At 43.2% G+C, this 288,358-nt stretch overlaps 2 protein-coding genes across 2 annotated transcripts; both read right to left on the minus strand.

The window, feature by feature from the left end:
• Positions 1 to 30,068: 30,068 nt before the first annotated feature.
• MTR (5-methyltetrahydrofolate-homocysteine methyltransferase) lies at positions 30,069 to 126,514 on the minus strand. Its single transcript, XM_080823745.1, has 33 exons — positions 126,001 to 126,514; positions 122,625 to 122,839; positions 117,906 to 117,995; positions 115,482 to 115,551; positions 113,654 to 113,746; positions 112,752 to 112,858; positions 111,256 to 111,315; positions 110,434 to 110,528; positions 101,291 to 101,391; positions 100,096 to 100,157; positions 98,743 to 98,810; positions 96,501 to 96,580; positions 93,114 to 93,226; positions 89,747 to 89,887; positions 87,073 to 87,258; positions 74,604 to 74,783; positions 72,521 to 72,637; positions 72,092 to 72,232; positions 66,294 to 66,383; positions 64,669 to 64,821; positions 62,781 to 62,888; positions 61,548 to 61,648; positions 55,263 to 55,330; positions 54,555 to 54,675; positions 47,850 to 47,931; positions 44,789 to 44,887; positions 43,651 to 43,726; positions 40,560 to 40,715; positions 39,112 to 39,308; positions 36,413 to 36,613; positions 35,414 to 35,606; positions 34,211 to 34,323; positions 30,069 to 33,774 (listed from the first exon to the last, which is right to left on the minus strand). Exons 1-33 carry the CDS (start codon positions 126,032 to 126,034, stop codon positions 33,688 to 33,690), a joined length of 3,798 nt encoding a protein of 1,265 aa, XP_080679871.1. The 5' UTR covers positions 126,035 to 126,514; the 3' UTR covers positions 30,069 to 33,687.
• Positions 126,515 to 145,384: 18,870 nt separating this feature from the next.
• ACTN2 (actinin alpha 2) lies at positions 145,385 to 213,084 on the minus strand. Its single transcript, XM_080822746.1, has 21 exons — positions 212,742 to 213,084; positions 187,767 to 187,881; positions 186,734 to 186,853; positions 185,854 to 185,940; positions 180,920 to 181,007; positions 179,346 to 179,424; positions 175,532 to 175,613; positions 171,013 to 171,098; positions 169,508 to 169,600; positions 167,532 to 167,762; positions 164,656 to 164,803; positions 162,917 to 163,067; positions 159,820 to 159,928; positions 158,728 to 158,868; positions 156,803 to 156,985; positions 154,289 to 154,423; positions 153,176 to 153,355; positions 152,418 to 152,564; positions 150,307 to 150,372; positions 149,388 to 149,546; positions 145,385 to 147,949 (listed from the first exon to the last, which is right to left on the minus strand). The coding sequence occupies exons 1-21, from the start codon at positions 212,865 to 212,867 to the stop codon at positions 147,791 to 147,793; spliced, it is 2,685 nt and encodes an 894-aa protein (XP_080678872.1). The 5' UTR covers positions 212,868 to 213,084; the 3' UTR covers positions 145,385 to 147,790.
• Between the last annotated feature and the right edge of the window lie 75,274 nt (positions 213,085 to 288,358).

The following is a 288,358-nucleotide window of genomic DNA, read 5'->3' on the forward strand; positions in this document are numbered from 1 at the left end:
CCTGCCAGCTGTTGAAAGTATCTGAGAGTTGGCAGCAGGCTGCAGTGAGAAAACCAAACCTCTGTTCTTCCAGAGAACTCCATTAGAGAGATATTTGGACTGTGGCTTCTTCTGAAAGAGGAAAGACAGCAGCCCACAAGGAAACCTCCCGTCTCCTCAGAGAGCTCTGAGAAGCAGCTGGGTCCTGTTTCTCAGGCCTTGACAACACTACCTACTCCTTCCGCCCACAGAAATATTCTGGAAAAAGACATTAGTACACTAGCGGCACCACCTCTCCTCCCATGCTCCACCTCACACGGGCAGGAGCCAGCTACATGCACTTGTCAGGGCTCCTGGCGGGCTAAGAATGTCCCTGGGACTGAAAGGGAGCAGAGGTGCTGCAGAAATCCTGCCCTAAGCATAATCCTGTAGTTTTCTAAGCTAAGAACACACTATTCATCAGAAGACTGACAAATTTGGCATACGTGTACTCAGAAGCCTAGATTTATATAGTACGAATGTAATTCAGAATAGCTCGTCTTCAATTTCAAAACCAGCAATATGGTACAATTTTATCTGTGTGACAGTTTCTTTGGAAAACTCAGTATTCATTTTCCAATTAAATTAATTATTGGGGGCCATGGAAGTGCTTATAAAGATTGACCCCGGAATCCCACTGCCAGGAACGTGTCCTAGCCCACCAGTTCAACGTGGGGAAGCAGCCAAGATGTTCAAGGACTGTTCTTGTCATTAAACTGCAGAACTAGGTACTATCAAATTGTGCCACAAAGAAAAATGGTTAAGTAAATTAGGAGAAATCAGTGTGTTGTGACATTATGCAAATACCAGAAGTGATTATGATGTCAATTATGTTGTCTCATGGGATATCTTTGTGACATAATGAATCAGAAGATATATCTGGTATGTGGCCCAAGCTTACAGTTTCACGGAAACACTTATGTATACGGGTTTGCCAAGAGCATGTTACAGAAAAATGAAATTTGTTGTAGTAAAGTCAGAATAAAAGGGATACTAATACAAGCAAAAGTTTTCTTTTGATAGTGCAATATCGTATTTTTTTAAGATTTTATTTTTAAGTAATCTCCACACTCAACATGGGGCTCAGACTTACAACCCTGAGATCAAGAGTCGCACACTTCACCAACTGAGCCGGACTGGCATCCCCGATTGGTGCAATAATATCTTTTAAATAAAAATGGAAACCAAAAGCAACACAAATTTTAGTTAGCTCCAGCGCATCAAATCCCTTTCAGCTCACATGCTGTTAATCCAAGTGCTAATTGTTCCATCCTCAGTTGTAGGGCCTGCAGACAGGCTCTGCAGAAGGAAAATTAAAGAGAGAGAAGGGGTGGGGAGAAGAGAGTCAAGGAAGGAGGGGGAGGCAGAAGAGAAGATGATCAGGACTTACAACCACCTCTCTTCAGTCTGTGTTTAACGTTTTGTCTTAAGTTGAACTTACTTCTTGAGCTTCTGGAATCAATCCCTCCCCTGAATCACACTTTTTGTTTTCTGATTTCATGTCTATTTCTCTCCAAACTGACACCAGATTCTCTCTTCAGTCAGTATTACGGTAATTCAAGATCTATGGGTTTCAATCAATACTTGATCAAAAATCAGCTTGGCAAATGAGAGAGCAAGAAGGTGTCTTCCTTCCAAAGATTACTGGCTTCATCCATCAATTTATTGTAATGGGGATAGTATTTTAAAACATAGGAATATTTGAATTTTTACCTTTCTCATTGCATGACCTTCTTCCTAGTTGGCCCAGAGCATCCATTTTCCTAGGGCCAGGCGTAAATTGGGAGGAGGGGATGTTTATGGAGAAGATTAAACATGTCACAGAAAAGGTATAAAGATAAATACAATTAATATTCAGCTTTTGACATGTAAAGTAGGATTAACTACAAAGGCAATAATAGTCTTGCAATAAGGCTGCAGCTTTAATAAAAGATTAAATATCTTTCTTCCTCCGCTGGCATATTAACTATCAAGCCTGGATGATTCGGGTCATACAGTCATCCATATAATGAAGAAGAGGTAACCCACTGGCCCATGACAACCACATCGTGGAGATAATTCCATGACCTCAGTTCCTCTACAGTAGAAGCAGAATGTGACTGTGTGAGTTGAACTGCCTCCCCTCTCGAATTCATGTGTTGAAGTCCTCAGAATATGACCTTATTTGAAGATAAGGGCTTTGCCGTGGTAATTAAGTTAAAATGAAGCCATTAGGTAGGCCCTAATTCAACATGACTGGCTTCCTTATGAAAAGGGGAAACTGGGACGCAGCGATATGGGCAGATGCCGTATGAACATAAAGATGGCCATCGACAAGCCAAGAAGAGAGGTCTGGGACAGAGTCTTCCCTCACTGCCCTCACAAGGAACCAAGCCTGCCGAACATATGCTCTCAGACTCCAGCCCCCAAAACGGAGAGACAAAACATTTCTGTTCTTTGGGCCGCCACTTTGCGGTCCTTTGTTATGGCGGCCCAGGCAACTAACACAGTGACCAAGGGAAGACGAGAACCTCCTGTCCACTCTGAGGGGCTATCGGAAGAGGAGGAAAGGTGTGTCCCCCTCTCTCACTTGCGGATCTGGAAGAAAACCACAGGAATGGGCTTCCCTGTACCAAACCAGGATGCTGCCATGTCAAGGTAAACTTGGCCACAGAGGATAGTCGGGTGAGCAGGCTTTGGGCACATCTTGACTCAGCTTTCCTCAGTTCAAGTCGGAGAATACTGTGGGGAAGGAAAAAGAATTTTCTCTCTACCCTTCCAGGTTCGAGGCTGTGACACCATCACTGCCTTTGCTCCCCAGATTAAAAAGGCAGAGTAGCAGGAGAAAAACAAAGAGAAGCTTAATAGCATGTATACCTGAGTAACTCCCCATAATGGCCCAAGCCACCACCTTATGTACCATCTCCAGCTGAAGACAACAGAAGTTGTTAGGGAAGAAGGCAGGTCAGTTATGGGAGGTGACCAGGCAAAGCACGGCAAACAAGGGTATGGTTGTCACACAGATTTAAATACCTTCTCCACTGATAAGAGTTCCCAAAGATTTAGTTATTCTCCTCTTCCTGACACAGAGAGAAAGACAACTTTATAAAGGAAGATTTCCTTCATAAATGTTAATATCTCTCACAAAACGTTAACTTCTACTCAATTTTCAGAGATTTTCCTATGTCTGCTGTTTCTTAAAAATAATAACCAGCTCAAGATAGTCCTTATGCCAAAGAGGCATATTTGGGGGTTTATGTTTTGCTCCTCTTCTATATACAAGACCCCCTGCGACTGACCAAGTCTGCAGGGTGGGAGCTGACCAGAGGAGGTCGCGGTAACAGGGATGTAGCCTCTGAGGGCTACCGTGGGGGTCCAGCCCAGTGGAAGTCACAATCTGGCTTCAGGAAAGACAAGGTCCAGTCTGGGCCCTAGGCAGACAGAGGCATCAGCTGAAGCCCTAGCAGGCTGAGTAGCTTCCGATGGACACACGTCGTCACCTCCAAGATCAAAGCACTGCTAAGCATCCCAACAACTTCCCACCACGCAGGGCATGTGTAAGCCTCACTCCATTCCATACACCACCTCAGAGAGGAAAAGTGTGAGAAACCACCTGAGAGACTGAGCATTTTTAGTCAACAGAAGCTGGCCACAAGCAAATGATCAGATCAAACTGAATTTCTAAACCAGGATGGATGTCATCTTTTCCCTCACAGTACCAAGTCATTTTGTGAGTTTACATTCTACAACATATACACAGAATGCTTCATTTATCACAGAATTCGGGGGCCGGGGGGAAGAAGTGGGACCATTCATCATCAACTTCTCCCCCCACCCACAAGACACGAGTCTCTTGATTTTCCGTTATCACTCATGTCAGTGTTAATAGGGAACAATGGTGAGCCATGAAGCTTCCTTCCATTTCCACAACAAACCTTTCACTTAGGAATGAAGATGAAAGGACATTTTCTTCTAAACCAACAGTGTAAACGAGCTGGACTGTTTTGTAAAAATATCACACCCTCTCGACACTTCAGTGGCTGATTTGCATGGTGCCAGATGATTTCCTTTTTCCCTCTTTCAATCAACTCAAGTAAATATACAACACTCAGCCAAATTACATCCTCTAGCGGGAGGAGAGGTTCTGAAATGTTTTCTTGTTAATTGTTCACCTTAATCCGTTTGTTCACAATTTCCGAGACAGGAACGACGGATCATCAGAACAAAGTTACCACAAGGATTTTCAAGGGATGGGCTGCAGCTGGAGGTTTGTTACACAACTTCCGTTATATGGCTCTTTCCATTTTCAAGGTGCTCGGCAGACACTGGCTAATTAAGAAAGGAATTGACTTACGCACTTGACCACTCCAGCTAGCTGCGACAAGCGTTTCACACTCAGTGCTGGAAAACATTCTCGTTGCTTCTTTGGTAATGCTGAGCCCTGGTTAGAGAGTAATGACAGCTCACTGTTGTCACTCCATGAATGCTGGAGTAAATAATTTCACGGTCCACAGAACCTCAGGGATCATGCAACCCCCCACTGAAGGGACTCTGGCTCCCCAGCTTCGACACATCCCAGATTCCCCCTGAACATGGCCAGTGACAGATATTTGTTGTGGTTCTGGTGTGTATGAGTCAAAGGGAGTAGTTCACACAAGTATTGTCCCCTTTGTGGGGTGGGGTCCCAGAAGGAACCATGTGACTCCAAGGGGCACCTGGAAGATGCCCATCCAAGTCAACGCTCATCCAAGGTCAGAATTCTCCTACTAGCGCTTGCTCCTCTGAGTTTAAGAGATCATCACCATAACTTTCTATTATTAATTAAGCAATAATATTGTGCCAGATACTGTGTATGTAACTTAAATAAGATGTAACTTGGATACTGTGGATGTAACTTAAATGAGACCTACTCTTTATCCACCAGGAGCTGACCGTCTTGTTAAGTTTTAATTACTTTCAAATTGGCCAAATAGAATTCATCATTTTTATAAGTTTTGTCAAATAGACATTAATTTAGTCAATAAAAATGTACTGACTAGAAGTTACAGTCTGGTAGGGAGGGAATCCTAAATAAGTCATTGCAAGTGCCACGTGCAAGTTACAGGTGGCTTCATAAAGCACAGTTCACTTACTTGACCCTTCTTAAGGTAACTGGGTCAGGGAAAGCTTTCAGAGGTGTTAAGGCAGAAAACCTATGGGCAATGAACGCATGTAGGAGCGGACTTTGGAAGAAGGACGCTGCCAGAAAGATCACTTACTTTCTGCTTCTGTTCAAGGGCAGCTCAGCCGTATGCCAGCTGACTGACTCCAGGAGTCCTTGGACAACACCTAAAATCATTCTTACCCGCTAAGGTGGTGTGACTAACGAGAGGTCTTGTGGTCGTGGCTTAATGAGGTGAAACAATTAAACTGTAATTAGCACATTTATTACCTTAATATGAATCAATGCTTCTAAAGCTCCTGAAATGAATTTAATCTCCAAAATAAATTAAGCCCTTCCTACAAGCGCCTTCATACTATTAACATGCCGATTTTTTCCTTCTGGGTATAAATCACAAATTTCATCCACCAGATAGTCTCAGTCATGCAAGCAGCCAGGCTAAAAGGTTATTAAGTTTGATTGTAAATTGTTCTGTGGGTTTTTCTGCAAGTCCTAACGAAAGGCGAGGAAGAGCAGACCTCCAGCTAGGATTGAATCCTGATCGAAAACGATGAGGGCAAAGCCAAAAATGGTGCTTTCTGGCCAGAGGGCCTGCCAGGAGTCGGCAGGCAGCCAGAGCTGGGCTTTCTGCAATCACTTGTTGCCTTCACGCATTTATCCATCAGGCTGAACACAGAATCAATAACCAGTTGCCAGGACGGATTTTTTAAGGTTATTGCTTGCAATCCTTCATTTGACGGATGCTTCATGTCGATCATATTGCCCGAGAGTTGAAAAGTAGCCTTCTGATGCAGGTTTGATAAGTGCCCATTTTCTGTCAGATAAAGAAGTTTCTACAAAAGAAGAAAAATTTCTTTTCTGGACCCCGCTCTTGCTCTGCAGGAACAGAAATGTAGCTAAGAGGCTTAAAGCAGAAACACCAGACAATTCAGGCTTCACCAAGGACGATGGTGACTTTGAGACGAAATTCCTCGTGTTCTGCACATATATTAGGCAATGCTTGGACGATGCAGAGGTTAGGGGTACGGGACTCCTGCCCCTGTGCTGAGAATTTCTGACTCCCCGAAAAACTTTACCAATAGCCTACTCTTGGCCAGAAGACTTGCTGATAACACAGTCAATGAGCACATATTCTGTGTATGTATTACACACTGTATTCTTACATTAAAGTGAGCTAGAGGAAAGCAAATGTTAAGAAAATCATAAGGAAGAGGAAATACATATATAGGACTGTACTGTGTTTATTGAAAAATGCAGGTATTAACGTGTACCCGTCCAGTTCAAACCCCTGTCGTTCAAGAGTCAATTGCATTTTTAAAAACCACTGTATCGGGGCGCCTGGGTGGCTCAGTGGGTTAAAGCCTCTGCCTTCGGCTCAGGTCATGATCCCAGGGTCCTGGGATCGAGCCCCGCATCGGGCTCTCCGCTCCGCGGGGAGCCTGCTTCCTCCTCTCTCTCTCTGCCTGCCTCTCTGCCTACTTGTGATCTCTCTCTCTCTCTCTCTCTGTCAAATAAAATAAAATCTTTAAAAAAAAAAAACCACTGTATCTTTTTGCAAGAAATATTTTTTTTGAAGATTTTATTTATTTATTTGACAGATATGACAAGTAGGCAAGAGAAGCAGGCAGGGAGAGAGAGGATAAAGCAGGCTCTCCGCGGAGCAGAGACCCCGATGTGGGGCTCGATCCCAGGACCCCGGGATCATGACCCGAGCCGAAAGCGCAGGCTTTAACCCACTGAACCACCCAGATGCCCCAAGAAAGAGGTTTTTTTAAAAACAGGAAATAATATTTTTTTTAAAAGATTTTATTTATTTATTTGTCAGAGAGAGAGAGAGTTAGCACTGGCAGACGGAGGAAGAGGGAGAAGCAGGCTCCCTGCCGAGCAAGGAGCCCGATGTGGGACTCGATCCCAGGACGCTGGGATCATGACCTGAGCCAAAGGCAGCTGCTTAACCAACTGAGCCACCCAGGCGTCCCTAAAAACAGGAAATAATATTTAAAAGGAATTTCCTTTGGAAACTCCAAAGCAAAGCAAAGTCCATTAGATATCTCAGATGTGGTCTTAGAATAATCCTAATTCCAAGTAACACATATCAAAAACCTGTAACTTATCAAGTTACATTTATTTCCATTTATCCAAAATGTTTCCAAATACTGAGATTTTTTCATTTTTATGAAAATGAAATTTTCATTTTTATTTTTAAAAGATTTTATTTGAGAAAGAGAGAGACAGAGAGAATGAGTAGGGGGGAGAGGGAGAAGCAGGCTCCCCGCTGAGCAGGGAGCCCAACTTGGGGCTCAATCGCAGGACCCCATGATCACAACCTGAGCTGAAAGCAGATGCTTAACCTACTGAGCCACCTAATGACCCCTGGGATATTTTCTCAAATTCAGATTAGAAAAGAGATACCAGAGTGCTGGCCTTGGCAATGGACTTTCCTTCTTTCCACATTTGTGACTGCTTTCTCCAGCAGGGAGAAAAATGCCTTCTATTAAAAAAAAGTAGTTTTCTTTCAGCTTTATTGGGGTATAACAGACAGAGCAGTGATACATTAAAAGTGTACACATGATCATTTCATAGACATATACACTGTCAAAAAATTCCCACAATCGTGTTAATTAACACATCTGTCACTTCACATATTTGTCTTTTTTTTTTTTTTTGGTGAGAACTGCTAAGTTTTACTAAATTTCAATTACATAATACACTATTATCAACGATAGTCACCATGTTGTAGATTAGATCCTCAGACCTAACTTGTGTTGTAACGCAGAGTTTGTACCCTTTTGGCAACCTGTCGCCATTTCTCCCACTCCCCACCATTCCGCTCCATGTTTCTAGGAATTTGACTTTTTTTTTTTTTTTTAAGGATTCTACATATAAGTGATACCATGCAGAATTTGTCTTTCTCAGAATTTGTCTTATTTCACCTAGTAATCTCACCAATACTTATAATCTCTTATCCTTTTGCTAACAGACATCCTAACAGGTCTGAAGAGATAACTTATTGTGGCTTTTCATCTGCATTTCCCTGACGGCTAGTGTTACCGACCAGGTTTCACGTACCTCCTGACTATCTGTATGTTTTCTTTGGAAATTTGTCTATTCAGATCTGTTGCCTGTTTTTAAAAACTGGGTTATTTAGTTTTTTGCTAGTGAGGTACATGAATTCCTTGTCTATTCTGGATATTTACCCTTATCAAATAGGTGGCTTGCAAATATTTTTTTCCATTCTCTTGGTTGCCTTTCCATTTTGTTGGCTTCCTTTGCTGAGAATAAAAGTAGTTTTTAGAATTGTTAGCCCAGGGCGCCTGGGTGGCTCAGTCGGTAAAGCATCTGCCTTTGGCCCAGGTCATGATCCCCGAGTCCTGGGATCAAGCCCGAAGTTGGGCTCCCTGCTCAGTGGGGAGTCTGCTTCTCCCTCTCCCCCTGCCCCTTCTCTCTCTCAAATAAATAAACAAAAGCTTTAAAAAGAAAAGGAATTGTTAGATCCAACCACTACAAAAAGCAAGCCTACTAGGTAGAGTTCAATATTTGTTACACTTATTTTCCCTTGAGGTAAAATTTGCATGAAGTGCAATGCAGACTCTTAGACACACAATTCACTGAGGTTTGATAAACCTGTACTCCAACCAGGATATAAAGAATCATTGCTCCAACCAAGACCTAAAGAACCCATGTGTTATCCAAGAAACTGCCCTTGTGGCCTCTTCCAGTCAATCCCAGACCCCGTAGACACCACTGCTCTCAAGCCTATGACCGAAGATTACTTCAGCCTATTCCTGAATGTCATCTAGATGGAATCATCAAACTATGTGCTCATCTATGCCTGAGTTCTTCTGCTCAACAGAACGTCCGCTTTTGCCATCAAGGTTAAGCTAGGGTCATAGAAACTACTGGGGAGTATTGGATCTCTTACTATTCTCTAGAAGAGTACCTCTAAGATTAGAGTTACCTGTCCTTGGAAAATTTGTTGGAATTTGTCTGTAAAAATTCTCTGGTTTTGGAGTTTTCTTTGTGTGACAATTTTAAACTACTATTTTGATTTCCTTTCCTTAGAGATATTGGGCGATGTGGCTTTCTGTCTCTGTTTTAAGATGATTTCAATAGGTTGTATTTTTCTATGAACTTGTCCAGTCTGTCTAAGCATCTGCATTTATCAGCATAAACCTGTTCATAATATTCCATATTGTTTTGAATTCTGCTTGGATCTGTGTTTGTACCATTTTTGCTACTCTCAATATTACTATTTTTACTCAATTAATCTCACCGGAGATGTAACTATTTTACTAGCATCTTTTGAGGACAAAGTTTTGGCTTTATTGATGATTTCTAGGGTATTTTAAAAAATTACTATTGATTTCTGCGCTTATTTTTTTTTAAGATTTATTTATTTGACAGACAGAGATCATAAGCAGGCAGAGAGGCAGGCAGAGAGAGAGAGGAGGAAGCAGGCTCCCTGCTGAGCAGAGAGCCCGATGCGGGACTCAATCCCAGGACCCTGGGATCATGACCTGAGCTGAAGGCAGAGGCTTAACACACGGAGCCATCCAGGTGCCCCATTTGCTTATTTTTATGTTCTTATTTTTAATGTTCTCTCTCTTTCCACATTCTTTGTATGTATTCTATTGTTTTATTTTCCTCAATTTCTTTATATTGACAACATTGCTTTTTATTTTTTTATTTTTTTTTTAAAGGCAGGGAGAACTTCAGCATTTAAAGATTTATTTATGAGAGAGAGAGAGCATGTGAGTGAGAGAGTGAGTGAGGGCCCGTGGGAGAGGGAGGGGGAAGCAGAGGGAGAGGGAGTCCCAGGCAGACTCTGCCCTAAGCCTGGAGCCCAACACTGGGCTTGATCTCACAACCCTGAGGATCAGGACCAGAGTTGACACCAAAAGTCAGCTGCCTAACTGAGCCACACGCTCAACCCTTTCTTCCTTTTTAAAGTAAGTGTTAAGGGCTATATATTTCATCCTAAGTATCACTCATAAGAATTTTAACATTTATATCTTGCCTCATTTGAGAAAAGATTTATAAAGAGGCATATAGTACAAGATTTAAAAACAAGATTAGGAGGAGACACTTGGAAGCTGGTAATGGCGGTTGCTTAGGTTTGTTTTCTTTTGTTTAACCGAGTTGCTTGTTTTTCTATTTTTAACTGAGTTGCTCCTTTACATTTATAGTGGGTTTCTTGTTGGCAGCTTGTAGTTGAGTATTGCTGTTTTATCAAAGCTGATAATCTCTGCATTTGGAGTGGCTATGTAGACAATCTACATTTAATGCGATTACCGATACAGTTTGATTTAAATCTTCCATATAGCTGTTGTATTCTGTACGTTCCATCTGTTCTTTGTTCTTTTTACTTTTTTTATGCCTTTTTTTTTTTTTGACTGAGGGTTTTTTATTATTCAATGTTATCTCCTTTGTTGACTTATTAGCTATAACTCCTTGTAGTGTTATTTTAGTCTTTATTTTAGGGTTTAGAGCACACGTCTTATTTTATCACAGTCTACCTTCAAGTGATATTGTATCACTTCGCAAATAACATAGAAAGCTTACAAGAGCATGCTTTAAGTTCCTTGGAGAAATGTCTACTCAAGTCCTTTGCCCATTTTTAAAAAAGGGTTGGTTTTTTGCTATTGAGTTTTAGGTGTTTCTTTTTCTTTTTTTTTTTAAGATTTTAATTATTTATTTGACAGAGCAGGAGAGATCACAAGTAGGCAGAGAGGTAGGCAGAGAGAGGGGGGGAAGCAGGCTCCCTGCTGAGCAGAGAGCCTGATGCGGGGCTCCATCCCAGGACCCTGAGATCATGACCTGAGCTGAAGGCAGAGGCTTAACCCACTGAGCCATCCAGGCACCCCAAGTTTTAGGTGTTTCTTATATATTTTGGAAATTAACTCTTTATCAGATATATGGTTTACAAATATTTTCTCCCATTCTGTAGGTTGTCTTTTCATTTTGTTGATTGTTTCCTTTGCTGTGCACAAGGTTTTTAGTTTGATATAGTCCCACTTGTCTAGTTTTGCTTTTGTTGCCTCTGTATTTGGTGTCATTCCCAAGAAATCATTAGCAAGACCAATGTCACAGTTTTCTTCCATGCTTTCTTCTAGGAATTTTATAGTTTCAGTCTCACTTTATGTGTCTTTTTGAGCATAGCAATCACAGTAGATATGAAGCAACATTTCTTTCTTTTTTTTTTTTAAGATTTATTTGAGAAAGAGAGAGCATGAGAGTGAGTGGGGTGGAGGAGGAGTGGGAAAGGGAGAATCCCAAAGCAGATATCCCATGGAGCTCATAGCCCAACACAGGGCTTGATCTCATGATCATCATGACCTGAGCCAAAATCAAGAGTCAGATGCTTAACTGCCTAAGCCACACAGATGCCCCATGAAGTAATATTTCATTGTGCTTTCGATTTGCATTTCTCTGATGGCTAATGATGTTGACCAACTTTTTATGTACTTGTTGTCCATTTGTATATCTTCTTTGGAGAACTGTCTATTCAAATATTTTTGCCAACTTTTAAATTGTTTTTTTTTTATTAGAGTTATAATTGTCTTTCTGTATCATACATACAAGTTCCTTATCAGATCTATGATTTGCAAAAAATATGTATTTCCCATTCTGTGAACTGTCTTTTCACTCACTTGAAAGATACCTCTTTTAAGGCAGAAAAGTTGTAAATGCTTATTTTCTTAAATTTACTTGTTTCTTTTTTTTCCTTTTGTGCTTGTTCTTTGATGTCATATCTAACTAACCATTGCCTAATCCAAGGTCTATAGGATTTATGCTGTTTTCTGCTAACACTTTGATGTGGTCTTTTAAAAAATAGTTTTTTGGGTGCCTGGGTGGCTCAGTTGGTTAAGCAAATGCCTTTGGCTCAGGTCATGATCCTGGGATCAAGTCCCACGTCGGGCTCCCAACTCCCTGGGGAGTCTGCTTTGCCCTCTGACCTCCCCTCTCATGCTCTCTCACTCTGTCTCTCTCTCTCTCAAATAAATAAATAAAATCTTTTTAAAAAAACAGTCTTTTGATACATCTTGACTTTATTTTTGTATATGGTGTGAGGTAGGGTTCAACTTCATTCTTTTGTTTGGAGATATCCAGTCGTCCCAGTACCACATGTTAAAGAGACTATTCTTTCTGCCAATCAATTGTCTCTGCAACCTTGTTGAAAATCAGCTGGTTGTAAGTGTTAGGGTTTATTTCTGAACTCTCAATTCTATTCCTCTGATCTGTGTGTTTATAGTTGTGGCAGTGCCACATTATCTTGAAAACTACTGATTAATAGTAAGATACAGGAGGGTATGTGCTATGATGAGTGCTGTGAAATGTGTAAACCTGGCGATTCACAGACCTGTACCCCTGGGGATAAAAATGCATTATGTTTATTAAACATATTATGTTTATTAAAATAAAAAATAAAAAGGACATCATCATAATAAAAAAAGTAAGATATAATAACTATTAGTTTTATGTACAAAATATTTAACAATTTTCACAAAAGAGATCCAAGTAGAAAATGACAAAAAATATAATAACAGGAGAATTTAATTACTTCCATCAGTCCAAGACCAATCAAATGGATAAAAAAATCAGTAAAACTATAGAAGGTCTAAGCAACACAATCAGTAAGATAGATTTTATAGAAATATATCAACTCTGAACTCTAATAATAAATGATGCACATCCATTTCAAGTCCTCATGGAATAGTCAAGAACACTAATCAGAGTTTAGATCACAAGCAAAAAATGCTATTAATTTTTGGGTAAAAGATGAAACAAAATTAAATTATAATTTTTTTTAAATAACAGTAATGAGAAGAGTATATATCAGAAACTGTGGGACAAAACTAAAGCAGTTACCAGAGCATTAAATGTCACACCAATAAATATTTTAAAATAAAATGAGTTAAGCACCCAAGTAAAAAGGGAAGCAAAACCAAAGACGCAGAGGACAGAAGAAATCTACACAAAAAATTAATTATTTAGAAAACAGAAAACAACAGAAATAACAAATCAAAAAGCTGATTCAACAAAAGAGGTGAAATAATAGCTAGCCTATCAAGACAAAAAGTATAGAGCATTAATATACAAAAGTATCTATAACAAATGGGGTAATCAACAAAGAGAAAAGGTAAGGAAAAACCTAGGAGTCTGCTTTGCACAACTCTCTATAAATAAATTTTTTAAAGATCTTATTTATTTGACATAGAGAGACAGCAAGAGAGAGGGAATACAAGCAGGGGGAGTGGGAGAGAGAGAAGCAGGCTTCCTGCTGAGCAGGGAGCCCGATGTGAGGCTCGAACCCAGGACCCTGGGATCGTGACCTGAGCCGAAGGCAGATGCTTAACAACTGAGCCACCCAGGTGCCCCCCTACAAATAATTTTTTTAAAAGATTTTATTTATTTATCTGAGAGAGAGAGAGACAGAAAAAGAGAGAGCTCATGAGCAGGAGGAAGGGTTAGGAAGGAGAAACAGACTCCCTACACTGCGCAGGGGGCCGGACATGGGACTCGATCCCAGGACCCTAGGATCACTACCTGAGTCAAAGGCAGATGCTTAATTGAGTGAGCCACCCAAGTACCTGCTATAAATAATTTTAAAACCTAGATGAAAAGAATAATTTTTTAAGGTACAGCCTGAAAAACTGATCCCAGTAGATACAGAAAGTCTTAATAGACTACCTGCCACAGGGAAAATTAAAATGGTTATTCGCATACATATACACACAGTAAACAAACAAACCAAACCTAGGTGGCTTCTCAGGGTACTTCCACTAAGCCTTCAAAGGTCAGATATTTCCAATTAGACTTAGACAATTATGGAACAGGAAACCAAATTTGCTTTATGAAGCAAGAATAACAGTGATACATACAAAATTCTGATAAAGATCGTTGTAAGAAGAAAACTAAAGAACAATTTTACTTATGCATGTTGAGGAAATGATCGTAAAGAATATCATTAAGTAAATAGGAAAAAGTTCTCAACAGCAATGGTCATAAGGGACCAGCAAATACAAGTCACAATGTGACATCATCATACACAAAATGGCTAAAATGTTCAAGGCCCAGCAGCACAAGTTTGTCAAGGATGTGAGACATCAGATTTGAGTTCTCCCAAAGGCTGATGCTGAGACAAATTTTCAAGTGCAGGTAATTTATCTGGGATGTGATCCCAAGGTAGACAAGCACTGAAGAGAGACAGGGAATGAAAGGCAGAAAATAAAACATGCTTTACCAAACAAATTAGCAAGCAGGGGTAAATTGAAGCAGTTCCCACGGGAACTCTGAGAGACGCTGTAGAACACTTGTCTTAGAGTTATCCTACTTGGGGAGTGAGGGAACTAATGGGTTTTTATACCAACATCTGTCATGTATTGGTTGAAAGTGCCTCTTGTAGGCAGTAACCTTAGAGCATTTTCCAGGATGCCATCTGCATGGACAGGGCAGGCTCCAGCCTTCAGAGAAAGCCCTTGGGCAAAGAAAGATGCAGATCCTGGCAGGGGGTATGCCCAATAACCCCAAATGACTACTAGATGGGATAACTGGAACTTACTAACTACTGATGGGAGTGCAAACTGGTACAACCACTTTGAAAAATGTTTTTGGAATAATCTGCTAAGGCTGAAAACAACCTCTTAACTACTCTTAGGAATATACCTGATGTAAATGATCATGTAGGTGCCCCAGAAGACAGGCCCCAGCATGTTCATAGATCCTTCACTGTTACAGTAAAAACTGGAAACCCTAATGTCTACCAATAACAGAAAGAATAAATTGTAGTATCTTCAAACAATAGAATACATCAATGAAAAATTAAAGACTACTATGATACACAACATGCTTTAATCTCAGAAATATAATGCGAGGTAAAAAATGCAAGACCCAAGAGTCCATATAACAGGATTCTATTTATATAATGTACAAAAACCAATCTGTGGTGATAGAACTTAGAATGTTTACATTTGGGAGTGACAGTAACTGGGAAGGAACAAAAGGGAGGCTCCTCAATGCTAGGAATGTACTGTGTCTTGATTTTAATGATAGTTACACTGAAGTTTACGTTTGTAAAAATTCTCTAAGCTGCTCACTGATGATATGTACATTTTTTAAAAGATTTTATCTATTTATTTGACAGAGAGAGAGATCACAGGCAGGCAGAGAGGCAGGCAGAGAGAGAGGGAGAAGCAGGCTCCCTACTGAGCAGAGAGAGAACTAGAGTCTCCTTAGTTCACCAGTGACTGGACTTTGCTGATGCACAATGTTGTTATTTGTTCTTTCACCATCTAGCATACATGCTTAGCCCAGCAATAAAAGTGACTTTGTTGACCTATATCGTGGCACAGGCTGAAATGTTTGAGGGAGGACAACTGCATCTCTCCATGCTAGGTTCAGCCACTGCACTTAGGTACCAAAGTCCAAGTCCTTAGCTCTCAGCTCTTTTAAATAATTTATGCTGTCTCTTGCCAGGATGCTTCCAGAGAACTGAGTCAGGACAGTTCCAACACATCATGGATTCAGAAGACCCAACTCACGAAGATGAAATAAGATAAATACCCAAATTAGCTAAATGGGAGAGAGGGGTTAATACCCACATAGAATTTAGACAGCTGACTTCCGTTTCTGGCGATATGGTAGATTATGGTAACTGAGAAACTTCCCATCTGGAAATCAAGCACAAAATATAGTAAACATCCTTTAAATACATAACTAAACATGCAAGAAAGTAAGGGAAATCGCTAAGGACAAATCCAGAAACAAAATAAAAAAGCAGAAGTTCAGATAGCCCTTATGAATTTTGCTGGACTTGACAGCTGTTGGGAAGGAAAACTTTTTATCTACTCTTCAAGATTGTTCCAGCTGAATTAAATTGGCATGACACCTATTAACAGGGAAAATGAAACACCAGTTTAAGTGTGCATGGCAACCCCATGATGAAATTGACACCTAAAGACATGGCTGAGGCAGGCAGTTTTTATACCTTTTAGACAGACAAGAAATCTGTGAAGAATTGATACGACAAAACTTATATTCAGGAACTTTAATTAGTAAGAAATTCTAAACAGAATTTGGGCTGGGGTAGTAAGTAAAGTAACAAGAATTGTTTATACAGCCATCTCCACTCTGGATTCCCTATCTCTAGTAATAAGGATATCTTTCTACCTTCAGGCGTGAGGGAAAAGTACCTTTTACATGGGAGATTTATTTCCTACTTTTGGAGAAAAAGGGGGTTCAGAATCCTTTTTGCACTAGCTGTTTCTAAGTAACTCTTAAAGTCATCAATATGCCAAAAGGGCACACTTCAGAAGCCTACCCTTAGCCCCTCTATGGCCAAGAATTTATCATCTTAATAGCCATGTAAGGACCAAAAATATAGCCTTGGACCCATGGTAGGAAAATGGAGCAGAAGTTCTTAAGAAGGGGCACCTGGGTGGCTCAGTCGGATGGGCATCTGCCTTCAGCTCAGGTCGTGATCCCAGAGCTCTGGGATCAAGCCCCACCTCAGGTTTCCTGCTCAGTGGGGTGTCTGCTTCTCCCTCTGTCCCTTACCCTGCTCATGCTCTCTCTCCCTCTCTCTCTCAAATAAATTTTTAAAATCTTAAAAAAAGATAAATTTCTCAACAAGAGTCAGGACCCTCAAGGCTGACACTCTTAGTAAAACTGTGAATTAAGAATATCACCCATCAGCACAGTGATATAACAAGATAGCTTTCTGGTTTCACCCTGTGCTTTCAGTTTAATTGTCTTTCAAATCAATACTACTCGAGAGTTTTACCCATGGACATTTTATCTCCTCTGTTTGCAGTTCGCATTTGTACTACCTTTGTGTAGGGATTTCTACATTGAAAGATTCACATAAAAAAAGTCATCTCAGGCTGAAAATACCGCTGGTATGCCTGAAAGAAAGAAATATCTAGAGGGACACACCTTTACTTCAGCCTACAGGACTCCAGCAGATAAAACTCCACCAAATGTGAGTTCACAACCCATAATTGTATGGTTCACTTAAGAAAATGTGAAGATTGAACCCACTCATACATAACTGAACCACATGAAACCCAGATATTTTAATGACTTGCCAAAGTCACATGGTTTTTAGTGGCTGGGCCAGACCAGAGCTCAGGTCTTATGAAATGCTTGCAAATTATATATTTTTTTCTTCAGAAATATGCCTTTTCTTAAATATGGAACTTCTCTCTTTTGAGAACCTAAGGGGAAAACCAAGTTTAATTGTCTTTAAATTCAACATTCCAACATTGAAAAATGAGCCTTCTGCCCTCAGATAAACAAGTGGATTATGCCAGTATGATTCTTCAAGTTCACAGGTATTCTGATCTATATTCTAGAAATACTCTGCACCTGAAAAAATACATTTTAAAATGTGTTACTCAGCACTCTCATCACCTGCTGATCAGAACACCCTTTGGGAAAGTAATGTGGTTAAACACACCAACAGTTTTGAATGTAATGTTCCTTTGAGTAAATCATTCTTAGAACATTCTCAGAGATGTGAACAAAGGTTTAGTTTGTTCACTTATGCTCACAATTATGCTCACACTTTTGTAATCTACAATGACAAAAAATTAGAAAAAGCCCAATGTTCCACAAGGAGGACTAGTTACATAAATTATAAAACATATTTAGACTAGATCAGGCATTTTATTTTTGAGAGAGTGGGGGGGGGGCAGAGAGAGAATTTCAAGCAGGCTCCACGCCCACCACAGAGCCCAGTGTGGGGTTCGATCTTGTGACCCTGAGATTCTTACCTGAGCGGAAATCAAGAGTTATACAGTTAACCAATTAAGCCACCCAGGTGTTCTTAGAATAGATTGTTATATAGCCTTGAAAACAATATCTTTAAAGACTTTGATACAAAACTGAGTGGAAAAAAGGTAACACGAATATACACCAGGGGTGTCAGTAGGTATTTGTACATCCATGTTAGTGGCTTTATGCAAAATGGCCAAAACGTGGAAGCAATCCAAGTGTTTATCAACAAATGAATGGATGAACAAAATGTGGGATGCCTGTACAATGGAATATTATTCAGCCTTAAAAAGGAAGGGAATTCTGACACATGCTACCAAATGAATGAATCTTGAAGACATTATGCTCAGTGAAATAAGTCCATCACAAAAGGATAAATACCATACAATTCCAAATATATGAGGTACCTAGAGGAGTCAAATCTATAAACCCAGAAAGTGGAATAGTGGTTGTCAAAGGCTGGGAATGGGAGGAGAGGAAAAAGGGAGTTAGTGTTTAATGAGGGCAGAGTTTCAGTTGGGGAAAATGAAAAGTTCTGGAGATGGATGGTGCTGATGGCTGCCCAACATGAATGGACTTGATGCCACAGAAATATACCCTTAAATGGTAACTTCTATCACGTGTAACTTCTATACACGAATATCATGTATTCATGTACATGAATACATATAATATGTATAAAATACATATTAACATCTAATGTACAATACACATATTACATATATAATTATGTATATATGTATATAGTAACATATAAGTCATATAAAAAAGACAGTATGTGGTAAATGGGTTAGTAGGTAGAAAAACTGGTAAGATTCATTGTATATTCACTTCCTATCACTGCTATAGCAAATTACCATAAATTTGGTGTTTACAGTTACAGTCTTTTACAGTTCTGGGGTTGGAAATCGGAAATCCATATTGCTAGGCCAAAATCAAGGTGTCAGCAACGCTGGGCTCTTTGCAGAGGCTCTAAAGGAGAATCCATCTCCTTGCTTTTGCAGCTTCTAGAAGATGCCTGCATTCCTTGGCTCATGGCCCTTTCCTCCATCTTCAAAGCCAGCAACACCTTGCTTTCACGGTGACTTTGTCTTATTCTGTGTCAAATCTCCCCATTTCCCTCTTCTAAAGAGACTTGTGACTGCATTAGGCCCCACTGGATTACCCAGAATAATCTCCCCATTTCAAAATTCTTAATTTAAGGCCACCTTTCATCACAGAAGATAAAAGTCATCCTTTTGCCATAGAAAGTAATATTCACAGGTTCTGGGGATTAAGACATGGCTATATTTGGGGGCCATTATTCAGCCTACTCACACATGGATGGAAAGAAGGAAAGATAACAGAAGGAAATGTCACGAAGCATTAATAGTAGCTAAATGTGGATTCTAGAATCATGAACTGTTTTCCTCTACAAGCTTTTATATAGTTTATAAATTTTTTGCAAAGAATAAGTAATATATTAAAAAAATACTACTTAAAATGCAAATATAGCTCAGTGTATTGGGGTGCTTTTCCAGGTGTGGGATGATGGATTTCACTAAATCTTGTATAACTCTCCTGATGACCACAGTAATCCATCTGTAGTTGTCAATCCTATAACAGGGATGCTGTCTATAATGTAGAACCAAAATAAGTTACCCACTTACGACTTTGTTCAGGAATGAATCCAGTCAAAATTAAAATGAATTTCCTATACAGAGAAAGGTTAATTAAAAAAAAAATGTGATGGTACAGTTAAAAGTCATTTCATAAAACCCAGCTCTGAATTCCCAGCATGGCCTTGGTTTGCACCCAGTTGGCTCATCTGTAATATTTATGGCTCCTTCTGGAAATTTTCCAGTCTCGCCACAGTTAGGTCTCTTGTCCCTAAACTCTTGTGCCACTAGCATTCGTAATTAGATTTATATACGTTGTCTGTAAATGAGGTATATTTGATATGGTGTTGCATTCATTATTTTGGTAGCATGGTGAAAAACTGAGAAAATTAAATATCTCCCAAGGGTCTTCACTGTCATTCTTCAGTTAGTGAAGACTTTTTTTTAAGTGAAGCACTATGCCAAGTGTGCAGCCACATCCCAGTGGACTCTCAGCCAAAGGTGGGTAATGGTCCAGAGAGAACGGACACAAGACAGAGATGAAGACATAGGTGTATTGGGGGAACTTACTTAAGGGGCATCTAGGAGCAGCCTATCGGACAGTGCATTTGCTCTGGGATCTACAAGCAGCGAGCTCTTATGATGTGGCAACTAGCCCAGCAACTATCTGTAGACTCTTTAAACAGCCAGCGTTCCAAGGCGATCAAGGCCTGCCATCCAGACACTCTTCATTACAAAAGAGATGCTTCAAGGTGACCATCCCTGGAGTCCTTGACCTTGAACGCTGAACCGCATGCTCTTCCATATACTCTGCTTGATGGGAATATAGAGGAAGGATGGGATCTCTACTTTCCCAAGATAGTGATTAATGGGCATCCATGGTATGCTTGCAGAAGCCAGCCTTCCAGCACATACCACGTTGCTGGGTGCTTTCTGTAGAGTACCGCATTTGAGTTCTTACACTAGCATCACGGTCCTTTCTTAGATGGAGAAGCTGCAGCTTTCAGAGGTCATGAAAGGTCATGCCCTTGACCAAGGGCACCCAAGCTAGTAGTTGTTGGAGGCATGAGTGGGCGGGGGCATCTATGAAGTAACACAGAACATACACTATGGCTGATCACACACCTGTCCACTGAGATCAACAGTCTGACCCGAGTCCCCTCATACCACTGGTCATCTCAGGTCGGATTCCTCAGTAACAAATGCCTAAGTATCTGCTCTCTTCCAAGTTTCAAAACATAAAAAGAAAGCAGGAAAGATAGTTTTTACCCTTTTAAGTATCTTCTAATCTAATTCGGGAGCTAAGACATTATAGCCTATGATGTAAATAGAGTTACAAAGCAATACGGAATCTCAAGAGAGCCACACGTGAGTGACGGACAAAGGGCTAAGACTTACGAACTGAGGGAGCCATAAGGCTGGCATTCATCAGAGAAGGGTATTTTGCTGGTCATTTATCTTTACTAGGCACTTGAGGGCAGACTGGTTTAACATGATAAACCAGGGTTCTATAGATTTTACTCACCATAAATACCCTTTAATGACAGAACAGAAAAGATGTCATAAGGTAAGCTGGGGGCTTTATAAAAAATTTATGTTACTGTCAAACTCCTATCTCCTTGTTTACCAAGTCTCAAAAAGCAAATTTTTAGGAAAGACACATAGAGAAGGGAGAAAAGAGGGGACCGTGATTTAGAGCAATGTTGCAAGTTGCATCAATAAATCTCTCAAGAGCGGTTTGTTAAATAAATGGTTTCTCTCTGGAAGGCAGATGTTTATCAGTAAATACTCCTCGGACGTGCAGTTTGTTAATCTGCAGGGGGAAATGTCTGGGCACTTTTGTTCCCCAGAGGCCAGGAGGAGATAAGGCGGAGGGAAGCTTGACAGCCGCTCTTGGATCTGTATTCATGAGCCGTGTTTCTGCTCATGGCTGATCACAGACCTCTCCTGCTAAGATAGAGGCTGGAGGTGCTTGTGCACACATGTGTGTGCATAGAGACACACACGCACACCCACCCACTGTATATGATTCTGGGAGAGGAACAAGGAGATTAACAATCTGAAAGAGTCTGTCGCTGGACCAGTGTTTCTGACGCTACTACACAGCACACGGGTTTCAATCTGGGGTAAGGACAAAGAAAGGCAACCAATCTTACTTGGAGAAGTCTCCAGCTGGGGCCGATGAGGGGACAAAGCAAAAGATCAACGTTTCCTAACCACCAGTGGTTACGCTCAGAAGAACCAGCAAAATCTTGGGGAACAGGTCTGAAATCTACATGCATTTGGTTCCTCCAAAACCACACCCCCGGGGCCCAAGAGAGGGGATGGATGCCTCGTCTGCTTTTAAATCACCAGTGGAGGATGGGTTTAAGACTTGAATGACACAAGATACCGGAAGGAGTCAGCTCACTACAAACTGCAGAGAATGATACTCTCCCTGAGCCCAGGGAATCTGCCTCACTTGCTATCCTCGCATACCCAGCCCTAGGACATGACCCGGCCCAATAAATAAGTGATGAACGAGGACAGAAATGAATGAAACGAATGAGCATGAGTGAATGCTCCCATGTCATCTTACAGCATGCATTCCCCCTCCTGGGGATCTCAGGCAGAGCGAAAGAGAGGTAACTTTCCCAGCCAGCATCTCCGCTTTGTAAGATCAGGAGCACTGTTTGAGCTCATGACAAAAGAAGAAGGTATATGGCACTGGTTTGTCCCCTGTGGCTGCAAATCTTAGCAGGGCCCTGACCACCAGGTACCAACCAATTCTACAAAATAATAGAAGTTTTTCAGATTTTTACCTGAAAGGAGTGAGAGAAATTACTATATTCATAATACCAAAGCAATAGGCAACAACACACCCACCTACATTCTTCCCTATGAAAGGCAGGCTTTATCCCTCGAATGCTGGTAGGAAAATATTTGGGTAAATTCTCTTCTGCCCCGTCCCAATGACGCCCACAAATATTTGCTACTTTTATTCCCAGACCCTTTGAAAAATTTACTCTCACTCCCCACCTTCCAGAAATCTCAACTTTCCACATCCCCTTGGACCTCACACACTGTGTGTAAAAATTTAAAGGTGGCATCCAAACCCTATAAAGTCCTTATGAAACAAAATCCAGTAAGTTGTCTGCTTCCTAAAGTCAGATACTGCTGCTAATCAGATAGGAACCATCCAAAATTAGCATCTTCCTTCCCCCTCAGTGCTAACAGCTCTCAATGACTCACCCCCCCCCCCAGGGTATGCGCTGACATCCACATCGTGACACACTCCTTCATTCTCTAAACGCATTTTTTCTGCATCTTTACCCTGATGGACCCCCTGCCCTTCGGCACCCCTCTGTCTGGTTTACACACTGTCCGTAAGGCTGGGCTCTTTGGCCACACGGTGATAACGGCAGAAGATACTCTGGTATCTGATATCATGGGGGAAGGAAGAATTCTTCTTAGTCTGTGTTCTGGTTAAGGGAGAGGGATCACGCTTCTCATACTTGGGTGGCCAACCTTCAAATATAGTAATTCGCACAGGAAAATGTACTTCATGCTGGAGTTATACTAAATTTTAACGTCTTTGATGATTCAGAAGGCACTGCGGGAATACTACAATACTTGTGACTCATCCTTCTGAGTATCAGTGATCGCGGAGTAGTAGGTTTCGGAAAGGCCACTGACGGATGCATCAGACTTGTTTTGGCTCAATTATTTCTTTGCATTGAACAGATGCAGCAAATCTCGGAATGTGCCTGGAAAAGCTCTAGGGAGTCCTAGCTGTTTTTATTATTATTATCGAAATATAACTGACATTTAACACTGTGTAAGCTTAAGACCCCCAATGTGTTGTTTGATGCATTTATAGATTACAATGTGATTATTAAAGAAGCTTAGCTTGTACCTTTACCCAGTCACATATCATTTCTTTTTTACTTTGAGAACAGTTAACAGTTAATAGTCTCTTAGCAACTTAGAAGTTCCTAATACAGTGTTGTTGACTATAATCACTATGCCGGGTTTTCAGTCTCCATAATGTATTTGTCTACTAGTTGTAAGCTTATACCCTAAACAACAGCTCCCCAGTACACCCCGAAGCCGACCCCCAGTTCCTGGGAACCATCAGTCCACTGTTTTTACAAGTTCAGGCTTTTTTAGATTCTACATACAAATGAGATCATACAGTATTTGTCTTTCTCTGTCTTAGCTCCCTTCCTAGCTGGTTTCTTGGTGCTCGAGCCTCTGGTATGATCTCATCCATCTAATAAATAAAGTTCCGCCTATGCACCTGACAGGATTTCTAAACTTCTGGTTCTGGTGCTAACTACTGCAAATGTTTTCCTTCCTTGAGTACGTCATCCAGTAGGAGAGGTATCTCCAGCTTTCTGGTGAAGGCAGGTTTGCCTTTGCCCATTTTCTTCACGATGGTCAATTATGGGAGACAGAGAAGTTTTGTAAGGCTCTTCTCTTGGCTCCTCTGGTCTGACTGGTAAAGAGGCACAGAGTATGAAACATGAACAGGTTTTTAAATTATTTTCAGTTTATTGACCATTTTTCTCATTTTTTTAAAGAAAGTTATTTATTTATTTGAGAGAGAGAGAGAGAGAGAGCACGCACGAGCAAGGGAAGGGGCAGAGAGGGAGGGAGAAGCAGGCTCCCCACTGGGTGGGGAGCCCAATGTGGGACTCGATCCCAGGACGCTGGGATCATGACCTGAGCTGAAGGCAGATGTTTAATCAACTGAGCCACCCAGGTGCCCCCATTTTTCTAATTATAAAAGATAACTGTACCCAAACTCATCCCTATGTCAAGATGAGATGTGCTCAAACACTTATTAACTTTATCAATCTCCTTCCTTTTATTATAACTCACCAGTTGGGGGGGGTGGCGAGGAATATATTCACTCACTGGTATATGATGCCTAGCTTTATTCAAAATTTAATTAATTTGAAGGCACACTGGAGGGAAACAGGATTCTGCAATCCAGGGTTCAACACTGGCTCTGCTAATGACCAAGCTCTCACTAGGCTTTTCTGTACTTCAACTTTCTAAACAGTTTTAAAGCAGGTACATTATAACCTGCCCAGAGCAATTTAAGGAGCAAGCAGACAGCTGAACAGGAGGCTTTCTATAAGACAAGCCTCTGAAAAATGGCTGAGTTGACTGCTGCCTTTTCTCAAAAGAGTTGCAGTATTTAAAAAATAACCAAGCCACTTGTGACACTCAGATACTTTTCACTGAAATTCTTCACATTTTCTTGATGTGCTCATTTTAACAGAATTAAAAAACAATCTATCACATCAGGTAAGAGTATTTTTAATTAGTGACATTTAGCACTATCCACCAGGACGGCTGGATTTCACATGTTTTTACTGAAGACATGCACAAAATAAATGGATCTTCTTTCCTATAATAGGATAAACAATGCTGCATGACTGAACACAGGTAAGCACTGAAATCCATCAGATAATTTGGGAGGAAATGTCACTTTCCTCTCCTCTGAGTTTCTGTCTGGGTAAAAGAACAAACAGGATTGTAAAAAGCTCAAAGCTCCTTTCTCAGAGGCCATGAGCTTCATACACTCAGGCTGCCGTACGGGTCCCATTATGAAAGGCAGAGACCGTGATAAACATCATTCCTCAGTCTGTCTGGTTTTTGTTTCTTCCATTTCACACGATATCTAATCTTAAGGTTCTCAAAAATCATTTAACTCAATCCTTTTCTAGGCAACAATTACCGAAATCACTTGTTTTGTCTCTCCAAAAGGCTGTAATAATACTTAAAAGCAAAGGACGAGGCAAAAAATAGCCTTGAAAATCACGTTCGAAGAAGAGAGAACGTAAGTGAAATTAGATATTTCACGTGTTGAGAAATGGGACCAAGTTTGGGGCTTAATTGATTTAAATCCTAACTTTTCACTCAGATTATTCAAAATAGCATCTATTTCAAGGAGTTTGTTGCCAAGCTAATCTTTTTTTAAAGTACAGCAATAGATTGTTGTAGAACTCTGAAGCAGTGCAGAACGAGCCATGTCCCCACCACAAGTCCGTCGCCCCTGGGCCCCCAGTCCCATTGTCCAGCAGTAACCGCTTAAGAATTTCCTGTGTACCCTTCCAGACATTTTCACTGCATATACTAGTGTGTTTTCACACACACATATGGAATTAACATACTCTCTGTGTCCTCGGGACACGTGGATGGCTCAGTCGGTTAAGCGCCTGCCTTTGGCTCAGATCATGATCCCAGAGTCCTGGGATCAAGTCCCACATTGGGCTCCTGCTCAGTGGGGGGCCTGCTTCTCCCTCTGCCCCCCCTCCAACTCGTGCACTCTCATAAATAAATAAAATCTTTAAAAAAATACTCTGTGTCCTGTAATCTCACCATCCATCCAGCTAATCTGTAGCAAGGAAGCTATGAAGTGAGGCTTTTCTGCAGGGCTGTCAGTATGCTGTCTTCACGGGGCAGTATAGAGAATAGGGACGGGGCTGTTCCTTCCAATATGAAATCCTGAAGATGGGTGTTCAGGGTGCTAGGGCTTATTCAAGTCCCAGTCTTCTGAGCAAGAAAAAATCATCATGGCTCTGTCCCCACTCACTTAGAAAATACTTTATGCAGTGAACTACATGGCAGGTACCGACCTAGGTTCTGGGGGTTCTGAGTCCCATCAGCGAGACTGTGCCCCGCCCTCGTGGAGCTTCACAGAATGTTCTCCCTACAAACCACTGTCCCCAAGAGAATCTGCTCATCAACTCAAGCCAACCTTTACTGAGCACGTATCAGGAGCCGAGTTCTTATTTTAAACATGTCAATACAAAGATGAACAAGGTTTCAAACCTGTCCTGAAGAATCAGTCTGATGGGGAAATAGCTTATTCTTCCACCATGACAGCAGTGGGAGACCTGCATGGTTCTAACGCCTGGCAGGAAGAGGGATCACGTAGCTTTCCGGGGACTGGAGGGTTGGAAAGGTTTCCTGAAGCCTGGGTGGAGCTGGGGGCCCGGTTACATCAGGGGGCGGAGACCAGGTGAGCAGAAACCTCCTTCAGGGCCTGCAGAGGGAGAAGGTGGAAAGCTTTGCAAGTGTGTAAGCACTTTGGACAAATCCTAGGCAAGCCGGGCATTACTGGTCTGGACAGCAGGGTAGGGGCGAGCGTGAAGGTTCAGAGAGCTCTCTGGTTACAGCTGCAGCAGCCAGGAAACCCACCCGCAAGCCGGGCATTACTGGTCTGGACAGCAGGGTAGGGGTGAGCGTGAAGGTTCAGAGAGCTCTCTGGTTACAGCTGCAGCAGCCAGGAAACCCACCCCCGGGGACTGAGTCCAGAGAAGAAATGAGACTCTAAGCCTGGGTAGAAGGGTAGAAGACAGGAAGTGAAGAGGTATTTAGTGGGTAAAACAGTCACAGTATGGCCACCAACTGGACATGACATTCCAGAAAGAGGGAGGGTAGGGACAACTCTCAGGTTTAAAATGCAGGGGACTCTCGCTTGCTCGCTCTCTCTCTGTCTCTGACAAATAAATAAATAAAATGCGGGGGACTGGTAGATGGAAGTCCAGTCTCTCTGGACTTACATGAAAACATATTTGGTTTTGTTTTGTTTTACTTTTGCACTATCCGTAACCCTCTTAACTTATATTTCTTCCTGGCATAAAAGTCCTTTTCAATCTTAAAATACTCTCTCCATTCTACCTACTACTCCAATGTTTTGTTTGTTTCAATTTTTTTATTTAGATTCTAGTTAACATATAGTGCAGTATTAATTTCAGGAGCAGAACGTAGTAATTCACCACTTAAATATAATACCCAGTGATCATTGCAAGTGCCCTCCTTAATATCCATCACCCGTTTAACCCATCCCCCCACCCATCTTTTCTCCAGCAACCTTCAGTTTGTTCTCCATAATAAAGTCTGTTTCTTGGTTTGCCTCTCCCCCCTCCATGTTCACCTGTGTCTTCTTAAATTCCACACGAGTGAAATCATATGGTATTCATCTTTCTTTGACTTATTTTGCTTAGTGTACGACACTCTAGCTCTATCCACATCATTGCAAATGGTTAAGATTTCATTCTTTTTGATGGCTGAGTAATATTCCTGTGTGTGTGTGTGTGTGCGCGTGCACGCACGCATGTATACACACATGCAACATTTTCTTCACTCACCTGTCAATAGACATCTGGATTCTTTCCGTAGTTTGGCTCTTGTTAACAATGCTGCTACAAACATTGGTGTACAGGTGCCCCTTCAAATCAGTATTTTTGTAACCTTTGGGTAAATACCCAGTAGTGTAATTGCTGGGTTGTAGGGCAGTTCTACTTTTAACTTTCTGAGGAACCTCCATACTGTTTTCCAGAGTGGCTGCACCAGCTTACATTCCCACCAACTGTGTAAAAGCGTTCCCTTTCTCTGCAACCTCACCAACATCTGCTGATTCCTGTGTTAATTTTAGCCATTGTGACAGGTGTGAGGTGGTATCTCACTGGTTTTGATTTACATTTCCCTAAGGATGAGTGATGTTGAACATCTTTTCATGTGTCTGTTGGTCATCTGGATGTTTTCTTTGGAAAAACATCTACTCATATCTTCTTCCCATTTCTTGATAGGATTATTTGTTTTTTGAGTGTTGAGTTTCAACAAATGGTGTTGGGAAAACTGGAGAGCAACATGCAAAAGAATGAAACTGGATGACTTTCTCACACCACACACAAAGATAAATTAAAAATGGGTGAAAGACCTAAATGTGAGACAGGAATCCATCAAAATCCTAGAGAAGAACACAGGCAGTAACCTCTTTGACATCTGTCATTGCAACTTCTTACTAAGGATTATATCTCCTGAGGTAAGGGAAATAAAAGCAAAAACAAACTTTTGGGACTACAGCAAAATAAAAAGCTTCCACAGAGCCAAGGAAACATCAACAAAAGGCAATCTTCGGAATGGGAGAAGATATTTGCAAATAACATATCTGATAAAGGTTTAGTATCCAAAATCTGTAACAGACTAATCAAACTCAATACCCAATGTTCTTTAAGACAATTTCTTCACCACCCATTCAACCTTCAACCCACCACAGTCCGCCAATGGTCCCCACATCCCCCGACGATGCCGCAGCAACGCCCCCTCTCCTGGACCTCCGGATGTGTACTCTCCCAGAGAGCTGCCCCCCCCCACCCCATTCCTAGAATCCAGCTCTGTCTTGGGCTCCCTCCTCCTCACACTCTCCACAAGCTGTCCTGTCCACCCTTGTGACCTGACCTCCATCTGACCTCCCGATCCTAAGGCCAGTCTTCCAAAATTCCAAAGTCACTTTTCTGACTGCCCGTATTCAGTCTCGTCAAACCTGTCCCAAAGTCATCTCTTCTCCCCTCCTACATCCTGTGCCATAGCAAGCAGTACTGCGTGCACTCATTCACCAAAGCCCGACAGGCGGGAACTGCGCTGGCCCTCAGCCTGGGGCACCGCAGCCCCCGCCCATAGCACCCCTTTGCCCCCACCTCTGCACTGTTCACTCTGGTCAACACGGCCTTCCTTTCCAAAAAACATCTACTTGACACTATACAACATTATATACAAAGTCACCAACTCAGATTTTCACTTATTATTCTGTCTTTATTTAAAATATACTTAATACATGCATTAAATACAACATTTAACACATAAAAAACTCTGTTACAAGGCATACATAAACCTATCATTCAACCCAAGAACTGAGTATTACTAATAACTTGCATCCACCCGCGTATCCCTCCGCAATCCGCTCCGCTTCCCCCCTCAGGGTTAATTCTGCTGCTAAATTTTGGTTTATTATTTTTACTTTTTTTTTTATAAACACAACACAGTTTTACTGTTTACATATGGTTAGAAAGTATATTCTTTGGTTTTGCTTGTTTGGGGGTTCCATAAAAATAGCATCATAGCACGTGGTCGTCTGGAATCTGCTTTGGTTGCTTATTTCCTGAGATTCACTCATATCGTCCTGTACAGCTGCGGTTCATTCATTTCCTCTACTGAATAACACCCCTCAGCGTGAATATACCTCACTTACGTATCCATCTCCCTAGAGACAGATGGACATTTTGGGTTTTTCGGTTCTTGACTCTTATGAAGGTGTTACCATGAACGTTCTCGCCCACACCTCCAGGGGCAGGTGTACAAATCTGTTAGATCCCCAAGGGGGAGTCTGAGCTGGATGCCAGATCCTAAGGCACTGCAGGAGTTCCACTGGGGGGGGGGCGGGGGGGGCGTAGTTTTCTGAAGCACAGGTGCCTGGTCATTGGCCGCAGCTGTTTCGGCACCCCATATCGTCAGGCTCCTGAACTTCCACAAACCTCATGGGTGTAAAATGAGATCTCGTTGTTGTCTTCATTCGTATTTCTGATCTCCAATGCCCTGCAACATGTTTTTGTAAGCCATGTGTATTTCCTCTTCTGGGAAATGCCTTTTCTGGTCTAATTCTGCCCAGCTTCTTTTTTTCTTAAATAGGAACCCTCTATCTGTTCTGCTTACTAACCCTTTGTCAGTTTAAGTATAATACAAACATCTCAAGTCATGGCTTGTCTTTTCGCTCCTTTCAATTGTTTATTAGCTTAGCATCGGTCTTTAAAAAAAAAAAACAAACAGTTGATGTAACCATCTTTTCTTTTTGTGGTTGTGCTCTATGTCTCGAGGGATTCTTTCCTGCCCTAAGGCTTGTCCATGCAAACATTGAAACGTATATATTTTTATATTTAAGGCCTTAATATATTTGGAATTGACGGTTGGATAACTCGTGCGGCAGAAACCAGATCTCACCCTTTTCCTTCAGATAAGCCATGTCGCAGCACCCTGCGTGGTCACCCTGCCTGTCCTCCCGGATGTGCCAAGCCACCGCCACCATGTCATAATGGCCAACACACACATGGGTTACCTGCGGCTCCCCACTTCACAGCCCTGCTCGGAATGCTCACCTCTGCACCACACACAACAAAACTACTGACTCGTAACCTCATCTTCATATTTGGAAGCACTCAGCTATTCTTAATCCTTTGCTTTTCTGTATAAACTTAACTACCTGCTTGTCACCCTGAACACAGCCTCTACTATAATTTCTGTTGGAAATGGCACTGAACCTACAGATCAATTTGGGGAGACCGGATACCTTTACAGCCCTTCATATCCCTGTTCATGAACACAGACAGCTCTTCTTTTGTTCCTACCTTGCTTTATCTTTATTCTTCAAGTCCCAAGTCAGGCCTTCATCTAAGCATTGCCTTCCCAAAGTGTCTCAACTGCTGTCCCGACTAAAGTAGGCTAAGTGTGTGTTTTCCATGCTCACTTTCCAGATCCCTGTAACAGTCCAAGCCAAAGGTGATACAGGCTGTGAGGTTCGGTCCTGGAGTGGTGGCACCATTCTTCACGAATGAATTTTATAACTGCAGAGGAATGAGACGAGACACATGGGGTCTGAGATGTCCGTCTGTCCGGGGCTGTTGCATATATGCTGTGCTCTTCAGGACGGAGCTCAGATGGGAATACTGACTCCATGAGATCGCCCAGTAAGACTACATGTGCTAAGGAGGTCACCAATGACAGGCCCTTGAGCACACCAGGATTTAAATGGGCAGAGGAAGGAAAAAAGTATGAAAATGGCTGAGAAATGACCAAAACACAGAAGGATAACCAGAGAGTGATGCCAAGGGGAAAGTAGGGAAAGGTGAGTTTTGAACTAGTGGGTCAATATTGTCCAAGCCCAAGCAGATGACAGTCACTGGGAAGGCCACTGGGTCTAACCTCTGAGGGGTCACTGATGCCCGAAGAGGCAGGTAAAAACCCAACTTCACTGGGTTCAGGAGAGAAAGGGAGCAGCAGATACTCAGTATCTGTTGAGGGTGTGCCGAAGAGAAACAAAAAGAAGGTGGACTGTTCCTACATGAATTTGGCTGTGAGTGCCAGGAGGACAGAGGAGAACATCTCCAAAGAGAAATGGGTTGTCCTACACCCAATCTCCCCACCACCCCACAAACCAGGCTCCTCAGTGCGGACAGCACAGCAAGCAGCAGAGAGAGGAAGATCCCGAACAAGCACCTCTTTAGAGGGAAAAGTAATGTGGCATCTTCAGTGAAAATGGTGACAGCAAGTGGGTTCACGGGACAGCCATCGACGGTGATGACCAGAAGAGGTTCTGCGTGGACAGGCTCTGACACAGAAGGGACCCCGCATTCAGCACAGCCACCTACCTGCCTTCCTAGGGTGTGACATGTATAGGGGAGAGGTTTTCAATTTGCATTTTACATTCTTTCATGAATATGCAGGCGCTCAAACTTGCAAAAACCGTTTTTGTCTTTGGAGGAAAAAAAAAAGGCATCCCTCGTGGGATCAGATGAATGATACATTCAAGGAAGCCATTCTGTCACATCACCAGCTGAGGGAAGAGATGGTAAATACTCAGTGCCATCAGGAGACTCTAAGCAACTCTAATTCCAACGAAATACATTCCAATATTCGGAGGAGATCACTCTTTCTCACGGAGGAAGGTACCAAGAATAACATACCTGTTATGGACCAGAAGGTAAGTCTTCCAACTAAGTGTCTCGGGAAGCTGAGTCCCGCTCTCAGTCAGGCACAGACTAACGGTACCCACAGAAGCACACAGCTGTGTTCGCTTCAAGGGCAACCGACGGCTGAAGGCCCGTTACACTCTAAGTCCATGTGGATACAACACAGATGCGGAGGCTTCTCCTTATCCTAAGACGTTCTCCCTTTGCCTCCAACGCACTTGAACATACACTTGCTCTGGGAAGCAAGGCCAGCTACGAGAGCCGAGGGAGAGGGCTGTCACACCAAACGTGAGTACTACCGGTTCACAGGACACACAGGCAGCTGCCGTGTCCCAGTCACAGTGTAAACAGGGGTCTAATCCCAGGAAAGGGCACCAAGGGCAGTGAGTCCGGTCGTTATCAACCGCATCTCCTGGTATCATCTCGCCTCTGTTTGTCTATTCCCTTGCCAGGAAGACTAACCATGTGCTTGGAAGCGCTACCCACTGAGCCCCGCAGGAGCCACCGTGAGTCAGAGCCCCTGCTACGTGCCCTACACGCATCACCTCATCTACCCGCCCCTCAGGCCCCTGACAGGGGAACTGGAATCGCTGTCCCTGCTTTAACAGATGAGAAGACAGTGCTGGAGAGCGGAGGCAACTGCCTGCATCGCACAGGCAGTGGCAAAGATGAAATGTGAATCCAGGTAGGTCTGCCTTCAAAGTCCATGTTCTTGGCCGTTTCCCCCGAAACAACCAAGAACACTTAACTGTGCTGTTCCTACACTGCGGGAACCCACAGCTGGGTTGGTGCAGAAATGGGGGGATTGAGTGGAATCACGCTGCTCATCCATCCAACTTTGTACGGGACACCCCAGCTCAGAGGAAGGCCTGCTCAATTCCAGAAAACAGCCACAAGACGCTAACCACACTGAGCAGCCACCTCGCCCCACCTCCTTCTCCCCCGTCAGGGCAGGGAACATGAAATCCTACGAGAACACCACTGTGGCCACACTAGGGCGAACAGCCTGAGCATTTCTGAGCAGTCAATGGTGAGAGCGGGCCTTCTGCCAAAGGGACTTCTGTACCCATGTAATCGGACTTCAGAAAATGAAAATGAGGTCTTCCAGAGGGAGAACAAACTTACACCTTCTTCCCTGTCAGAGTCTACTATTGCAACCATTCAGATTAAAATGCCCCACTGCACACAGTGTGATTTTGCCAGGGGTCACATTTTTTCCATACATTTTTCTATTCAGCTAAGTCTCGGGCCTTTTTCTAAGACAGCAAGAGAAAGAAAAAAAAAAAAAAAGAAACTAAGTGGCCTCCTAGAAGCAAAGTAAAAATGAAAAAAGCAAGCTGACTTGCTTTGAAATGCAAAAGATCTCTATCTCCAGTCTGTCCCGTCCAGAGGGACCAGGAAAACCCCCAGAGCTGTGCATGCTGCTCTCCATTCAAGGTCCCCTAGAAAGGAGCCACTTGCTTTCCAAGGACACAGGGAGGTTCCATCCACCACACGGGCTTCCAAAGCCTGAAGCAGAACGAATGTCGCCGAGGGGCAGCCGGGCTGGTCTGCTGCTGCCGTTCATTTTAAAGGCACTCTACACTATGCTTCCTTGAGGATCCTCAAGCAGAGAAAAGGATTTAAAAAAAAAAAGTTACTCTGTGTCGTATCCCAAAATGGGTCCCAGCCATTTCTCAACCTCAGCCACAGACATGTTCTTCCGCAGAGCGTAATCCTCAATCTGCAAAAGATTAAAAGCAGCACATCGAACCCAAATGGTAAGACTTTCTGAAGTGAAGCTGACACAGGATTTGCTAGGAAATGTGAAATGCCTTCCATGTCTTGTCTTAATAGCAATCTACTAAGCTAGATGGAGATGGATATTTGTCTAGTCACCAATCGCCTTATTCCCTGGGCATGAGACAACACACAGTAAGTCTGGTGCTGAGATGCAGGCTGGAGCGCGTGAGCGTTGGGGGCGTAAGTGCGTAGATGGGAGGGCGAGGGTCGGGGTAACGAGCTGATACCAAATGAAGACATTAACTGTGGGTAAATTTTGTCACGCTTTCCCTTCCTTTTTATTCTCATTCACATGTAAAATAAAATAGGTTCTTTGGTTCCATTTAAGACAAGACAGGCATCTAGGGAAGCCATACACAATGAAACAGCTAACTTACCTGATCCTTGGAAATTTTCCCCACTGAAAAGTATTTGGACTTCAAATTAGAGAAGTAAAGGCCGGATACTGCTGAAGCAGGTGCCATCGCTAGGGATTCCGTTAACCTAATGCCTGGAGAAAGCAACAGGGGGGGAAAATGCTGATTTCTCCAGTGCCTAGCACAGGGCCTGGCGGTTGGCGGCACCCAATTAACCCTTGTTGAAGAAGGAACAGGTGAAGGAAAGTGAGCTCACGCCTTCGAGGTGGACACATGACACAGCATGAAATTCAGGCCAGTCTCCTCTAACTCAAGGGGACAGGCCTGGAAAAGACTGTCTGTACCCCTCCCACCGCCAGTCCTCCACTATCAGAGACAGAGGCCTCCTCTTGCTCCTAAGCCTGGGGCTCTCAGAGAAGGAGCGCCAGCCCTGGGAGGAAGGCACATGTGGACCCCAGGCTCCTGCCCCTTGGGATGACCAACAGTCAGGCTCTGAGAACCAGCCCACAGCAGTACTCAGAGGGAGTCCCAGGCTGTCCCATCTAAGCCACTCATCTTATGGACAAGGAACAGAGCAGCATGAAACTTAAACACTGCCAGAGAGCACCGGGAAGCTTATAGCAGGGAAGGACTCGAATCGATATCTTATGGTTCCGGGAGTCCACGCCATTCCTGCCGGTGTTACCCAAATGCCTCAGTCCCTCACCAGAACCAAGTCCCCTTCACCTCATCGACACTGACGGCTTCTGATTCACTCACAGACACTGTTAACTGTGTCAATAAAGGGTAAAAGCCAGGAGAGGGAAGAGCTGAGGAGCAGGAGCCGTGTCCAGACACATCGTCTGTGAGCGATGGGAGGAGGAAGTGACACGAACTACTGAAGGCTACAAAGGTCACTAATGGAGAGGTGAGAAGCAGTGACAAGCCCTGTAGCGGGGAATCACCACGGGAGATGGGCAGGCAGGATGATAAGCTGAATTCTCATCTGTTACAGGTTAAGAGAAAATAATGGAAGTCGATCAATCTAGAAGTGGGGGCGTGGGATGACTATTCCATAATGTGGACGTACAATAGTGCGATCAGCACCCAGATGTGAGAAAGGGTGGGATTTTATTGTGAGCCTTTCCACATGTTGACACACATGGCCCCATGTGTGCTGCTGTGACAGGAGCACACCCGTGACCCGCACAGAGCGGGAGGGCGCCCCCCAGTCCCCGCACGCACCCGTGCACCGCTCCACGTCGGCCAGCTTCCACATGGTGAGCTTCTCGCTGTGGTCAGGCTGGCTGGGGTAGCCGGGGGCCGGCCGGATGCCCTCGTAGCGCAGCCGCCGCAGGTCGGCCACGTCCAGCTGCTCGCAGCGGCAGTAGGCCCACAGCTCCCTGCGGACCCGCTCGTGCAGCTCCTCCGCGAAGGCCTACAGCAGGGAACGAGGCGTGCACGGGTGAGGCAGGAGATCCCGGCCCCCCGGCCTACCTGCCCTCAAAGCCCACCAGGGCGCCCCCCTCGCCTGCACTGCAAGAGGGAGGAACCGGGCGAGAGGGGTGGGATAGGATTCCCAGCTGGCCTGTCGCTCCCTTAGCGGCTCTCTGCCCGGGCTCTGACGTCTCCTCTTCAAGGCCCTGGGGGATTCGAGGGCCCTGAACTCAAACATTTCCCTGACAGTGGCCAGGAGGAGACACAGGGACCATTCCAGCTTCCAGGAGCTCCCGTGCCAGCCTTGGGAAAAGGGAGAGGGGACCCTGGCCACGCACCGCACAGAAAGATGAAGAATCTACAGCGCATCACAGCAGGAGAACGAGGAGCCCTGGCATAGAAATCTGTCCTGCATTTCTCAGGCACCTCACGAGGACGTCACAACAAGCAAAGGGAGACATCACAACTATAGTTCTACCATGGTTCTAAGGACAGCTAGGAACTGTGGCACTGCTGGAGGTGTCCCTTTGCCCAAAACATGATGTGTGAGAGCAATTCGAGAAAAGCGGATTTAAAGTTGCATGTGACTGGGTGTGGTGGATAAACAATGAATCTCGGAACACTGAAAAATAAAATAAATTTTAAAAATAATAATAAAAAAATTAAAATAAAATAAAATTGCGTGGGGTGCTAACGCCAGCCTCATCTGACTCGGTAAAAACGAAACAGCAAGGCATGGATGCCAAGGGCTGCCCAGCACCTGGCCCCGTAGCACTCCCCATCCCGTGCCCAGTGCCACTGCTCTACCTCTGCCAGTCGGTCTCCCAGAGCCTTGACCATGATGCTGCTGTAGTCGTCACACTCCTGCTCATAGGCCCTGCTCAGCTCCTCCACGCCGAAGCAGGCGACGGCAAACAGGCCCAGGTAGTCGCGGACACCGGAATGCAGTGGAGCGATGAAGTCCGAGAGGCAGTGGTACGCGTCCGTGCTGGCAGAGTCCTTCTCGGCCTTCAAACCCAACAGACAGACGGACGGACCGTCAGCGCGGACGTGGGAGCAACGTGCAATAGACAGCAAATCTAGTCTCAGCAGACAGATCTAAGCTTCCCACAGGGAGGTCTGTTTTGTTTGCTGTTATATCCCCAGCACTTAGAAGAGGGCCTGATATGTAGGAAGTATTCAATAAATATTTGTTGAATCAACAAGAGAGGTAAGATTCTAAAAAAATACATGACATGACGTGACGTGACATGACATGTCAGTCAAGAAACCCCCGAGTTTGCTCCTTCCCACGTTTACCGCATGTCTCCAGGCACTGTGCTAGCAACCGGAACCCTAAGCACTCATCTAAAATAAATCTTCCCCGAAGGTGTTTTCAATTCAAGATCAACATTAAATCTGAAAGTTACATCCAAAAGGGATCTGCTAAATGCATAAGCCTCTAGTTCGCATCTGCAGATGCAGTTCAGCAGACGTCCAATCAGCAGCCCAGGACCCCGTGCCACCAGCCACGGTGGTGGCTTGGGAGACCCAGAATTCAGCAGCCTAGCTTCGGGAGCCTCTCCTCCAGGCCGGGTGCCCATCCTTGCCTGTTTCTCATGCCCAAATGGTGACGGACTGCCCCCTGCCACCAAGCGGGCAGATAAGGTCATATACATATTTCACAACCAAGAAATACCTGCTGGGAAGATGAACAGCCAGTAACTAGTATGTACTTAGTGCTAAGTGCTTATGGGAAGATGAACAGCCAGTAAATAGTATGCACTAAGTGCTTATTGTACGTCAGGCACTATTCTTGATGCTGCACGTGAATTCGCTAATTTCATGCTGCCAACCACCATGTGAAGTAAGGAAGTGATACCATCAGGCCCATTTCAGACAGGAAACCAGAGACAGACAGAGCTTGCCGGTGGTAGGTCAGGGGTCTGATACCACAACCCATGCTCTTGACTACTATATGGCACGTAAGACTGATCGATTAATCCATGAGTGGCACACCAGAGGCTTTAGAGCGATCATTTGCTTGCCGGTTCTGGAAACAAGCACAGCCAAACCAACTGAGCAGAAATGGTTACGCGGCCAGAAGGCGTTTGATCACGGCCCCAGAAATGTCACAGAGCACAGAAACCGCTACGTGGGGAGGAGCGGCTTTCCAGCTGTACTCTGTCCATCAACCATTCTTCACTAACAGAAGCCAGAGGGAGACAGAGCTTCCTGGCACCAAAAGGAGAGACAGGTCACAGAGCACCACAGCACTGAAGAGACAGTCACTACAGTCACTGAGACAGAAGCTTCTCAAGGCAGTAAGTGGCTGCAGCCAGAATCTTCCGGAACACTGGGAGAAAGCTCAGTGAGTTATCTGAATGTGTAACATATGCACATGGAGAAGTCCTTCCATTAACTGCCCTCACACGGCCTGCCACAGCCTGCCTGGTCACGACTGGCGCTGGACGTAAAAACCTGGCCAGGGCAAAGGTTTGTGACCCGAGTTACACCTGTAGGAGCAAAGTCACCAGCTGACTAGTGAGGAGGGGCGGGAACAGAACACTAGAGCCCTCGGCCTATGTTCTGTGGTGTCGGAGCCTGGGCATAGGCAGGAGTGATGGAGCTGCCCTCCCCGACCTTATTATGGTAGCAACGTCCCAAACTACAGAATCCCGTCAGATGCTGTTATAGTGAAACCACCCGTCACTATGAATCACGTGGTGCTTATGATTAAAAGGAACACTATCACTTCTGAATGACCGAAAACGGCAGTGGAACTCTGCAGGATGATTTACTGCAACCCTTTGTTAATGGCTCTGGTGAGTTTCGGCTCCAATTCTGGAGGACAACTATTTCTCCTCGCGGCCACAGGGACACGCGCACGGTATTTGCACTCTCCTGGGTGGGGACACAGCAGAGGCAGCCTCGTTCAGAAATGCTGGTTCGCACCACACTGAGGGAGGACAGCGCGATGAAGGAACAGTTGCCGGGTGCGACGACCTGTGCTCCCCTCTTTAAGGCCGTGGACGTAGCACCATCTCCATGAGCCTTCCTCCCCCACCCCTGTGGAATGGAGACGTAAACTGTCTACGGCAAGGCGGCATGGAAATGAAGGACGACGGTCTGGCCAGCACCCAGCTAAGCACCTGGCCCCTCACAGACATTCAGCAAATGCGTGTCCCCGCCTGTCTTCCCCTTGAGATAGGGAGCCACTGGCCTATTTTAATAATACGCATGCACGCAAACCGCGTTTTTGATTAAGGAAATGTCTATCTGTGTGTGAGCACCAAGGCAGCAACAGCATGTCCCATCGGCCTGTCCAACACCACCTCGAACACCCACTCCTCCTGGTGCAAGGGGTCAGCCTCTCAACCCACACCGGCTCCTTCTCACCACCGTCCTCACAAATGCCTGTGAGTGGTCCTCCGGAGTGAGGCAGTACAGACCTATCATGCAGACACAGCCCAGGCTTATGTAATTTGCTACTGATGGTTTTTTCAGCAGCGCATGGCTCCCCGTACCTGCTGCCTTAGCCCGTGGAAGGTGGCTATGGGCTCTGCAGCCTGTGGCGTGGCGTCCTCTGCATACAGGTGGATGTCGTCTTCCACACTCTGCGCCGGCCAGAACCCCACCACGCCCCTGGCTCGGAGCTTCTTATGATCGATCAGCACTTCCAGCATGTTCTGGGCATCTTCATAGACTTTTTTGGCCTCTTCGCCTATTAGGAGAACATGGTGAGAATTCACTTAAAAATGCCAATGAGAGCCAGCAAAAAAGCACTTCTTTTTAAAGCCACTCCTCCTCCTCAGCCATCTTCTCCCACTCTCCCTTTTCCCCCCAAATATTTCACTGCTGCTTGTCCGTGGCTGAGGGTTGGTGGTTCGGGCTGACTGCAGCGCCCCTAATTGCCTCAGTTCAACAAAGGGCAGAGAGCCCAACCTGGAACCCCCCAGCAAGTGAAGCCAGCCAGATCCTTCCATCACCGACCTTCCTTGTGCACCCACCACTCCAGGGACCTCAAAGTGGCCTCTGGGGCCGTGGAACAGGTGGAGGAGGGAAATGTGGGCCCAGCCCCTCAGCAGTGCTTCCAGGGCTGCACTTGGGTGGCTGTCCCGTGCCAGGCTCATCTCAGCCCTAACCCCATCCTCCTAGCAGGACACCCCTCCACCTTGCTCTCCTCTGGCTCTCTCTCCTAATCCTCTGAGCAGCTTGGCATGGTGACCCCATGCCTCTGGGGGTAGGTTCTGGGGGTGGGGCTGGGCCGGAGAAATGGGGCCAGTGGCTGACCAGCTCACCCATGTCTCTAGCCTCTCACCCCATCCCTCCACCAGTGCTCCAGGCACAATGGACTCCTGGCATTTCCCCCAATGGACACACATGACTGTGCTTTCCCATCCTCTGTCTCCTCTGCCCAGGACACCCTTTTCTCCAGGGACATCTCACATCCCTAGCCACAGTCCCTCCCACTTCATTTTCAAAAAGCACTTCACATACCACTTCCCCCAGGAAGCCTCCCCTGACCTCCTAGTCTGAGGCCTCGTTGTCTTGTGTCCACAAATGCCCTGGACTCGGTCCCATGGCAGGAGCGTGGTGGGCCGTGCAGGAACTGCCCATTGCTGGTGGCCAAACCAGCTCTGAGCCACGTACTGGAGAGCAAGGGTACTCCCATTTCCTTCTATTAATCGCCAGGGCCCGACACAGAGCCTGCTTCGAAACTGACATCAATAAGCATTTATCAAAGAACAGATCAACAAAATGACCAATTATCCCATAAGTATGGACCAAACTAGCAGTTTAAAACCACGGAAGAGCTGAACAGGTACATGACAGCCTATGTTATATGTTAGATTATGACCATAAACTATGTTCGACAGAATCCAAACCCTCTGCTTGCCTCCCCTTCTCATCCTCAAAGTCCCAACACTACATCTGAACAGCAGAGCAGAAAGGAAGGGCTTCCTGAACTAACCTACAGTTTTGTCCTCAAATATCTTGGGGAAGCTTCGATTCGGGTACTTGCCCCGGAGCTGCCAGACATCAAAGAAGGGTTTCCAGTCAATGTAGGCCACCAGCTTCCGCAGGTCATAGTCTTCGAAGACCCGAGTCCCAAGAAACGTGGGCTTCACTGTAAAGAGAAGTCCTGATGTCAAGGACGATGCCGGAACCTGGGGCTGAGCGCCCAGCACACACGGCCACCGCAGGCCTCCCTGGCTGGCTCTTCCCTGCTCTGGGACTTCCCCAACTCCCTCCCTCCTGTCGCCTGCCACCTATAGGACTTGTTTTACAAACAGCGGAACTTTCAGAGATCACGGAGGAGTAACTCCACGGTGAATCTTAAATCAAACCACTCTTCCCAGGGAGCTGTCTACATTGCCCCTGGAAATTCTTCCCTCAGCCCTTCAGTCCTAGAGAAGAAACCTGGGTTTCCCTTCCTTGCACAAATGAAGACAATATTACAATGAATGCCACTGTAGAAAGACACACGCAGTAACCCACTTAGAAAAATGTTAGAAATGTAAATCAATCCTCTCTACTGCCCATTGCTACATACGTATGCAGGCAAACTATAAGGAAATGCATGGAAACAAAGCATCAAATTCAGGATCCTGCAGGGGAGAGAGGAGCACAAGGGCGACTCCCACTATGTATGTGCTGCTTTGTTGTTTGTTTTTTTTTTTTTCTTTTAAATGGGCACCAGGTTATTATTTTTTTTTTTAAGATTTTATTTATTTGACAGAGAGAGAGAGATTACAAGTAGGCAGAGAGGCAGGTGGGGGGCGGAAAGCAGGCTCCCTGCCGAGCAAAGAGCCCAATATGGAGCTCAATTCCAGGACCCTGAGATCACGACCCAAGCCGAAGGCAGAGGCTCAACCCACTGAGCCGCCAAGGTGCCCCTATTTTTTTTTATCTTAAAGATGTTATCTGTCAGAGAGAGAGAAAGCACAAGCAGGGGGAGTGGCCAGCAGAGGGAGAAACAGACACCCTGCTGAGCAGAAAGCCCTGTGTGGGACTTGATCCCAGAACCCTGGGATCATGACCTGAGCCGAAGGCAGACACTTAACCGACTGAGTCACCCAGGCGCCCCTGCACCAGGTTATTTCTTAGGTGGCTAGTGGGTATACATGAATCTTCAACATACTGTTCTTTATGGCTCCCTGCGAGTCTAAAATAGACCGTAAGTGAATTAATGACAAAGAATTGGGACACCAGGGGCAGCATTCCTGCACCCCACCCCCCACCCCCCACCCCTGCGGGGGGGTCGGGCCACAGTCAGATGTCACCACCACACCACCAGCTTCCTGGCCCCTGTGTCCTCAGTTCCCTGCTCTGTAAACAGGGATCAGAGAACTTCCAGTCTCCTACTCATCTCAGGTGCTCTGGGCTAACACCAGAGCCTCAAGGGTATTTTTGTGTCACCACACAGAGGTAGACGTGAGAGGGAGAAAAGTACAGGGAAAGTAGAGCTCCTTCTTACTTCTGCCTGGAAACCTCTATCTTTCCATACATGCTCACGGGAGCTCTTTCTCATTGTTGCTGGTCATCTTTTTCCTATTCAGAACAATCTCTTCTTCATAATATGCTACTGTGTTGATGTGTCGGACCATTAAGAAGAAACTACAGGTTTCCTCTGGATGAACGCTCCCTCTTGCCTTGTAGTCATTGCAGGATGCTCTTCTGGAATTTTACCACCAAGGACCTTGAGAGAAAAGCCCTTCTTTCTCCCTTTAGTGACTTCCTGCAACTACTAGAAGACTGGGTTGTCCTTAGAAACATCTCTGCGGGCTGTACCTCAGGGCCTCGGCCGTTCTGACGCCATAGGTACAGGCCCCCACAGCAGCCCCGCCCTGGGGACAGACGGCCATTCAAAAAGTATCACCACCACTGCCTTCACAGGACTGTCTCTGTTGAATTGTGCTGGATGTTTGGGTCAAAGTGGGACTTTCCCTTGTGATGTTTTTCTGACTTCAAAGCGAAAGGTAAAGGGAAAATAACAGCTGGACTATACAGTGATTTACATTTTTCCAAAAGCTGAACTTCTTTTATCCTCACAACCTCCCACAGGGTAACTCCTTTCTACATGTTAGAAACTGTGAACCACAGACATGAGATGCTCAAGGTCATTCAGTGATTCAGAGCCAGGACCTCCTGACTCCCGATGCAGCATTCCTCCTACTCAACCATACCGAACTCAGCAGGACTGAAATCAGAACCAGTCTCACGTACATTTCCAGTTTAACGATCTCCACTCCGCTGAGCATATGCGCAAAACAGATGTTGTGAACAAGGAGACCAGGTTTGAGGTACTACCTTGGAAATACGGATTCAAGTAATACAACCCCTATTTACCCAGTCTCAGTTCTGCATTTGTACCTCATGCCTCTCTGAGCATGTCAAAACATCTTCCATCTCTTATTCCCTCATGAACACCTCCATAAGGCAAGAGACGTGGCTGGAAATAAGAAAGGGGAAAAAAACCCCACAAAAGACATAGAAGGAAGCATTCAGAGAGAGAACAGGAGAGGGTGAACAAGAGATAGGAGCTCCTGCTTTGCTGGGATGTTCTAAAAGTCTCCTCAGGGTGAGGGCATCTTCAATCTCAGACACTCCATGTCTACACATGGGCCTGCCCTGCGACCCAGGCCACTCAGCGACAGCACCACACAGGCAGGTCTTCAGAACTTACATCAAGCTGTGGAGGGGCCCCTCAAGCCCCACACAGAAGAAAGTGTGGGTCAGAAGACAGTCCAGAGAGAGAACCCCAGAAACCTTTCGAGCTCTTGACCGGAAACTCAGGGTCTTCACATGTGAGTGGGGACAACAGCACGTTCACCACAGAGTTGTGTCAAGCACTCAGAGCTGCCCAGTCTCAGGACACAGTCTGGTCCTCCATAAAAGGTACCTATTTACTTATCTTTTCAATCATCATTCTCCTTTGTCACTATTATTAGACAAAATTAAGAGTCTCTAGCTGCCCATTGGATTCTGTAGCCAAGTAAATACAAACACCTCCCCAGCTCTCATTATCACACAGCCTTTCTCTAACTGACAGCAAGACAGACCTGGAGGGGGCTCTGACAGCCAGTCAATATGGAAACCGTTTTTTCTAGCTTGACTTAAGGTTAAGTATCTTCTTTCCTATGAAAAAGAGAAAAGTTATTTCAGTCAGAGACTCTTAGCTTTTCAACTGATACTACTAAAGTGCATCCCAAAAGCTAGTATGGTACTTCTAAAAAAAAAAAAAAAAAAGAAACAAAACCCCACAAATTCTTTTATTACTGAAAATTCATATCCTAAAAAGCTCTTCCTTTTCCACCCAATATGGCTTCCCATTAGCACCAGAACAACAGAGAGTAAAGAGTCAGTAAATATCCATTAAATATTGATATGTAGATCCCTTAACCGTGCAGTAACCATACAGCAACAGACTGGTGTCCTGCCTGTCCTTTTAGAACACCCGAGGCCAGGGCTAACCCGTCTGCCATCGGCCAGCCCTCTGACCAGAAGGCAGAGGCAAGAAACGGTCAACCGCAGGCAGACCTAAGGAGAGACAGAAAGCCAAGCACAGTATCTTGGGCTAGTCAACACCTCAGAAACACCTGTTTTCACACGGTTTGTTGTCTCCTTCCACTCACCTAGCCACCCCCAAAGGGCGCCCCACCACAGACAAGGTCCAACAGGCAGATAAACTGGGAAGAAATATCCCAGCGACTTCTAACAAGTGATTATGTCTGCTTTCTAATGATTCCCTGAAGCTTATCTAGAGAGGGACAGTTCTCCTAACACTGCTCTGCGCAGTCTGCACTAGGCAGGAGGGAGAAAGGTGACAAAGGTCCTATCTGATGCCTTCATTTTATTCCGCTATTTCAAGAACAGGGATCCAGGAGAGCCATTTCTATATAATGTTTCAGTTCCTGTTTTCCTGTTGGGTATGTTTTATTCATTCTCATAACTCTGCTATCTGGCCCAGCACCTAACAGCTATTGTGTACCCAATAAATGTTTGGTGGAATGAATGAAATTACTTTTAGTATATCCCCAAATTACTGGGACCTTAGATACCAGAGAATTCCAATTTGAACTAGGAAACAGGGCATCTCTAAAATGATCCCAAATCTTTGCCTTCCTTAAAACAATAAAGTCATATTAAAAAATGCAGGATCATTTTAATGCCCAAACTAGCAGTGTTTTTGTCACTCACCTTGAGAGACTCGTAATGGTCCTGTCTAATATCTTCATATTCCTCCATGATCTCCTCAAAATATTCATCCTTTAGATTCTCATCTAATAGTTGCGAGCACTGAAGTTGCGGGCAAGATCGACGTTCAAGAACCACAGAGGAGCAAAAGGAGACAAAGAAAACAGGAGCAACACTGGTCAGTTCTGATGATGCCTCCTCCAGGAAGCCTTCCCTCATTCTCGTCATTCCCTCTCCCTTTGCCAGCTTTGCTAATTCCTGCCAGGGGGTGCGCAGTTGAGGACTAGCTCAGTGGACAGAGGATGTCCAACTGTCACACATTCCAGAGAAACAGGTGGCTCTTGATGGCTCCTGAGAGATCAGCTTGAAGCCCTGGCGATATCCTGCCTACGACTCTTCATCCACCTGGAGCCCTGGACCACCTGGGGTAGTTTCTGCTAACCACGTGATTTTGGGGGAGACTTGGCTCATGTTGTATCTGTCTGACTCTGGAGTAACTAAGAACAGTCAGGTGCTAAGTAACTAAGAACAGTCAGTTCCTATGGGACTGACTCCCAGGAGAAGCTGCGGACACCAGGGCTTGGCTGAGCTTCCCTAGTCAGCAACGCGCTGCCTGTGGAATCCCACGTCACTTGTGGAAGGATTAAGCACTGTCCGTAGGATTCCACAAGGGCGGGGGATGGGAGGAACACCTGGAAGCTGGTGCCTGGCCTTTCCTGGATGCTACCCTTTGTATCTTTTGCCTCTGCTGATTTTAACCTGTATCCTTTGGCAACAATACAGTGTGACTGTGAGTAGAACGGTGTTTCTGAGTTCGGGGAGTCCTTCAAGCACATCACTGAAACTGAGGGTGTCCCGGGGACCCATACAACACCCTAGTTAGGTACCGCTCTTCTGTGTTTCAAAGGTACTTGGTGCATCTCTCCCTCACTGCAGTTCCCACAGGCTGTCAGTGTCTGTCTGCATATCCACTTGGAGGCAAGTGGACAAGCCCTTGGAGGGCAGGACTACACCTTAACTGCCTTCATGTCCCCGGTTTCTAGCTCTGTGCCTGGCACAGACGAGGTGTCTCCTCACTAAAGGTCTGCTGAAGGAATGAGACTTATGTCCATGGTCAACCATGAGCTTCTGCTAGGAAAAGAAAGGAAACCCATCATCTGAGAAATGGGAGGCAACTCAGTCAATTATAAAACTAGGATGAGCTAAATCCTGTCTATGACTGGGATTATCAAGGTGATGAGAGAAGAGCCCCCAGCAAAGTTCAAAATACCATTGTCAAGAAAGAAGAAAAAGCTGCTGGCAACCATCAGCTCAAAACCCTGTACTGCCCCATCATCTCTCAGCCTCCAGCTGGATTCTCCAACACAAGGGCCTGGAAGGTCAGTATCATTATGTGAAACTGACCAAATTAGACTGGACGATGGCTAAGGAGCCCACTGGCTTGAAATGTCTACAATTCTATGTGAATTTTCCAAGTATCTCTCATAGCAATCCAATCCCCGAAGAGTTAGTGTAAAGCCAAAACACTTCAAGGAACCTAATCAGAGAGGAGCACTGCGGCAAGCCTAACGAAAGGCTCCTGCACGGTATTCACCCCACAAAGTACTTCCCGGACTTCCAACCACCTTCGCTCAATGGAGTCTTTGCTTAGGAAAGCCAGCAGAGCTAAATGAAGACAGGAAGGGGATGCCTACTCTTGAGCTCCCCAAAGTATGCGGAACTGGTATTTTTAAATATTTAAAATACTGCCTAAAATACTGCATTCCACTAGATTTCAGACTCTGAGAAAGCAAAACCCTGATTTTCTAAACACCTGAAGAACTTTTAACAGGACTCTGACACGGCTCCCACTGGGTAGGTGGAGCACACCGGTCTGCAGGCACCGTCCACACCCCAAGGGGCCCCAGCTCCCAGAGCCAGCGGGACAAGACCCTCCCTGCCCAGTCTGACTTGCTTGGTGGAAACAAGCTCATGCCCATTATATGGGCTGATCTTTGGGATCTTCCCACCACAAAATCAGAGCTTGTTGTGGGTTTCCAGGCTAACCATTCAGACATGTTTTATGCTTTTATTCTTTATTTTTCGTAACAATAACAGCACAATGAGAGGGAAGAAGTTGAAAATATAGTTTATAATTTAGAAATAACTAAGTATTGGCACCTTGGCTTTTAAATTTAGAAAGAAAGAAAGCAGGGGCATCCTGAAGTCTTAAAGCTCTACGTAGTTGCCATATTTCACAATCTTCCAAGTGTTCAAGTCCAGACCACGGGCCTGGGCCATGCCCACTGCGGTTGGATCAAAAGACTGAGTCTGAGTAATTTCAGAAGGTGGCCATCTCTCTGTATTTGAGAGGAGCTAACCACTGCTGGCCGTCCAGCTGGCCTGACCAGAGGGAGTACCGGTGCCCACACCTCATCTGGCTTCTGGTTCGGCCCTTGCTGCATTAGCAAAGTCTTTTTAGCTGGACATAGATCTTTTCTTTTTTTTTTTTAAATCCACATTGCTTTTAGCTCTGGCTTGAGTTAAGATGGTATATATACAGGTTTGTAAGTGCATGTAAATGGCTGAAACCTCTCTCCCTCCAGGCTGGTGTCAAGGCCACAAGCGTCTTGGTTCCACGTTACTCAGACCAGCGTTCTGCGGCCAGCTCAGGACTCCTCGCCTGGCTGCCCGCTTCCGGCAATACAAACCCCCACAATGACACTATAACAAGCCATAGGCTTTCTTCCACATTTTTTTAGTAGACTTGCACAAAAATAAAAGAAGATCTTGGGGGGCACCTGGGTAGCTCAGTGGGTTAAGCCTCTGCCTTCTGCTCAGATCGTGATCCCAGGGTCCTGGGATGGAGCCCCACATTGGGCTCTCTGCTCAGCAGGGAGCCTGCTTCCTCCTCTTTCTCTGCCTGCCTCTCTGCCTACTTGTGATCTCTGTCTGTCAAATAAATAAATAAAATCTTAAAAAAAAAGAAGAAGAAGATGATGATGATCTTGGGAAATACCCTGAACTCTGCATCTTCTCCTCTCTTTATGAAATATCTGAAGTGGATGCAAGGCCTCACACTTACCACCACTACACTCTTGGATGCATCCAGGACGTGGATTACAGGTGCACTGTATCTTGGAGCTATTTTAACTGCCGTGTGGGTTCTAGAAAGAGGGGTTGGGAAGAAAAACACATCCATTAGGGCTGACAGTTCCTCCACGACACTTGTTTGAAACTATTAGAGATAACGCTTTCCCAGGAAAGGCTGTAAGGTACTTCAAATTTTGAACTTCCCATTTCCCTTGTAAAACAAGAGGACTTCCTTCCCCACCCCCCCCAAGACAGGGAGACCGGGGGGAGAAGACACTCATTTGTCAGCTTGTGATACAAAAACAGTCTGTGACAAAATGTGGAAGACTGTCTTCAGCTCTCTGTGAACAGGGCCATGACCGTGACCTCGCACTCATTAGCAACCTGTCCGAACCAAGGAGCTAACCAGCCCGGGCAATTGCACTTTGCTGCCATAAAGCTCAAGCTACATTTCCCCCTCCAAATGGCCTGGGACAGCCACCAAGGCCCCTGGAGAACCAGACACCAAGCAGGGGATGAATGCACTAGCGGCTGCTCCCCATTCCCGAGGGACACCCCAAGCCCACCTTGGACTGCAGGAAGGAAACTCAGACCCTAAATAAATCTGACACGAAGTAACACAAAGAGGCCAAAGCGGCAGCAACGTTCAGCCCCGAACCCCTACTGCCAGACTAGGAAACTTAGGCAGCGAGGAAGAAACACTCTTTAACTCTTGAGGTGACTTAATTCAACAAAGTGCGCCACCAGCTGCCCTCTGATTACTGGATCTCCTAGCATAGGCTCCCTAGCTGCTCCTTCCTTATAGAACACGGCACCGTAGTGTAAGACGTGAAGATCCACTTGCACACCCTCCCCGACAGTGGTTACACCAGGGCCTTGAAGGTGGAACACGAATGTGCACTTTGCCACGAGTGCATTTAAAGGGCAGCCACTGGGCTTCCCCAGGACAGCCCGTCCTTCCCGGTCTTTTCCCAGCCCATCCTCTCCCTGAAGGCTGCAGCACTCTTCCCAGGGTCAGATGCTTTCCTAGTCTTTCCCTCCACGAACACCCACTTTCCTTTGGGAAGATGTCCAGAATATGCTACTAAGTGGAGGGGAGAAACCAAAGTAACAGAACAGTCTGTTTTACAATTCTGCTTTTTAAACAAACAAGTACTACTGCTCTTCACCTGCCCTACCCTGCCAACCTGGTACGTAAGTTTGGAGGAGGCAGAATCAAAGGCGGAAAGGGAGACTAAATTTTACTTTCCGTTCCTCTGAAGTGACTGACATGTTCTAATAACAAGCATAGATTACTGAGGTAATTTTTAAAAACCAAGGGAACACTAAAGGTACAATATATGTGTCAGTGTGTTTTTAACAGGCTCCTCAGGGATGACTAAAAGTTCGTTCCCAAGAAGACAGACAACACCCTGACATTTCACCTGTCCCCACTCTACAGGTGCCTCCACACACTGACAGGAAGCAGAGGCCTACAGCCCAGAATCACAGAACCGAGTGATGCAAGAGATACACAGGCCTAAGTACTTGGCGCCAGACACTCTCCTGGCCTGGGGCGGCTGGGGTGCAGAGCAGCAGGGCGGGGGAGTCAGATCATGACCCCGAAGCAGCCAACCAACTCCACTGCCTTCCGAGGACGTGCTGTTTGGTGCCCACTGTGGACATAAAGATTTGACAGTATCTTCGGTATTCTAAAAGGTGGAAGATTTCTGAACAGCGGGAATAGTTTTAAAGAAGAAACTGCTTCTGGCTTCTCAGCAGAACAAAAGTGAGACCATGCTTTCGTCCTCTTCCTCGGGTGGTCAGTTCTTCCAACACACAAATATCCCTCAATGTACATTCTGCCTGAAGTCTCTCCGGGGAACATTAAGCCTGATGTGACTTGGCTGACGTTTCTCTTAAAGGGAACCAGTGCAGTTTTAAATCCTAAGTCAACACAATCAATATTTATTAAGCATCTAAAGATTTGCAGTGCAATTCTGGCCATTCTCTCATTGATGATCTTCCGGACAAGGGCACCAAGAAGAAATGGATGAATTCCACTATTGAAAAACAACAACAACAACAACAAATAAAAGCAAAGGGCTGCTTTCCAGCGCGTGCGCGCGCGCGCGCACACACACACACACACACACACACAAATGACAAAGCTAAATGAGCACAGCCACAAATCTGAGCTGGCTCAGCCATCAAGGGCACTTCTGGTTTCCTCATAAAACAATGACACTGATTCTACTTTCTTCTAAGCTTCCATTTATGCAACCATCTCCAGTGGGAAGCAGACTTCTCTCTGAAGCCTGAAACGATGGAAAACACCGGACTCTCTCCTCCCCTCCGACAGACCAACAGCACAGGGCTGGGCCCCGAGGCTGAATCTCAGCTCTGTGTCTGCCGAGTCCCTCACCAGTGCTGGTGATTCAATGAATCGCCCCCGTCTCCACAGTTGCCCAATGGGCAGGACAGTGTTAACTTCAGAAGGTCTTTTTAAAAACTCTGAAAAAGAACAAGTAATCCAAGCATTTTTTTTCATGCCTTATCCTTCTAGAATTAAAATGGTTTATATAAATGCAGCATGACCAAAAAAAACCCCTCAGAATTTGATGAGAAAAATGAGAGTCTGGGGAAATAAAGATGGGAGGCAGTCAGCAGTGGGGTCAGACGCAGAAGTCGGGTCTGTGAGATCCTCCCCCCCGGCCTGAGTTCCAAGGTTCCCCGGAGCCAATGCAACGAGAGAAACAACGCCAGTTATGTGATTCAGCATCTTACCTCCTAATGATTCATTAAAAAACAGAAACAAAAACTTGGGAAATGACCTCTCTCTTTGAGCAATGTGACTTCCTCTTGAATTCTCCACTATTCACAAAAAATAACTGAAAAAGACACTGTGCTGTTACTGGCTTTGAACCATTTAAAAATTGAGTGCTAACTGCCAGACTTATGCCTGTGAGAAGCTGTACAGATAACAGGACCAGATTTCCACGCAAGTCCTTTCTTGCTCGTGATACAAAACAATATGCATTATAGACAGGAGAACATTCAGTTCTCTATCCTCTCGGAGCTACAGGTTAAAAACAGAACTCCAGGCATGTTTCCATGCGCACACAACCCCACGGCTGTAGAGCCCTTTCAACTCGTCCTGGGATCCATCAGTCAGCAGTGAGGCTCATCGCAAGTGTCCTGGGAGTACAGTTCTAATTCCATCATGCCACCACGGGCCACTGAGATCTGGAAAAGCCATGGACATGTTACAGTCCCTCATCTTCCTTCATGGCAACTTGGGAGTCTTGAGCCATCCTCTGCTCAAATAACAGTTCACAAAGGCAAAAAATGGAACACACTGTTTTCTCCACAGTTCTGCGGGAGGTTAGAGCAAGAGCTCTCAGAAGGCTTCTGAGACACCCCAACTGTTCCTTGCCTTCCAGCAAAACTGACTCTCCTAGGAGTAGAGGGCGTTCTTAGAGAGATGCAAAAAGCACTAATCATAAAGGAAGAGACAGATAAATCAGACTTCCTGAAAATTAAAAACTGTGATCCAAAAATACAACTAAAACAGCAGAAGGTAAGCCGTAATGGAAGAATTTGCCATATATTTCTAATAAAGAGCTTGCATCCAATATAAATAAGAATGCATATAAATCAGCAAGAAAAAAGGCAGAATAACCAATTAAAAAAAGAAAAAAGGACTCAGAAAGCCCATCCAAAGGTCAACCTACACATGAAAAGGTAGCCAACGTCATTAGTCAGCAGAGAAATACAAATGAAAACCATTCCAAGACACTATCACATCCGTTCGAAAATAGATAAAACTGAAAAAGGTGTGGAGTGACTGGAACTCCCGCAGCTGCTGGCGGGAGTGTAAACTAATACAATCACGTTGGAAAACCACCCAGCAATGCCGAATGCACGCACAGGACCCAGGAAGTTTGCTTCAGGGCAGAAATACATGCACAGCAGCATTCTGCCAAACAGCCCCAAACTGGGAAAAAGCCAGTGTCCGCCAACAGCAGCCGAGATAATAAGCCACAGTGTTATTATACAACAGATAGTACACGTACCACAGTGGAAAAACCACCACGATAACAACCAGTTTGGGCCTCCCAGGCCTAGCGGTGCACAAGACAAGCTGGACACAAAAGAACACATGCAGCAGGATCCATGTCTATGAAGCTGAAACGCAGGCAAGACCAAGCTGCAGTGATGGGAGACAGCAGAGCGGCCATCTTGTTGTCACGGATGACTCGGTGGAGGACCCGGCCCAGCGCCCCAAGCGCCATAACGTCGGAGGTTCGGTTTTGTAAAAATTAATCGAGCTGTAGATTTCTGACTTGTGTACTTCTCTTTTTGACTTAGGTTTCAGGAAAAGGGCTTCCTTAAAGTAGAGGGCTTGAGTAAGATGAAATAAGGCCTCGCCCACCGTCGCTGCTTTAGAATGGAGTCAGCACGGGGGAGTTTTGAGCTGAGGTTCTTAGAGATGGCACAGGAATCTATCCTGCGAGGGCTGTTCTAGCATCACGTTGGAGAAGGGAACACATATCTGGTGACTGGCTTTTATTTTCCAATTATTTCCCCAGAAACTGCAAGAGGCATGAAGAGAACAGCATGAGAAAAGGCGGAGCTCATACAGAAACAGAGCACTGGCGAGCTGAAGGAACTTCGCGAGGTCGTGGGACCCAGATTTCCACCTTCAGGGATGATCATGTCGCCATTCCCATACCAAGAGGACAGAAGTTTTGCAGGAGCACGGAGAGACAGTGGGTGACTTCTGACCCACTTAATTCTAACTTGATATACCAGTTTCTAACTGTTGGGAGGCATTTGTGGCTAATTTTGTGTATGGTATATTTTGGAGGAGCTCGTTATGTTGCTTCTGAATGTTTTTTAAAAATCCTCTTTAATCTGGTGGCTCTTACTTGGTAAGAGATATGATAGAATGGACCATTTGTAATGTTCCAGTTTGCATAAGAGCTATGCGTGGTTTCCTGATGTCGAACTCTTCAGTGTGGTGTCCTGCCTTCTAAAACGGTTTATTTGGAAACCAGCGTCACACGTATTCTGTTTCACAATCATGATCTTAAAACGTATTTCACCCTCACAACAGTCTATAAACTCTCTGATCACTCTCTTTGCTAGGCTGATGAATATTCACATTAAAATCACCAATTATCAAACACCCAAGACCCTGCTCACTGAAACCCCAGTTCTCAATGGGTAGTCAGATCCCTGGAGAATAATCTGCCCCAAATTCTAGTGGGTAAGTCCTGGGTGGAAAAACAAAGGTGAGCAACAATGGACACATTAAAGAGTCCTTCAAGGATGAAAAGCAGTTAGTGAATAAATGACCCACAACACTGTTACTACTTGTGAAAATGATCCACTCAGATTATAAATGTGATGATGGTTCATTTTACGGGTCAATCTGGCCACACCACAGGAGCTAGGTCTATATCATTCTAGATGTTTCTGTGAAGGTTATTTCTTAGATGTGATTAGCATTTGAATCAGTAGACTCTGGGTGAAGCAGACTACTCCTCCTTGGCTGGGCCTTGTCCAATCAGTTGAAGATTAAGATAAGAGAAGAGGTACCCCAATGAGGAAGGAATCCTGCCTCCAGATGGCCTTTGGAACCAAGACTGCAACATCAGCTCCTGCCTGGTCTCCAGCCTGTGGACTTTCCCTACAGATTTCAGTCTTACCAGACCCCAAAATGACATGAGTAACTCCTTAAAATAAACCTCTCTGTATATATAATATACAGTATACATTAATAATACAATATAGAGTAACACATACAATGTACATAAAGTAAATGTATATATACCCACCCCACTGATTCTGTTTCTCTGGAAAACCCAATTAATATGAATGGCTTATAGTGTGAAAGGAACTTTGGAATATCTTCGACTGGACTCCATTGCACTTTTGCATCAGAAAAACAATAAACTGCATGCTAGCAGGTCACCAAGCTCAATGTCCCACCTGGGCATTATTCCCTGCCAAAGTAAATGACATGGGGCATAAGGAACATGTCAAAGACGCCCAACGGTACCCATAATTAACATATTTCTCACCAAATATCACGACCCCAGGAAAAATACGACAAACTGAAGAACGGTCATGCAACCAACTTAAAACTCTCTCTTTAAACTGCTTAACGGAAAGTTTCTCCAAAGGTTCCCCCTTTCAAAAACAAGGTGATCTTCTGGTTCACTCTTGCTAGCTTGGCCTCCTGCCTCAACTATTATAAAGCTGGAGTTTTTTCAAGGGAACCTGTAATTACTCAATCAGACACCTGCCTCCAGACAGAGAGTGGGCTGGAGTTCAAGCAATGTCTTTGTGCCAAAAGACACACTTTTCTCCACTTGGTTTGATTTCAAGAGGATTATTTATCAGAAATCTCAGGAACTGAATGGGAGATGAGAGGATTAAGGAAAAGACAATGGCAAGCCAAAGAAATCCAAAAAAAGGGCAAGGGGTGGGGAGATCACAAAGGCATTTCCTAGACCATGCTCCAAAAGTACACTCGCTCTTGTCCAGGGGGAGAACAAACGCTCATGGGCTTATACAGAAGGAGCCAATGTGCTAAGCATAATATAAAAAACAAAACAACAACAACAAAACACAGGGTTTATCACTGTTTTTAAACATGGGCATTTAAATGAATTTAAAGGAAAGCAAAAAGTTCATTAGCATGACTTACCTTGATGTGGTTGCTCCTCCAATCAACAGTGGAATCTTTATAGCTAATCTCTCCATTTCCTTGGCAACAAAAATCATTTCATCCAGGGAAGGAGTAATGAGCCCTGATAGGCCAATTATATCTATTATTTCAAAAAAGAAAAAAGGACAGCAAGAAGGAGGATGAGAAAAAAATGCAGAAAAGTATGCAAGATTCACTTTAACACCTTTGTAATAAAGACCAGAAGACCTCATTTGAATTCCCAATTTCTAATTGTATGACCTCTTTTCTGGGGAGTTTCAATTTATTTGTTTGGCTTTCGGTAGCAAATATGATTTATAGTTTCAAGTTGTAATAATGGGCTTGCCACAGTTTGGGGAAGCCATGCAAATAAAATATATTGTTTATGATTTCCCAGACTTGAACGTGTCACAGTGTCTGAAGAAACACAGAAACGACGATACCCAGAGAAAAATCTAATATGACCCAGTAATAAGAAACCTGTTCCCGTTTCCCATCTTCAGAGCTAGGAGGAGTTTCATAGGTACCTATTCACCAATTCAACCCCCACTACAAACAACAGTGAAAGCCCCCCACCGAGGAGCTGGCCCCTGACTGTCCGAATGCCCCAGCGGTCCCACGCGGACTGGGGCATCCTCATATGCTGAGAGACACACCCCAGGGGTGAGGACATCCAGTGGAAAGCCCAGAAGCACAGGTGGACAGTACCTGCTTTGTGATCAAGAGCAGCTTTCAGGATCTTGTCACAGGGAGTCATGACTCCTAAATCAATAACTCTGAGGGACAGAAAAGAGATGTGAGGAAATTAATGAGAACCCATCAGAGACAAAGCAGAAAGGAACATTTACTCCGCTGCCAAACGCTCCTCTAATGGCAACTGGAATCCCCGGGACATGCTCACGAAGCAGTGACCACCATCACAACCACAATGACCACGTATGAAGTCCTTACCACATGCCAGGTGCTATGCTAAGATTTTTAAAGCAGCTTTATTGATACAGAATTCATATGGCATAAAATTCACTCATTCAAAGTATACAATTCAGTCATTTTTGGCAGATGACATTATTTTTTTTTTAAGCTCTGGTAAAACATATAAAACTTCATCTGCCCTGTTAACCGGTAAGTTAAGACTGTCCCCCCGTCATCAAGACTGAGAGACCCCCCCACCATGCCAGTCATTTTTAAAATTTAAGTTTATCATGAGTATGCATTTCATAGCACACACTTTCACTTCTTTCACAATGTTATTAAAATAGGCAAAATAATTTTTTTAAATACTTTATTTATTTATTTGACAGGGAGAGAGATAGAGATCACAAGTAGGCAGAGAAGCAGGCAGAGAGGGGGGAAGCAGGCTCCCCGCTGAGCAGAGAGCCCGATGCAGGGCTTGATCCCAGGACCCGGAGATCACGACCTGAGCAAAGGCAGAGGCTTAACCCACTGAGCCACCCAGGTGCTCCAAATAATTTTTAATTAAAAAAAAAAAATCAATGCTTAACAACTACTATTTGACACGGTATCATCTGGTAACAGTGGATGCTAGACAGGAAGGAGCTTTGCTTCTTGCTATACACTTCTTATACTGACTTTTTTGCTCCCGTATCACTTAAAATTTTTTTTGACAAATAAATCAGCACATGCAGACTCCTCAGTAAAAACCAAGGCAATTTTAGATCAACGGTAACTACCTTCAGTATGTGACTAGTGACCTGGTAGAGGAAACGCTACAGGTTTTAATGCTGTGGCACCAGAGGTTATAAGAGTTAGAAGACACCATTTTCTTTCTTTCGTTTTTTTTTTTTCAGCACATTGAAAAACTCTGGTAATTGGATCTTTTGTGAAGCTATGACTGTTGCATATGAAACTAAGCAAAACAGTACATTACATTTTTTAATTTAAATTCAATTAGTGTATTGCCTTTAAATCAAGACAAAAAAGGCATACCTTTCAAAGCCCACTGTATTCAACATTGTATATGTACTTTTTAAAATTCCATTAAAAATCGTCAGTATGATAGTAAGAATCAACTTGCTCTCATTTTCTTGTTTCAAGCAATGTGTCTTTCAGGAACATCTTATGCATGCTTGCTTGGTTTGAGGACAGTAAGGAGAGCTTGTTGCTGGACAGAATGGGGGAAGAAGGATACGGTAGGCAGAGAGGTCAGAGTGGGAGGAGACAGCATCTTAATGGCCACGACTAGTTCAATTTTCAGAATATTAAGTTTAAGATTTCTTTCTTTCTTTCATTCTTTCTAAGAGAGAGAGAGTAATTGGGGATGGGGGATGGGAAAGGGAGAGAGAGAACTTTAACCAAGCTCTATGCCCAGTGTGGAGCCCAACATGGGGCTTGATCTCATGACCCTGAGATCATGACCTGAGCTGAAGTCAGGAGTCAGCCACTCAGCCAACTGAGCCACCCACAGGCCCCCTATTCTTTAGCTATCCAAATGGAGCTTGAAGCACCCCAGGAGGGTGATACCTGAGCTGAATTTTGAAACAATAAGTAGGTATCAGCTAGATGAAGGAAGAAAGAAGGCAGGCCAGGAAGAGACAAGCACTAAGGGTCCAGAATGAGGACCCATCTGGCCCTGAGGAACTCTGGCCACCCCTGCCTTCCGTGGCTGCGGCCCTGCTTCCCATTGTCCCTTGCTGTTGTCCCTCACCTTCCCTGCCACGTCCTGTTTCCACCACACCTCCATTTTCTGTTCCCCTGGGTTTTCCCTTGGTCTCCCTTCCTCACCTAGAGCCTGATGCCCCAGGTCCACAGGCCACTTCTTACACACATCCTTATATTATGCCACATGAGAAATTAAAGAGAATAAAAATAAATGTTATGAGAAAATGCTGGTTTTAAAATCATCTTTCTAGAATGCTTATAACAGCTCTAAACACAAGCATTTAATTTGGGCTTTTAATTCAGAAAAAAATGTAAGCTGCACTTGCTGCTTTAGCAAAGGCATCCAATACGATCTAAGAATATATACAATTTAAAAAATACTGTAATAAATAAAGTCCCTTTTCCTCTCTGGAAGAATTAAAAGGGAAAATCAGAGCCATGCATCCCACATCCATGCAGGGTGTCTTCTGTCTGCTGTCTCTGGAAGTGAACTGAACAAAGAATTTCGTTTCTGACCCTGCAATTCACAGGTGCTACCCCCAGATGGCAGTACCCTACCACTCTGCAGTCCCCACAGACCTTTTCCAATCTGCTTAAGCCGAGCTAACAGTCTGTTTCCAATTCTCCTTAAAATAAATAAATAAGTAAATTAATTAATCAGTTAATTAATTAATTCTGGAAAGTCTCCCTTTGAAAAGTAGTAAGTCGGGCAGAGAAACTGGATAGCTATTTTTTCCAAAGGAGACATAAAAGACCAACCTGTATATGAAAAGATGCTCAGCATCACTAAGCAGCAGGGAAATGCCAATCAAACTCATAATGGGGTATCACCTCAAATCTGTTTGAAGGGCTCTTATCAAAAAGATAAGCGGTAACACGTGTTAGCCAAGAGGTGGAGAAAACATTCTCACCACAAGAAAGAAATAATTATGTGAAGCGCTGGTGGTTGTAGCAATCATATGGTGGTCGTCAAATTGCAACATGGAAGTATAGCAAGTCAATACCCTGTGTACCTTACACAATGTTACAGTCAGTTACATCTCAGTAAAGCTGGAAAACCAGAAAACACACATGCCCATACACACCCCCCCCACCACACACACCCCAGGCTGAAAGCCTATGAATAATCTGTGTGGTGGACAGGAGAGACTGGATTAGTGCGCCCCTGACTTAGTACAGCTGAACGCGCTAACGTTATTCCATTCATTCATGGCTGTACGCTGCTTAATTTTCACTAATACTCCACATGTACATTAACAACCACTTATTAAAATATAAACAGGCCTCTGTTATGATTTTTAAAGTACTAGATATTTTTAAAGTACTAGATACAGGATATCCAATTTTAAAATTACTTTCTTTATTTTTAAAGTACTAGATATTTTTAAAGTACTAGATACAGGATATCCAACTTTAAAATTACTTTCGACATATCCCACTTTTTCGTGGGAAAAAAATCCACATTTTCTATGTAATAATTAGTGAGGGGTATATCTAAAATCCATTCTCATGTACGATCTGGTCAAAAAGCATTTTTGAATATTTTAAATTATGTAAGAGGAATGTTAACTAGAATATCAACATTAAACAGTACAGTTAAAGTTGTTGAACTTTTGAACTAGAATCAAGGGACGCCTGGGTGGCTCAGGTGGTTAAGCCGCTGCCTTCGGCTCGGGTCATGGTCCCAGGGTCCTGGGATCAGGTCCCGCATCGGGTTCCTTGCTCGGCGGGGAGCCTGCTTCTCTCGCTGCCTCTGCCTGCCTCTCTGCCTGCTTGTGTGTACTCTCTCTCTCTGGCAAATAAATAAAATCTTAAAAAAAAAAAATTTTGAACTAGAATCAATACCGGAAGATAAACTGACAAGAGCACAGGGTCCTGACTTTTGGAGTCAGAAGCCCTGAGCATATTACGGTCTGCCCCTTGCTGGCTGTGTGACCATGAAGCAAACACTTAACTTCTCCACGCCTCAGTTTCCTTGTCTGTAAAGTGAGAAAGACAGTAACTGAAGCAAGCAGAGCAGGATCAAGACCATAAAAAGGAAGGAAGGATGAAAGAAAAGAAAGGAAAAGAAAAACACCAGGAAAAGAAGACAGAAAAAAAAAATCAGTGCTATGAAAGCACTGTCTAATTTGTGCAGTGGCAAACAAATGTTAGGTGTCGCTAGACTCTCGGCGGATCCGTCCCTGAGGTCTATTCAAATTCTCAAATTTATACATGCTACTGTAACACGGAATCTAATGCGTCATCTCCACAAAAACGTCCTCTGTCTAGACAGAATTATCATCTTGAGTCCTCTTTACTCTTTTTTCCTTCACAAAGAAGAAAGTTCTTATATTTTATGAGATTTAGTGCATCAATGGCAAAGAGCCAGGAACTAGAAAGTTGCATGAGGATTTGATACTGGATAGTTTGCTAGACTCACTCACTGGCTGGGTGGTTCACCCCAGATCCAGAACCACACACTCCACCCCAGATCCATCTAGAACCCTGATGCTCAGCAAAAGCATACATTTAACTACATAAGGGAGATTTTCCGGGCACTTTTCTGCTAGCTGACGCCATAAAATTAAACTGACCAGGAGGGCACATGCTAGGAGACACAAGACCCCAAAGGTGTCTGACGGGATAGAAAACAACTGCACATTCACTTGTATTTTTATACGAGGAATAATTACAGTTTCACCAGAAGATATTTCTCCAGTTTGACTTATGAGCGAAGATAAGCAGACTTCCAATGCACAAGACAGAGGACTGGATGTGCTGGAGGAAAGCCTCGGGTTTAATAAGCAGGCTTTCATGAATGCTGACATTCTACACTCAGAGCACCCTGGAGAAATGCCACAGTTCTCCCTGGCCTCTTATGACGTCTCCTGGAGGAAAAAACATTCCTAGTGTGACTCTCTTAGCTACTTACCCATTTTTCAAAATAAAAAAATACAAATACAAAAAAAAATTATAAATTGCTTTAGAAGGTTTACCTACAAACTGCTTTTTTCAACAGTTGCTGTCCCATGATCACAGTTGACTATGTACTTGGCTATTTAGCCTTATAAACAGCAAATTCCTTGAATTCTTGAGAAAAGTTAAACCATTTTGGTGTCGCTAGTACAACGTGTGGTGTGTAGGAGAGGATCTACTGACATTCGCGAGCTGAATTCAATTTTAACTAACTGCGATGAATGCAAACCGAAGCCAACGACATGGGATTTGAAACAGTGAGACAAGAGTGGAGGTGTCTTATAGATTTCAGGAAGCAAACACCTTATCCAAATACTTATTTTATGGGTGAAATCTCATTACAACCACCTCTGTGGTATCTCTAATACATTTATCATTGAAAAAATAATACATTCCAAGAACAATATTCCTAGAATAGGAATAGAGAAGATAGTGCTAAGTGTTCTGACAGTGGGCAGGCAGCTAAGGGAAACACCTGTGAAGACAGAGGCCAAAAGGTGAGATCCTGACCCAGATCCTCCAACCCCAGCCTTCCGGAGTGCCTGGATGCATTCAATTGGCCTGGAAAGCAGAGATGGTTAACCAAGTCGAGAGGAGGGAAGGGCCCAATGGGGACTTGTCATGGGACAGCAGGGGACGCCTGTGAGGGGTAGAGATGCCCTGCAGCCATGGCTCCCTGCTTCAGATAAAATAGCACGTCAGAAAGAAGTCCGTGACTCAAAAGAACTGGTGGCTGGACATGGACCAGAGAAGGCGTTAGTTCTATTAGGCTTCTGTTCACAAAGAATATGTCAAAATCTGGGCAAAACATACACTTACAATAGGTCATCAGCTCTCAACAGAAGTAACTGAGAGCTGACTATTCACTCTAATGAGATATATCACCCAGAGGCTTTTCTTCTATACAACATTTCAAAATCTAGCTTCATCATTTCCAAGAGGGATGCATGGTCCTGTTCTAAGCAGAGGGAAGAGAGAATTGTACAGTCAAAGCCTTCTTATAAACCCTACCGAGCTGAAGTCTTCCAGGATCTCGGCTCTAAAACATGGCAGTTTACTGAGAAGAAAAACAGAATATGCTCCATGCCACTGGCTATGGGCAGGAGCCCAATGTTCATTAGAGTCTTGGCCTAAGGTCAATCCTCAAGAAGCTCTTGGTTGTTCTGACCCTGCTGGAATAGCCTTTACTGTCCTTTTTGTACTTACCACACAGATCACAGATTAATTACTACCTTCTTTCATCTGAAAAGGTGGTTCAATACAGAAAATGTAAAAAACAGTCAGGAAACAGAAATTAAAAATCACCTACAATATCCACGGCCATACCCTACCCTTCCTGACCAACAAAGAATCAGCCTGTTAATGCTTTTATTTTTAAATACAAAAGGGGTTTGAAAGAGGTCAGTGTTAACTCACCTGAAGTTATTGCAGCCAAGGACCACACCGACTATGTTCTTGCCTATGTCATGCACGTCGCCCTTCACGGTAGCCAACACGATGGTGCCCTGGTAAGGGTCCTAGGGAGAAAGCCACACAGCTGAGCATCGCCACGCTCACTTAGAGCAGATCCCCTAATTTCCTGCAGCCAGACAGGTGTTGGCACGAAAAGCACTGTTGTACAAGTGAGACAACCTCAAAAACAGACCTAGAACCTAAGTCATGTGCTCTGCCAGTAGAAAGCTGCTGGCCCTAGCTGTTTGAAGGAGGCCTGCCTCACTGGTTAGCCCAGGGAGTGTCAACCGGGGCTTCCATCACCTCAAGGAACAGGTTATGTCAACTACAAAACAGTCCCATAGCTGAAGAACATAATCCTTAACTGCAAAAATGCTGTCTGACAAGGATTTACGTGAGCAGTAAGGGGAGAGGGAGGGAACAGAGGGAGAAGCTGGTGAGTGCACAGGTCCCATCAGAACCCAAACCACCATCTCAACAGCCCAGTGCAGGGGCATTTTATCGTAGTTTATTTTTTCAACACCATTGTGCTATGCACTGTGGGCATCCCTTCCCTCAAATAAATAAATGAATGAAAGAATAAATCATTTTTTCAAAAGAAAAAGAAAAGAAAAAGGCACACAAGGCAAGTGGGATTCTATGTCTGTCAGAGCCATTCACAAGCTCACATCAATATGAGAATTCAGAATCCTACAGGCCAAAGCCGGCTGAGCCTCACGAGGAGCTAAACAAGGTCAAAGCTTAATGATTTACTCTGGTGGTACAGCCAACAGGAATTAAGTTGGATCCAGAGGCAGTGCCAAGGACATTACCAGTATGCAGAGACAAATCAGGGAAGAGGTTTTCCCAAAGCCAAATATCACTCAATTACCTCAAGGGTAGGGACCCGGCTCTATAGCTACAGCATGGAGCACAGTGCCCAGCACATAGCAGGAGCTCTATAAATGGCGAGGAGAGGAATGAACAAACTTGATTTGAAATCATGGGCTCTGTCTCAAAAACTATGTTCATATTAAAAATTCATAAAGCCACACTCAAAGGGAAAGCACAGGTTATTCTGATACTTGGTCAAACAGATTGTTGCTCGATTTTACCTTCAATGACAAGCATAGCCAAGACCGTGGTCCCTACCCCACCCCCATAAGTCTCTGAGATCAATTCCTCACAGGGCCCAGTGGCCTGGACAAAATGACTTACCTCTTCTTCTTCTGTGCCAGCATGCATTTTATTTTCTTCTCTTTCTTTTTCCATGAAGGGAATAAGGTGGCCAACAGCCTTCTTCATGACTCGAGCTGACTTTATAACCTAGGAAAAACACATGGAGTCAGGCATCTTTACCTGACCCTGAATGGTTGCTATTGCCCACTTGTGAATTTTAGCATCAATCAAGAATGCAAGCTTTGACCACTGAAGTCCACTTTTGACAGCAGACAAGATAAGGAACAAGTTCCTTGTGGAGAAAGACAATGAACAGGGCATAGCAGAAAGAAAACAAGACTAGGAACTGCACACTGTGATTTCTGTCTTCTTACTTTTGTCTTTCTGTCTTTCTTACTTATTTTTTCTCAGCCTCGAAGGCCGTCTATCACTTCTCCAAGTTCTAGGCATCCTTGTCCACCATGAGCCCCTTTTCAGCCTTCTCTTCTCGATCCCTAGCATTATAATCCACTTATAATTAAGGTTCCTGCTTAAGCAAGAATAGAGCCTTTTACAAAATTCATCAACGTATGCTAAAATTCACAGGTGGAAGTATGACGGGAAACAGGATATTTGCACAGTCTCCAAGTTTCTCTCTACAAGTAAATCCAGAGTGTAGGAAACCTAGCAGACACTGCTAACCAAGTGAGCAGAGTTCATATAATCAGTAATGAGACACAGCAACATTCTGGAACTCCTGATATGATCCATGGAGAAGGGCACAGCATCACTCTTATTCTTGCCAAAAAATGAGCAAACATCAGACAAACTCAAACTCAGGGATAGTGTCCATAATAACTGTACTGTACTGAGGAAGGCAGGATAAAAAAGCATCATTGGATCTTGGAATACAAAGAAAACAGTAGTGGGAAAACTGGTGAAGTCTGAATGAAGTGCTTCTCTAACAGCATTACATCGATGTCAACTTCCAGGGGCTGCTAACTGCGTGAGACTCCAGTAAAAATGCTCAGGTGAGGAGAAGAGGTTGGGGGAGGGATATAAGACATTTTTCAAACCACATTTGCAAATTGCCTCTATGTCTGATGTTAACTCAAAACACCATAAATAAGTCAACACCATGAAGAACTAAGACCGAGGAATTGCCATGGGCTGGAGGAAATTAAGAGGGCATGACAACGAAACGTTTCTATCTCGAGTGTGGGGAGAGTTTCACTGGCGCATGCGTGTTAAAACTCATCAAGCCGTATACTCTACGTATGTGAACTCTGTCGTATGTTTATTATAAAACAATAAAACTGTTTTAAAAAGGGGGTGAATGTTATGAAGGAAACAGGCAATTGACTTAGAATGAGTAATTAAAACAAACAGAAACCAAACTAGGGCCTTCACGTTTTGTGTCTGCCTCACCGTCCTAACCCTGACGGCTCAAGAGAAGTTTGTTCACCGATATGGCCAGTTGCTCCTATAAATCAAAATGAGAGTTCTGGCTTTCTTGAAAGATACATCGTAATGTATATCACTATTTTAAGTGGGGATGATTTGTTCAAAATACGCATCCTTAAAGATGATACTGGCTGGTGAATCAAAAGCGAATGCTATGAACTTCACACACATCTTGGGTTTTACTGTAACTTGAGGGAAGAGCACATGGGCATTGGGAGTTAGGGGATGGGACACACATCCATCGCGCAGATCAGAATGCTAATGGTTTCTAGATGACCTCGGGCCGGCACTCACCCTCAAGACGGACCTTCCAGACACTACTCCTGATACATTTAGAGAAAGAATGACCTGATCTCAAATGTCCATGAGCTCTTATCAAAATCAAAACTTGAGAAATATACCTGAACTTACTATTTATTAAAGGACAAAGTCTTCTTTTTTAGGTTGTAAAAACTACTCCTCCCCTTCCCCATCTTTTGCCAACCTGAGGTAGAAACATTTTTCCAGCTCCAAAAAGGTCACCAACAACTTTCATGCCGTTCATCAGAGGCCCTTCGATTATATTCAGAGGCCGGGGATATTTTTCCTGGTTTAATCTGGCTTCCTCAGTATCTTCAATAATATGTTTTTCGATACCCTATTAAAAAAAAAAGTTAGAGTGTGGCTCAGTGGGTTAAAGCCTCTGCCTTCGGCTTGGGTCATAATCCCAGGGTCCTGGGATTGAGCCCCTCATCGTCGGGCTCTCGGCTCAGTGGGGAGCCTGCTTCCTCCTCTCTCTCTCTGCCTGCCTCTCTGCCTACTTGTGATCTCTGTCTGTCAAATAAATAAATGAATGAAATCTTTAAAAAAAAAAGTTAGAAAAAAAATCACATTAAAAATCGGCTTAAGTCCAAATAGCCAATAAAGAATGAATCATGGAAACATTTAAGAGTACAGGTTTTGGAATCAGATTATGTGGGTTCAAATCCTGGTTCCTATCAGTAATCTAAGCAATTAATCAAGCCTCAGTTTCCTAAATTAAAATGTCACACATTTCCTGCCTCAGGTGGTTATTTTGAGGATTAAATGAAATGCCCTATGTAAAGTGCTTAGCCAGGGGAACGATACAACGGAAGTACTCAGTAAAAATGAGTTATCAGTGAGAGAAGGAATACTAGTAAGTAAAGTTCAAATTCATCATAAAATACACTTCTCGCATCTTAGGGGTTTAGCAGAGTATACGTTATTAAAGATCTCCTGTGACATCAGCACGTTTTGTCACTAGGAAGCTCCAAGGCGGCGGTGGGGGGTCGGGGGGTGGGAGGATGACAATGGCCAGGACCCTGAGGTGAAGTTCAAACCCATGAAGCCTCTGCAGACTTCTCTAGCCTTTAGTGATTGAGCCCTAATTCCCCGTGTCCCCAGTTCAAGGACCCTTGGATGCAGCTGACATTGCACAACTTCAAATATGTGAATCTCAAAAGTTTTAAGAAGTTAAAAGTTAAATTTGAGAGCCAAAAAAAGAGAACTCTGAAATTCTCCAGACCACAAATAAGGACACTGAAGCCAAGAGATTATGTTGTCTAAAATCCCAATTATCAGGGTGCCTGGGTGGCTAAGTCAGTGAAGCATCTGTCTTCGGCTCAGGTCATAATCTCAGGTTCCTGGGATCGAGTTCCGGTGTCGGGCTCCCTGCTCAGTGGGAAGTCTGCTTCTCCCTCTCCTTCTGCCCCTCCCCCGACTTGTGCTTGCTCCCTCACTCTGACAAATAAATAAAATCTTTTTAAAAAATCCCAATTATCAGCAGAAGAGCCAGGACTTGCCTGTTGATCAAAAGACAGCAACTTGGTCCAGGAGAGCATTTCTCAACCTTGGCGCTAAGGACATTGTGAGCTGAACAACTGTCACGTGGGGCCTGTCCCATGCACTATGGGATGCCCACAGCACTCCTAGCCACTGGATGCCAGGAACACCTCCCATCCCTTACTGTGACAACCAAAAATATCTCCAAACCTGGCCCACGGTGCCTTGGGGCTGTTCTAGGGACTGCCCCCTCCAGCCACTGCACGAGGCAAGCACAAGGCGCCTCCAGCTGTCGGTTCACACTCCCTCAGGGCTCCCACAACTCACCTTCACAAGGGCATACTCCAGGCGTTCTTCGATGGGGCCATTCCTCCACTCATCAGTCTGGACGACTTTCTTTCCTCCTTTGCCATGTGTCTGAGTTGAAATTAGGACAGACAGATGGGTATAACAGGCCTTCATTGAACTGTGTAGCGGCAAAATCCTATGCCTTATTCTTTTCATATACAGCCAGCGCCTAGCTGAGCATCCAGCATGAATTAAGGTCTCAATAAATGTTTGTGGGAAGCAGAGACAAGGAGGTATTTCAGGATTTGACCTTGTAGTAGAAGGACACAGCAAGACCCTGTTCTTCCTTTCCCATAAGTTAACGACATCAAACAAAGGATTTCAAGGGCAGTAAGAGAAGCTCTTCCCCCCATGAGAAGGGCCTCCAGGGCCCACCACACGCGGCATCATCACCCACAAATACGCACAGAGAGCTGGCGGCTGGAGGCAGACGGCATGAGAGGGTGCGCATCCAAGAGTTGCAGGATGCGCCTACGCCCTCAAGGACTTGGCACTTCCTGGGGGAGGTGGAGAGGCAAGACAGCAGAGAAGGCACATGCCGGGGGCGGAATGAGCAGGTAACACAGACTATACTGCGTGATCCCAACTGGACCGGGAACCTTGAGCAATGAGTCACCATCGCAAACCAGGGTGGAGAGACGTGGAAGAAGTGGACGGACTCAGCAAAGGGACAGAAAGTGCCATGATCACGGCCTACCAAGGGAACCACATGACCTCATCTGTTCTCTCCATGTCAACTGGTGGCATCACTCGCCCCAACTGAAAATCTACAGAGCATTCTTTAATACCCCGTCATTCCTCTCGTTCAGTCACTCACCGAGTCCTAACTGACTACATCTCCTCTGACTCCTCCCCGCCCTGTTTCCATGCTTACATGGCCCAAGCCACTAGCTGCTCTCAGTACCCATCCACCCCCCAATGGCAGTGTATCTTCTGCACTATAAACTAAACTAGAAACCAGAGGGGCAAATCTCATCACTCGACCCCACATGACAAGAGTCATTGGAAGGGTCCTGTTTCTCCCAGGACAGGTAACTTTTCCATGCCACAGACTCCTTTCCAAGGCTGCTCTCTGCCATGCGATGCCCCAACCTGGCTTTCTCTGATCGCTTCATCTTCTGCTATATCCAGCAAGCTCAGTCACCACAAACACTTCCGTTTCCCACACTGTCATCCCTTTCACCTCTGGGCCTCCACCTTCATTCATGTGACACATGTTTAACTCAGCACCACCACCAAATGCTGTCCCCGGCTAGATGCAAATGCCCCCGGCCCGTCAGGACCACCAGCTCTGCACTCCGACATCACAGCCCAGCCTGGCTAAGTCCCACCTAGCTTTCACATCTCCCCTGACTCGCACCCCTCCTGGGAAGGCCGCCCCGACCACCTCTACCTTTGGGTTCAGTGGCCCTCCTGTGTGTTCTCACAGCATCATGCACTCATCCTACCCCAGCACCGACCCTACTGGGTTACAACCACCTCTAGCATTTTCATACACCTCACTCAACCGTAGACCCTGGAGGGGCCCATTTCTCTTACTGGTTCAATCCTCTATGCTTGGTGAGGTGAACAGCACGGAACAAGACTTCAGGAAATACTAGCTGAGTGGTTTAATGCTGAACAAAACCAGATTTTCTGGAGCCATGTTGATGCAGGATAGTGGAGGCCAAGTCACAGAGCACCAGAAATCCATGCTATCGAATTTGGATTTAACCTTCCAGGCATTTGGGGGGCGGGGCGTGGACTGCAGGACCAAATGCAAAATTCTGAAGCTGCAGAATGACAAAGCAGTATTTTTAAGAGCATCCCAGAAGGGGAGGAGATTTTAATAATTCGTGATCAAGGCCTGGGCCACAGTGGTGGTGACAGGAAGGAAAGAAGAAGACAAGCATAAGGACATTAAGTAATGGACAATGTGTTAGAACAGAAAGGAGGACGGACCCGGGGAGAGCCCCCAGAACTGCAGGGCTGGGGTGCTACCAGCAAGACTGATGGCACAAGGGTTCCTCCCCTACCAGCAAAACTAAAGCTGGTGACCTTAGAAGAATGAGTGGCGGCATTACTGCCAGCAGCTGGGCAAGGAAGCAACCTGAACGTGCATGAGTGACGAGCAGATTTGGGAAATGCGGTATAGACACATACAAGGTAATGCTATCTGGCCATAAAGAAGGAAAAGTCCAATCAGAGCCGCGTGGCATTGCAGAAAGAAAACCAAAAAGAGAAGAGGAAAGAAAGCCCTTCTAGCCTTTCTGAAGTTCACGATGCTCTGACTCCATACATGCAATGCATCGTGTGCTCTATTAGCCCGCACGCCCAGCAGTTCCTGCGGGTGGGACGGAGTCTGAGGATGAAAACAGGACAGGCTTCCAAACACTCTTGGAGGAAGGATCTGGCGAGTTCATGGGAAGCTCCCTGGGGCAGGGAGCGGTCAGGACCTACATGAGGACGAACGGTGGCCACTGAGGAGCTGGGGAAGGCCACTCACTGAAGGTTTCGCCCAAATGTTGGTGGCTGCAACCAATGTAAGCTTCCCCACCTGATGACCGTGCTTCAGAAAATCAAGACTTAAAAGGCACATTTGAATGCTGCTATTTCAGGAGTACCCTGCTTTCCAACTAGTTATCTGCGAGAAGGCTCTCCACGATCTAACTGCAAACTCTGCCCGGGGTGGGGGGCGGGGACCCTGGGTGCTCATCAGACACAAGGCTATGGAGCAAACCCACCAACAGTCACGTCCATCTGGCTGTCCTTGTCTCTGTCACGACTGCTCGAGACCAGATTCCCTGTCAGAGAGTCCCCGTGGGGCTCTGTGCTTTGTTTCTGACATACAGAAAAGCTGGACAGGCACCAAGGGGAGTAAACTGCTCGAGAGAAAGACAAAGAATAACGTGAGGAAGATGAAGGCCAACAAGGATCCAATAACTCTTCTCCCACAGAAGTATCAAGAATATTCTCACAACTCAAGGTCATTCAGGAGTCACCGTATTCGGAGCAGAGATCCTTCCAGGCCAAAAGGGTCATGACCTCTATTAGGGTAATGCTTAATAAAGGAACTCCATGGGGAAAAAAGGAAAGAAAAGATTTCCATGGAGTTCCATGGAAATTATACCGTACCATGACACCTGGAACTTTTCATTACCAAAAATAATCTACTTATCACAGGTCAGCCTGTGCCAAATTTAAAATAATTATTTTTTTAATAAAGCCATTAACTCCCCCAAAGTAGGATTAGAGAGTTTAGTAAGATCAGAGACAAGATTCTTTACACCTTTCAAGATTTTATTTATTTGAGAGAGAGAACAAAAACAAGGGAAGCAACAGAAGGAGAGGGAGAAGCAGACTCCCCGCGGAGCAGGGAGCCCAATGCGGGACTCAATCCCACGACAGTGGGATCATGACCTGAGCTGAAGGCAGACGCTTCACTGATGGAACCACCCAGGCGCACCTCCACTTTTTCAATATGGATCACACAGGAAACTTGGGTGCAGACTTCATCATTTAATAACAAAAAGAGATAATCATTCTCTTACAAAGAAAAAAAAATCCTCACCCCGTATTTGTCTCTTAATTTCACTGCTTTTTACGTTCCATTTGCCCTCGGGATACCCTTAGAAACTGCTACAGAGCTGATCACTCCTGGGGCTTACGAAAGTATGCCTGTTTTGGGTACTAATTCCCTAAATGGTGACAGAAGTCACTATGAATGTGGACAGCCTACTTGATGGAGGGGTCAATGGCTTGTAGTAAGTCCTTGTGGTTATATTAAGAGGGAGGAACCTCTCATATGATGGATTATTAAGCTCTAGATATTGCTATTAAGATTTCCCTCAGTTTGGCTGTGTCCATCCTAGGGGCAAAACCTTTTGACAGCTCAGCAAGACAAAAACAAAAACTTGTTTAAAAAAAACGCTAACAGTGAAAAGACCCAAAAGAATGACTAACATAAAATACAAAGTCAACAACACCTTAAATGAGAACAGTCTTCCAATGAAGGAGCCCAATTTTTTCCTACGTGGGGGAGTGGAGAGAAAACTGAAACCATGCTCTGCTGTGTGGGTTAAGAACTCTCTAGTAAGACTTCATGTTTATAGAAGCTGTGATGCCCTTTGGGCCTTCAAGAGAACCTGTCTGAGTTATTATTCCACTGGGTGGAAGATAGGTGAAGAAGAAAATGGGGTAGCGTTCCACACTCAGGGGCTAAGTACATTGTCATGAGCAGAAACAGCCCTGGAAAGAGGGGGAAAAATTCTAGAGACAGCTCTTATGCAATGAGCCGAGAAGCAGAACGTGATTATATCTGCAATAATCAAGGCCTGAGACATTCTGTCCTGGGTCCATGAGAGAAGTCAGAAAGTTTTTAAGGAACTGGGAGGAGGGTCCTGTGCTCACCGGCATAGTCTGATCTCCATCAGCCTCGCTGAGCCTACAGCAATTTCAGAAATTTAGGTCTGGTCACCCATAAAGCTGATAAATCACGGATGCGGTTAACCGTAAACTGTCCTAGCCTTCTTCCAGAACACTCCAGCACTCACTCTGCGATGGAAGAGGACAAGTGAACATCTCTGCCAGTTATATTCAGATTTTAGCATGGAAAACGTTAACAAAGGGGACAACATCCATGAAAGTGTTCTACCACTTTCTCCGCGTGCTTCGCGAGACAAACGGCTTCATTTGCCATCGCTTTCTGAAATAAATTAAAAAGTTCTTTTCAGGTAAAGATCTCATCTCTCCTGAAACAGAATTCCAGGAAGCAGCCCCATGACAGATGCTTGATGCACCTGTAACTACCCGACACATAGTAAAGGGGGAGACAAGAAACCCATTTTTGAATTAACTATCATATTCTCGTTTCTATAGATCAAATGTGCATAGACCCCAAGCCTTGACCTACGGAACCCTGCCACGGATGGACCAGATCCCGACATAAACAAATGTAAGCACACTGCAATGGGTGCCACGTAGTAACACAGCCACACAAGGAAATGCAAAATAGTTCATTTAAATTATGAGGTAGGGGGCACCTGAGTGCCTCAGTGGGTTAAAGCCTCTGCCTTCAGCTCAGGTCATGATCTCAGGGTCCTGGGATCGAGCCCCGTGTCGGGCTCTCTGCTCAGCAGGGAGCCTGCTTCCTCCTCTCTCTCTGCCTGCCTCTCTACCTACTTGTGATCTCTCTTTGTCAAATAAATAAAATCTTTAAAAAAAAATTATGAGGTAGAAAAACATCTCATGAAATGGAAAAGTGTTCCAGTATACTGCTAGACAAACAGGTTAAAAAGCATCTAGAACAGAGGTCTGTTTTTGTAAAACTGTATCCGAGCATGCGTGCGTATGTAAGCGTGGGTGCACACAGCTGTGAGGACACAATCGTTCTGAAAATAAACCAAAACCATGACTGGAAGGTCATAACAAAATCTCAACAGTGGTTAACTTTTGGTGGCAGGATTCTGAGTGACTTTTATTTCCTTTTTTTACTTACCTATATTTTGTAAATTTTCTAGAATTACTATGTGTGACTTCAGTATGGGACAAAATTAATTTTATAATTTCAGATACATTAAAAAAAACTGACATTAGGATCCTGAGGCAGGCTAGGTATGCCCCTGCTTCTGCTCCCTCACCCGTAACTAAAATGCCTTCTCTGGGGCTCTCTGCAGAAATCTTCAGGGACCTAAAGACAGAACTGGATGCCTGCTCCTGCTCTACAACGGAGGTCAGGTAACTACGGGGGTGAAGTTCGAAGGCAGGTCAAGCCCTCGTCAGAACACTTTTCTCTCTACCTGAGCATAGCGCAGGAGCTTCTCCGTGGCCTCAGGGTCTTTATTCCAGATGAGGTCTTCACAGAGTTGAAGAAGCTCCTTGTGGATATCGTCATACACAGGCAGGTTTCCAGCATTCACTATCCCCATGTCCATACCAAACTGAGGGCAAGAAAAAGGAAAAAAAATGAGAATTTCCAGGTATATGCTACATCAGAGGTCAGCAAACATTTTCTGTAGAAAGTATTTTAGGCCACGGTCTCTGTCCCAGCTACTCGGCTCTCCAACTGTCCCAGAAAAGCCACGAAGAACAGCATATAAAGCATGAATAAGATGTTCTCCACAGAGACTGGCAGCAGGCCAGACTCAGTCTGCAGGCCAAAGTGGGCAAATCCCTCCCTGTCCCAAGTGAAACTTGCTTTCCAAGGGCACACAGGTGTTCTACTGTACCTTGATTGCGTGGTAAAGGAAAACCCCATGCATTGCCTCTCGGATGGCTTCCATGCCGCGGAAGGAGAAGGACAAGTTGGAAAGACCTCCACTTACTCGGGCTCCAGGTAGGGTTTCCTAGCAAAAATTTAAAAATGTGAAAAGACTTCCCTGTTTTGCCAAAAGCAGCAATCCCATCCCTCAAGCTTTATATATCAGGGGGTAAGTAAAAAACATGCAGTCTGACATAATTCTGAGCTTCTTGTAGCCAGATAGAGACCAAAACTTGCCATATTATGGCATCGCAAAAACACTGCCTTGTAGATAGTTTTTCCTACTTGACTCTGATCTCCCTGAGGGAAAATAAAAAATTCCGCCTTAACTCTGTAGATCTCTACAATGGGCCTGATGAGGCCATGGTACCTAGGGAGTGTGCCAGAAAATATTTGCTGAATATATAACAGAGAAAGAACAACACAGAGACAGAGAGTAGTCTGTCATTCAGTCAAAGGCTTCTCTGTAGCCTAAATGAACCAACTCGCTAATTCACCATAAACTTGACTAATTCTGAGAGGACAGAATGAAACTAAGGTTCCCAGAACACCTCACGACAATGTCCAGCATTAGCACGCAGTGAGAACCTGAGAAACTTCCTGTCAGCTAAGGTACAAAGCAGCTCAAGCTTTAGGGATACAGCTTGCCACACCTACTGCTGTGACCCAACCATCCCATGTCTGGGGTATATGGTATCAAGAAACCCGGGCATGTGCACCCAAGTTACACATACCAGAATGATCTCGGCAGCATTGCTCATACTGTCCCGAATGGGAAACAAACCAAATGTCTATCAACAGTAGAACAGTTAATTGTAGAAAAGTTACATGATAAAATGTTGTATGTTCATAAAAATGAACAAAATCCAAGCTACAACAGAGCTGAATTTTTTAAGTAAGTTTGGGTAAGCCAAAAAGGCCTGAGAATCTTGAGACTCTATTTATACGAAGCTCAAAACTGGCCAAACTAAGCCGCACTGTTTATACAGCCGAGTCTCAGTATTTGGTAGTTATATTGTATAAAGTCACCATGAACAATGAACCTGCTAATACTGAGAACCACCCCTCCTCAGGGGAAAAACAGTTATGCTTCTGTGAACCCCTGGTCACACAATTTTCACCTACTCATCAGTACAGAAACTTGTTTTATGTGTTCTTCTGTGTAAAGACATCTTGTTTAACAAGTACTACTAACTCACTAGTACTAAGCTCATGGCCAACTGGCTCTCAACCACTAACGTCTAAACAAAGCTTATCTAACGGCAAACATTTTCTCTGTAAGGCTCGTCGAGGCCTTCCTGCAATCAGGAACCTCAGAAGGCACTTGAGCACTATACTTGGGGGCCATTAAGACAGAAAATAAACTACCAAGGAAAAGCTCAAAACTGTGAAAAACATGGCACTACACAGACCATTCACTGGACACTCGTTCAAAGACTGAGAACTGAAACAAGCCGTGGAGTCTGTTGACCTCTTCTGGGAACACGGTGGTTGGGCCACTCGAATTTTCACCTGTCTGCTTGTGGGTATGTCCACAAATGATTGCAAAAGCACCAAGAGTATTGATTTTGGGGGTCACAAACTTTAGCAAATAGGTGAATTTACAAATACAAAATCCATGGATAATTCAGAGTGTATGTACGCGATAAAATGATAAAGAAAAGAAAACAAAGCATTATCATAAAACAGGCTGATGATTTCAACACAAAATTCAGAGTTGAGGGTGTAATCTGACAGGGAGAGTCACAGGGGCTAGGCATGTTCTGTTTCATAACCCAAGTGAAAGCTATTATGTGCTTCGTAATTATTTATTATACCTATATTTTTAATATATTTTCTCCAGTATCTATGTTCTACTTCATAGCATAAAACATCACATCAAAGAAAAATAATAATGGGCCCTAAATTTCAGAAAACCAATTTTCTACCTAAGAGTAAACTGTCAACATTCCCAGGCAATAAACAGGTATGTCAGCTCAAACTGTTCACTGGAGCCATGAGATAAATTTGAGTGATGTTCTGAGTAGAAGAGAGAAAACATCCACACTTACTTTAATGATTTTTGTTGCGTGGATAAAATTAACAGCATACAAATTGTGCTCTTCCATCCCAGTACCAATGGTGAGGATATTAGGGTCAAAGATGATGTCATTTGGATTAAAGCCCAGTTTTTTCACGAGTAGATGGTACGCCCGCATGCACACTCTGATTTTGGTGTCTGTTTCTGTCGCCTGGGGAAGGAGCAAAGGATGTAATTTAAAATAGAAAAATGAAGTGTTATCTATGAAAACAGAAGCACATTTCACTTTTTGAAGGCACTTAACTATCAATGCTTGGATTTCATAGAAATCCAAACGCCAAGCAGCCTCTCAGCATTTATCAAAGTATCTCAGAGGAGGAGACGATTTAAAGTCACTTTGTGTTTTCATCCGCACAACAGCTACACTGCTTCTGTGAAAATCACACCTTACACACACAGATGGGTAAAAGAATACACAGGCTTCGTAAAAAATACACACACGCGATAAAAATTCAAATGCTCCTAAGGAACAATTAACAAATGAGCACCCCTCCTGTCCTGATCTGCCCGCAGTACTTCACACCTCACCCAGGCGACACTACCACAGGCTTCTTGAGCTTCCTGCTCTGATATTCCACAAGGATTCCAGGATATGCCCCCAGCTTCTTCCCAACCCTCCCCAAAACAAACTAATTAACATGGACCTCAAGACACCAATGTAAATTAGTACTGCTCTTCAACATAATGACACTGCAAGGCAAGGGACTGACTCTAGCAAAGACTGAAACTCCCAGTCACTCCCCCTCATCCTTGGAATCAGGGCCCACATCTGCAGTTTGATTTCCTACTACCTGCCCCTCCTCTACTCTACCCTCCCCCATGCTCCTCTGACGTTCCTGAAACCTGCCAAGCTCCTCCTACCTTAGAGCCTTTCCATTTACTGCTGCCACTGCTCAGGACACGCCGGGACTGCATGCCACACGTCACTCATGGCTCTGCCCAGATGGCTCTTCCCAGCAAGGCCTTCCTCACTCACCAGCTCCAACCAGCCCCTCTGCCATTTTGCCTGCTTCCTCTGTCTTCTTTAAGGTACCTCTCTTTCTAGAACTTGCATTTATTTGGCAACTTATTTTTTATCTGTTTTATTATTTATTATTACCTTGTTGAGCCAGAATGCCCATCTTGCTCCATCCCCCAAGCCTAGAGCCACACGCCTGCCCAGGGTAGTACCCAATACCATTCACTGAATGAACGCTTGCTGCTTTTACTCAAAGCCTTTTTGAACTTTGTCAAGGAGACTTTCAGATCAAATTTACTATCTCAACCCAGGGCTTCCATAACAAATTACATTCTGAGTGATTTCTTGTATAAATATCAAATCTGGGGCACATGGGTGGCTCAGTCAATTAAGCATCTGCCTTCAGCACAGGTCATGATCCCCGGGTGCTGGGATCGAGTCCCACTTCGGGCTCCCTGGTCAACGGGGAGCCTGCTTCTTCCTCTGCCTCTGCCCCTCCCCCGCCTCACGTTCTCCCTTCTCTGTTCTCTCTCAAATAAGTAAATAAATAAATACTCTTTAAAAAAATCGAATCTGAAGAAAAACTCTGAAGAAAAGCTGAACACTTGCTAGCACTAGAGTGGCTCCAAAAAACTAAGTCACGTACAATTCTGAACAGACGTGCAAAATGTTCCTGAAAAGTGGCCAAGACCACTGAACCGCGTGTTGAATTTCCAAACTGACTACTTTGAAGGAGGGTGCCCGTGGCTGGATGTGGACACAGTGCATGGGGAAGACTCCGGTCCTGATCACACACACTGACCTCCCAGAGACAGTTCTCCAGGCAAGTGCACAGACAGGGGGACACTGCTGTAGCTCCAGGTCTATAAGGAGGCACCACCTTCCAGAGAAAGATACAGTAGTTGAATTACACGAAGAGCTCACTCTTACACCTAGGCTTCCAATAGCTTACCTACTCTGGTATCCGTTCAACTGTTCCCTTCAGTCTCCTATGTCTCCCTGCCTCCTGCAGCTGGTGGGGTTAGATTCCGCCTGGCAGGGTCAGTGCCCCCAGGGCATAGCAAACCAAAGGGCCGAAGGAGAGGGTGACAGGAGTGGGCTCTGCGGCCCTAATGCTCCAGGCTTTAGGGAAGGTGGTAAGCTCTCATCTTCCTTAACTGAATTTTTTTTTAAATTTTTATTTATTTGACAGAGATTACAAGTAGACAGCGAGGCAGGCAGAGAGAGAGGAAGGGAAGCAGGCTCCCTGCTGAGCAGAGAGCCCGAAGCAGGGCTCGATCCCAGGACCCTGGGATCATGACCTGAGCCAAAGGCAGAGGCTTTAACCCACTGAGCCACCCAGGCACCCCAATTGAATTTCTTTAACAACCTACTTACTCCTTCAGTGAGAGTGACAAGGTTAAGTAAGAGCAATATGTGGGCCCACAAGAAAGCAGTCACCCAGGGATGCCTTTAGTCTTCGACTTCAGTTCACCCTTCACCAGCCAGCCATGTGAGGATTCAAGGTTCCAGGTTCAGTGGCCCCGCTAAGCTCCCTAAGAGAGAAGGTACAGGGGTTTGGACCTACAGCAGCTGCTAGAGCTTCTTAGATCCTAGTTTGGTTGGTAGGTCAAGAAATCAAGGTCCTGCTCATTTCTCCCAGCCACGAAGGACACCTGGCCTCATTTGGCAGGCCACGAATGCTCTGTATAGGCAAGCAGGAAAGTCCAGCCATCACAGAAGCCACAAGGAGGAGGGTCCTTCCAGGACAGAAATCCTTTCACAGGGCCGGAACAGAATCACCAACCATCAGCCCCAGAAGGATGGGGCCTTGTCAAATTGTTCCTGTAGCACCTAACAGAGTGACTATCACGTTAACAGACACACAACTCCTGCTGCTGGATGAACAAAAGAATCTCAAAATGAACAGTTTCAGGGGACAGGCCTCTGCCAGAAGCAGGTCATATCACATTAGATTTGCCAACTTTTTCTTTGTCGGGCTCCTCGGCTAGGGTTAGGAGATACGCCCATCGGTGAGTCTCAGTCATGCCTGAGGATCCCACAGACCAGAAGAGAGGTCCACGAAAGCACAGAATGGGAGCCTTCCTCTACTCGCAAGGGCTCTCAACATGGGTGCACATTATCACTGGAGGGCTTCTTGCTTGTGTCCTAACACCTGGACCGCGCCCTAGACCCAGACAGACCAGGATCTTGAGGAGAGACGTAAGCAACAGCGTTTTTAGGAGCACCTAGTGATTCTAACATACAGACAGGATGGAGGCCAGGTCACTGAGGCGCGACCTTCTCAGGTGAAGCTGTAAGAAAACCTGAGAGACAACACCACAAATCTGGGGATCAAGACGGAATAAATACCTTTTATGATTCTACGATTTACCCAGTTTACTCTTGAGCTTCAGGAAGCTAGACCGCCACCAGCAGGCAGAAGCTTTAGTTAAGAAATCCAACAGTCAGGCTTTGCCAGAATATCACACTCGGGGGAAAAAGAAGATAAACCTAAGACAATTTCCGATTGACTCATCAAGGTGGATACTGGGAGAAAGAGAAAGAAGAGGAGGAGGATACCTAGATCCTGCAGGAAGGCAGCCTGACAAGGAAAAGGGAAAGCACAAGACCAATTGCGAGGTAGATCAAAGGTTCCAATGAGCTTCACATGGGCCACGGAACGCTGCAGGAGGCCCACTCTGCTGCCACCAAGTCCCCAACAGCAGTGACGGAAAGGACATCTGTGCCACCATCAGGAGGGCACCGACAAGTCAAAAGGAAAAACGCCGAAGAGGGAAGTTTAGAGCAGAGTAGGAGAGTGAGCTGGGGTCCCTAGAAATGCAAGGCCAACCTGGAACGCCCCTTGGTTCGCTCTCCACCTGAAAGAGGGAGGTGGCGCCCCTGGCACAGTTCATGTTCCAGCAGGGACTCTGGGCAGCAGGCAGGAACAGACATGATGCCGGACAGGGAAACGAGCCTGAGATGCGCTCTCCATACTGTGCTCACAGCAGGGAGGAGAAAAGGGTCTCAGTTGTGACCACCGGTGACACAGCAAATGAGGAAATCAGAAACCAGGCTTATTTGCATGGTCACCATCGTTGATCCTACCCATGGTTTTTTTTTTTTCTAGAAATCTTAGGCAGAGGCTGCTTGCTGCAAAACCCTACTCAGAAGTGCCCAGGTGAAGAAGCACCATACCCTAACGGGGGTACACGACCCCATTCAAATCTTCTCTTTCACGAAGAGGAATGCCAGGCATGTTCTGGGAAGCCAGGAGCCTGAGCTGAGGAGAGACACCAACTGTAGGCTGAGCTGTGAGGTCAGTGAACATTCCAGGCTCCGTGGGGGTCTTGGGACTGAGTGCCTGCAGGTCCCCTATCCCTCGAATACCTCAAAGACCCCCTCCGAAGGTAATCTGGAGAAACCTCTTTCTTACAAAGAATGTAAGATCTGGGGAGCCTGGCAGGCTCAGTCAGAGGACCATGCAGCTCTTGATCTCAAGGTCGTGAGATGGAGGCCCACGCTGGGTTTAGAGATTACTTAAATAAATAAATTTAAAAAAATAATTTATGATCTGTAGTCCGTCTCATAAGGCAAAGCCCAAGAATAGAAATAACCATGTAAGCTTAGCCAGGGAATGGGGACCTCTCTAGAGCCACTAAAAAGGAGGCACCCGAAATGCAGAAATATAGGTCAGATTTTCAGAAGGTCAGAGGAGAACATATGAAAATCAGCTCCTGGGTGTGGGCCAACTGCCTTTAGCAGGGTAAAAATAAAGGGAATGTTAAAAACTATTACTTCCATTTCATAGAACTATTTATGATACCAAGGTGCTATTTTCCTGGAAAATACAAGACATTCAACTGAAAAACACTATCAATTTATCTAAATTCAAGAAAGAGGCCATTACCAAATAAAAATCTAAAAAAATCACTACCAAAGGAAAAATATTTATGAAAGGAAAAATCATCCAACCACCACCACCACAACAAAGCAACACAAAATACCTGGGAACGTTCTTGAGATTTCCTATTTAAGAACAACTATAAAACCTGATTAATAGTAACTGGAAAGACATACCATGCTCCTGAATGATGACCCTAAATATTGCCAAGATAGCGTTATTTTTAGGTTAGGGTTAATGAAATTTTAATCAGCATCTCAATGGGGCTTTATTTCTCCACAAATTGGAAAATTACTTTTCAAATCATTTTAAAATAGGAAAATGTGTTGAATATTATGGATGCATTTACAGAATACTGATTCTTCTTTTATACAGTTTGCATAGGTGCAAACAAAAATGATACAGCCCATTCTATCATGTGATAATTATACCAAGAAATGTTACATTATCAAAAATTATCATATAATATAATCATTTCAATTAGAAAAGGAAAATTAAATGAGTAGGAATAAAGTTACTTTCCTGTAGAAATCTCAATGATAAAGGTGTTGAGTATTTTGTTAGAGTTAAAATAACAGGCAGCGGTGGGGGTGGCCCTGGGCAGGTCAGTCAGTTAAGCATCCAGCTCTTGACTTCTGCTCAGGTCATGACCTCAGGGTTGGGTTAGCGAGCCCTGCACCGGGCTCCACACTCAGCAAGGAATCTGCTTAGAATTCTCCCTCTCCCTCTGCCACTCTGCCCACTTGTGTCCTCTCTCTCTCTGAAATAAATAAATAAAACCTTAAAAAAGAAAATAACAGGTGATCAAAACCACTGACATTAGGAGAAGACAGAGAAATGCTTCCTTGTTCGCCCTTTATTGCAGAAGTTCCAGGCCAGTCCCCTCTGCCACCGATGGCTGAGTTGGCAGTTTTCATTGCAACACAAATCAAAAACATAAACTGAAATCAGCGACCAGGTAGTGCAACAAAAGCAGGCGTGAGTTCCTCGGCTCTGCTCAGGTGCAGCGGTGGTTTCCATCTGAGAGAGCTGCATTCTCCTAAGAAGCAACCGTGTCATGCACGCAAAATGAATTCTGGTTCTTAACTGACTGTTACACCCAAAAGCGTGACAAGAGCTCATCGACAGAAGACATGCCTTTATACCAAAATATCTGGGTTGTTGGTTTCTGAGCTTTGCAAATACGTGAATTTTTTTGTTTTGCTCTTTTAATTTGGCTCTTTATAACTGCTCACCACAATCCTTCAGTGAACATTTAGGTCTACAGTCATATAAAAAACTTACTTTATAACAGAAAAAGCAGAATTTAAAAGGGATCTTCAGGGGTGCCGGGGTGGCTCAGTGGGTTAAAGCCTCTGCCTGTGGCTCAGGTCATGATCTCAGGGTCCTGGGATCAAGCCCTGCATTGGGCTCTCTGCTCAGCAGGGAGCCTGCTTCCCACACCCCCCCCCCCCAACCCCGGCCTGCCTCTCTACCTACTTGTGATCTGTCTGTCAAATAAATAAACAAAATCTTTTAAAAAAATTAAATAAAATAAAGGGGATTTTCAGTTCTACCACCTTATTCTAGCAATTACTTCCCTTTACAGCATTTTCTGCCTGTCTTTATCAAGTGTAGTTTTTACAGTCATATACAGTGTATAAATAATTTTGGTTTTATATTTTTATTTACATTTTATAACCACTGTCATCCTGCTCCATAATCTTCAAAATTAATATCTGAATACTCTGAATAATATTCTAACAGAATGATGTAATCTAAGTCAGCATTTCTCTCCAGTTGGGCATTTAGGTTGGTTTTTTCTTCAGTAAAGCTGGTGAAAAATCTTTGCATATATAGCATTCTTACGCTGTTGAATTCTTTTATTGGGATAATTTCCCAGAAATGAGATCATTAGCGCAAAGGGTAGGAACATTTTTATGTCTCTTGGCAGGTATTATGGTGTCTTTCAAAAGGACCGTCTATGCTCTAGAATGAATAAGCTTTCTATTTACTACTGCTGGACCAGCACAGATCTTGATCATTTTTAAGTTTGCTTTTACTAACTTAGTATGGATAAAACACTACCTTAATATTGCTCTAATGTGCATTCTTCCATAACTAGCAAGTTAAAATTTTTTTCCCTACACTTGCTTTTTCTTCATAATCACATTCCAATCTAAATTGGGAAGGCCTGTTCTCAGAGAGGATCAAACACTATGCAGTGCTAACAGATAAAGCATGGGGATTACACAGGACTTGGAAACACGCAAAAGTCTGAACACTGGCAGAGCAGGGATCCAAACTTGGCTCCGGCATGTCCTAGCCATTTGACCTTGCCTCACTGTAAAATGGGAAGACAGCTACCCCAGGTGGCTGCTAAGAGGACTGAGATCCCCCCTGCTGGTGGTTTTCAACCAGAGTATACATCCCCTCCGTGGCTTTAAAATTCCTGAAGCCAGAAACTAAACAAATGAGCAAAGGAAAAAAGAGAGAGGCAAACCAAGAAACAGACCCTTAATTACAGAGAATTAACTGATGGTCACCAGAGGGGTGCGGGTGGGGAGATGGGTGACACAGTGATGGGTTGTGACGAGCAGCGGGTGATTGAGAGGACTGCTGGATCGCCACACTGCACACCTGAAATTAATGTCACACTGTGTGCTAACCATACTGGAATTTAAAATTTGAAAAAAAAAATTAATGAAGTCAGGTCTCACCCCCAAAACCCCACAGGAGTGTTCCCGCCTCACACTCCTAGTAAAGCAGCACAGACAGGCAAAGCTCACAACACTGCATTCTCTTTCTCAGAGCTGACCTTGCTTCCTACCTTCACTGAGAAAACAGAAGCAATTATGGACTCCCACCAGCACACCGCCTGGGGTGCCTCTTACACTCCGCCTTCTCTCCTGACGTGGGAGCAAACTGTCTCCCGCTCCGCTACCATGCTCACTGCTGTCCCCCTCCAACTACAAGGTCACGGACCTAGCAAACGCCCCCTTTCTCTGGTGCATCAGTTCTTCCCTCTCTCTCTCTACCAGATCATTCTCATCACTAGCTTCTGGACACAGACTATCGCATCACCCATCCTCCCTCCCTCCCTCCCTCTTTCTCTCCTCTCTCTCTCTCTCTCTCTCTCTCTCACACACACACACACACACACACATTCCCTTCCTTAACTTCTTAGCCATCTCTAGTTTCCACACTATTTCTCTGTTCCCTTTTACAGCAAAACTCCTCAGAAAAGGATGTTTACACCTGCTGCCTCCAGCTCTCCTAGTCCTTCTTGAACCCATTCCAATTGGGCTTTCATCTCCTTGGAAACAGTACCGCAAGATCATAAACTACCCCATTTCTAAATACTGATAAATTCTTTGTCTCATCCAACTTGATCTACCACAGCTCTTTAAAATAGCTCCTCATGCCTTTCTCGAAGCTTGTTCTTCTCTTGGCTTCCAAGTGAACCCTGTCTTCTGGTTCCTCTCTTGCCAAAGAGGCTGCTCTTCCTCAAATTCTTCTGATGATGATGGTGTCTCCTTTTCTCCCCAGCCCCGAGCGCTGCAGCTCCAAGATGCCATGGTCCCAGGACCTCTGCTCTACAGTCACCTCCCTGCTTTAAATCCCATCCAGGTACAAAGTTATTCCCAAGTTATTCCCAAGTTTATCCACATATATCTATATGGGTCAGATGATGTGTGTGATCTGTGTTTTCTGTTTCTTACTCCCTTTGCCCTTGTTTATAAACTAAACAAGGACAGAGACTAGGTTTTTCCCTGCTATCTCCCCAGGACCTGGAATGCACCAGGTGCTCAAGATATATTTGAAAGAATTAAGGCCAGCATCTGCCTCCATCAAACAATAACAGATTTCCATATGGATTTTTAAAAGAATACTTGGATAACAGCAACAACAACAACAACAACAACAAAGAGCTCCTGGCAAAAGAAGAAAGACTCAGCAGAGGATTTGGAGAATAAATGTAGGTGCAGAAATCTCACACTGAGCAGAGCAAAATGCTAGAGCTGAAAAAACAGGAAGGAAAAGAAAATTAGGCAAGCTTTCCAAAACATCTAATATCTGAATGCCACACATGTCAAAAGAGAAGAAAAAAACACTCCAGAAGACTTGCCACAACCGTGGCCACAAGTTTCCCCAATGAAAGGGCCCAGTGACTGCCCAACATAACAGATGGCTCATCGTCAAGTGATTTCAGAACACCGTGGACACAGAAGGTCCAAAAAGCATCCAGAAGATGGGAAACTAAATAGGTTTCGCAAAAAAGAACCACGGGTTAGAAGAGCACCAGTGGAAACTAGAAAACAATTCAAAATGATTTTCAAGCTTGTACCTCCGAGACCCATACAATTATCCACTAAGTGCCCAAGTAGAATACAGCTACTTTCAGACATGTAAGGTTTCAAAAATATTTACTGTCATGTTTTCTTTCCTGGGCAGCTGACAGAGGACACACTCGACCAAATGAGAGATTAAGCCTAGAAAGAGGACCTTATGAGATCTAAAAACCCAAGACGGGCGAGAAGAATCCCTGGGATGATGGCTGAGGGGCCAGCTGGGCAGCCTTCTAGACTGTGTTAGAAGAGCAGGAGGGAGAATTCTTCAAGAAATCAAAATGGCCGTCTACTGAGTGTGGCGGGATAGGCTGGATACTGGAAAGGTACACAAGTGGGGGTATTCTGAGCTTACAATCTGTTAAGAAACAAGGCAGACAGAAAGTCCTGCTCTCGGGGTGCAGGAAAGGACAAGGAGCTGGCACGCACTGTCTCAGCCTGTACGCTGCTCAGTGATGTGGGCACTGAAAATAGTTACAACTAAAATTAACTGTACTGGGAGGGTGGGGGGAGTAAAGGAAAGATGTATGAAGTGGGGGGAGAGGAGAGTAAAAATGCCAAATCCGTGGCCACTACAGAGAGGCAATGAGTAACAGCCGACACTGGGATTTGGAGATAAGGAGGTAAATGCTGTAAGGAGAGGATGACAAAGTTGATGGCGGGTGCATCTGGGAGTCTGGAGGGCTGCAGGCTTCTGTTTTCCATAAAGAGCCACACAGAACTATTTGTCTCTGTAACTCCCCACAGAGACATCCGAGGGAAAAATAAAAATTATATCAAGAGGTCCCACCACACTGAACTAGCAGTGGAAGAGGGCCGGGTACCAACTTCGCAGAAGCACGATTTAACAGCGTGGGCCCCCAGTGTTCCACACGCACGCCCCGTGACCTAGCAGACCCGCTTCCATGAACGGACGAGGAAAGCCACGGCACAGGGGCAAAGGGCTGAATGAATCAGCGTATTCGCGGACCGCATTTATTCTACTAAAAAACCAGAAACAACTGTCATTTCACTGTGCTGAAGAAGAGCAGATCTCAGCTCAAATCCTAGCAACTACTACTTGCTACCTGTGTGACAACAGGGACTCAAGAGCACGCAATACAAAAATAAGAATCATACACACCCGACATTTAAACGTTGGGAGGAAAAGCTGATTTAATATGTGAACTGCCTGCTTGGTATGAGTAAAAAGGCACAATACCTGTTCATTATCAAAATTCTCTTTTCTGCACTCTTCTGGATTATCTGAATTTCTCTCCTGATGAAAATACATCTTTTGTACAAATACAATAACCCTTTAGTTAAAAACAGTTTTAGGGTAAAAATACAAAAAGCAGAGAAAGAAAAAGGACATATAATCCCACTGCTTGTCAATTATATAAAAGAAGTGTGTATGTCCCCATCTGAAACCATCCCTACCCTCCAGTTAACTAGCAATTTTTTTCTCTGCTTATACAGACACACATACACACATATAATTCTTTCCTTATTAAATAAAACCAGAATCATGTCACCTTTTTTTTCCATTTTTCAATACACTGTATCCATGGTTCCATGACCTCATCCTTTTTACGGGGTACACAGTATTCTGTGTGGCATGTTGTAAAAATTTAAGCATTCCCCTATTAAAGAATCCAGACTACTTTCCATTTTTTGCTACTGGAGAACTACAGTAAGTGTGAACACATACCCTTACGTAACAACTTATTATGAGATTCCCAGAGGGGGCTGATTCACAAGGAATGGAGTTTTTTTCATTGTTTTTTTAAAAAATATTGAACAGATACAAAAATAGTTATAAAAATCATATGAGGTAGATAGCACTAATAGCGGCGCCTGGGGGGCTCAGTCAGTTGAGCATCTGATTCTTGGTTTCAGCTCAGGTCATGGTCTCAGGGTCATGAGATCACCCAGGGTCAGGCTCTGTGCTCAATGGGGAGTCTGCCATGAGGATTCTGTCCCTCTGCCCCTTCCCCACTCACATTTTCTCTAAAATTAAAAAATCTTTAAAAAAACACTATAATCATTGCTCGCCCATCCCTTGGGTGAACTATCATTATGTTTGAAGCTTCCCATCGCCCCTCCCTGACTCCAGGGCAGAGACCTTGTGAGAGGTGCCCCAGGTCAATCTTTTTTTTTTTAAGATTTTATTTATTTATTTGACAGAGATCACAATTAGTCAGAGAAGCAGGCAGAGAGAGAGGAAGCAGGCTCCCCGCTGAGCAGAGAGCCTGATGCGGGGCTCGATCCCAGGACCCTGAGACCATGACCTGAGCCAAAGGCAGAGGCTTTAACCCACTGAGCCACCCAGGCAGCCCTGGGTCAATCTTTTACTTTTTCTTCTCTTTGCTAAAAGAAACAAACATGTCATTAATGCTTCCTTTTTCCTATCTTTAGTCATTACAACATATAGTACCTTCTTTTTTTTTTTTTTTAAATATTTTATTTATTTGTCAGAGAGAGAGAGAGGGAGAGAGAGCGAACGAGCGCAGGCAGAGGCAGAGGGAGAAGCAGGCTCCCTGCTGAGCAAGGAGCCCGATGTGGGACTCGATCCCAGGACGCTGGGATCATGACCCGAGCCGAAGGCAGCCGCTCAACCAACTGAGCCACCCAGGCGTCCCCATATAGTACCTTCTTATAGGGTTTTTTTTTTCCTTCTTCTCATAGGTTTATTGGCTATTTCTATTTCTTTTTCCATAAGCTGCTTCTTCATTTCCTTTACCTTCTTTTGGGCTGATCTGGCTGCTTTATTTTCTGATTTACAGAACTGCTGCATATGAGGGATATTAACTCGCTGCTACTCTCATGTTGCAGATAATACCACACCCTTCACCAGAGAAAGTGTTACATTCCCATGTGGAGAGCTCTGTAATTTTCCCTCTGGCTTCCCCAGTTTGGGTATTTGCCCATATACTCTTCAGAATTTTGTTTTACACGTTTAGATTGTTCAATGACGTAGACTTGACTTTAGTAGATGGTGGGGGAATAGGGCTTTACTTTATTTTCTCCCAAATGCATAGCCAGTCATTCTAATAGCATTTACTGACTAACTCCTTTCTCCATCGATCTAACAATTTTACTACACATCCAGTTTTCACATACATACATGGATACAAGTGTCTGTATGTGTGTAAGATGCGCACGTGCGTGTACGTATATGTACACATATGACGTTTATGTTTACACGGCTGTTTCAGACTCTGTTCTCCTCCACTGCTCTCTCTCTCCCGGGGAACGCCACAGAGCCAGGTCCAAAGAAATCACTCACCTGCCCTTCTTCGTCAAAAGCCATGACCACCACAGCAGCTCCAAACTTCTTAATCTTCCTAGCCTTAGCCAAGAAGTCATCCTCTCCCTCCTTCAGGCTAATGCTGTTGACAATGCATTTTCCCTGGCAGCACTTCAAGCCGGCTTCAATCACGGTGAAATTGGAAGAGTCAATGCACAAGGGCACCTAGATCAGAGGGGCAGGAAGAATCACAGGAAAATCGCAAGTCACCATGGACTCCCTTCCATGGGCTGGCACCCAAACAGTCCCTATTTCATATGCAGGGAATAACAGTAGCATGACAGAAAAAGGATCTGCATGTACTTGTTCTTTTAAAGCCCAGAACACTTGGAGTGATTCCAGTCCTACAAGGGACCCCACGCAGGAGCCCGGAATTTGAAAATCAAAGATCACAGATGAACACCGGGATGAAATCACTGAGCTCCATCCACTGGCTTCTTTGTCAGTTTACACCTTCCACTGCCTACACCTCAAACAGGATTCTGGTATCCCGGATCTGACTCCGGGGTTAATGTTTGGCCTCACAGCCTTGGGAATAGCCCTCCAGCCAGGTTATTCAAATCCAATCTTCCCCTTAGAGAATCAAGTTCCTGACCAGATAAAACAAAATTTTACTCTTAGGAAAAGACATAATATTTAATAAAAGAATGTAACTACAACAAAGGACAAAGTTGAAATGCACAGATGAGAACGTTCATTTTAAATAGTCTCCATGCATTCATGCCTCTGCTCCAGGAAACGTAGAAAGTAAGGGTTTTGAGGCAGGACTAGAGTCAAGCACAGAAATGAAACACGGCAGCCGATCTAAGCTCCACTGCTTAAGTCACTCAATAAATACATAATTTAGTGACAACCACATCAGGCCCCACGCTAGACTTGGGGGCAATGACAGAGCAGGGGGCTTCCTGGCTTCCCTGAGCTTTATAAACAATTGAACAAATAATGACCTAAAGTGTGGGAGATGGGAGGGCAGGAGAGGAGCACAGGTGCCATGGAAGCCTGCTTCAGGGGCACCAGACCCCACCTGTGGCACAGGGAGGGCGGGCCAGAATTCTCAGAAAGGTTCGGCTCTTCCTCAGGCCACATCTCCAAAGGTGAGAGCACGACGGGACCAGGGGTCCATCAATTCTACCCTTTCCTACTGCGCTGGTCATGATAGGTTTGCAAGGAAAGGGGTCAAGTACCAGTGCCAATCCCAGGCCAATGTTTTAAAGCGCTGGGCGAATCTGGTGTCCCAGCTCTGCTGGTGAAAAGGTGCGAGTCACACCTTTTTATGCTCAACTCCTGCTCTTCATAATTTGGTCTCTAAGAAGTTTTGGTAGGAGGTCCAATCCAGGAAAGATGAGGAAAAAAAAATTACTGGAGCAATCAGAAGAGTAATTAATAATGTCTCAAGTTACACACAGTTGTTCATAGTGGAGGCACTTTCATCTGCAGGGTTCCAGAGTCAGACAGAGCAGGAATGACTGCTCCCACTTCGGGCCGGAGAAAGGGAACTTGGGTCAACAGTCAGTTGACCACAGGATACGTCCGACTCCCAGCAGAGCCCCTTTCCCACCACTCGGCTGAGGAATAGCTGCTCCCCTCTGATTCTGACAGACTTGGAACAAGTCATTTGGCTTCTCCGCATCTTAAATCCTCAAAGTATTTACTCCCAGAGGAGTGACGAGGCTTTTTACTGAGGAGTTTTCAAGACACAAATGAAAGATGGCTTAATGCACTGCTTATCACAGGACATTTAACTTAAGCATTTGCTGAAGGCCTAATGAAACACTGATAGCCCCATCTCTCAAAGCACCAGGAAGTTTCTTTAAAAAAGAACTTCACAGGGGTGCTTGGGTGGCTCAGTGTGTTAAGCCTCTGCCTTGCGCTCAGGTCATGATCCTGGGGTCCTGGGATCGAGCCCTGCATCAGGCTCTCTGCCCAGCAAAGAGCCTGCTTCCCCCTCTCTCTGCCTCCCTCTCTGCCTACTTGTGATCTCTCTCTGTGTCAAATAAATAAATAAAATCTTTAAAAAAAAAAAAAAGAACTTCACAAATCACTTCTCATCACAAATTCAATAGTAAAGAAATGAAGTAAAAATTTTAAGGATTTTAGAATCCACCCAAAAAATTTTTTTAAAAATTGGACATGCAAATTAACTTTCATCTTTTAAAGAACAAATGTAAAAGCTGACACATACTATTTACATTTAATCTTATTTTATAATTCTGTTAACTCTGATAAATCCCAGAAGGTCTCTTCCTCCCACAATAAGGAAGAACTGCTTGAGGGTCCCTGTGCCTGGAATGGAACTAACACTTTGGTAGCAATGGGCAAGTGCATCCTTCAGACGTGGGAAGTCCATCCAGACATCAAAGGAAATTCAATCCAGAAACCTTGGAAACAGTTGAGCTGAAGTCACAGCTCTGGTTTACACTGAGAGGCTGACATCAGAGGAAACTCAATCCAGAAACCTTGGAAACAGTTGAGCTGAAGTCACAGCTCTGGTTTACACTGAAAGGCTGCCATCAGGGGACAAAGTGACAAACAGAAACCACTGGGCTTTCACTGTGGGAAAACAAAACACCAGGGCATGAGATGACAGATCCCTGGGGCAAGTGACAAAGTTAGAGTGACAGATGAGGACACATAAATCTCATTTTTGTACAACCTTGGCGATGTCAGGCTCGGAAGCAATGAAGTTGCAAAATCTGGTCATGGCACTCGAACCATCCAGCATGCCATCATCCATGTTGATATCCAACACCTGCGCTCCCATTTCCACCTGCACTTTGGCAACAGTCAGTGCTTCCTAAGGGAAGAACGTCAGAGGAGGCAGCATTAGGAGAAGGGGCCTCAAGAGAAGGCTACCAAATTTATTCCCACCCGCCCCCCTCCAGAAGTCTTTTCAAATCAGACTGGGCGAACCAGCCTCCCCGAGTCTGCGCCTACTCTCCTCCCATCCATCATCATAGTCTGACGACTGGCCTTCCTTGCACATCTCCTCCCTCACGTCAGTCATGACTCAGAATCCACCAAGGCTCTGTCTTCCTGCCCTAAAGAAGCTCAACTCCCTAGCCTGGCATTCAAGGCCTTCTGTGACCCGACCCTCAACTAACTGAATGCCCCACTCCTCCCCTCCTGGTTCCCTTCAGCAAGCCATGTGTGTCTCTACTTCAGGGTCACAGATCACGTTGTCCCTGCTGCTTGGGATACAATCCCCTTCCCTTCTGTACTGTTTAGGACCCAGCTCAAGCCCTAGCTCCTCCCAAAAAGCCCTCAGAGAAACCATCTAAAATTTCTGTGACTCTTGTGTTTGCCAAGACATGCAAAGTGTGTTGCAAGCCATTGGTAAGAGTTACATGAACTAGGAGGTAAATAAAATCCAGCAGGTTTTTATACTGGAAGGCTTTTCAAATCCATTAATGCACTGTTTCACACTGTAAATATCCAAGAAGAGAATATGTAGCATTTCCCACTCGTGACCACTGAAAAATAATCTTGTCAGCTCAGGGTTCCAGAGAACATACTTTGGGAGGGAAACGCTGTTTATTCCACAACGGCCTGCTGCTTCTGTAACTTCTGTAACAACTGTGATCATTACATCATCGTGGTTTATGAGATCATCATTTCCTCAGGATTTCATATTAGCTTATTCCTCAAAATAGAATGTAAGTGTTTGGAACTCTGGAAAGGTCTTAGGTTTCTCCTGCTCTCCTCTGAATAAGACTGGGCAAAATATACATGTTCCATAATGCTTTCTAACTGATAAAACAGGGTTCATTTTAGGTCTGCACTGTATATTTTGTCATGTAATAAAATAAATAAGGATAAAAATAGCTTCTAAGCTTGTCTTATTTTTTCTTTAGCTTAAGAAAACCACATGAAAATTTTAAGCAATTGTCATGACAGAGCAGGCCTATCCCTTTGGCATATGCCATAAGGAAAGACCATTTGTAATGACCAAAGGTTACACGAGAAAAGGGAGCACAATAAAATTCAGCACATCAAAAAATGTTTTTTCAGTAGCAGCAATGTGTTAAGTACTCTAAAGAATCGAGAGCATGCGGCCCAGTCCCAGTTCCTGTAGGGCTTGCGTCTGGTTGGGGGCCTATGACATAGTCACAAACAGCCTGCAGCACTGTGGTGGGAGTCAAGTGCGAGATGGCCTACACAGCAGGGGACAGCCGGTGTCCGTGGCCTGAGATGGAGGAAGCCACCCCCTGGAGGACAGACTGGAGGAAGCAGAGCAGAGACAGCCAGCAACCTGGTGAGACCAGAGACGGAAAGAGCTGGAAAGCAGAGATGCCAATACCTGACCTTTCTGTTCCAGAAAAGTCACCAAGTAAAAGCTTGGAGGTCCAACCTTCCCAAATGGGCAGGCTAAAATGACGTCATTTGTACAAGGTGAGCAAAAATCAGCCCTGGAGCTTCTTTCAAGGCCAGTGCTACTTCGGTTAAACCACAAAGCCCTGAGGGATCGCTATCTCAAGGAAAACTAGAATCCAGTGAGTCGCCCCTAGCGATCCCCTGCCAGATCCCACTGCCTCCTCCTCCTGTGTCCTCTAGGCAGAGGGATCTATCATTCACTTGCTGTGAAACAACAGGTGAGTAGTTCACCTTCCCCCAGAGGCACACGGGTAAAACGGGGTACAAACAGGTCTGTGAGGATTCAGTGAGTAATGACATGAAGTGCCTCGCACCATGACTGGCACATAGTAAAACCTTACTAAAGGCTGCATATTATTACTCCCATCTGTGCTCATCTTCCTAAAATGTCCTCTATCCTCAGCATCAAATCTATCAAATCTGACAGCCCAAAAGGACACCACAGAATGATCATAAGAATCAAAACACAAATAGAAACATGGCCAAATGAAGAATGTTACGGAACTACAAAGGGTCACGGGGATTTCGGAGGAGAGCAAATATGAAGAAAAAAAGAAAGCATGGCTGCAGAAGCAAGCCTTCTGGAACGTTCGGTGACAGATCAGCGTGGGAGGGCAGTCTAGTGTCTAAGTGGAGTGAAATGAATGGTGGTCTAAAGAGTTTGGATTTTCTCCAATCTGCACAAAATGTGACCCTGTGGAAGCTTCTCATCTGGGGCAAGGCTGCGACAGGAGCACTTGGGGGCAGCAAGCAGCAACAGCAATGCAGGGCAGAGGATGGGCGGGACCCGTCAGGAACCAGCAAAGCAGCTAAGCAGGCCTTGCCAGAGTGCCACAGAGGGGCGCCACCAAGGGCTACCGTGAAGGGGTAACTAATAAGCCCATGAAGGATGATAAATGGGTCCTTTCTTTCTGATTAAAATTCAGTCTGCTTTGATACTGGTTTCTGGAAAATCTATTTCCTAAAGCTTGCAAAAACTCCCAAGTGACAGTTGATGAAAAAATAAATCATCACGAAAGCCCAGACTAAATTCCTCCAATGTTTAACGTCCTATTTTAATAAGGGAAAAAGAAAATCTATCCAGCTGTATAGGGTGGGCTCTTTGGGGATCAGAGTTTGCTGACCCACAGAGTGACCAAGCTGAGAAAGGACTAACCCATCCTGCAGACTCTCCAAGGCGGGAGCCTATTCATTCTTTTCCCTGTGCTTGTTTATTTTAGTCTAGGGCTAGGACCATCAAGACCACCACCCTAGTCAGCTGTTGGACATGGTCATGAGGAAGTGACCAGGAATGCTCTTGGCTTCCTCTTTCCCTGAAAGGATTTGTGAGAAGCCAACACGGAGAGTATTCTCAAATTCTTAACCTTATTTCACAGTTAATAATAGAAACAGCCAGAACCTGGATCCCTCCCACCTCACCCCACTTCAGATCCCAGAGGCAGTTCTTTTTGACAAATAATAACAGTAACTTCGGTCTTCCTTAGCCGCAGCTTCCCACCCGCCCAGCCTGCTGCAGGCACACATGACCATTCTCCTCACGGTCCCCAGAAGCTCTGCTAATAAAACTCTCGAATGCAGAGCTGTCTCATTTACACGCTGTCTAGCCAAAAACATGGCAGATGCCTCAAGGGTCTTAATGAGATGCTCACTTCATAGTTTCCTGCCATGATGAGTTTAGCAAACTTCCTGGATCCTGCCACGTTACAGCGCTCTCCAATGTTAACAAAGTTGGTGTACGGTCCGATCCTGAAGGGCTCTAGACCTTAAAAGGAGAAGCATTTTGAAAATTTTCTGAAAATTCATATGATGACATGAGACAGACAGAAAACAAATGTTTTCATTGAGAAAGAAGTTTCCGCGGCGCAGCCCATAGGGCTAGACAGGATCCCTGATGTGTGATTAGGTCCGTGGCCTTCTCCCCCAGGAATATTTAAACACAACAAAGGCTACATGGACAGCCAGAACTCCCAAAAGAAGTATTTTAGCAGTTTAGATGTAAAATTTTTCTAAAGAACTGCTTCATACCAGCTCTGAGAAACAAGGAAACATTATCGTCATATCGCTATTTCACCAAGAGTGGGGGGGCCGGAGCCATGAAGTTAGAATCGGCAGGATCGCGCCACAGCTGTCCACTCCGACATCAGTCTGAAGCCGGATGGAGCAAGCTTTCCTAATCCCCCCAGCAGTGAGTGGAAGGCTTTACCTTATGTCTTTGATCCAGAGGCCAAGACCGACAACCAGCAAGGATGAATGGGATGACAAGGAAGGACACAGGCTGAACCAGGGAGAGAGAGTTGCCACGCTCACCCCCCATTCATGAGCTGACGCTGGGAAAAGCGGGGCTCTCTGCACCTCTCTCCCCTGTTACAGGCCAACAGAGGGGCAAATACCAACTTTATAATTATGAACACTTTTGAGGATGTAAAAAGCAAGATGCAGCGTCAAGCATCACTACAGCCCTTAACTGTTTTTGTCTACTCGCTCTATAGAAACAGTGGGGCAAGGGGTCTTCCAGGGTGGTTACAGGCCGGGTGGAGGGACAGCCAGCGGCAGGTTCAAAGCCCCGTCCAGCTGTCTCAGTTCCCAGTTCCCAGCCCAGGGGCACTTCTTTCATAGCCTCTGCTCATAAAAAAAGAGAGACTTAAAAAGGATGGTTTTTCGTACTTATTTCATACATTTCATAGCACTATTATAAAAAGGAGACTAGAGATCGCTGGATAAGCATAAAATTAGCACCAGCAATCATAGCCGTTGTTGTCAATAAAAGAAAATGGCTTTTGTGTCCTTTGTCAAAGCACTGGCTGAGAAAGAACAAAGTATCAGGGAGAGGAAAATAACGAATATCAGATGAGTAATCACAGAAGTATTCCAGACTGCTTAAGGGATGGGGGCAGCTATGCTGTCCCAGTTTTGCCCTGTGGTTTCTTACCACTGGTAGTGACCTTCCACGTGAGCCACAGGATGTCTCCCAGTCCTTAGTCAGATCTGGGGCTCGCAGGGCAGGCAAACATCGGTGCTAATGCACAAATGCTGCCGTGGTCCTGCGTCACCGCCCTATGAGCACCACACACAGAGTGCTTCTCATCAGTTATGCATGTGAAGTATCTGACATAAGAAATACCTTTTTCTTAAGTTTGCAATCCATGAAAGAGTATGTTTGATGTCATTCTTTTAAAATCTGAATGAACGTGATTTTTTTAAAAAAGAATTTTATTTATTTATTTGACAGAGAGAGATTACAAGTAGATAGAGAGGCAGGCAGAGGGGGGGGGGAAGCAGGCTCCCGGTTGAGCAGAGAGCCCGATGTGGGGCTCAATCCCAGAACCCTGGGATCACAACCTGAGCCAAAGACAGACACTTAACTGACTGAACCATCCAGGTACCCCGTGAAGGTGATTTTTAAGCAATTTAGAAATAGCACATGAAATTCAAATCAGAAGAAGAGGATTCTTTTATTCTTATATCTAAATTCTTTTTAAAAATCATATCTAGGGGCACCTGGGATCAGTGGAGAGCCTGCTTCTCCCTCTGCCCCTCCCCCTGCTTGTACTCTCTCAAATAAATAAAATCTTAATAAAAAAATAAATTAAATAATAATCACATCTAAGTGGTTCTCTTCTTGTTTCAACTGTGGCAAAGGCTTACTATTTAAACTGCTAGCCCTTGGCTGAAGCAAACAATAATTTTAAGATCTAAGGATATAGTAAACTATTGTAACATAACTCTCTGTTTTCTGGAGAATAAAAAGAAAACATGGAAGACTGAGGAGGGTTTTTAACCCAACTTCACACTCAGTGGGATGAATTCAATGAAGTTATGTTCTGAGAAAAGTAGGTGTGTTCCTTTTGCTGTTCCTTATATTTTATTTCAGTTTTCTTCGAGGAACGTTAAGGAACAAAAATATTTCAATTCAGAGAGATGCTAAATTCTAAATTATTAGGCTGCATAATTTCCCATGTACAGTTAAGAATCTGTTTATAAACATACATATATTTTACTGTTTTCCTTGGAAATACTACCTAAGAATACACCATTGAAGTATTATGGTGAAAACATAACATTTAAAGTTAATCTTATTGTATTTGTTTGTACTTGGTAAGACCTGAATGCGACAAACATGTAAAGCTCTGTCTTCTGCTGGAATCTGAATCCTTCATCGATATGTGAAAGGTTTCCCAACTTTACTGTCGCTGACATCTGAGCATGTTGTTTTATAAACGACAAGATTCCAGGGTGGGAATTGAGTGGTTTCATTTTTTTCCTTTTAATTTTTTTTTTTTTAAGTTACGTCAATTAAAAAAACTCCAGTATTGTGGAGTAAACTTAGTATCTTGAAACATGTTTGTGTAAGGTCACACATGATTTCTAAATGTTCTTTTTACCTATATTTTGCTTTTGGTACGGCCAAATATTTAGCTTATCTTTCATAGTTCCTGATACTGTCAGAAATATCAAAATAAATTTGTTCCCTAAAAATAAAAAAAGTTGGCATGATAAACTCTTTTATTAATGTTCCTTATTTGAACATCAAAACTCATCCTCAAAAAAAAAGCCCACCTTACGGGACTGCTGAGCAGCACCAAACAGAATTGTCAATACCACACCCCTCTTTGGTGACTCTGGGATCGCGACAATAATGTTGTTGAAACTACCACAATTTTCTATGAAGGGGCTGCTGTCATGACAAACCACTGGCCTTGACAGTTTAGGATTTTCAATAACTAATACCAAGTCTGACAATCAAAACACTTAGCCCGTGGCTGAGAGTTTGTTTTCAAAGCCATGCCTCACAGAGCCAGGGCCACGTTCAAAACCTATGCAAGCGCCCCACCTTGGGCAAACCGCCTGTGCCTTCTGCCTATTTCCCACCCCTGCTCTTCACCAGAATTCATTTAAATGCAAGAAAAAATATGTATGCGTCTTTGACCTAAGAAACAAGTTGCTTGGCACACACATCACTACCACTTAGAATAAACATGTGAAATTAACCCACAAATGGTTTCTGAAATGATAAAAATCATGTCTTTACCACTTACCAGATAGTAACATATGCTCTTCAAAAACAGTGGCAGGTGGAACTCTAGGCTTACAGTTCTTCACAGCTTTAGCAATCTCCCTGAGTTAAAAGAGAAAACACTAAATCCATTAATTCAGAATAAAATAAATTTAATTAAACTAATTCCCAGCTATGAAATTAAGTCTATTTAACATAATTATGCACATAATTATATACCTAATTCCAAATGTGCAGCAACAGTTATGCCTTTTCGTTTTCTCAGCAATGCAGAAAATGAATGTGTCAACTTTAACTTTTCTGTTTTTCCCAGTCTGCTGTGGACTGACTGCACCAGTTTCTGCCCTCGGGGATGGAAATCGAGATGTGCTATGGTTTAAGCAAACGCAAATGGCAAATCTCGTTTCTTTCCCAAGCCCACAGAAGCCCTTTACTCCATGAAATATGTGCCTGCTTCTTAGTGGTTTAAAAGAAAAAAAGGCTTCATCGTTGAGAATGAGGGACATACAGGAGGAGATGCCAGGAGTGGAGGCCTGTGTTTTAGGTCAGTTTTCCCCACTGAGCACAGAAAGCACAGCAGAGAGAGGGTCCATAGGAATAAATCACTAAAACACCAAGATGATGACTCTTAAAAATTTGCTTTGATTATGCATCTACTTTTCAACCTTATTGGCTCTGGTAAATTATGTCTTTGATCAACCTGGAAAAATCTGGCTACTCCACTAAATTTATCAGGGCTAGTATGAACTCCTTGCTTTGCTGCCCCTAGATTGGCAAGCAGAAACCAAAGTAAGAGAACACACACACACACACACACACACAGACAAGACAGACAGCCAGAGACACACACATACACACACACATATCTGATGTCGATACACAGAAACACACACAGTTATTTTTAAAACAACTCTTTTTAAAAAGGAGGAGATAACCTTAAAAACAAAAAGAGATCCAAAGATTTAAAAACAAAAAGAGATCCACCTTCAACTACTGATTCCTTAAAAGAGATTTTAAAAATTCCACAGGCTCTGGGGCGCCTGGGTGGCTTAGTGGGTTAAAGCCTCTGCCTTCAGCCCAGGTCATGGTCTCAAGGTCCTGGGATCGAGCCCCGCCTCGGGCTCTCTGCTCAGCAGGGAGCCTGCTTCCCCTCCTCTCTCTCTGCCTGCCTCTCTGCCTACTTGTGAGCTGTCAAATAAATAAATAAAATCTTAAAAAAAAAAATTCCACAGGATTTTCACAGAGTCTATCACAGAAGCCAACAAAAGCAGTGGAATGTTAGGAAGTTCGGATGGTGGACACACCGCACACACAGAAACAGACTCAGAACAGTGAGATGACTGGCTCAAAATAGGATCATCAGTCACGGTAGAGAAAAAACAAATTATAAATAGCCAAAACTATATTCTATGCCACTGGACTGCAACCCTCTTATAAGCCACAAAATGGCAAGGACACACTTGAACAGGCTCTTCTTCCACACCCCCGTGCTTCACACACTCACTCACATCGTGGGACAAGCAATGATGGTGTGACGTCTCTTGACCTCAAGGTGCCTGGCTGTCTTACCATCTTCTCCTTCCATGAGACAACTAATGGAGGCATGTATTTGCCCACAAGAAACACGAACCATCCCTCCCTAATTTTCTGAATATTAGTTAGGTATTTAAGGAGAGAATATCCTTATTCTCTGGAATTTGCTTTACAATACTCTAAGAGGAAAAAGCTGGAAAATAGACAAGAATACCAAAATCTTTAAAATTATGGCAACTCTGTGATAAGCACATGGAGAGTCATTTTATTATCTAATTTTGTTTTTTGGAATTTTTCACAATATAAAGATCTCAGTTTGCCAGGGTTGCCAAAATAAAATACCCCTGGCTGAGCAGCTTAAACAGCAGCCGTTCCTCAAGTTTACAGAAGCTAGAAATCTGAGATGCAGTGAGGCCAGGGCTGGTCTCCCCTCAGGCATCCCTGGCTGGAAACAGCCCTCTCCACCCTGCACGTTCACTCTGTCCCCACTGGGTCCCTTCCTCTGTGTGTCTGTGTTCTCGTCTCACCTCACAAAGACACCACTTGTACGGGATTAGGATCCACCCACATGATCTTACCTAACCTTGATTATCTCTTTAGAGATCCTATCTCCAAATACAGTCACATTCAAAGGAACTGGGCAGTGGGAAATTCAACACATGAATGGTGAGGGGGTGGAGGACACAATTCATCCCTTAACAAAAGACCCAGTGTTTAGAAGCCATCCTTACCTGATATGATCTGGGGTTGTACCACAGCAACCACCCACTATATTGACCAAGCCGTCCGTAGCAAAGTCCTGCATTTCAGAAAGAGAAAGTTTCACGGAATCTGGCTGAATTCTAAACTTGCCTCTACCAATTCAGCAGAAGATGACATTTCCTCAATAACAAATTTTTTGTTATAAAGAGAGAGTTAAACATACTTAATACAAAATATAAAGCTTTCACGTGCCCCAGGTATCAGTTTAAAAGCAGAAAATAGTTCAGATGCTATGAAATCCTTCACACCATTTAGAAGTACAATTACATAATCATTTGCCTACTTGCTCATAATACAGATTTTTTTCTTTTACCCGTATGCTGAGCTGAATGAATGTGAGCTGGATAACGTGTCAAGTAACAAAGTGAGCATCATTTTTTACATTTAAATTAAATTTTAAAGAACTAAAGAAAAAAACATTCAGGGTCGCCTGGGTGGCTCAGTCAGTTAAAAGTGTCTGCCTTTGGCTCAGGTCATGATCCCAGGGCCCTGGGATGAAGTCTCATGTCATCATCAAGCACCCTGGCAGGGAGTCTGTCTGCTGCTCCCTCTCCTTCCTCCTCTGCTTCTGACCCTCCCCCATCCCCACCTGTGCTCTGATCTCTCTCTCAAATAAATACATAAAATCTTTTCAAAAAATAAAGAACTAAAAATTTGTTTCCTCAGTCACATTTCAAGTTCTCCAATAACCACATGGTATTGGCTAAATACAGGCCACTGGAGGTCTAGAGTTTAACCTTATGCTAGCTAGCAAAAGACAATAACTGAGGCAGGAAGTCAAGAAACTGGGAGTATTTGAAAGATCATCTACTAGATAAGGAACTGAAACCACAAGAGAGGAGTCAGAAATCATTTAGGTGAGACTGTTACTGAGTGAGAAGCTCGAAGTTCAAGGAATGAGGAAGAGACCCAGGGGTTAGTGGGCACTATGGTCCCGCAACCTGGGATTCAAAGGTGGGAGGTGTGTGGGCGACCACAGGGAGTAAGGAGGACATCTACTCCACCCAGCAGTTTGGTTGGGGTAGAGTGGGTGAGGGCGCCCCCACTTGAGAGGACTGCAGAAGATCGCCGAGTTTCTATTAGTCTGGGTCTGGCCTGACTGAGGATTTTCCAACAGCCACAAGGGCCAGATGGGGAGAAAGATGCGGACAGCAGACAGCGAGTCCCTCCCTCTGCCTCTACCACAGTAATTAGGAGTGGTTAAACTTTTGTTATATACACACAGGGATTTCTTTCGGAGAAAATTCTACTTCTAAATTCTACTTCTAAATATTCTAAATCTAAGATTCCATTTCTCTATCTCTTAAAACCAAATCCTTAACCTTTAGTTGCGTGGCCATCATATCCGGAGTTTCGTCGTAGTCACCAAACGTGTTGGGAAGACCTAAGAAAGCATATTTCAAGCATTACTGAAAACTATCTTAACAAACAAGCTAGTGATCGTGAGGCTGTAGGTAGGTGTAAAAGTTAGGGAACTTTTTATTTATAATTAAATGGTGATTACTTGCAAAAATAAGTCGTAGTTCTTAATACTATAGTAAATGCAGAGATACCACACCTCTCCTCCCCTCCCCCCCAAAAAAATCACAAAGGAGCAAATAAACATAGACTGTTTCTCTTCCATTTGAAAGAAAAGAGTTAGTACTATATGGGACAGAATTTCTCCAACTCCATCCCCTTCCCAGGAAGGAAACTCAATTTTGTCAGCTACCTGCTTGGGAGTAGAGGTTGGGGGACTACTCCATATCCTTTGAACTAATGAGCACCAGGCGATATGAATAAAAAACACAGAACACAAGTTCTCAAATTTTCCCAAGTTCCAATTTTCAAATAAATATTCCCAAGTAAAATTTTAGCATTGAATTAACCAATTTCCTATTTTATTTATTAACTCCTTCCAGTTATCTTACACCTTCTGGGAAATAAAATTTGGTGAGCATTAAGATACACTGATTTGGAGAAAGAAAGCTGGAAAAGACTGTCTGCCCTAAGTAGCTTAAGCAAATGCTCAAAAACATTCACCAGGAAATCTGGTTAATCCAGAATGGGTTACTAGTTTCTAACTGGGTAGTTTGAGAACTGTCCATAAATACCTGCATCTGTATCTGTATATAGTAAGCTGGAAGTGCTAACTTCCAGGAAGGAAAAAGCTGACACACTGGTTGTTAACATGGCAGAACAGAGAGGAGGGTCCCCCCTCCCCTTCCTGGCAGTCATCCCTTTGGCTCTGTTCACATGGCCAGCACTGTCACCCAAAGCAGGGCTCTGTAACTGGGCTTCATCCCCCAAAGTTCTGTCCAATTCTGCAGCTTTCAGGGTGAGTCACATTGTTCCTTCAAGTATAGAAGCAAGCAGTGGTCTAGACCCAAATACTCTTCATTTAGAAAATGGCCACTGAATTTCAACTATGTACCAAGACCTGCAAAGCCAACTCTTTCAGCCAAACTCTTTTAACCCTCCCAACCCCTGTCCTGTGTATTTGGATCTCCCCACGTGCAACTCCCTAGAAATACACACCTGCATTGGGATAACAGAGGACAAAGGCTGTTGTACATTTCCCAATTGTTTCAATAAAAGGTCTCATTTCAGCTGCACCCAGAGCACAGTTTAATCCAATGCTGTAAAAACAGTAAGAAGGTATCAGGAACATCATCTTGTATACAAGGTATTTATGTATATCAAACATTACAATAAAAAAAGGGCTATATTTAAAACCAAGCAGATAATAAATCTCTACTTTAGCTTTAGCACCTTTATTCGGATATAGTCAAAGCCATTTCACTGAAGTTCCCTGAAGTTCTGAATGTTTCTGTCCATGTCTGCAATGTCAGATAATCTTACAGCTAAGGACCATGCCTTTCTCCTTGAAGAAGATCACAGTTTGATTACTGGTATACTGAAAACAGAAATGCCAGCCAACTACCAGTGCTAACAGACATCTGATCTGAAAGCAATACTTAAAGAGAAGGAAAAAGGAAAACCAGGGATGTAGAAGAGAAGACACAGTGAAGAAAGAAATCAAAGCAAATTTAAATAGGTGAATAGATATTCCACGGCCATGAATAGGAAGACTCAGTATTATTTTTTTTAAAAGGTAATTCTTTTTTTTTTTTTTTAAGATTTTATTTATTTATTTGACAGACATAGATCACAAGTAGGCAGAGAGAGAGAGAGAGAGAAGGAAGCAGGCTCCCCGATGAGCAGAGAGCCCAATGCAGGGCTCAATCCCAGGACCCTGGGATCATGACCTGAGCCCAGGGCAGAGGCTTAACCCACTAAGCCACCAGGCACCCCAAGACTCAGTATTACTAAGATGCCAGCTTAATAATACTGAGTCTTCCTATTCATGGAATATATACGTTCCATGAATTCATCAATATATATTCCATGAAAATATATGTGTGCGTGTGTGTGTGTATGTGTACATATGTATATACAGACACACACATATATATAGTCATTCACACATACCCAATGAAATTTCTAGCCAGTTATTTTGTAGCTATCAACAAACAGATTCTAGTGTGTATATGGACAGGCAAACAACCCAGAGTACCTAATCCAATATTGAAGGAAAAGAACAAAGTTGAAGGACTGACACTAAAAGCTAAAGTAATCAATGATATCGGTGAAAGAAGAGACAAACAGATCAATGGAATGAAGCAGAGAGTCTAGAAAAAGAAACACACAAATACAGTCAACTGATCTTTGACAAAGGAGCAAAGGCAAGCCAACAGACAAAGGACCTCCTTTTCAGCAAACAGTGCTGCAACAAAAAGACATTCACATTTTAAAAAATTCAATGAGACACAGACCTTACACCTTTCACAAAAATTAACTCAAAATGGATCACAGACCTAAATATAAGCTGCAAAACTATTAAAGATATAAAGATAAATAAAACGATAACATAGCCTGAAACATTTAATATTATACTAAACTAACTGGAATTTAAAGAAAAACTTGGAAGAAAAAAAGATAACACAGGAGAAGACTTAGGAGGCCAAGAGTTTGGCAATGAATTTATAGACAAAACATTGAAAGCAGGATCAATGAAAGAAAAAACTGATAAGCTGGACTTCACTAAAATCAACAACTTTGGCTCAATGAAAGACACATGCTGTTAAAAGCTTGGGAAGACAAGCCACAGATTGGGAGAAAATATTTGCAAAACACTTATTTGATAAAGAAATGATAACCAAACCATAAAAATTTCTTAAAATTCAACAATAAATCTATATGCACCTAATGTGGAGCAAAAAAACACATAAAACAATTATTAACAGACCTAAAGGGAGAAATTGACAGCAACAGGACAACAGGGGACTTTAGCACACCACTTCCATCAATGGTGATCATCCAGACAGAAAATCAATAAGGAAACACTGGCCTTAATATGATGCATTAGACCAGTGGACTTAACCGATACATATAGAACTTTCCATCCAAAAGCAGCAGAACACATGTTCTTCTCAGGTGTACACATGCATTCCCTATAACACATTAGGCCACAAAAGAAGTCTCAAAAAATTAAAGATGACTTAAATCAAACCAAGCATCTTTTCCAACCATAATAGCATAAAACTAGAAATTAATTATAGGAAAAAAACTAGTAAAACTACAAATATGTAGAGATGAAATAGGTTACTGAACAACTACTGAGTCACAGAAGAAATCAAAGGAGAAATTTAAAAATACCTAGAGACATGTGAAAACATTAATACAACACACCAAAATCTGTGGGAGACAGCCCAAGTGACTCTCTGAAAGTTCAGAGTAACAGAGGTCAACCGCAAGAAACAAGAGAAATAAATGAACATTTAACTTTACACCAGAGGAACTAGAATACGAATAAATGAAGCCCAAAGATAGCAGAAGGAAGGGAATAATAAAGTTCGGAGTAAAAATAAGTGAAATAGACAGGGCACCTGGGTGGCTCAGTGGGTTAAGAAGACAACTCTTGCTTTCGGCTCAGGTCATGATCTCACGGTGCTGAGATCAAGTCCCACATCACCAGGCTTTGCATTCAGCAGGGAGTCCAAGTCAGCTTGAGATTCTCTCTTCCTCTCCCTCTGCCCTTCCCCCTGCTTGTGTGCACTCTTCTCTCTCTCTCTAAAACAAACAAATCTTTAAAAAAATAAAATAAAAAAAAAGAAAATAGAAACTAAAAAGACAAATAGAAAAGGTCAACGAAACTAAGAAATGGTTCTTTGAAAAGATAAATGAAATTGACAAACCTTCAGCTAAACTCATTAAGAAAAAAGGAGAAGGCTCAAATAAATAAAATGAGAAATGAAAGCAGAGAAGTTACAACTGACACCACAGAAATACAAAAATCATAAGAGACTATTACAAACAATTGTATGCCAACAAACTGAACCTACAAGAAATGGAGAAATTCCCAGAAACTTACAACCTTCCGAGACTGAATCACCAAGAAACAGAAAATCTCAATAGACCAATTACTAGTAAGGAGCCTGAAACAGTAATCAAAAACCTCACCAAAAACAAAAGTCCAGGACAGAAGCCTTCACTCACGAATTCTACCAAAACATTCAAAGAAAATGTTAATACCTACCCTTCTCAAACCCTTCCAAAATACCGATGAGGAGGAAACGCTTCCAAACCTCCTTAAGAGGTCAATACTACCCTGATACCAAACAAGTACCAGACAAGGACAGCCCCAAAAAAGAAAATTACAGGCCAATATCCCTGAACACAGATGCAAAAATCCTCAACAAAATATCAGCAAACCAAACTTAACAACATTAAAAGAATCATACACCATGATCAAGTGGGATTTATTCCAGGGATGCAAGGATGGTCCAACATCTGCAAGTCAGCCAGTGTAATATACTGCGTGAACAGAATCAAACGTGAAACTCATACGATCATCTCAAAATATGTAGAAAAAGCATCTGCCAGAATTCAACATCTACTTATGTCAACTCTCAACAAAGAGGGTCTAGAGGAAACATACCTCAAGATTATAAAAACCATATATGGCAAACCTACAGCTAATATCACATTCAATGATGAAAAACTAAAGCTTTTCTTCTAAGACAAGGATGCCCACTCCCCCACTTTTATTCAACATGGTATCTGAAGTTCTAGCTGTGGAAACTAGGCAAAAAGAAATAAAAGGCATTCTAATTGGAAAGAAGTAAAACACACTACCTGTAAATGGTATCCTACAATATACAGAAAACCCTAAAGGCTTCCACTAAAAAAAAAATTGCTAGAACTAATAAATGAATTCAGTAAAGTTACAGGACACAAAAGTCACATACAAAAAAAAATCAGTTGCATTTCTATACACTAATAGCAAAGCATTAGAAAGAAAAATGAAGAAAACAATTCCATACTATTGTATCGAAAAGAATAAAATACCTAGGAATAAATTTAACCAAGAGGTGAAAACCCTGTACACTGAAACTGTAAGACACTGATGAAAAAAACTGAAGATGACACAAAGAAACAGAAGATATCCATGCTCATGGAATAAAAGAATACTGTGAAAATGTCCATGGTACCCAAAGCAATGTACAGATTCCACAGCAATCTACAGGGCAATCTGTATCAAAATTCCAATATCCACTTTTCATAGAACTAGAAAAAATAATTCTAAAATTTATATGGAACCACAAAAGACACTCGAAGCCAAAACAATCTTGAGGGGAATAAAAGAAACCAGAATTCAACATGTTATATCTGGAGATATAACATGCCTGGATTTCAGACCATACTACCAAGCTGTAAGTCATCAAAATAGTATGGTATTGGCCTAAAGACAGACACACAGATCGAGAGAAGAAAAGAGAGACCAGAAATCAACCCACGCATATGCAATCGATTAATTTACAGCAAGAGAGGCAAGAATATACACTGGGGAAAGGAGTGTCTCTTCAATAAATGGTGTTGGGAAAACTGGAGAGCCACATGCAAAAAGAGTGAAACTGGATCCCTCTCTTACGCCAGACCAAAAACAAACTCAAAATGGATTAAAGACTTAAATGTAAGAACAGAAACCACAGAACTCCCGAGAGAAAACATAAGCGGCAAGCTCCTTGATATCCATCTTAGTAATGTTTTTCGGGGGGATCTGATTCCAAAGACAAGGGAAACAAAAATGAAAATAAACAACTGAGACCACATCAAGCTGAAAAGCTTCTGCACACTAAGGAAACAATCAGCAACACTAAAAGGCAGCCTGCGGAATGGGAGAAGGTATCTGCAAATCATGCACCAGGGGCGCCCTTCAGCGAGAGCGGTACAGAGAAGATCAGCAGGGCCCCTGCGCACAGATGACATGCAAATCACCTATCTGGTAAGGGGCTGATATCCCAAATATATTAAGAACTCATGCAACCCAGTAAAAAGAAAAAAAATCCAATTAAGAAATGGACAGAAGATCGGAATGGATATTTTTCCAAAGAAGATATGCAGATAACCAACAAGCCCATGAAAAGATGCTCAACATCGCTCCTCATCAGGGAAATCGAAACCAGACCCACAATGAGAGATCACCTGACACCTTGTCAGATCCACCGGCAGCAAAAGGACAAGAAACAACAAGTGTTGGTGAGGATGTGGAGAAAAGGGAGCCCTTGCGCACTGTTGGTAGGAATGCAAACTGATGCAGTTGCTACAGGAAATAGTAGGAAGGTTCCAAAAAAATTCAAGACAGAAATACCGTATGACCCCGCAGTTCCACTACTCAGCATCTACCCAAAGAAAACAAAAACACTAATTAAAAAAATAAATAAATAAATGTATCCCTATGTTCCCTGCAGCATTACTTACAACAGCCAATGAGGGTATGATGCTAAGTGAAATAAGACAGAGAAAGACAAAGATCACATGATTCGACTTACACGCAGAATTTAAAAAACAAAACAAACAAAACGAAACCCACACTCACAGGTATAAAGAACAGATGACAGCTGCCACAGGGGAGAGGTATAAGGTGGAGGTGACATGCGTGCAAATCAAGAAGCAGGAACTTCCAGTTACAAAACAGTAAGTCACTGGGACGTCATATACAGCTTGGGGAACACAGTGAGTAATACTGTGTTAACTTCGTATGGTGATAGGCGATAACTAGATTTACCATGGCAATCACTTTGCCATGTACAAGTGTCAAACCACTATCCTATACACCTAAAAAAAATATAGTAGTTTAAGTCAGTTATACCTCTATTTAAAAAAAAAAAAAGATTCCCAGGTCCTGTGCAGAGCTAAGGTACAGACCTTGAATAGACCTGTTCGGTTGCACCAGTCTCCATTCAGAATGCTTTTACTCTTTTTTTTTTTTTTTTTAAATCTTGCACTGTCATCCACACGCAACACCAGGTAACAAACTAAAATTTTTTTAAATCGTGACATTCTTATTAGAAAGGATCCTAGACTTTTTCTAAACTTTGTTCCAATCCTAACTCATCTGCTCCAATAGTGAGGTGGGCTTCAGGTCCTCACCTGCGGCATGAGAAAACAATGCCGCGTCAACAGTGAGGATCAAGCGAGAGTGACATCAGATATGTGAAAATGTTTCAGAAAAATGCAGTCCTGCTCCTGCTGCTGCTCATTCTGAGACATCCATCTGCCTCTGCCTAATGGACTCTGACTCATGCTTCACAAACCAGTTCAAGTGTCACCTTCTCGACAAAGCCAGTCTTGGATATCGCAAGGACACCATTACTCTGTCTGTCTGGCCAGTATTGTGTTCATACCTCTGTAGAGCAGTTGATATTTTATATTTTAATTTAATTATGTATTTCTCCTAGTGTGGACTGTTTCCCATTTGCCTGTATTCCAGGGCACAGAGTAGGATTTCAATTAAAGCTCAATGAATCAATACTACTACTACTACTACTACTACTTACTACAAAGGCTCTGTATTTTGTGAACATACGTACAGTTTGCAAGAATCACAATCAGTAAACGATAGTTTCTTACACATTCACTTTGCTACATACTACCTGTTTATATACACACACATATGTGCATAGACACATATTTTAATTATATTTGTTAACAGGATTCCTCTATACTGAGTTCGACTCTCAGTACTAAACTAGAAAGAAAACCAGTAGGCACTCCTCAGAGTTCTGAACCTGGAAAACTATAATTAGGACCTGATACAATTCCCCAGTTCCTGGGCTGCCTTGCATCTGCCTATCTGCCCCTTTGGTCTGTAAGATTCCTAACAAATCGGAGACCAGATATATTCTCTGTGAATGGGCTACAGATGAATGTTGAAGGAACAGAATAAAATATAGGATAACAATAAAAAGAAAAAAATGAACCACTGAGTGGGTCAAAAGTTAGAATTCACTGCAAGTTTGCTTAAGGAACAGAAGTATAAATTTTTAAAACTCCACAAAAATATCATCCTTGGATCCCGCAGGTGAGGCAGGGGCCGGGAGAACATCCTCTAAGGACGTCCTCTGGGAACAGTCAGAGGACTGAAGAGCCACAAGACATTTGGGGAGATGCAGGGGTTTCATCTGCACATCTAGGGGTTCCAATTAGATCACAAATTAAGACTCAGTAAAGGGGGTGGGGAAGAGAGCAGTAGAATGAAAGGAGGAATGGTCTAAATATCTGAGGAAAGACAAAAATATCTGAAAGTAAACTAGAGACCCCTACATTTTCCTATCTTCAGTTTTCCTGTTAAACATTTACTGCAGCCATCTGACATGCCAAGGACTCTATCAAGCACTAGAGACATAGAGATGATGAAGAGATGGCTCTGGAAAAGCTCATAAGCCGTTAAGGAGTCAATCACAGTCCAGTTCAATACAGGTAACTTCTTAATTATCAGCCCCAGTCAACTGGACAAAAATGCACTCTAAATTAATAGCAGCTTTTAAGAAATACAACCACACTAACTCAACTGTAAGGCAAGTCATGAAATTAGAAACAGAAGATGAAAAAAAAATCAAATAATTGATAAAATGTGGTATAGCCCCACAGGAGCTGTGAGCAGGCTTCTATCCCTAGATCCCTGACTAACTTGACCTTGGGCAAGTCACAACCTCTGAGCGTCTCTGTTCCCTCCTCATTAAAATGAGGACATGAACAGCAGGGCTTGCCCTCAAGGTGTCGTTGCTGGAATTAAAAGAAATAACTCACTCAAAGCACTTAAAACAGCAAACTCTCAATAAATGTCTATTAATTATCATTACTTTTAAAGATTTCATTTATTTATTTGACAGAGAAAGAGAGAGGGACAGCGAGAGAGGTAACACAAGCAGGCGGAGTGGGAGAGGGAGAAGCAGGCTTCCCGCCAAGCAGGGAGCCCGATGCAGGGCTCGATCCCAGGACCCTTGGATCATGACCTGAGCTGAAGGCAGATGCTTAAGGACTGAGCCACCGAGGCGCCCCTAATATTATTTTTATAACAAAGACTATAATAAAATAAACACAGTGCTCTGAGAACATCAATCTGGGCTAGTCACAGAGGGAAAGTTCCCTGGAAAGGACCGTGGAAAGGATTCTTAAAGGCTAACAAGGAGCCAGCACAGTGTGACTGTGTACGTGAGTGTGTGAGTGTATACGTGTTGGGGGGTGGGAGGGCAGGCACAGCTTCTAGGCAGGAAGATCACTACATGTGTGGAAAAGGCACAGTATATACTATAAAAGCTGTATATAAAAGTATATACTGTATATATACAGTATATACTATAAAAGCAGTATATACTCTTGGAGGTTCCATTTCACTCATGGTATGTAATTTAAAACATTTTTCTTAAGAGGGCCGCTTGGGTGGCTCAGTCGGTTAAGTGTCTGACTTCAGCTCGGATCATGGTTCCAGAGTTGTGGGATCAAGTCCCACATCGGGCTCCTTGCTCAGCAGGAAGCCTGCGTGTACTCTGGTTCTCTCTAGCAAATAAGTAAATAAATAAAATCTTAGGGGAAAAAACCCACAAAACATTTCTGATAAGAAAAATGGGGAGATATTTTAAAATAGAATGTAAAAGCCAGGTTAATTTATTTTTAAAGATTTACCTTTTTTTTTTTTATTGTGTGTGTGTGTGAGAGAGAGAGAGAGAGAGAGAGAGAGAGCATGCAAGCATGAGCAAGAGAGGCAGAAGGAAAGGGAAAGAGAGAATCTCAAGCAGACTGTGCTGAGCATGGAGCCCGACTCAGGGCTCAATCCCAGGACCTTGAGACCATGACTTGAGCCAAAACTAAGAGTCAGAGCTTAACTGAGTCATCCAGGCGCCCCAAAGCCAGGTTAATTTTAAAGATGAAAATCTGAGCTTTAGAATTCCTACCTTATTCCAAGCTGGACTATTGCTGTTTGTTCCATAAGCAGGGACTGAAAACACTTTGCAGAGCCCTGCCCTAGGAAGGGAAACACTGTCTCTGCAGAACTGCCACTGAGCCAAGCACAGCCTTAAACTGCGAGGGGCACATTTACAGAGAAAGAGCCAACCACGTGCCTGATCCAAGGGGTAGGAGCACTTGCCCAGCCCCTCAAAGTGACCCGTTCAGGCAGTGATCTTCCGATGCCCTGAAGGGAAGTCAGAATGTACTTTCCAGAAATCCAACATCCCATGCAGATGGCTCAGCAGAAATATGCAGGAGTGATTTTTGGAGCCATGAGAAAAGGTCGCTCTAGAAGGCATGGGGTCAAGGAAAGAATGATCACTTACCAGAGTGGGTCTGCATGAGACACGCTGATGACAAATGCTTCTCCTGTCTGTCCAGAAAGAGTTCGCCCACTTTTATCAATAATTGTCCCTGAAATCTGAATTAACAAAGTGAACTCGGTCAAAAGAGGCTCAAATTAAGAACACGGTCACGAGTGTGAAATAAAATGAGTGCACTGTTCTTTTACGAGGAAGGGGAGTGTGGAGCTCTCACACAGGAAGCACTTTTCATCATGGTCAGAAAGGACAGGGGCAAGGGGACTGCGGGGACGAGTCATGAAGCCATAACATAAAAAACAGGGGAAGTCACTGAGGCAAAAGCAATGACCAACACAGCTTTGGAATTCACACATCCAGTCCCACCACAGAAGGCTTTCCCAGAAACCTCAGGCTGTCCTAGCTATGACCTCTGGTTCGTCTAAGACCCCTTGATTTGATTCTAGTCTTTTCCCACCAAGCAATCTTGGGACTCTTCCGGGGGTCTGCCTACTCGTAGGCTGGTGTCGTCCGATCCCGGAACTTGGGTCAGCATGCAAGCCCACCTCTCCCGGGGCCCCTCTCAGAGGGAGTCCCAAAGCCTTTGACTTTGGGGGACCAATTCAGCCAGGCTTCAATTCCAGTGGCCTGCCTTCTGGATTCACCTTCTTCCCATCTCCAGAGCTGAGACCACCACTGGTAGGAGGAAGGTGAACAGAGGAAGCCGAAGTGGGTGGTTCCTTAAAGATACTAAAGATAGTTCTCCTATGCCAGGAAAATAAAAACCCTACCCTCAAAATGACAGTATTAATAAAAGACAAAAATCTTCATGCAAACTTGAGAACTTACAAAGATAGGCCGAGGGGGATACTCCTCTTCAAAAAGTGTCTGGAGTGCGAACAAGGCTGCCTGTCAGGGGTAAAAAGAACATCTTTGTTCCTGAGAGACTGTGTCCCCAAAATGCTCCCTTTTCCAAAGCCTCTCTAGATGAGAGCAATGTCGCACTCCCCGGGGAAGAAGCACATCCTCCCTGTAAGGTACAATCCCCGATCCCAACACCCCATCTCAAGTCGCACATGGTACCTATGGAAACGAAACAGATGCTGCCTCAGAGTTTACCTACGAACTAGTATTTCCTCCAAAGAAGAGCTCAACAGCTCTGCTCTTTCTTCCTTCTCCCAGTCAAAACTAAAAATTGATAAATACGAATGCCTGCACCATTCCTATCCTCGTAGATACAAGGGGGTACAGAAATGAAGGGCACGCAGTGAGCTCAGAGTGGGCTGTGCAGGCACTAATGCCAAGTAACTCAGCGCAAGCCCAAGCTGCATTAGGTTCCAGGGAACATCTCCTTCTTTTGATCACTGTATTTCCTGATTCCAAGATGTGCACATTTTCATAATTTGCTGAAGTCGGAATGCAACTTGTCCTTAATGTATACCTTCTTGGGGATGGGGGGGTTCTTTTGCATCGAAAGTTACTAATTCAACATTATGAGAATTTTATTTTATTTTATTATTAGAACTAGCCCAGTTGATCCCAAAGATCTGATGGAAAAATAAATGAGGAAGAATAACCAGGTAAATTCTGGGGGAAAAACAGTGCGGCGGGGAGAGGCTCATCCAGTTATTCAGGATGTAATTTAATCGTAACGCACAGAAAATAGCAGGATGGGAGTGTGTGACACCAGACAGATGACTGGAATAGATTCTACCCAGACGCACTTCCGAATTTAGGGTGGTATACAATTCCTGTCACTGGGAAATGGTAGGATATTTAATAGATGATGTTAAGACAACTAGATAAACCCTGGAGAAAAAGAGTACCTACTTAGAACTCTACCACATTCCTCACTCCAAAATAAATTACAGGCGCATCATGGGGACAACCTGTCCCTCAATAATCAAAAGAATGTTATGTCGCACTTTTTTATACCTGTGTAGCATCTCTCTCAGGAACCCCCTACACTGTAACAGCTGTCCCGGGAAAGACCTGGATGCCCAGGGAATAGGAGAAGGAAGGATATTTACTTTTCACTCCCTACATTTATGTACCTTCTAAATTTAGAACCACCTGTATGTATTTACTACATCTGCATACATGCACCTAACAGCTATTTATGTGTATTTACTTTCATAATTTTTAAAAAAAAGTGTTTTTGAAAGCTAAAAAGATAATCTTTTGAGTTTTTTCTCATCCCACTGGCCTTAACTAGAAATGCTCAAAAACAGAATGGAACAGAAGACTTTCATATAACTTTGACAATGGCTGTGATAGTCCTCTTGCCCCACTGGGGATCCTCACAGCCCCGACCCTGGCCGTCCCTTTCATCTCCCAAAACTCACCTTGGCATTGGCAGTATCAAAAATAGTTTCAATGAGTAAGACATCAACCCCACCATCCAGAAGCCCTTTGGCCTGCTCTCTGTATGCTTCAACGAGCTCATCAAATGCTGTAAAAAATAAAGTACATCCAAGACGTCGGTCACCAAAATCCTCTCAATGGCCAGGACATGCTGTCTTCAGGCCTAGCACCTGTCAACTACTGCCAGTTCCTAATGCTTGATTTAAGGATATCACCTTTTGTGAGAAACCAAATAAAGAAATGGGGCAGCAATGTTAATTAAACCTGTAGACTGAACACTCCTGAACACTTACCACACAACCTCCACTTGCCCCGTACGAGGCAAGAAGTGAGGAGGCAGGAAGGTACATGGTTTCACGAGCCCTGTACCTTATTTTTAACACCTTTAAAGTAGATCATTCTTCCCAGGGATGGTTTTAATCAGTCAGTTAAGGGATGATTGTGAGAAACAAGGAGAGAACCATGTCACCCTGACTTGGCAACATGGTGGGTCTAGTCACATACTGGCACTAATAAAAGGCTTTAGTCCTGTGGACTTCACTCCTGCCAGATAGAAAACCTGCCTTATGGGGCAATTTCAGTTTGAAACCAAAGTGTTCAATCATTCCAGGGTACAATTTTTATTAGAAACATCTTGAGTTTTCCATTTCCATTTGAGAGGTCAGCCCTCTCGCCACTTACCTCCCAATGAAAAAAGAAAAAAGCTTGGATATTCGATAGAAAAACCCAATACTTCCTTCACGCTTGCTGTATAAAGCCTTTATGTCCATTAAGCCACAATAACCCTGAGGAAGAGCCTGTTATCAGTCCCATTTTACAGATTTTAAGATCACTGAAACACAGACATACTTACAGGGGCTCAAAGACTATTTACAATACTTACTAATGTTTCTGTAATCTGGTCTCTCCACAGAGGGGGACACTGACAGTGTCTTATTAGTTGGACCTAGAGCTCCTGCCACAAATCTCTTAATTCCTTTGGGAAAAGAAAAACAAGCGTAAAAATCTCTGAACAGCTTGACCTTTTTGTTGTGACTCAACAGGCTGAAAGATTTTCCCCTAGAACACAAGTCTCTAATCCTTTATCCACAACTCCGAAATACAAAAGCGCAAGTTATTTTCTTAATTCGTTTGACAACAAATTTGACCTCTCCTGGACCAACAAGAAGCTCTTCATAGTCTTGATCACACTCGGTGAGACAATGCACAGATTTGACTACAAATGAGTATATGAGGATGGGAGCTATCCCCGACCCCACTGGGAAAATTCTGAAATACAGGGATGTGTACAGGTGATTGCCAAGCTGATCCAGAAGACTCCAAATTCTCACCTATTTGGCTTCAAAGCGTTTCAGTAACTAACCCTTTTCTATCCCCACAGTCATGTTTGGATAAATTACCTCCCCTTCCTCTTAAGATATCTCCAAGATCCTAAACTCAACACAGATTCTAGAAAAGCTCCTCACGGTAGCATTCAACTTGAAATGCTCCCCAGTATCATGCTGCAGGACCTTCATGGGGGGGAAACTATTAAATCAGAATTAGCAATTATAAAGCCTAAAATTCAAGTATGAAACAGATCAAATCTTACTGTAAGCACCCTTTCAATAATTCTTTAATAACCTTTCCTCTGGGCTGGAGTCCAGGTGCTTCCAAAAGAGCCTCCAAGTTTGGGTTCATCCACACGGCATAACCAAAGCTGGGGGTACACTGATGACGGTAACTACTCAGTAACCTGGGTCACAATTTACAGTTTAACAGGAGACGACTACCAATGAGTTGATAACCCAGCCTTCGAACAGGTTACCTTTCCCAGAGCTGAACAATAAAATGCGTGTAAGAAAAATGTCCTTCTCTTTCCCTGCTTTCGCTGGTTTCATATGCTCTGACCTGCGACTCTGTTGGGGTAATGGTCTCTGCACGTCCGTGGATTTAAAGACTATCTCCCAGAAGCAGAGTTCCCACAAACTGCTTCAGTCTTCATTAGTATGCTGTATCTCATTTCCTAGCAATTCCCCTTTATATTTTCTCCCGCTGGCAATAATTTTACATTTCCAAATCTTAAGGGGCTCCATATATTTCTTCTACTCCCTTCCCTCCCTCAGAGCCTCCCCACCAGCTGGCACCCAAGTCACGCTATGGCAGCCAGCCAGGGGGTTAGTTATTTCAAGAGGCCGCTTTTCACGTCCCAGCAAGCCTGAATCGCATGCCACAGTCCTGTGCGGGCTGCACAGAGCCTTCAAGGACATTAGGGATAGGACGTGGATTATACTATTCACCTACATGAGCCAATCACAAGGATGAGGCTAGCTTTATTGGGTAAGATCAAATATCTTAATGTTTATCAAAATAACCAGAACACCTGAACTACCTAGTAATGTGCTTCCAAAAGGAGAACGATCAGCTTGGCTAAAAATACCCAAAGAAGCTACAACCATAAATATACAAAGTAGCTAGAGCTACAAAGTGAAGCTAGAGCCCGCACTAAACACCGAGTAAACCCTGAGCCCAAGGCCCACAGGGACAGAATCAAATCAGAGAGGCTCTGGAGGGCTTGATTATGAAATTGCAAAGAAGTCACCTACCCACAAGTACAAAACAGTGTCTGCAGTGTTGCTGGGGGCCACTTGTCACAGAAGGGAAAAGCACAATAAAGACAGCACGTGACACCTGTGAATCTCAAAGGAGTCATCCTTGCAGACGTTCCTTACCTGTCTGGAGGGACACCTCCTCGGCTGCCTTTCGGGCCACCCCCGCAGAGCATTTGTTCATCCGGTAGGCCTACACATCAATGAAAACATTAGTGGGCGCTTCTTCCCCTCCGCCCCATAAACCAGGGACGTGACCTTATAAAAGCCAGTTTTATTCAGTAAGGAAATGTAGACGGAATTAACAGGTCTGAACGAAATCTCAGCTGAGAAGTCCTCTCAGCTGCCCCAGCCATGAAGGCAGCAGGAGAGCCAAGAGTCCTTGGGAACCGCTCTGAGCTTTCTCCCGTAGCCATGAGCTAACTGATAACAAAGGGTGATCTCTTGGCCATCTGGGACATCAAAGAATAAGCTGATGCAGTTAAATGCTCTGCAAATTTGAGAAAGCACAGGAACGGAAGAAGCACAGGCTTCAGAGACAGGAGCCCAGGATTCGAGGATCAGCTCTCTCAGTGCCTGCCTGGGCCATTCCCTTAGCAGCTTCTCCGAGCCCTGACTCCCTTCGCTGTAGGGTGATTGTACTCAGGGCCTCTGAGCTTTTTGCAGATTACAAACCTCTTTAGAACTTGGTAAAGGGCCATGAATCCCCTCAGTAGGAAATAAAAAGTATGCCCAAACACACAAAGTAATGCCTACAATATAAAGAGGTTCATGGGCCTTCCAAAATCTTTAGCAGACCAGGTTAGAAGGTCCCAGACTTGTGGCCTTCATGAGCCCTTCTCAGATCTTATGTGCTGTGGATCTTCATTATTTAGTAATTAAGACACCAGAGTATTCTAAAATAGGGGCTGGCAAACTCTTTATGTCCTAGGGCAAATCTAGCCTGGGCCAGTTTTATAAATCAAGTTTTACTAGGATATAATCAACATCATTCATTTACATATTGTTTATTGCTGCTCTTGTACTATAATAACAGAGCCAAGTAGTTGCTGTTTATGGCCCAGAGAGCCTAAAATATTTACCTATCCGGCCCTTTATAGAAAAAGTTCTCCAACTCCTGCCCTAAGTCACACAAAACTAATGATTTTCCCTTGACAATCCAAAAGACACGAGATCTCACAAAGTCCCAACAGCAGGAGAGAAAACAGTGCTGCATGAAAAAAGAGGCATGTGTCTGGAAAAATCCCACACAGACGTGGGTACGGCAGCATGTACTATATACCCCCATCATTCCACATTTTACAAAATCTGAAAAAGGAGCATCATGTTGATTAAAAAGAAACCAGATCCTTCACCACACACCCATTAGGGTGGCTACTATCAACAAAACAAAACAAAACAAAACTCCCCATAAACAGAAGATACCAAGTGTCGATAAAGCCGTAGAAAACTTGGGATCCTTGCATACTGTTGGTGGGAATATAAAACGGTGTGGCCACTGTGGAAAACAGTATGGCGGTTTCTCAGAAAATGAAACAAAATTACCACTTCTGAGTATATAATCAGCAATTCCACTTCTGAGCATGTAATCAAAGGAAATGAAAGCAGGGATGCAAACAGATTAGCTGTACATGCGTGTTCACAGCAGCACTGTTCGCAATAACGAAAAGGTGGAATCAATCCAAGTGTCCCTAATGAATGAATGGATAAACAAAATGTTTTATATATATATATACACATACATACACACACACACACACACACACACACACACACACACACACACATACAGGCCTCTCTCTCTATATATACACACATACACAAATACACATACACATATATGTATGTACAGGGGAACATTATTCAACCTTAAAAAGGAAATTCTGACACTTGCTACGACATGAGTGAACCTTGAAAACTTTAAGCTAAAAGTCATAAAAGGACAAAAACTGTACGATTCCACTTACGTGGAGTACCTAGAGGAGACAAATTCGTAGAGAAAGTAAGTACAGTGGTGGTTTTCGGGGTCCAGGGAGGTTAGGGAAGAACAGGGAGTTACTACTGAATGTAATGGGTACAAACCTTCAGTTCTACAAGATGACGAGAGTTCTGGAGATGGACGGTGGCAATGGTTGCCCAGTAAGATGAATGTATCTAATCCCACTGAACCATACGTAAAAATGGCTAAGATGGTCAATTTTACATTACATGTGTTTTGCCATGATTTAAAAAAAGAACCAAATCTGCCATGCAGGGCAGAAAAAGGGTGCCCACACAGCCAATCACGGTGCCTTTATCAGCAACCACTGCATAATAAGTATCATTTTTACCTGATTACTGGCCCATAAAAGACACCAGTTAGGAAATGAATGGTCTGCTGTGTTCAGAAGCAGAAAAGATTCAAAGTGTCTTCCCAGTCTGACCACAAGCAACAGACAGCTAGGCATCAGCTGGACTCTACAGCTTCGGCTGGTTTTCTCACTAGCAACTGTCAAGGCAGAAAGGGCCCAGGAAGACCTTAGTTACGAGGAACAATGGCATTCTTACCAAGTGTTCGAGGCCATAGTCAGCTTGGGCAATGCTAGTGCTGCTGAAAGTGTTTGTTTCAATGATATCTGCCCCAGCCAGCAAGTAATCCTGCAACAAGAGATAGCAACATCAGTGCTCTGGGTTTCAGAGGCCCTGTCCGCCCGCAATAAACACTTCTGCTCATCACCACCACCCCAAACACCGTATGACCGCCCACTTAAGTGCAGACACTGCCCTGGAGCCCAGAGACGCAAAAAGATACAAGGATTTGACAGACAGGGATGTGGTGCAAACAAACGCAGAGCTCAATTCGGACACAGTTTATATGCTAAGCTGGGTGAATGGAATGAAGTTCCTTAAACCCCAAGTTTTAGTTTCCTCACGGAAAGTACTAGAACGCAACTCCACGGGGTGGCTATGTGATGACACAAGTTCTGGCCTAGGACGGCGCTCTCCAGCCTCAGCACAGTTTGATTCCCACCGGCAACGGCTCTATCTCTGAGAGCCCAGTTCTGCCCATGATTGTTTCAGTCCCTCTCTGCGGGTCCCTCTGAGCCAGATGGGCACTCCTTCTAGAACCCAGAGGCTCTCGGTGCCTTCCTGTCCTCCCTGTTCGAAACCCACATTCCCCATTTCACTCTTCGGATGACACTTCCTCAATCTCAATCTGAGGAACACTCTGGAATCTCTCAACTCCCTTGATTTTTCCCAACAGTGAGCAAACCCACCCCCTCCCTAATTGATACACACCCTTGACAAAGAGCTGGGAAGTCAATTTCTCACTTATAGTAAATCACAAACATCCTAAATATCCACCAGTTGGGAAAAAAAAACAAATAAGCTAGAATGTATCCATTTTATAACATGTTTTGTGGCACTAAAAACACTGTGTATATCAACAGATATTGACATGGAAAGACCTCCAAAAATAGGCTTGAGTAGAAAGCAAAACTGATATGTAAAACAGGACACATTAAGTTTAAAGCATACGTGTACACAACAGTATGCGTTTTCGCACATATATACATATGCACATATGTACATAAATGAGTAACAAATTGATGTGGAAAGACATATAGCAGTAAGTGGTTATCTCAGGAGAAAAAAACAGAAATGTGGAGTAATGGCCAAAAGTGAATTTATTCTCGGAGCGCCTGGATGGCTCAGTGGGTTAAGCTTCTGCCTTCGGCTCAGATCATGATCTCAGGGTCCTGGGATGGAGCCCCACATTGGGCTCCCTGCTCAGCAGGGAACCTGCTTCACCTCTCTCTGCCTGTTGCTCTGCCTACTTGTGATCTCTCTCTCTGTCAAATAAATAAAGTCTTTAAAAAAAAAAAGTGAATTTATTCTCAATTTATGGGTTTTGTCTTATGAGAGCAAATTAAATTTTTCAAAAAAGAGCAAGAAAAACTGGAAACAACATTAATGCCTAGAATAAGTAAATTATTTAAGTAATTAATAATACATACATAGATTATATCATGAAGTTATTAAACCATGTTTCAGAATATCTAATGCTCCTGTATACAGATAAAAATGCAAATCATACAACAGTACAAATATAATCAAAATTTAATTTTTAAAATCCCAGTATAAAAACTAGGTTAAAATATAACTTAAAATATGTCATTAATAGTTAGTCTTGGTATTGATATCTCCTGGTTTTGATTTTCTCCTTTATGGTTTTCTATATTATCTTTTTTTTTAAACAATAAACATGTATTATCTTTACAGTTAGCAAAAAAATTTCTCAGTTCAGTTTTCTCCAATTTGGTGTAGATTTGAAAATTTCCATAATACACAGTTTAGAAGGCGTTTCTTCTAGCTCTTCACCCTCTCCCTATGCCTCTTCTCCTAGCTCTATATCCCACTCCTGGACTCCAGGCAGGATGTCCCTCGATTCCAATCCTATTCCTGCCAATTTTTTTTTTTTAAGATTTTATTTATTAATTTATTTGACAAAGAGAGATCACAAGTAGGCAGAGGGGCAGGCAGAGAGAGAGGGGGAAGCAGGCTCCCTGCTGAGCAGAGAGCCTGATGCGGGGCTCGATCCCAGGACCCTGAGATCATGACCTGAGCCGAAGGCAGCGGCTTAACCCACCGAGCCACCCAGGCGCCCCCTATTCCTGTCAATTTAAAAAACATGTGATCTGGGGCACCTGGGTGGCTCAGTGGGTTAGGCCTCTGCCCTAGGCTTGGGTCATGATCTCAGTGTCCTGGGATCAAGCCCCGCATCGGGCTCTCTGCTCACGGGGAGCCTGCATCCCCCTCTCTGCCTACTTGTGATCTCTGTCAAATAAATAAATAAAATCTTTAAAAAAACAAAAAACAAAAAAACCCAAAAACGTATGGCCTGAGTCAAGCTACTGGATTTCTCCACTCCTCACTGAGCAAGCTGTCCGGAGGAAAGGAGGCCAGGAAGGACAGCATTTTTAGAGGCTAACAGAGGTTCTGAATTGTGTTTCGTGGGGTGATGCTGTAGGCAAGGCCTGCCTGTGGCGCTCACCCGTATCCCGGCGGCAAGCTCCCACAAACGTTTCCCCGGGCGGAGCCCAAGGTGTGGGGACACCAGCCCTCGTGGCATCTCAGCAACAACCATAGGGAACTTCGGGGAGAAAACAGTATTACTCACAAGTCCTGGAGGGTACAGGCATGCACAGGGCCACACTTCAAGGGGCGGGGGCAGATGGGCAGGGGAGTGAGCACAGACAGAGGGTTCTGCCTTTCTGGGGGTACAAGGATGGGGCACCTAGGGTTTCACAGTTTCACTCTTTATTGCCAAGTTTAAAACATAAGAGCGGGAACCAGGGTGTGGAAAGGGAAAAACGGGGCCAGGCCGTTGTCGGGCTCGTCCAGGGTTCCCCAAGAGCAGAACTCATGGGTGAGGGCCATCAGGTATCCAGTTGTTCAGCGAGTAGCAGCACCATGTTTAATTCGAGACGGATGTCTCTTGAAATGGGGATCCTGACAACCAAAAGCTCAATGTCAAGCATTCACACTACAACCAAAGCAGCTTACCGCCAGGCACCTACATTACAAATATAACTTGGACATTCTGTTAAAATTATACATCAGGGGATCTGATCTAGGGTCACTGGCTCCACTAGAAATAGCCACATGTGAAAAAAACCTGGTCTGTTTCCCTTCTTCATCCACGAACACAACACGCTCTCCACATGTCTGGCTAGTAAACGCGCCCCCATAAACAGGACACCCTGGCACACTCTGTTGTACTTACAGCCATTTCCACTCCACGGACCTATTGTGGGAACCTCGTTCTTCCATCTAGATGCCTACCTAATACACAGGGCAAGGAATCTTTCCTCTAACAAATATTTATTGAGCACTTCCTATGTGGGAGATAACGTTCTAGGCAGTAGGGCTTTGGTAGTGAAAAAAGAGGCATAAATTCTTGCCCTGCAGAAGCTTATAATCTAGTGGTAATCCACAGGAACAATAATGATGAAGCTACGGGGCACGACAGTTCATGTGATTTCAACAGCTGCATTCTAAGAAGTTTATTTGTGGGGCACCTGGGTGGCTCAGTCGAGTAAGCAACTGCCTTCCACTCAGGTCATGATCGCTGTGTCCTAGGATCGAGCCCAGCATAAGGCTCCTTGATCAGCGAGGAGCCTACTTCTCCCTCTCCCTCTGTCTGCTGCTCCCCCTGTTTATGCTCTCTCTAATAAATAAATAAATAATTTTTTTAAAAGTGTATTTGTAACCATACCAGGCAATTCATACCCATGATAATATTCCCAATCTACAACAGACTAGATTTTATAATAGGATTTAACTACTGTCAAGGCCTCGCAGAAAAACGTAGTTACCATTCTTCTTGCAGAACCACACCTTTTCAAGGATCAATCTTAAATCTTCTGGTACCTGAAATTCCCATTATGAGCAAAGGAAAGACAGTCTTAGCTTTCCTTCACATGAACACCTTTCTGCAATTAACCTAGAACAAAGTCTTGACCACACAACAGAATGATCCCTTCCATTCTCGATGGATCCCTTAATCACAAAGTGATTTGTTTAGATGACTTTTTTTCCCTTAAGAGACTGAAACATCTGTAACAATGCCCTTCTCCGGAAAATAAAACTTTCTCACTTCACTGGTAAATACGTTTTATCCTTCCAGTTGAATCCAGACCAGGAAAATAGATTCAATCACCTCAGTATCTCTTCTAGTTGTAATTTTAAGAAATTCTGGTGATGACCTATCAAACAATTTCACTCTGTGTTTCTTTCTAAATTTTAAAAATCTACTGCCCCCAGTTACTTGTTCCTGATTGATGCTGGCTAACCATTTTTATTGGAGACAGGAAAATGGAATGAAAGAGCATGGGATTTCACGTCAGGAAGCTCCCAAACGTCAGACAAGCTCTTTAACCTCTGTGAGCCACAAGTTCCAAATCCACAAAATAAGAATAACGACCACCTTTTTGGTTTTACTTTACCAGGGCTGCTGTAGTGACTCAGGTAAAGCAGTGCATGTGAAAAGCCCAATTTGTCCAGGATTTCTATGGTCTTTCATTTAACTGCCTCAAAGGCAGGAAAACTACCTTTCTCACCTCCTTATCCTGAATGCTCATCGCAGTACAAAGCCCTTGTTCAATGCCCAAAGCCTTCTTTGTGAACGAATCACCTCTTTCTTCTGTACCCTCCAGAGCCCTCGATATGCGAAGAGGCTTACAGAATAATGGCATGAGAACAGGAGGCATGGCGGTACTGTACCTTATGGATCTGGTAAATGACGTTGGGTTGAGTTATACTTAAAATGTCATTGTTGCCTTTTAGGGGCCTGGCATGATCTTGAAATTCGTGACCTCGGAAGTCTTCTTCACTTAGCTTATGTCGCTGGATCATGGTCCCCATCCCTCCATCCAGCACCATGATCCTCTCCCGCAGAATGGCTTCAATCTCATCCTGCAGGCTTTTCTTCACACCTGCTTTAAAGAAAGTGAAAATCCGACTTTCAAAACCCAGGGGGAAAAGATGCGTGCGGAAGGTTTCTAGGAAACCTAAAAGCCTCAATGGCACTGACTGGAGAGTCCCCTCCTTGGTTCAGCTTTTCTTGGCTATCCTCACCACAGCCCACATCTGCCGTTCCACACCTGCTCTCTTTTAGCTCCAAATCCTTCTCCTTCTGTAGGAAATTCTACCTAACCCCATCAGTAGAAGTCTTCTACCCAGAGCTCCAAAATTCACCCCGCCCTCCACCTCATAATCCTCTTACAGCTTGGCTCAAGCTGTTTTCCCTCTCTCTGCCCTTAGGGAAGAGCACTTTCGTAACCCCTGCAGCTCTGACAGTGGAACATGCCTCTATTCCTCCTCCCATTTTCATGAAAAGTCTAAGCATTTTTCCAGAGGGTCTCTACTATATTCACTTTTCAGTCCAGAAATAGAACCTATTTTCAGTCTTTAATACAGTTGTTACTGTAAAACAACCTAGTTCCCACATACACAAATTTTGAGATCTTGTGAAAGGAGTCATCATATATGCAAGAGATCAAAGCTTTTTTTAGAGACTCTAAACAAAACATCTGATTTTTTTATTAGAACTTCGACAAATATATTCTATACTTTGCGTGGAAGACTGAAGTCCCAGAAAATGCTAAATTAACTTTGAAAAAGTAGAAAGAGGTTATCTGGCCCACTAAATATCAAAATATACCATAAAGTTATATTCCCATAAAAAAGGAAAAATAAAATACAGAGTATCTCCATTGCTTGGAATAGGGAAAGACTTAATACTCAAAAAGCCCAACTTGTAATATTAAAAAAAAAAAAGATGAATGTGATTCCATAAAAACTAAGGATTCCTATGAAATGAAAGTTACCATAGACAAAATTAACAGATTATGGATTGGAGGAAGATTCTGCAATGTCTCAAATTAAAAGGGACTAATACCTATAATGTACAAGGAACTCCTACAAAGATACAAATAGTCAAGTCAAGGAAGAAGAAAATAATACTCAGGAACTATCTAAAGAGATGCTCAAGCTCATTAGTGACCGGATGTGAATTAAAACAAGATGATACCCATTTGCACCCAACAGATGGACAATAATTAGAAAACGGGATAATGCCAAAGAAATCTGCACCCTCCAGTATGCCTGCTGGACAGAGCCATTCTGGAGAGCAGCCTAGCAGAACTTGGTAAAAAGTAAGCATGCAGAAAACCCAGCAACCTCAATCCCGGGTGTATTTCCCAAACAAAATCTCAGGTTGATCCACCGGGAACACAGAAGGGGATGTTTGTAGGAGTGGCACATTGGAGACAATGTTGGGAAATGTCCAAGCAAAATGTGGTAGACATTCATGGGGAACACTGCACTGCTGTATGATAATGGTGGGATACTGAGTGAAAGTGTCAGCAATCATCAACTATCAAGATACTACTTATATAAATTAAAAATACATACACACACTAGAGTACAAGGAAACATACAAATACAAGGCAATATGGGAACCAGGCCACCTGTGAGACCATGAGAACTGTGAACAGAAAATGAGATAAAAGGGGACATAATAAAATGGGAATTGCATGCATTGAAGACAAAACTCCTCCCAACTGAGGCCCTTAAAAATTCCCTGCTTCTACATCATCCACATGCTTATTTATTCTTTAGGGGATAAGATTTCCCTTGTAGAGGTCCTCCTCCCAGATTTGTTCGTTTAAGTGTTCACTGTTCTTATCCTGATGTATTCTCCAAGCTTTTCCAACAGGAGGTTATCTTTCACTGGCTTCTAATCACCGTTGCCCCTCCAGAACCTTCTCCTAAGAGTAAGTCACCTTAACAATTCTTCTTTCCCTTGGTAAGGTGAGCAGTCACTGAGATCTTCCATGAAGAACAATGATAACCAAAATACCCTCATACTTATCTATATTTGGTTCATTGCATACAGAGCATTCTGTACAGTTTACCCCTGACTAACCACGTTCTTAACAGGGCAGATTCTAACCAACAACTCTCACAGGGGAAACAAAAATATATAGCTCGGCATTGCCCCCATTTAGCCGACTCATTCTGCTGCTGATATATTTAGATGAAGGTGAAATAACGTATTTCCTTTCTTAATTAAATAGGAAAGCAAGCAGTCATGCGGCAGAGATATTATTCAAAGAATGGTATGATCTCCCTCTCTACCTCTTCTTTTATACCAACAGTGATAAAATGTTTCTCAGTCACATTTCCACTGGTTTCAAGAACAATTTTACCAGCCCCATATCAGAACCCTAGAATCAATAGGGTCACTAGCTCAAGTCTGATAAATTTCCTTCTGAGTTATGAATTCAGTATTCAGCTCCCGCCATGCTGAACACCCTCATTCCCCCACACCCAGGTACTGCTCTGTCCTTAGGACTGGTTCTCTTCTTTCCACATTTCCTACCTCATACCTCCCATGTTTTTATGGGTATGTCTGACCAAAAATCTTAATCAAGGATGACCTTAGAGACCGATCTCATTATAAAGCTGAAACTATTGTCAGTTCTTGAGCTGACCTAGTTTTTTCTCAACATTGATCTCAGAGCCATCATTAGAATCGCATGAGATTACTACTCCCCATCACGACCTACTATGTGCTCATTTTACAGAGTGATTCTATGCACACTGGAGTGTGCAGAACGACAGCTCTAACCCTGATGTGGTAAAAGAAACGTTTCCTTAAGTTTAATAGTTCTCTGGGTTTCCTTATCCGCCTCGCAACACAGAAACTTTCTTTGAATGAGCACAGCAGGTACTCAATAAATATTTATTGAATTGAGAACGTTAACTCTGGCAAAATTTCCACTACGCCCAGCTGAAATATGCTGCACCCAACAGCGAAGTTACTTTGACATTAAGAGGTGCCTCGGGCGCGCGCGGAGAGAGGGTGCCTCGTGGCTGCTGAGAGTCCGCTTGCCTGGGGAGGAAGAAGTGCAGGTGCAGAAGGAACCCAGCAGAACCACGTGGAACCTCCGCCCCCTCAAAGCTGCCGCCCTCCCGCCCGCGGGGAAACCTGGTGGCGCGCCTCCAGGAGGCGAAGAGAATTACCCCAGGGATTAGGAGCCCATAACAGGACTCAGTACACAACCCAACCGCGGAGAGCGGGAGGCAGCGTTACCGGAAGGCGTCAGCTCTGGCAGGGCGGGCGACATGCCTCCGAGTCTCCTCCTCCGCAGGCCAGGGGCGAAGCCGGGGAGTCGCACTCTGCACAGGAGGACACGGCCAAGAGCGACGCTAGCCAGCGCCTGGGAGCAGACCTCAGGGGCCGAGGTCGCAGGGGGCACCGAGGAGCCCGCGGCCCGGGGCTCGCGGCGCCCGGGGCCTTCCGCGCACCACACGCCGCTCGGGGGACCTCCCGCACGACGTGGGCGCGGCGTGGCGATGACAGACGCGCCCTCGGCCGCTACAACGCTCCAGCACGTGCTTTCTTCCCGGTCACCTGTCCTGTCCCCGGCGCGGGTCTGGCGGCCACACACGCGCTACCCTGCGGCGGATCGCGGGAAAGGCGCCGACTGGACCCGAAAAGGAGGACGCCGTGGCGCCCGAGGCGCGGGACCGAGGATGTCAGGCCCCTTGGGCTTTGGGACACCTTACAACGTTGCTAGCGTCTCCGCTCAATCTAGCCTCTGCGTGGGAGGTCCTGCCCCTTCCGGCCTATGATTGGTCTGTACGAGCACGTCGCGCTGTATTGGCGGATCCATTTCAACCAGTCACCGGAGGGTTTGCCCCAGGGCTCTCTGGGAGATGTAGTCCAAGGTCCCACGCAGTCAATGTTGCCGGAGCCCCAAACTGTTAAGCCCTGCGGAGACTGGGCGCATCTCCAAGCCCGTTATCCGGAAATGTGGCCGGCGAGGCCTCTCAAGTTTAAGTCGTAGCGCGGAGTCGGCGCTAGCTTCAACCTGTGGTGGTGTCAAGAGCGGGGAATTTGGAGTCGGGGGACCAAGTTCTAGCCACGTTTTGCTACTGACTAGCTATGGGCAAGATAAATAACCTCTGCGTCTCTCGGTTCCACAAGCAGGAAATGATAGGGTGGTAGTAATTGCTGTTTTATAAGCCTGTTGTAGGGGGGAAATGAGATCGTGCCAACGCGCTGTGAAAACTCTGAAGTACATACCTGCGTGTTAACTGTCAACTAATTGACAGTATAATTTATTGAACACTTAACTGTGTATCATGCGCTGGGCTAAGCACTCGCAATGCAAAGAAAGACAAGCTCCATCACACTCCCGCCTCTGTCTTGGAGAAAGAACTCACAACTAGCTAAAACTAATAATTGAACAGGGAAAAATGAGAACCACACACACTGTGCCAGAAGAGCTGCGTTACTCCAAGGGTGTTGGAGGAAAGCTTCCAGGAAGTAACTGGGACTTGACGTAGGAGCTCTCCAGTGGGGAGAGACTTCCTGAGTAGAACACAGCACTAGACTTTGAAAATAAAGAAAAGCTCTGTAAGGGTGAGCATGGTAGACAGGAGGAAAGTAAATGAATCTAGGAAAATAAAGTTGAGACCAAATTATGAAGTTTACTAATCTTTTTATTTTGAAGTACACATTTGTATGCCATTCTCATTTTATTATGTAATTATACCTCAATTTTTTATATCTAAAAAATTATGATAATCATGTGTATTGCATCTTTACCAAAAATGGTCATACTTGGAGATGAAAAAACCCAAGTCGGGGGAGAATGGAACAAAGAAGAGTGTAGGAGGGAGAGGATGGCCCTAAAGAGCTGAAGATCTTGTTCAGATTGCAAGGTTTCTGTTTTGTTAGATTTTTATTTGACAGAGAGAGAGAGAGAGAGCACAAGTAGGCAGAGAAGCAGACAGAGGGAGACTCCCGGCTGAGCAGGGAACCCGATGTGGGGCTCGATTCCAGAACCCTGGGATTATGACCTGAGCCTGAAGGCAGATCCTTAACCAACTGAGCCACCCAGGCACCCCTAGATTGTAAAGTTTTAAATGATCACCAATCTCACATTTTGTTGAGGTGTTCCTTGAAAAAAAAAAAAATCTTCTGGGTACCTAGTTACTTAGTATTCTCTATCTTAGCAGAAATTGCAGGAATTGTAGATCAGTCTCTGTGTTTAACAAATCATCAGATATTTGCTTTGTCAGCTAAAAATGACCGGACCCGGTGTTTCCTTAGTCTTAAAATAGTAACAAGACTAAAGGGTCAGCAGCAATTGCACTACTGGGTATTTACCCTAAAGATACAAACGTAGTGATCCGAAGGGGCACGTGCACCCGAATGTTTATAGCAGAAATGTCCACAATAGCCAAACTATAGAAAGAACCTAGATGTCCATCAACAGATGAATGGATAAAGAAGATGTGGTATATATATACAATGGAATACTATGCAGCCATCAAAAGAAATGAAATCTTGCCATTTGCGATGACATGGATGGAACTAGAGGGTATTATGCTTAGCAAAATAAGCCAATCGGAGAAAGACAACTATAATATGATCTTCCTGATAGGAAGTGGAGATGCAACTTGGGGGATTTGGGGGGTAGGAAAAGAAAAAATGAAAGAAGATGGGATCGGGAGGCAGACAAACCATAAGAGACTCTTAATATCACAAAACAAACTGAGGGTTGCTGGGGGGAGGGGGGTCGGGAGAGGGTGGTGGGGTTATGGACATTGGGGAGGGTATGTGCTATGGTGAGTGCTGTAAAGTGTGTAAACCTGGCGATTCACAGACCTGTATCCCTGGGGCTAATAATACATTATATGTTTATAAAAAAATTAAAAAATTAAAAAGAAAAAAAGACTAAAGGGTCAGTGAATTCCTAGTACAAAAACTCACACAACTTAAAGGAGAGTTCCAAGAATACCATTATGGGTTGAAATGTGGCCCGCAACAGAGGCGTTGAAATCCTAAACCCTAGCACTTCAGAACGGAACTTCCTCAGAAATAGAGTTGGTGCACAGGTAACTAGTTAAGATGAGGTCCAAGGAGAATGGACCCTTAGTCCAGCATGAGTGGTGTCCTTACTGGAAGAGGACAGAGATACACAAGGACAAAACAGCCACACGACAGCAGAAGCAGAGGTTGGCATGGACCTGCTGACACATTGGTTTTGGACTGGCAGTTTCCAGGACTGTGACACAGTACCTTTCTGATGTTTTAGGCCCCCCATCTTGTGATACTTTGTTACACTAGGCCTAGGAAACTAATACAAATACATCTGGAGATGAGGCAGGACCATTGAGGCAAAGCCTCAATTTCTCTGTCTCTGTAGGAAAGCATCTATTATCTTACTTTGATGATAATCTGCCAGCCCACCCCCTGACCCTGATCTTCACCCTGACTCTCATTAGGCTCATCCATCAGACAGCCAAAATATAGAGGAAAGGCTCCAAAAACCCCCTCAGTTGTTTTTCGGTTGTTTTGGGGTTTTCTCCCAACAGGTTTGTCTTCACGGAAAGAAACTCTGATTGGTGGACATAAATATCTAACTCTTCCTGTACGCCAGTAAATAAACTGTATTCCAGTTTTATACATTGTTCTATGGGCCTTGGCTGGCTCAGTCGATTAAGCATCTGCCTTTGGCTCAGATCATGATCTCAGGGTCCTGGAATAAGTCCTGCATCATCGGGCTCCCTGCTCAGTGGGGAGTCTACTTCTCCATTTCCTTCTGACCTCCTCCCTGCTTGTGCGCCCTCACTCTCTCTCCCTCTCTGTCTCAAACAAATAAAATCTTAAAAACACACACACACACACACACACACACACACACACATTATTCTACGGCTTGATTATGTGTGCCCAGCCCATTGGGTTGTTTTGGTGACCTGCTAGTCAGAGTCCTAAGAATGTCAACTGAGAGCCAATTCTCAAACAAGGGATTGCTACCCCTGGGGGCTGTGGAGGTGACCATTAGCTTTCCCCAGAAGATCCCTGACTTTTCCTTCTTCCCTCAGATCCCTTCATAATCTCAAGGTTATGACCCACCCCTAGAGTCACATAGGTCAACACGCACTTTGATAACCCAGATTGTAGTAATTGAGCTGAATTTACTGAGTCTGTGATATACAATCTTGTTGCCAGGTACAAGGTAGTAAAAGAATGCAAAGAAAATTGGAGGTTATTTTATTGTCACCGATAGCCCTGGAGAGGCCTTGCTCCCCCTTTTCTCCTGCATGGAAAGAATTACCATCTCTCTCTCTAGGATTTTGTCTCCTGGGCAAGTCAGTTGATTCAATCTGTGCTGTCTGCTTCACTGACTCCAAAAACATTCTTTTTTTTTTTTTAAGATTTTATTTATTTATTTGAGAGAGAGAGAATGAGCAAGCATGAACGGGCAGGAGGGCCAGAGGGAGAGGGAGAAGCAGGCTCCCCTCTGAGCAGGGAGCCCAACATGGGACTCGATCCCAGGACCTTGGGAGCATGACCTGAGCTGAAGGCAGATGCTTATCCCACTGAGCCACCCAGGCACCCCTCCAAAAGTATTCTTATTTATCAAAAGGTAGTTCATCTTTGACCTGCCTAATTTTGCTAGCACCTGTATGTAGACATCACGCTTGACGAAAAGGAAATACAAAAAATGGGTTTGATCTGGTTACATGATAATACTGATTCTCATGTATGGAACTCTCAAGTTCTTATGTGCCATCTCTTATTTTAATCTTCATTCTTATAAAATAGGAGTCATATATTTGTTCCTATTTTAAAGAGGCAGAAATTAAGCAAGAAGGAAATACCCAAGGGCTCATACAACTAGAGAGCAGTAGAGTGGGGACCCAGGCAGCCTGATGCCAGAACCCAACACAGGAAGTTATAGGTTAAACAAAAACTTAATTCCAAATACTGAAAATATCAGCATTCAGAAGGCAGAGAGGAGAACATTTGTGGATTTAATCGGGAGGATAATTAAAACTTTTTCAGAAAATCCAAGCAGGAGGGTTTTGCTTTTACAAAGGCTGAGGGGAGAGAAGCAAGGGGAGAGGAAGAAGCAGACTTCCCACAGAGCAGGGAACCCAGGGAACCCTGGGCTCAATCCCAGGATCCTGAGATCGTGACCTGAACCAAAGGCAGATGCTCAACCCACTGAGCCACCCAGACACCCCAGGTTTTTGGTTTTTAAAATTTGCTTTGGTTTGGATTTTGGTTTTGGGTTTTGAGGGGATGATTGGTTTGGTTTGGTTTGGTTTGGTTTGGCTTGGTTTTGTCTAGGAATACAAACATTTTTGTTTAATAGACAGGAATGTGGGATTTAATCAGTTTAAGATGATGAACTGAGAGCTAAACTTTTAGCTAACTGCTAAACTTTTACTTTTATAAATGTGATATAAGGAGGCAAAGTGACCTGACAAACCCTTTCTAAAGTCTTTTCTTTGAAGTCTGGAAATTTATAGAATAAACCTGGAGGGAAATCAGAAATAATTTTTAAATTGAAAAGAGTTCATTGAGAACAAATTCTTTTCTTGTAACACAAAAAGAAATTGGTTAGAGTTTAGTGCTTAAAAAGTTCAGCAATTATAGCCGAGTTAATATTTTGTTTTTGTTTTCCTTTAAACGGAAAATTTTAAAATAGAGGTGACTTAAAACATTATTTTCTGGCCCTGCTTGGGAAGCAGGGAGGCAAGGTCCAATTAAGATAGTCAAGTTGAAAACTAGAATTTCTATCGTATTTGGGACATGATTCAGAGTTATTAAAAGATAAGAGTTATGGTGTACTGGCATTGAAAGATCCAGCTTGGGGCGCCTGGATGGCTCAGTTGGGTAGCCATCCGCCTTCAGCTCAGGTCATGATCCCAGGTTCCTGGGATCCAGCCCCACATCAGGCTCCCTGCTTAGCAGGGAATCAGTTTCTCCCTCTCCCTAAGCCCCTCCCCTTGCTCATGCTCTCTCTCCCTCTCTCAAATATATATATATATATATATATATATATATATATATATATGAATTTTTTAAAAAGATCCAACTGTTTAAATCCTATGAATTGTTGGCATTATTATTCATTTGTTTAACAAATATTTGTCGACACTGGCCAGGCACTGGAGCTAAAATAATGAGACAGACCCAGGTCCTGTAGCCTAGAGCATAGGAAAAATGATAATCACATATATCATTACAAAGCAAGATTAGGCCCATGGAGGAGGATATCCGTAAGCTAGGTGCTCTTATTACCCTTGTCTTACAATGAAAATAAAAGGAAAGAGAATGTGGCTGGTCATAACTGATCACAGTCAGTTACAGATGTCTTTGTTCCTTCTCCACCTGCCTGGCTTTACTGATTAACCTAAAAGAAAAGAAAAAGAAGAGAGAGAACTTAAACAACTTGCCCAAGGTAGCAAAACTGGTCCTCATTCCTGGAAAAACTGGTTTCAGTGTTTGTGCTCTTTGTCCCTAAACCAATGCTTCCCTGGGGGCAGCCCTCTCCCCAGAAAACTGGAAGTCCCAAACTGCTTGTAATGTCAATTGTAACTCAGATGCCCCTGCTCTCATAGTAACATAGGTTTATAAAAATGTTACTGCTTTCTTAGTAGTTAAATAAATGTCATCCTTATTCCCAAAATACTGAGATTTTAAGTATGCTATATTTTCAATGTGAGATACTCTCATACATGGCTTTGGGGGGCCAGATAAAAATTTAAAGTTCAAAGGAAGATCACAAACACTATCCCCAGCGTGTTAGTATATGACCTTCTACAGCCTTGGTAGGTCAGGCACCTTGCCCTCTACCCTGTCTGCCCTTTTGCCTTGCGTACTTAAGCCTTTAATTCAGTTTAAGGAAGCCTTTTTTTTTTTTTTTAAAGATTTTATCTATTTGAGAGACAGCGAGCACAAGTGGGGGAGAGGGTTCAAAGGAGAGAGGGAAGCAGGCTCCCTGCTGAGCTGGGAGCCTTAGCTGGGGACTCAATCCTGGGACCCTGGGATCATGACCTGAGCTGAAGGCAGACGCTTAACCAGCTGAGCCACCCAGGTGCCCCAAGAAAGTCTTATTTAAGTACAGACTTTTTCTGGCTCAGTCCTAACTACATCTACAGCAACATCTAGTACCTGGACACACAGTGGCAAGTAAATAAATGTTCGCAAGAATAAATTACTGAGAGGGCGCCTGGGTGGCTCAGTGGGTTAAGCCTCTGCCTTCAGCTCAGGTCATGAACCCAGGGTCCCAGGATTGAGCCCCCTATAGGGCTCCCAGCTCAGCAGGGAGCGTGCTTCCCTTCTCTATCTCTCTGCCTGCCTCTCTGCCTACTTGTGATCTTTGTTTGTCAAATAAGTACATAAAATCTTCAAGAAAAAAAAAAGAATAAATTACTGGGGAGTACCTGGCTGGTTCAGTTGGTAGAGTGTGAAACTCTCGACCTCGGGGTTGTAAGTTTGAGCCCCACACTGAGTGTAGAGATTACTTAAAAATAAAATCTTAAAAAAAAAGAAGAAGAAGAAGAAATTACTGGAGAATCATGGCAGTCGCCATTTTTCAGAGCTTAATCAAATGAACACTGTTAGCTCAAATTTCACAACAGACTCTGTAAAAGGCGCAGAGAGGATGTTGTGTGCTTGTTTTTGTTTTTACCAGGATATCGCTTAAAAGCTTAAATCATTCTCTGAAGTTGGAGATAGTATTCTTTTATTTTCCAATGGTAAGATAAATCTCACAGGGTTAACATTAAATAAAGCAAAAGAATCCCCGGATGAAGCTGAGTCTAACTTAATGAAAGGTATTAATCCCGGTAAAGAAACACCGTGTTCCTCAGAAAAAGGGGGGGTCGGGGGGTGGGGGGGACTGGGTGTGGCTGAGTGAGGGTGAGGAATGGAGGCACGGAGAAGGGACTCAGGAATGTCTGCCTTGCTAGTGGGCTCTTTGCCCTTGTTTCTGGTGCCATGAGTGTGTCCTAGAGATCATACCTCGGGCTGTCATGGTTCGACAGCACTACACTTCAGTCATCCAACGATTCCCTGGGTGAACAACTAGTCCTTCTCTGCAGGCAAACAATCATGCTGGGATAGGTCTCTCCATTGAAAACAGAAACAGTGTACCTGGTACATGATTGAGACTACCCCACATGTAAATACCATGTACTTCTAATAATATTTGGGGTAACTTTCCACTTGGATGACCAGTTGGTATTAAGGACCTTGATATAAAGAACCATTAATTTGGGTACCTCTCAAAATGAAATATGGCCTTTAAACATTATGTAATCTATGTTTTTCTTCAAGCAAATATTTAATCAACAGTCACTTATTCATTCTATGTGTCAAATACTATTAGTTTACATTGCAGGGTTAATTCTGGAGTGTGTTAAATCATGGAACTTTTTTCCCTGGGAGCTAATTTAGTTTGAAAGAAATTGAAACCTATGGCATTATTCAGACTATCAAAATATATAATTAATATTGACAGCAGAGCCTTAGAAAATTCAATAAAACAGGTACTAATTAAGTGCTAGAAGTAGATAAGTACTATGTCAGGTGTTTTGGGGAGAATACAGAGATGTTCAAAATGGGATTTCTGGGGGTGCCTGGGTGGCTCAGCTGATTGAGTGTCTGACTTCAGCTCAGGTCATGATTCCGGGTCTTGGGATCGAGCCCTGCGTCGTCGGTCTCACTGCTCAGTGGGGAGTCTGCTTCTTCCTTTCCTTCTGCCATCACTTTCTCTCTCTCTCTTTCTCTCAAATAAATAAATAAAAGCTTCAAAATAGGATTTCTACCTCAAAGATCCTGCAGTATAGATGAAGACAGAATACAAATGAGTAAGACAAAGTGGAAATGGAATAAGGGAAATACAAATGAAAAGCTACTGACTAGAGGAAAGGAAGACGTTCATTCAAAATACAAAGAACTAATGCCGGATGTGATGGCATTGGAAGGTGAAGCTTTTGGACGGTTATGAGAGTAGAGCCCTCCTGAATGGGATAGGTTTCTTAGAAAAGAAGCCCAAGACAGCTTCTTTGGAAAAGGGTATTCCTTGGTCACAAGTAATTGAAAAAGGGCACAGAGATGTTCTAAGCTCTGCCATATGCAACATGTCTTTCTACTGCCGACGTGCTTGAACGGCTGGCTGATTACCTATGAAATTCTTGAATCACAGCCTTTTCCCCTCAAACTGATTGCTGTGTTATCTCTTCTTTCTTTTTTTTTTTTTTAAACAGCTCTACTGAGATATATTATTCACATACCATGCAATTCGGTTATTTAAAGCATACAATTCAATGGTATTGGGTGTATTATATTATTAATTTTTAAAATCACATTATAACATAAAACATAAAATGTGCCATTTTAACCTTTTTTAAGTATACAATTTAGTGGCATTAACAACAGTCACGGTATTGGGCAACCATCACCATTACACACTTCCAAAACTTTTTTGCCAACCTGAACAGAAGCTTTGCAACAATTAAGCAATAACTCCCATTCCTCCTCACCCCAGTTCCTGGTAACCTATAATCTGATTTCTGTCTGCATGAATTTGAAGACTCTACGTACCTCATGTGAATGGAATTATATTTGTCCTTTATGTACCTGAGTTATTTCATTTAACATAATGTTTTTAAGGTTCACTCACACTGAAGCATACATCCTAGCTTTGTTCCTTTTTAAGGCAGGATAGTATTCCATTGTACGAACACATCACCTATTGTTTATCCGTTCATTTGTTCACGGACATATGGATAGTTTCCCCCTTGTAACTGTTGTGAGTAATGCTACAATGAACATCGGTAGATGAGTATGTGCTCCAGGCCCTGCTTTCAACATTTTGGACATATACCTGGGACCCGGAATTGCTTGATTTTGTCATCATTCTATGTTTAGTTTTTTGAGGAACTTCCCAACTGTTTACCATAGGAGCTGCAGCATTTTACATCCCAACCAGCAATGTAGAAAGGTCCTAATTTCCCTGCATCCTTGCCAACACTTGTCATTTTTCATCTCATTGATTATAGCCATCTTAATAAGAATAACATGATCTCTCACTGTGGTTTGGGTTTGCATTTCTCTAATGATTAGTAATGCTGAACAACCTTCATGTGCTTATTGGCCATTTTTCTATCTTCTTTGGAGAAATGTCTGCTTAAATCTTTTGCCCATTTTGGATTGCCCATTTTTTTGTTGTCATATTATTTAAATTTATATATTCTGGATATGAATCCCTTATCAGATACATGATTTATGAATATTTTCTCCCATTCTGTGAGTCCTCTTCTCACTCTCTAAATAGTGCCCCTTGAGGCACAAAAGTTTTTAGCTTTGTTTAAGTCCAATCTATATATTTTTTCATTTAAGACCTGTGCTTTTGGTGCCATATCCATAAAATCATTGCTAAATCCAATGGCATGAACATTTCCCCCTATGTTCCCTATGTTTTCTTCCAAGATTTTTGTAGTTTTAGCTATTCAGATCAGGCCTCTCATTCATTTTGAGTTGATTTTTGCATATGGTATAACATAAGGGTCCAAATGTATTTTTTGCATGTGAAATCCAAATCTTCCCACCACAATTTATTGACATTTTCTTTCACCATTGCATGGTCTTGGCATCTTTGTCAAAAATCAATTAACCATACATGTCAGATTTATTCTTGGGTTCTGTAGTTTATTCTGTTGGCCTATATGTTTATCCTTATGCCAGTACTACACCATTTAGCTTTGTAGTACATTTTGAAATCAGTAAGTGTGAGTCCTTCAACTTTGTTCCTTTTTCTCAAGCTAGTTTGGCTATTTAAGGTTCCTTGAGACTTCAAATGAATTTCAGGGTGAGTTTTTCTGTTACACTGAAAAGAAAAATAAATAAATAAATAAATAAATAAATAAAGATATTCATCCAAGAAAAAAAAATGCCATTGGGATTTTAATACAGATTGCATTGAATCGGTACATTCTTTTTTGGTAGTATTCACATTTAACAATATTTCATTTCATGGATCTGTGATAGTTTTCCATTTATTTAGTTCTTCAATTTCTTTTTTTAAAAATATTTTATTTATTTATTTGACAGAGAGAGAGATCACAAGTAGGCAGAGAGACAGGCAGAGGGAGACTGGGAAGCAGGGAGCCTGATGTGGGGCTCAATCCCAGGACCCTGAGACCATGACCTGAGCTGAAGGCAGAGGCTCAACCCACTGAGCCACCCAGGCGCCCTGGTCTTCTTCAATTTCTTACAGCAGTGTCTTGTATTTTCAGTGTGTAAGCCTTTTGCCTCCTTGATTTAATCGATTCCTAAGTATTTTATTCTGTTTAATGCTATGGCAAATGGAATCATTTCGTAAGTTCCTTTTTTAGATTGTTCACCGCAAGTGTACAGAAATACAACTGATTTGGGGGTGTTGATTTTTTATTTGAATCTTTACTGAATTCATTTATTGGCTCTAACGATTTTTGTTGTGTGTGAATTCTTTAGGGCTTTCCACATAGAAGATTGTGTAATCTATGAACAGAGATCATCTTACTTTCTTTCCAGATTTGATGTATTTTATTTGTTTTCCTTGCCTAATTACTCTGGATAGAATTTTCAGTACTACGTTGAATAGCAGTGATGAAAGCAAACATCCTTGCCTTGTTACTGATCTTGGAGAAAAAGCTTCCAGCCTTCCACCACCGCATATTATGCTAGCTGTGAGGTTTTTTATTTTGTGTGGTCTTTGTCATCTTGGGGAAGCACCAAGATGCTTCTATTTTAATGAGTGTTTTTATCATGTAAGGTTGTTAATATTATATTCTTTTTCTGTATCGATTCAGACGATCGTGGGTCTTCCCCCCCTTTCTTTGTGCTTCATTATGTCACTTTAGACAAAAAAAGACAAAAGTAGGTAGGAATCCTAAACAGAGTGGTTTCAAGTTAGGATTGGATGACCCCGCTGATGTGTCTCTGCTCTTCTGCCTCTGCCTTCATCCAGGCCCTTATACTCACACTTGGGCTCTTACAAGCCTTCTCAAAATATGTCCCCATTTTAATGTCGGCAGATCTTGGAATGATTATTATTAGCATAATGAAAGAATTTTCTGTCTTAAAACTGCCTAGCACTCTATGGAGGTGGAAGGTGGGCACTGCTGGCCTTTCTCTGGCTCTCTCCCGGTCGCTCCATCTGCACACTGCTCACTGCCTGACCCACCCTCCTGACACCCCCTCTCAGCAAGCCCCTCCTCCGTTCACCAGTCAGCCCTCCTCACTTCTGGCCACGACCAGCCTCCTAACTGTTTCACCAAGGAGCTGCCCTGGAGACAGCCATCAGCCGGGAGCCGTGGTCTCTGGGAAGTACCTGGAGGTTCATGTCCTGGAACAGAGGGAGGCAGCTGAGCCTTGAATAGTGGTGGGCATTGGCATAAAGCAGGTGCAAGCCCTGACTGAGGCCGTGTGTCCTGTGCCAAAGAAAACATACTTAGAAGAAGCTTAGACATCATCCATTCAAAGATTTATTGAATGCCTATTTTATGAAAGCGTTGTGATAAGCAGAAGGGATTAAAAGAAATAAGGCATGGTCCCTGACTTTAGAGAACTTGTGGTTGATCTGCTGGGGATTAAGAACTTCCAATTCAGTGATCTTATTGGATACTGGACTTTTAATGAATAACTACCAGACTGCATCGTCAGAGAGGCCTGGTTGTCCCTGATCTCCAGGCTCTAAGTAACCTGTTTCATTTTTAGCCTCGTAATAATATTGAATGTGTACATATGTTAGGACATAAATATAAATATTAAATTAAGTATAGTGTTTAAATCTAGAGTGTTAGGGGCTTTCATACATCTGAAGCAAACAAAGAGTCTGCTTCTTCTATGTTTATCGCTTAAATGAATACTCCAGCAGGCTGGGTATTCATTTCATTTTGCGAATTTTGTACGTATTTCCATTTAATATTTTATCTATTTATTTTTCCCTGAACCGTTCAGTATAGAACATCTCATGCATCGTGCGAAATTGGGTGATTCAGACATCCAGCCCAGTGGGGAGAAAGTGTGGATTTTTGATATCTTGAAGAATGGCTCTTACAGTCTACACTCCGGCGGGAAATGGAATGTGGTCCGACTCAGAATTGCCTAACTTCAAAATTCATCATGGGGTAATGGATAAGAACAGTTCTGGAAGTCTCAAATCCGCTAGCTGGGCAATCAGAGTCACTTAACTATGATGGTCTCAATTTTCTCCAGAATGAGGATAATAGTTGATTCCAGGGGAGCACTGTGAGGAGCAGCTGTGATAATGGGTGTCGCCTTTCTTCTCTGAGACTCATTTCTAGCAAATGAAGGGGTTTGGATGAGATTATCTTTGGGCCATAATTTCCCAAAATCTTGTTTATATCTTTAAATCAGTATTTCCCAAAGCACGTTTCACAAGAGGGTTTTAGGTACGTGACAGAACATTCCTTATTTTAATAGTTATGGCGGCAGACAAGGAAGAGTTGACCAGAAGGCCAGCTCTGTTCAGGGCATATGCCTGAGGCCTGCCGTCAAATTTGCTGGGCCTCACCAAACCTCAGCTTCCAGTCAAGACTCTACCCACAGCCTTCCATGATTATCAAAAGTAAGTGGGGCGATGAATGGTTAGTTTTATGATAACCATTGGGGGGCCATCAGAACAGGAAGAAGAGACAATAAAAACTGAATTTCATAGCAACAGCTTGGTGCCCACAGAGCTCCCCACTGGGATTTGGATGTGTAGATTCCTTCAGCACATGAGCTTCTGGAGGACTCCTAAAGGAGACCCCTCAGCTGGGGAGGAGAGAGAGCTGGGGCTGGTACTGCCATGTAGACCCCACCCCCCTGAGGCCCACTGCAGTGTAAGGAGGGAACAGGCAGTAGCCTTAACACTTGTGGGTGAGGTCTTGGGCTCAGAAACACCGCGGTAGCAAGAGTACAACAGGAGTAGCAGGCCGAGGTGTATGTGGTACAATGTACCAACATAACCAGCATCCCAAACACACTGGGTGATCAGGGACCAAAAAAATAAAATGGCGAGGATTGAGGCAAGGTTGACCAGCAGCCTTTCCCCATGGATGCCACCTGTCAATCTTCTCATAAGAAAGTGACGTCATAACGGAAGATCCTAGCTAATGATAAGACATTTGGCAAGCTTATCGTTCAAGATCCATATCACGTAGTCTCTTTTGATAAAACAAACAGACAATGTTCTCAAAAGAGAACAGAGATTATTATTTGAAAGAGAACAAATGGATGGGTAGGGACAGGAGAAAGACAAAGACCCTTAGCCCCAGAGATAGAAGTATTCTGTGTCAGCAAAACTGCTTACATTCACTCTGATGGGAAAGAGTCAGAACGGCGTTGGATGGTAAAACCGTGTAGAAAAAAGAGGAAAAAAGCATGTGAAAACAAAGAATGTCTGAAAATTGCACTTAAAATTACATGTGGTGGTTGTAAAATGAACAAATGCATGGATGGATTGAATAAACAGATGTGTTGAATTTGGTACAAAATGTTACTATCTTCCATTATTAAATATATATAAAGATGAATTGACAGAAAAAAATGTGGAAAACATTTAGCACAATCTGAAATACCATAACTAGGGCACCTGGGTGGTTCAGTTGGTTAAGTGTCTGTCTTTGGCTCAGGTCATGATCTCAGGGTCCTGGGATGGAGCCCCAGTTGAGACTTCCAGCCCAGTGGGGAGTCTGTTTGTCCCTCTCCCTCTGCACCGCCCCCCCATGCTCATGCATGGGGACTCTCTCTCTCTCAGATAAATAAAATCCTTAAAAATAAATAAAATAAAATACTATAGATATAGCTGTGCAACCAGGTCAGGAAACTGTCAACGTTTCTATTATATTCTTTGGGGTAAAGCTAAGCTGCTAAAACTGAGACCCTAAATACAATGGCTTAAAGCTTATACAGTTGACCCTTGAACAATGTGGTGGTTAAAGGCGCCAACCCTCCACCCCGTGCAGTTGAAAACCTGCTCAGAACTTTTGACTCCCCCCAAATCTCACAACTGATAGCCTACTATTGTCTACTGGAAGCCTTACTGATAAAAGTCGATTAACATGTATTTGTATGTTATATGCATTATGTACTGTATTCTTAGAACAAAGTAAGCCAGAGAAAAGAAAATGTTATTAAGAAAATCATAAGGAAAACACACTTAGAGTACTGTACTCTGTGTGTGTGTGTGTGTATATATATATATATGTATATACATATATTTTATTTTTTTTTTGAGCCCTGCATATAAATGGACCCATGCAGTTCAAGCCGATATGTTTAAGGGTCAAATGTACAAATGAGTTTCTTTCCTTATGGCTGAATTGAGGTGAGCAGCCCATGTCACTGGGGCAAACCTGTCACTCAGGAACCCAGATATCTTCTTGGTGATAGTGTTCTATCCCTCAGATTTAACAGCCGACTGTTGGTGACACCTGCTGTCTTTCTCTTACAGAGTTCTCGTTTAATCCATTAGACCCAGGAAGGGTTGGGGGCAATCACTCATTTCAACACTCTTCTGCCAATATCTCTCTGAAAATAAAATGCTTTTATATTATCATGTGCTTTAATCATATTTTCACCAAAACATTGGAGCTGCAGCTTTAGATAATTGAAAAAATGCAAAATGTCTCCACAGAAACTAATTACAAAATTCAGGCTAAATGATTAACTCCATTGGTCTTACTTCCTGTCATTACAAAAAATAATGATCAGACTTTACTCCTCAATTCAAATAAACTGTTAACACATTTTGAGCAATAGAATAAAAACCATTGAGAGATAAAGGAAGCAACAAATCCTGTAAAAGCAGTTAAGTCAAGATTAAAAGGCTGTGGTGCTAATAGAAATTGTTCACTATGTAAATTTTTCTCATTTACTCATGTAATATAATATGTAGCGACAATTTTAAGTTATTCCTGAAGCAAAGGAGAAGCTAAAAGGAATGATACTCCTTTGGTACATGTCTGTGCATCCATCTCCTGAACTTTGGTGTTTGGAAACAAATACAAATCATGTATAAAATGAAGAAGTAATTCCATGGGGCGCCTGGGTGGCTCAGTGGGTTAAGCCTCTGCCTTCAGCTCAGGTCGTGATCCCAGGGTCCTGGGATCGAGCCCCACATCAGGCTCTCTGCTCAGCACGGAACCTGCTTCTCCCTCTCTGTCTGCCTGCCTCTCTGCCTACTTCTGCCTACTTGTGATTTCTCTCTCTGTCAAATAAATAAATAATAATAAAAAAAAAAAAGAAGTAATTCCATTAATTTTCTTAGACATACTGATCAAACTGTTTCCAAGTATTTAGCGAAAGAGTAAGGATAGACTGGTAGCTAGGATACATTTTTTTTTTTTTTGCTAACATGAAATAGTACATACTAAATATTTTCTAAGATGAAGTAAGTTCAAGACTGCCACTGGAATATTTTAAATACCTGGATAATTATGTTTTTAAATGCCTTTTTGTGTAATACACACCACCACTAAGAGAAGCCGTGTCAACAATGACCACAGGCTTTGTCTAGTGACATTTGCAAACTGTGGTTGCCTCAGAAAGCCTCCCTTGGCTGGTCTATGCTGCTACAGTCCAGTGGTGTTTTTTCCAACCAGCTAACTCCTTCTAAGGATTATTCTCGAGTGTAGCTGGAAAAAATTGCTTGTACTTAAATACAGGACCAAAAAAGCAAATGGGTCCTGTATTTGCTTTGCTCCCCATGAGTGTATCTATATATGTCTTTTTACATTTTGCCAAGTAACTTTTTGTAGTACAAAATTTAGTTCTAAATGAATGTCCAATGGTTAAATGGTTAAAATTACAAAAATTCTAGGGGTGCCTGGGTGGCTCGGTTGGTTAAGTGTCTGCCTTCAGCTCAGGTCACCATCCCAGGGTCCTGGGATGGAGCCCTGTATCGGGACTTGCTGCTCAGCAGGGGATCTGCTTCTCCCTTTCGCCCTGCCTCTCCCCCTCCCCCTGCTCATGCTCTCTCTCTCTAATAAATAAAATGTTTAAAGAAACTACAAAAATTCTAGAAGAATACAGAAAAATTCTTAGTAACCCTATACTTAGCCAAGATTTAACAGGACACATGGAAAAAATCCCAAATTATAAGATAAAACAATAAACTGGATGTCATCAAAATTAAAATTTTGTTCACTAAAGACACTACTCCAAAAATGAAGGGTAAGCCTCAGACTGGGGGCGAACATTCGGATGCTCTGATTTTCCATCACCAATTTCCCCCGTGAGTCATTCATTCTTTTGACAATAATGGAGGAGTGGAAAAGGTGAAAAGTGAAAACAGGCATTACTGCTGCCCCCAATACTTTATAATACATGCATCTGATTTCAGAATGTCCCCACAAGGGCCAGTGTGTTCCATTCCTAGTGCCACAGTTCACCTTCAGCAGAACAATGAATAAGACCGGAAAGGGTAGAAAGTTTCAGGATTGGAAGTGTGGTGACTTGATCAAGGACCCCACTAAGGGATTCAAATAATAGTTCCAATAATCCCTTTGTTTGGAGCCCTGGAGATTTTTTCCTTTTAAGATTTTATTTATTTATTTGACAGAGAGAGAGATCACAAATGGGCAGAGAGGCAGGCAGAGAGAGACGGCGAAGCAGGTCCCTGCTGAGCAGAGAGAGCCCGATGCGGGGCTCGATCCCAGGACCCCAAGATCATGACCTGAGCTGAAGGCAGAGGCTTAACCCACTGAGCCACCCAGGTGCCCCAGAGCCCTGGACATTTTTATAGCCTAGGTCAGTGTACCTCAGATTTAGAATGGGTGAAGGGTGTGCTCTTCTTGAGAGAAGTGGGGGAAGGGTGGTCCTACAAGCAAAAGTGACAAAGGAGATCCTGTGGCGTTAGGAGGGAGTGCATCCGGGAAGCCGAAGATCCAGAAATGTGTTTAAAGCGCCCATTTCCACGAAGCGCTTGGACATCTCCATGTGCATGGGTCTGCCTGCTGGAAGTCCACTGCTCTAACTCACTCATCAGTTCGAATTCTTTCCTGACCATCTCCAGCCCAGCCATGGGCCTGATGATTTCCATCTGTTCTCCTTCCTGTGCATGCTAGTCAATCACCCTCAAATCCCCATGAGCATGCAAACCTGTTCATTCAATGCTCACTACCCACTCCAGGCCGGGTCCTGTGCTCACGGATGCCCGGGTAAGACACGTCCTTGCCCTCGCCGTCTCAGCACAGCACTACCCCAGGGCAGTGCGTGAGACCGTCCAAGCAGGAGCCAAGAACAAGGTCTGGAAGTAGAGGAGATGGATGTTGTGAAGATTGGACTAGTCTAGGGAAGGCCTCCCAAAGGAGGAGACAGGCCTGGAGGGATGACGGATTTGCCCCCACCGGAGAAGAGCAAAGAACCTTGTCCAACATCTGAAACACTCAACCGAGTCAGTTGTTAGAAAGAAGGACATTTGGGAAATAATGCTTGGGGATATCCGGGTGTATCTGAGGTGTATGTGGGAAACGTTGCCGGAGAGAAGGCTGGTTCCCTACGGGCACTCACTGTTATTCATGCATGGATTTCCTCGTATATGTCTGCAGATCCCATTGGCAACAGTCCCGGAGCAGACCACGGAGTCTGAGGCTCAGAAAAAGCCGGGGCGCTCAGCCTCAACTGTACACTAGATGGATGGACGGGAATGACTAGTACCGTTGACTGGCTTCTCCCACCTCCATTGCAATAAAATATCCTGATCTAACTGATCTCCGGTGGGGTCCAGGCCTCCGTAAGGCAATTTTGATGAGGGAGGCGATTTTGATGAGGGCTAACAATCTTGGCTTTGGGCATGGGTCACCTAGGTAATTTTGAAACTATACACAAATGCAGACTGAAACACCATCCCATTGTTCACACTGAGTATTCAAAAACTCGTTTTCTCTTTACAGGTAGTTTACACAGCTCATCTTTCTCCATCTCGGGTATCTTGTCCCGTAGAGACACGTCGTACCTTGGGTAGAGGTTCCCACTGACGACTTACAACCCTCTCCAAGCTCCCAGTTTCAGAACAATGATGATCTTTCAGTTTCTCAAGTATGGAGTTATTAATGAATGCATAAGGGAAACAAAACCTGTCTCCTTCTCTGCTAGTTCCATTGGACACATGAAAATGCCCCAGACGGGACAGTTTAACCACTGCCCAGGCTGCTGGGTATTTAACAAAGCTCAAGGACACAGCTGGGCACGCTCAATGCCTTCTTGTCAAATAATCCATTGAAAAGGGGGGTGAATTTTTGTCAGCTTCTGGTAACCATTAGCAGCTTCACCTCCAAGTTTTTAACTTTGTGTCGTGTAGATTTGTGTCCTTTCACTCAAGAGCCAGAGGAAGCTCATTTCTAGTCTCTTCATTCAAGAACATACACTGAGTCATGTACACGGCAAGAGAGACTACTAAGCCAAATGCACCTGTCTCAAACTAAGTCCTTGCCTGACACTTCTAGGTCACTGACTGGGTGGTGCCGGAATTTGATCATTCATATTTGTCCTGTTTACCTTCCCAGTAAGAGCCTCTCTAATTCTTTTAGTTTTTATTCTGCCAATCCTTTCCGTTTCCTCTAATCCAGTGGTTTTCATCATTCTTTCTCTTTTTTAAGATTTCATTTTTAAGTAACCTCTACACCCAACACGGGGCTCGAACTCATGACCGAAACGAACTTCCAGAGTTGCAGGCTCTACTGACTGAGCCAGCCAGGAGCCCCTAATCCAGCAGTTTTCAATTAGGGGCTATTAGACTCCTCTGTGGAGCTTTTAAAAAAATTCAGATGTCCAGGTCTTAACCTAGACCTTCTGGCACTGTCAAGAACACCTACTGTGCTTTCTGAGACGAGCTCCTCGGTAAAAATTCCTTCCTAATCCATTTAGTTTCCCCGTGCACTCATCACTCGTCTCTAACTGGGTCAACCTTAAATCCACCCTCCTCCCCACAAGCCCATCTCTGATTCTTCAAAGCGGACAAATACTAACACCTTTGAGAGTTTTAAAATATGACGGAAATTTTAAGTGATGAAGACTATGGTTAACCAAAGAAACTGGTTATTGTTTGGAATAATAAAATACAGGAATTCTTTTTCTTTTACAAATGAAGTTTAATGGATAATTCGGCTTCAGGAATAAAAATAACTTTCTAAAATGAGAGTATAAACATGTTTATTAAGTGTTTTTCAGAGTTCACTTTTCTTCGTTTATTTGCATATAGTGCTGATCCATTCTCTTGCCTGAATGTTGTAAAGAAATTTAGAGCTTAGGTAGATGAGCTAACTATTCCCATCCTAAAACACCACATATCTCCCTAGTTGCCTCAAAGGCAGAAGGACTTTCTACTTTTCCCGTAACGTTTATGGCTGGAATATAGCACCTGCTTGAAATAAAATAGGGAGTCAGAGTTCACTCTAACCATGACCCCAGAAGTGTCTGGCATTAAACTCATGGACTCGGTTATTTCAGGAATTCGCCAACTACCATCTCCTTCATAAAATGAAGCACATTAAATTAAACTTATAAAGGTTGACGGTTCTAAAGGGGCCAGTGTAGTCAAAGCCATTATGAATGGAAGATATCACATTTCTGTTGCTGGAAGTCTATAACAATATGAGGAAACAGACTGTAGGTAAGAAGAACATTTACTGCCTTTTCTAGTAACACTTTAACTGCTGTTTGCAACTGTTTTTGTTTGTTTCGAATTCCTGTCCTGATCACTGAGGGCGAAGATAGAAAAAGAATTCCTGCTTTATTCTCTACAAGCTGTCAACAAGATGGAAGAACGGAGGGAGCGGTTACAGTCTACGGCAGCAGGAGCAGAAAAATGAATGAACATTGACAAGACTTAGAGGATGCTGGGAGCACACAGGATGTCCTCCGCGATGAGGCTTCAGATGCGGACAGAGCCAGACTCAGACGTGTCGGGGTTCACAGCCAGTCACAGCGCGAACGCACCCCACATGCTAGCAAAAACATCTAGTAAGTCCTACTACATGAAATGAGTTAGGAAATGAATTAGGAAAGAACTTACCTCTGCCCCTGCTGAGAATTAAGCCTTTCCTACTGTTTCCTATGAACTCCTTCTCCTTACCAGGTCACAAACCACAGGCAGAAAGAAGTTCTTCCTGGAGAACTATAAGGGTCCCAGTTTCTGACCTGACCCTTCTCAGAACTGCCGCTACAGACACTTGTTTATATGAAAACAGAGCACGTGATAACAGAGAACCTGAGCTAACAAGCTCTAGAGAAAACACAGAGACCTGGAATCAATAAACAATCCTAAAAAACTGATTTTATCTAGTGCTTTTATCTTCCTCACTGGCAATGAAGCTGACTTTCCTATTTCCTCAGGAGGTCCCTACTCTGGAGGATAAATAAGGCATTGAAACCCACTAACTGACTACATAATCCTAAATGATAGATGACTCATTCATTCATTCATTCATTCATCTCCGCTTAAAAAGTTTCCAGGACTAAAGACCTTTCGGGTACTTGGTTTTTATTCCCTGGACAATACTAAATTCAAATATACCTAATTTTTGGATAAGCAAGAAAGTAAAACACTAATATCCCCAACATAGCATGCTAGGGATAATCACATCAACATATCAAACATGAAGAATATTTTTAAAGTATCAAACGTTTAGCAAATTAGTGATTTTTTCCCCTATTCTTGAATCTTGGGTATTTTGCAATTTTCCCATTTTTTTACTTTTCTTCCATCCCTAGAGCTAATTTCACACTACCTGAGTAATCCGCTGTTTTATCAAAGAAACAAACGAAAACCTGCTTATCTCTGTGTACTCACCTACAAATCCAAAAACAGAGAAACCTACTTATGAAACACATGACCCCGTGCACAATTGGAGAAATTTCCTTTCGGCCGTGTCACACTGCTGGCAAACTATAGAGCTGTCAACTATTTTCTCTCTCTCTCTTAACTTAATAACACTTGTCAAAGGTTCCAGGAAACCAACTGTGACTTCAGCTTTTATTGCGTTCTGAGGGGATCAGTGGATACAGAGCCCCGGCATCACAGATCACTCTCCCCGTACAGGGCAGAGGAGAAGGCGGTGTAATCCAGGGCGCCGGGCACGCTGCCCGGGCCTGAGTAGGCGGGCATCCTCTTGATGCAGTACTGGGCCTGATCCGGGGGCAGCTCTCGGCGCAGCTCCTCCGCCAGGATGTACGGCTGGGAAAGACACACACGAGGGTTTGTAAGCTCAACTGCAGACCACGTGGCAATATACGTGGTTTTCATACTTACACATGGCTTGCGTTTGTTTAGTCTAAATAAAGGGGGACAGGCAGGGGGTCCAACGGGCATGGGAGCCGAGGACCCACACAAGGCTGCGTTTCCCTGCTAAGAGCCAAGCTGCAAGGTGATTGCTCTTGGAGCCCACGGGACATTTAATGGGCTTCATAAAGGCAGAGGGAGGACCAGCATCTGTATTTCTCAAACTGAGCCACCATGCAAGTAAAAAACACTATGACCTAAGAATCATACTGGAAAGATAAAGGGATAGTTGGTTTATACCATATGCTGATGAGAATGTGGGGACAGTTAACATGATCAACTTTTTTTTTTTAATGTATGTAATACATGTTTTTAGAAAATGGAGTCGTTTTTCTACTCAGTTTATTAAAAAGCTAATTTTGCCACTGGAGAAAACCTCTCTCTAAAGCAAAATAAAATTGACATTTAATAATGGGATGTATGTGTTTTCTTAAAGGTCAAATGTCCAAGAGGAAACGGGCTAATTTTAATAAAACAGACTGGCTAGGTAAGAGGCAAAATAAATAAATAGCAAATATGCGTAACTTACAGTACGGGTTTTGGGGGGGATGGGTGAGTTAGATGAGTTTTGATTTATTACCTCCTCATCCGATGGGCTCTCTCCCTCTACCCACATCCTCAGGACATGGGATTAATTTTAAAACAAACGTTATTGTTGTCAGGATATCTTGTCTGATGTTTAAGGTAATAAACATGGCTCTGATGTTTTCACATGCTAAATTCCTCCTCCCTCTCAGCCAGAACACAGAGTAAAGGAAACCTATTCCACACTTAATTTATACCTACTAAGATATTGTTATTGTTCAGGGAATGAGAGTCAAAAATTCTGAACTTTCCATTAAACTCCTACTTAATTTCTAGGCTATAGGTAATGCAAAGCTTGCCAATAGTTTAAAGGACTGAATGGCTATATTTAACTTGGCCTCCAGGGTCGGGCCTAAAGTCAGGGTCACCGATCCTTAAGAAAAGGTTCCCAGTTTCACAGTATCTGAATTGTGCAGTTTCTTCTTTCTGAGTCATATCTCCTGACCCAGAATGTAAAATGGAGTTTACCCAGTGAAACATACACAAAAAACTCTATAAAATATGCACTGGGTTCCTTCTGTCAAACTCCCTGAGAGGCCCACACAAATGCTGGGAACAGAATGTCTATGTTTTCTCTGTTCTGTGGGGGCCATTGTTAGGTTGACTTGCAGCTTTCTGAATTCGATGCTGACATGGTTCAAAATACACTAATATCGAAGTGGCTTTAACTTGGCAACGCTGTTTCCTGCTTTACTAGAACAATGCCATGAGCTCCCACAAAAGCAGAAGGAGATCTGTCACTGCAGACCTTATCAGAAGCCAGGATCCGGAAGGAGGCAATGACCTGCTCGGCGGTGTCAGTGTCGGCCGTCTCTCTCGTCATGAAGTCGATGAAGGACTGGAAGGTGACGGTGCCTTGTCCGTTGGGATCCACCAGGGTCATGATGCGTGCAAATTCAGCTTCGCCCTGAGGCAAGGTTGCAAAGAAACAGGTATTTCAGCGGGACACAATCCTCAACAGCGCCATTCTCCCGTCCTTTCACTCCTGACATGCAAATTCCTCATGGTTTGAGCACTCAAACATTCCCTGCATTTCCCTTCAGTCTTTGGAACAGATTCCCCAGAGAAGTAACTTAAGTTTACTGCCATCAAATGATGTTACAAGTTGCTGTAATGTCAAGCCAGAAGCTCCCAGATGTCTGAATTCCTTCCTCTCTCTGTCCTTGTAGCCCTCAGGCCTGAATGGACTTCTGGGAGAGGAACTAAGAGAGCAAGGGAGCTGGGCCTTTCCTCTGACCACAACCAACTGCTAAGTAGAAGGCAGTTCAGAACATGGCCCTCATAATTTTTATTTTAAGGGTCTGAAAAGAATCAAAGCAGCTCATGTTCAAATACACATTAGAGTTAGAGGGAAAAGAACTTGGAAAATCATCAGGCTACCAAAAGCCATTGAGGTGTATACACTCTGTATGAGGGAACTACAGTTTGCAATAAAGTTGTCTTAAAAAGTTCATGTTTCCTTCCTTCACTAGGAAAAATAAAAATCTGACTGATTATGAATAACAATATATATTATGTTCTGGTTCTGTGAAATGATTTTTATACAGCAGCAAGCAAACCTTCGGAAAGATCACCCTATACAATGAAAGTGAACCGATCCCACATGTGCGATCACACATTGGCTAAGAAAATAGCCAATCCTTGTAAAATGTTAACTTTTGTCTTACCAAATCATAACCCATGGAAATCAAGCAGGCTCTGAAATCCTCGTGATCCATCAGGCCGTTCTTCCTCTGCCGACAAATATAAAGAACAGAGACTTGGAAAATTAGGGACAAAGCAAACAAGTGAAGTGAACAGGACAGAATCTGGTAAGAGAAAGGCCCCGTGGAGCCTTGCCGAGGAGATGGGAAAGGCCACCCCCGACTTATAAGGGGATGGAACCAACACAAGGATATTAGGAAATAGTTTCTTAGAAGGGAAGGAGGAGTAGGGGGGATAACCACCAGGCAAAAGTGATAGGAGACTACACATTCATGACAACCACAGGAAAAAACCACCCAGAGCCAGAATGACCCAGTCGGGAACCAACTACTGCCATGTACGGATGACACAGCCCCAAGTGCTCCGAGAAACCATCATGCTCTCGTGGCCCCAAGGGGTCCTCACTTGTGGAGGTCCCCCTTAACAACAGCACTCCTAGAACTCAGGCTCAGGGACCCCACAAGCACTCCCAGGCCCGTGGGCCAGGATGGCGTGACCCCTCCAGGCATCACGGCCTCCCCCCACAAACACCACAGGGGTCTGCCCAGAGCAGCAAGCAGGAAGGCCCACACAGATGACAGCTACCACAGCTGAGAAAAGGCCACGTCAGAACAAACGGCAACCCCAACTCTCCAGAAACCGAGGCATCAACACAAAACCCCAGACGCAAGGGATGTGCACGCTGTGCTAAGACCCTCTGGTCACTTCCTCTCCCCACCTCCGACCCTCGGGTCGACCTTGCTAAGGCAGCCAACAGCCACAGTGGGTCGTGGGAGGTCTCCACTCTGAAAGCTCCAGTAAGAGCCCCTCAGGGCACGTCTGCTGTGCCCTCTGCCATTCACACCCTCACTATTCAATAGAAGATGACTCGAAATGAATCCGCATCCCTGACACCTGTCTCCACGACCTCAAGCACACTTCATTTCCCCCCCCCAAACATATACTGCTTAATATTTAAATGCATTTTTTTTTAACTTGGCAGGTTCTGCGTTGTCCTCCTCTACAATCTCATTGTCTTGGATTCAAATAGCTGTGCCCATTCTTGATGACACCTCGGGCCCCCAACAGAGGTCTATAATCTGAATTCTCTATCGGGTCTGAACCTGGCTGCGTAGCCCAGAGACTTGTTTTTTAGATTGTGGGGGGCAGTGAGGAGGGGCAGAGAATCTCAAGCAGGCTCCATGCCCAGCACAAGCCTGACACAGGGCTCGATCTCACGACCTGAGATCATGACGTGAGCTGAAACTGAGAGTCGGCACTCAACCCACAGAACCACCCAGGCTCCCTGCCCAGAGGCATGTTGAGAACTGTTTACTGATGACTATAAACCATAACCAGCCGTCCCATACAGAGTAATGAAATACCCTTTTCTAGGGATCTTTAGCAAATGATATGTGGCCTTAGAAGTCACTTTTAGCCATATGATAAGCAAACTGGGAATTTTCGTATAAAGGATTGGTTTTACTCAATGTGATTCAAATCAAAATCCCAGGAAGTATTTTACACTTGATCTTAGCCAAAAGGCTGAGAAGCGATCCCCCAGGAAGTATTTTAAAAGCAGCACCTTTTTATATATATGCCTTTATCAAAAAAACGGTCATCATTCCATTGGTGCATTTTCCTTAAAACCTGTCATGAGTCCATTTTATTAATTAAAAAAAATAGGTTTTGTATGTCAAAAGAGTAGGTTAAGTTTTCATTGGCGGTTTCACCTAAATACTTGGGAAATGTACCTCAGGGTTTCATATTTAAATCCTTAGAAAAGATCTAAGTCCAACAACCACACTGCATCTGGGACAGACTTTTCCTTCGAACAAATCTGGCTTTGCCATCGACTACAAAGGCACCCATCGGGCCACCTGCAGAAAGCCGCCCGCAAACCTCCAGCTCGAGTCCTGGGGCACAACATCAGGGCCTAGCACTGTGTTTGGTGGCGGTTTCCCTTGGCGTTCATCATCCTGTTTCCCTGTAACGTTCACAGGGCAATAAGACTTGCGCTAAGAGCATGAATAGGATTTCCAGTGCATTTTCACATCCCCAGTGCTGCCTTCCGAGCAAGTCGGGGGAGACGTACCCGGTCGAAGTGGTTGAAGGAGGCCCTGAACTCATTCATCTGCTCCTGAGTGATGCCCTTCGCGTCTCTCGTCAGGATCTGGGTCTCCACCTCATTGATGGTTCTGGCGATGGTTGTCAGCAGCACCTCCCACCCGACACGAATGTGCTACCGGAGGGAAAGGGAAACGGTCAGCTCTGGGTCCATCCGGCCCATCCATCTTGCCCTCTTGGTTTTCCTAACCGGAGGGCTTAGACCCAGAGGGAGGTAAGTAAGAAGTAAGGCTTACCCAACTCTATTATTATCTGCATTTTTCTCATTCTAATTTTTTACTCTTCCTAAGATTTTGTAGTAGGAAGCGCTCAGGGTTCTAACAGCGGGAAGCGGCACTTTCTAAATAAAATGCACAATGGAGAGTCTATCTGTCGCTCAAAATAGCTTTCCGTTTACCAACTAGCAGGATGGGCCCAGGGTTACACCTGCTGGCTCCCAGGGGAGCAAACGGGGCCAGACTGGTAGAACCAGGAACCTTTAGTTACTCTCCAAGTAGCGCAATGGCTTCACCGTTTTGCTAACGAGGACAAGGATGGTGAAAACCAACACTTCCACAGCTCCTGAAACAGTTCACGGAGCTTTTCCACATGGAGGGACAGGGAAGGCTTGAAGATCCCTCACTTCCACAGGGAAGCACCTCCCACCGGAACAGAGACAAGTGGGGGGGGCACCCCGAGAGGCGGTGACACGGTCACAACGGGACGCAAAGCCTCAAGCCCGTGTACCTCCATGGTGTAGTTGGTGTGCTTGTTGTCGAAGACCAGCGCCTCCTGGATGAGCTGATGGTCTCCCTCCAGCTTGTCGATGTTGTTCTTATAGTTGATGATGTTGTGCTCGTACTGCTTCAGCTGGTTCATCTGGTCTTCCAGGGCCCCCGTGATCTGGACGGAGCTGCGGGCAATCTCCTGACGGGGCAAGCAGAGGGAGGCAAACCGGTGAGCCGGCCTCTGGGGCCGCCGTGTGCGAGTCGGGATCCGCAGATCGGCCGCCGAGGCCACGCCCGCGTGCGGCAGCCGCCAGAGTCCCCAGATTTTCTGCAGGGTGGTGGGAAACAGCAGTCCCATGGCGGGACAGCAGCTCTAGCTCTAGTTCATCTAGGTGGGGTGGCGGCGGGGTGGGGGAGGTGGGAATCAACCGAGATCCAAAATCGCAAAGCAAGAAGAGGGGTAAGAGAGGAGTCGTTTCTTCTTTGGCTGCGGATGGAAGCTCCCTGGGGTCAGAGCTGCCCTGTTCTGGAGGAGGCTGGGGGGGTCCTGCAGGAGAGAAGCTGCCCGACAGACTGAAGACCACTGGAGGGTCAAAAGAACTCCATATTTCTACAGCTTCTCCCGTTAGGGAAAAAGGTAACATTTTAGCACCAAAAGGGAGGTTGGGAGAAACACAAGAAGGGCAACAGGTATCTCGTGGCTGTTCTCAGTGATAAAATGAACCCAGAAATCAATGCCATTCCAGGATCACTTTTCCTTAAATGTTCTGAAAATGCAAAGCATTTGTGACTCTTCCCATGTCCTCCTTAGGGACGGAGGGTTTAAAATCTAGGTCCCACAGAGACTAAACACCAAGAAAGAGCCCCGACATCCTTTTTAATGTCCAAATGAACAGACGGCAGCAAGAACGGCCTCATCGCTATTTTCGGTGGGGCCCCCACGCACCGCACTGAGGCCTGCAGGCTACACGAGCTCAGGGGCCCAAAGGAGTAAAGCCTGGTGCGACATGAAGGGCCCCCACAGCACCGAGCGGGACGACAAGCAGATAAGCAGAAGAGGTGTCACTGTTAGGTCAACACAGGGGCTCGTTTCAAGGGCTGCAAGAAGCTCTTTGGAAAGGCGCCACCCTACCTCCATCTTGTTCTGGATCCACGGCCCGATGGCGTTGGCCTGTGCGGCAAACTGGCGCCGCAGACGCTCATTGGCATGCTGGCGGGCCAGCTCCTCCTGCAGGGACTGATCCCGGATGGGCACAAGCTGCTTCACCTGTCAGGGACCAAGGGCACAGGGATTAGGGGCCAGCCTGCATCCTGTAGGGGTGTGACCAAGATTTGTGTCTACGGTCCAAAGTGTAGGGGTGGGAACGGAGGGAGGGTGGGGGGAAGGGGAAGTAGGGAGACCGGGTGCCCCTGCTACAGGAACTAAGGGAGAGCTGGGTCTAGTCCTGGCAGCCACGCAGTGGAAAGACGGAGTGTGTCTGTATTACAGACAAGGAGGTCCCTGCAGCCAGGAGTGGGGTGGGGTGGGGGGGATGGGGAGGTGTTTCAGGGGCCCAGTCCAAAGCGCAGAGGATTTGCGAACTTGAGTGAGGGAAAGCTGACATCTTTATCTTCATGCTCTCTAACTGAAAGTTAGCATTTCCTTCGATTATGAATGTGGGCAGCAAATCCAGTCATATTTAGCCGTGCTGCGACTAGATCACAGTAAAAATCACAGACAGTCTCATGTAACAGGAGTTACTGCCTGCCTCTCAAAATAGCATGCACACTCATCCCTGCTTTGAAATGACCAGATCTGCTGCTAGACCTGGTTTAAAATGTGTCTGTGCAGGAGCACAGCCATTACCATACGGCAGCTTTTAAAAAACATTTTAATGGCTATATTTTAACATCATTTGTTTCTGTTGCCACCTTAAACGTTTTTAGGAATTTATAAATACAGTTATCTGAAGGGACCCACGGGCTCCCCCAGACTGCCGGAAGGATCCAAGACACAAAAAAGTTAAGGATCCCTGCTTAGGTTCTGAGTTCAACTCCTATCTAACATGGGATCACAGGACAGCGTTGCACCAGCCTACACCTCTCTCATTCCGTTTGTACCCTGTGATTTACAGTTTCATGCCCTGCCTGAGTTCCCTTTGAATCCACAGACAAAGAAACTATTCCAAACCTCTTTTTTGCGTTTTCTGCAAAACTGCTCCTACAGACGTCATTGTTCATAATGTCCCTTTCACAAAAATCCACGTGCCCACACTACTCTTCAACTTCATGCTGGGAGAAATGTTTGTCCCACTTTAAGAAAGGACCCATTTCCCTTTTCTTCAGGAGGAAGACTTAGCTCAACATGTTTGTTTCCACAACGGCTGTCAGAAGGCCTGAGCTAAGTCTGAAGTTCAAATGCAGTCCGTCGGTCCTGACTCTCAGAAACCCTCTCTCCTCCCCAGACCTGGTCTTCTGCCCTTCTGCACTGTTGATAACTGAACAATTGTTGCGCGTGAGTTTTCACAGCAAGCCACCTCAGATCCACCTGGTGGACTGACTACTGAGGGACTCTGTAGTAGCATTTAGAGATAACTGTGCTCAAATTCAAGCCATGAGGATAAATTTTTTCTTAAGGACGAGACAAAAAACGCTCAAATGATCCCATGTGGACTATAATTAAATCTGTGGACAGTTTCCCAAAATCTAAAACGCAGCACGTCAGCAGGAGTCCTTGAGTTCCCCTGTTTTCTAGGCAATTTTTCTGCATTTAAAATTCACACACATTTGGAAAGTGTCTTATCCCATATTCTAAAAATTCTTTAATGGAGTACGTACTATAGACAGGCTTGAGCACCAAATTTTCAGTGGGAGTTTTAAAAATAGTTTCCCTTATGGTATTAGTCTCATAACCTCTACTGATTTTGCCAACATTTTATAAGATCTTCCTTAAGGAAAAATATTTCTACTTATTTTTTTTTTTTTTTTTAGATTTTATTTACTTGTCAGAGAGAGAGGGAAAGAGCCCAAGCAGGGAGAGGGGCAAAGGGAGAAGCAGTCTCCCTGCTTAGCAAGGAGCCTGATGTGGGACTCCATCCCAGGACCCTGGGATCATGACCTGAGCCAAAGGCAGCTACTTAACCGACTGAGCCACCCAAATGTCCCTCTACTTTCTCTCCTTACAGATCAGAGGCTGCCCAGTGGCACTTAAGAGTCTAACATATTTCATCTGTTAAAAACAAGACAACAGTCTCCCGATGGAGACGCTCAGGCTAAGTCCCATGTCACCTACCCAAGACTCAGTTCCAGTTCCCATTCACCCAGGAATGCAATCAACAGTCAGTCGCCCGATCAGCGCATTGAGATAACCTGCCTGACAGAGACCTGCCACCCCCTGAAGGAAAGCAGCCTCGCAATAACCAACTGGATTTGTTTGCCTAGTATGACTTCCTCGCTCCCGCTCCCCTCTGCCCATGAAAGTCTCTCGTGTTGTACCACACCTCAGAGCTCCCTTCTATCTGCTCCATGAGAGGTTTCCGATTCCAACGCTGTGAAAGCTGGGGTGAACGGAAACCCTGATCGTCGTGCAGATCAGTCACTCTAGTTCCCCAAGTATTTACCTCTGCCCTCAGCCTCGGCTTCGGGAACGCCCGCATCGGTCACCCACCTTGTCCCACTTGGCCCGGAGCTCGTCCATGGTGACAGTGCTGTAGGGATTGCTGGAGCTGATTCTGATGTTGTAGCTCTGGATCACCTTTTCCACCTCGTTCTGGATGGCCATGATGGACTGCCGCTCGCCGTCCGCCTCCGGCAGCGTTGCCTTGAACTGCTCGTGAGCAGTGATCAGACTCTAACCCAGAGACAGAAGTGGGGAGAACTTTACTGTCGTGTGAATTCTACAGGTTTTGACGTTCCCTTCTACACACGTATGTATGCCTTCTTTAAGGGCAGGAATCTGTGCAGGGAAAACAAATTCTGGATGTTTTCATAAAGTGGTTTGGTGGACAAAAGTCAGGTTCCTTGGAAATGGAAAAAAAGATAACCATGATGACTAATTAATGGCTATGAATCCAAAATCTTAAAAAAAAAAAAAGTAACTGTTTCCTTTTTTTTTAAAAAAATGCTTGCTTTCATAATTTTTGATCCCCAACTACTGTTGGTGTCTTACTCTCCACTGACAAACAGAACTCAGCTGCCCTTTCTAACATGTTACCTTTGTAGTCCAACAAAAGAACCTACCATTTCCTGCCTTTATACTTAAAGACCACCAGGAAATACATCCCTACTTCTCAAAAGGAGAAGGCCATGAAAACCAACTCTTTCCCCCTAAGGCTTTAAAAATCTCCATTTATCAAACCTATCCTTTGGCCCCAATGTGTAAGACAGGAGCCCCTTGGTTCTGGTCTATGTAGATGCCTGGCGAACTACTTTCCAGTGCCCAGCTAACAGTCACTTTAGTCACTGCAAGAGACTGGCTGCAATAGAGAGATCGACCTTACACCCAAGGAAGGAACTACATCAGGCATTAGGTATGGCTTCCACAGCAAACTCAGAAGTCTCACTCGTCCCAAAAATAAATGATTTTAGGTTGCTAACCTCTGCTTAAGAATGCACACACAAAAACATGCAATGTTCAACAAAGTAATTTCTTCCCCCCTACACCCAGGTGTAAACCCTTCTAGAATGTTCCTTGGCAGGGAGGTGTGGTTCGAATTCCAACCTTCAGCCTTCCTTCATATTTGGATTTTTTCCTGATGATTTACCTATTTTACAGAAAGAAGAATTAAGAAGTATTTTCCCTGAAAATTCCACTGTACATCAAATTCATTGTACACTGGCCTCTCAGTAGACTAGGCATTGGCTCTTTGAGAGGAACTCTCCTCCCTAACGTGACTCCTTACGGAAGTCTTACTCACAACTTTGAAGTTCTGGAAGAAATCAGAAGCAGAACATTCTGGTGTTATGGGAGATAGGAGGTGCTGCTTTGTGGTTTCTTATGTTTTTGACCCAGCAAAACTATATAGATCTCAACAAAACAGTAATATGCATCTATTTGCAAGGTCCTTAACTCAGCAGCCAATAAACTCACACCTTTCTACGCATACCATCCAAGGGCATAAATATCTACGTTGCTCAAGGATTCCACAGAATTTTTTAAAGAACAGGCCCTTTTAGATGTCTTCACCGTTGTCGGATGATGTTAATTTTTCCATCGCAGCCAAGCCTAGTACACACATTTTTTTTTTTTTAAAGATTTATTTATTTATCAGAGAGAGAGAGAGGAGCGAGAGTGAGCACAAGCAGACAAAGTGGCAGGCAGAGGGAGAAGCAGGCTCCCTGCTGAGCAAGGAGCCCGATGTGGGACTCTATCCCAGGACGCTGGGATCATGACCTGAGCCGAAGGCAGCTGCTTAACCAACTGAGCCACCCAGGCATCCCTAGTACACACATTTTTAAGCTAAGGGTCTGAGGGTTATTTGGGCTTCCTAGCTACATTTTTCTTAGTAAGAAACAAAACAAAAGAATTCTACGTTTTTAAAATGACACTTCCTCTCGAGCGCAGTACGGGCAGGGGGCTGGGGGCTCAGGTACCTGGATTTCCTCAATGCTGTGGACGATGAACATGTCCTGCAGGTCCTCCATGGCGCCCTCCATCCAGTTGTTGAAAGGAGCCGCTCGCTTGGCAAACTCCAGGTGAAGCTGATCAATGGTTTCTAGCAATTTCTCAGTTCTCTGGACAGAAGTTAAATAGAGAAGCGTTATCACGGATAAATACGAAAAATTCTCTCCAAAGATGGCAACACGGGTTCCAGAACAAACAACTGTTATCTGACATTTTGTTAATCACAGTGCACTCATCATCAGCATGTGTATACAAAAGATTAGCCAGTGTTCCGTGATTAGACTGAGCCCTACGGGTCCCTGAAGGGGCTTCTGAATGAAAAAGAAAAAAAAAAAGATTTAATAACATCCAGAATAGCCTTGTTTTCAAAGGAGAGTACTCTGCTCTGTGCTACTTTTCTGAAAACTGAGACTCCATAGGAGGGATATAGTCACTGGCTTCTGACTGACATAGGAACCTTAAGGTCAGCTCTGATTCCCCAACCATGCTAGGTAACAACACTGAACACACCGTCCTCCTCTTACAGGTAACAGTGTGGAGAGAAGACACACACCTTTCCCAGAAGTCACCGTCCTAAGTGAAGACAGAGGAACTACAGCTTAATGTTCTCAAATCCTACTTCAGGATCTAACACAGAGATCCCCCCAGCCTCTCTGGGCATGTGGAAGCACATGGTTTCGAGCCCTGTAATCACCACCTGATACTAAATGGGTTTATACCATAATCTTACTACCTCTGGATTCCTCTTTTTTTTTTTTTTTAATTCAAAAGTACGCTTCACTGAAAAAATAAAAAGCATGCTTCACTGAAAAAAAAAAGGATGCTTTCCTGCTCTGTGGATAAATTATGGGACAAAGCTACCAACTTTGCATCTCCCACTTTCTCCTATTTTTCATATTCTCTGTGGTGGCTCCTCTCATGAGACAACCTGTTTTGCTTCAGACACAACATGCCACAGAAAAGCAGGGAAAATTAATATCAGGGACTTTAATTCAAGAGCCTCTGTGAAAAGAGCTCGTGTCAACAGGTGGCTGACGGGAAGTCAGGTCACCAGGCTTCACCTCCAGGGCCTCCCTCCTCTTCTGAGTAAGCGTTCCCAGCCTGTCCCACTGGTCACAGATCTTCTGGCACCGATCGTTGACATTCACGGCGTCATGATAGTCCAGTTCGCTGGGGGGAGTGAAAACAAAGATGAACTTTCCCTGATGTTATGAGGAAAATGGACACGGGCTCAAACAGACTTTTTCCTTTTTAAGATCTGAGGAAAAAGTGGCAGTATGTTTCAGGGTTTTGTTAACTGTCCCCATTGCAAACATGATCATTCATCTTTGACAGATTCCAGGAAGAATGAATAAAACTCTTGCTGGTCCAACGGTTTTCTATATAGTCAAAAATCCTGTCTTCTCTGTGCCCCAAGCTGACTTCATTGTGGCCCGGCCCCAGAATATTATTTTTAAGTGTCAGTGTACCTGTAAACAAAGCCAACCATCTGACCTGGAGGACAGGCCTGTGGGCCACCCAAAGCCACAGCTCCTGGAACAGCAAAGTGAGTCAAGGGGGAGGGAGGTATCAGCTTGCACCCCATCATGTCCTTGGCTCCCCTCGAAGGGCACTGGGCTTCAGGGCTGGGGTGGAGTGCCACATCCAGAAGGGACACTGTGGCGGCATCTAGCTCTGCAGGGACCTTGAAAAACTAGCAGACCAGAGCCCTTCCTCTTCTGGACAGAACTTCTGACTTGTCTAATGCCACTGGTGTGACGCCAAGAACAACACAATGTCTTACAAAGCAAACCCCCTTTCCCCTCAAGCCCCGTCTATGCATCCTAATGGGATCTTTGTAAGGTGAACTTGGCATTCAAACAAATTCCCAACTAGAAGGTTCACCTCTTATCTCTGGGGACAAAAAGTTAAGATGAAAAGCGAGAGGCTCACAGACCTTTAAAGACACCTTCAGGAGAGACTTCACACAGTCCAAAGAGACAAGGCAAACTTAAGGAAACTCCCTCCCATCCATCCTACCAAATCCATTCCCCTGAGGCTGATGCTTATTTATTTCTTCCATTGACTTTGAATTAAGGCAATGGTTGTTTACCATGTGCTTTTCTTTTCCTCTTAAATAATACTAACTTCTCAGGTCCTAAATGTTATTACTTCTGCTACTGAACAAAGGACGCACTCTGTGGTCGTGAGCTGAGGGTTTGTGCAGGGGGTAATGCCTGTCCAGCTTACAAGCAGCTTCCCACGTGCACAGAACCCTTCATGTGACTGAGACGCAGTTAGCTTCTTGAGCTCCTTGGTATAACACCCCCCACCCCGCGAAACAAAACATACCAACAACTCGAGCAGCCTTGAATACAAAGTGAAAAGGCTATGGCTCTTCAAAATGCAAATACCATGGAGAATAAAGACTTCAAGAATTAAAAACCACCAATAAAATCTTAAAAAAAAAAATGGGTGCCTGGGTGGCTCAGTGGGTTAAGCCTCTGCCTTCGGCTCAGGTCATGATCCCAGGGTCCTGGGATCGAGCCCATCGGGCTCTCTGCTCAGCGGGGAGCCTGCTTCCCCCTTTCTCTCTGCCTGCCTCTCTGCCTACTTGTGATCTCTGTCAAATAAATACATAAAATCTTTAAAAAAAAAAAAAAGAATAAAAACCACCACCTGGGGTCCTTCTATGGACCCACAATGGAGACACCAACCCTCCCTTCCCCATCATTGCCTTTAGGGGTACATCCATTTCTCATTTCTCTAATTCATACAAAGTTCACACAGAGAGTTCTACAAATAGCTGCTCTCAAGGAGTGAAGGTTTGTGGAACTGGGCATACTGGGTTTTCTGCACTTGGCGAGTCGCATGAGCACTGTGATTTATTATTTTATTATTATTATTTATTATTTTATTATTTTGTAAAAAAACAAGGAAGGAATACATTGAGATGAACACAGATTTAAGTTTTGTATGTGGTGGCTCTTTGGATGGTGTGAAACGGACACCGGAGATACCAGGAAGATACCACAAAACTACTCCTTAAATTTTACGGACAACACTTAAAGCCATTCCGAACTATTCACCGGTTATAGAGCATTGAATAGCTTGAGTTTAGTTCATCCCTTAGTTTAATTGCAGCTGTTAACAAGCAGTCACACCCCCAACATTCAAGAAGCATGCTCTTGTAAAGACCACAAATCTGGGGCACAAATTGGATTATGAAGATCACAAATGATTAAGAGTTTATTTACCAAGGCTAATATTTACCAAGGCTAAAAAAAGAATAGGATAGTCTTAAAAGAGGCAGTATCTGTTAGTCCATGAGTTTGCCCTACCCAAAAGTGAGCAACATGGAAGTCTGAAAATCTAACATAGGAAAGTAAATGTTTATGTTTCTAAAAATTATTCTGGGATGGTTATCCTTATGTGATTTTAGGCTCCGAAACTTCTGCAGGTATGTCTGTGATTACAATGACAGGGAAGGGAGTTGGGAATGAAATCGGTACTTATCCAAAGGGGGCAAGCGTCTTGAAAAAAGGCTTTGAGAAACTGCAGGGAGGTGCCTCCCCAGATGTGGGACAGAGCCAGAGAGTGCACCCGCGACAAGTGGGAACTGAGAACGCCCCCTGGGCCTTACACCCCCTGGGCCTTACACCAGCCTGGACTCTATCCATGCTGCTCCCTCCCATGAAACAGAGAGCATGCAAAAGAAACTGCGCGTATCAGATGACACAGAAAAAGCAGGGCCATGGTATGCCCTCCTGGGAGGTAAGGCAGGCATTTCTGTTTGTTGTGTGGATGTTCTGTACCCCGACCTGGGAGAGGTAGCCTTTCCAAGCTGGACCCCAGCCTTCCATGCTCATTTCTAACCCTCTTGGAAGCAAGCTGCCTGGGGTGGGGTTGGGGGGTGCTTGTGGATGGGAGGGCCCGGGAATTCTAGCCCATCCAGAGAAGCAAAGCTGACGTCTGTCTGTTGAGCTGCTTGGAAACACAGAGGCCTCCAGCTTGGTTCTTCCTAAACTGAGTACAGGCCAGCCTTGCCCTGCCTAGAAATGCTCTGGGGAAGCTCTCCAGGGGAATCCTTGCATTGTATCCATGGCCCGGGGGCTTGGTGGGTAGAGCCAGGCAGCCACATGGGAGCAGCAGCAACAGCAGACAACAGACAGCACCTACTTGAGCTCCTGCGCGATGGCTGCTATCTGCTCCACCCGGTCCTGGTGGGCGGCCAGGTCGCTCTCGAAGGCCTCGTGTTTCCGCAGCAGGGCCCGGACCTCCGTGAGAGACGCCGACTCATAGTCCTTCTGCAGTAAGATCTGCTCTTTGCCTGCAAGGGTTGCAGAAGGGAGTATGAATACTCTGATGTCCCACATCAGCTTCCTGGCACCGGCAAAGTTCTCGCTGATGCTTCTAATTCCCAAGAACCAAGAGAAGGGGGAAAGACACAGTGGCGCTGGTGTCATGGGTTTCCAGGCCCTAATTGTGCTAACATTGCCCGAGTCCCTCTGTGTTCTAAAAGCTTGTGTCTACACATGGCCAGCGGGGAGGGGAGAAGTACGTTGAGTCCAGGCTACATAACAGATTTGCACTCCTCATAATCCCAAGTAACAAGTACCTGATTTTCCAGTGTGATGCTCAGTTAAGTTAGTAATTATTAGTTCACAAGAATTACCTGGGATAGTTAGACAAGACACTTGGACTCTCCTAGGCTGCCCACAGTTCAACCTTGACCCCAAATATCTTTTTTCTGGAAAATGTTTTCTGTAGTTAAATATAGCCTGTGGTTTCTTTCCTGACCATACTAGACGTTTCTCTCCCTGAACCTCCACCTATTTCCCCACAAATATTTCTGAATCAAGCAACTGCTGTGATTATAAACGGACTCACGTTTCTTCCCTGGCTGATGACTTTTCAAAATTTAATTTTATGAAGCTGGAAATGGAAAGCAAGTGTTCGTACATTTAACAACAACAACATAGCACTTCCTGTGTGCCAGATACGGATTTAAGTGCTTTATACTGTGAACTCATTACATCTCCATCCAAAGCCTATGCGAGAGGTGTTCCTGGTGTTCCCCTTTGAAGAGGACACTGGGGCACTGACACATGAGGAGTTCACGCAAAGCGCTCAGCTGGGAAGTGTCAGAGCTGGGCCTCCGACCTGCCTGGCTGCAGACCCACGCCTCTTGCCCTCTCACTGGACAATATTGACGATCAAACAGCACCAAAGCTAAAAGGAACCAAAAGATGAGGGGAACCCTCCCTGACCTTCCTCAAAACAGATGATGTGGTGGGGAGAATGTTATGTTCCTCTACCTCAGCAAAGAGCAGGCAGGCAAAAAATAAAAAATAAAAAATAAAAATATAGATACACGATCATAGTATCACAGCTATGGAAAGAGATATGTTTGCAAGGACTGAGAGAAGCAGATGAACCTGAGTGAAATAAGGCGGCTAAGACTGTAGAAAACGATCCCTTGCATTCCTCCTTCCAAGCAGATTTTCTACATGGGAAATTCTGTTGCTTCGTGGCGTTTAATATTAAACATTCTAGTGGCAGAAGATAGCCTCTGGGCCTGGGCTGTCTGACCGACAGGGAATAAACAGATACTTGTGGATCGAATGGAACAAGAGTGCGGAAAGACAGGGGGAGGCCAGGACTTATGTAAGTAAGTGTGGGAAGAACGCATTTCGAGTGCCGTTTTGTGAAAAGGCACATTATCTGCTCCACTGGAAAAGAAGTCTCCCCACCCACCTGCTGAAGAAATTTAGGACTGGGACTGCAGCACCGAGAGGGGCGGGGACACCTGTGCCCACAGGGTCACCGACGGGGGTGTGTGGAGGCTGCACACTGTGGCTCTGTCCACGGCTCAACCCTGATGTTCCCGGAACCCAACCCCAGGCCAGTGCACTTGCCGTAAGCCCACGTTTCGTGCGTGGACGCCTTCTGCCTGAACTTCTCCGCCAGGTGCTCCACACGCTCCAGCCTCCGAATCTCATTCAGCAGCCACTCCTCGTAGCCCTTCTCGGCCTGCTCCAGCCTCTGCCAGGCGCCGGCAATGTCCTGGGGGCATTCAAGCACACGCAGAGGCAGGTTTGTTCCCTCCGGCCTCCGGCTTTTCCACAAATCCCCTTTGCCAGGAGTCTGACAGGTTTTCTTTTGTGTTTTCATCTCCTTGCTTTCCCCTCACTCTGCCCCCAAATAACCACTCCACTGTTTTGGCTCTGAAAGGTCTTACTTAGCAGGGAGGACATTAGGGGAAGGGAGGGAAAACTGAACGGGAAGAAATCAGAAGGGGAGACAAACCATGAGAGACTATGGAAATGTAGGAAACAATCTGAGGGTTTCAGAGGGGAGGGGGATGGGGGGACAGGGTAGCCCAGCGATGGGTATTAAGGAGGCACATTTTGCATGGAGCACTGGGTGTTCTACGCAAACAATGAATCATGGAGCACTCTATCAGAAGCTAACGATGTACTGTATGGTGACTAACGTAACATTAAAAAAAAAAAAAGGAAAAAATAATGTTAAATCTGCTCTCCATATACCCTAATAAATTTCTTTAAAAAAGAAAAGAAAGGTCTTACTTATTGCCAGGGCCTTTTTAAAACTAATATGGTTTTTCTCATCAGTCAATAAATGCCTGATACTTGTCCAGATGTGCACAAAGGCTTAGAGGCTTTAATTTTCTGGCTTGCAAAAGATGACACCTCTAAGTGACTCAGTTCAAATCAACCATGCAACCAGCCCGCCATCAACAACCAATTCCTGGACGCCAGCCAGAGACTTTTATAGAAGAATAAATGATACCTTTAAGATTCCCTGCCCCTGAGAGCTTGCATGAATGTGGGGGAGAAAAGAAACAAGGACAGTTGACCTTGAGCAACACAGGGGTTAGGAGCGCCAACCTCCCACACAGATGAAAGTCAGTGTACAAACTTTGACTTCCCCAAATCTTAACTACTAACAGCCCACTGTTGACCAGAGGCCTCACCGGTAATGTAGACAGTTGACTAACACATATGCTGTATGTCCTATGTGTTATATTCCGTATTCTTATTCTAAACAAAATGCTATCAAGCAAATCAAAAGGAAAATATGCTTACAGCACTGTCCGTATTTACTGAAAAAAGTCCACATGTAAGTGGACCCATGCAGGTCAAATTCGTGTTGTTTGAGGGTCAACTGTAATTAAACAAGGTCACCACAGACACTGATCGGCTGTGAGGTAAAAACAAAACGGGGTCAGGTGAGGCTGAGAGCCCCGCGTGGGGGTTCCTTCAGGTAGGTCATTTGGAGAAGACGCATAAGAGCCAAGTCTGAGCCAAGTACCTCAGTGACAGAAAAACCCAGTTACATGAGGAGGCAGGAGTGAGCACTAAGGCCTGAGGAGGGCCAGCCCCGTGGGTGGGGAGTAGGACCTCAGGCAGGTGAGGCCACGTGGGGGTGAGGACGCAGCAGCAGAGACCATCTGCAGGGGACGGAGGGGGTCAGATCACACAGTATCCTCTAGGCCAGGTTCACGAATCTGGATCTTAGTCTAAATACTCTGGAAAGTCATGAGAGGGTTTTGAGAAGGGGAGACACACTGTGGTTTCCATTTTAAAAAGAGCCCAGCTACTGCTGTGGAGAGAGGGAATTTTAGGGGCCAGTGAGGGGGACATGGTGGGGCCCAAGGGAAGAGGGGAAGAGGGAGAGAGGGAAGGAGGGAAGGAGGGAGAGAGAGAGAGAGGTAGCTCAGCAGGCATCGACGCGTGCAGGTAGACAGCAGGGCTCCGAGTGAAGACAGAAGCTGGATGCAGAGCCACCAGGACCACTGAGGCACTGCAGGCAAGAAGGTGATGGAAAGGAAGAATGTGGATACCACCTGGGCTTGGGGCATCCGTAACTTGGGCATGGCGATGCCATTTGCTAAGACAAGCACGCCGCAGCAGGGCTCAGGGACAGGTAGGGTCTGAAATGCTCTGAGACGTCCCTGAGGCTATACGAACCTGAGACTTGGGAAGGTGTCAGAGCTGGAGACACAGGGCTGGGGAGGCACTGGCCCAGGGGAGATCCCCTGGGAGTATGGAGTGCAGAAGAGGATCCACACCACGCTCGGGAGAGGTCCTCCCACGCACTGGGGTGGGGGTGGGCAGCAGAGGGAAGGACTCCACGGGGTCGCAAGAAAACGGCACGGTCGAGAGTAGAAAGAGTTTCTAGCAAACAGCACCGTTAACGGGGTTCGAGTGGCAGAGAATATGGAAATGAAAGTGATAGCCAAAATGTCACCACACACACCCCCCTCCCCCAGAGCCAAACAGGAACGGTCTCCAGAGGGGACAAGCCAGGCCACAGGGTAAAGAGTAAAAGGAATAAAGGAGCGGTGAGCGGCTGGCAAGGGCTGCCACCGGGACTGCTTCTAGATGTTCTGCTGCAAAGGGCAGCCAAGGGCCAGGACCACACGCTGCAAGCAGGCAGACAAGGTGACAAGGTTTGCAATTCTCGAGTCCCAGGTAGGGGTGCAAGTGAGCCTGGAGAGAAGGGGAGACCCCTGTCGCACCAGGCCCTGGACAAGTGACTGGTTAGAGAGGGCACATGATGACAGTTGCGGGAGGGCAAGGGAGGCAGTAAAGGCCGCTCTCGGCAGGGCACCACACCAGGAGCAGGAGAAAACATCCCGACTGATGTGGTAACGGGGCCCTCATCCTATCCATGTGCTGGAAAGAGCTGGAGAAGTCAGTGTGGCCTTCTGGGCGGCCCGTCGGCGAGGAGGCTTCAGGAACCGTCAGGCCTGGGGGCGGGTACTCACCGACACCATCTTGCCCTCGGAGGGCATGAAGGCGGGCCGGTTGCTGATCCGCAGCTTGGTCTGCAGCGTGTTGAAGTTGATCTCCAGCTGGCACTTCTCCTGCACCTTGGGCGGCTTGTGCTTGCGCCGATAGTCCCGGAAGTCCTCCAGCTTCTTCTGCATGGCCTGCATGGTCTTCTCGGGGGTCCGGTTCTCCAGCCAGGGGATCGTGCGGCGGATCCACTCCAACAGCTGCCCCCAAAAGGCATAAATGCCGCTGAAGAGGCCAGCAGCCCGCCCCCCCACCCCCAGGTGAAAAACAGAAGCACCCGACAATTGGAATGGATGCCACCTGACATTCCTAAAATGACAGAGTATGAATAGAATACTCTGGACTGAGGGAAGAGGATAAAAAGGCATCTCTACGCACATGCGCTGGGGCATGAATGAAAACTTCCGTGTCCCCTGGACCCCACCCCATGGCCACTGGTGAGCACCCCCACGGTCCCACACACAGGTCGAAAACTGAAGGTCAGCACGAGTCATGTTCCACAAGAATGTGACAGTTACAGGAAACTCGGGGACCAGACATTAGCAGACAAATGCCGGATGGAGCTTTCAAATGAAAAACAAAAACCTGACATGGGATGGAAACTCAGCAAAGAGTCAGGTTTAACTGAAAATATAATTATATTTCAAACAAGCTCAAATCTCATGAGTCTACTGACCGGGAAGCTGTATTGCAAATCTGGGACTGACTCAATGCCAAAGTATATTTTAATTTATCATCTACCTTTGAGGAAATCCATGTGACAGAATTGAAAATGGTAGTGAATTCCTAAGAATGTAGTATATATGCTCCCTTCTCTCAAATCGGTCAAGTTGAAAAGCCACTAAAAATTGACACTCGTGATTACTTGGAAAATCAGAGCAGTTAAGAATAAAAATTCACTAAAATGGTGATACACCCAGAGTCAAAGGGTTTGAGGAGAATAAATGAAGGACCAGGGAAGAAAAGGAAGGACAGAATTCCTGAGCATCTGTCCTTTGGTCCTGGTTGTGCTTCTATCCTGATGTTGGTCCCTGGGTTAAACAATGCTGCCAAACTGAACTTTCCCACAGCAGCTGTATGAAAACATAAACTCAATATCATCAGATTGGATTACTAACAACCACTCCTTTGGAAGATTTATTCCAAGTATCCCGATGCTTTTCCCAGGACAGACCAAATATCAGCTAAAATCGAGTCAGAGCAAAGACCATTTGGTCACTGACATGTGTCACACCCAGAGAGGGTGTGGCTGTGCCCTTCACTCAGCCCAGCCCTTGTACCAGGGAAGCAACGCAGCAGCTGTGAAGAGACTGCTTGGTTGCTTTTTAGTCTCTAATCAGAACAAAAAGAAGGGCAATGTGAAAAGTGCTCTTTTAACCAAGAATCTGGCTGAAGAGCTGCAGAAGGCATCATGGACATTTGTGCTCAAACGCCTTGGACAGGGAGCTCTGTCTTCCCCACATTTCCCTCTAGATATTCATAAAACACGCACTCAAGACTGAGCCGTGTCTCCCAATGGGCTGGGCCAGTTCCCAGGACGCTTAGCTGCTGCATGGAGCAGGGCTTCTGAGGAATGGAGGCCACACGCTAGGTGAGGTCAGTAATCAATGAAGCAGGGAAAAAAAAAAAAAGTAACGTGGTGTCCCCTGGGGGCGCCTGATCCTGGAGGTGCAGAGCTGAGCACGGAATCACATCCCACATCTGCAAACATGCAAACTACCTCTACGCTTTGGGGCGGTTGGGGAGCCCATCACGATGACTTTTGTGCCAATCAATATGTCGCTACGAGACAGGCAACCTCTGAGATCAACTATGTTTTCCCACTTTGATTCTGTCCAAGATGAAAAATGCAAAGAAAGAAAACACTGACAGCCAGTGTGTCCCCCTCCGTGCCTCTCCCTCTGGGTGGGAATGGACAAGACTGCCGGGCACCCACTTCCTTTACCTCACTCGCTAGCCTCTCATATTCTTCCATCAGCCTCTCATTCTCTTGATTCACAGCAAGAACCTTACATATCCTGTTAGCCGCTGTCTCAGCCTGTAAAACACAATAGGTGAACAGGACAGCTCTGTGGACAGGGATGCGCATGCACAAAATGGAACGTGGTGGGGCAGGAGAGGAGACGAGGAGATGGCGTGCTGATTCAAGGTTAGGGTGGAGGAAGACTGAGGGTATGGCTGTTGAACACTAGGAGTCATTTCACACCTTTTTTACACAGACTTACACGGCAGGCTGAATGTACTGTGGGGAATAATGGGGAGATACCATTAGTCTAAAACACAAGCTTCGTAAAACATCAAGCAAGTTAGTGACAGAAATAATCAGGTCAAGGAAGCCGAAATCCCCCATCCCTGAATGTCCACCTGAGCACTCTACTGACCTCGTGACTATGGGGTCAGAACTCTCTAGAGAACTTTGGAAATCAAAGCAAAAAAACAAAAACAAACGAACAAAAAAACTGGGTCCTGAATATATCTTGTCACTGCACCAAGTTCACTGAAGCCCTCTTGTCTTGAAATGAATACACAGAACTTGCTAGAAGGGATCCTTCCACAGAGCTAAACTTGCTTTAAGATTTGTGTGACCTCCATGACAAGTCACAGAGGTATATGGAATTCTCGGTCATCATTTCGTGGAGGGGAACTTGGGCCAGAAGTGGCAAAGTGCCCTGAACCACGACCCCATGATGAATTAAGAAGAGCAAACGGCTCCTCCTGGCCCCCAGCCCGTCTCAAAGCCTGGCCTCTAAAGCCCCAATTGCAGTTAGTGTCATTTGCTGTTGACAGGCATAGAGAAATCACAGAAATGACACATCCTGCGTCTTCCCCCCACCCCCGCCAGTCCATCTGTTTTCTCCAAGTAGATTATGTGAAGGGGCAAGAGACAGCTGAGTAAGGAGAAAGCTGAGGGCCGTTTGCCCACAACGTGTGTCTTAAGAAATGTGAATTTTTCTGAGGTTTTAACATCGTTATCCTTTCACTGTTCCCATTAAATTATGATTAGTTTTGAAAGATGTTAGAACAAATCACTGAACGGTGAAGGCAGTTTCTAGGCAGAGTAGAACAAGGGGCCCTGAGAAGGCGCTCATCTGTCCTTGCCCAGCCTCCCTGTCACTGTTCAATGACCGTGGTGCCATTTTCCAGGCATTTTTTCCCTAAAGCACCAGTGTTTCCCACAATTAACTAATGAAATCAAAGCAGTATCTTAGAAGGAAGGAAGGAAGGATTTAAACAGCAACAACAACAACACTTCAGGAACTGTCTAAAGTTAAAGTTGTTAAGAAACACGAAGGAGTCACAGTTTGGAACTGGGCGTATTAGGTCATCACAACACACTCAGGAAGATTCCGAGGTAAGATGTGAAGCGCACGGACACACACCCAGGTACGCGCACGCACACACACGCACACACAGCTAAAACCGGTGCCCCGGGCGGCACGGGCTGAGTACCTGCTCCGCGCCCGCAAACGCGTGGTAGAAGCAGGAAACGTAAGTCATGATAGCTCTTTCATCGGGTTTGGGAGTGTTCACAATGTCTGAAGGGAGGGAAGAAATAACACAGAAAACAAACACACGTACAGATGAAGAGTAGAAACCAGGGTGAACAGAGGGAAGAACAGACCGCTCTCCACCGATCCGTTTTCTGGGTGTGTCTGGGGCCCCCGGTCCTAAAGCTCGGGAAGGCTCTCGGGCCCAGGCGCGGTTTGTGAACACAAGGACCTGAATGACTTGAGCCAGCAGGTTCTCTGGGTTTTTTTGTTTTTGTTTTTAAATAATTGGTCTGAGGGCTTTCTGCATCCCCCACCCCATGATGAGCTTCTAAAAGTGCGGTCAAGGCACGAATACGGGGACTGCATGCTACGTATCCGAGCTTGTTATCACGTCCTAACGACTCGTGAAGCCCACGTCCGCTCGTCTGTTGACCACATCAGGCCGCCTGCCACCGGTGCTCTGGGCCACCCATGTCACCTTGCAAGATGCTGGGAACGCTGGCAGAGCCCCAGGGCCCCCTCTCTCCTGCCCCTTCCCCACCCCACCTTCCTAACTGTCTGCTCCAAGGTTTGGCTCCTGGTGGGGGACAAGAGTCACTGGAGAGGAGGTGGTTTTTAACCCCTTCTGTGCCTACTTACCTTGCCATTTACAGAAATCACCAAGGTTAACAAAACCTCTAAAGAGAAGAATAGACACGGCTTGTACTTATTGTGACTCTTGCTACGGTCTGTAGTAGCTGCCGAAACCACCAACAGGAAGGGAAAACAGGACTGTGTGAACACGCAACCTTTCTCCTTCCACCTTGGCGACAACACTGTTTGCTGAATTGCTTTTTAACATTAAACTCGGTTCGGTCACTGGATAAAACACAGTTAAAAAGAGACCTTGTACTTCCCTAAGGGTGAAACCTAGCCATCGAGTTTTCAGAGGGCATGCCCAGAAAGGATGTGGGGGTTGTGTCATGGCATGGAATCTTCTGGAAAACAAACATGAACGGCATACTACTGCATGGACAGAAAGTAAGTTTCAAAGAAAACTAGACTAAAAAAGACAAATGACTGCCTCCTCAGAACCAGACAGGTCTCCTTACTCAGAGGAGAGGGGGAAAGAGAAAAACAATTGGAAAAAAAAAAATTAAGACACAGAAGGTGAAGGGTGAGTGGTGATTCATGTTTTACATCCTCACCTTCTGTGCACCAGCAAAAGCATGATAGTAACAGGAAACATAAGTCATTATGGCTCTCTCATCAGGTCTGGCAGTATATACTAAATCTGTGTGGAGAAAAGAAGGTTAACTGCCCGGATGTTCTAGCACCCGCAGGCTTCGGCCAAGTGCTGCCTTGGAGAAGTCAAAGCAATGAATCTCCCCACCCCACACCCCTCCCACACTTAGGCGGTTAAAACTTTGGCTCCAGTCAAAGAAGTCGGACCTACAAAGTCATTACTCTCTGTGTCCTTCTGAGAACTGCCAAAGAGAAGGAGACGGTAGTGGAGAAGGTCCCTAAACGGGCAAGGAAGTCACATCCACAGCCAAAATGGAACTCTGGAAGCCCGCAGGATGCACATGACAGGACATTCCCTGAGACTTTCTCCCGCTGCATAGACAGCGGGGGTCAACAGAGATCCCTTCTGTGAGTCCACACAGAACCTACACACCCAGGAACTTAAGCCTGGTGCTTGCCTCAAGGAAAGGTTTGTGGAGGAAAACAGAGAAACAACTTCCAGAACCTTTTAAAAGCACGGCAGATGGGTAAGAGGGGGACAAGTTTCTACAGTGTTTACTACAGGTAACAGTTCACGGGAGAGTGGCCCAAGGAGCCAGTCAAAAATCCCCACTGAGGGTTCAGGCCCCAACACGATGACAGCAGGCGGGAAGGCAAGGCTGCGCCAGAAGGACAAGTGTTCTGACAGGAGGCGGCCAGCTCACAATGTGGCCGAAATAAGGTCATGCTAACACAACGCTGTGGTGGTGATTAAGTCCCAAGGGCGGGGGAAGCGAGGATAAAGAGGGTCACACGTTGGGGGACCTGCTGGGTAGTCCTGCCACAGTAAGCCCCGCACCCTAGTCAGTCAAGTTCATGACTGCCAGAAAATTCCTGTGAGAAATTACACAGAAAATACTATAGTAAGCATTCTTCTGAACCATTTAAAAGGAATTAGACAAAAAAGGCACAAGGGAGGAGAAAATGAAGGAGTACCAGCACATCTCATCAGCCTGGAAGGAGTCACAGGATGGACACATGCCCAGAGCAGGACTCAGAGGCTAAGGAAAAAATCTACTAAGAAGCATGTCAGCAGGCCAGAGGAATAATGATGGTGACCCTGAACTCACCCTCAACTGCAGTGTATTACGGAGGTATTAATTTACTAAATGTCTGTTTTCTCCTCTCTTTAGTATCCTAGCTATTAATTCGAGTGGATAAACTCTAGGTAGTTATTTACTCTATGGAAAGGTCAAAGGAGATGCCACACAAATGTAAACTTAGTTTAGCGAGGACAGACAGACAAAAAGGAAAAGGAACTATTTATTCTATGCTGCTCCTCCATTATTTTTTTTTAAAGATTTTATTCATTTATTTGACAGAGATAGATCACAAGTAGGTAGAGAGGCAGGCAGAGAGAGAAGGAGAAGCAGGCTCTCCACTGAGCAGAGAGCCCGATGTGGGGCTCGATCCCAGGACCCTAGGATCATGACCTGAGCCGATGGCAGAAGCTTAACCCACTGAGCCACCCAGGTGCCCCAACTCCTCCATTATTTTATTGACTCTCTCCCTTTATAGAGTTTTTGAAAACCATCAATCGATTCGGAGGAGTGTATTCAAGTGTTTATGCCCAATAATACAGGTGTTTGTTAAAATGGTTAAATTAATGAATGGGTAAAATCAGAATCCTACTTTGAAGGTCACTGTTATGAGCTGCACTGTGTCCCTCAAAAGGATATGTTGGGGTCCTAACCGCCACCCTGGTACCTGTGACCATGACCTCATTCGCAAGAAGGCCTTTGTAGACAGAATCAAGTTAAAATAAGGTCCTGCTGAGAGAGGGAGGATCCTTCATCTAACATGACTGATGTCCTTACAAGAAAGAAAGAAAGAGATGTAGAGACAGAGAGGGGAGAGCGAGGCCACCCAAAGCCAAGGAATGCATGGAGCTTTCTGAAGCTGGAAGAGACAAGGAAGGAACCTCCTCTACAGGCTCTGAATGAAGCGTGGCCCTGCCAACAGCTTGGTTTCAGACTTACAGCCTCCAGAATCATAAGAGAATAAATTCCTGTTGCTTCAAGCCAACGAGTTTATGATAATTTATAACACAATCACCAGCAATAAGGAGGAACAGAAGACTGACAATGGACAATAATCAAGTTCTTTGCTCTTCCCCAATAATCCCAATTAGGGGAAGAAATGGACCGTGAGGGAATCATAGTATTAACAACAAACACAGTAACCTAAGTTCCTTGAGGGCAGAACCCTGCCTGGTACATCTCATTCCCTCCCAAGGTACCTAGCCGAGGGTCTTGCCCGTGGCAGGCACTCAGTCTATGTCTGCTGAGTGGTAAGTGACTCACGAACAAGCGAAATGAACGGATGGTCTCCACGTATCTCTGCTTTCTACGGCGGTGTGCCACAGAGCGACCCACACGAGTCTGTCACATACAGAGGTTATTTGAAACCAGTTATTTGAAACCAGTCCCCAGCATGAGGGACGCCCAGCAGCAAAATGCTTAGACGTTCTTACAGATCTACCTAAACTAAATTTAATTCAGACCCAAAATGAAACGTGGAAATTTGAGAGGTATGCGGACGGCTGAACGCTCCGTATTCTCTGTTTCAATTCTCTACCTTCTGGTTGGAAGGAAGGATGTTTTCCCTTGTGGAGTCCTGAGCACTTCCCAAGAAGATTTATTTGCTAAGCTCGTCTCCATGTGGTAAGAAAAATAACTGTGTTGTTACAAAAATAAAAATAGTTTTTCTTTGCAGATCACAAACCCAAGCATTCCGTTTCTTTGCCAAAGCTGAACTTTTTTACCGAATTCTTTTACTATAGTTTTGCTGGTATGGTTTTGAGGAGGATTTTTTTTTTTAAGATTTTATTTATTTATTTGACAGACAGAGATCACAAGTAGGCAGAGAGGCAGGTAGAGAGAGAGGGGGGGGAGAAGCAGGCTCCCTGCTGAGCAGAGAGCCCGATGTGGGGCTCGATCCCAGGACTCTGGGATCATGACCTGAGCCAAAGGCAGAGGCTTTAACCCACTGAACCACCCAGATGCCCCTTGAGCAGGATTTTTAAAAAGAATTCATGAACATGCTACAAATGAAATGCTCTTCACACTCCTGTGGTCAATGACAGAAACGTCTTCGGATTCCTAAGTACGTCAGATGTAATCTGGCTACGAAGTCTTATAAATCCCTACGCACAGCCATGGCACGACTAGGCCACAGACTTTCTGCAAGTCAATAAAACACAATTTTCCTCTCACCTTCAGCATCCAGCATTTTAGGAATATCCAGGTGCTTCTCTGCAATTTCCATGGCCAGGTTGATATTTCCTATTGGGTCATCCTGCATAAAAAAAACAGCACAACCAGTGTTTGAAAATATCTTTCGAACAGGAGTTACGAGTAATGTGTTTGACACACCTCATTTCTAGGAGGAGACCTTTCCATGCACATAACCATTACAGTGTAAGTAATTTCCCTTCTTATCTTTTTCCAATCATGTCAAATATTTAGAGAAACACCAAAATGATACGAACCCCACACAATGCATGCACATTCCAACTCATAAAATGTGAGCCCAAGGTTTAAGAGGACAACGCTTTGCAGACGGGGGAAAGCTGTCACAAATTTCTCACGGGCTGGAAAGAATACTTCTGAGCTGATTTTCAACCTTTAAATGATTCCAGAAGAAATCATGAAACAGACATTTTCCAGATCTGCAAGGTGATCATGGAGAATACTTAGTATGATGTTTTTGTTTTAAATATAAGAAAGCTGAGGCGTAGAGAGAAGGAAATATGCTAGCTGGTGAAACTTCTGGGTCCCCAAAGAAGGTCATAAGATGGCTACAAAGAGTGAAAATTATGCTTCTAGGATGCCAAAGACTAAAATTGTGAATGAAAACTATGAGGAAATTTTTGTTCTTAGGATTATGTCTATCTTCACTGTGAAATTGGTTAAATATATTTATTATATTTACATATATGTGTGTGTGTGTATACACACACATACATACACACAGGAATAAAATAAATTTAATAAAATAAATTTAACCAGAGGTGTATAAGTGAAACACCAAAAAATGTAAAGACTCATTTAACATTTCTTATTTTGTTCCACTTAAGACATTACAGACCTGAAATGGGATGGGGATCGTTAAGATAGAAAATCAAACTGAAAACTAGGGTTAGTCCAGGGGTGGCTTTCATGAATTTTAACATCAAAGCCATTTAAACACTGTGGAACGTGCAATACTTTGCTATGAGTACTTTTGAGTAGGCTGAAGCAATTTTAAAAGAAGAGACCTTAAAAACACACTCACAAGGCTCAACGAAGAAACCCAAGTAAGTTTCCTGGACTCGGAAAGTATACATTTCAGGCAAAACATTTTTTTCAAGTAAATGTTTTAACAAAGCACATAATCATTCCAACAAAAGAAGCCCTATCGTTAAAGCTTCTTTTTTCTTTTTTTTAAAGATTTTATTTATTTATTTAACAGAGAGAGAGAGATCACAAGTAGGCAGAGAGGCAGGCAGATGGAGAGGGGGAAGCAGGCTCCCTGCTGAGCAGAGAACCCAATGTGGGGCTCGATCCCAGGACCCTAAGATCATGACCTGAGCTGAATGCGGGGGCTTACCCTCTGAGCCACCCAGGAACTCCTAAAAGAAGCCCTATCATAACGTGAGCCTTACCTGCATAGTTTATGCATGTGTTTACAAAGCCAAATTGCTGAGTAAAATTTTCCCTTTTGTATTAAATGTATAAGAAAAATTTCAGCATTAAAAATAGATTGATTCTGACACTTTGTGAACACTATCTCATTTATACTGAGAGAGATAAAATGTGGCAGTGAAGTATTTTCTTGGCTCAGCTACTGGCCATGTGACCTTGGGCAGATTGCTGAATTCCACACTTTGTTCATCCGTAAAAGTGGGATGATAACAGTACCTACTTCATCAGTACATTATATTTCACTGTGCACTGCGAAGACAGAAGGAATATGCATGTATATGTAACATACACAGAATATGTATATATAATGTACACATTAGAATATGTACTAATATACATATTTAATATGTGTAATATATACATGTGTCATATGCATATGAATACATACATATATAATATAACAATAAATTTATTTATAACACAGCCTAATCGAGAGCTATGTAAGTATTAACCACTATTGCTCATTACTATCATTTTTCACTCATCTTTGACAGCCAATTACCACAAGTCTGTTGACCATAGGTAATAAAAATCGACCATTCTAATGTGCTAATGAAACTAGTTCGATCTAGAACAATCCCTTCATTTTGCAAATGAGACAGAGATTCACTGAGAAAACATACACCATCTCCGTTGTTTGAAGATTTCAAAGTAAGTCCAGAATAAGAGAATATGGGCTTTGAAAAGTTGAGGACCTCCGGCAACCTTGTGTTCCAGAACTGTGGGATACACCTTTCCCTACAAGTCAATTCTCCATGAGCTCCCCTGCAGTCATTAGAGACAGGGCATCAGACAGTCAACGAGCAAGTAATAACAACTGAAAAGGGGGCCAAAGTGACCTCTTGCAATGGCCATGCATTGCAGACAGGGGAGGGCGGCATGCAGGGACGGATTACACACCATGACACGGCCACTCAAGGGAGCAGCCCGCTGAGCACACCAGCAACCAGAAGGACCGGGGCCCTAACCACCACATGCAGCAACGTTTTCCGGGCAGGCAATGCCTTTAGTCCTAAATCCTGAGAGCACAGACTGTCTGCCACAAGGTTTAGGAGGGGCATGGACTTCTTTTTTCCATCACAGATTACATTTTTAAACTACTTTTCTGAAGAAAGAGTTCTGAAAATATTTGAAACTTAAGTACACTAAAGCTTACGCTTAAAGAGAGAATTCAAATGTAGCGCTGAATTTTCTAAAGAAACCAAAACCAAAATTAATAACAAAACCCCTTTTCTTTAAAAAAAAATTTTTTTTAAGGGTGCCTGGGTGGCTCAGTGGGTTGAGTCTCTGCCTTCAGCTCAGGTCATGATCTCAGGGTCTTGGGATCGAGTCCCACATCGGGCTCTCTGCTCAGCAGGGAGCCTGCTTCCCTCTCTCTCTCTGCCTGCCTCTCTGCCTACTTATGAACTCTCTCCTTCTCTCTGTCAAATAAAGAAGTAAAATATTTTAAAAAATGGTTTTAGGGGCACCTGGGTGGCTCAGTGGGTTAAAGCCTCTGCCTTCGGCTCAGGTCATGATCCCAGGGTCCTGGGATCGAGCCCCACGTCGGGCTCTCTGCTCAGCGGGGAGCCTGCTTCCTCCTCTCTCTCTCTGCCTGCCTCTCTGCCTACTTGTGATCTCTGTCTGTCAAATAAATAAATAAAATCTTTAAAAAAAAATAAAAAAAATAAAAAAAATTAAAAATGGTTTTAAAAAGATTTTATTTTGATGTAATCTCTCCACCCAATGTGGGGCTTGAACTCACAACCACAAGATCAAAAGTCACGTGCTCTTCAGACTGGGCCATCAGGCACCCTCAAACGCTCTTTTTTAAAACTACAACTAATATCTTCTCTCAATCGCAAGATAATGGTAAAATGTCCCTCATGTGAGGAGTAAGTTAATCAGTTCTGAGTAAAAATGTCTGCAATTCAAACCTTCAGAAAAGGGTAAGGAGAATTTAAAAAGAAGGCTTCGAGTATTTGAACTTTTCTTTCCCCTCCCCCAGAAAAAGCCCGTATATCTTCACTTTTCATATTTACAATCTGGGAATGTAAAATCACTAAGAAACATAAATAAAAACCTTAAGAGTAAATCAAGCCAAATCGACAACTGTTATCTTAATTTGGACCAAAAGGGTGACTTGGTTTGGGGTCTTGTCCCACCCTATTTAATATTAGTAAGTAATTATTAATCAAAGTATTTTCCTGGCTGCCTTTCCCATCTGTACCACGTGCCAGGCGAGCTGGGAGACTCAGCTGGCGGTAAGCTGCATGTTTGTGTGAGTTCAGTGCTGACATGCTCACTTTCAGGGTGACATGCTGAGGGACAGAGAGGATGTGGCATGCCAGGCCCCCAGAATGACCTTGTTAAGCTTTGAGTAGTCAATGAGGTCAGGCCGATGTCTGTGGATGAGCGCACAGAGTCCAAGGCCATCCTTCCAGCTGTGCCATGGTCAGGAAGAACAGGAACACATGTTAATGGAGAGAAAGCAGCAGCTTACGTCTTGGACAGACGTAATCCTACAAGTGGTCCCTCCTGTCCTTCTGTCTGTCACGCCCACCCTTGCCCTGGGACTCCTCCCTATCTGCTGGCCCAGTCTGGTTCTGCGCTGGGAGAACCAGCCACACCCTCTTCTCACCCTACCCTCCTCCCTGGTCAGCACCCTCCTGTCCCAATCCCTCCTCCCCATCTCCCACAAGGACCCTCCTGCAGGGTCTGCCCAAAAACCACACACAAGGACAGCTATCCTTAAATGTCCAGGACATACTGCCCCCCTCAAGATCCTTAGCACACTTGAAAGTCCAAGGTTCTTCACATGTTTTCAAAAAGGCAAAGACATGGTAGCACCCGAGGGACTCAGCAAGGAGGACCTGCACTCCTGGTCTGTCTCCCCAGAGACGCTCACGCTAACTGTTCTCTAGACAACCCCGGGTTCTGAGCTTGCCAGAGGCGACCAGGGGTTCACTGAGGGCTGGGAATGGGAGTTCTGCTCCCCAAAAGGTCAGGGGAAAAAAGAAACCCCAGGGGGCTACAGAGCTGAAGTGCTTGACCCACTCTTGGGCAAAGGAGGAAAGGCGAGGAGGTCAGTGAGAGGCAAGCTGACTTCCACACTGGCAGAAGCCTGCCTTCTCCTTTGGGGCTCCTCCTGTCCTCAAGACAGTGTGCTGTAGGGACAGAGAAGTCCTCTTCCCCACCTTTGCACACTCAAGGCCTGGCTCCATGCCTGACGCTTGGTAGACACTTATAATATTTGTCCACCCAGGAGAACCTCCCCCATTTCCCCTTGCGGCTCCTGCTTGCCCTTCGTTTCTCTGATAACCCATGGTGGCTGAGGACCTATTTCTATTCCTGAGTAACCCACCAAATAAAGGGTGAAAATACAGCTCTTGTACTCTCAGAAGACGTGCGTGAGGAGGAACACTGGGGCAAGTGGTAAAACCACGCTCTGAGATTAAATTTAGACTCCATTCACGCACGTTCCTGTTCCATATTTTACAAATACGAGTTTCCTCCTTCTCTTGAACCCCAGCATACAAAGCTGGCCGAGGAAGTGTCTTTCTCTGCAGCACAGAGGGAGGCGCTGGGGTATGGACAGTACAGCAGGGGGACACGCAGACTCTGCCTCGATGTCCTTGCTGAGAAGCCACGCCTGCCGCCTCCCGACGGCAGCAGGTGAAGGTCACGGTGCATGCCCACAACCCCCAAACAGTGAAGGCCCGTTCGGGGGCTGAGCAGTACCATACTGTTTTACCAGCCCCTCAAAGCCACTGGATGGGTTCCCCGGAGGGATCTTAAGTATCAGAGATGCTACAGCCCTGGGTCCACAGCAGACGTAAAACGTGCCTCAGACAGGAGCCGGAAGACACTAGCAGACATAACCACGGCCCTCCCAGGACTCCAGGAGAATCTAAGAAGCCCAGGGCCTTCCTTACTCACCTGGTGTGGAAGTTCTGAATGTTCACATTTCTATAAGGAGCGGTTTTCCTTTGACACCAAAGCAGCAGACCTTCTTTGGCGGAGGTTTCTGTAATGACAGCCAAGAAACAGTGTCCACATGGAAATACTCAGTACTTAAGGCACCCAACTCCTAGGCTTGATAAAAGACCTCCCAGGGGGTGGACCACCAAACGCATCATCTCTTCTCGTGATCTCCACTGGGACCCTGCTCCCGGGAGCAGACTGCTGAGGACACCTAAGGGACTTGAAAAGGCCAGCACGGGGGCAACCACAAGTTATGACATCATAAACATAAAACCAGACAGCAGGGATACTGGCAATGAATCGTTTTTTAAAGTTTCATTTAAAAACTTTCAAGTTTTCGGGGCACACCTGTGTGGCTCAGTGGGTTAAGCATCTGCCTTCGGCTCGGGTCATGATCTCAGGGTCCTGGGATCAAGCCCCACATCGGGCTCTTTGCTCAGCAGGGAGCCTGCTTCCCCCTCTCTCTCTGTCTGCCTCTCTGCCTACTTGTGATCTCTATCTGTCAAAAAAATAAAATCTTTTTAAAAAAAGGAAATAAATAATAAAAACTTTCAAGTTTCGCTTAAAAATTACTACTATGCCCTAGACTATGACTTCACTAACCTTCATTTGATTCTCTTATCACCTTGGGTCAATGGGATGCACAGAGGCCACCGTGTCTCAGATTTATTCCCTTACCCGCTGATTTTTATAATACCGAAAGGCTCTTATTAGTACGTTTCGGGTTTGGCCACTTGAGTTCTGATGAAGTAGAAACAACAGCAGGCCCCCCCATGGTAGCACAAGGCAGGCCACTGAGGTCCCAGTTCTGACCCCCGCATTCCCCAGAAGCCATTCCTCCTCAGGCCGCTCCGCCCAGGACTGAGGGAAGGAGAGGCACTGGAGCCAGCCATTCCTGCGCAGGTGCGGCTCCTCTGAGAGCCAAGGCTGAGGGGCTCCCCATCAGACCCTTCTCCTGGCAGACCTCCCTTCCCTTCTCCAGCACAGGTGTTGGCCAGGTGCCCTGGACGGCTCTCTCTTGGCCATTTCTGGTTCTTCATAGGCATTCCCCACCCAGAAAAAATCTCTGGCATTTCTGTTCTGGACTGAATGTTTGTGTTCCCCCACCCCCAAATTTCTATGTGTCTCCCCACCCCCAAATTCCTATGTGTTTTTTAAAAAATATTTTACTTATTTATTTGAGAGAGAGAGAGAGAGAGAGAGAATGAGAGAGAAAGAATGTGAGGGGGGGAGGGTCAGAGGGCGAAGCAGACTCCCTGCTGAGCAGGGAGTCCAATGCAGGACTTGATCCCAGGACTCCAGGATCATGAACTGACCCAAAGGTAGTTGCTTAACCAACTGAGCCACCTAGGCAGCCCCCTCTCCAAATTCCTGTGTTAAAGCCCTGACCTTATTTAGAGATGGAGCCTTTGGGAGGCAATTAAGGTTAGATGAGATCATGAGGGTGAGGCTCCCATGATGGGAGTAGAGCCCTTCTGAGAAAAGAGCTCTTCCTCTCCCTCTGCCACAAAGGATGTAGCAAGAAAGTGGCCATTTACAAGCCAAAATGATAGCCAAAACAGACCACGCTGACAGCCTGATCTTGGATTTCCACCCTCTAGAACCAAGAGAAAATAAATTTCTATTGGTCAGGCCACCTGGTCTATGGTCTTTTGTTATGGCAGCTCAAGACGGCTAAGACAGTGTCTAATACCCTTCTGGCACCAGCTTCTTGGAAGGCCCAAAATTACCTGCATCCAAACATCTCCTCAAAACTGTTCCCCAAAATCTAGGATTCTGCCTGTATTTCAGTGCTAACAATTTAGAAAACCCCCATAAACATGTGGACTCTGAACTAACATTGGGCCCTGGCCTTCCATTTTAGTAAGGACTTCAAGTTGATTTTTTTTTTCTGTAAAAACTGTTCTATAATTATTTATCTGAATTGCCCATTCTCGTTCAGACTTTCCCGTGACCCATAACCCAGCTGAAATAAACACACTCCCAAAATTTCACATGCTAAAGGAATCACTTGAATCACTCCTATTCACGTCTCTTCTCCAGAAAATCTTATTAAGAAAAGCAACTGAACGTTCTAAGACTTTATTCGAATATTAACTGGTAAAAATGTTGAGAAATGGAGCTCCACACTGCCTACCTTTGGGTCCCAACCGAAGTTACTAATAAGAAAAAGTACACTGGGGCACCTGAGTGGCTCAGTCATTAAGCTTCTGCCTTCGGCTCAGGTCATGATCCCAGGGTCCTGGGTTCGAGCCCTGTATATGGCTCCCTGCTCAGTGGGAAGCCTGCTTCTCCTTCTCCCACTCTCCCTGCTTGTGTTCCCTCTCTCGTTATGTCTCTTTCTGTCAAATAAATAATATATTAAAAAAAAAAAGAAAATACATCAGGAGGAAATAATGCACTGTATTTTAGAAAGTTTAAGTGAAATTTAGGCTAGAAAGGCAAAGAGAGGTAAAGCAGATCAACAGAATCTCATAAATGCTACTGAAGTTTAAATCTGCCAAATTTCATGGAGTTTCACCCAATTTATGTCTGAATATGTCTGAACACTCTTATGCGATGAACATCAACATTTTCTCCTTACTTCATTGGCTAACCTAATCAAAAAGGACTCTCTCCCACCCCAACACCATTGTCGGGTTTTCCTAACCAGGCCTATTATGTCCCTGGCAGCGGTATACCCCACTCCCAGCAAGGAGAGCTTAAATCTGAAACATGGCCTTTTGGCACACACAGAATCGCTGATGTGAAAAGCACATTATAAGTAGGTACTGCCATTTATCACTCCATCACAAAACATGAGAGATGTACCAAGCAAACCCCATCCATGTACAACAGGACCACCCTCATTAGCAGGTGTGTTCATCTCTCATTTTATTTCCTGGAAGAAATCCATCATTCTGCCAAAGGACACTGGCTCCTCAAAGAATTCAATCATAATAACAACGTCTTTTTGCACATGCTACACATCATGAAAACAAACTAAGATCACCTTTCTAGAGACCTCCAGAAATTAAGTGAGGTTGTTGAGAAATGACTCCAAAAAAGTAAAACAATAAAGAAAACAAAAAACCAACTACCTCCTGAAAAACATCTACTTGGAAGAGATCTAGGAACTTTGCTAATCGTATTCCCACTTTTGAATGTTTAACTTCTTAGTCTTTTGAAAAGCAGGTTAATGCATCTTTTTATTGTCATAACTTCACAAAATATTGTGACTTATCTTATTTTGGACACATCAACAATCACTCTAGGGAAAACGAATAATGGATACCACTCATAGATACATTTGAAATAGAAGTAAATTCTAAATTAAACTATCACTAATTTGACATGTGTAACCCATCAGAAAAAACCCTGTAATAACCTCTGTAATATTTGTGGGAAAAGGATTTGCTAGTCTAGCAAATGCAATCATGTGACCAAGCTTTTTAAAAATAATATTTGTTCTTTAAGGGGAGCTCAACTGTTTATATATTTAAATTTGAAAGTATATGAAATTGGTAAAATTATTATAAATTACTGTTTTTTAATAAAGCAAGAACTTAAAAGAAGCACCTTGTTATTTTCACTGCAATGAAATGAATGTATCTTAAAAAAAGCACATTGCATGAAAGTTTTCAAATTCAGACTTTATAAATTCTGAGCCTGAATTATTGAGATTTTAAGATCATTATATCTCACTTGGATTTTTATTTTATTTTTTTTTTAAGATTTGTTATTTATTTACTTGCCAGAGAGAGAGAGAGACAGCAAGAGAAGGAACACAACAGGGGGAGTAGGAGAGTGAGAAGCAGGCTTCCAGCTGAGCAGGTAGCCCAAAGTGGGGCTGGATCCAGGACCCTGGGATCATGACCGAGCTGAAGGCAGATGCCCACTGACTGAGCCACCCACGTGCCTGGCAGTTGGATTTTTAGATGACACAAACGGGGCTTCCATGCCAGAAGGGAATAATCTAAGTGGTCAGAAAATCCTTAAGGGTAAATGCTGTAGGCTTCATGCCATCTGGCGCAATAGTAAGTAAATCACTGGTTTTTAACGTTTGATGGTTGAATAGTAACTAACATCACCTAAAAAGACCTGCATCAGAGGGTACTCTATGCTGGGCAGAACTACAAACAATGTCCCCACCCTCACCGTTCAGGTTCCTGGGTAGCTGTTGGGTGACAAAGGTACGAGAGGTTGACAATGGTTGGACGATCCAGACCACCTTTCAGTAGGTTCGGCAGCTATACATTTTGTGATTTGAGGGCTAAATAGGCAAAGTTCTAATTTTAAGAATGTCAATTTGACACTTTTCAACAGTGCTGAATTCATCAAAATATTTCGAGTACAGTGGGCGAAAAAGACTAAAGATTTTCATCTTCTGTGGCAGTGCCAAGGACTATGGTTCTATTATAGTGACGGAACAGTTGTTAGGCCCAAAGATACAATAACAATGGAGATTTTGTTAACAGAAAGACAGAAAGCCATAGAGACAGACACAGAGACGGAGAAGGAAAGCAGGGACAGAAGGTGAATGAATGAAGTCAGATTTCAACTGACTGCTTTTTTGCACCTGCAAGTCCACAGAACTGTTAGAGTTGGGAACCTATGAATATAATAAGCAATTAAAAGCCCCCAAAATGCTCATTTTAAAAAGTGACTTCTGTTCTGAACATGTGCTCATCTTTTCCAAAATGATTCCACCCCCATGAATGAAACAGTATTGCTGGGGTCTTTCCCATACAAATATAAAACCTGTGAAAACCAACTCCCATATCTTCCATTAAATCATGGAAATGACTGTTCAATTTTACAAGGCCTTATTTAAATTCTACTTTATAAATTCAATCTACGAATAACTCCAAGTATCCTAATACAATCAGATTTTCAGCCGTGTCTTTTACCTTCAACTGAAATATCCTGAATAGCAAAGCGAAGGATGATGGTCCAGATCATACCCAGCGTCATCTTCACGTTGCCATCCACAATTTCTTTAGGAAAGAAACAACAACAACAAATTCGCATAAAGGTGACATCATCAGTGCATACATTTTTCCTACAGCTTGTATGTTTCCCGTAAGTTTTGACTTCAGAGCTATTGGAAAATATATATATATAATGGAAAGACCAGTTCATGTTTTTATGTGTCGCAGTGTGTCTAGTTATACAGTATTCATAACCAAATGTCTCTGGTTTAAATGAGTTCTGAGTTAATAATAAGCATATATCTTGTACATGCATAATCACTGAAAACAACCCAAGAGTTTCCAAAGCCCAAAGACTAGATGGGCCAAGATTCTGAGTAGTCAGTTTCAGAGAACATGGGCTCATCTTCACCGTGATCCTTGCAGGGTGCCCCAAGGTGGGGCAAGGTCATGGTACTCAGCTGTAAAAAAAACCATTAAGAAGCCGAGTTGTCTTAGTGCCTGCTAAACTCACTGGGGCTCCCAATCTCCCCAAGAAAGAAGAGGTCACTTCCCTCCTACTAATTAGTTCTTCATAAGAGTCACCGGGAAGGTTAAGCTCTTTCCCATCCCAATAATCAGGCTGAAGAAGACAGCATTATGTTTAACTCTGTTCTTTACAAATAATCCTAGAGCTTGGTCTGCCATTCATGCTACTTTTCTTCTCATCTCTGTACCCCAGACCTTAGCAGACAGCCTGACACCATAAGGTGGCGAGCACCGTAAGTGCCAGGAGGAATTCACCCAGTTGCGGGCCCACCCACCTTCCACTGGGAGGTCAGTGTGGCAAGCCGGTTGATTCCTATCACCCCTCATTTACCTTCAGCCCCGATGGACACCAGTTTCACGCCTTTGCTGGCTATGTAATCCAAGGCTTTGTTGACATTAGCAATTTTGTGGAACCGCATTTTTCCTCGGTCAGGTTTAGGCAGCCTTTCCCCTGTCGGATGAAGAAAGGATAGCGTAGACACAGAGAAAGTAACCCCTTGACACGGAATTGAGACACTAAAATTCAGAGTCCATGCTTCCTTAAATGGAAATAGGTATGTGACTGTTTCTGATGGGTCTCTGGTTTTTGTAAACCACGAACCAAAAAAACTTTTAAGACCAATGGACCAGTGCAGAGCCATATGCTTTTCAGATCTGCTTGGGAGAGTCCGGTTTGGTCTACCAGCCAAACTTACAAAGGAGTCTAGAGAAAAGCTGGTTGGTAGCCCAGGAGCCTCTGGAGTTGCTGACTAACTATTAGAGGAAGTCAGGAGAGCCTGGTCCAAATCACAGCACTGGCTGCCAGGGCTCATGGCAGACACCCGATTATGAAGATATATGGATCGAGGCACACTTGCCACCGCCCTTCTAGTCCCACTTCTTCAAGGGTGATCCCTTCTCTCATCCAAAGTCTACACCAGCCAACTGAAATTCAGAGCAAAACATAACCCCTCTGGGATTTGAGCTCATTATTTTCAGACTTATGGCAACATGTATCCTGGCTTTCTGCACGGAAGACCATGTCTGGGAGAGGCACCTGCTGGGCTTAGAGCAGAGAGAGGGCAGCACCATAGGGAGTCACATAAATGTCATTTTTTTTCTTTTCTTATTCTGTTTCAAGGTGGATGGTGCAAACATTATTTTAATACGTCAATTTTAAACAGAATTTACTCCTTTTTCAGAGCAGAAAAATAACTCCAGGCAGATTGCTCTTTGGAAAGGTGTTCTCTGCCAATAATACCGTGTTCTGGCCCAGCCAGGGTCAAAGGGCACATCTGAGGCAGTCGTTTCTAAATAGATGCATATCTAGAGCCCACACACGGATGCGCGGGGTGTGGCAGGACACCTGTACGTTCAAGACCAACCTGAGATGACTTCCAAAAGTAGCATGAGCTTAAGGCCATTCCTGAAGTCTTCCTCGATGTTCTCAATCTGGGTGCCGGCTTTCCTTAGGTGGGAATTACACCAGGCAGTGAAAGTCTGCAACGAGAATCAAGCACTGCTTGGCACAGCCCCAGCCCCATCAGGGCAACCCTCCACCCCATGCAGCCAACACTCAACTTCTTACACACTCGAGACTGGAGCTCCCGGGGCCTTCTAGGGCAAGCACACATAATTTGATGGAAAGGATGACTCGAGGCCTACAGTAAGATTTTAGTAGTTTCCCCTTTAGGGACCAAAAAAAAAAAAAATCATTTATTTGATATACCAGCCTGAGGGATTTATGCCTTCAGCTTAGAAAGGTACCATGTTCACACCTATGCCCTCACCTTCTGAAAACCTATTTCGTAGGAGATACGGACTAAATGAGAGCGTGCTTATTCCCTGCACGCAACAAAAATAAGCTTGCTTGCAGAATGGATGAATAAAGAATGTTTAAATAATGTTCATAATGGCTTACTTCAGAGCGGAGGGTGGGCGGTATTGTGTCGTGGAGAGGAGAGGAGAGGAGGGCCCCCAAACTACTCATTATCTACATCTTAGTTTATCCTGAATGCACAACTTTGTTAAGCTAGTAACTAAATCAATTAAACAAATTTGCAGTATAGTCAATCATTAAAAATAATGATAATAATAACAGTAATAAGGACCTCCTCTTGGCATATGCCAGACCCTGGGCTAGACCCCGGATATCAAAGGCAGTTAGATAGAGCCCGGCCATGGAAGGGCTCCCAGTCCCGTCATGTTGACAAATCATGATGACAGTCTTCAGTGGAAAGGTGGGCTATATATCAAGAGGCATCCAAAGTCATTCTGTTTATTTTTCAAGCTGCTTTTAACTTGGTTTCCACTTGTGCACTATTTCCTGCCAAAACCATTTTAGAAGGGCTTGCGTGGCAGCTGCTGGCTAAGAATGCAAATGTCCCCTTGGGTCGCAACAGCTGTGGGGCTCCAGAACAAAGTGCCCAGCATGTTACTCTGTGCGGAGACGCGCAAATAGGGTCTGTGTGACAGAGGAGAAAATGAATCCCTAAAAAATAGGTGGGTTCCGTGCAAGACCACAAAAAGATACTCTTTCCATAAAAATGATCTTCCTGAGTAACAGAAAATTTTCAAATCCAATACTTATTTCAACAAAGATGTGACGGCATTAAGTATGAGGGCAAAAAGAGAATGTAGGCATTTTCTTGGACTTACAATAATTCATTTCAACCTGAGAGCCTAAAGGAAAAATTATTTCTCCTAAAACACCTCTAAACTTCAGTCAACTCAAAACAGAAGAGATACTTGAAACCATATGCTCTAGATCTACCTCCAGTCGACATGGTAGCCCCTAGCCATGGGTGGCTATTTAGGTATAAACTAACTAAAATGAAAGGAAATTAAAAATCTTAGTTCCTCAATTGCATAAGCTACTTTTCAAGTACTCAAAAGCCACCTGTAGCTGGGGGTTACTGAGCTGGACGGTGCCCAGACCGAGCATTCCAGCAATACAGAAAGCTCAATGGGACAGCACTGTTCTAGAGAACCAAACTTTGGTGTTTGAAGTCAAGATTGTTAGGAAGAGTCTAACTTTTTTTAAATTTAAATATTAATTTTATCTATTTGCTTTTTGAATAGGCGATGCATTTCCCTGGCTCAAGATTCAAGTGCCACAAAAAGGGGATAAAGTGAAAAGCGTCCCTCTCTTCCCATTCCTGGGTACCCAGTTCCATTCTCCAGAGGGAACAAACATTCAGTTTTGCGTGTGTCTCTTCATGATACCCATGTAAGTACACAGGTGCACACTCCTTTTTTTTTTTTTTTGTCCTTTAACCCATGCCAGAATATAGACATTGTCCTGCACCTGGGTTTTTTTTTTTACCCACATAAAAAATATAACCTAGAGCTCTTTCCATTTCCACATAGATCATTCCTTTTGATGGCTGCATAGTATTCCACCATATACTGTGCTGTATGTAACTAGCTCCCTGTGGATGGACATTTTGGTTGTTTCTAGACAGTTATGCATCAGTAAAACACATCCTAGGCCCGTTTTTAGCAACCAAAATGACTTTAAATGTGTTCGGGTTTTGCATTTTTTTTTTAAACTGACAATACTGAGAATAATCACAGACCTAAATTTTGGGGAAAGGCACAAGAAAACAGGTTGTGATTTTTTAAAATGAAATTGACAGAAAAATAGAATGACATAAAATATTTAGAGAGTTGCCTTTATTTATATTTGAATTTAAAAATGAGCAACTACTGCTGATGCCAATTTCCTTATCTTGTCGCCGTGTCACTTAAGTCCGTTCATAATAAAAGTGTCAGAAACACTTCTGATATATAATCCCAAAGCTGCAAGCTTCCTGACCCCGTGATGAAACACTGGGGAAGTCTGTTTGATACTACCTTTTTATAGGTATACTCACAATGAAGGTAATTTACCATAGGTAATTATCCCTTTGTGCAAATCCGGAGAATGAATTTAATCTAAAAGGTCAATTTATTTAGGTAAGTTTAATGAAGTGTCCCTATCTTTAATGAGCCCTTCTAAGAGCCAATAAAGGTGGTAACTACCAACTTCCATGTGAAAAGGACCCCGACAGTGCTGGTATAATGGCTTTGCAAAGAGGCCGGTGCACTCTGAAAAGGAATTTTAAGCTTTATTAGAATGTTTAATTTTCAGTCTATTTACGGTTTTAATTACCATAGCCTATAGAGACTGTTCTTAGGCATTTCCAGTCATCCTGGGTTTCTGTGAAAAGCCTGCTAATTATGCAGGAGACAAAGCCACAACAGCAAGGGCAAGACCCCACACATTTACCTGAAGGCTTCTTTGTGGCTAGCCTTGCTACTTGACAGCAACGTGGGAACTCAATCTTGGAGGACTAGCGTGGCCAGGAGGTAGGTCCACATGGTTTTAGAGCCAGGCTCCTTGGATCAAACCACACTACCAAGCCAGATGTCCCTCCTAAGAGGAATCGTGCTCTCTGAACTGGACACGCCCACCAAAGAGAGAGGCCAGGGTGTCCACATCACATGGCTCAACCCAGAAGCTGCTCAGTCACATGTGAGGTCCTCCAACCTCCTCTCCTGCTTCCTCTACCTCTCTTCTGGAGAACAGCTCATTCCCTGCTCTTCTGCACCTAGTGATAAGACCCAATGCTTTCTGAAGCTCAAAAACAGGCACATTAAAAAAAAAACAAAAAAAAAACAAAAAAAAAAAAACCTTGGAGAGCCATACAAAGAAAACCAAGATGGGACACCACACACCCATCTGCAGATGTTCCTGACTTACGACGGTTGGACTTACAAGTTTTTGACCTCACAGTGATGTGAAAGCCATTCCCAGTCAGTAGGAACCATACTTGGAATTCTGAATCTGGATCCTTTCTCAAGCTAAGCTGTGTGGTACGATCCTCTCTTATGATGCTGGGCAGGGGCAGCGGCTCCCAAGCAGCCACGGGATCACGAGGGTCAACAACTTACAAACTTACCAACATTCTGCACCCATACACAGCCCTTCTGTTTTTCACTTTGGGTACAGTATTCAATCACGGGACCATCAACACTTTATTATGAAACAGGCTTTGTGTTAGATGCTCTTGCCCAACTGTAGCCTAACATCAGTGTTCTGAGCACAGTTAAGGGCGGCTGGGCTGGACTATGACATTCGGTAGGTTACATGGAGCCAATGTGTTTCTAACTTAAGATATTTTTAACTTATTATGGGGTTATCCAGATATAACTCCAATGTCAGTTAAGGAAGATCTGTACCTCCAGAAGAGAAAGGCTGATATTTGTGGCTCTTACCACCTTCCAAAGAAGCTCACAAGAAAATGAAGGGAAAGGGTATTCAAGACACACGTAGAAAAGATGGAAAGGCAGTGGAAGGCACTGTCTTCATGCGTATATTCCCCAAACAACAGGAGCAAATATCAGCATCTCTTCCTGAAACATAAGGAATCACAATCCCGGAGACACTGGCCCGGATGGGTGGTCCCGCGGGAGCAGACTGGTCTCCAGGCCCATATAGACCCAACCTGGCCATGGCACCAAAATCTCTGTAAGCAACAGGGTACAAAGGAGAAGGGCCCAGAGATTAAGGGTTTAACCCTTAACCTTTAAGGTTGTGTTTCCATGGCTCGTAGGCTTGTAGTATTATGTTTTCATGCAGGAAGTCTGAAGGACACTCAACTACCCTCAGTCCCTTCTCTGTTACATTCCTGAACTTAATCTAGTGGCCAAGAAAACATTCCTCAACACCCAAAACATGGCGGTTGAGAACAATAGCAGTAGAAGGAGTTTCCCAGGATTATCATTAGCAAGAAGTGTTAGTCCTGTTCACTGGAAGGTGAGGCCATCTTCTTTCCTGAAGAACTTACTGGCAAAGTCCCTAGTCCACAAGAACGGTAAGCCTATTGTCTTTCTCAAAGTTAAATTCTCTGTGCATGCTTAAGGGGGAAAAAAAAAAAGTACTGTGTCTTTACTAACATGTTGAGATAAGCTGGTGCTACTGAATGATATACATTTGCATATGGTTTCTTTTTAAGTTAATTAACCCTATAGACCTAACAGCCTACACTGCAGACAGAGAAAAGGTCCTTTAATCACGATTAGTAACTGAGGTTATTTACATAACACAAGTTCATATCTCTACCTGAAAGGGATTATTACCCAGAAAAAGAAAAAAAAAAAACATCAATCTTGAGTCTGACACAGTTGTCTGAACACAAGTTCGTTTCATGCTATCAGATAATTATTAATTCTTTCAGCTATAAGTTTCTAGGCCTGGTCTGTCTCCTCTAAGACTATCTGTTCAACTTAGTATTCTATTTTCTTCAAACCAAAAATACGACAAGACAACATCTATAAACTCCCTTTATACTTTTTAAACTAGTTTTTCCTCTGATAATAATAACACGAAATACGAATTTCAGATCCCATTTCCTGAAATGGGTACTCAGAAAAGTTTGTGGGGTTTTCCTGAACGGAAGAGAATGGAGCGTGCTGAGGGCTGGGACATTCGGGCACAGCCCACAGCATGAAGCTTGGGGCGTAGGAAGGTCTGAAGCAGCTCTCAGCTTTCAAGCCCACCAATGATAATACAGCATTATTTGTCAGGTCCAAAGCAGTTTGGGGCATTGTCAAAGAGTTCTGTGATTTTGAGCTTGCTTTCGTGGGTGAGTAAAGGCATTGGGAGGCTCACCGTGTCGATCCTGGCCTAAATCCTATGGGGAGGGATGAGTGGGCCCCAGGAAAGGGGGAGGCCGAGCCCGGTCCAGCCTGCAGTCGTGGCTCAGAACTCAGATTCTATTTCTGACTCTGACACCATGAAATTATTTGTCCTTCGTGTCCTGACACTTTCCCAGCTACAGAAAAAAAGGGGGAGGGATAGTAATTGTTATCATCAACTCTATGAAACAGTTCAAAAGGTAATCAGGAGGAGAAGAACTATAAAAGCTGACCGGCCAACACCACCTACCGCGTTGGTTCAGAATGCACTCTCGCGTACAACTAGCGGAAGCCACTCCGTGGTTTAAAGTTGATTGTCTAAAAATGCTCCATTTATTTTTCTATTTACAATAATCACTTTTAAGGGTGTGTTATTTTCCACCTCATAGACTCCCAGTCTGACAAGATTCCTTCTAATCACTTTCCTGGGTTTTTTGTGTGTGTGTGTTTTTTTTTTAAATATTTGGCAAGTAAGGAGGTAGGGAGCATCTAGAAAGCTGCACCCATTTATAAACTCTCTGGTTAAGGTAGAAGAGGAGGTCAGAGCTGTTCCTGGGAAGTAAATGTGATTTCGGCTTTAGTGTTTAAAACAGAGACACTCGGGGCGCCTGGGTGGCTCAGGTGTTAAACGTCTGCCTTCAGCTCAGTTCATGATCTCAGGGTCCTGGGATTGAGCCCTGCATCCAGTTCCCTGCTTGTTGGGTAGCCTGCTTCTCCCTGTCTTGCTCCCCCTGCTTGTGTTCCCTCTCTCACTGTGTCTCTCTCTGTCAAATGAATAAATAAAATCTTAAAAAATAATAAAATAAAAAGGAGACATGGCCATCACATAGAGCAGGGAGTTCTCTGCACAGGGAACTCTGCAAAGTCCTGCCCCACATGGCTGGCAGAAGCAGAACATTCTGTTTCACTACAAAGCTTCACAATCCCAGTCCCCTCAACCGAGAGACCCTGGCCCACACGCCAGTTAAGGACACGCACCGGGTGATCCATACAACGGGGCCATAGCAGCATGGCCTTAAATTTAAATATTCAGTCACACAGCCATCTTATAAAACCTTTCAGCAAGGTCTCTGGACCAAGAAGCCACTCTCAGTGAGGACTGCTCAACCTAATCTTCTGATCTGGAAAAAAATTCCACATCTTCAAGGCTGCCAAGTGCCCAAGTACACCTTTCAACTCCTCACATGACATTTTAAAAATTCAACCAGAGAGAGAGAAGTATGGAAGCACGTTAAGTGTCCACTCTAAGGATCCTGCATGTGTTACAACCAATGGTAAGATGTCTTGGAAGCCCATCTGGAGCCCTCATGCTCTCATGAGTTGCGTAAGCAGGCATCTGAGTACACAGTGGGCAGCCCTTTTGTTCTCTGCCCACAAATCTCTGCCAAGTCTCCAGGATCCTGCTAGATCCCACGGCAGGTGACAGCTCATTGTAGCACCCCCTGAAACACAGCCGCCCTAAAATCTGAATCCTGGCTCTGTGACCCTGAAACACAGCCGCCCTAAAATCTGAGTCCTGGCTCTGTGACCCGCTGAGGGCCCGGTGTGGCCAAGTCAGCCCCTCTTTCCTGTGACTTGTTGCTCGCCCCAAGGAATGCACTGTGCACCTACCCCAACTGGCTGACTGTGATATCTGATAAATGAAAGAGAAAGCCAACTACTTCACAAATACAGATGCAACAGAAACACAGAAGAACAGCAGTCGGTGGTGGCAATTCAAAGAAACTGGAAGTGCTTTGGGGTTTAAACTAAAAGGGAATTAAACCATTGCATAGAAAAAAATACATAGCCTACAGTCACGACTTAAGGCTCCTTGAGCAAAAGAATATTCCACCTCCAATAACCAAGCATAAACATGCACATTTCATAAACCATGGCAGGGCACAGACAGAAAGAGGAGACAAGAAGGTCTGAAATCCACAAATCCAGAAAGGCCAGGTCTTCATCTTTTCCTGATTCTCCCCAAGCACTTCACACCACTGTTCACAGGATAAAGAGCATCAGTAGTGTACTGTGACTTCCTCAAGGAACAAAGTGTTCAGAGCATTAGTTTTCGCCCATAGAAATATATTTTGTCCCTGCATTTTTAAAAAAGAACTTATTTGCATGAGACCGTTAGTATAAGGGGCTAACTCGGTTCAAAACACACTAAGTAAAAAGAGCTTCAAAATTAACTTGTAAAAAAGCAAATCCCAGTACATTCCACTGCAAATGGAAAGTCCACGACTGGTTTCTTGGGCTTTCGTTTGCCTGCAAGCAAGCGTACATTTTAGGAATCAAAAAGCCAAAATGACCGCAGTAGCCTCTGATCCTGTCTTGGTCAACTTTCTGTCACCCAAAGAACCCAGCATCCAGCCAGCATACCTGTAATTCACAGAGAGGGAACTAGTACCCATTCAAATTTTCAATACTTCAAATGGTGACAATTTCAGTCATGAATAAGTTGGAACCTCAACAGTACCAAAATTCTGTTTTAGAAAATTTTATTTATTTATTTATTTATTTGAGAGACAGAGAGAGAGAGACTGAGAGAGTCAGGGCAGGAGCAGAGAGTGAGGGACAAGCACACTCCATTCGGAGCGCAGAGCCAGACTCGGGGCTTGATCCCAAGACCCTGAGACTGTGATCTGAGCTGAAATCAAGAGTCAGACACTTAACTGAGCCACTGAGGCACCCCTAAAATGCTGCTTTTCACTTGACTTCTAGGGATACTCACAAATACCAACTTAATTATTCCGAGACCAAGGAAGAGGGGAAAAAATGAGGCAGCCCTCTTCTGTTGATTCACGCCCAAAAAGTTCTGTCAGCAAGCAGGGCTCGGGGCCTCTTCCTACCCAAAGTTAGGACACCTCACAAACTCAAATTGCAGGGCAGGCGAGCCCAGGAACAACTCAAGGGGAGCTGTCACCGATGGAATCCTTGAAGGACTTGGTAGGAAAGTGGGAAAATAGTGCCTTCAGAAAGACCTGGTGGGTGACGCCACCTGCGCACTTCAAACATGCTGGTGTAAGTGACACAGATGGAAGCAGGGGTCTTTGCTTTGCTCCGGACAGTGCCTGGCACACAGTAGCGCTCAATACCTATTTGTTGACTAGGATCTGATTTGTCAGACTTTCTGGGATAGAGTAAAGAAGATAGCAGTCAGATTTTTTTTTTTTTTGACTGAAAATATAAAAAAGACTGAGGAGTTGAAAAATCTGTATCTGCTTAAAAAAATCTGTATCTGCTCAAGTTCCAGGTTTTTAAAAATTATTATCATGTCAGACTTAACTATAGAATCCTTAAATGTTAAAAGACACTCTGTAATCTTGCCCCCCAAAAAAAAATCCTTGTGAAAAATAAAAGACAACCTCACAGCTGAGGGCATCTAAAAATAGAACCAGGCTAATGGATGATTCTTTAAGTGGATAGGTTAAAGATGGCTCTCCAGCACTTGAAAAGATAGTTCTATCCAGGTCTGGCTTTAATCAGGAATTCTGAACCCTGAATTTTAGGCATCAGTCACCAGGCTCATAAGACTGACTACCATTTAGGTCCCGGGCTGTGAAGAACACATGAAGAAGGCGCTAAAAGCTCTTCAGACTCTCTAACAGGAGAAAAAAAAAAAACAAATGCTTTTCAGGTTTTTTAACAAAGCCAAATCTTGCCCAGACTGATTCTGGCTTGAGGAATGGCCTCTCTTGTAATGTGGTATCAATCTCCTCCATACCTTCCAGAAAGGACAGAAGAGATTAAAGTTAGGGAATCTGGAAAGGTGTCATAACAGTTATATAAATACAAGCAAAAGCCCGGGCTTTGATGGGAAACCTGTTCATTGTCTACAGCATGCCTTCTATGCTGTTCCAAGACTCGTAAGTCACAGACAAAGAACAGTGCAAGTAATTCTTGCCTACAGACAAGAAATGCATTCTGTTGGGTACAGCGACAATACCTCCGCCCAGAGGGACATTCGTTTCATTATTGCTAATCTATAAATGTGCCGATTCTTTGGATTTTTTCCTAACTGCTTGAAACCCCTCTCCAGTTTGCTCTTCGCTAGTGAGTTAAATAACATCTTTAGCATGTGTCTATTTGTGTGAGAGTCATGATTTTTACCTTCATGTCAGAACTGTCTTTTAATACTTTATTAGGATCTTTTTTCTAAAGAGAGGTCAACATTTGAATATGCTAAAGTATCCATTACTCCGATCTGAATGTTACTGATTTCAGGGAAGACGGATAGTAACTGACACACAAGAATGATAGGGGAACTAGCTGAAGTCTATCATTTGCTGATCTTAAGTTACAGTATGCTTCCCCTGTCCTGTGAAGATGACAACTGTTGTAAGTCTCGGCTTACTGGATTCCTTTTCTATGTCAAAGCCTCCATTTAAAGTCTAATATGTGTCCCCATGTTCCCTCTTATATGCATCACCATAAATAATACTGGATTTGGGCTGAATTATTTAGCACTCTTCTCTGTTTCATAAAGATCTTACATTTATCGAGAAGAGAAAGTATTTCCATCTGTTAATTTCTTTCCTTCTCAAGAAAATTTCCCACAAACATTTTATCACCACTTACAGGAGTTCTTATTACTCACGCTCCTGATTCTTACTTCTTAGCCGCAATTACTCATTTCTTTGTCTCTATTATCGGCAAGGCGTGTGGAGCAACACAGCAAGGACATCAAACCCTCCTCTGATCGGCTGAGATTCTCAGTGTTAGTTGCAACTCAAGCCCCCTCTACTTTCATTATAAGGGGTGTTTTAAAATTCTTAAAACAGGGGCGCCTGGGTGGCTCTGTTGGTTGGACATCTGACTCTTGGCGTCAGTTCAGGTCGTGATCTCATGGGTGGTGGGATCCAGCCATGGGGCTCTGTGCTCAGCGGAGAGTCTGCTTAAAGAACCTCTCCCTCTGCCCCTCCCCCGACTCGTGCTGCTCTCTCTCCCTCTCTCTCTCAAATAAATGGAGACATCTTTTTAAAAAAATCCTTGAAACAAAATTTTTACATAAAAATTTGTAGAGCTTCTTTTAAAAACTTTTTGTTAAAAAAAAAAAAAGCTCTAGCATTCCCTCTTCTAAAGGACAGTTAGCAAACGATCTTGATGGAACTCTCCATTTTAACTGTTAAATGGGGGGGGGGCAGGTTAGAAATATGCAGATTCTTCCCAAACTATTTTTGGGGTTGGCAGCATATGTTAAACTAACCAAATCAAGTATCTTCAAAGTCTCAGTCATTTTTGCTCTAAAATGTTTAAAAAAACAAAAAAAAGAAAGAAAGAAAAAGAAAAAGGCGGTAAGCTCAAAGAACCATAGGGAAGCTCTGGGTGCTCGGTCATCCAAGCTGAGAGCCGTCTGCAGGCTGTGAGCCTGACTTAGGCACCAGCGGGGAGTTCTTTGGGATCACACCTGCCTCCCCCACGCTGGCACGCGCTACGTGGAGAATTCCTTTGAGGACTTTCTGGTAAGCAAGCATTTGGCTCCCCAACAAACAGCCTTACATATGATTGATCCTGAGCTCTTCCCAAAATAACTTGTTCCCTTGGAGCCTGGATAATTATGAACAAGAGGTGGGTCTGTGACACGGCAGACCCGACTGTGGCTTGGTTTTAAGCAATAGCAACACTGATTATACTTTCAGGATTCTCTGCTTGAGGAGGGATTCAAGCTTTTCTTTAGAAAAGCATACTGACGTTTCCCTCCTGGGCCTGTCCCGGCAACTGGGGAAGCAGCTTGTACGACACGGACGGCAAAATCAATATTCTTTAATTCAAGTTCACCATACTGTTACTATTTTCAGGGACCCAAATAAATGGCTGCCTACACAGAGGGATTCAAGCATTCATTTAGAATGCAGCAGCTCCCTGTAATTCACCACATTCTCTGTGTTGGTATTTTGGACCAGAGCATGGTTCTAAATCGGGAATAGACCCTGTCAGGTACGTCTACAGGTTTCCTCTTCATATGGGAAAAGCTCTGGTTAACAGAAGGGGCAAAAACAGGGAAACTGGGCATTCCCAAAGTTCTTGCTCACACCACGCTGGAGGGAACCAGGCTGGGACTTCCTCCTTCAGAAAGTTCTTCCCTAGGGCTCGTGCTGGGTGGAGAGCAGTCACAAAAGTACAGAATGAAGTCCTCATATCCTAAGACATTTCAGATAATTACATATTATAGTATAAAATTCATCAACATATGCTTCCATACTATAGCATAAAGTGCTCTAGGAGACAATATGGCCAAATGTGAATGCAAGTTTTCTCTAGATTGTGACTTTTAAAAATTTCTTATCCATATTTTCTACAAGGAATGTGTATGCCTGATGCAAAATGTATCTTAAAAAAGTGACTCAGGGGCGCCTGGGTGGCTCAGTGGGTTAAAGCCTCTGCCTTTGGCTCAGGTCATGATCCCAGGGTCCTGGGATCGAGCCCCACATCGGACTCTCTGCTCAGCAGGGAGCCTGCTTCCCCCTCTCTCTCTCTGCCTGCCTCTCTGCCTCCTTGTGATTTCTCTCTCTGTCAAATAAATAAATAAAAATAAATAAATAAAATCTAAAAAGTGACTCAGGCAAGTATATACAATTTGTTAGCCCACTCTTTGGTCTTGGGGGTTATCTGTAACTATGTTAGCAAGTTTTACTTCATTTAATCCTCCACATTTCTCCCTGAAAAAAGAAAAACTACTTATATTGGATATAATTAAGCCACCCTAGACTTCTGAAGTTAATCAATGAAGTGCTGCTTCAGGATTTTTTTAAGTTTCCCATTAAAATCCCTATTTTGACATCGCATTTCAAAACCCTAATGGAGAAGGTACACACCGTCCAAGTTCTAGGATGGCAGAATAGAAATCCTTTGGCGTCTGTAATATCCAGTTACCAGTTACAGCAATAGAACCCACGGTCACACACCAGGTATTTCTGACAGCCTTTTTCCTGCTTCCATACCAAGTCCTTAAAGGACTCTGATAGTGACAGCCCCACCGGTGTCTGAAACAAGGGCAATCTTGACAGTAAACATGAATTTATCACACAGTAAATATACTTATCACCACTTCACTCCCAGATTCCCAAGGGCCTGAACATTATATTTATATATACACACACACACACACACACACACACACATATACATACATATATATATATATATATATATATATATATATATATTTTTTTTTTTTTTTTTTTTTTAAGAAAAGACAACCTGCCTGAAGAACAAAGCCAGAGATTTGACTTTGGTGACTGGTCTGCATATTTAAACAATGTTTACCTTTTGTTTTTCAGACGTGCAAAACAAACATCCTTGAAGCACAGCACATAGTAATATCAAACTGTCTTAAGGAGATGTCTATACAGTATTTATAAAACCATACAGATAGCATATCAAATAACAAAAGCATATGGCGGCATGCATTTCAGAGGGGAACCTGGCCCACCAGTGGGGTCGGTGGCCCGATGTCCCTCCACACACAGGGCTCACCCCCACAGCTCTCTGCAGGACTTGGTCTCCTAAAGGATGAGGGAATTAAAACACTCAGACATTACTAGACTCTGGCATTTAAAGCTGCCAAACTATAAGAAATCTCACTTCACCAATATCTGCATTTTTTAAAGATCAGAAATAGGCTAGTACTCTGAGAAAAGGCATTACTATCTTATATATAAATTATTTGGGTCTCAACATTATTTTACCATTCTCTGAGGTCGCCATGGGTATGTCCTTGGAACAGAGTGACCACTGAGTTACTGTCTAAACTGCATGACTTCTGCGAGTTGAAGGAGAGGCGGTTTCTAATTTCCAGCCACAAGTGGAACCTTCCTGGGCCAACCTGGATGCAAGGTCCCTACCTCTCACTTCACCTCCTCATATCTTTTCACGAAGAACAGAGGTGCTGAGAAGTGAACACAGAGCACACCTTAAATTTACATAATGTTGTATGACAACTATGTCTCAACAAAGCTGGCGGGGGGGGGGGGATACAAGATAAATTAAATAAAATGGAATTTTTGCAAGGAATGAGAGGTGGCCTGGAGCTGCAGTGTGCATGTGGCTTCCCCCCATCACCCCAAGGACCACCCTAGAAATGGACACATGTAAGCAGGCAGGGGCCCAATCTGTGTCTAAATAAAATCCCCGGAACCAGTCTTGGCAAGACCGCCCCTAAAAATAACCTTTCCCCAAGAACCCTTTAAATGTCTGTTCTCTCCTTCCTCCGGCTGTACTCTGGGGGTGGTGGAGGAATGAAGATGTACGAGTATCAAATTCAGCATCCTCAGACATTTTTCCCACCTCCTGTCTCAAATCCAAGCTCTCCGTCCCAAGTGGCAACAGCGGTGGTCGTAGGAACGGAGAGAGAACTAGACGGATAACCCTGAAAGAGGTTACAGGGTCACTTGATCAGATCAGTTTGCAGCAGGAGAGAGATACCGCCTACACATGGCACAAACCCTATCAGTAGTGACTTCATACATGGCCACAAACTCCTAGCATTGAACCATTCCCATTTTCACAGGATGGGAAGAGGCTTTGCCTCCACTCAAAGTGCTTCGCACACTTCCATCCTCTTCTCGTGGACGGCCTGAAATCCACCCTGATAACAGGGGTTATGGTCTTAGAAAGGTCACTTCTAAAACACAGGTGATCTCCGGAAAGGCAGGTGTTGGGAACCTTCCGTTTTTAGGAACAGATGATTATAATGTTAAGAATATGAGAAATCCTTAGGAGACTTTGGGGGTGAGGGGAGGTATAGAAGTAGGGCAGAGGAGGGAGGAGGCCCAGATGGCCAGAGGGGTAGCAGGAAGTGTGGGATTTTAGGTGAAAAGAGAGGAGCTCCGAGAGGGGAAGGAGACAACCAGCCTCCTTCGAAGTTGTGCTTCATGTTGCTTTCTTTCAAAGTTGTGTTTACAGAATAAAACACTTGTTGAACATAAAAACTTCGTTTTTCCTCTTAGAAGTGGACAACTTTGGTGGCCATTTCACGGTATACGCACATATCAAAACTTCTGTATAGTTGAAATATATACAATTTATTATTTCTCAATTATACCTCAATAAAGCTGGGTGGGGGTAGAATCGAACATTCCCTGTCCATGAAACAGGTTTTCCTTGGCCAGCTGGGTTCAGAAGGATTCACCGTGTTCTATAGTCCCTTGGCTCCTGTGTACGTTTGAAACTTTCCATGCTAGGAAGTTATAGAACAGAAAAGTGGGATTTTTTTTTTTTTAATGTATAGTAAAGGGAGTCCTTGGTACGGCCATATCAGTGTTTAGGCTGAATCTCTGTGGACCCCAAAACTTAGAGAGCACTGCTGTCCACTAAGACATCATACCTATCCTAGAAGATGAATCTCATCTGTGCTCATGCCTCTTGGAGTCCCATTTGCTGGTTCCAACAGGAAGCTGACTCAAGAACTTAGGCATCCTGAATGAACTCTGGCTTCTTTTGGAACTGAGTCAACCAGACCAGCAGTTAAAATTCCAAAGCTACGCCCCTAATGGCAAGTTCTACTAAACTCTGTTTAGAGGTTTAGTTGGCTTTTCCTATGGTCCCTTTCCTCCTCCTGTGGCATTTCTGTTGAACACACCAAATGCCATACAGCTTGACCTAGAGAAAACCTCTGAGTGACAATGTTCCCCATGTCTCAAAATTTGGTTCTCTCATTTCATCAGATGCCCCAATTGTACCTACTTAGGAATGAGAAATTCACAGGCACACACCCTTCCACGACGGCGGTCGGTGGGGGGTAAGTGAGAAATTAGGAATACTGAATCCTGCGCTTCAGATCCAAGTTGTAGGTTATATGTTAAGTTTGGGCAGAAAGCAACAACAACAACAAAAACCCACAAAGTGTCCCGAGGTTAAAAGTGCAACCTTCAAAGATAAGCAACTTGGCTCAAAATTCAGCTCTGCCACTTGTGGACCAGAGGATGCAATAGAATATTATCACCTGCACATTTTACAAAGTTCCCATTGAGAGACAGAGCCGTATCTTCGTACTTTGGAATTCTGTTCCAGCTACCTTTCCCCACCCTCAACAGCTCTTGGACAAATTACTTAAATTTCCTGGCTAAAAAAGGAGGATAATAACACTCAGCTCTCAAGACTGTTGTGAAAAGTGAATAAAATAGTACCTTTGGTTTAAACAGTGCCTGGTAATTCTCAATAAATTAGCTGCTCTGCCCCTTTACAGTGAATAGTTTGGGATACTAAGAATAACACGCCAAATCCCCTCCCCCTCTTTTTTCTTAATCCACTAGCAAAAATTCACATATAAAAATATCACTTTTACCATCTTGTTGGAATTCTTTTTGTTTTGGTGTTATACCAAAAAAAATTTTTTTTAAGTATCCTTCTGTCTCAGAATTTAACAAAAGAGATCAAAATATGCAATGAAATAATCAGCCACCTCCTGTTTCGTAAAATTCCAATAATTGAATAGAAATTATACGGTGTGTAAGATATAAAATGCATGACTTGCATTTTTCCAACTAATGTCTCTCTCCCCACATCCCAGCCCAATCTCACTCTCACCCCTGCTGCCACTGAAAAATTTGTCTCAAAATAGAAAAATACTATCCTCTGTGGGTCATCTCTAAAATGATTACAATTCTGTATATGTCTTCTATCATCTGCATGACCGATGCTCTCCAACACCCAATACCAGTAATGTTTTCTAAAAACCTTAAAACAAGACATCTAAACAATGGCAATAATTTGTTTCATTTCCTTAATTTTTAAAATGATAATATGGAAAAAAAAAGGAAACCTATCTTGGAGTTAAATTCTACATTTAGTGTAAGATGAAACAAATTCTACTGTTTTTAGTAATCCTCACAAATTTCCAATGTAGTCTTCCTCAAGAAAGCCCATCATTGGCCCTTTCAACCGCAGAAGGGTTTTATGCCCCAGACCTGAGCAAATCACCATTAATAATTTCTCGCAGCTTTTCACTTCCTTTGAAAGCGTAACTTATCTCAACGGCTAAAAGATATTCCATCCCATGTCGCCAAATACCTGGGTTTCTCTTTCAGCAGCTACCCGATTCAAATGCCAGACTCAGACTGGCAAAGTTCCAGTGGAATACCACGGTGAGATTTCTCCAGGAAGAAAATCAAAGACATCTCGACAGTTCGAGTGGTTCCAAGTAGTCTGAGGCAAGCATATCCTCACGTAGAGAAGCAATGCGTCCATGGGCAGGTAATATCACTGCTTCCTGTGGAAGTCCTCTCCTCTGAGATCTTCCTCCATGTTCCGCTCCCCAAAGTTTCAACCACTGCCTATGAGCAGAAAGCTTCTATGCCTGAACCTCCAGCTTGACCTTTCTCCTTGATATTTCCATTGGATAGCAAGCCCTCAATCCAAACCTCACATTTTTAACTAGGACAAAACCCAACAGTCCCGCACCCCTTAACTTTCCTAAATGAACACCAAAGGTGTTAGAGATAAGGCTAGAAATGGTTAGAATTTAGTTTTATGGTCTGGCTACTGTATTGGTACTGGTCAAGGATCTCAGACATAGTGGGACACAGTAGTACCATAGTTTTATTGGGTTGAATGTAAGAAAGTGCAATTTTTGGAGGTGAAAATGGTCAGCGTCAAAGAGTTTCACATGGGTCAACCTAATATAAAAGTTCTCAAAATTCTAATAAAGACCAATGACATTACCTAACTTCTAAATAATTATTTTCACATCCTATTTGACGATCATGAAATAAAGACTCTTTATGGCTCTAAAAGGCAGGATTTCTTGATTTGCCAATCTCAGTTAAAATTGTCTACATAAGACTCAATCACAGGTTCATACTAAATGAGGTTCTCATTTCCTCCAAATGACCTCATATTCACCTACTTGTCCGTCTGGTCCTCACAATTACTAAAAAAGAAGGTTGGTTTTTTTTTTCCCCAAGATTGCATGTCTTTTAGTGAAAAGGCTGTCACAGATACCACTACTAAGAGTTTATTTTCAATTTGCAATTATTCCTAGGGATTATAACTAACACTTCTACCTCTTAGCAAAAACAAATGAAGATAACTCAAAGTCACACTAACTTCTCAGTTTTGGACTTGGCACTCAGGTCGACTCCTTTCCAGGAACACACACACTCTTCCGAATCACCCATGAATATCTATTCTTTATTTTCTAATTCTGCTACTATGAAGTGCAATATGTTTTCCCCAAAAATTTGTTTTACCATATTTTGTATATAAGAATCACACATTTAAATTTACTTATGTGAATCATTAATGTAATTTTATTTATTAAGTGGGTAAAGATTCTCAATCTGAGAAAAAAAATGGTCATTTCAAATCAAATTTAGCTGGCCAGAAATTCTGCTCATTAATATGGTGACATGTTATAACTTAAATAAATTTGCATGAATGAATTTTTATTTCAAAAATCTCTAAATTCCAATTTTTTAAAATTAAGCAGCTTGTCTTTGAAGGCTCCATCTTAGAATAAGAATTAAGTCAGATAACTCCATTCATTTTGAGGACTTGAAAAAGATACTTTTTTTAAAACCACTACAGAACAGGCATGAATTGGAGTTAATACATATATAGCTCAAGGAGTACTAAAGACTGTAAAAAAAAGTTTCTTAATTGTTACATTTAAAATTTTTAATTGTGCTAAACTAAACACTTTTCAGAAATAGGGCTCATAATTTTCTCATTCCAAAAATGAGTACAGAGTCTGAGCAGGCTCAGTGCTGGGCCTGGGGAACCAGAGAAGAGCGTCTGCTCATAGTCCTCTCCTCAGAGAGATCATGACAGCACCAGGGGACCATGTCCTAGAAGGCTGGGCTCTTGCAGGAGGGACTGCAGAATGGGTGGAGGAAGTTGGGACTGGGTATAAGGCAAAGAGGTGAATCAAACATGGTGAGGGCCACTCTGTGGGATTGGACCTTGATCCTGCTGGGGCAGGAAACAGAATAGCAGCAGACAGAGCTTAGCTCGGACCTGGCCTCCCAGAGCACTGTAGGAGGTCTGAATTCTCTGCTGAAGGCAATAAAGAACCACAGAGGGACTTTAAGCAGGAAATACCATGAGTAGGCTTGTGCTCCATAAAGATCACTCCTGCCAGCATCATGGAGGAAAGCCTGAAGAGAAGCATAAGCCACGGAAGGGTGACAAAGTAGGAGGCCACCACCCTAACCCAGGCAGGAAACACAGACACTCTGAAGACCTTAAAGTACATAACGGGATGAAGGGGCAGGGTCCAGAGGACTTTGGCAGGTGAGCTCCACCAGAGTTGGGAGAGAGGGAGGCACCAAGAGTAAGTCCCAGGATCCCATGTGAGTGCCAAGGAGGAAGATGTCTCCAGTACCTTGATGGCAAACCACATGGGAGGAGCATTCTGGAAATACTCTCTCCTTTCCTTCACCAGCCTAGTTGAACTGGGTGGCCCTCTCTGTGCTTTGCAATGACCTTTCTGTCTCTTGAACCTGACTATGAGCTCCTTAAGGCCTAAGGTCAACTCAATTCTCTATTCCTGGTCCCTAGCAGGCCCATTATAAATGTCAAATAAAAGAATGAATGGCCATGCCTATGCCCCACTACACCTTGCTCTTCAGTCGGGTTGCAGGTCAAAGCATCTTCTTATTTCTGGCATGGAAAACTGTGGGGAGGAGCAGGGGTGTGTGTGCCACCACCACCCACCCCACATGCCTGCCTGCGCTCAGATATGTTGTTCGCATAAAAAATGTTCCAGACTGCTTTAGAAAGACCAATTCCTTGCACTCAAGATTTTCCTGCCTTTGGAATTTGTCTAGCACAGCAGTTAGCAAACGTTCCCCCTAATCTCTGCTTTCTGTTCTTTCTGGAAGAATCAGTACCGTTCCCAGGGAAACAGCGGTACAATTCTGACTGTCCTCCAACGTATTCCGTACCAACTCCTCTGCTCATCATGGCGGCTCCCCCACCCACTCGGGTCCTGCGCCTTTTCTGTAGGTGTCTCCCAGCTGCAGCAACTGACGGCGGCGTGTGCTGACAGCTTTCTGAAGCCGAGTTCATTAAGTTTCCCAGCTAAGAATTATATGCGTCCTCCCACTCTTGGAAAATCTTTGGAGTTCAACTTTCTACCACGGTGCCCTTGGCTGGAGGGGTGAGGCATGCTCCAGGACATACCCCAGTGCCTTGGGGAGGATCCAAAGACAAAGAGTGACTCTTCTGCCTCATGCCCTGTGCACGTGTGATCATCTACAGCAACCCAAGTGCACTTAGAACAACGGTCCCTCCGGGGGCAGAGGCTACTTGGGGCTCATACTAGATTCTGTCTATCCACGCCTACCCACCAACATTCTTCCCTGGACACCAAAGGCCCCTTGGAACTCCCGCCCTCCCCTCCAGCCATGGCCACAGGGACACACCCCCCTCCCTGCTCCCCTGCGCTGGATGACAGACATATCCTGTAAATGTGCAGCTTTCTCTCTCCTGGCCGGTGAATAGACTCTCCTCAACAGTTTGCTCATTTCTCGTCAATACTGCTATCTTGAGTTTCCAGTCCAGGAGCTCTCAGGGTGGGATCATGTCTGCTTAACTGGATTTATGAGCAGCCTGCTGTGGAATAGCACGGGGCCATTTAATACTTTTATAATCCCTCCTGACCACTCTCAAATTGATGCCTTCCTCACCATTGCTCCTACCAGCCCCTGGTTCTAATCCTCACCACTCTACCCAGCGGGTCCTATCTTGGGCTCCTGCCTGGGTCTCCCGGACTCAGGTCCTCATGCATCTGATTCTTCCTGAAAACAGTCTGCTTCTTTAAGTACGGACCTCTGGAGTTCCAACACCTGCAGGTCTCCACCCTCATCCTGCGTCCCAGTCCACTGCAACCTGGCCCCCTCTCTCTGCATCCCAGTCTGCATCATGAACTTCAGCCAAGCCCGTCTCCTTCTCATTCTCCCTCAAGCACATCACAAGTAGCAGACACCTGCAAGAACATGGAGCCTGGTGTCCTAGCCTGCCCACCTTTTAGACTCTCCCTCTCTGAGCTTGTCCCCTCAGCCCTTTGTCAGAGGGTAGGGAAGAGGGGAGGGCGGGTGCTTTCACGGCACTGAAGAGTGATGTGAACACTTATTATGGTGACATCCCACTTATCCACACACCTCCCTACCCCCAAGAAACACAACAGCTTCTCCAGCCAGGAATACGATTTTCCTCTCCTCTCTACTCAGCTAATGTTTAGTTACTACTGAAATTAAGGTCTGGCCCGAGTCCTACTCGCTCACAAAGCTACTTCTCATTGTCCCCACCCACGATAGCTTTCCTGATTTGACCTATAATTTCTGTTCTTTACACAACAATTAATATTAAGCCATGTGTTATTTTCCTCCAAGAGTCCAACAGTGTAAATCCTCTCTGGAAAGCTGGTGATTTAATGGACATGGAGTTTCAGTTTGAGGCAATGGGAAAATTCAGGAGACTGATGGGTGATAGCATGATACTGTGAATGTGTTCACATCACTGAATCGTACACCTAAGAATGGTGACAATGGTAAATTTTATGGGATGTCTATTCGACCACACACACGAAACAGTACAGCAAAGTCACTAAGCAACAAGTCTGTGCTTCATCATCCCTTCCCAGTCCAGGTGTAGAGCTCACTACTGTTAATAAAAATATTTGCTGCGTGAGGATAATAACATCTGAACATTTAGAGTGTATGGAGCCCCTTCCACATAAACTAGTTCAACCGTTCAATCCTGAGAAACACAATGAGGTAAGAAAGGTATCGCTTACCTTTATTTTCTAGATACATGGACACGTGAAGGCTTAGGGACTTGACAACGGTCAGAGAGTACCAGTGAGGGCTGAGAGCCCTCTAGGTTTCATGAACCTAAAAATGGTCACGTGCTTTTTAGTAACTGTTCACCTTGTTGAAACACTGTACTGCTTTCTCTCCCAGGAAAAATTCAGCCAAAGGCAGATTTCCTGGTGCAGGGGAGGAGAGACTTCACTTTGCTCCCTTCCTCGGCAGGTGCTCACCATGGAACACTGGACAGGGCAACCTCAGGTCCCCTGGCTCTCTAATTAACCTGGACCCTGTGGGCAGCTGCTCCCACACATGTCCTTGGATGCTGCCTGACCCGACCCGGTGACATTTTAGCCTGGGTGACAGGATGAATAGGAGGTACTCTGAAGTGAGTGGTGAATCAGTCCATCTAGGTTCTGACTATGCAGAAGAACTTGACTTTCTCTAGGACTGATTAAAACTGGGGAGAACTCCAAATGGGGGAATAAATGAACCACTCTCTTATTCTCCCAAAAGCTGGTAAAAAAGTGTATTGATCATCCAGCCATATACAAGTTAAGGGTGTAAGGACCCCTCAGGTCACAAAACACAGTCATTTATTTCCTTAAAAGGCCTGTGCTAGCCTCCCAGAGCGGTGAAGGACAGCACCCTGTGCTTACAGAGATAGCACACATAGTCAGCATTGCTGTTCTGACAAGTCACCTCCTGATTAGGCTCCAGTCGAACTGACGGTTGAATATGTTCCTTGGTTCCAAGAGGAGCTTTCTTCTAAATACCAAAGCTCAAGAAGTTTCAGAAGTCCACTGAAGACAGCCTCATTTACATGAATATAAATATCCCCATCCCCGTTTACTAAACACCCCTGAAAGAGAAGGGGAGCACTCTGAAATCCCTGTATGCATACTTAATGCTAAAGTCAATGTCTTCTGAATTGCCTCCTTTTGGAAAAAGCATGAAGCTTCCTCAAGAAATTGAAAATGGAATTATCACAGGAACCAGAAATTTCATTTCTGAGTACAAAACCAAAAAAAGTGAAAGCAAGGTCACAAGAAGATACTGGTACGCACATACTTACACCAGCATTATTCACAGTTGACAAATCAACCCAAGTGTCCATCTTCGGATAAACAGGTAAGAAAGTGGTATATACATAGAGTGGAATATCATTCAGCCTTAAAACGGAAGGAAATACTGACCCATGCTATAACATGGATGGACCCTGAAAACATTATGCTAAGTGAAATAAGCCACCCACAAAAGGACAAATACAGGAGGATTTCACGTACATGAGATCCCTAGAGGAGTCACATTCATAGAGACCGAAAGTAGCAGGGCAGTTGCCAGGGGCTGGGGAGAGGGGAGAATGTAAAGTTACTCTCTAATGGGTATACAGAGTTCAGTTTTCCATGACGGAAAAAGTTCTGGAGATTGGCCGCATAACACAGCAAAGTGCAGTCCTTAACCTTAAAGAACGGCACACTTAAAAATGATTAAGATGGTACATTTTTTGTTACATGGATTTTGCCAAATTTTTTTTTAAAACACCATCAAAGAAAAAGAAAAAAAAAGCACTATACTTTCACTAAGTCCTTCTGTAGCAAGGAATTCCACACCAGAGAGCAAGGATTACCACAGCCTATGAGACTCTCTGAACTGTGGATATAATTAGGCACCACATCCATTAAAACGCTACGGACGTCATCATGTGTTACCAACATCTGTTGACAGATCTCATACCCAGCATATCACTGAAACGGAGTGTGGAGAAGGTAGCCCACAATAGAAACAATGGTATTTTATCCTTGCCCTGTTCCAACAGTGTGTCTCATAGGACATAAATAGAGGCCACTCACTGCTCTTACCCTGAATTCACAGTTCAATATTATTTTATTGACTTGAGTAGGTGCTATACCAAAAGTAGAAACACAGTATGTTTTAGATCTGTTCAGATCTGTGTCCTAAGGCAGTGGGGTTTTTTCCCCCCAGCATCTACAACACTCTATCTTAAGGGGAAAAAAAAAATGAATTCTCACTTTAAACTTTTTAGCATTCTTTTGAACTGGGGTTGGGAAGTATATATACTTTTTAATAAAATATGTCAAGTGCTATACAATTATATATTCACACAGGAATTCTATTCAAAAATTTTGTGAACATGATAAAAAAAATAAGAGGAGATAAATGTCAATTTGGCTTTTAGAAACTGACATTAGCTCTATCCTGATATTGTACTGTAAGAAAAAACAAAAACAAAAATAACAGAAACACTGTGATTAGACTGTTAGTCCTAAAAATGAAGGGCAGAGTACCTGTCCAATGTCTTAGCTATTTTACTGTGTCTCATAAGAAAAAAAGGCAACCTCTGAAAGGAAGACTTAGGAGTTTAAAAAAAAAAAAAAAACACGTGAAAAATGTAGTAATCAAAACTGTGGGAAAATCTTTTAAAGAAAAATACTCATGCTGAAAGTTAAACTCACTTTAACTTCTTGCTGACTGATAATGCATCACTGACCCAGACGACATATTAATAATCCTCAGGGCATGTATTTCTCTCACGATGTCATTTAAAAAACAGCAGGAGGTCTGAAATGTTATTTTCCTTTGTAGACTCAACTTCTATTTATCACTTCTGTCCTCTTGTTTCCAAGAAGGTGGGGATGGTGGAACTCTTAGGAAACTAAAGTGGAGAGGGAAATGTACCCAAATGAGAAATTTGGAATAATAGTAGTAAATGGTATTTGACCAGAGAGGGTAGACAACAAAAGAGAGATCTTGATGTAAAAATAATGCTCCAGTATTCGATAATTATCCAAATAGGGAGAGATCCTCGGAGCCAAGGCCATTCATGGGGACAGAAGGATGGGATGTATGGGTCGCCTCACAGTCATATGCTAATTTACAGTTTCATACAGCACACCCACTCACAGGGGCAGCTAGGAGAGCATTTCCCATGCACACATATGGTGGGCAGACCTTATTCACTTAAAAGCAGGTCCTTAGCAAGGAATTCCACTTTGCCTCACCCCCCAGAAAAATAGTGGGGGGAAAGTATAGGGCACTTCACTTTTGTCCTGACACTGTCATCATAAAGTTGGGTTAGCAGGTCTGGGCTGGCACGTCTGACTCCGCCGCCAGGCTCTGTGCCCAGTCAAACAGGAGGTGGGATTTAGCCTCCTGGTGAGCATCCCCTACTTGTTCTAGCCAAGGGGATCGAGAAGAAACCTTGAAATAATGGAATATTCCATTGGGCCCCCAGAAAGCGCCTAGCAAGAAGGGCAAGGAGCTTTCAGAGCTGGCTGACTCCCTCATCCCTGGGTGCTTACCTCCATGAACCATAAATAGAGTGTGAAATAATTATTACTTTATTGGTAAGTGTCTGGTGTTCCTACAGCATCTCTCTCTTAGGAGGCCAAAACATCTAAGAAATGATTTGCAATTCCTCTTTGGGGAGCCCTGTGGAAATCCCAATGACACTGATGTTCCCCTGACATCTTTTATTTGGAGAGAGAGGGGCGAGAGGCAAACGGCAACAGTGGTGCACGTAAAGTGTAACTCCCGAGGCCAAGGTCACAGACTCAGGGGGTGAGGAGCTACCCGAGAGTCTTTCAGATTCTGGTCTAACGCTGATTAAAGCAGATTCACACGTACACAGCACTGTTCCTCTTTTAACATTTTTCGTTCTGTGACTCTTACGTTACTTACACACGCGCGCACACACGCACACACGCGCGCGCGCGCGCACAGACTGGACGCCCAATTTCGTGCCTGTCCCTGGAAGTGTTCTCCTTCCTAACGGGGCACCCAGGCTACGATGACACAGGACAACACGACACCTCCACCACGCGCCCTCTCGCTAGTGCCCGCAGTCGGCGAGCCCGCGGGGGGCTGGGACACACAGACACCCGGGCCGAGCCCGCAGGCGGCGGACACGGGGCCCTTGCTGACCTTCCTCTGCTGCTTCTCCCAGGCGGGGTCGAGGAGCAGGTCGCGGTCCCACTCCTCCTCCTGGATCATGTACTCGTCATCGTCATAGACGTAGTTGTACTGCACGCCGGGCTCTATCTGGTTCATGGCGCTCGGGGAGCCGGGGCTGCGGCGGGGCGCGCGGGGCTCGGACGGACTGATGGACTGACGGACGGGCGGGCGGAGAAGCGGCGGGGCCGGCTGGGCGCGCGGAGCTCGGCGGAGGCGCAGGCGGCAGACTGGCGGGCGCGGGGTGACCTTCGCGCGGCTCCTCTCGGGGCGGCACGCCTAAACGCAGGGTCGCGGGCGAAGCACCAGCTCAGGCGGCGAGCAGCTGCCGAGCGGCTTAATAACCGCGCCGCCGGTCACGTGGCCGCCCGGCCGCGCCCCCGCCCCGCCCTCCGCCCGCCCCCGCTCCCGCCGCTCCGAGCACGTGCGGGTGGGCTAGGGAGGGCCCGGGCTGGGGCGCGGGGGGGCTGGGGCGCGGGGTGGCTGGGGGTCCCTGCTCGCGCCGCTGCAGCAAACCTCTTTGATGGTGAGCTGAGCCTGCTTGCGCCAGCCCACGCCTCCCACTTACCCTTCTGGCTCGCGGTGGGCTTGGCTTGCCGGCACCTGAGTCGATTACGGGGTTGGGGTGGCGGCGGGCGGGGGTGTGGGGAATGGATGTATGCAGTCCAGGGGAGGCCTCCACCTGCGACGCATCCAAGTTTTCCATGTATCAATTGCATATTCACATTTTCCACATATTTCCATAGATAACATGCGCTTACACCCCTGAAAAGTAAAGTTTGAAAGATACAGAATCCCTTCTTGTTCTCCCCTCCTCCACCTAGGGAAATCAAGGCAAGAGACTTGGATCAACCATATTAAAACGTCAGGAACCAAACCAAAGGCGGGAAGTGTCAGCTCTCACCTGCCAGTCATAAATTTAAAAGAACTGACAATGGTGGACAAGCAGCCAGCTTCATGTTACACTTCCATCTCGCCGTGATACGTTGCACATAAGCATTTCCATCCCCGTGGTTCTGCTTAGCTGTTCTCTGTCAGTTATGCCCGGAAGGAACCAAAGCGCGGTCCTTAGCGATCGGTAGGTTGAAATCTTTTCATCACTTTATTGATTAAGCGCCTACTGTAATCCAGACACTGCTAGGCACGGGGGAATTCAGAGGCAAACTAATAGGCAGGGCACTTGCCTTCTGAAGTTTAAGTCCAAATTGAATAAAAGTTGCCCACAGATGCTATACAACTGTTTCTGGTTCAAGAACTTTCAATTTGTTGACAGGTTTCAAGCTGACACTATGCCTAGATTTATCATTGTTCCTTAGAATTCTGACATCACTTAGTTTTATTCTTTTGAGCTTTTTGCAAAAAGACGTTGACAAATTAGCATACACTCTGCATTCACATTTTTAAAAACATACTCACTAGAACGTGAGCTCCCTGAGAGCAGGGATTTTGTCTGTTCATAGCTGTAACTCCCAGCAACTAGAAGGATGTCTACAACAAATTAGGTGCTCAAATATTTGTTGAAAGAATAACCACTCTTGGAAATAGTGATTGAGCTCATTTACGTGAATTAAATTTAAGAATTTAAATTTATATTTTGTATTAAAATCACACTCTCTGAAAAAGTTTATCACTAAACTTTAACTATTAGGAACTGTATCAACAAATTTAAAAACTGTGAATCTTAGTCTTCAGAATTAACTGTGGAGACTTCAGGTAGCACATGAAGGGAAATAAAAGGAAACAGATTTACCTTCCCTCCTGAAATAACCTGAACCTGGAGAACAAATATATAGGAAACAAAAGTCTTCAATACGTTGGTCATCAGGCAAAGAAGGATGATGATGAAAAGAAATAAACAACATGAATACTACGATTGTCCTAGTTTATTGCCTGGAGAAAGTTTCTAAGATGCAATCCATAAAGGGGGACCCAGGCATAGCTCAGTGGTCTCCCTAAAGGAAGTTTAGAGAGACAAGGCAGCTAGAGTTTGCAAGGCCAATTACAGAAGAGGAGAGAGCTGCAAAGAGAGAGAACGCTGGATTTTCAGAGTCTGCCCCTCTAGTCTGATAAATGAACGCATGGGGAAAAAAGTGCCTGAAGCCAAGGAAGAACCACCCAAAAGAACTAGAAGGAATGTTCTTTGTAACCCCTGAGGGGCCTGGAATAGTTCCTGTTTCCATTAGCCGAAGTGAAAAACTTCATCATTCACAGAGCATCAGATGGAGTATTCAGAGGTAGGGGGATATTACCCCTAAACTAAATTATATCACTCAATTATATCATTTACTGGACCTGCTTGAAAAAGCTCAAAAGAAACTCAAAAGGACCAAATGTTTATTTCTAAATCATTTAACCATGTTCCAGAACAAATGTCAAAAATGCCTGTAGGAGGGGCACCTGGGTGGCTCAGTGGGTTACATGTCCAACTCTCGATTTTGGCTCAGGTCATAGCCTCAGGGTGAGATCGAGCCCCACATCTGACTCCATGCTCAGTGGGGTATCTGCTTGGGATTCTCTCTCTCCTTCCCTCTGTCCCACCCACTCTCTCTCAAATAAATAAATAAACCTTTTTTTAAAATATCTATAGGAATACAAAAACATTCAACACTTAAAGCAAAGTAAAATTTGCAATTTCTGGCACCTATCAAAGATTACCAGATGTGCAAAGAAGCAGGAAAGATCCATAATGAGGATATCATGCAAAACTGACCCAGAATTGACACATAAGTAGGAAAGAACATTTAAAGTAATTATAACTGTATTCCATATAATCAAATAGCTAGAGGAAAAATTTAACACATTAAGTAGAGATATGGAAGATTTTTTTAAAGACCTAAATTGAATATTTAGAGATGAAAAGTGTACTCTCTGAGCTTAAAAATACACCAAATGGAAAAAAAAATAAAAATTAAAAATTAACTCAAAATATACTGAACAGGTTTAATTATGGGGTAAACATCACATAAAAGATGAATGAGCTTGAAAACACAACAATAGAAACAATCCAATATGAAACCCAGAGAGGAAAAGACTTTTAAGAAATAAGCAGAGAATCAGTGAAGTGTGGGAAAACTTTAAGCCGCCTACTATCTGTGTAATCGGAGTTCCTGAAGTGGGAGGACAGAAAAAAAATATTTGAAGAAATAATAGCTTAAGTCAAGATATTAATAAGGAGACTTCTACTTCTGGCTCAGATGGAGTAAATGAGGCCTGGGATCACCTCTTCTGAAACAATAAAAAAAAAGACAAAATATATGAAACAGCTGTTTTCAAGACACTGGACATACATGAGACAGTGAAGTATAGGAATCCCAAGAGATGGGAAATAAATGGGGAGAGTCTTCAAATGGCTTCAGTTTATAGCCTGAGAGAGCCTGTAGGCCAGAACACTGAGGTAGGGTCTAGGGGAGTCCCAGAGTTGAGGAGATGAAGCTGAGCATGGGCAGAAGTACAGCTAGTGTTCACAGGACAGGGTATCAGAGGGGGGGAACACCCCCAGAGAGAGAGCTCTGGAGACCTTCAGTGTCCCACTGAATATTTGGCAGAGCACAGAGCAGAGCATGATTGTGAGGAAAACACCCAAGACCAGGGAGACAGCATCTGAAAGGAGAAGGGGAATAGCACACAGCAGTCACACAGGGCCACGTGGGTGTCTGAGCCAACTGCAGGACTGCAAAAAAAAAAAAAAAAAAAAAAAAACCCAAAAAACAACCTCATAGTCTGCAGAGCAGTGAGTAGAGTACTTGGGAAGGTCTTGCCTCAGCAGTGTGGAATTAATTATTCCTAGGTTACTCCTAGAATGAGCATTGCTCTAACCCAAGTTAGCAAGTCATGAAACAATCATAAAGTCACAAAAGCAGGACCCAAAAGGATAAAAATGTTTCCAAGTAACTTGTTTCCAAGTGACCTGTTTCTGAGAAACTTAACTACATCACAGAACAAAAGTTCAAGAAGATTTATAGGAATACAAAAATATCCAACACCCAACAAGGTAAGAATGTATGATCTGGCAAGTAATCAAAAATTCCCACACATGAGACAGGCAGAAAAACATAACCCGTGGTAATGAGAATAACAATCAAAACTGACCCGGGGTTGACAGAGAAGTTAGTTACCAGACAAGGACATTAAATCACACCTGTGTTCTGTTACATTCAAAAAGTTAAACAGAAACAAACGGTAGATATTTTTTTGAAGACTTGAATGAAACTTTTAGAGATTAAAACTACCGTACCTGAGATGAAGAATACACTACATGGGATTAAGTGCAGATTAGACATTGCAGAAGAAAAGATTAGTGAATTTGAAAACATAGAAATAGAAACTGTCCAAAATACAGACAGAAAAAAATAAGCCAAAAGCATGAAAAGAGTGTCAGTGATATCGCTCGAGGGGTGATTCACCGTGGGTCCTGAGGATGCCTATATATTCTTGCCAGTATCCCAAAATTGTAGGACTTTGGCAGCAATTTACCTGGGCCATTGCTCAAGATTCTATTTGCAATGAGCAACCTTGACAGATGAGGTAATGTCTACCCTTAAACAAAGAGCAGTGTTGCTGCTGCTTGCTATTGAAGTCATGAATCCCCAAGTTCAGTGTTCCTCTCTCACGAAACCCTCTATATGAGAAGGCTTCCATTATGGGCATCACTCTTGTGAAACTGGGGGATTATAGAAGACCACCAGGAGCAGCAAGATAGATCATAGGACCATAAAACAACTCTCAACAAAGTTAAAAGGATACTAGTCTTTCAAAGTATGGTTTCAGGCCACAATAGAATTAAATTAGAAATCAGTAACCAACGGATCTCTAGAAAATCCCCACATATTTAGAAATTCAGTAATATCTAGGTAACCCCAAAATCAAAGGAGAAATTAAAAGGGGAAACTAGCATTTTAACTGAATAAAAATGAAAACACAACAGATCAGAAGTTGTGGGGTGTCACTGAAACAATACTTAAGGGAAAATTTATAGCATTAAGTGTCTGTATCAAAAAAGAACAATCTTACATTAATGACCTCAAGCTTCTATCTTGAAAAAAAAAAAAAAAAGCAGAGTAAACCCAAAGTAAGCCAAAGAAGGAAATAATAAAGATCAAAGTAGAAATCAAGAAAATATGTAAAACAGAAACCCAATAGAGGAAAATTAATAAAATCAGTAAGCCTACACCAAAACTCTCTCTAAAGAGATCAATTAAATTGATACATTTAAAGCCACACTCACTGTAAAAAAAAAAAAGAACACAAGTTATCAAAATCATGAATGAAAGAGGTGATCTCATTACAGATTTAAGAGATATTAAAAGAATAATAGGTGAATATTACAAACAACTAATGCCAATAAATTCAAAAGCTTAGGAGAAATCAACAAATTCCTTTAATGACAAACATTATTAAAGCTCAGTCAAGAAGGCATAAAAATTCTGAATAGCCTTATATCTATTAAAAAAAACTCAGCTGGTAGTTTAAAACTTCTCCCATCCCACCTTACCCTCAACACACATAAAATCTCTTAGGGCCATCTTGCCTTCTGTGATAAATTTTACCAAACATTTAAGAAATAAATAATACCAATTAGGCACAACCAGGAAATTGACGAGAAGGGCCTGCTTTCCAACTTGTGCTATAAGACCAGTATTCGTCTGATACCAAAGATAGATAAAAACATCACAAGAAAGCTACAGATCAATATCTCTCATGAAAATAAATGCAAAAATGCTCAAAAAATTTTAGCAAATTGGATCCATGATGATGAAGTAGAATTTATTCCAGGAAATTCAGGATCAGCTTAAATATTCAAATTTATCTGTTTTTATTTATTTATTTTTTAACCAAAGTCAACATGCTATAGTATATTAGTTTCGGGTGTACAACATATACATGATGAAATGTTCACCATGGTAAGTGTAGTTGACCATGTGTCAAACATACAAAGTAATTGCAATATTACTGACTATATTCCCTGTACTATCCTTTACATCCTTTGACTTATTTATTTTAAAACTGAAGTTTGGGGACACCTGGCTAGCTCAGTCAGTGGAGCATGCAATCCTTGATCATGGGGTCATGAGTTCAGGTCCCGCATTGGGATGGAGCCTATTTTTTTTGAAAATCGGGGTGCCTGGGTGGCTCAGGCAGTTGACTCCACCTCTCAGTTTCAGCTCAGATCATGAGCTCAGGGTCGTGAGAGCCTCACCTCAGGTTCTGTGCTCAGCGCAGAGTCTGCTTGGAATTCTCCCTCTCTCTCTCTGCCCCTCCTCCCACTTGCGCTCTCTCTCTCTCTCTCTGTCAAATAAATAAATAAGTCTTTTAAATAAATAAGTAAGTAAAATAAAAGACATTAAAAAAAGAAAACCAAAGTTTATACCTCTTAATCCCCTTCACCTATTTCACCTAAACCCACCCCCTTCTGTTCAGGCAACCATCAGTTTGTTTTCTAGGTTTATGACTCTGTCTCTGCTTTGTTTTGATTTTAGATTCCATGTGTAAGTAAAATTAGATGGTATTTGTCTTTCTCTGTCTGACTTATTTCACTTAGCCTGATGCCCACTAGGTCCATCCATGTTGTCATGAATGGCAAGACTGCATCTTTTTTATGGTTGCATAATATTCCATTATAGATCTACAACAAATGTATTCTCTCTCTCTCTCTCTCTCTATATATATATATAATGTATATATATAAAATATATATATAATATACATTGCACATCTTTATCCATTTATCTATCAATGGATATTTGTCTATCAATGGACACAACAAAGGTTGCTTTCATATCTTGACTATTGCAGTGAACACAAGGGTACATATGTCTTTTCAAATCAGCATTTTCATTTTCTTAAAATAAATACCCAGAAGTGGAATTGCTGGATTGTATGTTTTTTTTAAAAAGATTTGATTTATTTATTTGAGGGAGAGAGCACACAAGTGGAGGAGAGGGGCACAGGAATAGGGAGAAGCAGACTCCCCACTGAACAGGGGCCTGGAAGAGGGCCTCTATCTTAGGACCCTAAGATCATGACCTGAACCAAATGCAGATGCTGAACCGACGGAGCCACATAGGCACTGCTGGTATTTCTATTTTTAATTCAAAAATGGATCAATTTAATTCACCATCTTAGCAGACTCAAAAAGAGAAACCTCGATAGGTATGAAAAAACATTTGACAAAGTCCAACATCCATTACCAATAAAACTCTTAGTAAAATGAATTATAAAGGAGCCTCCTGAACCTAATAAAGGGCATTGAAAACCAAAAACAAAAAAGCAAAACAACCATAGCTAACATCATACTTACTGTCAAAAAATTGAATGCTTTCCACCCTAAAATTAGAAACAAATCAAGAACAAAACAATTACGCCTGCTATCAAACTTCTATTCAGCATTGCACTGGTAATTCTGGCCAGGGCAATCAGTCAGGAAACAACATACTCACCCAGATTGGAAAAGAAGAGGTAAAACAAACTGTTTATTCCCAATGATCATCTATGTAGAAAATTCGGTGGGTTTTTCAAAAAAGCTATTAGATTAAGAACTGAATTAATTAGGGTCATGGGATACAAGATCTTGTATCATGAGATACAAGATACAATACAATAAATTGTATTCAGAAATCTCCAGGCCCAACTGACTTTTTTGGAAAATTCTAACAAAATTTAAAAAAGAAATAACTCCAATCCTTCACAATCTCTTCCAGAAAATGGAAGAGGAAGGAACATTTCCCAGTTCATCTTATGAAACCAGCATTACCTCAGTACAAAATCCAGGCAAAAAAAAAAAACAAAAAACAAAAAACAAAAAAAAACAAGAAAAGAAAAAAGATAAAAAGAAAGAAAATTACAGACCAATTTTCCTAGTTAACACAGATGCAAAACTCCTCAACAAAATATTAGCAAATTGAACTCAGGATTGTGGAAAAATAGCAAAAGCATTTACAAATCACATATCCAACCACAAACTTATATCCAAAAGTATATTAAAAATTCTGTGCAAAAGTAAGGAAATGAGCAAATCAGTGGAAAGACAGACAAAAGCCTTGAGCAGATAATTCATCGACTAGGATAGATTAATCGCAACTAAAGGCATGGACAGATGCCCAGCATCAGTGGTCATTAGAAAGATGAAAATTAAAACCATGATGAGATACCACTACCCACCTATAAAATTATCCAAAATTAAGAAGTGTGAACATGTCAAGTGCTGGCAGGGACATGGAGAAATTTGAATTCTCATACACTGTTGGTGGGAATATCAAATGTTACAACCACTTTGGAAAACAGTTTGGCAGTTTCTTAAAAAGTTAACCATATGCCTACATATGACTCAGCCATTCCACTGAAGGTGTTTTTTTCAAGAGAAGGGAAAGCATGTGTCCATTCCAACGCTTGGACACAAATGTTCATAGCAGCTTTATTTGCAGTAACCCCAAACTGGAACTAGCCCCAATGTGCATCCATGGGAAAATGGATAAACATTGTGGTAAATTCATACATAGAATACTATTTAGCCATAAAAAGAAAAGAACTCTCTTAAAATCATTATGCTGAATGAAAAAAGCGGACACAAAAGAGCCTATAAAAGAGTCTCTGCCTATTTATATTAACTTCTAGAAAATGCAAGCTAGGGTGGGAAGGAAGATTACCAAGAGGCATAAGAAAACTTTCTGGGTGTTCAACGTGTTCATCACCTAGACTGCAATGATTGTGTCATGGGTGTACACATATAACAAATTGTATATTTTAAATATGCATAATTTATCTAACGCCAATTGTATTTCAATAAAATTGCTTTAAAACCTAACTGTGTGCTTCTCTGTTGCCTCAACAGTCTGTAATGGTTTGGTATCTGTTGATGGTAGTTCTTTCAATACCTTACAAGTTTTGAGTTTGGAGGCCCATCTAATGTGCCTTTTCCTCCAGGGACCACTGGGTGGCTGAGTCAGTTAAACATCTGACTTTGGCTCAGGTCGTGATGTCAGGGTCCCAGGATCGAGATCTGGGTCAGGCTCCCCACTCAACAGTGGGAGGAGTCTGCTTCTCCTTTTGCCTCTCCCCCTGCTCATACTCTTTTTCTTTTCTCTCAAATTAATACAATCTTTAAACAAAAATAAAATAAAATGCCTTTTCCTCTAAAACAACTCCTGCTAACTGCAGCCCAAAATGACTCACCTCTGCATTCTAGGTAACCATTAGATATAACTAACAAATACCGCCTTGAATCATAAATAATTATATATAATTTTACTGGATTATATACTCTCAGAAGTCTTATCTTATATAGTTTGGAATACCAATCCCACCTGATACAAAAAAAAGTATCTGGGAGGTGTCCACAATGTTTAAGAAACTAAAAAATAGAGACAACACATTTAATTGCTTTGTACCAGAAACTACAGAGAATGTTTTGAGTGCTAACTAATTAAATTTCACAAAGACCGTATGTCTGAAGTAAGTGTAATCATCCTCATTCACACAAGAGAAAACCGTGGCTTAGAGAAATTAAGTGATTTGCCCAGGATGGTATGATGAATAGTTGGTAAAACCAGAAGTTGAACCCAGGACTGTTGCTAACCCCTACTAGGCGATTAGGGGACCTTTTGATATCAACTAAACAGTGACAGAGCCCCAGTTAGAGGGCCTGGTTCCATTCTCACTGGCCCCTGCTCAGGCTTTCTTTGAGGTCAACTGCCTGAATCCACACCCAGCCTTTCTCTCACCTCAAGCTAACGAAAAATCCCCTGGCTCAAGCGTCAGTCTCTCTCCCATCTCCAAATGTCCTTGACATGCGTAAGAATCCACATAACCTGCCAAAGTTATTCAAACCTTGACTGTTTGCTTCCCTGCTGGCTTCCTCCTTCCACTGTATTAATATTAAAGCCCTCCTATCATCTTCTCTTGGGCCCTTCTAGCTGCCTTTCCATTTTCCTGCTGCACTATAATCACACAATCCATGCTCCCCAAAGAAACCAAAATTGATTATTTTAAAAGATTTATTTATTTATTTATTTATTTGAGACAGAGAGAGAGAGAGAGAGAGAACAGGACCCAGTGGGGCAGAGGGAGAGAGAGAATCGTAAGACTCCCCACTGGGTGTGGAGCCCAACATGGAGCTCAGTCCCATGACCTTGAGATCATGACCTGAGCCAAAACCAAGAGATGGATGCTCAACTGACTGAACCACCCAGATATCCTTAAATTGATTTTATATTGATTGTGTAAGATAATAACTAAGACTGTGAATTACTTGTTCTTTCTCTGAATACGTATATTGAGGACATTTTGATATGTCTTAACAACTTTTAGATTCATGGAAACTGAGGAATTTCAGATCTATTAGATGTCAGCCAGTCCACCTTCCTAGTACAGGAATTCCTAGTATTCCTAGTATAGGAATCAACTGAAGAACATCATAAAAACTGTTTTTTAACTTGCTTACTTGCATTATTTCTAGAGCTGTGGGATGGCTGGGATGACCCAGAAGATAATTTTTGACTCCTAAATGAAATATTGCCTCAAAAGTGACTCACTTGGAGGTAGATTCACCGAATCTTACGTTTCAGAGATCTTCGCTTGTATGACCCTTTCGAAAACGTTATACCGAATTTTAAGTTCATAATTTTGTGTTCTTTTTTCTTAAGTAAGGGCCACCAAACCAAATAATCTGTTAGCCCCTGAACTCACCTTATTTTTTGAAAAAGTGAGGTAGCCTCTACCCATCAGTAACGCAATCTGTCTTCTGGAGCTCCAGAGAAGATGTTCAATCTGATCCCACACAATCAACTTCCAAATATTTTAAGACAATCAGCAATATGCAGAAAATTTGTTTCTATTATCTCATGATTATAGATTGTTTTCCAGATTTTTCCTGATTAGTAGAATCTATTAAGGGCTCTTTATAAAATAAACTCTGCGGCAATCTTGTTACGTAAACTATCTCATTTAAATCTGCACATCTACCCAGGAGGGAAGAGCTATGATTCCTATTTTACAAATGAAGAGAGTGAGATTTGAAGAGGTTGAATAACACATCCAAGGTCACATGGCTCAAACATGAAGCAGATTATTACAAAACTCATGCATTCAACATCTATTTCATATGAGGTTCTTCATTTTTTTCTGAACACATTCCTGCCTATATGTGCCTGTATGCGGGTATAGGCTTCTAAAGTGTGAATTCCATGCCACCTTTTTGGAAAGGATTTGTTACCATTTACCAAAAATTGTCAATGTACCCTTTGACCCAGAAATTGCATTTTTCTGGATTGACCCTAAAGACATGGACAAATGTCCCCGTGTAGGCAACGGATGAAGGAACTCTAAATTTTGATGTCTGTGATTTAAAACTGAAAAGCGATTTTCAAAAGTGATTTCTTTGAGGAAGAAAATTACATGTCTATAAAATGTTTTGCGTTTAGAAGAAGACACTCCAAACTGTTCCTATCAGTGAACCATGGGGAACAGGTAAGGGGGGGTGGAAAGTTGCTGGCACTTCAACTATTAATTTCTCATAGTTTTGTACTGTTTGTTTTTTTTACAACGAGTAGATGTTACATTTATAATAAATGATAGCTTTTATTACTCCAGCTGTGCTCTCACCAGCTCAGAGAATAATACATCACCAAGAAGGGAACAGCACATCCATTAGTCCTGCTTAACTTTGCATTTGATGTTTTGTCCGCCTACAGTGGGTTTCTATTGAACTTGCCGTCAGTTAAGACACCTAGGTCTTTTGCACAGAACCCGAAAGCAATGCGGGTAAAATTGCAAGAGATAAAAATCCATTCCATTTATTGTTATTTATTGTTGAGAACAGACTTAAGACAACAGGAAACCTTGGCATGTTCAACATTGGTTCGTGCACCAACCCACATCCTCTTTTTCTATGGATGGTGTTTACAGTGTTCTTGAGTTGCCCAAGGTTCAGAGTCCCTCAGGGAACTGAACAAGGACACGTGGGTGGTGTGCGGATACAGATATTCATAAGGCTTCAGGGTACTTCAATTTGTTTGTTTTTTATAAATGTACATTTATAAATGTAATGCTTTTCCCTAACCCTACAGAAAATTGGTGTTGACAGATTGTTGTGGATCCTTTCAGAGTTCTGAATGATATTCACATGAGTATTCTTTTTTAAGCTACATAAACTGATATGCAACTTCTTTTTTGTTAAGACCATTAACACCAGATCTTGCATGTTTTTCATGCAGATCATTCTTCCTAAAGGCAGTACTGTCTCGATGTTTATTTAACCTCTTGACCATTAGTCTTTGCGTGTATGTAGAAAGGGTGGAGAGGAGAAGGATATATGCCCTCCTGGAATTTCAGAGGGCAAGGAATACTGGAAGTCCATCTGCTCAAAAATGTATGTCCCAAATACTCCCCTAATGGGGGGGCCATTTAGATGGATAGACTCTTCATGTAGGATGTAGATTTTGTTTCTAGAGATTACCTTCACATCACAGCCCAGAATGCACCTGGGCAGCGGCAGCCCTGTCTCAAGTGCTCCTGGAGGTCCCCTCCTGTTCTCTCAGTACACCAGGTTCTCATCTCAAGTCCATGGCTCACCTCCAACCTAGACTTTACTCCATCTCTTAGTAATCTGCCTCAATACCTTGCCTTTATTTGGGCGATGACTTTGAACTCCCTACCTTCCATCTGACTCCACTCTCCCTATTGTCCATTTTGGCAAATTCAAATCTCTAGGGGAAAGACCTTCTTCCTGCCAGACTTGCCCTTCAGGATCCACTCTATCCAGGTTAGCCCCAGGAGAGCATTCTCGAGCACTCATGGGGGTTGGGAGTGTTGATTGACCATTCACAAACATCCATTTGTGCCAACTATTTTTTTCAGTCAATGTTTGAGATGGACTTGGTGAATTTCAGTTTCGGTTCTAGGGAGTTTGATGTAATTTGAACTTGTATAATGAGAACACTCGGGTGGGTGGGATGTAGGATGTTAGATAAAGGGCAGAGCACAGTCTTAGAAGGGAATGAGGAGGAAGCAAGAGAGGTAGGCCAAGACTTTTCCATGTTTTGTAATTTTGAGGGAACTTGGGTGGTGGCTCGAATAATTCCTCAAAAAGTCTTTCATGCCACATTAAATACCATATTGACATATTTTTGGTCCCTTAGGGTGTCAATGTTTGACTTTTAGATGTCAGAACTGAGATGGATTCTAACAATAACTTCTACCGCATGTCGAGGGCATGCAGAATGTAGACGTAGGCATGTACTAGGCATGTGCAAAGTGCGTCGCTAATACCAGATCTCATTATTCCTGGAATGTAGAACAGTCTCTGGCACATAGTAGAACATTAAAAAGATCTGTTGTCAAATCAATGAGTAAATCAGCCCACAAGTAGTAAATACTGAAGTTAGGATTCAACCTATATCTGTATGATTTCAAACTTCTTTTTTTTTTTTTTTTGAAGATTTTATTTATTTGAGAGAAAGAGAGAGAACAAGAGAGACCACAAATGAGGTTAAGGGCAGAGGGAGAAGCAGACTCCCTGCTGAGCAGAGGGCCCAATGTGGGACTCAATCCCAGGACTCAAGGATCATGACCTGAGCCAAAGGCTGGTGCTTAACTGACTGAGCCACCCAGGCTCTCTGATCTCAAACTTCTTAGCCACTGTGTTCTACTGCTTCTGTCAAAGTCTTCTCTCAGTCTATCCCATTTTAGCTGGTTGATTCTGATCCAGATTAATCAAATATCCTCTGATATAATTATTGAATTTAGTCTAGTTATTCTCCCCAAGAGAGCATAAGGAAACCCAAGACCAAAGAATTTACCAAACATGCAGTTGGGAAAGTAGGTTCAACTCCTGTTCTTGAATGTCCCAACTCCGTGGGCCGCTGCAATTTAGGAATGCTCCAATATAACAAGAGAAGAATTTCTAGAATTATCTCTGAGTTGGCTCTACCTTAGCCAAACAATTTGGACAAGGCAGGTAAAAAAATTCACATCTTTATTGAGCAAATGTTTTTTTGAGCATGTCCTAAGTACCAAGGACCATGGACCACAGAAGGTGCTGGTGACATCAAGAAGAAAGCAAATGTCTGTCTTCCAAGGCGCTCACAGACTAAAGGGGAGAGGATCACCCAAGTGAAGGGCTACAGCAAATAATTCAAAAGCTGTAATGGAAATATGTACAAGGTGTAGAGGAAGACAGGACTCCTGTCTGCTCAGGTGAGACAAGGCTGACTTTTCGGAGGTGGGGGTTGACCTGAGATGTGAAAGGTAAGCAGGAGTTTCCCAGGCACAGAAGCTGAGGTTGGTGTTTAGGAAGAAGGAACACTTGCAAAGGTAGAGAGGCCTGCCAGAGAGCTCTGAGCATGAGCGTCTAATGTCAGGTGGCAGGATGGGTTACGTGGGCCCACGAGCTGGTGCAAAACTGAAGAGGAGCCTTCTATACCATGCTGCACAGTGAAGATTTGTTCTCTCAGTCAGGAGAAGCTACCAGAGAATTTACTCAGGGACTTGTCATTGGATCACCATGTTAGAAAGATCATTCCAGCAACAAAGGATATGGTGGCTAAGACAGTGACAATTGGGATGGCTCTTGGAGATATTTGGAAAGCAGAAGAAGATATTTCATGGATTCAACAGGGGCAGAGGAAGAGAGGAATGTAGGCTTCCTCTTGGTGCCTGACTTGGTCAGTGGTGCGTGCACTAGCTCTTGAGACCACAGAGGAAGAGCAGTAGTGGGTATGGTGAAGGAGGGGAGAACATGGTGAGGTCATTTGGTCATGTCCAAAAGTCAGAGCCAACTTGTGATCTGGAGCACAGGAGAGAGATCCGGGGAAGGAAGATTTGAGAAGCGTCACTTTGGCACGGGTAGCTCATGGATCATGTTTGCCTAGGTGAGGTTCCATGATCAGGACAAAGCCTATTGGTTGGACCAACTTTCATTAGCGGAGATTCAGAATAGTTACTGTTAGTTTGAATTTCATCAGGATATATGAGTCTACTGAACATACCAAAAAGCTTGCTGTCTCTCTGGCAGAAAGCCTGAAATTTTCCTCTTCTTTTGTCTTTTTCTGTATTGTGTACGTGGTGCTGAGCAACGGGTTTCTTCTTTTGGAGCATTCATACAAATATGCTTGCTTTCTGGAAAAATCATAAAATCCCTAGGAATTTTTACTTCCTTTAGCAAAAAGAAATCTTCAGTGCATCTTTTTTTTTTTAAAGATTTTATTTATTTATTTGACAGAGAGAGTGAGATCACAAGTAGGCAGGGAGGCAGGCAGAGAGAGGGGAGAAGCAGGCTCCCTGCTAAGCAGAGAGCCCGATGTGGGGCTCCATCCCAGGACCCTGGGATCATGACCTGAGCCGAAGGCAGAGGCTTAACCCACTGAGCCACCCAGATGCCCCTTCAGTGCCTCTTTTTAAAAACTCATTACACTGTGTCTCTTTCTCGATCCCTCATAATGGCTCCTGAGAGTCTGAACAAAATTAAAAGTCAGCAGTGGAGGAGATGTAGGAAGACCACAACTGAGGAGCTATTAAAGGTTCCTCCCAGGAGACTAGGGTATAATAAGGGACAGGAGGATGAGTTTCTGTTGTTTTTTCCGTCACAGAAAGTAAGCCAAGTTCTGAGTCCCCCCTGTAATGTACTCCTTAAGGCAACTCAGCTGACAATAAGACAGCATTATGAGGCTAAAGGCAATGCAATTTCCTCACTCAATGGAGTCTTAGAATCAGAAACTCGCTTCCAAGAGCAGGAAGAGTACATTCCCACTTGAAGTTTTATTTTTAGCACCACTTTGTGCTTGGCTTAACTACCTTCGGTCTAAAGTTCTGCAGGAGGAGGGGGACCTGCTTCTTCTCCTTCTCTTGCAATATGGGAAGTAAAGGAGATACAGCTTTGAGAGAATCAGAGACAGTGGAATCTGGAGATCATGTCTAGCTTGCATGCTACACAGATAAGGATACTGAGGCTGAGAGATTCAGGGGCCTGCCCCTGCTCTAACCATCACTGTGGCCTGGAGAGGCAGGGGGCTGTGGCAGGAAAAAGCTTGTATTAGATCAGGCTGACCCAGGGTCCATTCGGCGATAAGACCTTGGGCAGCTTGAGTTACCTCTCGGAGCTAGATTTCAATACATACAGAAAATGAAAAGGCTGGGTTATAAAGTCTCTCTGGTCACTTCAAACTCTAGCATCCTGCAGGTGCTCCTTTGTGGGTTGATTGGTTTTGTTGGTTTAGGTATTTTATTTTATTTTATTTTAAAGATGTTATTTATTTATTTGAAAAGAGAGAGAGAGAGAGAGCACAAGCAGGGGGAGGGGCAGAAAGAGAAGCAAACTCCCCACTGAGCAGGAAGCCAAGGCAGGACTCTATCCCAGGACCCTGGGATCATGACCTGAGCCAAAAGCTGATGCTTAACTGACTGAGCCATCCAGGCGCCCCAGACAAGTGTTTCTTTTAAGATCAGAGGCGATGTTACCTGGTCACTAGTCCAGGACACTTTAAACCACACTCTCCTGCCTCTCGCGCACTGTATAATTTCTTGTTCTTTTGCAAGCGTTGCTGAACCCCTGCTACTCAGCGTGGTCTGTCCTTTGTTGACACATAGCTGCATCTCACCTGGGGACGCCTCAGGCCCAACCCTAGGCAGACGGGACCTCTCAAATCAAATCTGCATTTTAACAGGATGCACCACTGGTGTGTATGCACAATAAAGATCTAGAAGAGTGTGAACATTTTGGGCTACAGTTTCAATCATAAACCCTTTAATCTTATCAACCAGTGAATGTGTTTAAACTAAAAATAAATAAATAAACTGGAGGTGGACATGAACAAGTTTCTTCCTGTAAGGAACAAACTCACATCTCACATTGCCAGGGATTGAGAATTTTTTTTATTTTTATTTTTTGTAAATATTTTATTTGTTTATTTCTCAGAGAGAGAACACAAGCACAGGGAGCGACAGGCTGAGGCAGAGGGAGTGGCAGGCTCCCTGCTGAGCAAGGAGACTGATGCCGGACTTGATCCCAGGACCCTGAGATATGACCTGAGCCAAAGGCAGATGATTAACAACTGAGCCACCCAGGCACCCAGAACTTGAGAATTTAGATGCAAGGCCAGCATTGTGTGATGCTGGACACTTTATTCTCCAAGCTTCAGCTTCCTTAGGGTTATACCTTGCATACTTCCCAGGAGTATTGGAGTATTATAAAGAACAAAGGACATAAGATATGCAGGAAAAAACTTTGTGAATGTTTAGCATCATAGAGAAGCCACTTTTAAGAAAGGGGATAATCCTGACTCCACTGAGAATAGAACCGAGGTACTTATGAGAAGTTGATAGGATGGGTTTTGTGTGCAGAGAAAGCATTACTTGCATAGTGAAGTTTATGAGACAATGGGAAGGTCTCTTCCATCCACATGGTTCTCCCCTCTGGGAAATGTCAAAACTTTTCTGATGGGGGCTGGAGATTGAGAGAAGTTCAATAAAATAAATTAATTAGAGGATTGGATGAAATATTTAAAAACATCTTTGTGTTATGCATTGATGAACTGGTGATAAGGTAAGACATGTCCAGAAAGCAAAACTAGTTGAAAGTAGGAGCTATGAGAAGTGGTACTAACATCTAAAGGCAAATCTCATCCTAAGGGCTTTTGCTAAAAAGGGAAGAAAAAAATGGGATTTCATGGGCATGCAGGAAGCACCGAAGACAAAGGCTAATGGACACTCAGTAGACAAAGTCAAATGCAAGACTCCTCAAAAAGTTGAAACCCCATAGGGCCATACAATCAGCAAATGAATTACTGGCTCATAGGGTAGTTCTATTTTTAATTTTTTGAGGATCCTCATACTGTCTTCCATAGTGGCTACACCAATTTACATTCCTACCAAGAGTGCACAATGTTCTCTTTTCTCCACATTCTTGCCAACACTTGTTGTTTCTTGTCCTCCTGATACTGGCCATTCTGGCGGTTGTGGGGTGACATCTTGCTGTGGTTTTTAATTTGCATTTCTCTGATGGTAAGTGATGTTGAGCAACTTTCCACAGTGGCCATCTGTATATCCTTGGGAAAATATCTTTCTTCTGCTCATTCTTTTAAAAAATTATTTATTTTTAAAATTTCTTTTCAGTGTTCCAGAATTCATTGTTTATGCACCACATCCAGTGCTCGATGCAATACATGCCCTCCACAATACCTACTACCAGGCTTACCCAACCTCACACCCCCTCCCTCTAAAACCCTCAGTTAGTTCCTCAGAGCCCACAGTCTCTCATGGTTCATCTCCCCCCTCCAATTTCCCCCAACTCCCTTCTCCTCTCCATCTCCTCATGTCCTCCGTGTTATTCCTTATGCTTCACAAATAAGCAAAACCATATGATAATTGACTCTCTCTGCTTGACTTACTTGACTCAGCATAATCTCTTCCAGTCCCATCCATGTTGATACAAAAGTTGGGTATTCATCCTTTCTGATGGAGGCATAATATTCCATTGTATATATGGACCATATCTTCTTTATCCATTCATCCATTGAAGGGCATCTTGGCTCTTTCCACAGTTTGGCATCTGTGGCCATTGCTGCTATGAACATTGGGGTACAGATGGCCCTTCTTTTCACTTCATCTGTATCTTTGGGGTAAATACCCAGTAGTGCAATTGCAGGGTCATAGGGAAACTCTATTTTTAATTTCTTAAGAAATCTCCACAAAATGTTTTCTTGGCTTTTGAGTTGTATGAATTCTTTATATATTTTGGATATTGATCCCTTATCAGTTACGTGATTTAAAAATATTTTCTCCCATTCCATAAGTTGCCTTTTCCTTTTGTTAAGATGGAGGAAATTCACTTTAAATGTGAAATCACAAAAGGTGAAAAGTAAAGGATGGATGTCAGGAACTAAAGAAATTCAGATTTTCACCGTATTTGCACGTTAATAATCTAGCTTGGTTCAGTTTCATGCTGGCAGAAGACATGAGACCACTGGGTCAGAGATAAAGGACTTTATTACTCACAACAACGAAGTAACCAGAGTATCACCATTTTCACATCTGTTTTCTGAATCTCAAATACCAGATTCTGCAAATATTAGAAAAAGAATCAAAAAGAAATTTTAAAAAAAGTTTTCTTCCCTCTGTGTAAAGAAAAATTCAGATTTTCCCTACTGTGTCTTTCTTTCCTGTGTGTTTCTTTACCTCTCACACAAAACACTTCACTTTTAACCTTTCTGGTCACCAAGTGTAGCAGTTTTCCTTAACAAAAAGCAAGTCTCCAACACCAGCTGGGTGTCCTCCAATTGAACTCAATGCCAACACTATCGACCTGGAGATAGTATCAGATCCCACGACTAAGGTCTCATTCCCACAAGACTGCCCCCATCCCACACACACACTTCAGATGCCAGTTGCAAGTCTGGGTAATCACCTGTGCTTCTGAACAACCGGCTGTAGATTGGAGGTCTCAGTGACCCCCTCTCTGGATTTGACTAATTTGGTAGAGTGGTTCACAGAACTCAGGGAAACACTTGGGTTTAGCAGTTTATTAAAGGATGTAATAAAGGATACACATGAAAAGCCAGATGAAGATATACATACATAGGGGAGGTCTGGGAGGATTCCAAGCACAGGAGCTTCTATTCCCCATGTACATCACCCCCTCACCACCACCACCATGTGGATGTGCTTAAATATGGAAGCTCTCCAAACCCTGTACTACTGGGATTTTATGGAGGCTTCCACACATAAGCATGATTAATTATTAATTCTATTTCTAATCCCCCTTCTCTCTCTGGAGGGACTGAAATTGTGAGACTGAAATTGTAAACTTCCAGTCGTGTCTTGGTCTTTCTGGTGACCAGCCCCGATCTAGGATCCCACCCAGAGTTGTCTCATTAGGACAACGGATGTTCCTAGTGCTCTTGCCACTTAGGAATTTATAAGAGTTTTAAAAGGTTTGTGTCAGGAATGGGGTTAAATACAAATATTAGAATAAGCTATGCTTCTAGTGTTCTTACCACTTAGGAAATTGCAAGGCTTTCGGGAGCTCTGTGCCAGGAACCCAGAGGAAGAGACAAATACATATATTTCATGTTACCTCACAATAATAAAGGAATATTATGAACAACTGCATGCCCCCCCATCTTCAATTTAGGTAACAATTGATGAAATCTATTATATGTCTATATACCATCAATGAATAATTACAAAATGTAATTTAAAGATAACATCAAAACTATAAACCACTGAGGGATGAATCTGACAAAAGTTATGTAAGACCTATACACTGAAAATTATAAAAGTTTATTTAAGAAGACCTAAATCAAAGGAGTGATATACTGTGCTCACAGGTCAGAAAACTCAATATTGTTAAGCTGTACTTTCTCCTTAAAATGATTTATAGATTCATCAAAAAATCATAGCAGATTTTTTGTCGAAGTTGAAAAAGTGATTTCAAAAATTACATAAAGAATCTATAATGTCCAAAACAAATTTGAAGAAGAACAAAGTTGGAGAGCACGACCTAATTTTGAAAATTTTCATAAAGTTGCAGTAAACAAAACAATGTAGTGTTGACATAATGACAGACAAATAGATCAAAGGGACAGGGTAGAAAGTTCCAAAAATAGACCCACATATATAAAAGCAACTGATTTTTGACAAAGTTGCAAAAGTATGCAATGGAGAAAGGATAGCCTTGTCAAAAAATGGTGCTGGAACAATCAAATAATCATATGAAAAATAACCAAAGGAAAGTTTAAAAATAAATAATATGAGAAAGTAAACTTGGGTCCATACCTTACATCACACATAAATATTAATTCAAAGTGGATTGTAGACCTAAATGTAAAACACAGAACCAATAATCAGCCCTTTGGTTAGACAAAGTTTTCTCAGATATAATACCAAAAGCATTGCCCAAAAAAGGAAAAAAAAAAGGATAAATTGGGTTTCATCAAAATTCCAAAATTCTGCCTTTCAAATGATGCTGTTAAAGGAATAAAAAGACAAACTGCAGTCTGACGGAAAATATTTATGGATCGTATTTAGTGAAATCACTATATCTAGATGTCCCAAAACTCAATAAGATGTAAAGATGTCCCAAAACTCAATAAGGAAATGGCTAATCCAATTGAAAAGTAGGCAATATATTTGAAAGACACGTCATCAATGAAAAATATGGAGATGGCAAATAAGGACAGAAAAAGATGCATAACTTCAAGAGTTATTAGGGAAATGCACACAAAAAATACAAGATAACATTACATACCTATTTGAATGGCTAAAATTAAAAAAGACTTAATATACAAAGTGTTGGACAGGATGTGGAAAAACTGGAACTCAGACACTGCTGATGGAAAATAGTTTGACAGTTTCTAAAAAGTTAAATATATGCCTACCATATGTTCCAATCAATCCACTCTTAGATATCTACCCAAGAGATATGAAAGCATATGTCCATATGAAGATTTATACATGAATTTCCATATTTATAATAGACAAAAACTGAAAGTAAACTAAAGGTCCATCACTAGGTGAATGGATAAAATACTTGTGGTATATCTATATTGATAAATTGCCCCCAAAGACATCCTGACGCCTGGATGGACGTTTACCTTATTTAGAGAAAAGGTCTTTGTATAAGATTACTTTAAGGATCCTGAGGTAAAGAGATAAGCCTGGATTATTCAGATGAGCCTTAAATACCATCATAAGTGACCTAATACAAGAGACATGCAGAGAAGGGAACCAGAAGAGGAACAAGCCATGTGACCACACAGGCAGAGACTGTAGTGATGTGGTCACAAGGAAAGGAATGTAGACAGCCCCAGGAGCTGGAAAAGGCAAGGGACAATTTCACCCCTAGAGTCTGGCAAGAGTTGTCTCCCTGGATTTCAGTCTTTTAGCCTCCAGAACTGTGAGAGAATAAATTTCTGTGGTTTAAAGACATTTAGTGGCTTCAGTGTTACAGAATTCCCAGGAAACTAATATACCTACAAAAGAATGTTTTTCAGTAGAAAAGGGGTGAACACATGATCTGCACAAAATAGTATGACTAAATCTCAAAATAATTATGCTAAGTGAAGGAAGCCAGGCAATAAAGACTAAATGCTGCATGATTCCATCTATATAAAGTTCTATAAAATGCAGACTATGGTGACAGGGAGCAGATTGGTGCTTTTCTGGGGGATGGAGAAGGGCAGATATTGACAAGATATTACAAAGGGGCACCAAGAAACTTTGGGAGGTGATAGAGAAATTAATTTTCTTAATGGTGGTGATAGTTTTACAGGTACATGTATATACAAATTTATCACATTTTGTATACATTATTATACATTAATTATGGTTCAGTAAAGTTTTTAAATAAAAACAAAAACAAAAAGTCGTCATCAATGGCTAGTGTCCACAGCCACCAGGTAGAAGGAAACCCAACTGCTGTCCACAGGATCACACACCTTAAACACTGGTGTCAAAAAATCCCCACCAATTAACTTCACAAAGATGTGCGCTCATGTTCAAAATTCACAAAACACATAAGGAATTAAGGCAGAAGAAAGAACTTTACACATTAAAATTTTTTTAAAGGTATCAAAATTAGACTCGCTAACATTTCAGGTTCTGGAATTGTCAAAGTCAGGATACAAAACAAAATATGTTTGATATGTTTAAAGAAATAAAAGATAATTAAAAACACGAGGAAGATACAAGGTCTATAAAAACTAGACTATTTGAAAATAATGAAAAAAATTAGAACTTTTTTTTAAAACCATATAATAATTGGAAGTTAAAATCCAAAGTAATTTAACAACAGGTTAGATACAGCTGGAAATATACTACAGTAAGCCAAATAATATCCTCCCCAAAAATGTTTCTTTTCTTAATCCTTAGAACCTGTGAATATGTTATGGTATATGGCAAAAGGAATTTTGCAAATGTAACTAAGGTTAAGGATGTTGAGATGAGATTATTCTGGATTCTCTGTGTGGCCCCATGTAATCATGAGCCTTTAACAGTAAAAAGCCTTTCCCAGCTGAGGTCAGAGAGAGATGCAGCAGGAGAGAGGCAAGGGAGATGTTAGGAGTGTCAAAGAGACTCGACCCACAGTTGATAGCTTTGAAGACAGAAGAAAGGCACCATGAACCAAGGACTAAAGGCAGTTTCTAGGAGCTGAGAACAATTCCTAATTACCAGCCAGCAAGAAAGTGGGACTCTCAGTCCTACAGTCATAGGGAGTTCAGTTCTACCAATAATTTAAATAAGCTGGAAACAGAATCTACCATAGAGTCTCCAGAAAGGAACACAGTCCAGCTAACACCCTGATTTCAGTCTTCTGAGAGATGGGTGGAGAAACACAGCCAAGCTCAATGGATTTCTCACCTATGGATTGGTGAAATAATAAATTTGTATTGTTCAAAGCCACTAAATTGTTATATTTTGCTATGGAAGAAAGAGAAAATGAATATAGATATTTTGAAAAGAAAATGAATAACCAGAGATCAATGTGGAAAAAAAATCTGGAAGGTGGCACAGAGAGAAATAGCCAGAAAATATGAAAGAAAGTTTTAAAAATATGGAAGAAAGTGTGAGGCAGTCTAAGTATTATCTGTAGGATTTATAGGAGGACAACATAGAGAATGGGAAAGAAGCAATATTCAAAGAAATAATTATGTAAGATTGTCCCAACCGATAAAAGATCCTCCTGAACAGATTCTGAAAATTTATTGACCCTCAAACAAGATTAAAGAAATGAATTCATACATAGACACATAGACCTTAGATCACCAAAGAGAAGTCAGTTAGAGGGTGCCTGGGTGGCTCAGTTGGTTAAGCATCTGCCTTCAGTTCAGGTCATGAACCCAGGGTCCAGGAATCAAATCCTGCATCAGGCCCCCTACTCAGCAGGGGAGTCTGCTTCTTTCTTTGCCCCTGCTTGTGTGCTTTCCCTATCTCTCTCTCTCTCATCACTGTCTCAAATAAATAAATAACATCTTTAAAAAGAGAGAGAGAAGTCAACTAGAAAACCCAGATAGACTACCACAAACAATCAACAATTAGGTTCACAATGACCTCTCAACAGCAACAACAGAAGGCAGGAGAAAAAAGTATGGTAAAGTGTTGAACCCATAACACTTTACAATGTTATAAGAAAATTACCATCGGGGCGCCTGGGTGGCTCAGCGGGTTTAAGCCTCTGCCTTTGGCTCAGGTCATGATCCCAGGGTCCTGGGATAGAGCCCCACATTGGGCTCTCTGCTCACCAGGGAGCCTGCTTCCTCCTCTCTCTCTGCCTGCCTCTCTGCCTACTTGTGATCTCTGTTTGTCAAATAAATAAATAAAATCTTAAAAAAAAAAAAAGAAAATTACCATCAACATAAATCATATTCAACAAAACTGGCTTTGAGTAAATTAAAAACATTTTAGGGAAAGTAAAATTCTGAGATAATTTATCATCAATAGACCCTCACTGAAGGATATTCTAAAGAATGTACTTCAGACTCAAGGAAAGGAAACTCAGTCAAAAGGTCTGAGAAACAAGAAAGCACATCCCAAAATATGACAAATATGCAGGTAATCTTTCAAAAAAAACTATGAGGGGCACCTGGGTGGCTCAGTTGGGTAATTGTCCAACTCCTGATTTTGGCTCAAGTAAAAATCTCAAGTTTGTGAGATTGAGCCCCAAATTGAGGTTTAAGATTCTCTTCCTCTTCCTCTGCCCCTCCTCCTTCCAGATATAGACAGACAAAAGAGAGTTTAAAAAAGAAAAAAAACTACAAAACAAAAATAATAACGTCTTGAGGTTAAAAAAAAACCCTACAAAACAAAAATAATAATGTCTTGAGGTTAGAAAATACAATGGAATATCTGTATAAATTATAATAATAATTATATTAATGTAAGTACAGTAAGTTGAGTAGCTGCAACAGAGACCATACATAACCAACAAAACCTAAAAATATTTACTATCCAGCCCTTCACAGAAAACATTTGCCAACCTCTGCCCTAAAAAAAGCACAAACATTACTGGGACACTATTTCATTTTCCTTTTATAACCCCCAAATCACTTGATGTTACAAAGCCCCAATGTCACAAGAGAAATCAGTGCTAGAGCACTTGGACTATTTGTGTGAACACACAGCCATGTTTCTGGAAAAATTCCAGACAGAAATGGGGACTTCCGTATTGAACATATTTTCCCATTATTGACATTTTACAAAATTTAAATGTGGAAATGTCGTGTTGATTAAAAGGAAACCAAATCTGTCACCCTTTACCCATTAGGCCGGCTACTATACAAAACAGAAACAAAAACAAAACAAACAAAAAAAGGGGAGCAAAAACAAACAAAAGCCTCCAAAGCCAAGAACCAAATAAACCACCCACCGAAGATAACAAGTGTTGGCAAGAATGTGGAGAAGTTGGAACCCCAGGGCACTGTTGATGGAAGTATAAAATGGTGCAGCTGCATGGTTGTTCTTCAAAAAATTAAATATAGAATTACCATAACATCCAGCAACATAGAACTACCATATTATTTGGTATATACCCAAAATAATTGAAAGCAGGGACTCAGAGGTATTTATTATACCTATGTTTATAGCAGCATTATTCACAATAGCCAAGAGGTGGAAACAACCTCAGGTGTCCATTCACAGATAAATGGATAAGAAAAATGTGATATAGGGAGGACCAAAATGGCAGAGGAGTAGGAGACCTAATATCATTGGGTCCCAGGAGTTCAGCAAAATAGTTATCAAACCATTCTGAACACCTACAAACTCAACAGGAGATCAAAGAAAAGAAGAGCAGCAATTCTAGGAACAGAGAAGCAACCACTTTCTAGAAGGTAGGATCTGCAGAGAAATGAATCTGAGATGATATTCAGGAAGATAGACCTTGGGGGGAGGGGCCCACTCCTGGCAAGAGTTGGAGCAGCGGAGAACAAAATTGGAACTTTTAGAAATCTGCTCAGGGGGGGACATCGTTCCAGAGGCTAAGGGGGAGGGGAGGTGGAGCTCTCACAGGGACAGTGAGGTCTCAGGTCCCTCAGAGTCACAGAAAGACTGGGGGTGTCTGAAGGTGGCAGAGCTCCCAGGTATCACAGTGGGGAAGCTGGCTACAGAGATGGAGCTGAGGAGTGAGCTCTCAGCTCAGGGTTACCTTAAGCCATGATCTGAGGCACAGTCGGACCACTGGTCTTCAAGCAGGGACCCAGGGAGACTCACCTTTATCCTCTGGGAGGAGTGGCACAGGAGCGCAGCAAGAATCTGCTGGGTTTGGAGACTCTAAAAGGGGCCTTGCACCAGAGATAGAAACCCTCGGTCACAGGCCAGGTGAGCATGAAGCATGGCCAGAGACCAGGGAGATGGGAGAGATTGACTGCTTTTCTCCGAGGGCACATTGAGGAGCGGGGCGCCGAGCTCTTGGCTCCTCCAGGCCAGAGATTGGGAGGCTGCCATTTTCATTCCCATCCTCCGGAGCTCTACAGAAAGCGTTCAGGGAACAAAAGCTCCCAAGAGTGAACCTGAGCAGAGTACTTAGCCTGGCCCCTGGCAAGGGTGGTGCAATTTCACCTTGGGCAAAGACATTTGAGAATCACTGCCACAGACCCCTCCCCCAGAAGATCAGCAAGAACATCTATTGAAGACCAACTTCACGGACAAATGCGAATTGTGGGATTCCAGAGGTAGGGGAAAGCAACACATAGAATTCATTTCCTTTTTCCTGTGATTCTTTAGTCTTTCAAAGTTAAATTTTTTAAATTTTATTTTTTTCTTACTCTATTTTTAAAATTTTTTCCTCTTTCCTATTTTAACATCTTTTAACTATTTTATCTTAAATTACATTTTTAAAAATCTGTTTAAATTTTCATTGTTATAGTCATATTCTATCCCTTCATTGTATTTAGCCTTATTTTTGTGTATACATATAGGTTTCTCTTTCTTTAAAATTTTGGGATACAGTTTCTTCTAACAGATCAAAATATACCCAAAATCCAGTGCATGTTTTTTTCTAGTCTCCAGCCTGATCACATTCTTTCCTTTATTTTTCTTTTTTCAGCTAAGTTCTTATCAATTCCTTTTTTAGAATCTTTTTAAATTTTCATCTTAATAGTCGTATTCCATCCCTTCATCGTGTTTACCCTTATTTTGTATACATAGCTAAGTTTTTCTTTCTTTAAAATTTTGGGAGGCAGTTCTTCTAACAGACCAAAATACACCCAAAATCAAGTGTGTGGCTTGATTCTATTAGCCAGTGTAATATACGTGTGTGTGTGTGTGTGTGTGTGTGTGTATGTATATGTACATATATACATTTTTTTTTATTTTCTCCTTTCTTCTCTCCCCCCACCCCAGGTTTTGGGACTTTTCCAATTTGGTTAGTGTATATTTTTCTGGGATTGTTGTTACTCTTTTAGTATTTTGTTCTCTCATTCATCTATTTGTATCTGGATAAAATGACAAGATGGAAAAACTCACCTCAAAAAAAACAAGAACAAGGAAGTATTGACTGCTAAGGACCTAATCAATATGGATATTAGTAAGATGTCAGATCTAGAGTTCAGAATGAAGATTATCAAGGAGCTAGCCAGGCTCGAAAAAAGCATGAAAGATACTAGAGAATCCCTTTCTGGAGAAATAAAATCCTTTTCTGGAGAAATAAAAGAACTAAAATCTAGCCAAGTTGAAATTTAAAAAGCTATTAATAAGGTGTAATCAAAAATGGAGGCTCTTACTGCTAAGATAAGTGAGGCAGAAGAGAAAATTAGTGATATAGAAGACCAAATGATGGAGGATAAAGAAGCTGAGCAAAAGGGAGACAAACAACTATTGGACCACGAGGGGAGAAATCAAGATACCATAAGATGTTACCATAAGATGATGATACCAGTGATACCATAAGATGAAACAGTATTAGAATAATTGGGATCCCAGAAGAAGAAGAAAGAGAGAGGAGGGCAGAAGGTATATTGGAGCAAATTATAGCAGAGAATTTATCTAATTTGGTGAAGGGAACAAGCAACAAAATTCAGGAGGAGCAGAGATTCCCCCTCAAAATCAATAAAAATAGGTCCACTCCCCATCATCCAATAGTAAAACTTACAAGTCTCAGTAACAAAAAGAAAATCCTGAAAGCAGGTCAGGACAGTGGTCTATAACATACAATGGTAGAAATATTCTATTGGCAGCAGACCTATCCACAGAGACCTGGCAGGCCAGAAAGGACTGGCATGATATATTCAGAGTGCTAAACAAGAAAAATATGCAGCCAAGAATACTATATCCAGCTAGGTTGTCACTGAAAATAGAAGGAGAGATAAAAAGCTTCCAGGACAAACAAAAACTAAAAGAATTTCCAAACACCAAACCAGCCATATATTGAAATATTGAAAGGGTCCTCTAAACAAAGAGAGAGCCTAAAAGTAACAGACAGAAAGGAACAGAAACAATATACAGAAACAGTCACCTTACAGGCAATACAATGGCACTAAATTCATATCTTTCAATAGTTACCATCAATGTAAATGGGCTAAAGGCCCCAATCAAAAGACACAGGGTTTCAGAATGGATTAAAAAACAACAACAACAACAACAAACAAACAAACAAAAGAAGACCCGTCAATATACTGTCTGCAAGAAATTCATTTTAGACCAAAGACACCTCCAGATTTAAAGTGAGGTGGTGGAAAACAATTTACCATGCTAATGGAAAAAAAAAAAAAAGCTGTATCAATTCTTATATCAGATAGATTAGATTTTAAGCCAAAGACTATAATAAGAGATGAGCAAGGACACTATATCATACTTAAAGTGTCTGTCCAACAAGAAGATCTAACAATTTTAAATATCTACGCCCCTAACATGGGAGCAGCCAATGATATAAACCATTTAATAACAAAAGCAAAGAAACACAGCAACAATAACACAATAATAATAGGGGACTTTAACACCCCCTTCACTGAAAGGGAAAGATCGTCTAGGCAAAAGAACAACAAGGAAATAAAAGTTTTAAATGACACACTGGACCAGATGGACATCGCAGGTATATTCAGAACATTCCATCCCAAAGCAACAGAATACCCATTCTTCTCTGCTGCACATGGAACATTCTCCAGAACAGATCACATCCTGGATCACAAATCAGGTCTCAACCAGGACCAAAAGATTGGGATCACTCCCTTCATATTTTCAGACCATAGTACTTTGAAACTAGGACTCAATCACAAGAGTAAAGTTGAAAAAAACTCAAATACATGGAGGCTAAAGAGCATCCTACTAAAGAATGAATGGGTCAACCAGGAAATTAAAGAAGAATTGAAAAAATTCATGGAAACAAATGAAAATGAAAACACAACTGTTCAAAATCTTTGGGACACAGCAAAGGTGGTCCTGAGAAGAATGCATGTAGCAATACAAGCCTTTCTCAAGAAACAAGAAAGATCTCAAGTACACTCTAACCCTACACCTAAAGGAGCTGGAGAAAGAACAGCAAAGAAAGCCTAAACCCGGCAGGAGAGGAGAAATAATAAAGATCAGAGCAGAAATCAATGAAATAGAAACTGAAAGAACAGTAGACCAAATCAATTAAACTAGGGTCTGGTTCTTTGAAAGAATTAATAAGATTGATAAATCCCTGGCCAGACTTATCAAAAAGAAAAGAGAAAGGACCCAAATTAATAAAATCATAAATGAAAGAGGAGAGATCGCAACCAACACCAAAGAAATACAATTATAAGAACATATTATGAGCAAATATACACCAGCAAATTTGACAATCTGGAAGAAATGGATACACTCCTAGAGACATATAAACTACCAAAATTTAACCAGCAAGAGATAGAAAACCTGAACAGACCCATAACCAGTAAGGAGATTGAAGCAGTCATCAAAAATCTCCCAAAAAACAAGAGCCCAGGGCCAGATGGCTTCCCAGGGGAATTCTACCAAACAGTTAAAGAAGAATTAATATCTATTCTCCTGAAACTGTTCCAAAAACAACAACAACAACAACAACAACAAACAGAATGGAAGGAAAACTTCCAAACTCATTTTATGAGTCCAACATTACTTTGATGCCAAAACCAGACAAAGACCCCATCAAAAAGGATAATTACAGACCAATATTCTAGATGAACAAGGATGCAAAAATTCTCACCAAAATACTAGCCAATAGGATCCAACAGTACATTAAAAGAATTATTCACCACGACCAAGTGGGATTTATTCCTGGGCTGCAAGGTTGGTTCAACATCTGCAAATCAATCATGTGATACAATATATCAATAAAAGAAAGAACAAGAACCATATGATACTCTCAATAGATGCTGAAAAGCATTTGACAAATTAAAGCATCCTTTCTTGATCAAAAGTCTTTGTAGTATTGGGATAGAGGGTACATACCTCAATATCATCAAAGCCATCTATGAAAAAGCCACAGCAAATATCATCCTCAATGGGGAAAAACTGAGAGCTTTTCTGCTAAGGTCAGGAACACAGCAGGGCTGTCCACTATCACCACTGTTGTTCAACATAGTACTAGAAGTCCTAGCCTCAGCAGACGACAAAAAGAAATAAAAGGCATCCACATCAGCAAAGAAGAAGTCAAAATCTCACTCTTTGCAGATGACATGATACTTTATGTGGAAAACCCAAAAGACTCCACTCCAAAACTGCTAGAACTCATACAGGAATTCAGTAAAGTGTCAGGATGTAAAATCAATGCACAGAAAGCAGTTGCATTTCTATACACTGACAGCAAGACAGAAGAAAGAGAAATTAAGAAGTTGATCCCATTTACAATTGTACCCAAAACCATCAGATACCTAGGAACAAATCTAATCAAAGAGGCAAAGAATCTGTACTCGGAAAACTATAAAGTACTCATGAAAGAAATGGAGGAAGACACAAAGAAATGGAAAACTTTCCATGCTCATGGATTGGAAGAACAAATATTGTGAAAATGTCTATGCTACCTAAAGCAATCCACACATTTAATGCAATCCTTACCATAATACCATCAATTTTTTTCAAGGAAATGGAAGAAATAATCCTAAAATGTATATGGAACCAGAAAAGACCACAAATAGCCAGAGGAATATTGCAAAAGAAAGCCAAAGCTGGTGGCATCACAATTCCAGACTTCAAACTATCTTATAAAGCTGTTATCATCAAGACAGTATGGTACTGGCACAAAAACAGACACATAGATCAATGGAACAGAATAAAGAGCCCAGAAATGGACGCTCAACTCTATGGTCAACTAATCTTTGGCAAAGTAGGAAAGAATGTCCAATAGAAAAAAGACAGTCTCTTCAACAAATGGTGTTGGGAAAATTGGACAGCCACATGCAGAAGAATGAAACTCGACCATTTCCTTACACCACATACAAAAATAGACTCAAAATGGTTGAAAGACCTCAATGTGTGACAGGAATCCATCAAAATACTTGAGGAGAACACAGGCAGGAAACTCTTCAACCTCAGCTGCAGCAATTTCTTCCTAGACACACCACCAAAGGCAAGGGAAGCAAAGGCAAAAATGAACTATTGGGACTTCATCAAGATCAAAAGCTTGGGTAGCTCAGTGGGTTAAGCCTCTACCTTCAGCTCAGGTCATGATCTCGGAATCCTGGGATCAAGCCCGCATCAGGCTCTCTGCTCAGCAGGGAGCCTACTTCCCCTTCTCTCTCTGCCTGCCTCTCTGCCTACTTGTGATCTTTCTTTCTGTCAAATAAATAAAATAAAATCTTGAAAAAAAAAAGATCAAAAGCTTTTGCACAGCAAAGGAAACAGTCAACAAAACCAAAAGACAACTGACAGAATGGGAGAAGATATTTGCAAATGACATATCAGATAAAGGGCTAGTATCCTAAATCTATATAGAACTTATCAAACTTAACACCCAAAGAACAAATAATCCAACCAAGAAATGGGCAGAAGACATGAACAGACATTTCTGCAAAGAAGACATCCAAATGCCCAACAGACACATGAAAAGTGCTCTACATCATTCTGCATCAAGAAAATACAAATCAAAACCACAGTGAGATACCACCTCACACCAGTCAGAATGACTAAAATGAACAAGTCAGGAAACGACAGATGTTGGTGAGGATGCAGAGAAAGGGGAACCCTCCTACACTATTGGTGGGAATGCAAGCTGGTGCAGCCACTCTGGAAAACAGTAAGGAGGTTCCTCAAAAAGTTGAAAATAGAGCTATCCTCCAACCTAGCAATCGCACTACTGGGTATTTACCCTAAAGATACAAATGTAGTGATCCGAAGGGGCACGTGCACCCAAATGTTTATAGCAGCAATGTCCACAATAGCCAAAATATGGAAAGAACCTAGATTTCCATCAGCAGATGAATGGATAAAGAAGATGTGGTGTATATATACAATGGAACACTATGCAGCCATCAAAACATCCAAATTTTGCCATATGCAACAATGTGGATGGAACTAGAGGGTATTATGCTAAGCAAAATAAGTCAGTCAGAGAAAAACAATTATCATATGATCTCTCTGATATGAGGAATGTGAGAAGCAGGGCGGCAGGTTCTTGGGAAGTAGGGAGGGAAAAAAATGAAACAAGATGGGACCAGGGAGGGAGACAAACCAAAAGAGACTCTTAATCTCAGGAAACAAACTGAGGGTTGCTGGGCTGGCTCGGGGTGGGGGCAGAGAGGGATAGGGTGGCTGGGTGATGGACACTGGGGAGAGTATGTGATATGGTGAATGCTGTGAAATGGATAAGCCTGATTATTCACAGGCCTGTACCCCTGAAGCAAATAACACATTATATGTTAATAAAAAATAATAATAATTCCATTATCATCAGAGAAAAAAAGAAAAATGTGATATATATTATATATATTATTATGTGTTATTTATATATTATAATTTATTATTATTATTACTCCTTAAAGAAGAAAGAATATTATTCATGCTTAAAATGGGAAGAAATTCTGACACGTACTACAATATAGGTTACCTTGAAGATGCTATGTTAAGTGTAATAAGTTAGAGAAAAAGAACAACTACTTTATGATTCCATTTATATGAAGTACCTAGAACAGTCAAATTCACAGAGAAAATAGAGTGGTGGTGGCCAGGGCCTGGGGGAGAAGGGAATGAGTGAATTGTTTAGTGGGTCAGGTCTGGCAGATGGATGGTAGTCATAGCGGCACAGGGATGTGAAAGTATTGAATGTCACTGAATTGTACACTTAAAATGGTTAAAATGGTATAATTTATGTCATATATATTTTACGACAAAAAAAAAGAAAATCAGGGACACCTGGGTGTCTCAGTCAGTTAAGCATCTGCCTTCGGCTCAGGTCATGATCTCAGGGTCCTGAGATCCAGTCCCATATCAGGCTCCTGCTCAGCTCCCTGCTTCTCCCTCTCCCACTGCCCCTGCTTCTGTTCCCCCTCTCTCTGTGAGTCTCCCTCTGTTAAATAAATAAAATCTATAAAAAAAAAAAAATCTGGGTGAAACTTAAAGGCATGGCAACAATAGCGTGTGACTCAGAAACAGGTGCTTGGCACTGTAGCAACTAAGTCCCTTGCATCCTCCAGGAGGAAGATAAGGATGTTGTATAATTCTAGAAGCTGTTAACTTATTTTTATTTATTTATTTATTTATTTGAGAGAGAGAAAGATTGAGCGGGGCAGAGGAGAGGCAGAGGGAGAGAGAAGCAGACTTCCCACAGAGTGTGGAGCCCATCCCTGGGCTCAATCCCGTGACCCTGAGATCATGACCTGAGCTGAAATCAAGAGACTGACACTTAATCCACTGAGTCACCCAGGTGACCCTAGAAGACGTTAACTTATATATCATGTTTTAATTTGCATGTAGAAAGTAGGAAAACAATGTATACCTTCTAGAGTAGTAAAGGGTAAAAATTGGAATGAGGGAAAAAATACTTTATCCATAAAGAGGTGAGAAAAAAGGGGAGGGAAGTAGAAAAATAGAACACATTAAAGCACATTAAACACATTAAAGCAAAGTTGAATGTTGAGGAAAAGAGTCCAGGAGGAAGGAGAAGAGCAATGATTCCAGGAAAGAATGGGAAATGGGGCAGGGTCTCTCGGGAGAGGGGGTGCGGAGCATACATGGAAGGAACAGGGTCTCCACTAAGGAGGAGGGACCAGAGAGAAGACGTGCACAGATGCAGGTTGGCTTGTGGGCTTGGTCCCTGGAGCAGGAGGCATTCACCTCTGATGGCTCTTGAAGTCACCAGTGAGGTAAAGGGAGCAAGGACATCAGCCCAGAGTAAGAGGAAGGGTTGAGGGTGTGAGAGGGCCCAGAAGCTCTGCCCAGAGGGCTCCTGGGTGGCTCAGCTGGTTAAGCATCTGACTTTCGGTTTCAGCTCAGGTCATGATCTCAGGGTCGTGAGATCAAGCCCCACACTGGGCTCTTCACAGCATAGAGTCTGCTTGGATTCTTTCCCTCTTGCTCCCCCTCTGCCCCTCCCCACACTCGAGCTCTCTCTCTCAAATAAATGAATAAATAAAATCTTAAAAAAAAAAAAGTACTCTCCAGGAAGGGCAAAAATACTAGAAATGGAACCAGGAACAAACACACTCCTTCACATTTGGGTCTTTTTTCTAGAGGACCCCTTCCAGATCATAGAGACACAACTCCCACTGAGCCTGACTCAAAATGATAAAATGGGACACAAAAGCTTCCATTTCATCTTTGCTTCTTACTTTGCAAATATCCTTGTCGAATTAAGTCATGGAATTTTATGGGAGCTTGGTATCGGGAGCTTAGAGGAAATTGGAGAGCATGTTTACAGATGAGAAACTCCCAGAAGTATTAATCCAATTTTCTTCCCCAAACCTCTGCTTTATTAATTTTATTTACAAAGAAGACTGTAGTAATACAAGATGATGCACCATTAGCATTTCAGGATTTTTCTTATTGAGTGGAAACTTAAAATTAAATTTACCATTTTAACCATTTTTTTAGAGTGAAGCTCGATGACATTAAGTATATCACTGCTATCCATCTCCAGAACTTTCTCATCTTCCCAAATTGGAGCTCTGTATCCATTAAACATGATGAAAATAGAGGTCATTTTTAACCCACACATTGATTGGCTCAACACCATCATGGGCGAAAGAGCCTCATCTTAGGTCCCCTGGAAGTGTCCCACATTTATTTCTAGAAAATTTTAGGCGGTAATCCTCATGGGCTCACAAAGCGATTTGTTCACTTCCCTTCCCCACAGTGCCGGCCCAACCTTCCTTGCCACTTGTCTAAGGAAGGACCCCGGAAGCTGCTTTCAGTGATTGTCCAATAGTAGGGCACCAAGCCCAGAGCCCCAATGCTTTCAGGACTTGGGATGTCAGGGTACGGTCAGGGTCTGTGCAGAAGACAGGAGATGGGCTTTCTTGTCAACCCTCCCACTTGGAACATCACTGAGCTCTGCTTGAACCTCAACTCTCTGTTCCTGAAGAGTTCTTTAAAATTCTAGGCTTCATACTCCTGCTCAGAACCCCTTCACCAGCTTGAGTTTATAAATAGCCAGTCCATCCTTTCCATCCTCTTTCTCTCATGCTCCCTCCCGAACCACAGCTTCTTCTGTCCACCTCTGATACAAAACACAATGTCCGCTGGCATATTAGTTGAGGCAAACTGATGTGTGCCCGACTATGTCTGTATGTGTGTATGTTTAGGTGGGGGAGGTGGAGGATGGAGATGGGGAGAGAGATGACTTGTGACATACCCTGGCAAAAGGCAACCAAAAATGCCAAAAATGCCCCCATCATACCTGAATCACCCTTGGGACCAATTGCGTTAAGTTTTCAGAACTTTATCTCCAAGGGCAAGATAAATCAATTCAGGTTTTCTAGGATGTGGTCTTGAAGAGCTCCCGAAGCTCTCTAAGTTTCTAGAAAACTAAAGGCCAATAGCTGTCACTTCCATTGCGGGCAATATTATTCTATTTTTATTTTGTTTCCTTCACTGTAAAGCTAAATGGTGTTTTTTGGCTCCATGATTGTTCTCAATAGCACTATACTCTAATGCTAGAAAATTTCATGTCTGTGGAATCAAATACAAAATTACAGACTATTAGGACATGAATACACCTTTAGAGATCAACAGTACAATCCCCCAATTTTATAGACAAAGAGAATGTAGCCAAGTGATTCAGGTGACTTTACTTATTTATTTTTCTTCATTTTCAGATTACAGTATAATTATGGCATAGCATTATATTACCTTCAGGAGGACACTATAGTGAGTGAACAATTCTATACACCTAAATATACTCTTACTACCCTTCACCAATTTCAGCCATCCCCTCTTCCACCTCCTCTCTGGTAACCTGGTTTAGGTGACTTTAAACCAAGGTCATGTAGCTGGTCTTTTGACACAAATCAAATATTCTCTTTAGTACATCACGGTGTTATCTAACATCTTTTATGTGAAAGCAGTGTTTCTCAACCGATTTTTTCATTATTACTCCCTCATCGGAGACTTTTTTAGCCTTTTTTCCTCCATTGATATTGAAATACAAGAGATAATCTGTATATCTGTTTTTTTATTTTATTTTGTTTTATTTTATTTTATTTGAGAGAAGGTACATGTACAAGCAGGGGAGGGGCAAAGGGAGAGGGGGAGGGGCAAAGGGAGAGGGAGAGGGAGAATCTCAAGGAGACTCCCTGCTGAGCTCAGAGCCCCAACAACATGGGGCTCAATCTCATGACCCTGAGATCATGACTTGAGCCAAAATCAAGAGGCCAGCACTTAACTGACTGAACCACCCAGTAGCCCCTTTGTGTCCATGTATATACTCTATATGTATCTGTGCTCTCTTCATAAAAAGGGTACAATGTTTTTCACCTCTTCACTGACAATGTATGTATTAAAGTGATACAGAGTGAGGTAAGGGTGTGATTCTAAAAACACCACCACCAAAAACAAATGGAAAACCTGTTTTATGTCAGAACACTTTCAGCTGCAAGTAATAGAAAATCTAACTAGAAGTTGTTTAAACAATAAGGAAAATGTATATTCCACATAACAAGAAATGCGGAGGTAGGATCCTTTATTCTTCATTAATCCTTTATCCTACTGTAAGTTTATATAATTTCTTAGTTAATATATTTATTTTTGAGCAGTTTTAGGTTTACAGAAAAATTGGGCTGAAAGTACAGAGAGTTCCCATCTATTCCCTCACGTAAGCCCCTAACAGTTACCCCTATTATTTATTTTTTTTAAAGATTTTATTTATTTATTCGACAGAGAAAGAGAAGTCACAAACAGGCAGAGTCAGGCAGAGAGGGAAGGGGAAGCAGCCTCCCCGCTGTGCAGAGAGCCCAATGCGGAGCTCCATCCCAGGACCCTGAGATCATGATCTGAGCCAAAGGCAAAGGCCCAACCCACTGAGCAACCCAGGTGCCCCTGTTTGGTTTTTTTGTTTGTTTTTCTATTTTTTTTTTAATTTCTTTTCAGCGTAACAGTATTCATTGTTTTTGCACCACACCCAGTGCTCCATGCAATACGTGCCCCCCATAATACCCACCACCTGGATCCCCCAACCTCCCACCCACCCCCGCCCCTTCAAAACCCTCAGGTTGTTTTTCAGAGTCCATAGTCTCTCACGGTTCACCTCCCCTTCCAATTTCCCTCAACTCCCTTCTCCTCTCCATCTCCCCATGTCCTCCATGTTATTTGTTATGCTCCACAAATAAGTGAAACCATATGATAATTGACTCTCTCTGCTTGACTTATTTCACTCAGCATAATCTCTTCCAGTCCCGTCCATGTTGCTACAAAAGTTGGGTATTCGTCCTTTCTGATGGAGGCATAATACTCCATAGTGTATATGGACCACATTTTCCTTATCCATTCATCCGTTGAAGGGCATCTTGGTTCTTTCCACAGTTTGGCGACCGTGGCCATTGCTGCTATAAACATTGGGGTACAGATGGCCCTTCTTTTCACTACATCTGTATCTTTGGGGTAAATACCCAGTAGTGCAGTTGTAGGGTCATAGGGAAGCTCTATTTTTAATTTCTTGAGGAATCTCCACACTGTTCTCCAAAGTGGCTGCACCAACTTGCATTCCCACCAACAGTGTAAGAGGGTTCCCCTTTCTCCACATCCTCTCCAACACACGTTGTTTCCTGTCTTGCTAATTTTGGCCATTCTAACTGGTATAAGGTGGCCCCTGTTTGTTTTTATCACTTTATTTTATTTTATATTTTCAGAATGGTAAGTATACTCCTTAATCCCCATCCCCTATTTCCCCCATCCCCCACCCACCTCCCCTCTGGTGACCATCAGTGTGTTCTCTGTAGTTAAGAGTCTGTTTCTTGGTTTATCCATTTCTCTCTCTCTTTTTCCTTGCTCCTGTTTTGTTTCTTAAATTCCACATACACATGAAATCATATAGTATTTGTCTTTCTCTGCCTGACTTATTTCCCTTAGCATTATACTCTCTAGCTCTATCCCTGTTATTGCAAATGGCAAGATTTCATTCTTTTTTACGACTGAGTAATATTCCTCTCTCTCTCTCTCTCTCTGTGTGTGTGTGTGTGTGTGTGTGTGTGTGTGTACCACTGTCCGTTATCCACTCATCCATTGGTGGACACTTGGGCTGCTTCCACAACTTGGCTATTGTAAATACTGCTGCAATAAATATAGGGTTATATGCATACCTTTGAGTTCGTGTTTTTGTATTGTTTGGGTAAATACCCAGTAGGGTCATCACTGAATTGTAGTGTAGTCCTATTGTTAAGTTTTTGAGGAACATCCATAATGTTTTCCAGAGTGCCTACACCAGTTTGCATTCCTACCAACAGTGCATGAGGGTTTCCCTTTCTCTCTCTCTCTTTTTTTATTACAGTAATCTTTTATTTTTTAATTAATTTATTTTTATTTAAATTCAACTAATTAATATATAGCATATTATTCATTTCAGAGGTAGAATTCAGGGATTCATCAGTCTTATACAACATGAGGGTTCCCCTTTCTCCACATCCTCACCAACACTTTGTTGTTTCTTGTGTTTTTGATTTTAATCATTTTGACAGGTGTAAGGTGGTATCTCATTGTGGTTTTGATTTGAATTTCCCTGATGATCACTGATGTTGAGCTTTTTTTCATGCGTCTATTGGCCATCTGTATGTCTTCTTTAAAGAAATGTCTGTTCAGCGGTACCTGGGTGGCTCTGTCGGTTAAGCATCTGCCTTCCACTCAGGTCATGATCCCAGGGTTCTGGGATCGAGCCCTGCATCAGGCTCCATGTTCAGTGGGAACTTGCTTCTCCCTCTCCCTCTGCTGTGCCCCCTGCTTATGCTCTCTCTCTGTCAAATAAATTAACTAATTAAAAAAAAAGAAATGTCTGTTCTTGTCTTCTGCCCATTTTTTAACTGGATTATTTGCGTCTTAGATATTAAGTCATATCAGTTCTTTATATATTTTGGATATGAATTCTTTACCAGGTATGTAATTTGCAAATAACTCCTCACAGATACCCAGATATTAACATCCTATATTGGTGTGGTTCATTTGTTACCATTGATGCACCAATATTAACACATTATTATTAATTAAAATCCATAATTGACATTAGGAATCACATTTAGTATTATATATTCTATGAGCTGTGACAAATGGATAATGACATGTAGTCACCATCACAGTATCATATTGAATAGTTTCACTGCCCTAAAAATGCCCCATACAGGGCACCTGGGTGGCTCAGATGGTTGGGCCTCTGCCTTCAGCTCAGGTCATGATCCCAGGGTCCTGGGATTGAGTCCCGCATCAGTCTCCTTGCTCGGCGGGGAACCTGCTTCTCCCTCCCCCTCTGCTGCTCTCCCTGCTTGTGCTCTCTCTCTGTCAAATAAATAAGTAAAATCTTTAAAAAATGCCCCATACTCCACCTATTCATCCCTTTCTCTCCGCAAACCCCTGTCAGGTCCTGATCTCTATACTGTCTCAATCGTTCTGCCTTTTCCAGAATGCCATACGGTCAGAGTCATATAGCACACAGCCTTTTCACATCTGCTTCTTTCACTAAGCAATATGCATTTAAGATTTCTTCATGTCTTCTCATGACTTGATAGCTCAGTTCTTTTTATCACCAAATAATATTCTATTGCGTGGATGTACCACAATGTGTTTATCCATTCACCAACCACGGGACATCTGACTCGCCTCCAAGTTTTAGCAAATATGAATAAAACTGCCCAAAATATCCATAAGTAAGTTTTCGTGTGGACGTGTTTTTTTTTTTAAAGATTTTATTTATTTATTTGTCAGAGAGAGTGAGCACAGGCAGACAGAGTGGCAGGCAGAGGCAGAGGGAGAAGCAGGCTCCCTGCTGAGCAAGGAGCCCGATGTGGGACTCGATCCCAGTACCTTGGGATCATGACCTGAGCCAAAGGCAGCCGCTTAACCAACTGAGCCACCCAGGCGTCCCTGGACATAAGTTTTTAAATCATTTGGGTAAATACCAAATGCCACTGCTGGATCATATGGTAAGAGTGTGTTGAGTTTGGTAAGACACTCCCAATGGTGTGCTTAGATTTGCAAGTCTTCCAGAGTGACTGCGCCACTTTGCCTCCTCACCAGTAATGAATGAGAGTTCCTGGTCCAGATCCTCATCAGCATTTGGTGTGGTCGGTGCTTTGGATTTTAGCTATGCTAACAGATATGTGGTGGTATCTCATTATTATTTTAATTTGCAATTCCCTGATGACATATGATGTAAAACATCTTTTCACCTGCGTATTTGCCATGTATACTTTCTTCCTTGAGGTGTCCAGATATTTTGCTCATTTTTAAGTTGGGTTATTTCTTTTCCTATGGTTGGGGTTTTTAAAATTATTAACGTATAATGTATTATTTGTTTCAGGGGTACAGGTCCATGATTCATCAGTTTTACACAACACACAGCATTCACCACAACACATACCCAACCCAATGTCTGTCACCCAGCCACCCCATCCCCACCTCCTACCCTCCATCAACCCTCAGTTTATTTCCTGAGATTAAGAGTCTCTTATGGTTTGTCTCCCTCTCTGGTTTTGTCTTGTTTCACTCTTTCCCTTCTTCCCCTATGATCTTCTTCCTTGTTTCTTAAATTCCACATATCAGGGAGATCATATGATCATATGATCATAATTCATCATATGATAATTGTCTTTCTCTGGTTGACTTATTTTGCTTAGTATAATACCCTCCAGTTCCATCCATGTCATTGCAAGATTTCATTTTTTCATGGTTGCATAATATTCCATTGCATATATAGATATAGATATATAGATATACACATATATAGAGATATAAATATAGATAGCATATATAAACCATGTCTTCTTTATCCATTCATCTGTTGTTAGACATCTGGGCTCTCTATAGAGTTTGGCTATGGTGGACATTACTACTATAAACATTTATTGTAGAGTTTTAAGTGTTCTTTGTACACTTTGGATAGCAGTCTTTTGTCAGATATGTCTTTTGCAAACATTTTCTCCCAGTCTGTGGTTTGTCCTTTCATTCTCAGAAATTTTTTTGATTTGAATGAAGTCTTATTTATATCTCCCCTGCCACCCACAGGTTGACTTTTGGTGCTGTATTTAAAAACTTATCACCAAACCCAAGGTCATGTGGATTTTCTCTTGCTATCTTCTAGCAACTTCATACATTTGCATTGTACATTTTGGTCTATGATGAAATCTGTTTTTATTATTATCATTATTACTCTCCAAAGGTTCCCACTTTAATTATTGGATTGCTGACTATTCTTCATTTTATACCTTTTGTAACATTTGTATTGTTTGGACTCATGCAGTAACTTCTTTAATCATGAGCATATTATGCAATTAGTAAGACTCCTCATCTACAAATAAGGGGAGTAAGTCAGGCCCTCAAAGAAACTAACTTAGTATATATCTAGCTCATGATGTATTACTCAATCCAAGTGAAAGTGTGCATCTGAAAAACTGTGAAGATTCAGAACGGTCCCTCGAATGGAACATTCAGAGAAAGCATGGGGCTCTAAGTCAGCTCGAGCTGGTACCATGCTATTAATGAAGCTGCCCTTGCCCTTTGCAGCCTAACACACATGGTGACAGGTGGGGAAACTACAAATAGCCTTGGCCTAAGAATGGAAAAAATGATAAGCTGGGGCGAAGGCTTTGAAAGTGACTTAATGACAGGAATGCAAGGGGCAGACCTGACCATACAGAAGAGTGTGTTACAGGTCTCCCAAAGAACCTTTGAGTATGAAAGACTTTGGTCGCAGCCCACTCTCAGGCTAGCTGCTTAGACAAGGATAGTAAACCACAAGCCTCCGTTCTGGGGTGGTGCTGAGATCCACGAGTCCGTACACTGGGTCTCATAAATACCAGCTTCTCAAAAACAGCACAGCCCTCCAGCAGCCTTTGTCATTACACCAGACTGCACCACTTTGAACTGCATATTTCTTGGGCTGATCACACTGTGCTGGTTCGCACTGGTTTTGATGCCATGGGAGGGTGCAGAGCAGCTTAGCTCACCTGTCAGCTGGATCGTATTACCTGAAGGCCAAGTTAAAGGCCATGGGTAGGGGATTTAAGAGCTCTGGGTTTTAATCCCAGCTCCACTTGTCGACTCATTGAACACTTTTGGCATTTCTATTTCCTCATCTTTAAAATTGGGATATGAGCTGGCTTTACTGGGAAGATGACTATGAGTAATTAATGAAATAGACCACTTGGTGCTCTATAAATTACTCCATGGATGAACACGTGAACTCTATGCCTCATTCCCCTTCACCCTGCCCTTAATTTCCTCATACCATGAGATGGTTAGCCACATGACCCCCAGGATGGGTTCCATTCCAAAATCCAACATTTCAGTCATTGCAACCCAACACATGGCGGTGGTTCTCAAACTTGTGCAAGAGACAGAATCACCTGGAGGCTCTGCTAAAACACAGATTGGGGCCCAAGATTGGGCACTGCTAACAAGTTCCCAGTTTTGCTGATGCTGCTCTCCAGGGGACCTTATGTCTGAGAACCACTAGCTGGTGGCAGTTGAAAAAACTCTGGCCAAAAGAGAGTTGGTGAATAAAGCTTACAGGTTGTCTGGGCCACTTTGTGGGTATCTGTACAGTCTCATGAGCCTCCCCACTCCCCTCAGAAGAGTCTCATGGTTGGTTAATGTCCTGCTGTCACCAACCACTTAAAATTCTTCATTTTTGAACAAGAAACCCTGTAATTTAATTTTGCACTGGGTCCCCTAAATTTTGTAGCTGGTTTTGTTCACAGCGTGGGTTTTACAAATAAATTTTGGATGAATGAACAAAGGTCATTTTGGAAAGCCACTACTAAGAGCATGAAACAAGCTTGCTCAGAAATTTTTCTTTTAGGGGCACAGGGGTGGCTCAGTCGGTTAAGCGTCCACCTTTGGCTAGGGTCATGATCCCAGGGTCCTGGGATCGAGCCCTGTGTCAGGCTCCATGCTCAGTGCGGAGTCTACCTCTCCCTCTGGCCCTCCCCCAACTTGTACATGCTCTCCCTCTCAAATAAATAAATATATAAATACATAAATAAATAGCAATTGTTCTTTTAGTTAAAAGCATTTTGCCAGTCTGCTAATCCAGCTAGCAGAAGCTAACAGGCAAGCCCTCAGGCTCGTGCACAAGTGGTCAAGGTGAGGTCCAGTGTCATCCCTCTGCTCTTAAACTTCTCCTGTGCATTTGCTCCCTCTTCTCTACACACTCAGCACATGGGGCTTTCCTCACTCCTCTAGGCAGAAATGCATTAAGAGGATCTAGCAGGAATGTCTACATGCAGAAGAATCCCTTCAGGGAGAAAGCAAAATTATTAGTGAATATACCTTTTTTTTTTTTTTTGAGAATAGAGGACTTCACCCTTTGAATCATGGCATGCAGAGCACTGTCTACCCAGCCTGTCTCTCAGACTGTGCTGTCACCTGATCTTACCCCTCAAGAGGAGAGATACTATAAGCCCTTCCCTAAAAGCTTGCCTGAGTGAAACCAATGACACAACCAAGCCAACTGTTAGCAGAGTCAGAGCTAGGGAAGCAAAATGAAGACACCCACTTCTTTTTTTAGGATGGGATTTCCTACACTGGCATACCTCTTGACGTGCTTTCCTTTTGGTCAGAGCTGATAATAGTACTATGGTTTTATATAGTGCTGTAGCTGTGCGTGTCAACAGTGTAGGGAAGTGTAAAGCCCAAACTTCATTTGTTTTGCTTCGCTAGGATAACTGACATTTAACCAATAGAAACACGCAACCTGGACACGTTTTGCCAGGAAGACAAAAAGAAGGGGAAACTGGAAGAACCATGGCCTATACTGAGATTTAACAGACTGTCTGAGAAAGGTTCTCGGTCGCTAGGTGGTAGCCAGGGGACATGTGAAGACGCCCACTGAGAGTGGAGTGATTCCACCAATTTTGAGATATTAGTTGTGGTGAGGAGTGACTGGAAGGATGAGACATTAGCAGACTAGGAATGAAAGGACTAATTAGCCTTTATCTAACATGGAAAAGACACTTTAAAAATACCAACTAGGTTAACCTTCTTTTCCTCTGAAGGACTTGTACCCAGGCCCCCATTGTTTGTATACAGGGAGATTTTGGTGTCATTTATAAAAGAGACCATGACACTTTTCCTTCCTCATGACACTTTCAGCCGTAAGTCAGGAAATGCCATCGTCAGCAGGTCAGCTCGTGGTGCCCTGAGGTGAACGGCCCTCCTTGGAGCCATGCAGCCATGACTTAGGCAGAGGCTCCCACTAAGGATCCAGGGTCTCAGGGATTTTGACAGATGTGTCTTTAACTACTTTCTCCTTGGGAGTGACATCAATAGCTCATTGTCAAGGATTAATATTTATTGCATATTAACCTTTGTATAGCTGTGAAATAAGGACTCAAAAGAGCATAGAATCACTGTGAATCATTAGTTCCTCAGAACTCCTGGGTGGCTCAGTCAGTTAAGTGTCTGTCTTTGGCTCAATTCATGATCCTGGGGTTCTGGGATAGAGCCCCGAGTCAAGCTTCCTGCTCGGCGGGGAGTCTGATTCTCCCTCTCCCTCCACCCCTCCCTCCACTCATACTCTCTCCCTTTCTCTCTCTCTCTCTCTCTCTCTCTCTCATGTGCACGCTCTCTGTCTCTCTTTCTCTCAAATAAATAAAATCTTTTTTTAAAAAAATCATTACTTGCTCTCAGGATGATTGTGGGATCCTACCCACTTTCTGTGGAAAACAGTCTCACCCAGACTGACCTTCCCAAAGAGCAGCACCACACACATCACCTCCTCCATACCAAACCTTTCTGTGGTTGCCATCATTGGCCTAATTCACCACAACTCTTTATCCTGTAGTCCTTTTCACACAGAAGAGCCACAGTTTGCGGCAACTCACACACACCAAACAGATCTCAAGATTTGCTGGATCTGCTCTGACCCTTGTCTACTTGTTGCTTTTGCTCCTGCGACTCACTCCACACATCTCGCCTGCGTTCACCAACATCCCATTAGTCCTTAGAGCCCAGACGAAGCTCTGGAACCACATGGAGTCTGTCCTGATCACCTACAATCAGATAGAATTACCCATCCGGCCATTGAGAAACACCTCTCTTGATGCTTATCTTTCTCTACATAGTAGTACAGAGATCCATATTCTGGCCGTATTTTACCTACTGTATCTTGCCAAAGATAATCAATTCTTTGAAAGGCAAAAACTATCTAGCTTCTCTTCATCTCTCCTGGTTGGTCGGTGACTTGCCAACTTCTGCAGGTGGCAGGCTACTATTTTGCAAAATGCCATGCTGTTTGGGATGACCATGATGTGTTCACCCATTAATCAAAAATTCAACACACATTTATTGAGTGCTGAACTGTGCTAGGCCTTGATACCTACTATTATACTCACCTCCCTTATCAAAACCAAGGCAATTTGACTAAAAGGAAAGATAATTTTATTTAACAAGTATAATATAAAAATATAACACTATGAACATGACAAAGGCAAGCAGAAAAGCCTTTCTCAACATAGTTTCTTGTCTTTATTTATTTACTAAACTTTATTCATTTTGCCTTTGGTCAACTCAAGTTCTTAAGTTGTTTTTTTTCCTCTTAAGATTTTATTTTTAAGCAATCTCCACACCCAATGTGGGGAGCGAACCCACAACTCCGAGATCGAGAGTCACATGCTGACCCAGCCAGGTGCCCTGCCAAGTTCTTAAGTTTAAAGAAAATTTTAAAAAACTAAAGTTAAGAAAATTCTATTTGCTGAATTACCATTTTTTGAAAGTTAAAAAACAGTCACCCTTCTCTGAATTTTCCAGCAGAACACCTAAATTCAGCATGTGGAGCACCAGGGTTTTGGCAGGAGCATAGACTGAGAACCACTTCAGGAGGCAGGTTCTACATGATATTTGTGGAGAATATAAGATGCTTTCCAGAAGAAGGTGACCAAAAATAGAAGCCAGAATCAAAATTTAATCAAACCAAGTCATAAGAGGATTAAAAACTGTATCAGCATGCCTGTACTTGGGTAAGATGTATTACCCAAGCCAACAAGATATTACTTTGGTTCCATCCAAGAGTTGGCTTTTATTCTACAGCAGACGGATAGTTGAACACACCATTCACCTCTGAAGTTTTGTGCTTTTCAAAAGGCGTCTAAACGTAATGACCACTAACAGCATCCCTTGTGTCAAAGACATACAAACTCCAGAAAGGTAAATCTGACCACAGGGTCAATTCTGAATCCTCTTGTCCTGTAAGAGTTTTGTCTCCTCCTAGTGAGAACTTGATACATTTCTTCCATTTAAGGTTCTTAGGTGGCAACAGCTTCTAATCTCAAAGGCAGATCTCTGTGCCAGGAGAGATGTCCCACATCCCCGCCAAAGGGAGAATTCTCACAAATGTGCCCATTGCCTGTTGCCACCATTGGACAGAATATTAGAGAAAACCAAAGACCAGGCTTGTGTACAGCTCCTGAGAGAATAAAAGCAAATTCTATCTTCCAGTTCTCCCAGAGGAAATGTAATATGTTAGGAGAGCTGGAAAATGAATTTGTGCTATCAGATGGGAGACAGAGGAATGTAGCCATGTTCAAGTCAAATCAAGGCTGTATCTGTTATTTTCAAAAGAATCGAAACAAGAATCTAAATCCTAAAATCACATTGATTTGGGGGAATCATATCTTCATTGGTTCATAGGGAGTAAATAAAATTTTAATTTTTTAGTGTCTTTGATACCAGGGATAATTGATATCTGGAAACATGTCTTCCTTACGCAACTTATTAGAATGATGTTTAAAATATCAGGTAACCAAATTGCTGTCTCATTGTGTCACCTGCTGATTTTAAAATGCTCTTACTTTCTGACCCAAAGGGTTAGCTGAGGTTACCGGAAGAATGTTGAATCTGTTCCGTGTCATCTCTGTGCCAACCAGATTCTGCCCTTGTCTCTGGGAGCTGAGAAGCCAAAAGGAGAAGAACGAGATTTTGCATACAGCTTTTCAGGAGATCATTATCTCATCCTAACATACTGCTGGAGATGAAATGAAAATTGCAGTTCTATATTTTTTATGTGAAAGAAACACTACTGTGTGGTTCTGTTGTTTTCATAAACAAACATTAAAAAAAAATCTGGCAGCAACATTGCAGAAGGAAGGGAGAGTGAAAAGCGTAGCCAGATAATATGCAGCATGAAGAATGCTTCTCGGGATGCCTGGATGGCTCATCAGTTAAGCATCTGCATTTGGCTCAGGTCATGATCCCAGGGTCCTGGAATCGAGTCCCACATCGGGCTCCTTGCTTGGCGGGGACCCTGCTTCTCCCTCTGCCTGCTGCTCCTCCTGCTTGTGATCTCTCTCTCTCTCCCTCTCTCTCTGACAAATAAATAAAATCTTAAAAAAGAAAGAATGCTTCTCTGCCATCATCTGCATCCACGGTCATTTCTTCATGGGGCAACCAGAAAATTTGTTGTTCACACTTGGATACACTGGAAGTGAAGGGGAAGGCTGTAAATAGTTGTGCTAGGGACAAGTACCCTACCGATGGGTCACGCCTTACTCACAGACATGGAGCTCCATGTTGCAGATCCAGAAGGGCCAAAATGTAATTTCTTCCACAGAAGGCTGAAATTTAGTTGAGGAGATAAGATATTTACAGGAAAGAAATACACCACAAGGCAGCTAAATTGGGTGCACTGACAATAAGGTCTTCTTTTTTTCTCTACTATTTCCTTTCTCCAATACCAAATTATAGGCAAAAGACAGTTCTACCTCAGGTCAAGATACATCTCAGATATGAGTTTGGGAAGGCCCTGCCAGGCCCCAAACCCTGGAGTGTGGAGTGGTTCTGAAATTCAGTCCTTCTTTTCCTCTGAAGGACCTGTACCCAGGGGCCCGTTGCTTGTATTCAGGGAGACTTTTGTGTAATTTACAAAAGAGGTCCTCTCCCTCAGGACGCTTTGCAGCCATAAGTCAGGAGAAGTCATCATTGGCAGGTCAGCTGGTGGTGTCCTGAATTGAATGACCCTCCTTGGAGCCGTGCTGCAGTGACTTAGTCAGCCTTTAGACACAGGGCCCCCACTAAGCATCCAGGGTCTCAGGGATTTTGACCTGATGACCACACAAAGAAGCTGGTGGTGAGAAAGAGAGGGCAAAGCTCTGTGGATGGGCCATCACCCTATGGTAGATTCCCATGTAAACCAGTCAGCATCATTCACTTCCATGCTTTGAACCCATCTTGTCTCCAGGATACATACAGGGAAAAGGAACCAAGCATGAATGCTGGATGGATCAGCCACCTGGATGAAGGGAGCGTAAAAGCACGGAGAGCTGGCTCTCTTCCCTCAGATACGTCACTGGAACTGGCAAAGATAGGGTATTTGAAACAGTCTGCATGGACAGGAGATGTCCCTCTTTTGCTCTTCTCTTGAGTATGCTCATCTAGGCAACAAGAGTCATCCTTTCTGGAAAGCCATGAGAGAGAAAGAGATTGAGCACTTAATAAAAGCATGTCCACAGTCTCATTGTCTAGACTCTAGGAAGGAGCCCCAGCCTGGCTACTCAGTGTACAGCTACGTCTAGGAATAAAAGTCAGAAACTAAGTTTTTCAGAAAGCGCATGGAATATGGTGAGTTTGTATTATGCAAGTTGCATCTGAAAGAGAGAACCAGGTAATTGGAAACTGAAACTGGAGACAAAGAGGATGAGTGTGGATTCAGGAAGATCCCCCCCGCCACATTCTATCACGTGAGGAAGAAATGCTGCCTGTCTTCTATGTCCCTCATCCCTTCCCATACAGTGTGTCTGTCTTGGGCCCCAAGGTGGTCTCTGTCAATTGGGAGACTCTCCACACTTGAGGAACGGGGTCTGGGGAAAGTCACTGTGGGTATCACATCTCCCTCCCACCTCACACACATTCCTGCCCTCCTCTACACACACACACACACACACACACACACACACACATATTTTATACCAGTGAAACAATGAAGAGCAAATATTAAAGCCATCTTAAGGAAGATAATAAGGCACAAGAGGAAGTGAAGAATGCGAGTGGAACAAGAAAAAGGATGAGGCAGGCTGGTTCCTCAGCATCCAGTTCTACCCTAAGACACCCACCAAAGACTAGAACTGAGGACAACAGTAATCCCTAATGATTGGGTGCCTGTTTTCAGACATTGTTTTCACACACGAGATTCCTTCAGGATGATTGTCGCAGTTCACAGAAAGTGGCCGTATTCCCTGCTCCTCCTCTTTGTGGGCGACTGGATCCCAAAGGAGCTGTAAGTTTCCCAGGGGTCAGGACCAAAAGCGAGAGATTTTTTGATTAAACTAAGTGGGAGACACAGTGGACAGAGGCCCAAGGTAGAAAGGACCCTGAATTCCACAGGCTGTCATGAGCTGAAAATGGAGATGAACAGCAATCCAGAAAAGTCTGAATCAGAGACAAAGTGCGAAGAGTTTGGAACCAGAGTCATGTGTCCCAGCGAAAGCAGCTGAGGCTCAGACCAGGAGAGGTTGATCTGACCTATTGCCTGAAAGCTGCTGGTCCCGGAAGGTTTGGTTCTCCAGGTAGCGTTGTGTGGGAAGGTCGCCGTTCCCAGGGTGTGGGGTTTGGCTGGGGCGTGGGGAAGGGGAGAATGGCCCTGGAGCTCAATGATGCTGTCTAAGCTGGTTTTCCCACTCCACCATCCGAAAAGGCCACATGCTTGGCCCCTCCCAGGTCTAATATGGCTGCCTCAGCTCCAGGCATTCAAAGCAAGGAGGAGAGGGAGAGGTGATGCTGGCACGGTTTTCTCTCTCACCAGTACCTTTCGTTAAGGAAGAAAATGCTTTCTCTGAAACAGCTCCCGCCCACTTCCTTTTATGTCTCAGTGGGGAGAACGAATACGCATGGACCCTTCTGGTTATAAAGTTGGCCAGGAAAGCAAATATCTGCTTGCTTATTTGTTTGCTTGTTTTCCCCAGTTTCTGTAGTGGGAGGCAGACAAGGGGATGGGGATTGGAAACAGCTATTGGTTCCCAGAGCTCCTCTGCAGGGGTGCCAAGGCACAAGTTACTGTGCAGAAAGAGTAGCCCATCAGAGAAGCTGGCTGGTGGCTTCTGGCCCCGAGTCTGTCCTCTTTTCACTTCCATGAGCTCACATGCATGGTGAGCTCACATGCATGGGTTCTCATACTTTCTGGTCTCAAGACCCCTTTATGCTCTCTTAAAAACTGAGCAATCATAAAGAACTTCTCTTTATCAAGCTTGGATCTATTAATATTGCCATGTCTGGGATTGAAATTGATAAATTTTAATAGTATTTCTTAATTCACTTTATTTGGGGTGGGGGGTTGAATCATATATAGTTCTTTTTTTTCATTTTTATTTATTTTTTAAATTTCTTTTCAGTGTTCCAGAATTTGTTGTTTATGCACCACATCCAGTGCTCAATTCACCTTAAAATAACCTTAACAAATTGCTTGGGTGGCTCAGTTGGTTAAGCAGCTGCCTTCAGCTCAGGTCATGATCCCAGGGGCCTGGGATCGAGTCCCACATCGGGCTCCCTGCTCAGCGGGGAACCTGTTCCTCCTTCTCCCTCTGCTCCTCCCCTGGTTTGTGTTCTCTCCTACTCACTCTCTCTCTCTCAAATAAATAAAATCTTAAAAAATAAATAAACACAAATTTAAAAAAAATAAAATAACAATAACAAACACTGCATATGAATATAGATTAAAGATAAATTTTTATGAGACTTAACTAGTTCCAAAAAAAATAGTAGATACAGTGGAATTGCTTTGCATTTTCATACATCTCTTTGTTACGCATCTTAATAGAAGACAAGTGGAATTTCTTATCTGCTACTGCAATCTGTTTCATTATTTCACATCAGAGAGTTCTGGGAAAATTTGAATGTATGCTTGCAAGGAGATGAATGTGCCAAAGGCAAATGTTGCCCTAATATTATTATAAAATGAGTTTTTGCCTCACAGACTCCCCGAAAGGATCTCAGGATCACTTTGAGAACCAGTACAGTGCAGACATGATCATTAACTACGAAGCCTCAAGTTAGTCAACAAAGAGTATCTGCCTTGGTTCCCATTTCCAATTTTGAGCTTTGCCTTTTATTTACATAACTAAATGGCCAATTCAAGTGTTAATCTCAGAACTAAAAAATAGGCTTCTCCTCACTTCCCTGTAATTCTTCTTATAATTCTTACCAAACAGAAAACTACCAGCAATTTTGAAAACACTGGCTCATTTTGGTTTCCCTCATATGCATTTGGATTTCCAAAGTCATAAAGAGTGTTTTCAATCATGACTCAAACCAATGAAGTCTATGCTTCTCCTCTTCCCAGGAGTATCTGCAAGAAGGAAGGGTCCCTCCTGGGCACAGAGCTCAGGAAAGAGGTGGCAATGAGTGGACTGATGGGTGGTGGAAGGATGGGATAGAAGGATGCTTCTATTTCTACCTTCAGGCTTTTGCTCCTGGCTCCTTTGATGTATGTCTAAGCAGTCAGCCCCGTTCTATGGGGATTATGGAAGGCATGGTCGATGACATCCAAATTCACACTCTAAATCTTCGGCAGCTCCAAGAATTAAACCTAAGACTCCCAGTCAACAGTTGTCAACATTTAATTATATGCACCTCATTCTTTTTATACTGTTCATCCTCTTTGGCTCTTCCTTGTAACTGTGTGAAAGTTTACAGAGCAGCCCTGGGGAGGGGAGCCAGTGTTGGGGAGGGAGGCCATTGGCTATCTCCCAATGTGATCTTTCCTAAGTGCTTCAAGGTTAATTCTGAAATGTCAGGACCACTGTGGGCAAATAGCAGAAAAAGCTAGAGAGGCCCTTTGTTGACATCCAAGGCATGTGCTGCTGGTGTACGGAAGAGGCATCAGTGTTCACAGGCGGGATACAGAATCACCCCCGGGAGCTTCGTCAAAGTGCAAATGCTGGGTCCTTCCCTGCCCCGTGGAGCCAGATCTCTCCTCACCGCTACCCCCACCCCCTGCCTGGTTGGAAATCACTGATCTAGGCTGTTAGGAAAGAGCTTTATTAAATTTAAATTTAGCAGGCGAGGTTGTGGATAACCCTATCTCTGTTTCTGAGAAACAACTGTTTACTATTCTAACACTGCAGAAACCTGGCAACCAGCTAAGGGAGGACTGGCAGACCTCAGCTCACAGAGCCTTAGGTGCAGCTGCTCTGGAAGGGACCCCTGCCCTCAGCACTCCCACCTGCCCAGCCTGGTGTTCAAGTTAGAAGGGGCACACGACCTGGGACTGCTCAGCACCAAAACGGGCAGCGGGGACCTATTTCTGATGATCCTGGGGATTATTCTGAAAGGAAATTCCACAAAGTCCATGTATTGCTCACAAAGTATTTTGTTCCAGAGCTTTCTTTCTTTGTCCCTCTGATTCTATTTCTGTATTTCCCTCTTTATGTTTATGGGTCTGGGACTGAAGGACAATCACATGAAAGCGACTGTCCTAAAGTGATGTTCCTGGGTGGAAAAATGGATTGCTTACAGTCCCTGCCACCACTGATGGGATGACAGTCTGGATGACACTGCGGGAGGATTCGCAGGGTCACTGGGGCTCTTGCTTTTTAGAGTGGGAACTTTTAGTCTGCTGCCACTTACTCCAGGGAAAATGGGATGTGGGTCACAGCTGCGTGAATACTGTGGCCAAATCTGTTGCCAAATGCTGCAAACCCGCTTTGCTCATCCCTTCTTTTTGAAACATTGACTGCAGGAAAAGTCCTCTGCGTCAACCACCTTCTAAATCACACGCACACACACACACAGCACGTGACACTTGGTATTGGCGTCGGAGCGCACTGGACAGGAGGGGCAAAACAGTCCTGGTCTGTGCACCAGTGACACAGACGTGTCATGACCCGTGATGCTCACAGCTAAAATGAGCCTCTAGAACCTGGAAGGAATGGAAAATAATGACGCAGGACGCCTGAGCAAAATGGTAACCTCAGCTGACGTTCACGGCTAGCACGACACAAGCTAAATGCACAGGGGTTAGGTGCTTATGATGGCACCACAGACAGAGAACGTTCTGAAGTTGGATGCTCTTCCCAACTTGAAGCGTCTAGTCTAGCGAGGCTACTGGTTATGAGACAATAAAATAAAGCTTGCAAACTTAATCAGTATTCGATGGGGGAAATGTGCTCTGGAAGAGAATAGAGTGTGTGAATTTAGGGGGTGAGGATGTTTTTGCCAAGTGTGTCCAAACACATCTCTTTCATGGTTGTCTTTTACATTTGGTTCAGCAGACCATACACTGTGGGTCAACAAATACCTAATACCTATGATCCAGGCACTGTGCTAGGATCAGACAAATATACAAAGAGTAACAGACATGGAACCTGACCTAAAGAGGATTACAAGCAAGCAGGAGAGGACATGCACATAAAGATTTATTCTACTTGTACATATTTAAAAATAGATTTCTCCAGCTCAGTGTCTCAGAGTTGTGGCTACCGAACCTTCTAGTAAGTAGGTTACATATATACATGAATAAATCATATACATGTGAGTAAGGTGATTTTTTAAAAATTTTTATTTATGTATTCAACAGACAGAGATCACAAGTAGGCAGAGAGGCAGAGAGAGAGAAGGGGAAGCAGGATCCCCGCTGAGCTGAGAGTCCAACTCGGGGCTCAATCCCAGGACCCTGAGATAATGACCCAAGGCAGAGGCTTAACTCACTGAGCCATCCAGGCACCCCAATTTTTTAAAAATTTTATTTAAATTCCAGTTAGTTAACATACAACATAACATTAGTTTCAGGTGTATAATATAGTGATTCAACACATAACTCAGTGCTCATCACAACAAATGTACTCCTTGATCCTCATCCCTAACCCCCCACTCCCCCTTCCCTCTGGTAGCCATCAGTTTGTTCTTTAGTTTAAACTCTGTTTCTTGCTTTGCCTCTCTCTCTCTTTTTTCCCCCCTTTGTTCATTTGTTTTCTTTCTTAAATTCCACATATGAGTGAAATCATATGGTATTTGTCTTTTTCTGTCTGACTTATTTCACTTAGTGTAATACCTTTTAGGTCCATACATTTTGCCCCAAATGGGAAGATCTCAATCTTTTTTATGCCTGAGTAATAGTCCCTTGTGTATATATACCACATCTTCTTTATCCATTCATCTACTGATGGACACTTGGGCTGTTTCCATAATTTGCTTATTATAGATAATGCTGCTCTAGAGTAGGGTGATTTTTTTTAACCAAGTCTTTTTTATTTTATTTATTTATTTGTCAGAGAGAGAAAGAGAGCACAAGCAGGGGGAGCAGCAAGCAGAAGGAGAAGCAGGCTCCCCCCTGAGCAAGGACCCCAATGTGAGACTCAATCCCAAGACCCTGAGACCATGACCTGAATCAAAGGCAATAGCTAAACCAACTGAGCCACCCAGACACCCCAAACAGAAGATGTCTTAATGGATGATTCTGTAAGGTAAGTATACAATCCTCTCTTACTCCACAGCAAATTCTACAGGGAGAGCCAAAAGGAAGAAACTGTAACTCACCATTTATACATTTGTGGTTTACTGTAACTAAATGGTTGGTTTTCCATACCAGGCCCACCAATTCATCCTGGATCTGGGGAGGGAGGATTTGCAAATTTTGGAAATTTACTGAGTCAAAAATACATGAGGGGATTTCCTTGGCTGTTGACTCTACCAGAAAAGTGAAAACAAGACATGTGAATTTTGCTAAGAACATGATCAAGTATAAGATTTCTCCAAGGCAAAAAGTACTTCGATGTTTCAACTTAATGAAAAAATACTGGTGTTTCATAACCGAATCATTTTCATATGTTAAACCTTTTAACATATCTGCAAGTGTTACTTTTACCTAATGTTATTCATTTATAAGGTTTTAATAATTAAACTGACTCCATTAAAAATTAAATTCAAACAGCTACTTATAATAATGGAATGAGATGGTGGTGGAGAAGGGGAGTGTGCAATCCAAAATCTTTATCCTGCTGTTTTAGAAAAATAATGTATAGAAGCAGATCTTTTCTGGAAGTTTGGAGAAAAGGCTTAAAAGCAAATTCCAAATATGTTCTTTAGCTTCTTAATATATTTTTTTTAAATAAAATGACTAGCAAGCTTTTCTCTAATTTATACTCTCTTGGTCATACCCCATAGGGGCCATTCTTTCTACTAAAGGCCAATGCCACTCTTGGGGGAGCCCATCAGAACCTCAGAAATCACTGTGGTAGAACAGCCTAGAATCCGCCTTCCTGTCTGACAGGATGCTCCTGTCATATACTGCTCAGTCTGGCTTGTAGTAGAGGTAGAAGTGCTTGATGCCCAAAGTTAGGACTCTCTCACAGCACAGTTTGCTCTATTTCCACAATGCCTATAAGATAAAGTATAAATCCCATTATGATCCTGTGCCTTTTATAACCTAACATCCTTCTTCCCCTGGCTGTATCTGGCCTCCCTTCTTCCTGCTCTCCCCCACCCTGCGTTCAAGCTACCACACTACCTCTAACTTCGCTCATGTTCTTTCTCATGTTTGGAGTGGTTGCCCTTCCCCTCTTACCCATTTGATACATGTTCTCCTCCTCTTAACTCCTACCCATTTGCTACTCATTCTTGAAGAAACAACTAAAATGTTCTCTGTTAGTCTCCATGACCATATTCTCCCTCTCCCTCCAGGCAAAAAATATTGCTCCCTAACCAGAATTTCCGTTCTTCTCCTATACCCTCTATGAGGGCATTTGTCACATATTTAAGTTTTTGTGTATGCTTTATCTTCCTCCACATACAGTGTGCATCAGAGGAAGTTTTTGGAAGGCCAAAGAACATATCTGAACCACCTTTAATGTCCAAGGAACTAGTGTGTGGTAAACTGCTGTGTTTGATGAACAGTCAAATATATGATATATCATTTATCAGTTCTACGATGGAGGTGTATTATAGATTACTTGTTAAACAAAAACAACTTTACACCTACCACATTCTGGAAACTACTCTAGACACCAAAGCTTAAGCCCCATACAAGTGGCAGGTAAGGTACCTATAGTCATGGACATCCCATGGTAGGAAATGGGCAAATAAGCAAGTAAAGAGATAAACAAATACGATCATTTCAGAGGGTCTTCAATTCTGTGAATGAAATACAGCAGGCGGATGAGATAGAGTGGCAGGGGGCATACTTCACACTGAGGGCCAGAGAAGGCCATTCTGAGGAAATCTTAGTAAATTTTACTCTAAGTCTGAGTCATAGGAAGGCAATGGTGAACATCTGGGAACGTTCCAGACAGGGAACAGCCTTTACACAGCCCAAGGTGAGAATGAGCATGTCATGTTCAAGAAGCTGAAGTTAGTGTTGCTGGAGAAAAAGGAGTACTGTGGACTGAATTATGTCCCCCAAATTCATCTGTGGAGGCCCTAACTCTCAATGTGCTGCTATTTAGAGATGGGGCCTTTGGGAGGTAATTAGGTTTATACGAGGTTGTGAAAATGGGGCCCTCACGATGGGATAAGTGCCCTTATAAGAAGAGACATGCAAAGGGCGCCTGGGTGGCTCAGTGGGTTAAAGCCTCTGCCTTTGGCTCAGGTCATGATCCCAGGGTCCTGGGATCGAGCCCCACATCAGGCTCTCTGCTCAGCAGGGAGCCTGCTTCCCCCTCTCTCTCTGCCTTCCTCTCTGCCTAGTTGTGAGCTCTCTCTGTCAAATAAATAAATAAAATCTTTTTTAAAATTTTTAAAAAAGAAAAGAAAAAGAGACTTGCGAGATCTTGTGTGTTTTGTCTCTGCCATGTGAGGATACAGTGAGCAGGCGGCCATCTGCAAAGCAGGAAGAGATTCCTCACAAGAAACTGAACCCTGCAAGAACCTTTATCTTGGCCTTCCAGTCTCCAAATCTGTGAGAGAGTACATTTTTGTTTGTTTAAGCTGACCAGCCTATGCTATTCGTTATGGCAACCCAAGCTGACTAACACAGGGAGTAATACCAGAAAAAGGAAGAATAGCAGGCAGGGAAACAGATCTTTTAGAGCCTCATGCACTGGGGTAAGGAATGTACAAACTTCGTTACCTTCTGTATGCTGGCTAATGGTAGGTATTTCAGCTGTCTCTTGCTGCCTAGACACCATCCTAAAACTTAGTGTTTCACAACAACTATCACCATTTATTTGATCATGATTTTGTAAGTTGGGCAAGGCTTGGTGGGGACAACTTTACTCTACTCTGTGAGGTGTTAGCTGAGGTCATGTATGCAGTTGCCCTCAGCTGGGGGCTTGCCTCAAGCTAGAACAACAAAGACAGCTTCCCTGCTTACATGTTAGGGACCATACACCTCAGCCACGGCAGCTGGGATGGATGGGGGTTGGCTGGGTCTTTCACTCGCCATGTGATTTCTCATGATTTAGTAGTCTATCCTGATCTCTTCTTTAGCAACTTGATCCCAAGAGGGTGAAAGCAGAAGCTACAATTCCTCTTAAGTTTTGTGACTGGAAGTCTGAGAATGTCATTTCTACCACATCTGCCTATATCAAAGGAAGGCAATTAGATTCTACTTCTTGATGGGATGAGTGGCACACGTGGATGGGTAAATTGTTGGCATAAATCTTCAGGACTCATCCATCATCATCCTCCATCTGGCCACAATGATTCACTTCCCCCCTAATACTCTTCAGAGTTTCATCCAATTATGGTACGAGGCTTGAAGTCTACTATCTTGTGGTTTGCTTCAGATCTGGATGTAGAAAAGGCCCTTCAGATTTGACTCCTCTTGCTTTAGATATCCATGGATTATATGTTATCTACCTCCCCTACATCTAATATCTAATAATGAAACAGAGATAGTTGCTATTTCTGATGCACAACAGTCACTCGTCCACAGCAATTATGAAATCCATCCAAACATGTATCGTGAGCTCCGTTGACTCCAGTGCAAGACTGAGAGAGCACAAGAAGGTCCTCATTTATGGCCCCATTCTCCAATCTGCATGTGGCTTCCTGATCCTGTATTTCCCATTGCTCTTGGTTCCACCCTCTGAGCTCTTGACTCTGTCCTCTGTGTCATCTTCCCTTTTTCATGGTGATTGAGCTGGTTCTGCTTTCAGCCTTCAGCTCATCCAAAGAAAGTGGGGCTCCAAAGTCTCATTCCATTTTGAACTGTCTTAGTCACCTTTAGTCTAAACTGGTACAATTCTTTTAAACTCTTTGTGGGCTCTCATTTATCAAATTACAATCCATTTCATTAAACAAAAACCACATTCACAATTCTTTCCAAGACAACCTCCTCTCCATTTGGGGCTATAAGTCAGGGTGCTGTGGAGTAATGTTCTTAAGTTTTCCTAGAAATCTCAACAAAGGGATATGGGAGGGCATCACCTTATAGCTTTATGAGACATTAACAACAGGTCTTAGAGAAATTCTTGTCTTTATCTTGATCCTAAGGCCATGTTTAACTAGCAATACCCAGGATTTCATCTTTGTCCTGAGACTATTCTTATTTTAAGAATCTTCTGGAGGTGCCTGGGTGGCTCAGTCATTTGAGCACCTGACTCTTGATTTCAACTCAGGTCATGATCTCAGGATCATGAGATCGGGTCCTATGTGGGGCTCTGTGCTCAGTGGGAAGTCTGCTTGAAAATTCTCTCCCTCTCTCTCTATTCCCCTCTGCCTGCTTGTGCTCTCTCACTAAATAAAAAAGAATCTTTTGTTCATCTGGACATGCTGGAAATAAGAAATAGTTTCACCTCCTAACTCATCAATTCCTGGATCAGAAATACATCCCCTAACTTGTGCTTGAAACTGAATCATTCCCTCTTTAGCTCATCTCTCTCTTTCCTTTCTTTATTACAGACAGTTAAAATAAGTCAGTTGGCACTTTCCACATTCCACTAGAAAATCTCTTTGGCAAGCTTGACAAATACATTAGGTACAAGTGTTAGCTTAGTACATTTTGCCCCTCTGTAGCACACACTGTCTTTTCTCCAGCTGCCAGGGTGGTTCCTTCATTGCTCTTCCAGCCTCCATCACGGTCTTCTCACCACTCCTATGGTCCCCACCTGTCTGAAACCATAGCCAACAGCACACATGTTAGGCTTTTTGTTACAGCAGCAGTCCATTTTCAGGTACTCATTTCTGTAGCAGTTACTATTGATGCATGACAAAACAGCCCCAAACCTAAAGATTCAAAACAACTGTTATTTATTGTTTCTCACAATTCTGTGAGAATTGTGAGGGTTGAATGAGCAATTCTTCTGCTCTCCAAGTTGTTGGCCAAATCTCACTTATGTGTCTGCATTCAGCTTGTAGACTCAGTTTCCTGGAGAAAAGACTTCTTTCATATGCCTGGGGCCTTGGGCTGACCATTCTCCTTCATGTGGCCTCTCTCTCCATGTGGCATTTCATCCCCCAGGGCCTCTCCACGTGGCCTCTCTTTCCAGCAGAATAGTCAGGACTGCTTTGCTGTATGGCTGCTGGGTTCCAAGAAAGCCAAGTGCAAACTACCAGGCACGACATCACTGCTTTTTGACTCTACTGGTCAAAGAAAGTCCCAGAACCAACGCTGAGTCTAGGAGAAGAAAAACAGATGGGAGGAGCATGCACAGATGGAAGAAATTGTTAGTAGCCATATTTATAGAAACAACTCCCTCATCAGGTCCAGCCTCCCCTCTGCATCCCTCCTATTCCCTACCCTAAGGCCTCGCAGAATTCTGAGCTTCTCTGGTGAGGACTCAGGAACTCCTCTGAGTTCCTTTTGATGCAGGTTTCAGCTCTGACTTTGATCCCTGGTTTGCATTCATAGGTTTCTATATTGCTCCTAATGTGACAACTTTAGCTTGAACTCTGTCACAGGTATGGTAACTAAATCTCTTTCTCGCTCTTGTTGAGGTGAAAATGGCTATTATTATGAATAGCTAATATGTATGAAACCCATTCTCAGTACCAAGCAAACCTTGCGAGCTTTGCATTATTTCTGAATTGCAAATAAAGAAACTGAGATCCAGAAGGGTTAGTTAGGTGGCCCAAGGTGGCAAATGGCATGCCAGGCACTGGAGCCTAGGTTCTTTGGGCTAAAAGCTATCTGCATAGGGGCACCTGGGTAACACAGTCGGTTAAGTGTCCAACTCTTGGTTTTGGCTCAGGTCATGATCTCAGGGTCTTGAGATCACGCCCCACATTGGACTCTTTGCTGAGTGCAGAGTCTGCTCGAGATTCTCTCTCTCCCTCTCCTTCTGCCCCTGACCCCCCCTCGCTCTCTTTCAAATAAATAAATAAATCTTGGGGGGAAAAAAAAGCTGTCTTCATAATTCCAAAGCTCTACTTCTCTTTTCCTGGGTTGTGGCACTGTAACTCCTGTCAATTCCCCTCATCCATATTAGGTTCTAATTCCTCACCCTCTCCCCAGAGTTAGGGCCCTGCTGTGTCCCAAGATGTTTCCTAATGGTGACTCTATGTTTTCTTTCTTTTTTAAAAAATTAAATACGTATTTCGTTGAGATATATTATACATACACAGAAGTATAGTGTATAGCATGAAGACTTTTTTTTACAAGAAGTACTTACTACTCAAACCAAGAAATAGAACATTACCACTCTCCCAGAAACCCTCATGGCCCTTCTCAGTTACTAGCTCTGCTCCACAAAGATAACTATTACTATTGTTTCCTTTATTATAGATTAATTTTGGCTATTTTTGAACTTTACGTAGTTAGAATTCTGTGACTTTTTTTAACCTGGCTCCTTTCTGCTTGACATTCATAAAAGAATCAGTCATATTATTATGTGTAACAGCGGCTTATTTATTTTCATTTCTTTTTTTTTTTTAAGATTTTTTTGAGAAAGAGAGAGAGTATAAGCAGGAGGGGCAGAGGGAGAGGGAGAATTTCAAGCAGACTCTGTGCTGAGCAGGGAGCCTGATGCGGGGCTCAATCCCACAACCCTGAGATCATGACCTGAGCCAAAACCAAGACTTGGGCGCTTAACCGACTGTGCCACCCAGGCACCTCTTTATTTTTGTTTCTTCACAGTGTTCCATTGTACGACCATTCCACAATGTATGTGTCTCTTCTTCAGTTGATAAACATCTGGATTTTTCCTATGGTAAGCTATTATAGATAATGCTGCAGGAAACATTCTTGGAAAAGCCTTTTGGATACACGTAGCTGTTGAGCTTATACCTGAGAGGTCTGCAATTACAAAAGAACAACTTTATAAAGCATTGGTACCAATTTTCACTTCCACCAGCAGCATAAGAGAATTTCAGTTGTTCCACATCATTACCAACACCTAGCATGGCCGGTCCTTTTAGGCTTAACCCTACTGGCAGCGTGTAGTAAGATCTCACTGCAGCTGAATTTGACCACAGGCTACAAACGTGTTTATATGCTTATTAGATATTCAGACGTTGTCTTTTTTGAAGTGAGTATTAAAGTCTTTTGCATTGTCTTTCTTTCCCATTGGAGACAGCTCCTTAAATATCAAGTTCCTTAAATATTAAACACTTGTCCGATAGACCTATCGCAAATTTTCTCTATTCTTTGGCTTGCTTTTACACAGTCTTAATGGTGTTTTTCAATAAACTTGTTTTTTTTTTTTTTTTTTTTTTTTTTTTTTTTAAAGATTTTATTTATTTATTTGTCAGAGAGAGTGAGCACAGGCAGACAGAGAGACAGGCAGAGGCAGAGGGAGAAGCAGGCTCCCCGCTGAGCAAGGAGCCCGATGTGGGACTTGATCCCAGGACGCTGGGATCATGACCTGAGCCGAAGGCAGCCGCTTAACCAACTGAGCCACCCAGGCGTCCCAATAAACTTGTTTTTTAAGTATCACTACTCCTAGGTGGCCAGTTGCTAGACTACTTCCCCTCCTGGGGGTCACAATATTTCCTCTAGGCCCTCTCTAATGCTACCTGCTGCCTGTGCCCTTGCTTCAGGACAATGTCTCTTGTTGGCTACACTGAATACGCTCAGAGTTCAGTGCACCTGTTCCTGTCCTTCCAGAAGTTTGCTCCATCCCAGTAGCAGATCTGGTTCCAAGTTCTGGCACTTTCCTGTCTTCTCAGGCTCCCTGCAGTTAACTAGCTGTGCCCAATCGTGTTCTGAAGAAGAGTTCAGGGTGTCCAAACAATTGACTTAGACATGAACTTTAGAACCCATCACCCTGTGCATTGGGGGAGTCTTAGGTACTCTATTTCCTTCTGTCTTAGTCACCTAGGATCAAATACCATTTCTAGCTGAAGGGAACTAGAACATTACAACCATGGTTATGGATCATCCAAGATACCTCTGCAATGTAGTGTCAGGTGCCTGATCTGTGAGAGAAATTATGTTATGAGAAAATGAAACCTTTAAGCCAAATTGAGAAATTCAACAAATAATTATTGAGTGCCTGATATGTGTCATCACTGTTCCAAACACTACAGAAATAGCAAATGAAAAAAGAAGACACCAACCCATGCACACATGGCACTTATATTTTAGATGGAGAAATGAGTAGCACGCAAGCTAAGTAAGACCTCTAGCATGTTAGTAGTGCTAAGGAAAGGGAGGAAGGAGTGTCATGACAGTGGTAGTGGGTTGATAGTTTTAGAGAAGATTTCTAGGTAAGGAATCTGAAAAGGTGACATTATAGCAAAAACCAGAAAAAGAAAGAGAGTCGAGATGATACTTGGGGGGGAGGAACATTTATGACAGAGGAAACAGCAAGTGCAAAGATCCTGAGGTCAAAGTATATCTCTTCTGCAAGAAAAACAGTGAGTATCAAAAAGGCAAGAATAGCTGGAGGTGAGAGAGAAAAGCAGAGAGAAATAGGAGAAGAGGTCAAATAGGTATACGATGGGTAAGCTTTATAGGTCATTGACCTACAGTATGACGTAGGCCTATACTAATTTGGGATAGTGACACTCAGATGCCAAGTTCACTGTGTGTATAGATAGTGAGGTGGTTGTAATTTAAGAGTTGTTAAGAACAGCTTAATGCAGCCCTGAGGGAAAAGAAGGAAGAGCCATGGGAAGGGAAGGGCTGGGACCCATACTTAAAGACCAGGGGCTTCTCTGGCTGGGGGGTCGGGGCACTGAGATCCTGAGTCCACAGAGACAAGAGGATTCAGGGAAAGGTGAAAATGTGGGAGGCCATTGACAAACCAAGATACAGAGGTTCAACCAAGCCTGGCTGACTTCCAGAAGACAATTAATAAATCAGAAGAAGGCTGAGATCACACTGAGAGATTTTACTGGCTCACAGCTCATTATTTAACACTCAACTACTCTCCAGTGTCACCCTGCGTCAGGGTCATTCTCTACTACTTTAAGTTATTTTTTTTTATATTTTGTGAAGATTTTATAAATCTAATCTGTAAAAAAAAATTAGTCCATCTTAACTACTGAGTACTAGAAGTGAGACTTCTTTTATTATTATTTTTTTAAATTCATGATGTTGTCTGTCATCTTCAGCAACTCCAACTTGCTAGACATATTTTGTTAGTTCTGACTTATACTCTTCTTTTTGGCTAGTCTGTCTTCCTTCCTCTCCTACTTTCCTTTCTTCCTTCCTTCCTTCTTTCAGAGAGAGAGAGAGTGCAGATTGCATGCTGAGTGTGGAGCCCAACATGGGGCTTGATCCCAGGACCCTGAGATCATGACCTGAGCCAAAATCAAGAGTTGACCACTTAACTAACTGAGCCATCCAGGTGCCCCTGGCTAGTATTTTTTTTTTTAATGAAATGTATTTTTCTTTGTTGACTCATTAGAACTCTGATTTTATGTTGAATTGCTGAAGTTGTTAGTGATCCTTCATATAGGAAAAGTTGAGGTATCTCTACTCCTGTGGGTTGGCAATGTGAAGCAGGCAGGTGAACAGTGTTGCAGATCACACAGTCTTTCTGTTCTCACTTTTCTCTTACTTTCATTGGCTCGGGATAAGTGAAGACTCAGGGCATCATTGATATGTACCAAGGTTACCACAAACTTAGTGGTTCAAAACAACATACATGAACTGCATCACACTTCCTGTGGGTCACGAATCCAGGAATGGCTAGCCTGGTCATCTTCTTCTGCATTTTATAAACCTGCAATCAAGGGGTCGGCTGGGGTAGTCGGTGGGCACTCATTCAAACTGAACTGGGGAAGGATCTGCATCCAAGCTTATTGGATTGTTGGCAACATTCAGTTCTTTTTTTTTTTTTTTTAAGATTTTGTTTATTTATTTATTTATTTATTTGTCAGAGAGAGAGGGAGAGAGAGAGAGTATGCACAAGCAGGCAGAGGTAGAGAGAGAAGCATGCTCCCTGCTGAGCAGAGAGCCCCATGCGGGACTCAATCCCATGACCCTGGGATCATGACCTGAGCCGAAGGCAGACGCTTAACCGACTGAGCCACCCAGGAGCCTTAACATTCAGTTCTTGGTGGACTGTTGGACTGAGGGCCCCAGTTTCTTCCTAGCTGTCCACAGGAGGCTGCTTTCAGTTCCTTGACATGTGGGTCTTCCCCCAAATCACTTGTTTCCTCAAAGTCAGCAAGAAACAGTCTTCCAATGAGACTGGTGTTACGGTTGTATGCAATGGAATCACATACAAGTTTTTCACCTTTGCTGTGTTCCATGGGTTAGACTCAAGCCCCAGGCCTCAACCACATCAAAAGGACATTTGGATAAAGGCACAAATGCTAGTACACGGGCTGCGGGGCCACTTTACAGTCTGTCTGCTGTAAGTTTCTTTGTGACATGTTGGGGCCAGGAACACTAAACACACTCAAGAATTCAAAGTCAACCTACCATGGGAGGGGGCATACATTTTGGCAGGACCTGGTCTTCCCAGGAGCCTCTCCTTCGTGCTTCACACAGGAGTTTCCCAATGTTATCCGCCTCCACATTCTTCCCTGGCACCCAAAGACAGCTAAACCTTATAGAGGAAAAAGGTTCTACTTCTCCTCACTGTTGCCACAACTCTCTGGACCGGTGAGGTATAGATGTAAGGTCACAGATGAGCCTCACTTGTGTGACACATATCCAGAACTCCTTCTTGCATATGTTGTTGTTTTTTTTTTTTTTTAAACACAGGGTATGTCTTCCACACCTAATGTTTGGAAAGTACTTAAATACATTATGATACCCATAAATTAGAGTGCCCCCAAATTATGTAGCTATTAAACAGAGATTTTAGCATGGAAAAATATTCCAGGTGGTGGAGAAAACAGCTTAAATAACAGTAGCTATTTCAAAAATGATTCCTTTTAAATATATGCATGTATGTGTATAAATGTTAAAAGTGATTCTCTCTAGGTGGGTAGGATAATGGGTGATTTTATATGTCTTCCTTTAACTTAGCTGTATAACAAAATATAACAAAATGTATTGCTTTTGTAATAAAGGGCCAAGCTTTAGAAGTTTTTTGCTTTTTGTATCTTAAGTGTGCTGTCTGAGATGAAGGACCTGGGTTCTTTATCTCTGTATTTCTAGCCCCCAGCATAACTCCCTTGGACATATTAGGTTCTTTTTTTTTTTTTTTTAGATTTTATTTATTTATTTGACAGAGATCACAAGTAGGCAGAGAGGCAGGCAGAGAGAAGTGGGGAAGCAGGCTCCCTGCTGAGCAGAGAGCCAGATGCGGGTCTCCATCCCAGGACCCTGAGATCATGACCCTAGTCACCCAGGCACCCCAGGTTCTTAATGTTTTCTAAACAAATACATGGATCTGCAAACAATGCTAATTTATATACTTTGTTACAAATAAAACACAAACAAAATCTCCCAAACCTTTGCTCTGTTTTTTCTAAGAAACCAACTCCACTCGCCTGCCCCAGTGAATCAACTATTCTAGGAGGTAAGTGTGGCAGACCGCATGGCTATTGGTAAAGGATGGCTTAGACAAGTGAAATTTAGTGAAATTTACAGATAATCAAGTATTTCTTGTTTTATTCTATAGTTAAAACTGTCTTCCCTGATAGAACTTTGGGAAAGAGTACTAATACGTAAAAAATCGATGGAGTTGCCATTACACTTCCCGCTTTGGATCACCACTAGAAGAGGTGGCCATGAGCACTCAACCTGGTTTTGATCTTCGGAATGGAGAACGAGGAAAAATAATGAACCAAACTCGTAACACTTGAAATAGTGGGAATTTACTGTACATAACCCTTTGGTATTTTGTTTACTTCACCCAGAATAAACTGTTAGTAACCAGGAGTGTGTGGGTAAGGGATTTTTTTCCCAAGAATACTGAATGGTAGCATATCACAATATGTTCATAAACTGTTATGTCCTCATTGCCTTTTCATGCTTACGTCATTTTTAAGGCTAAGGAGGAAAATATAATTTGAACCTTATTTTCCGGAGGAGAACATTGGAGCACTGAAAGAGCCTGAAGAAATGTTACAATGTTATTGGGAAATTCAGGCCCATTAAATCATAGAAATTGACGTTTTTGATCAATCTATCTGCATTAAGTGTGGCTGAGCTCTTTTCACCCCTCTTCATCGGTTTCCCGATCCCTAAAAAAAAAAACAACAAATAACAAGGTAGTTGGTCTTTTCATTCCCCCCCGCCCATAATTCCAATATTTCATGATGGTTAGCTCAGTTTCCTCCTTTTAGCCCACTCTGCCCAGCAAATGTTTTCAGGTACACTCAGATGAGCAACAAAGCCATCCACCATCATGACACTACCCAGAGTTCACTGGTGTATTTCATCTTGTTGGGTTTTCCTTTATGCTTGTAGGTTCAGCCTCAATCCTGTCTAGGTTCAGACAACTGCTGCATTTTCCTCCATGTGCCATTTTAACAAAATAAACAAACATACAAAACAAACAACAACAACAACAACAACAAAACCCTGGGGAGCCTGCCATGTGCTGGACACTATGCTAACCCCTTTCTGAAGGATGGGATGGAAAAAGAAAAACAAGCAGATAGCCCAGTTTCGGCAGCTCCTTTCCTGTGCCCAGATGAGCGTTTTCATTTCTCTCTCATTCTGCAGCATTCCTTCTTCCTCTACCTTTTCCCATGAAGTCCCTGCTTGGAAGTCCCCTGCCTTTGTACCTGCTGTTCCAAAATATGAGATCCTCCCCGGCAAAATGGCGGCCAGTCTATTTCTCTCCTTTCTCTCTTTTCTTGTCCTTTGGTCTCCTTTCCCTCTTTATCAAAGTTCATTTTTCCTTCAAAAATGTAAAAATCCAATTTGACTTCTCCACCAACAAGTGTTCTCACAAATCAATCTGAGGTTTCACTCTTCTTCGAGGAGTACCTAGAATTGAATATTATTCCCAGGAAAAAATGTTCAGTAAGTACTCTTTCAGGTTATATTGGCTTCCAAATTTTCTTTAAAAATTTTTTTTCTGTTGTCAAAGATAAACATTCTTTTGACGAAATGAGAGAACACAAGGAAATATAGAGAAGAAAACGGAGATCAGAGGATCACCTTCCAGAGCAAATGTTAATGTTTGGATACATTTTTTTCAAGATCTTATTCTATGCATCTGTGATTGCATATAAAATATATGTGTTTACTGAATGGATATAATTTGAGATACACATTTGTTGTACTTCTTTTTCTTTTTTTTAAAATATTTTATTTATTTATTTGACAGAGATCATAAGTAGGCAGAAGCAGGCAGAGAAAGAGGGGGAAGCAGGCTCCCCGCCAAGCAGAGAGCCCGATGCGGGGCTCAATCCCAGGACCCTGAGATCATGACCTGAGCCGAAGGCAGAGGCTTAACCCATTGAGTCACCCAGGTGCCCCTGTATTTCTTTTTATTTAGCATGATGATGTGACATTTTCTGACATTACTAAATATTCTTTTTTTAAAAAGATTTTATGTATTTATTTGATAGAGAGAGACACAACGACAGAGGGAACACAAGCAGGGGGAGTGGGAGAAGGAGAAGCAGTCTTCCCTGCTGAGCAGGGAGCACGATGTGGGACTTGATCTCAGGACCCTTGGATCATGACTTGAGCTAAAGGTAGACACTTAACCAACTGAGCCACCCATGTGCCCCTAAATATTCTTTTAAACACAGTATTTTTTTAGATTCTTAAAAAAGATTTTATTTATTTGACAGAGAGATCACAAGTAGGCAGAGAGGCAGGCAGAGAGAGAGGAAGGGAAGCAGGCTCCCCAGTGAGCAGAGAGCCCAATGTGGGGCTCAATCCCAGGACCCCGGAATCATGACCTGAGCTGAAGGCAGAGGCTTTAACCCACTGAGCCACCCAGGCACCCCTAAATATAGTATTTTTAAAGTCTACCCTGAATTACTTTCAGATGTTTCCCTTCATTTATTAATTGAAAAAAAGATCAACCCAATAATTATGGGCATTTCTAAAGATTGGAATAATTTAGAAACCATCTAAGGAAACCTAATACATGTATGTGGAGATATATACACCAATGTGCTAGTTGCAGGATTTTTAGATGGTTAAAAATTGGAGTCAGTCTAAATGGCCATAATAATGGGAATTGTTAAATAAATTAGGTTATCTCAGTACCAAGAAATATGAGGTTACAGTTGGAAAAAGTGTCCATGATTTACCGTTCAGTGGAAAAAGCAAGTTATAGGACAATATATAGGGTTTGATCCCAATTTTATTAAAAAAGATATATTTATAGGGGTGCCTGGGTGATGCAGTTGTTGAGCCTCCGACTCTTGGTTTCAGCTCAGGTCATGGTCCCAGGGTTGTGGGATCGGAGCCCCTTACATAAGGCCCCTGCATTCAGCGGGGAGTCTGCTTGAGATTCTCTCTCCCTCTCCCTCTCCCTCTGCCCCTCCTCCTTGTGCTTTCTCTCTAAAATAAATAAGTCTTTAAAATATATATATGTATATTTACTTAACTGTTTATAGAAAAATGTGTTGAGATTTATTCAAATGCTTGTTGAGAAATGTGTAGAAATGGTACACACCATCTATAGTTTAAATTTTTGAATTTCCTAAAATTAAACTTAAGCATGTGGGAAAAGCTAATACTGCTCTTAATTTTTAGGTAAACAAAAATGTCATATATTTTATCTGACGTAATGGAGAGCAGTGGTACTATGCATCCTGAATACCAAAATGGCACTAAAAATACGACTATTGGAAAAAAACTATCTCAGATATTGTAAGAACAGATGAGGAAACGCGAGAGGAAATTCCTCTGTACTTTGGGTAGAGATTTTTGTGCTCTGTTGGAAAGTCTGGGTCTTCTGTGTAACTATGGATCCAAGTTAGTTTTAATCCTGCTTTTGTGGATTAATGGCTAGGGAAGTGGTCAGGATTGGTCATGTAAGTGAAGCATGGTAACTCTAAATGAATATTTCTATGATGATTATGATGGTAAATACAGAAAAAAGTCTTGAGGAGGATACATTGTTGCTCAAGAGGCTCAGAAATTTATTTGCCTGATAGAAGCAGGAAATCATACATTTTATTTACTTCCCTGAGAAACAGGAGATTTGACTCGATCTGCAGAAAGCCAGGCATTCTGGTAAAGGTCTCTCAAGGCATTCTTTAGTAGAAAAAGCACCCAACTGGGATTTTTAAAACCTGGAATCTGGTCCTATCTTTTTTACTAGCCATTTGAGTGATTTGAAAAAAAATTACTTCACTTCTTTGAGGCTCAGATTTTTCTTCCCTCACTAAAAGAATGGTAAAATTAATGCATTGTCATTGTAAAAATTTTAAGCGATATTTAGTATATAAAGTCAAAATGTTCTTTGTCTCACTTTCCAGGTCTGCTTCACAGTGGAACTGCTGTTAAAAATTTGGTGTATATCACTCTACACATTCCCCTGTAAGCATTTAAATATATATATTTTAGTAAAAATGGGATCCAACTCTATATATTGTCCTATAACTTGCTTTTTCCATAAACAGTATATCATGAACACTCTTTCCAACTGTACCCTTAAAGCTAAGATACAGAGCTATCCTAATTTATTTAACAAGTCCCATTATGATAGGCATTTAGACTGACCTCAATTTTTAACCACCTAAAAATCCTACAACAAACACATTGGTACATATATCTCCATGTACATGTATCAAGTTTCTTTATGATAGCTTTCTAAAAACGGAACTGCTGAGTTTTACATATTTCAGTTTTGTGTAGGTGGTACCAAACTACCCTCCAAAAACATACCACTTGATTTTTCCCCCAATGGAGTATTAAAATTTTTTTAAGATTTTATTTATTTATTTGACAGAGAGAGATCACAAGTAGGCAGAGAGGCAGGCAGAGAGAGAGAGAGGAGGAAGCAGGCTCACTGCCGAGCAGAGAGCCCGATGCGGGACTCGATCCCAGGACCCTGAGATCATGACCTGAGCCAAAGGCAGAGGCTTAACCCACTGAGCCACCCAGGCGCTCCCAATGGAGTATTAGAATGTTCCTTCCGCACCCCTTTGTCAACACTGAATACCATAACCATTTTATATTCTGCCAATCTGGTCAGTGAACATGGAATCTTATTGAAATTTTTCTTTTTTTTTTTTTTAAGATTTTATTTATTTGACAGAGAGAATACAAGCAGGGGGAGCACCAGGCAGAGGGAGAGGGAGAAGCAGGCTTCCCACCAAGCAAGGTGTCCGACCGACATGGGTCTTGATCCCAGGACGCTGGGATCATGACCTGAGCCAAAGGCAGTCGCTTAACCCACTGAGCCACCCAGGACCCCTTGCTGAAATTTTCTTAAGCTACAGTATAGAGCTGGGTTGCGTGATTTCTAAGGACACTTGGGTTCTAAAATGCTACATGTGGAAAACATAACTGCTTTGTCTAAAGACATACATGTGAGGTTTCATAATGGATTTTTCTGGGCCATTTCTGACCCATCTGCAAAAGTAGAATGCACAGTCCTGAGAGTTTCTGCTGAGAATTCCAGAGGTGGTAGGACATCTAGTTAGAGTTAGGGGACTCTCCATCAATCTCATCTGAAAGGAAAGAAGACAAAAAAAAAAAAAAAAAAAAGAAGACAAATGTGGCTATTTTCAACAATTTTAACTAAAAGGGGAAAACCAGAGGAACAAAAAAAACAAAACAAAACAAAATAAACAAAACCCAGAACAAAAGACTAAAAACATAAACTTTCCTTCAGTATTGCATGTAACAGAACAAGGACAAAAGCTCTGTATTTAAAACATAGCATTTGGGGTGGGGAGGGGGCGTCTGGGTGGCTCAGTAGGTTAAATATCTGCCTTTGGGTCAGGTCATGATCTTAGTGCCTCGGGGTCCTGGGTTCGAGCCCCAAGTGAGGCTCAACAGGGAGTTTGCTTTTCCCTCTCCCTCTGCCCCTTCCCCCTCCATCCCGCTCATGATTTCTATCTTTCTCAAAAGAAATAAATAAAATCTTTAAAATGAAATAAAATATAGCATTTAGCAGGGACTCTGTAACTATCGATAATAACTCCACTGATGAAACTTTCTCCATTCATGTCTTCTTTCTGGCTCAATCTACTTAAATACGTAGATTCTATGCTAAGGTTAACACAACTTTCAGTTTTAGCCCTGGGGGAAAAAAAAGACGATGACAGAGCAGTGGAAAATCTACCAGGGTAAGGTTAGTTTGATTGATGTGACCTTCTGGCTGCAGCACTCAGTTGTTCCATTAAGAGCTACAGTGTCTTTTCTGTAGCAATTGGGAAACCATCTCCTAGACTTAGGGCGCTTGTGAGTTTCCCCAAGCTCCAAATGTAAGTAAAGGCTAAGGTCTTAATTACTGACCATAGGTTTTTTTTGTTTGGTTGGTTGGTTGGTGATTTCCTTTCTGGTAGCCCTTTTTATTTCATAAAATCCTTATGCAGTTTTAAATCTTTCAGCTTTTAAAATTCCAATCAATTATACTCCAAGAATGGAGGAAATAATTTCTCAATGGCATCTGTAGGGACAATTATTAAAATGTTAACATAACCCCAGGACTGAACTATTGCAGTGATCTCCTACGGGTCTCTGCAGCCAGTGGAGACCCTTTTGACCCAATCTCCACTGGAGTCCAGAGTCACCACCTACAACGTCCCTGCCCTTTAGAGCGGATTTGTCTCAGAATGTCTCCCATATTTGACCTCAATCTCTGGATCCCATCTCCTTCCTTGTCTTTTTCCCTCCAGCACAACCCATGTTGCACTTAGACTGACAGCTACCCAAAACTTGGCTTTCATATCTGTGCTTTTTCATGGGTGGTCCCCTTGCCCAGAAGGACTTGTCCCCCAGCATGTCAGCCCCTTATTTGTCTCTATTCGACCTTTCAAGACACAGCTCGATTGTCAGCTTTTCTGAGAAAAGGAATTCTCCAGGGAAAGCTGACCCCTTTGTGCCCTCAATCTCTGGTCTCCTGCCTGTTAAACAGAATGGCAGAGGCTATTTTAAAAGTCTGTCTTCTTTATTGGACTCTGCTAGTGCTTCCTGCTGGCTAAATCCAGACCCTCTGGATTGGTCATCTTTCCAGCATTTATCAAAGGGTGGGACATACTGTAGAGAAACACTAATGTTAATTTAAGTGACTTGAATTGCATGACATAAAGGCAAATCTGATTATTACTTGGAAACTCATTTTATTGGTGATCTTGGCATAAGTTCCAACAAAACATCATCAAAGAAGGGACACTCACCAAATGCACAAACTACTAATGATCCCCGTCTGTGGCACAGTGATCCCAAGGTCCTTAATGGAAGGAGGTATGAGAAAGATTTCGTTCTGTTATTTCTATAGTGTTCTTTGTCCTTCCTGTACACTAGCCACGGCTCCCTAAAGATTCTGAGGCCTTCTGAAATGTTTGAAAGCACCTTCAATGAAGAGACAAGACTAACAACATGTGTGAAGTGTAATGTGACGCACTTTGTTAGCGTTCATTTAATTAATTTTTTAAAGGTATAACGTCCTCTTTCCAACCTTCAAAATGTTCAAATAATTTTGACCTGACCAATTCTGGAACTACATTTCCCCTTTACCTAACAATTCAAAATAACTGCCTTATATATAAATATATCATCCTTTAATTCTAAGATTCTTTAACGTCTACAATTATAGTTTTAGCCTATAGCAGTTATAATTACATTGACTTTTACAGAGAGATCCTCTGAGATACATAATGAAAAATTTCCCAATGTCTGCATAAGAATATTAAACAGTGTGAATTCATTTCATTACTCCCTCTGTTGTAGAAACCTGACTCCTCGAACTCAATGTCTTCTTTAAAAAAAGTATGTTCTTTGTTCTGAGGCAAGAGAAAAGCCTTTAAAGTAGCAAAACCCCAAACACTCACTGTGTTTAAATAGGTGTTAGTATATTATCTCTAATTAGCTATACAAAGTTATTTATGGAGAAAAATGCTGACTATACTTGTTAAGGTTTAAATATTAGAGGGCGATTTAAAATGGAAAATACCATGTAAAAATGATTGGTATGCATAGATAAATCGGAAAAAGATCTTGATTATTTCTGTTTAAAACTACCAAAGTATAGTTTTCAAAAGTTTATATTTAAAATACATTCTTACATGAACTGAATTTACATTTCATTATATATAACTGTACATTTAAAGATCCACCATCCCACACGATAAAGTGATAACAGTCTGTTTATGGCTGTGGAATGTTGGATTGTTAACAGGCATCCAGAAATGGAATTACTAAGTTAATGAGTATGAACATATTTTGAGTTCCTGGTGCATATTTCCAAATTACTTCGGAAAGGGTGACACCACTTTACAGTATCATTGGTAATGCATGAAAATATGAATTAAAATCTGCTTTTTCAAGGAATAAATGTTACTTTCATAAAATTTTGCTAATTTAGTAGGTATGAGGTGCATTATTTGAATCTACATTTGTTTACTTTTTAACAAAGTTGAATATGTTCCCATAAATTTGACAGTTAGATCTTGTGTGTGAGAATCATTTGGTTATGTTTTCCGGCTACCTAGCCATGGAAATCTTAGTGTTTTTCTCATTATTATTATGAACTGTGTGTTATGTATATATATAATATTATCCTTTTATCTTCTGTATTTGTTGTAGAAGAACATCTTTTATATTTATGTATATTTGTTTTTTCATTCTGTTGCTTGTCTTTAATTTTGTTTATGCATTATTTAAAAAAGCATCAGGGCACCTGGGTGGCTTAGTCAGTTAAGAGCCTGACTCTTGATTTGGCTCAGGTCATGATCTCAGGGTCGTGGGATGGAGCCCTGAGTCAGGCTCCACGCTCAGCAGGGAGTCTGCTTCTCTCCCTCCCCTCCCCATCTACCCCCTCTGTGTACTCTCTCTCTCTAAAATAAAAAAACAAATCTTTAAAATAATTTTTTTAAAAAGCATCAGATATTCGAATTTATAGTGTATCTGCTGATCTTTCCCTCAATAATTGTTTTCTGAAGCATCTGGGAAGTTCTCTCTCACATCATCCCTCAAGTTGTTAAATAAGGAATTCCAGGGCACCTGGGTGGCTCAGTGGGTTAAAGCCTCTGCTTTCGGCTCAGGTCATGATCCCAGGGTCCTGGGATCAAGCCCCACATCAGGCTCTCTGCTCCGTGAAGAGCCTGCTTCCTCCTCTCTCTCCCTGCCTGCCTCTCTTGCCTACTTGTTGTCTCTGTCTGTCAAATAAATAAATAAAATATTTTTAAAAAATAAGGAATTCCATTTTCTGTTTCTTCTACTAGTTGAGTTTTTATATAATATTTTTAGCATTTTGGTTATGATAAGACTTAGTGTCTTTTTCTTCCTGTTTCTTGTGTGGGTATTTATTGAGCTCCCCGAATCTATGGATTCATCATTTGTCATCAAATTTGGGAAATGTCCAGCCATTATCTCTTCAAATATTTTTTTTCTGTCTGCCCCTGTGTTTGGGGATTCCAAATGCAAATAAATCCATCCACTTAAGGTTGTGTCCTAATCTAGCGGTACTTTGTTCATTTCAAAAAACAATTCTCTGTGGGTGTTTTGTTTTACGTAGTTTCTATTCCTATGCTTTAGAGCTTACTAACCTTTTCTTCGGTGACATCTACTTTGCCATTCCTCCCATTCAGTGGATTTTTCATCTTACACATCACAGTTTTCTGGTCTTATAGCTCAATGTAAGTTTAAAAAAAAAAACAACCCATGTCTCTATTAATTTTTTGAACATATAGAATATAGTTATAATAATTGTTGATCATCTTTGTCTGGTAATTCCAATGTCTATGTGAGTTCT

This window comes from Martes martes (genome assembly GCF_963455335.1).
Source record: "Martes martes genome assembly, chromosome: 14".
NCBI lineage: Eukaryota > Metazoa > Chordata > Mammalia > Carnivora > Mustelidae > Martes > Martes martes.

What these genes read in the sequence shown, in the direction of transcription:
- ACTN2 (XM_080822746.1), bottom strand. Translation starts at nt 212,867, where the DNA reads ATGAACCAGATAGAGCCCGGCGTGCAGTACAACTACGTCTATGACGAT. An exon ending in GGATCCAGAACAAGATGGAG is followed by an intron (nt 153,356 to 154,288) that starts GTAGGGTGGCGC and finishes TTGCCCCGTCAG; the next exon opens with GAGATTGCCCGCAGCTCCGT. An exon ending in TTTCCATGGGTTATGATTTG is followed by an intron (nt 149,547 to 150,306) that starts GTAAGACAAAAG and finishes ACCTTGCCTCAG; the next exon opens with GGCGAAGCTGAATTTGCACG.
- MTR (XM_080823745.1), bottom strand. Translation starts at nt 126,034, where the DNA reads ATGTCGCCCGCCCTGCCAGAGCTGACGCCTTCCG. An exon ending in GGAGGTGTCCCTCCAGACAG is followed by an intron (nt 113,747 to 115,481) that starts GTAAGGAACGTC and finishes CTTTTCCCAAAG; the next exon opens with GAATTAAGAGATTTGTGGCA. An exon ending in CCTCTGTTATCCCAATGCAG is followed by an intron (nt 100,158 to 101,290) that starts GTGTGTATTTCT and finishes ATGCTTTCTTAG; the next exon opens with GTCTTCCCAACACGTTTGGT.